This window comes from Carcharhinus amblyrhynchos, chromosome 2 (genome assembly GCF_965287045.1).
Source record: "Carcharhinus amblyrhynchos chromosome 2, sCarAmb.v2.hapA, whole genome shotgun sequence".
Classification (NCBI taxonomy): Eukaryota; Metazoa; Chordata; class Chondrichthyes; order Carcharhiniformes; family Carcharhinidae; genus Carcharhinus; species Carcharhinus amblyrhynchos.
In genome coordinates this window covers 128,962,602-129,250,959 of record NC_137325.1, presented here as the reverse complement: position 1 = coordinate 129,250,959, position 288,358 = coordinate 128,962,602, and the positions used below count along the sequence as shown (strand labels likewise).

At 45.5% G+C, this 288,358-nt stretch overlaps 1 protein-coding gene across 1 annotated transcript; it reads right to left on the bottom strand.

The window, feature by feature from the left end:
• Positions 1-82,685: 82,685 nt before the first annotated feature.
• On the bottom strand, positions 82,686-246,430 carry vipr2 (vasoactive intestinal peptide receptor 2). Its single transcript, XM_080217467.1, has 13 exons — positions 246,304-246,430; positions 243,686-243,791; positions 199,995-200,102; positions 191,864-191,961; positions 140,075-140,172; positions 123,672-123,801; positions 115,553-115,703; positions 115,393-115,453; positions 113,503-113,572; positions 90,961-91,052; positions 89,619-89,748; positions 89,484-89,525; positions 82,686-83,616 (listed from the first exon to the last, which is right to left on the bottom strand). Exons 1-13 carry the CDS (start codon positions 246,352-246,354, stop codon positions 83,458-83,460), a joined length of 1,296 nt encoding a protein of 431 aa, XP_080073593.1. The 5' UTR covers positions 246,355-246,430; the 3' UTR covers positions 82,686-83,457.
• Positions 246,431-288,358: the final 41,928 nt, after the last annotated feature.

The window sequence follows — 288,358 nt, the reverse complement described above, 5'->3', positions numbered from 1 at the left end:
CAGGAGCTGTGGTGCACGAAGGTTGTGGTGAACCTGGTCAGGAAGAAAAGAAAGGTGTATAAAAGGTTCAGAGAGCTAAGAGATGTTGAGGATCTAGAGGAGTATAAGGCTTGTAGAAAGGAGCTTAAAATAGAAATTAGGAGAGCCAGAAGGGGTCATGAGAAGGCCTTGGCGGGTAAGATTAAGGAGAATCCCAAGGCGTTCTACAAACATGTGAAGAGTAAAAGGATGAGAAGAGAAGGGATAGGTGAAGGGGGAAAAGTCTGTGTGGAACCGGAAGAAATGGCAGAGGTGCTTAATGAGCACTTTGCCTCGGTATTCACATTGGAAAGTGATTTGGGAGGTTGTACTACAGGTTTGCGGCAGACTGGAAAGATTGATTATGTGGATATTAAGAAAGAGGATGTGTTGGAACTTTTAAATTCTATCAAGACAGACAAGTCGCCGGGACCGGATGGGATGTACCCCAGGTTATTGTGGGAGGCGAGGGAAGTGATTGCAGAGCCCCTGGCAATGATCTTTGCATCGTCGATGGAGACGGGAGAGGTTCTGGAGGATTGGAGGATTGCGGATGTGGTTCCTATTTTCAAGAAAGGGAACAGGGATAGCCCGGGAAATTACTGGCCAGTGAGTCTGACCTCAGTGGTTGGTAAGTTGATGGAGAGGATTCTGAGGGACAAGATTTATGAGCATTTAGAGAAGTTTAGAATGATCTGGAATAGCTTTGTCAAGGGCAGGTCGTGCTTTACGAGCCTAGTTGAGTTCTTTGAAAATGTGACTGAACACATTGACGAAGGAAGAGTGGTGGACGTGGTTTACATGGACTTCAGCAAGGCGTTTGATAAGGTCCCCCATGCAAGACTTCTTGAGACGGTGAGAGGGCATGGTTTCCAAGGTGCTTTGGCCTTGTGGATCCAGAACTGGCTTGCCTGCAGAAGGCAGAGAGTGGTTGTGGATGGGTCTTTTTTTGCATGGAGGTCAGTCACCAGTGGAGTGCCCCAGGGATCTGTTCTAGGACCCTTGCTGTTTGTCATTTTCATAAATGACCTAGATGAGGAAGTGGAGGGATGGGTTAGTAAGTTTGCTGATGATACGAAGGTTGGTGGTTTTGTGGATATTCTGGAGGGATGTCAGAAGTTGCAGCGTGACATAGATAGGATACAAGACTGGGTGGAGAAGTGGCAGATGGACTTCAACGTGGATAAACGTGTAGTGGTCCATTTTGGCAGGACCAATGGGATTCAGGAGTACAATATCAAGGGTAGGAGTCTTCGCTGTGTTGAAGAGCAGAAGGATCTTGGGGTCCGGGTCCATAGGACTCTTAAATGGGCCTCGCAGGTGGAGGATGTGGTCAAGAAGGCGTATGGTGTACTGGCCTTCATTAATCGAGGGATTGAGTTTAGGAGTCGGGAGATAACTTTATAGGACCCTTGTCAGACCCCACTTGGAGTACTGTGCGCAGTTCTGGCTGCCTCACTACAGGAAGGGTGTGGAAGCTATTGAGAGTGTGCAGAGGAGATTCACAAGGATGTTGCCTGGATTGGGAGGCATGCCTTATGAGGATAGGTTGAGGGAGCTAGGTAGGTCTCTTCTCCCTGGAGAGACGAAGGTTGAGAGGCGACCTGATAGAGGTTTATAAAATGTTGAGAGGAATAGATAGGGTGGATTCTCAGAGGCTATTTCCCAGGGCTGAAATGGTCGCTACGAGAGGACACAGGTTTAAGGTACTGGGAAGCAAGTACAGAGGAGATGTTAGGGGAAAGTTTTTCACTCAGAGGGTGGTGAGTGAATGGAATCGGCTGCCATCAGTGGTGGTAGAGGCGAACTCGCTGGGGTCTTTTAAAAGACTTCTGGATGAGTATATGGGATCTAAAGGCATTGGGAGTTATAGATAGTTCTATGGCTTGGTAGGTATAGATGTGATCGGCGCAACTTGTGGGCCGAAGGGCCTGTTTGTGCTGTAGTGTTCTATGTTCATGAGCCATAGAATCACAGTGCAAGGAGGTCATTTGACCCATCGAGTCTGTACTGGCCACAATCCCACCCAGGCCCTATCCCCATAACCCCGTGTATTTACCCTAGCTAGTCCCCCTGACACCAAGGCACAATTTAGCATGGCCAATCTACCTAATCCGCACATCTTTGGACTATGGGAGCAAGTCAGTCACAGCCGTCCCTGGACATCCCTCTAGCCTTATTAAGAGGGTCAGCAGGGCAAAAGGAGACTTCGTATTTGACCATTGGAAATATGCAAGTGGCAAAGAGAATGAGCACTCAGTGTCTCTGTATGGAACAGGATTGCCCTTATCTACTCCTGCCCCCAGTCACACGGGTGGTAGAATAGCATGGGGCCAATTCTAAGCTAGTAAAGTTTATTTATTCGTCACAAGTAAGGTTTACAATAACGCTGCAATGAAGTTACTGTGAAATTCCTCTGACTGCCACAGTACGGCGCTTGTTTCAGTCAATGCACCTAACCAACACATCTTTCAGACTGTGGGAGGAAACCGGAGCACCCAGAGGAAATCAGCATAGACACAAGGAGAACGTGTAGACTCCACACAGACATTGGCCCAAGCTGGGAATTGAACCCACATCCCTGGCAATGTGAAGCAACCTAGCCCAACCTGTCCAACCTTTCCTCATAAGGTAACCCCTTCATCCCAGGAATCATACGAACAAGCCTGCTTTGAACTGCTTCTAAAGCAAATATATCCTTACATGCAGTATACTAAAACTGTACACATTCTTCAGGAGAGGAATGTCCTTTCACAATATCCCAGAACTGTTTTTAATGTTTTAAGTTGTAATGAAGTTTGCTTGGGTGCCATGTGTGAGATTCTAGGAGAATGGACCAAGTGTTTGTCCAGTGATAGCTCTGTCGGAATCCCTAAGAATGAAAGAGGAAATGGTTCCAGTTTTCAATAAGAGGAAAATCTTCTCTTCACACTGATTGAGGCTGTTTTCTCATGTCTCCAAATTTTAGACAAACTGTCCTCTAATTTATCTTATTAACAATTCCTGTCCTTAATTTTACAACCATTCCAAGGAACATAGTAATCATTTACCAGTGTGATATTATCAGCAGAAACCTCTAACCTCACTCGCAGCCAGGATTCTCCAGTCCCGCTGCAGTGAATGGAGTTTTGGTTGAGCGCCACATTCTCCATTCTCGCTGGCAGTGGTGTTGGGAATGGACAAGATCCCGCCCTAAATCTTGACAGCGTGGGTTAAAAAGCACACATCCATTTTTAAAAATTCTTTCATGGGAAATGGGCAACACTGGCTGGGCCAGCATTTATTGCCCATCTCTAATTAGAGAATAGCTTGCTAGGCCATTTCAGAGTCAACCATATTGCTGTGGTTCTAGAGTCACACATAGGTCAGACCAAAAAATTAAAATTCTAAATTGGGACAAGGCCAATTTTGATGGTATCAGGCAGGAACTTTCAAAAGTTAATTGGAAGAGTGGGAAGACAAAAGGGACATCTGGTAAGTGGCATGCTTTCAAAAATGTGTTAACCAGGGTTCAGGGTAAACACATTCCTCTTAGAGTGAAGGGCAAGGCTAGCAGAAGTCAGGAACCCTGGATGACTCGGGATATTGAGGCCCTGGTCAAGAAGAAGAAAGAGGCACATGACATGCATAGGCAGCTGGGATCAAGTGAATCCCTTAAAGAGTATAGAGGTGTAGGGGTAGCGTTAAGAGAGAAATCAGGAGGGCAAAAAGAGGACATGAGATTGTTTTGGCAGATGAGGCAAAGGAGAATCCGAAGAGCTTCGACAAATACATAAAGGGCAAAAGAGTAACAAGGGAGAGAGTCAGGCCTCTTAAGGATCAACAAGATCATCTATGTGCGGGTCCAAAAGAGATGGGTGAGATCCTAAATGAATATTTCTCATCAGTATTTACTGTTGAGAAAAGCCTGGATGTTAGGGAACTTGGGGAAATGAATAGTGATGTCTTGAGGGGTGTACAAGGAGATGCTGGAAGTCTTAAAGTGCAATAAGGTAGATAAATCTGCGGGATCTGGTGAGCTCTATCCCAGGACATTGTGGGAGGCTAGGGAGGAAATTGTGGGTCCCCTAGCTGAGATATTTGAATCATCGATAGTCACAGGTGAGATGTCTGAAGATTGGAGAGTGACAAGTGTTGTGTCTTTGTTTAAAAAGGGCTGCAGAGAAAAGCTTGGGAACTATAAGCCAGTCAGCCTCACATCTGTGGTGGGTAAATTGTTGGAAGGTATTTTGAAAGATAGGAGCTACAGGCGTTTAGAGATGCAATGACTGATCAGGGACTCAGCATGGCTTTGTGAGTGGAAAATCATGTCTCACAAATTTAGAGTTTTTTGAAGGGGTAACCAAGAAGGTAGATGACGGCAGTGCAGTTGATGTTGTCTATATGGACTTTAGCAAGGACTTTGACAAAGTACCTTATGGTAGTTGTTGCATAAGGTTAAATCTCATGGGTTCCAGGGTGAGGTATCTAAATGGATACAACATTGGCTTCTTGACAGATGCCAGAGAGTGGTTGTAGAGAGTTGTTTTTTCAAACTGGAGGCCTGTGACAGTGGTGTGCCTCAGGGATCAGTGCTGGGCCCATTGTTATTTGTTATTTATATTAATGATTTGGATGAGAATATAGGGGGCCTGGTTAGTAAATTTACAAATGACACCAAGATTGGTGACATAGTGGACAGTGAAGAAAGTTGTCTCCAATTGCAACGGGATCTTGATCAATTGGGCCAGTGGGCTGATGAATGGCAGATGGAGTTTAATTTAGACAAATTTGAGGTAATGCATTTTGGTAGATTGAACCAGGGCAGGACTTACTCAGTTAATGGTAGGGCGTTGGGGAGAGTTACAGAACAAAGAGATATTTGTCCATAGCTCCTTGAAAGTGGAGTCACAGGTGGACAGAGTGGTGAAGAAGGCATTCGGCATGCTTGGTTTCATCGGTCAGAACATTATACACAGGAGTTGGGACATCTTGTTGAAGTTGTACAAGACATTGGTAAGGCCACACTTGGAATACTGTGTGCAATTCTGGTTACCCTATTATAGAAAGGATATTATTAAACTAGAAAGAGTGCAGAAAAGACTTACCTAGGATGCTGCCGGGGCTTGATGGTTTGAGTTATAAGGAGAGGCTGAATAGACTGGGACTTTTCTCTCTGGAGCGTAGGAGGCTGAGGGGTGACCTTATAGAGATCTATAAAATAATGAGGGACATAGATCAGCTGGATAGTCAATATCTTTTCCCAAAGGTAGGGGAGTCTAAAACTAGAGGGCATAGGTTTAAGGTGAGAGGGGAGAGATACAAAAGTGTCCAGAGGGTCAATTCTTTCACACAGAGGTTGGTGAGTGTCTGGAACAAGCTGCCAGAAGTGGTAGTAGAGGCGGGTACAATTTTATCTTTTAAAAAGCATTTAGGTAGTTACCTGGGTAAGATGGGTATAGAGGGATATGGGCCAAATGCGAGCAATTGGGATTACCTGAGGGATTTAAAAAAAAGAGCAGCATGGACAAGTTGGGCTGAAGGGCCTATTTCCATGCTGTAAACCTCGACGACTCTATAAATAAGGGTGGCAAGTTCCTTCTCTGAGGCACATTAGCAAACCTGAAGGGTTTTTATTGTAATTGATTCATGGTCATCATTAGGTCAACTCCAGATTTTTGTTAAATTTAAATTTCACCTTCTGCTGTGCTGGGATTTGAACCCAGATCCCCAGAGCATTTCTCTGGGTAAATAGTTCAGTGACAATACCACTTCACTATTACCTCCCCTTTACATCATTCACTTTTGTTTAGTGTCAGCTCTAGTGTAGTGTAGTAACATTTTCACTTTAGTGAGAAAGTTGTGGCTTCACCTTCAACTGGGTGTAGATATGAGCTTGTAACGGAGGCTGACACTTCAGTGTTGCACCTTTGATGTTGAGATATTAAAGCAAGACCCTGCCAGCTCTCTTAGGTGGGTTCTCTGTCACTACTTGAAGATGGTATTATCTAGTGGTATTATCGCTAGTCTATTAATCCAGGAACTTAGCTAATGTTCTGGGGATCTGGGTTCGAATCCTGTCACGGCAGATGGTGGAGATTGAGTTCAATAAAAAAATCTGGGATTAAGAATCTACTGATGACCATGAAACCATTGTTGATTGTCGGAAAAACCCATCTGGTTCACTGATGTCCTTTAGGGAAGGAAATCTGCCGTCCTTATCTGGTTTGGCCTATTTGTGACTTCAGAGCCACAGGAATGTGGTTGACTCTCAGCTGCCCTCTACAGGCAACTACGAATGGGCAGTAAAAGTTAGCCAGCCAGCGATGCTCATGTGTCACAAATGCATTTTTAAAAAGTGGTTAAGTTGTTCTAGCCAATTTTCACCCTTCAGCCAACCACAAATGAGCAGTTTACAACTTTTACAGATGCACCACAGAAAGCATTCTTTCCGATTGTATCACAGCTTGGTATGGCTCCTGCTCTGCCCAAGACCACAAGAAACTACAAAGTGTCACTAGTGAAGCCCAATCCATCACGCAAACCAGCCTCCCATCCATTGACTCTATCTATATTTCCAGCTGCCTCGGAAAAGCAGCCAGCATAATTATGGACCTCATGCACCCAAACATACTCTCTTTCTCCTTCTTCTGCTGGGAAAAAGATACAAAGCCTGAGGTCATGTACCAACTTACTCAAGAAAGGCTTCTTCCCCACTGCCATCAGATTTTTGAATGGACCTACCTCACACTAATCTTTCTCTATACCCTAGCTATGATTGTAACACTACATTCTGCATGCTCCCATTTCCTTCGCTATGAATGGTATGCTTTGGCTGTATAGCGCTCAAGGAACAATATTTTTCATTGTATACTAATACATGTGACAATCATAAATCAAATCAGTTTATTTATGTTGTTGCCATTTGGTCCTTGCATTGTCCATGTTGACTGTTGTTTTTACCCACAGTGACGATACTTAAATTATTTCAATGGCTATGTTGTGTTTTGGATGTCCTGGGGACATGAGCACCAAATATACAAATGCAAGCTCCTGTGGGGAGATGGTAGTGTGGTGGTAATATCACTGAGCTAGTCTGAGGGCTTTGTGCTCAGTTGTTCCCTGGTCTCTTAACCAATTGGCCATTCTCTGGGAGCCTGAGTATTGGCTGCCTAACTGATCATGATGGGAGTGACCACATGCTTGGTGACCTGTTGTTCACACCAGCCGTGGGGGGGGGGGGGGGGGGGGCGGGGTGGTGGTGTCACTGGTTCGCAAGCAGTAATGGAAACTCTTTGGCCCTACTGTTTGTCTGGCTGAAGTGAATTATTCAAGGGGGTGACATGACAGCTCAGTGGTTAGTATTGCTGCTTCACAGCATGAAGGACTTGGGTTCAATTCCTAACTTGGGTCACTGTCTGTTTGGAGTTTGTCCCAGTGTCTGTGTGGGTTTCCACAGGGTGCTCCAATTTCCTCCACGTCTGAAAGGCGTGTTGGTTTGGTGCATTGACCTGAACAGGTGCTGGAGTGTGGCGGCTAGGGAAATTTCATAGAAACTTACATAAGAACATAAGAAATAGGAGCAGGAGTAGGCCATCTAGCCCTTCGAGCCTGCCCCGCCATTCAATAAGATCATGGCTGATCTGTCGTGGCTCAGTTCCACTTTCCCGCCCTCTCCCCATAACCCTTAATCCCCTCGCTTATCAAAAACCCATCAACCCGCGTCTTAAAAATATTGAGCGAGGCAGCCTCCACCACTTCAACGGGCAGAGAATTCCAGAGATTCACCACCCTTTGAGTGAAGAAGTTCCTCCTCAACTCCGTTCTAAACCGCCCCCCCCTTTATCTTGAGGCTGTGCCCTCTAGTCCTACTGTCCTTTCTGAGCCGGAAGAGTCTCTCCACCTCTATCCTATCCATCCCATTCATCATCTTATACGTCTCAATGAGATCTCCCCTCATTCTTCTAAACTCTAACGAGTACAAGCCTAGTTTATTCAGCCTCTCCTCATAGTTCAACCCCCTCAACTCCGGCATCAGCCTAGTAAACCTCCTCTGCACTCCCTCCAAGGCCAAAATATCCTTGCGTAAGTGCGGCGACCAAATCTGCACACAGTACTCCAGTTGCGGCCTCACCAATGCCCTATACAGCTGCAGCAAGACCTCCCTACTTTTATATTCAATCCCCCTTCGCTATGAAGGCCAGCATCCCATTCGCCTTCCTGACCACCTGCTGCACCTGCAGGCTGGGTTTTTGCGACTCATGCACAAGGACCCCGAGGTCCCTCTGCACCGTCGCCTGCTGCAGTTTTTCGCCCCGTAAGTAATAATCCTTCCTACCATTCTTCCTACCAAAGTGGACCACCTCACACTTGCCAACATTAAATTCCATTTGCCATTTCCTGGCCCATTCGCCCAGCCTATCTAGATCCTTCTGCAGACTCTCCACACCCTCCGCACAATTTGCCGTTCCATCAATCTTGGTGTCATCAGCAAATTTCGACACCATACACTCGGTTCCCTCCTCCAGATCATCTATATAAATGGTAAATAGCTGAGGCCCCAGCACCGACCCCTGGGGCACTCCACTAGTCATCAACCGCCAATCCGAATAGCACCCATTGACCCCCACTCTCTGCCTCCTATTTGACAGCCAATCCTCTATCCACGCTAACACCCTACCCCCAGCTCCATGCCCCCTGACCTTCTGTAATAACCTCTTGTGAGGCACCTTGTCAAACGCCTTCTGAAAATCAAGAAAAACCACATCCACCGGCTCTCCTCTATCCACCGCCCTAGACACATCCTCATAGAACTCCAATAAATTCGTCAGACACGACTTCCCCTTAACGAAACTGTGCTGCGTCTGCCCTATCAAGCAATTCTCCTCAAGATGCCTCGCTATTTCCTCCTTGATGACGGATTCTAACATTTTACCTACAACAGACGTTAAACTAACCGGCCTATAATTCCCCGCCTTTTGCCTGCCACCCTTCTTAAACAACGGCGTAACGTTAGCAGTTTTCCAATCTTCCGGTACTTCCCCGGAATCCAGCGACGTTTGGAAAATAATCACCAAGGCATCCACTATCACCTCCGCCATTTCTTTCAGAACCCTCGGATGCATTCCATCCGGTCCTGGGGACTTGTCCACAATCAGTCCCTTCAGTCTATGGAGCACCGCCACTTCATTGCAGTGTTAATGTAAGCCTTACTTGTGACTAATAAATAAACTTTAACTTTAATTTAGTGTTCAAAGAAGATGCTTCTCTGGTCAGTGACAGAGCAATGAGTAGCTAAGCCATTGGAGAGAGTTGGGGGTGGGTTGGAGAGCTGTATAATAGGGATGGAAAACTCCTCAGATGTGTTAAAGTAACACTGGCATTATTTTAATCAAATTACTCAGGAAAGAGTGATTTTTGTTGCAGTTCTGATTACAAAAAAGTGATTCCTAGTCCAGTTTCAGCTCATTGACAGATGTGAAATAGTAATAAAGATACTCCTTCCTCTAAGTTCCAAGCACAGCTTAGCACAGGAATTTACATCGCTCAACACGTGGCAGATTACAGGACATGAAGATCACAAGTTCATCCCTAGATTATGGCTGATGAAAGATGTGTAACTGAGTGAGATTTCTTCAGATTCTCAGCTAGGCCATTGATGGAGGAGAGGGAGAGAGCAGAGTGAAAAGGTGAAAAGAGGAAAGGTTAATCGTATCAAATCCAGCTGAGTTGTGTCTTTTATTACCGGATGTTGTAATGTCATGGCTAAGAAATTGGGGTTAACTTGTTATGTTAACAAGTAAGGGAGGCAGACGTTGATAGCTATGGCTTATTGGTAGCTGCCTCTACCTGCCTGGTTTGCAGTCTTGTGGAGTCTGGGCACTATGCGTACATTAGTTGTTTTGGACTGCACTCCCTTTTTAATGATTTATAGAACCTTTTGTTGCAGTTTTGTTTGCATTTCAGTCCCATGCTCCTGATCTACAGGCACCTGGTGCAGAGGGGACAAGGGAAGGAGGAGGATGTCCTTGTGATCCTGCTCCTGGACCTGGCCAAACTTGCCATCAACAGATCCAGGCAGTGGGCGATCGAGATGGTCTTCTAGTCTGACTGTCTGCCCCACTACCACGGGTACATTTGCGGCTGGGTGTCCCTGGAGAGGGAGCATGCAGAGTCCACCCTTGAGGCCTTCCGTGCTCGATGGGCACTGCAGAGGTGCCTTACTGACCCCTTTAATAACCTTCTAGTTCTTTGTTTTAAGTTTCATTTGCGATTTGTTTATGTTTAAGAAAAAAAAAATGCCTTCCTATCCACCCTATCAATGCCCCCCATGGCCTCATACCCCTCTGCCAGGTCTCTTCTCAACCTTCGCTGCTCCTGGAAAAACAGCCCCAAGCTATTCAATCTCTCCTCATAGCTGAAATGCTGTAGCCCAGGCAGCATCCTCTGCAACATCTCCAGTGCAATCCATCACACAAAACAGCCTCCCATCCATTGACTCTGTCTACACTTCCCGCTGCCTCGGCAAAGCAGCAGCATAATTAATGACCCCACGCACCCCAGGCATTCTCTCTTCCACCTTCTTCCATCGGGTAAAAGATAAAAAAAAATCTGAGGTCACATACCAACCGAATCAAGAACAGCTTCTTCCCTGCTACTGTCAGACTTTTGAATGGACCTACCTTGCATCAAGTTCATCTTTCTCTACATCCTAGTTATGACTGTAATGCAATAATCTGCACTCTCTCATTTCCTTCTCTATGAACAGTATGTTTTGTTTGTCTAGTGCGCAAGAAACAATGCTTTTCACTGTATTCGGGGCAGGCTCGAGGGGCTGGATGGCCTTCTCCTGCTCCTATTTCTTATTTCTTATGTTCTTATGCTAATACATGTGGCAATAATAAATCAAATCAAATCAAATCCTTCCTACAGTGAGGTGACCAGAACTCCACACACTACTCCAGTTGTGACCTAACCAGCGTTTATCCAGTTCCAGCATGATCTCCCTGCTCTTGTACTTTATGCCTCAACTAATAAAGGCAAGGATCCCAGATGCCTTTTCAACCATCTTATCCGCCTGTCCTTGTGCCTTCAGGGATCGGTCTGATTCTGGAACATCTTCCCCACGCCTGCAATTTTGTATTTGAGTTCTGATAAAGAGTCTGAATGTAACCTATCTATCCCCTTTTTAAACGCTGGCAGATCTGGATTGTATTTCCAGTTTCCAGTTTTCAGTCAGTGTTTGCATTTGTGGTTTTGGTCCCATTTGGAATTGAGTGATTAGCACAGTTCGGCTAGTGTATTTCATATAAACCTTGTCCTGTCCTGTGAAGACTGCCGTGACAGCCATAACAACTCTGTCGGAACTGCTTTTGTCTCTCTTGGTTGTGGAAGCTTTTAAAGAGCTAAATATTTAACATATTTGAGTATTACAGATTATTTGTCCCATTCACTGTAATTTATGAGCCCTTGCCCCGTATTTTATTCATCATCTCATCAGTGAATGAGCATTTTTGATGTTTTGAGCATTTACCAGTTTTGTTAGAACCATAGAAAATTACAGCTCAGAAACAGGCCTTTTGGCCCTTCTTGTCTGTGCCAAACCATTTTTTGCCTAGCCCCAATGACCTGCACTTGGACCATATCCCTCCACACCCCTCTCATCCATGTATCTGTCCAAGATTTTCTTAAAAGTGACCCCACATTTACCACTTTATCAGGCGGCTCATTCCACAAGTGTTCAGTTATTGCTGATTAGTTAACATGTAGAGTCATTTGCCGGAATGTTACCGGCCCTGGAATCGGGGAGGGCGAGGCTTGCAGAACGGCATTCTCCCTGGGCCTCGGGCGGGATCTTACACGTCACGGGCGTGCGAGGCGGTAACATTCTGGAAATAGAGTCATACAGCAATACAGTCTGGAAACAGGCCCTTCGGCCCAGCCAGTCCATGCTGACCATGGCGCCCTCTCAGCTAGTCCCAATTGCCCGTGTTTGGCCCATATCCCTCCAATCCTTTCCCATCCATGTACTTACCAAAATACTATTTAAATGTTGCTATTGGAGCTGCCTCAATCACTTTCTCTAGCAGCTTATCCCATGGACGCACTGCCCTCTGCGTGAAGAAGTTGCCCCTCACAGGTCCCTTTTAAATCTTTCCCTTCTCATCTTCATCCTTTGCCCTTTAGTTTTCAATTCAAGACTATGGGCGGAACTTTCCTGCCCGCTATGGGAATTGTAGCAGGACAGGAACATGCAAAGTTCCGTTGAACTTCTGATCTTGGGGTGAGCGCGGTTGGAAAATCCCACCCCAGGTGCACGCGTCCTATCTTTGCCCCTCATGATTTTGTACCCCTCAATAAGCTCACCCCTCTTTCTCCTACGTTCCAAAGAAAGACATTTCATTGTCATGATTCTTCCCACTATTCACTTTCTTTTCCTCAGTTGAGCTAATAATCACTAGCACAGGATCTCAGAATCCCTACATGAAGAAGGAGGCCATTCAGCCCATCGAGCCTGCACCGACAACAGCTCCTCCCAGGCCCTATCCCCGTAACCCCACATATTTACCTGGCTAATACCCCTGACATTAAGGGGCAATTTAACATGGCTAATCAACCTAACCTGCATATCTTTGGCGTGTGGGAGGAAACTGGAGCACCTGGAGGAAACCCACCCAGATACAGGGAGAACGTACTGACTCCGCACAGATAGTGACCCGAGACCGGGATTGAACCCGGGTCCCTGGTGCTGGGAGGCAGCAGTGCCAGCCACTGTGGCACTGTGCCATCCAAGCTCTGCTCTTTCTCTTGACGCAGGCGGATTCTGTACATGGAGTGCTCCTTTTAATTAGAGATCAGCTCCCCCTCTCTGCTTACGTTGGACATGATGTTACATTCTGCACTAATGTGCAGCATTGAGAGCACCCAGCTGGACTATGGCACCGATACCTTGACTGGATATAAAACCTACATTAGTCACATATCACACATCTTAAATGTTAACTGCACCATAATTCGAAGCATATTCATGCGTGAGGCGAATCTCTTCTTTCTTTGTCCGTTTATTAAACAATCTCAAAACCGAGGCAACTTATTATCTGTGGAGAAGAACCTTGCAGAGAGAAGGAAACAGCATTGCTGTGAAGTGCTGAAAAACACAAGATTCTACTTCCAGCAGTGCTAAAATTGAAAATAAAAGATGCCACACTGAGATAAAATAGAAGCAGGAGCAGGCCATTCAGCCCTTCGAGTCTGCTCCACCATTCATTATGATCATGGCTGATCATCCAACTCAAAAGCTCGATCCTGCCTTTCCCCCATATCCTTCAGTCCCTTTCACTCCAAGTGCTATATCTAACTGTTTTGGATTGAATCATAGAATCATACAGTGCAAAAGGAGGCCATTTGGCCCTTCCAGTCTGCACCGACTACAATCCCACCTGGGGCTTATCCCCACACCACATGCATTTACCCTAGCGAGTCTCCCTGACACTAAGGGACAATATAGCACGGCCAATCCACCTATCCCGCACATCTTTGGACTGTGGGAGGAGACTGGGGCATCTGGAGGAAACGCATGCAGACATGGGGAGAATGTGCAAACCCCACACACACAGTGACCCAAGCCGGGAATCAAACCTGAGTCCCTGGCACTGTGAGGCAGCAGTGCTAACCACCGTGCCACCGTGCCACCCCCCCAGATCTTGAAAACATACAATGTTTTGGCCTCAACTGCTTTCTACGGGAGCAAATTCCACAGGATGACCACTCTCTGGGTGAAGACATTTCTCCTCATCCTTGTCCAAAAAGGAGAAGCCTGCATCCTCAGACTGTGACCCCTGGTTCTGGACATCCCATCATCGGGAACATCCTTCTTGCATCTACCCTGTCCAGTCCTGTTCGAATTTTATATGTTTCTTTGAGATCCCCCCTTATTCTCCTAAACTCTAGCAGAAACAATCCTAACTGACTCAATCTTTGCTCACATATCAGTCCTGCCGTCCCAGGAATGAGCCTGGTAACCTTTGCTGCACTCCCTCTAGGGCAGGACCATTCTTCCTCAGATAAGGAGACCAAAACTGCGCACAATATTCCAGGTGTGGCCTCATCAAGGACTTGTCTAATTGCATCAAGACATCCCAGCTCCTGTACTCGAATCCTGTTGCGATGAAGGCCAACATGCCATTTGCCATTTTTACTGCCTGCTACACCTGCGTTCTTACCTTCAGTGACTGATGTTTGAAGACACCCAGGTCTCGCTGCACACACTCCCCTCTCCTAATTTGTAGCCATTCAGATAATAATTTGCTTTTCCCACTTTTACTACCAAAGTGGATAAGCTCACATTTGTTCAGATTATACAGCATCTGCCATATATTCACCCAATCTGTCCAAATCACACTGAAGGATCTCTACATTCTCCTCATGGCTCACCTTCCCACCGAGCTTTGTGTCATCCATAAATGTGGAGATATTACATTTAGTTCCCTCATCTAAATCATTAATATGCATAGTGATGTGGTCCCAGCACTGATCTCCATGGTACCCCACTAGTCACTTCCTGCCACTCATTTCTTGGCTAATTTGTCTGCCTCTCGTTGGATCTAGCACTGTCTCTAATTTCCCTTGTAAGCCATAGTTTTACCACCTTTCTAGTTTTACTTTTGCACCAGGCAGGAATGTCGCAGTTCATCCAAGCATTCTTTGAATGTTTGCCATTGCCGATCCACTGTCATCCCCTTAAGTAACATTTCCCAATCTATCATAGCCAACTTGTGCCTCATATCATTGTAGTTTCCTTTATTAAGATTCAGGACCCTGGTCTCAGAATCAACGACATCACTCTCCACCTTGATAAAAATTCTGTCATATTATGGTCACTTGTTCCCAAGGGATCTCGCACAACTAAGTTGCCAATTATTCCTTTCTTGTTGCATAATCCCCAATCTAGAATAGCCTGCTCTCTAGTTGGTTCCTCAATGCATTGGTCCAGAAACTATCCTTTATACACTCCAGAAATTCCTTCCCTATTGTGTTGTGACTAATTTGATTTGCAAAATCTACATGCAGATTCAAATCATCCATATTTACAAATGTTCCTTTATTGCATTCATTGCTAATTTCCTGATTAATGTCATTCCCAACATCACCAGTACAGTTTGGGGATCTCTACACAACCCTTATTAATGCTTTTTGCCCCTTGGTGTTTCTTGGCTCTACCAATATGGATTCCACATTGTCAGAGCTAATATCCTCCCTCAGTATGGTGTTAATCAACCAACAATGCAACTCCATCACCTTTACCTTTTTGTTTGTCCTCCCTAAACTCTGAATAGTCCTGGCTGTTCAGTTCCCAACCCTGGGCACCCTACAGTATAGGGGGCATGGTGGCACAGTGGTTAGTACTGCTGCTTTATAGCGCCAGGGATCTGGGTTCAATTCCCAGCTTGGGTCATTGCCTGTGTGGAGTTTGCACATTCTCCCTGTGTCAGCGGGGGTTTCCCCCCACATTCTAAAAGATGGGCAGGTTAAGTACATTGACCCAACCAGGTAGACTGTGGCGATGAGGGGAATTTCACAGTAACTTCATCGTGGTGTTAATGTAGGCCTTCCTTGTGACTAATAAATAAATCAACTTAAATCATGTTTTTGTAATCCTGACTATATCATGCCCATTTACATCTATTTGCATGATTAATTCACCTATTTTGTTGTGAATGATCTGCACACTAAGGTACAAAGCCTTTAGACTTTTTAACATTACTGGTCACGCTCCCACTATTCTTTATTGAGGTTCTGTTTTCCCTCTCCCCTAACTCTTTGTTCCCATGACATTCCTTGAAGATGGAACTCCTTTGTGGTTTTTGATCTTGTGATTGTCGATTCTCTTGTCGTGATGCTGTATGGACAATAACTCATTACCAGTCCGAGATGAATGGTGAAGGTGGGAATTTCACACCCCACTGCAGTGGGTTCTTCCACAACGGAAGTGGCGAGCCATTCGAATGATCGTTGACTTCTGTGGGAACAGGAAATCCCTCCGGCTGGAGTGACCGGAAAATTCAGAAGAAGGAAAGAGTTGCATTGGCATAGCACCTTTCGAAATGCTTTACTGCCAATGTCCCGCACCCGCTCCCCCCCCACCCCCCCACCCCCATCACTGGGCATTAACCAGTTTGTGGAACAATATTGTGTAAATATTCAGTGTGGGCACAGCAGATTGATTCATCCGTCTTTTCAATGGGGGTATTTACCTATTCATTTTACACAGGCAACTGCCTGCATCAAAATAGCTGAAAAAGGAATCTGAAACTACTGCTGTAAGCGGTTGTACAATAATTTCCAGGCTATGATGATACAATGGTATAACCCTAAACATGCCTGGCATAGAACATTATCCATCGGGAAGGCCAATGGATATTTGAGCATGGAGGTGATCAGGAGCCTTTGATATTGCTTGTTGTAAGAGGAATGGTTGAGGACTCTGGATCTGTAGTCGTTGGAGTTCAGAAGGATTTTATTGAAACTTCCAGGATACTGCGAGGCCTGGATAGAGTGGGCATGGAGAGGATGTTTCCACCAGTAGGAGAAACTAGAACCAGAGGGCACAGCCTCAGGCTAAAGGGACGACCCTTTAAAACAGAGATGAGGAGGAATTTCTTCAGCCAGAGAGTGGTGATTCTGTGGAACTCTTTGCCATGGAAGGCTGTGGAGGGCAGGTCATTGAGTGTCTTTAAGACAGAGGTAGATAGGTTCCTGATTAATAAGGGAGTCAGGAGTTATAGGGAAAAGGCAGGACAATGGGGATAAGAAAAATATCAGCCGTGATTGAATGGTGGAGCAGACTCGATGGGCCGAGTGGCCTAATTCTGCTCCTTTGTCTTATGGTCTTGTATCCATTAAATTGAATGGAGTGAGTAGTCCTGTGGGAGATGTTATTTTCTATACTCTCTCCTCAGCCCTGCTGGGCAGTGGTCTGCACCGGAAAGCTAAATTGGCAAAATCTAACCCCTCGACAGCTTTAAAAAGAGCATGCACGCAAACTATTGTGACATCAACTCTCATCTCAGATTTTCTTAAGAGGTTTTGAGAAATAACTGGGGCATTCCAGACTTCAGTCAGCAGCTTGCGCTCAAGTACCCCTATTTCTGGATGTGTGGGCGTGTGGGTTTTTATTGTTTCGACACTTCGCCTGGACTGATGACATAGTTTCAGTGACACGGTGAAGGCCGTGAGGAGTTTTGCTGCATTTACAAACCCCGAAACATGATGGCAAACATCTGGAGGCTGCTCCAGGGTGTCCGCACATGTGTTTAAGTCAAAACAAACCAAATATCCACTGTTAACAGCTACGCCTCAAGGCCTTTAGAATGATGAATTGTGGACTCGTGCGCATGCAATTTTTTCCAGTTAGCCCTCCGCAATCAGTGAAAACATCAGCCAGCCACATGGAGGTCACTAATCACTGTTGGTGATACTTTTACAGCAGTGTGGCTACATGTAAATATGTGTAACTAGGTCCCATCCCTATTCAACTGCCATTGAGATCCTTTTATATTCAATCCCCCTCGCTATAAAGGCCAGCATCCCATTCGCCTCCCTGATCACCTGCTGCACCTGCAGACTGGGTTTTTGCGACTCATGCACAACTCATGCACGTGGTCAGGGACCATGTTGGGGAGGGACAGGCTTTGTTGGGACAAACCGGGGGGAACTGAATAGCAGAAAACAAAAAAGGGTTGGGGGGGGGGTCAAAATGCAGCAGAAATTTCACAGCCTGAAGTAGCTGGCCTTAGTTTTTCTCCCACTCAGCACCAACCTGTTGTTCTATCCTTCCTTTCTCAGAATTAACGATCCTCAGTCGCTAATGGTGACATTAACAGCCCCTTTGACTCATATCCATGACATCTTTGTCAATCGCTCCTTAGTTCTGACTTGATGCGGCGATGCTGGCGTTGGACTGGGGTGGGTACAGTGAGAAGTCTCACAGTATCAGGTTAAAGTCCAACAACTTTATTTGCAATCACGAGCTTTTGGAGTGCTGCTCCTTCATCAGATGGGTCCAGCGCTCCGAAAGCTCGTGTTCCCAAATAAACCTGTTGGACTTTAACGTGATGTTGTGAGCATTCTTACTAGCTCCGACTTATCGCTCAATTTCCATTCCGCCCCATCCCCTCTCTCCAAGTATATAATCCAAACAAAGATGAAAGAACATCGAAAAATCCAGCACAGGAACAGGCCCTTTGCTCCTTCAAGCCTACGCCAATCATGATGTCCTAACTAAACTACAAAAAAAGCCTTCTTCCCTAGCTTGGATCTTATCCCTCTAATCCCTCCTTATTCATGTACCCATCCAGATGCCTCTTAATTCATTACATTACATCCTCATTACATTTCTAACCCTTTGTAGTCCTGTAGAAGGGTCGCATAGACTTGGAAAACTAACCGCGTTCCTCTCTGCACAGATGCTGCCAGACCTGCTGGGAGTTATCCAACTTTTACCCGTTTTTATTTCAGATCTCCAGCATCTGCAGTATTTGTCTTTTATTACACTAGGGCTCTGGTTCCAGCTTTATAGCTACTGCTATCAACTTTATTCAGTATCAAACATGGCTTAATGATCAGTGGATCTTTCTGTTACTGTTAACCAATTAACTTCACTGGGATTGCACATTGCAGGATTCAGAGCTTTCATTCATATTCTATAACCCGTAAGTTAAACTTCAACTTCTTTCAAGCTAGTTAGGAAAACCAGGGGTGGCACAGTGGCTAGCACTGCTGCCTCACAGCGCCAGAGACCTGGGTTCAGTTCCTGGCTCAGACCACTGTCTATGTGGAGTTTGCATGTTCTCCCCGTGTCTGCATGGGTTTCCTCCGGGTGCTCCAGTTTCCTCCCGCAGTCCGAAAGATGTCCGGGTTAGATGCAGTGCCATGCTAAATGCTCCCTCAGTGTCAAACAGGCACCGGAGTGTGGCAACTATGGGATCTTCACAGTAACTTCATTGCAGTGTTAATGTAAGCCTACTTGTGACTAATAAACAAAACGAATAATGCCATTGTAAGATGTCTGAAGTGTGTGTGAGGTTCTTTAAAAAGTACAACTTGCAGAATACCTGATTGACATGGGGAATGAAGTTTTGTTTGATATAAAGTGAATTTTGGCAAATGGATGTAAAGTTATTATTTTTCTTATAAAAGTTGATGACAATGGGACACAGTTGACTCCAGCATCTTCTCAAGGAAGTGTAAATTTTGCTTAATCCATTGCCATAGAGTCATAAGGCCCTATTTTGCCATTTGATTCTAAATGCAGAGCGGACTTGAAACTGGGAGTGTTTCAGATCTAACTTTTAGGTCCATTCTGAGGCGCCCACGTATGCACACTGTCTGCAAAGATACCCGATTCTGAATCGCGCTGTACAAGCCTGTGGGCGGGGCTTAACGCACCCAAAACCCTGCAGCTCTGTTTGGAGCTTCCAACTGCGCATGCACAGAAAAAAAATGACAGAATGCTGCTCCCCTGCCACATCCCTCCCAGGCTGGATAATGCCTCCCCCTGGCCCCCACAGACATGGCCCCCTTATCCCCCCAACCCCTGCCACCCAGACCAATCGCAGGCCTCTCCCTCACCTTCCCTGCTACTGGTATCAGGCAGAGTGGCATTAGACCCCACCTTCCTGCCCCACCAACATCAAGCAGAGAGCTGCCGGACCCACCCTCCACACTCCGAAAGAGCTACAGGTTAGGTGAATTGGCTATGCTAAATTCTCCCTCAGTGTACCCAAAATGTGTGGTTTAGGTGGGATTAACAGGGTAAATATATGGGGATAGGGCAGTGGGTGGGGCTGGGATGGATGCTCTGTGGGAGGAGCGGGCAGGTTCGATGGGCTGAATGGCCTCCTTCTGCACTGTGGGGATTCTATGAACCCCAATGTTGTAATGGCCACACCACAATTCTCAGAGCGGTTCTCCCTGTGAGGACAGTTTCTTACTCAGCGTGAATAGTTTTATAAAATATTGGTTTCCCTAAATATGCTAACAAGCAGCAATATGGAAACAGGAAATGTTTGTTAGGTCAAATTGAAGAACTATAATGTGGGCAGGAAACTGAGTTGGATGTTTGGAATTACAATGGGCTGCATTTGATCCTGACGTCCAGCTGCTAGGACTGAAAGTGGGAAGCAACCTCGCTGCAATGTAAGTTAGAACCAAGAGAGGCAGCTTCAGTTGAATGGCGGTGGTCAGTTGAACGGTAGCCACCAGAGCCTTGATGTAAATTAGAGGGCCAGCAGCTCAACAATCTCAGCACAGCGCCCCCACTAGCAGTGGCCATTTCTGGGATGGCAACTACAGGATGAGGGTTCATTGAAACCAACATTTTTGATAAAAGGATATCGCACAAAAGGAAAAGGGGTGCGATGGCCTAGTGGTATTATCATGAGACTATTAATTCGGAAACTCAGCTAATATTGGGGTAGTTATAGGACTGATGTCAGGGGTAGGTTCTTTACCCAGAGGGTGGTGAGGGACTGGAATGCCCTGCCAGCTGCAGTTGTAAATGCGCCTAGTTTGGGGGCATTTAAGAGATCTGTGGATAGGTTTATGGACAAAATGGGATTGGTTTAGATTAGTGGGTTAGTGTTTTTTTTTAAAAAGCTGGTCGGCGCAACATCGTGGGCCGAAGGGCCTGTTCTGCGCTGTAATGTTCTATGTTCTATGTATTCTGGGGACCTGGGTTCAACTCCCACCACGGCAGATGGTGTAATTTGAACTCAATAAAAAAAATCTGGAATTAAGAAGATGACCGTGAAGCCATTGTTGATTGTCGGAAAAATCCATCTGGTTCACGAATTTCTTTAGGTAAGGAAATCTGCCATCTTTAACTGGCCTGGCCTACATGTGTCGCCGGAGCCACAACAATGTGGTTGGCTCTCAAGTGCCCTCTGAAATGGCTGAGCAAGCCACTCAGTTCAGGGCACCAGGGATGGGCAATAAATGCTGGCCCAGCCAGCGTAATGCATGTCCCACAAATGCATTTAAAAAGATCAAGCTTGCTAAGGAACACAGGTCATCACAGATATTGTAGGAAAGCTCATTTAGTGAGAGATCCACCAATTGGGAAAGGCAGCTGTTTAGAGTGCTGAATCTTGGGGTGGTAGGGAGAGGGTGGGCAGTGTGTCCACAATCTCTAATTGTTGCTCAACCTGCTTTTAGCTTCCGATTGGTAGCTTGAGCCTGGAAAAGGATTCCAGTAAAGTATTCTTTGATGAAACTTCTTGGTTGATGTGAATCTTTTAAGATATTAAAAAGCTTAAATTTCTGAAAAAATGAGACTGGTCAAAGCCAACAGTTTAGCTTTCAAAGAGTTCCTGCTTAAAATGCTGGATCCTGTCATGGAGTGAACATAGAAACTGTTAGATGTAGGAGCAGGGTAGGCCATTTGGCCCATTGAGCTTGCATTGACAGCAATCCCACCTAGGCCCTACCCTCATAACCCCACATATTTACTCTGCTAATCCCTAATTGCCCTAAGGGGCAACTTAGTTATGGCCAATCCACCTAACCCGCACATCTTTGGACTGTGGGAGGAAACCAGAGCACCTAGAGGAAAACCCACAGAGCCACAGGCGAAACTCCCCACAGACAGTGACCCAAGCCGGGAATTGAACCTGGGTCCTTGGCGCTGTGAGGTATCTGTGCTAACCACTATGCCACCGTGCCTCGATTTGGTCCATTGTGTCCGCTCCTCCATTCAATGAGATCACGACTGATCTGATGTGTTGATCCTCAACTCCACCTTCCAACCTTCTCTCCATAACCCTCGATTCCCCTACTGACTAAAAATCTCGAGCTGGGTCAACAAGAAGCCGAAAAAAAGGACGGCATGGACTAGTTGGGCCGAAGGGCCTCTCTCCATTCTGTAAACCTCTATGACTGTATGAATCTATGCGGAGATGCTCGTGTTGGACTGGGGTAGGTACAGTCTCACAACACCAGGTTAAAATCCAACAGGTTTATTTGGAATCACAAGCTTTCAGAGCACTGCTCCCGAGGTGAGTGATGACTGATGAAGGAGCAGCGCTCTGAATGCTTGTGTTTCCAAACAAATCTGCTGGACTTTAACCAGGTGCTGTGAGACTTTCCACAGTGAGAAACCAGAAACACATGCAAAAATTATTCAGCTCTCTGGCGCAGCTAATAAAAATGCACTTAAAATGATTCTTATATTAAAGACATCTATCATAGACATAACAACATAATTTAGTTTGCAGCTTATTAACCAGTGTTAATTATATGTCTGTCAGTTTAATGGGTTATTTTTCAGTCCCTCTTTTCCAGCATCTAAACATCACACAAACTGTTGATACATCATCAGATTTCTTGAAACGCTCCTTGGCCTATTGTAAATCTTCCATACAGTATCATTCAAAAACAGAACAAAAATAAAGGTGATTTATTTCCTTGTGAATTATTGTAAACCGGCTGCCAAGTGTTTAAGAACATTGGGTTTTCAATATCATTTATCTTTAGGAAAGCGACAAGAGAATTCAAAACTGATTTAATGAAATGAGTTGTCGTCTAATTTAAAATGTTACAGTGGAATTTGCAGCTAGAATAACAAAATTCTCTCAGCCTTGCTCCGATGATGGAAGTGCTGTGTTGATCCCAGTCCATGTCCTGGGAATGGCTTCATTAATAAGAGCAGTCGGACACGGTTCTTCCTGGAAATTTAGTTACCTGACTGATTCCTGGGATGGCAGGTGTTTTATATTCACTGGAGTTTAGGAGAGTGAGGGGGGGAATCACATAGAAATGTATGAAATTCTAACAGGGTTCAACAGCGTAGATTCAGAAAAAATGTTCCCAATGGTGGGGGAGTCCAGGACATGGGGTCATAGTTTGAGGATAAGGGATGAACCTTTTAGAACTGAGGTGAGGAGAAATTTCTTCACTCAGAGGGTGGTGAATGTGTGGAATTCACTACCACAGAAAGTAGTTGACACCAAAACATTGTCTGATTTCAAGAATTAATTAGATATAGCTCTTGGGGCTAAAGGGATCAAGGGATAATGGGGAGACGGAGAGATCAGGATGTTGAATTTGATGATCAAAATGAATGGCGGAGCAGGCTCGAAAGGCCAAATGGCCGACTCCTACTTCTAGTTTCTATGTTTCTATGTATGTTTCATACATGGTAAGAAGTCTCACAACACCAGCTCCAAGTCCAACAAGTTTATTTGTTAGTAAATGCCACTAGCTTTTGGAGCATTGCGCCTTCGTCAGGGCAAATCCAGAAGGCTAGTGGCATTTACTACCAAATAAACCTGTTGGACTTTAACCTGGTGTTGTGAGACTTCTTATTGTGTTTACTCCAGTCCAACGCTGGCATCTCCACATCAAGTTTCCTACGTGACTGGGGCTCATAGAATCATGGAGCCATGGAGATTTACAGCATGGAAACAGGCCCTTCGGCCCAACTTGTCCATGCTGCCCTTTTTTTTGAAACCCCTAAGCTAATCCCAATTGCCCGCATTTGGCCCATATCCCTCTATACCCATCGTACACATGTAACTATCTCAATGTTTTTTAAAAAATAAAATTGTACGCACCTCCGCCACTACCTCTGGCAGCTTGTTTCAGACACTCACCACCCTCTGTGTGAAAAAATTGCCCCCAACAATCCGGAGTGATTTGGAGTGCTATCTTGCTGTTTTTTTGGAAATGGGGTGTAAGGGTATCTGGGAGCCTGGATATTCTAACAAATGAGTGGACTTGTAAACAAAATATTCCTACACTTTGTAATATGTTGAGTTTTTGTCAGCCGTGATCTCACTGAATAGCAGGGCAATGGGCTCAGGGGACTAAATGGTCTCCTCCCATTTTAATTGGGGTCACATTTATGCAAATAATTCTAAGTGGTTTTTGTTGAAATATTGTTTCATTTTCCAACCTCATTTTCTTTCCTGGATCAGTTTGATATGTTATTAGCCGCAATAAAGCTCCAAATTTAATCAGTTTAGCCAGATGATTGACTAAACTGACTAAATTTGGAGATGATTGGCGGATGATGATAACCTAGTTAATCTCAGTTTGGCCTCATGGCGTAATGACCATGGGATAAATTTTCTTCCAGGATTTGGGAATCTGACACCCTGGAACGATCTCCTGTTCTCAACCCGTGCTGTGTCAAATGTCAATTATGCAAGATAATTTTCAAAGCGGCCGTCTCGAATAGGCCTAGAGTCCAGTTTGGTACGTTGGCACAGTGGTTAGCACTGCTGCCTCACAGCGCCAGGTACCCGGATTCAATTCCCAGCTTGGGTCACTGCCTGTGCGGAGTCTGCACGTTCTCCCCATGTCTGTGTGGATTTCCTTTGGGTGCTCCAGTTTCCTCCCATAGTCTGAAAGACTGGTTAGTTACACTGGCCATGCTAAATTCTCCCTCGTGTACGCAAACAGGCGCCGGAGTGCGGCGACTAGGGGGTTTTCACAGTAACTTCATTGCAGTGTTAATGCAAGCCTACTTGTGACAATAATAAATAAACTTTAAAATGAACATTTAGGAGCAATGCGCACTGGCAAGAGTTGGGGAAGTTAAACACGGAAGATTCATTTCAACGGCAAATAGCATCAATGGTTGGGCTTGCTGTTTGCCTTTACAAATGGATGAGGGGGCAGAGTAGAGGGCCTGTGGGGTTTTGGGCAGCCATTCTTGGGAGGTTCTGCATTTCCCTGAGGCCCTCCATGAAGCCCTGATAGGGGATGTGTCAGACAGTAGAACAGAACTGCTCTCTCCCTCTGGAAGAATACAGTGAAATCACCAAACAAGCGTGGTTAAGGGTGACCACAGATCCCAGCCTCCTCACATTCCTCTCATAATAAAAGCAAAATATCCGGATGCTGGAAATCCGCAACAAAAACAACAAATGCTGGATAAACCCAACCTGCATCTGTGGAGAGAAGCCACTACCTGGGGTATTGTCTGCAGTTTTGTTATCCTTATCTGAGGAAGGATGGCCTTGCTATAGAGGGAGTACAGTGAAGGTTTACCAGACTGATTCCAGGGTTGGCAGGTCGGTCATATGAGGAGAGACTAAACCGGTTAGGATTATTTTCATTGGAGTTTAGAAGAATGAGAGGGGATCTCAGAAAAACATAGAACACTACAGTGCAGAAAGAGGCCCTTCAGCCCATTGAGTCTGCACCGAACACAATCCCACCCAGGCCCTACCCCCATATCCCTACATATTGTACCCGCTAATCCCTCTAACCTACACATCCCTGGACACCAAGGGGCAATTTCTTAGCATGGCCAATCAACCTAACCTGTACATTTTTGGACTGTGTCCATCTGAAATTCTTGGGCTGTGATGGACTGTGTCCATCTAAAACATCTAAAATTCCAACAGGGTTAGACAGGGTAGATTCAGAAACAGTGTTCCCGATGGTGGGGGAAGTCCAGAACTAAGGGTCATAGTTTGAGGAAAAGGGGTAAACCTTTTGGAACAAAGAACAAAATCAGCCTGGGAAACAGGCCCTTCGGCCCAACAAGCCCACGCTGCCATCTCAACACCACCTCTCTACCCATGAACTGAGGTGAGGAGAAATTTCTTCACCTGGAGGTTGGTGAATGTGAGGAATTCACTACCACAGAATGTAGTTGAGGCCAAAACGTCGTCTGATTTCAAGGAATAATTAGATATAGTTCTTGGGGCTAAAGGGATCAAGGGATATGGGAGGGGGGAAGGAGGATCAGGATATTGAATTTGATGATCAGCCATGATCAAAGTGAATGGTAGAGCAGGTTTGAAGGGCCAAATGGCCTACTCCTGCTTCTAGTTTCTATGAGAGAAAAAGAGTTTATGTTTCGAGTCTGTATGACTCTTCTTCAGAACTCTCAGTTCTATAGAACAATCCTGACGTCGGGTCATATAGACTCGAAATGTTGGCTCCAATTTCTCTCCACAGACGCTGTCAGACCTGTTGAGGTTTTCCAGCATGTTCTGTTTTTGTTTCATATTCCAGCATCCGCAGTATTTTACTTTTATTCTGAGAGGCGGCTGGAATCTGTAGCCACCCCCTCATCACGCTCCACAATAAATCTGCTTTTATCTTAGTGTCCGGAAGCAACTGTTTAATCTGTGGACGCTCATCCTGAGCAAGGATTGAACTCTGTCACCATCAACACTCTCCGAAAATATATTCTGACAGCTATTCGAGATCGTGATAGAGTGACTCACTTCAAGTTGCAGAGTTAAGATCATAGGTTGAAATGGAAGCGAGTAGATGCTTTATTTGATAAGCTGTTTTGCTGTGGGATGAAAGGGTGGTGGAAGCAGATTCAATAGTAACTCTTGTTAAATCTTAGTACTGAGATGTCTCCTCAAGAGCTACTCCACAGCCAGGCCTCAGGGAACACAGAGCTTTACTCAGTCTATTTGCTCCACACTCCAAATGTTGACTACCCACTCAGTGTGGTTCCCCAGCCAGCTCACCCCAAGCCCTGGGTCACATGACCCATTCCCTTAAAGGGGCGATGCCCCAACATACATAACGATTCTCAAAAGAGGAACTGGGCAGATAATTCATAAAGAAAAGATTTTCAGGGCTATGGGGAAAAGATAGAATCATAGAATTCCTACAGTGCAGAAAGAAGACATCGAGCCTGCACCAACCACAATCCCTCCCAGGCCCTATCCCCATAACCCCACTTATTTACCCTGCTAACCTCCTAACACAAGGAGAAATTTAGCATGACCAATCTACCTAACCCGCACATCTTTGAACTGTGGGAGGAAACCAGAACACCTGGAGGAAACCCATGCAGACGTGGGGAGAATGTGCAAACTCCACACAGACAGTGACCCAAGTTGGCGCTGACTCTGTGAAGCAGCTCAGCTAACCGCTGCGCTACCGTGCTGCCCCAGGGGTGTGACACTCTAACTGAACAGATCATTCAGCGATTTAAAAAAATACTCATTCATGGGATGTGGGTGTTGCTGGCTGGCCAGCATTTATTGCCCATCCCTAATTGCCCCTTGAGAAGGTGGTAGTGAGTTATCTTCCTGAATCTCTGCAATCCATGTAGTGTAGGTACACCCACAGTGCTGTTAGGGAGGGTGCCCCAGGATTTTGACCCAGCGACAGTGAAGGAACGGTGATATATTTTCCAGCCAGGGTTGGAGAGAAACTGAAGTTGCTCAAGGGTGAATGATGAGAAGTATGACTTTTATTTTCGCGGTTGACCGATGTAAAGTACAGCTGGTCATCAAAATGAGCAGAGTGTGCGTGTGTGAAATTTCTGTGGTTAGTGTCGGAAGAGAATTGTTCAATCCGATGATGTCAACAATATTGACTTGGCTTTGCATTTGCAGAAATATTATGAAAGTAAAGATTATTTGCAGAGACCAAGAGGAGGGACCAATTTGAACATCGCTAAGGGCAGGCAGAGGGGGAATGAGGATGTAATGGATCAAGAAGTAATGACTATATGGTGTCAAACTTGGGTTTCAAATGTCAATGTGCTGTAGAAGACATTGAGATAATGATTTTTATGAATGAGAATAGCAGCGATAGTGGACACTGAGAGATGATTCAGCAACATGGCTTTTTTTCCCCAAGGTGGCTTTCTACAAACTCTACTTTCTGCTGGGATCACCTGTGTCCTTGGAGATGGTGAGGCGGGGCCAAAAATGGCAGGGCACTCCATCAGGCTGGTTCCATGGCTTGTTCCCATATCCATGGGATAAAACAGAAGCTAGGGAGATGGCAGCAATGGTTACTCACCCAGCAGCAGATAAAAAAATCAGCCCCTTGAGGGAGGTTGCCCCGTTAAATGGTGGACGCATCCCGGGGCAGGCTGGGTAGCCATCAGAGCTGGGGGCTCCATTGAATGTGGGAGGCACCCTGCTGATAAATGGTCACAAATGGGGAGTGCTGTGGTGGGCTTCCCCCTCCTATCTGATGGCCCGCACCCTTTTACCTGCCATAGTTTCTCCACTGGAAACCAGGAATGGATACATCCTTGCACCTCCCAATGCACTTCAGTGTTGTCTACCTCTGATGGTGGGCTGTACTTCTCAGTGCCGGATGACCTTTTACTTATTTATTTATGGGACATGAATGGGTTGGCTTGGCTAGCATTTATTGCCCATCCCTAATTGCCCTTGAACAGAGTGGCTTGCTTGGCCAATTCAGAGAGCACTTGAGAGTCAACCACATTGTTGAAGATCCTGGCATCACAGTTAGCCAGGCCAGGTAAGGACAGCAGATTTCCCTCTCTGAAGGGATTAGTGAACACAATTGGGTTTTACAACAATCGACAATGGTTTCATGGTCATAATTTGACTTTTAATTTTTAACGAATCCAAATTTCACCATCTGCAACGGTGGGATTCAAACCTGGGTCCCCAGGGAATTACCCTGGATCCCTGGATTACTAGTCCAGTGACAATGCCAATGTGCCACCACCTCCCCACTTACTGGTCCCCACCTGCTTGCCTTAAATTGGATGGGCATTGAGATGGCAATTAATTGGCCGCCTCATCGAAATTTTCCCTCAGGATTCCACCGCTAGACTTTCTGGATTTCCAATGAAATGGGATCAGGAATGATCCTCCAACTGAACACTCAAAGCCTGATCCCCAGGACACAGGAATGAGAATTCTGATCTCAGTTCCAGACTAAGAACATCGTGCAACTGTTAGAAACCGGGTCAGCCAGGATGCATGGTAAAAATCTTCCTCAACTCAACTCCAAGAGTAACTGTAATGGCTAGCCACAATTTCATTTCTCAGTTTTGTGTTTTTTCCTTTTTTGCTATCCATTAGCTTTTTCATTTCCCTAGCAAGCTGAGCCTTGGACTGATTTCTCATAGGTCTGATGTCACTGCCAGGAATCCCAATTTACAATGCCCTTTTCCAGAAACCCTCACACTTTGGTTTTTCTTTCCAATTGGAGGGCTGTCTCTCAGAAAATGCAAAGTCTGTCCACAGTTAGCAAGCTTAAGTTATCATCATGTTGCTTATTCCTTACATTTCTTTGCTTCCCAACTAATTATTCATATTGCCTTTAAACACTTCAATTGGTTCCACATCTATACATATGACAGCTTGCTTCCACATGTATTTGTATGAAGGAATATTCCTTAGGTTCACTTCGACTGTCTCAGTTCAAATTCCCCTGTACAGGTTTGTGATTAATTCATACTTTCTAAGCCTATTTTAAATATTTGTGCATATTATGATGGATAAAGTGCTGCATTCAGACCCCAGAAGTAAACTACAGGCAGCTGTGAATGTATAAATGGCTAAAGAAGAAATTTACAGAAGGAATGTTGCAGTTTGTTAAATTAAGATCAATTCTGCGAATCCTTATTTTGTTTAACACAGAGGAACTACTTCAATCTAATTTTATTGACGATCTGTCATCACACTGTTTTTGATGTGCGGGAAGCTTATGAAAGTTTAAGAGCTATTACTGTGGGAGGCTATTTGTTAAAGGTATGTGGAGCACTGTAATGTTATCTTAAGATCCATTGAGTGAACTTGATTGTTGGCAAATGAAGCAGGGAGGGAAAAATCTTTACACACTGAATTGGAATGTTCAGGAACACACTGTGTGAAAGGGTGGTGGAAGCCTTCATTCCCTCTCTCCCCAAGGGACACCACCTAAAACCCAAATCTCCACAGACCCCCTACTATCTATCCCCCCCGCCCCCCTCAGAACACCCTGAGTACCTTCCTCATCCCTGGCTGCACCTCACCCCCTCACTGCCCTCCTCACCCTTTGACAACCCTTCCCTCCTCCACACTACTCCCAACGCAACCACTGACCACATGGCCACCCCCGCACTGACTACCCCTCCACTGACCACTTGACCACCCACCCACTGACCATCCAACTGCCCAAGCACCCACTGAATAACACCCCTGCTGACCACCCCCCCCTCCACCAACTCACCCACCCAACTCTACCTGACCAGCCAAACACCACCCCATCCGTCCCTTCCCCGCACCATATCATCCCTCTACAGAACACTTGGACCTCAAACCCCCAGACTATCCATCATTCTCAAAGATCACCTCCCCATTGACCACCCAACTGCCACCCACGCCACCGTGAACTGACCATCTGACACCTCCACCCACCAACCCCGCAATCGTACCCACATACCTTATACGCCTACCTTCTCCCTGCTTTCTCAAAGTGACTAAACCTTTGAACCCCCTGCTTTATGGTAGCTGGCGTGGCAGAAAGGGTGGCCTGGCTTCCTCACCTCTGTCTCTGCTACCCTCGACACAAGGGCTGGAATTCTCCGGCCGTGCGTGGCATGGGGTGATGGCGTGGACCAGGGAACCGCCCTGAGCGGGCAGTCACCATTTGGAGTGTGGAGCGTGTAGACTGAGTAAAGATCTGTGTTCCCTAATGCCGGTGTGGGAGTGACGTCAATGGGAATTCCCAATGAGAGTGGCAATGGAACACCACTGTTGGCAAACAACGCACCAACTCCCACCGGCAGGACACACTTGGCTGGGAGGCCGCAGAATCTCACCCTCGGGAACCCACTGCACCTTTCTCACCCAGCTGGGTCTGAGCGTGGAGTGAGAAAGGTGCGGCTTTATTTCGAGGTGAGTAATTAGTGACAGAGTGATGATCTGAGTCTGGTTACCATTCCACAGATGGTAAGGCCTCAATTCCTTCAGCAACAATGCTCAAGTCTCCATTTTGCAGCCAGAGGAGAATTAGATGATATTAAACGTTGCTTGAATGTTGTTTTCCAAAGTGAGAGTGGTGACAGATGGTTTATATGTAAGATAGTCTTGCTCAGTGTTACAATGTTTGAAAAGTGGATTCTGTTTGAGTTTTATCTGCCCTTCTGGCAGTTTAATGAACACGGAATTTGTGAGGATTGCATCTTGTCTCTCTCTACCACCGTCACTTGTGCTATCGTGGGTCCTAAAAATAATTTCCACTTGAAACATAAACAAAAGGAGGAATGTATTTCTTCTTCTGGCTGAAAACCATTCATCAAATGGAAGTTTTTTTTTAACGTTTCTTCTTTCCATTTATCATGGGGTTCCTGACAATTCTGTAGCGGCGGGAATAAGAAAATAGCTGCGAAAACATCTGGGAACGTTTCTCCAACTTCACTGTGAAAAAGCCAAAAAAAAAAGGCATTGCGAAGAAGGGGAAAGTGATGTAAAACTCTTAGAACATCAGAGCCAAGCCACACCCAGGAAAGCAGGACTCCACCCTCTGGGCGGCATGGTGGAACGGTGGTGCCTCACAGCGCCAGGGACCCGGGTTCAATTCTGGCCTCGGGTGACTGTGTGGTGTTTGCACATTCTCCCGTTATCTCTGCGGGTTGCCTCCGGGTGCTCCGGTTTCTTCCCACACTGCAAAGGTGAGCAGGTTGGGTGGATTGGCCATGCTAAATTGTCCCTTAGTGTCCCAAGATTTTTAGGATAGGGGGGAATTAGCTGGGTAAATACATGGGGATTGCGGGGATAGGGCCTGGGTATAATGCTGTGTCGGACTGTTGGCGCAGACCCTATTGGGTTGTATGGTTAAAAACACTATTTAAGTTTGTTGTGCAATGAAGGACACAGTGATGGATTGTTTAGGAAATATCTGTCCCGAATAAGGCCTGATTGGTTTGAGTGGAGACGCATAACAAAAATGGACAAGAATTTGGCTTCGACATTATGGCCGCACTTTGAAATTATAATGGGGCTTAAAAGTAATGCATTATCGTGGATCTTTGCCTTATTTGTTCAGAAGGATAATTGCTTGATGATGAAAAGTATGCAGTCCTAAGTTGTTATTGTGTGAGAAGAGTTCACAATGTTGACTTGCTCAAACTACTTGGCACACTTATCTGAACATCCCAGTCCCGAAGAATGTGTGTGGACAATGACGTCTGCACAAGCGCTGTGGCTGCTGGAAGTTTAGACAAACAGGAGGGTTCCCTGTGTGTGTCTGTGTGTGGCTTTCCCAGCATCACTCACCTCTGTCTTGTTAATGCCCTGTGGAAGGCAGCTCTTTCTATCTAGATCACAGGCACACACAATTTCATTGCTGAACCCATCGCTCGGCGCCTTCTTTGATCCAAGCGCTTAGGAACATACGACACATGTGGCTGTTTCCCTAGTATTGGTGATCAGGCTTACACCGATACAGAGATAAATTCAGAGACAAATTGCTGCGAAAATGCTACATTCAGTAATTGTCTAGGAAACCCTTCCAGAGTGAGATCTTCTCTGGCTGAACTGTTTTTTAAACTGGATTCTTCCGCGAAGAAATTTGAAGCACGTTTAAAGAGCTTAAGTGAATGATCCAGCCACGCCAGGGAGAAACACGATATTCAAGGGTGGCACGGTGGCACAGGGGTTAGCACTGCTGCCTCACAGCGCCAGGGTTCAATTCTGGCTATGTGGAGTTTGCGCGTTCTCCCTGTGTCTGCGTGGGTTTCCTCCGGGTGCTCTGGTTTCCTCCCACGGTCCAAAGATGTGCAAGTTAGATTGACTGGCAATGAAAATTTGCCCCTTAGTATCAGGGGGACTGACAGGGTAAATATGTGGGGTTACGGGGATAAGGCCTGGGTGGGATTATTGTTAGTGCAGGCTCGATGGGCCGAATGGCCTCCTTCTGCACTGTGGGAGTCTATGACAATTATAAACCCCTTCTGCCAAACAGATGATGAGCAAATGTTTATTATATCTGTTGTCTGTTTCTGCCATTTTATGTGATTCTTTTTACCTCCTGGTATGGCACTCAGGTGACATGGTGGCACAGAGGTTAGTGCTTCTGTTGGGATCAGTGTTGGAACCGCAATTGTTTATGATTTACATAGACAATTTGAAGTTGGGGACCAAGTGCAGTGTGTCAAAATTCGCAAATGACACTAAGATGGGTGGCAGAGCAAAGTATACAGAGCACACTGAAAGTCTGCAAAGGGATATAGATAGTCTAAGTGAGTGGGCGAGGGCCTGACAGATGGAGTACAATGTTGGTAAATGTGAGGTCATCCATTTTGGTAGGAATAACAGCAAAATGGACTATTATTTAAATGGTAAAAAATTGCAGCAGGCTGCTATGCAGAGGGACCTGGGTGTCCTTGTGCAGGAATCTCAAGGAGTTGGTTTGCAAATGCAGCAGGTAATTAAGAAGGCAAATGGAATTTTGTTCTTTATTGTTAGAGGGATGGAGTTTAAAAACAGTGAGATTATGTTGCAGCTGTATAAGGTGCTGGTGAGGCCACACCTGGAGTACAGTGTACAGTTTTGGTCTCCTTACTTGAGAAAGGATACACTGGCACTGGAGAGGGTGCAGAGGAGATTCACTAGGTTGATTCTGGAGTTGAGAGGATTGGCTTATGAGGAGACACTGAGTCGACTGGGACTACACTGATTGGAATTCAGAAGAATGAGGGGAGATCTTATAGGAAGATATAAGATTATGAAGGGAAGAGATAACATAGGTGGTCCACTTTGGTAGGAAGAATGGTAGGAAGGACTATTACTTACGTGGCGAAAAACTGCAGCAGGCGACGGTGCAGAGGGACCTCGGGGTCCTTGTGCATGAGTTGCAAAAACCCAGCTTGCAGGTGCAGCAGGTGGTCAGGAAGGCGAATGGGATGCTGGCCTTCATAGCGAGGGGGATTGAATATAAAAGTAGGGAGGTCTTGCTGCAGCTGTATAGGGCATTGGTGAGGCCACAGCTGGAGTACTGTGTGCAGTTTTGGGCGCCGCACCTGCGCAAGGATATTTTGGCCCTGGAGGGAGTGCAGAGGAGGTTTACTAGGCTGATACCGGAGTTGAGGGGATTGAGCTATGAGGAGAGGCTGAATAAACTAGGCTTGTACTCGTTAGAGTTTAGAAGAATGAGGGGAGATCTCATTGAGACGTATAAGATGATGAATGGGATGGATAGGATAGAGGTGGAGAGACTCTTCCCGCTCAAAAAAGACAGTAGGACTAGGGGGCACAGCCTCAAGATAAAGGGGAGGCGGTTTAGAACGGAGTTGAGGAGGAACTTCTTCACTCAAAGGGTGGTGAATCTCTGGAATTCTCTGCCCGTTGAAGTGGTGGAGACTGCCTCGCTAAATATTTTTAAGAAGCAGGTTGATGGGTTCTTGATAAGCGAGGGGATTAAGGGTTATGGGGAGAGGGCGGGAAAGTGGAACTGAGGCACAACAGATCAGCCATGATCTTATTGAATGGCGGGGCAGGCTCGAAGGGCTAGATGGCCTACTCCTGCTCCTATTTCTTATGTTCTTATGTTCTTATAGAAACAGGGAAGTTGTCTCCACTGGCGGGTGAAACTAGAACGAGAGGGCATAGCCTCAAAATAAGGGGAAGCAGATTTAGGACTGAGTTGAGGAGGAATTTCTTCACACAAAGGGTTGTGAATCTGTGGAATTCCTGGCCCTGTGAAGCAGTTGAGGCTACCTCATTGAATGTTTTTAAGGCAAGGATAGATAAATTTTTGAACAGTAAAGGAATTAACAGTTACGGTGAGCGGGTGTGTAGTGGAGCTGAGTCCACAAAAAGATTAGCCATGATCTAACTGAATGGCGGAGCAGGCCCGAGGGGCCAGATGGCCTACTCCTGCTCCTAGTTCTTATGTTCTTAGGTTCAATTCCAGCCTTGGGTCACTGTCTGTGTGAAGTCTGCATGTTTCCCCCGTGTCTGTTTGAATTCCCTCTGGGTGCTCTAGTTTCCTCCCACAGTCTGAAAGACGTGCTGGTTAGGTGAATTGCCCATGCTAAATTCTCCCTCAGTGTACCCAAACAGGTGCCGGAGTGTGGCGACTAGGGGATTTTCATATTAAATTCATTGCAGAGTTAATATAAGCCTACTCCTGACACCAATAAATAAATAAACTTTAAACACGCCTATTGAATGTTCCTGATCTGGTTATGGAGCTGTCTTCTCAGTTTTATGGTTCTCTGGGGGGTCTGCCACACAAAATTTCATAGAATCCCTATAGTGCAGAAGCAGGTGATTCAGCCCATCAAGTCTGCAATGACCACAATCCCACCCAGGCCCTATCCCTGTAACTTATTTATTTACCCTCCTAACCCCCTGACACTAAGGGGGAATTTAGCATGGCCAATCAGCCTAACCTGCACATCTTTGGAGCGTGGGAGGAAACCGGAGCACCCAGAGGAAACCCACGCAGACACGGGGAGAATGTCAGGGGGATTAGCAGGGTAAATATGAGATGTAATGGGGATAGGACCTAGGTAGGATTGCTGGTATAGGCTTGATGGGCCAAATGGCCTCCTTCTGCACTGCAGGGTTTCTAGGTTTTTGTATCCCTGTTTCATCTTTAGATATCTTACTCAAGATTTAGAGAGCTTCCCCAAACATACCAAAACAGTATCCCCCAGAATTCTTAGATGGCTGCACGCTGGATCTCTTTGGTGAGAGACCTCCTCCCTCCCAAATCCGGCTGTGGTAGCTTACAAAACCTTTCCCTTTGCTGACCACCTAGAAATTGTTGCATGTCTACGATGTTCTTTGATTGGTAGGAAGCCTGTAACCTGATCTCAAAAATGTCTTCCTCTGCCTCCTTTCCCCTTGGAAATGTGAAACACATTAGCTTGGTATCTGGATAGAACATAGAACATTACAGCGTAGTACAGGCCCTTCGGCCCTCAATGTTGTGCCGACCAGTGGAATCAATCTAATGACCCTCTAACATCAATTATTCCAATGTTATCCATATGCCTATCCACTGACCATTTGAACGCCCTTAAAGTTGGTGAGTCCACAACTGCTGCAGGCAGGGCATTCCACACCCTTACTACCCTCTGGGTAAAGAACCTACCTCTGACATTTGTCCTAAAATTACCACCCCTTAATTTAAAGCTATGTCCCCTCGTGTTAGCCATCACCATCCAAGGTAAAAGGCTCTCACTGTCCACCCTATCTAACCCTCTGATCATCTTGTATGCCTCAATTAGATCACCTCGTAACCTTCTTCTCTCTAATGAAAATAACCTCAAGTCCCTCAGCCTTTCCTCATAAGACCTTCCCACCATACCAGGCAACATCCTGGTAAACCTCCTCTGCACCCTTTCCAATGCCTCCACATCTTTCTTATAATGCGGCGACCAGAACTGTACGCAATACTCCAAGTGCGGCTGCACCAGAGTTTTGCACAGTTGTAACATGACCTCACAGCTCCGAAATTCAATCCCTCTACCAATAAAAGCTAACACACCATATGCCTTCTTAACAACCTTATCAACCTGGGTGCCAACTTTCAGGGAGCTGTGCACATGTACACTGAGATCTCTCTGCTCGTCGACACTACTAAGAGTCCTTCCATTAGCCCTGTATTCTGTACTCCTGTTACTCTTACCAAAGTGAATCACCTCACACTTTTCCATATTAAACTCCATCTGCCACATCTCAACCCAGCTCTGCAGCTTATCTATGTCCTTCTGCAAACTGTAACATCCATCCTCACTGTCTACAACTCCTCCGACTTTGGTGTCGTCAGCAAATTTACTAATCCATCCTTCTACACCCTCATCTAGGTCATTTATAAAAATGACAAACAGCAGTGGCCCCAAAACAAATCCCTGAGCTACACCACTGGTAACTGAACTCCAGGTTGAATATTTCCCATCAACCACCACCCTCTGTCTTCTATCAGCTAGCCAATTCCTGATCCAAATTGCTAATTAGAAATGCTAATTATCTGTCCTTGACCTCAACTCCTTATCATCTTAAAAATAATTGGACAGTTTACAGTGCAACTGTTTAACATAGAACATAGAACATAGAACATTACAGCGCAGAACAGGCCCTTCGGCCCACGATGTTGCGCCGACCAGTTAAAAAACAATGACCCACTAATCTAAACCAATCCCTTTTCGTCCATAAACCTATCCACGGATCTCTTAAACGCCCCCAAACTAGGCACATTTACAACCGCAGCAGGCAGGGCATTCCAATCCCTCACCACCCTCTGGGTAAAGAACCTACCCCTGACATCCGTCCTATAACTACCCCCCCTTAATTTAAAGCCATGCTCCCTCGTGCTAGCTTTCTCCATCCGAGGAAAAAGGCTATCACTGTCCACCCTATCTAAACCTCTAATCGTCTTATATGTTTCAATAAGATCCCCTCTTAGCCGCCTTCTTTCCAGCGAAAACAACCCCAAATCCCTCAGTCTCTCCTCATAGGACCTCCCCTCCATACCAGGCAACATCCTGGTAAACCTCCTCTGCACCCTCTCCAAAGCCTCCACATCCTTCCTGTAATGTGGGGACCAGAACTGCACACAGTACTCCAAGTGCGGCCGCACCAGAGTTGTGTACAGTTGCAACAGTTGACAACGTTCAACATCTTTCTGGGACTTTAGGAGACTCCGAATCTGTGCATTGTAAACTCAAGCACTGCAGCACCTTCCTTTGACTAGAACAATCTAGAATCATAGAATCCCTACAGTGCAGAAGAAGGCCATTCGGCCCAACTAGTCAGCACTGACCACAATCTCACCCAGGCCCTATTTCCATAAATCCACATATTTACCTTGCTAATCCCCCGACACGAGGCTCCATTTAGCATGGCCAATCAACCTAAACCGCACGTCTTTGGGCTGTGGGAGGAAACTGGAGCAACTGAAGGAATCCACACAGACATGGGGAGAATGTGCAAACTTCACACAGACAGTGACCTGAGGCCGGATTGAATCCATATCCCTGGCACTGTGAGTCAGCAGTGCTAACCGCTGTGCCAACATGTCACCCCCCCCAAGATCTAGTCAAACCTTTTCCTGATGTGACCTGATTTAAAATCCTCAGGGTTTATGTGGCCCAGAGTGAAAATCTTGGGAGTACTGGAGCTGTTGAGGAGGGAGGGAGGCTCACTTGGTGGGGGTGGGGGAAGATTCAGTTGCTGACTGGGGGCAGGGTGAAGGGGGTGTGGTGTGTACGTGAGAGGGTGGGGGAATAAGGATTGGGCATTAGGAATGTTGATGAAAAGACAAGGTTTCACAAAACAATGAACGCCAATCTTGTCACAAGCTTGATTTGGCAGCAGCAGTGGGGCCTCAGAGAGCTGTCCATTAGTCTAAATGCACCAATAAAGAAATGAGAATTTAAAGGGCCTTGCAGCTGTAGGAAGTCAATCCAAACTCCATGGCTACCTGGGACACCACAGTGACACAGTGGTTAGTACAGCTGCCTCACAGCACCAGGCAGCCAGGTTCGATTCCTGGCTTGGGTCACTGTCTGTGTGGAGTTTGCACGTTCTTCCCATGTCTGTGTGGGTTTCCTCCGGGTGCTCCAGTTTCCTCCCACAGTCTGAAAGACATGCTGGTTAGGTGCATTGACTGCGCTAAATTCTCCCTCAGTGTACCCGGACAGGTGCCGGAGTGTGGGGACTAGGGGATTTTCACAGTAACTTCATTGCAGTGTTAATGTAAGCCTACTTGTGACACGAATAAATAAACTTTAACGCTCCTGGTCCCCAAATCTTGATTTTAACCCTCAGTTTGGAGAGCCATCAAGCCTTCCTTGATCTCTCACCATCTAACCACCCAGGTTTAACTTCAGGCTGGTCACATGGCCCCTGTCATCTACTCTACATCTAAAGCTACAGTCACAAATATAGCAATCTTAGAAATCTCATGCTTATAACATCTCGTAAATACCATTTCACAGAACTCAGACTCAAATCTTTCCCGGAGAAACTAATCTATGACAAACTAACAGTAACAACAAAAATAAAACCCTCCTTTTTTGGATGCAGCAATTAATAAACTTTCTGAGGTCCTATATTCTGATGTATTAGTTAATTATATGGTAATATTTAGGTATATTTACTCAGTCATGAAAGCAACTGCAGCATCTTAAAATTAATGAGGTCAACTTGACTCAAGAATGTCATCATGATTTTCACCTTTTGCTCATGTCTTAATATCTTGGGTTAACAGAACATAGAACATGGAACATAGAAAACTACAGCACAAACAGGCCCTTCGGCTCATAAGTTGCGCCAATCATATCCCTACCTACCAGGTCTATCTATAAGCCTCAATCCCATTAAATCCCATGTATTCATCCAGAAGTCTCTTAAAAGACCCCAATGAGTTCGCCTCCACCACCACCGACGGCAGCCGATTCCACTCACTTGCTGCTGTTGGTGATAGAATCAGCGAATCTCTACAGTTCAGAAAGAGACCATTCAGGCCATTGAACTTGCACTGATAACAATCCCACTCCGGCCCTATCATCATAACACCACATATTCACCCTGCCAATCTCCCTGACAATAAGGAGCAATTTAGCTTGGCCAATCAACCTAACCCGCACATCTTTGGACTGTAGGAGGAAACCGGAGCACCCAGAGGAAACCCACGCAGACACAGTTCGAATATGCAGATCCATGCAGACAGTCAACCAAGGCCGGCATTGAACCCAGGTCCCTGGTGCTGTGAGGCAGCAGTGCTAGCCACTGAACCTAAGAACACAAGAACATAAGAAATAGGAGCAGGACTAGGCCGTCTAGCCCTTCGAGCCTGCCCCACCATTCAATAAGATCATGGCTGATCTGAAGTGGATCAGTTCCACTTTCCCGCTTTCTCCCTTAATTCCCTTGTCTATCAGAAACCTATCCACCCATGTCTTAAATATATTTAGCGAGGTAGCCTCTACCACATCAACGGGCAGAGAATTCCAGAGATTCACCACCCTTTGAGTGAAGAAGTTCCTCCTCAACTCCGTTCTAAACTGACCCCCCCTTATCTTGAGGCTGTGTCCTCTAGTCCTGTTGTCCTTTCTGAGCGGGAAGAATCTCTCTACCTCTACCCTATCCATCCCCTTCATTATCTTATACGTCTCTATAAGATCCCCCCTCATCCTTTTAAATTCCAACGAGTACAAACCCAGTCTATTCAGCCTCTCTTCATAGTCCAACCCCCTCATCTCTGGTATCAGCCTAGTATCCTCCTCCAAGGCCAAAATATCCTTGCGCAAGTGCGGCGACCAAAACTGCACACAGTACTCCAGCTGCGGCCTCACCAGTACCCTGTACAGTTGCAGCAAGACCTCCCTGCTTTTATATTCAATCCCCCTCGCTATAAAGGCCAGCATCCCATTCGCCTTCCTGACCACCTGCTGCACCTGCAGGCTGGGTTTTTGCAACTCGTGCACAAGGACCCCCAGGTCCCTCTGCACCCTTTAAATAGTAGTCCCTCCTACTATTATTTCTGCCAAAGTGGATAACCTCACACTTGCTAACATTGTACTCCATCTGCCAGGTCCTTGCCTACTCGCTCAGCCTATCCAGATCCCTCTGCAGACTTTCCACACCCTCCGCACAATTTGCTTTTCCACTTATCTTTGTGTCATCAGCAAATTTCGACACCCTACACTCAGCCCCCTCCTCCAAATCATCTATATAAATGGTTAATAGCTGAGGCCCTGGCACCAATCCCTGTGGCACTCCACTAGTCACCAACCGTCAACCTGAATAGCACCCATTGATACCAACTCTCTGCCTCCTATTAGACATGATGTGGGTATGCCGGCGTTGGATTGGCGTAAACACAGTGAAAAGTCTGACAACACCAGGTTTTAGTCCAACCTATTTATTTGATAATATACTCACAAGCTTGTGAGTATATTATCAAATAAATAGGTTGGACTAAAACCTGGTGTTGTCAGACTTTTCACTCCTATTAGACAGCCAATCCTCTATCCACGCTGACACCTTACCCCCAACTCTATGCCCCCTAACCTTCTGAAGCAACCTTTTGTGACACTGTGACACTGCAGCATCCTTAAATGATGGGGAATTGGAAAAGACCTATTCATGTTAATGTGCGAGCAACCTATCAATTTCACCCGCCCAGTCTGATGAGCGTACAATTCTAATTGCTCATCCCTAGTTGCCTGAGGGCAGTTGTGAGTCAATCACATTGCTGCGGTTCTTGAGTCACATGTAGATTAAGTAAGGATGGCAGATTTCCTTTCCTAAAGGACATTAGTGGACTAGCTAGGTTTTTCCGACAATCGAGAACGGTTTCATGGTCATCAGTGGATTCTTAATTCCAGATTTTTTGAAAAATCCAAATTCCACCCTCTGCCGCAACAGGATTCGAACCCGGGTCCCCAGAACATTGGCTGAGCTTCTGAATTAATGAGGCTGCAGCTGATAGGATCCATCACTACATTCAGAGCAGTCATCCATACGTCCAGGGCCTATCACTGCAAAGACTCTCAAGGCCCTGAGAATAGATCTGGGCCATCCCTACATACAACTGTGTTGAATGGCAAATCGTCATCTTATCTGGAGGTTTCAGTAAAGGATGAAAAACATACATTCCGCTACGTATACCATCATCAGTGCAATGTCATATTCAGTAACACTGGTCTAGATCCAATTCTTCCTCCTACTGAAGCAGACAGTAAACTTGAAATACTTGCAAGTAACAACTTGATTTGGCATCTCCATAAAATTGGTTGGAGGAGGCCCTTCAGCCCATTCAGTCTGATTCTTCCAGAGTACAGATCTTCACTCACTCCACCTCTGCCCATTGAGACTCGGAATGGTAAGATGGCACAGTGGTTAGCATTGCTGCCTCATAGTGTCAGGGACCTGGGTTCAATTCTGGTCTCGGGTGACTGTCTGACATTTTTATTGTGTCCACAAGACGACAAATGTCTGCATGGGTTTCCTCTGGTTTCCTCCCACAGTAAATGATGTGCAGGTTAGATGGATTAGTTGTGCTAAATTGCTCTTCAGTGTCACAGGGCTGAGCAGGGTAAATATGTGGGGTTACAGGAATAGGGCATGGGTGGGCTTGTTGTCGGGCAAGCTCGATGGGCCGAATGCCTCCTTCTGTACTGTGGGGATTCTATGATTCTATTCTATGATCCTTGCCTGGGTTTAACAGCTCTGCCAATGCAGCACTGCACTGAGCTTCTATACGAGACACAGGTCGTGGTTTGCAGATCAGTCATTGACCCCATGGATTGGATGCTGAGCCAAGCTCAAAACCACATTGACATTCTCGAGTCAAGTTGACTCCAGTTAAGATGTTGGGATGGGAATATGCAGCTTTGATGAATCTATCTGAATACTGTCAAACAATTGTCCAATGTGTCTTTGTGCTTGAATATCTGCCCTCAGAAATGTTATAAATTGCTCTTTCCAGCTATCAGCCCTTAATTTCATACACTTAGTTTACTATAAACACATTGATCAGGAGAATTAGTCCTGCCCAGTTACAAATATAATCACTGTTCCACTCATATCTGTGATGTGATTTAGTTAATTCTGCATCCCTTACACTTCACAACATTTGAATAAAGTTTAAATTGTGCCCCCTCCTCAATTTTCTTTGCTCTGTTGAACCTTCCTTTGCAAATGAGAGACTTGGGTCTCAGATGCATCTCTGTTGATCTTTACCAAACCCCCTGTCCCATTGCAATGTACTGATTTCATAGAAGAGCTACAGAATCCCTCCAGTGCCGAAGGAGTTCATCGAGACTGCACTGACAGCAATCCCACCCAGGCCCTATCCCCGTTACCTCGCATATTTACCCTGCTAATCTCCTTGACACTAAAAGGCAAGTTAGCTCGGCCAATCAACCTAACCTGCACATCTTTGGACTGTGGGAGAAAACTGGAGCACCAAAAGGAAATCCATACAGACACAGGGAGAACATGCAGACTCCACATAGACAGTGACCCAAGGAAGGAATTGAACCCAGATCCCTGGCACTATGGGGCAGCAGTGATAATCACTGTGCCATTTGTACACACAGCTGAATGGGCGAGTGTTTATGAGCCATGGATCTTTGAGGGGACACACTTTGCCTTTGCGTTAGCTAGCCATCATTTTCTGACCATCAAAACGGACAGAAGGACACTGGGGGAAAAGCTTTTTCTCTCTCTAATCTGCCTCTCTTTCTTATATGCAGGTCAATAAAAGCTCCCCTGCCATGGTTCAAGAGTGCACAGATTGTTTTCACGCGATTGGATGAAGGAATTGCCACCAGTAATCCCTACATGGTCAGTGCTCCCAACTGTCAAAATATTCTGGCAGAGAAAGCCATCAACATGGGCTTAGAGAAGTTTATGAATTTTTATCCATCAGGTAAATATTTGGGCCCCACAACAGCCAAAATATGTGCAGCTGTGTTAGAGCGACCATCGATCCCCCACATTGCAGGAGCTTTTACAAACAATTTGGAAAATATTGCTCTCAGTCACACAAAAATGCTAAGCCCTTCAGTGAGTCCATGACTTGGCATTGTTAAAACTTGGGCTGAATTGCTCCAAATTCCTTTGGCGATTCTCATAGCTTGACAATGTGAAAGGGCCATGAGTGTCAAGGACCATTACAGTTTTGTCATGCCTGGGAGCTTTTTACTTCTTCCATTTCAAGGTCTCACATGTAGAAATATTGGCCCAGATCTTCTGAGGAGTGCAATCATTGTCAGATCGTCACTCTGTTCGAACATTCCCCAGATTTGACGCAGTTCTGCATTTCTTCCATGGGGTGGCACAGTGGCACAGTGGTTGGCACTGCTGCCTTCCAGCGCCGGGGACATGGGTTCGATTCCTGGCTTGGGTCACTGTCTGTGCAGAGTTTGCACGTTCTCCCTGTGTCTGTGTGGCTTTCCTCTGGGTGCTCCGATTTCATCCCACAGCCCAAAAGATGTGCTGGTCAGGTGCATTGACCATGCTAAATTCTCCCTCAGTACACTTGAGCAGGCACCACAATGTGGCTACTAAGGGATTTTCACAGTAACTTTATCGCAGTGTTAATGTAAGCCTACTTATGACTAATAAATAAACTTTACTTGCTTTAACTTTGTACCATTCTGAGCTCGCATTTCCCAGAAATGCAAAGCGCAGGGTCCCCATGAGAAGTCTGTCATGGCAGAGTAGAGTTCAGGGAAGACAGGGCATGACCTCCTTTTACCAGCAATAACTTCTGAATGTCAGGTTTAAATATTCAGTGTGAATATTAGTAAAGTGTGAGTGAGTGGGTAGGATGGGTAGTTGCGTGAGGAAAGTGGGTAAGTAGTGAGGTGGGTATGCTGGCAGGTGGTTGAGGTGGTAGGTGGGTGAATTCGTAGCCAGATCTGGGGGATAGTTTAGATGGGTGGTCCGGGGTAGTGAGGTCGGGTTGGGAGGGTGGTTGTGCTCGTTTGTGGAGGGGAGGTCCTTTTTTTTATTCATTCATGGGACATGGGCACCATTAGCTGGTGAGGATTTTAATTGCCCATCCCTAGTTGTCCGAGGGCATTTGAGACTCAACCACATTGCTGTGGTTCTGGAGTCACATCTAGGCCAGACCAGTAAGGATGGCAGATTTCCTTCCCCAAAGGACATTAGTGAACCAGATGGGTTTTTTTCCGACAATCGACAATGGTTTCACGGTCATCAGTAGATTTTCAATTCCAGTTTTGTTTCATTGAATTCAAATTCCACCATCTGCTGTGCTGGGATTCGAATCCGGGTCCTCAGAAAATTAATTGACTCTCTGGATTGATAGTCTAGCGATAATGGCACTAGGCCATCTTGATTGAGTTGGGTCAGGTGGGTAGTCAGGTCAGGAGGTAGCCGGGTGAGATTGGTGGATAGTAGTTGGTCAGGAGAGTAGTCAGGTGGTCAGGGGGTAGCCGGGCGGTCAAGGAGGTAGTTGAATTTGGTCAGGGAGTAGTGGAGGTCAATATGAGCGATTGTGTGGGGGCGGGAAGTGGGGTTTAAGGGCTGTGAAGGGGTCAGTTCAGTGGTTATTCTGAATTAGACTAAGTTTTAGGTTACCTAACATTTATTGTACAAGTACATGAGAATCGCCCGAAGTCTCCAATTCTTCCTCACAGTTGGAAACATTCTTGGAGGGTGCCGGGGAACAAGACAATTGCTCATCAGAAGTTGAAGTTTCCTGGACAATCCCTCAATTTGTCTATGTGCGGATTTCCGCAGGGTCCCAGCATACACTCTCTGTTGCACATCCAGACATCTGGAAGATTTGGGCCGAATTGTTGTATTCTATTGAAAAACTGGAGAATCTCATTTTCACTGTTAGTGTCTGGGTTAGCCCACTTGTAGAGAATTCCTTTTGTGGGCTATTTTAACAAATTACTGACTTGTTTAAAACAATTGAGTTAACAACTGGGTTAAAGTAGTTGACAAAGACCTTAGCGTGAATGTTAACTAGAGAAAACTAAACATGGCTATTCAACTGCAAGGTATTTCCAAAGCAATTTTATGATGCTTACTTGTTGTGATGTTAGGTGCTATATTTTTAAAAGAAACATATCTAGTAAAAACTCTTCTTGTTTAACTGAGTTGAATTTATACCTGTTATATAACCAGCTACATTACTTACATTAGTTGGTTTGATTTATTATTGTCATATGTATTAGTATACAGTGAAAAGTATTGTTTCTTGCAAGCTAAATAGACAAAGCATACCTTTCACAGAGAAGGAAAGGAGCGCAGGATGTAGTGTTACAGTCATAGCTAGGGTGTAGAGAAAGATAAACTTAATGCAGGGTAGGTCTATTCAAAAGTCTGACAGCAGCAGGGAAGAAGCTGTTCTTGAGTCGATTGATAGGTGACCTCAGATTTTTGTATCCTTTTCCCAATGGAAGAAGGTGGAAGAGAGAATGTCTGGGATGTGTGGGATCCAAAAAACTTGAGGCGCTCGACCATTCCCATTTTGTCCTCATTAATGTAGACATTACTGCATGTTCTCCTTTATGCTTCCTGAAGTTGATGACAATCTCCTTCATTTTGTTGCCATTGATGGAGAGATTATGGTTGCCGCACCAGTTCACCAGATTCTCTATCTCATTCCTGTACTCTGTCTTGTCATTGTCTGAGATGCAACCCAATATGGTGGTGTTGTCAGCAAACTTGAAAATCAAGTTGGAGGGGAATTTGGCCGCACAGTCATGGGTCTATAATGAGTAACCTTACTTGCGCAACATAAATCCTGAAATCGTTAATAATTGCTCTGCTTCCAGCTTACTGCTCATGGTAAATACTAGGTAAGTAACATAGGAAATAAGGGCAATAACGGAGGTTAAAACATGTCACAGTCTTCCATCAGTTATTTCACAGTGTATTAAGTGAACAAGTGATTACTGCGGCGTATGTATATATATATATGGTATGTTGATATCTGGGTTGCGGACTGTCCCTTTAAGAGTGTGGGTCAGGTGACTCTGTGGGATTAGCTCCTCCCAGTGTGGACCCTGTTGGGCAGTCTTAGACCTGATTGTGAATGAGTGAACACCTTCAATAGAGAGCTCCTAGTGTTCAAGTCATCAAGCCAAGATAGAGCTGCCAGAGGTGGGTACAGTCGCAGCATTTAGAAGACATTTTGAACAGGTCTATGGATAGGAAAGGTTTAGAGGGATATGGGCAAAATGCAGGCAAATGGGACTAGTTCAATTTCGGAAACCGGGTCGGTGTGAATGAGTTGGGCCGAAGGGCCTGTTTCTGTGCTGTATATCTCTATGACTACCTTGTGATCCTTTGTGCACCCTTAGTCCATAGGGACGTATAAAATAATTACAGTGGTTTCATTGCTGAGAGAGTTTGAAACCAAGCGACAATGGTGATAGGAACATGTGGCAACTCAGGTCTCCCACCCACCCACTCTTCCAACCAACGTCTGTCCCACCTGGGATGGACTGTCGGTCACATACTGGATTCCTCAGTCACCTGACAACTCATTTTTAGCGTGGAAGTAATGTCACCCTCGACTCTGAGAAGCTGCCTAAGCAGGATAGTTTTGCAAGCACGGCTTTCGGATTGTGGGTGGAAATGGGAGCACCCGGAGGAAACTCACACGGGGAGAACGTGTACACTCCTCACAGTGACCCAAGCTGGGAATTGAACCCAGGTCCCTGGCGCTGTGAGGCAGCAATGTTAACCACTGTGCCATCATGAAATTATTATTATGTCACAACAATGATACTTATTGTATCATAAGTAATATAAAGATAATTATCCTCTACATGATTGGGATTTCTCAGTTCAACTAAATAAAGGCTATCTTATTTTTATTCTTTTTCCACTTGGATGGAGAGAAATTTGTTGAGTGCATTCTAAAGAATTTCTCATTCAGTATGCAGATGGTCTGACTGAAGAGGGGGCAAAACTTGACCTCCTCTTAGTAAATAAGGAAGGACAGGTGACAGAAGTGTTAGTGAGGAATCACTTTAGGACCAGTGACCATAATTCCATTAGTTTTAAGATAACTATGGAGATTGATAGATCTGGCCCAAAAGTTAAAATTCTAAATTGGGGCAAGGTCAATTTTGATGGTATCAGGCAGGAACTTTCAAAAATTAATTGGAGGAGTCTGTGGGAAGGCAAAATGGTAAGTGGCAGGGTTTTCAGGGTTCAGGGTAAACACTTTCCTCTTAGAGTGAAGGGCAAGGCTGGTAGAACTAGGGAATGCTAGATGGCTCGGGACATTGAGGCCCTGGTCAAGAAGAAGGAGGCACATGACATGCATAGGCAGCTGGGATCAAGTGAATCCCTTGAAGAGTATAGAGGTGTAGAAATAGAGTTAAGAGAGAAATCAGGAGGGCAAAAAGGGCACACAAGATTGTTTTGGCAGATAAAACAAAGAGAATACAAAGACCTACAAATGCATAAAGGCCAAAACAGTAACAAGGGAAAGAGTAGGGCCCCTTAAGGATCAACAAGATCATCTATGGAATAGTTTAGCTTCGATGGTCATTAGATTGGTTCCACTGGTCGGCGCAACATCGAGGGCCGAAGGGCCTGTACTGCGCTGTTATGTTCTATGTATATGCAGATCCACAAGAGATGGGTGAGATCCTAAATTTCTCATCAATATTCACTGTTGAGAAAAGCATGGATGTTTGGGAACTTGGGGAAATAAATAGTGATGTCTTGAGGACTGCACATATTACAGAGAAGGAGGTGCTGGAAGTCTTAAAGCGTATCAAGGTAGATAAATCCCCAGGATCTGATGAAGTGTATCCCAGAACATTTTGGGAGGCTAGGGAGGAAATTGTGGATCCCCTAGCTGAGATATTTGAATCATCAATAGTCACAGGTGAAGTGCCTGAGATTAGAGGGTGGTAAATGTTGTGCCTTTGTTTAAAAAGGGCTGCAGGGAAAAGTCTGGGAACTACAGGCTTGTGAGCCTCACACCTGTGGGGGGTAAATTGTTGGAGGGTATTTTGAGAGACAGGATCTACAGACATTTAGAGACGCAAGGACTGATTAGGGACAGTTAGCATGGCTTTGTGAGTGGAAAATCATGTCTCTCAAATTTGGTTGCGTTTTTAAAGGGGTAATCAAGAAGGTAGATGAGGGCAGTACAGGTGATGTTGTCTACATAGACTATGACAAAGTACCGCATGGTAGGTTGTTGCAAAAGGTTAAATCTTGCGGATCCTGGGTGAGGTAGCTAAATGGATATAAAATTGGCTTGATGACAAAAGGCAGAGGGTGGTTATAGAGGGCGGTCTTTCAAACTGGAGGCCTGTGACCAGTCTCAGATCAATGCAGGTCTACTGTTATTTATCATTTACATTAATATTTGGATGAGAATATAGGCGGCATGGTTAGTAAGTTTGCCGATGATACCAAGATTGGTGGCATAGTAGACAGTGAAGAAGGTTATCTCGGATTGCGATGGGATCTTGATCAATCGGGTAGGTGGGCTAATGAATGGCAGATGGAGGTTAATTTAGATAAATGTGAGGTGATGAATTTTGGTAGATTGAACCAGGGCAGGATTTACTCAACTGATGGTTGGGCGTTGGGGAGATTACAGACAGAGATCTAGGGGTACATGTTCATAGCTCCTTGAAAGTGGAATCACAGGTGGACAGAGTGGCGAAGAAGGCATTTGGCATGCTTGGTTTTCTCGGTCAGAACATTGTATACAGGAGTTAGGATGTTTTGTTGAAGTTGTACAAGACATTGGTAAGGTCATACTTGGAATACTGTATTCAGTTCTGGTCACGCTATTATAAAAGAATATTATTAAACTAGAAAGAGCGCAGAAGAGATTTACTAGATGCTACCGGGACTTGATGGTTTGGGTTATAAGGAGTGGCTGGATAGACTGGGACTTTTTTCTCTGAAGCGTAGGGGGCTGAGGGGTGATCTTATAGAGGTCTATCAAATAATGAGGGGCACAGATCAGCTAGATATTGAATATCTTTTCCCAAAGATAAGGGAGTCTAAAACTAGAGGACATTGGTTTAAGGTGAGAGCGGAGAGATACAAAAGTGTCCAGAGGGGCAATTTTTTCACACAGAGGGTGGTTGAGTGTATGGAAAAACTGTCAGAGATAATAGTGGAGGTGGTTACAATTTTGTCTTTTAAAAAGCATTTAGACAGTTACATGGGTACAATGGGTATAGAGAGATATGGGCCAAATGTGGGCAACTGGGACTAGCCTAGGGGTTTAAAAAAAAAGGCAGCATGGACAAGTTGGGCCGAAGAATCTGTTTCCATACTGTAAACCTCTATGACTCTAATATTGAGAATAATATGAGAGTAGGCATTTACAAGAGATAGTTTGGATAGATTTTCCTCTTTAATGCTTAAGTCACAATGGATTATGAAGCAAATACAGGAAGATGAGGTGCTGAGTATCAGCTGTATCAGGACCCACCCAATATTCCATGCAGCCATCCTTTATAATCTTGTGGATCTATATTAAAGTTGGATGAGAGCAGGCTTGGGCTGTGTGCTTTCCACAATGTCTGATCCAGTCCCAGTAAATCTTGTGAATGTAACTCACTGCATACCCTCTAGAAAGGTGAAGAATTAAAAAAAAGACAGCAGTACGGACTGTAGTGTTAGAGAGGTGGGGTCAGTGGCTGCTGGAGTGCACCTCAAGAAACAGCATAAAAACAGCTAAAGCTGTCTGACGCTCACCCATTGATGAGCACACATTCACACCTAGCCTAACACATTAATAATGGCAACTTGTGACGTAGTTCAGACATCCACATACATACCGACAGACACAGACATGCGCGCGCACGCACACACACACACACACACACACACACACACTGACACACACAGGTAGATACAGACACATACACACATAAACACACACACAGACAAGTAAACTCAGCCAGACACGTGTACACATACACATGTATACATGTACACACAGATACACGTACACACATATATATGTACACACATACACACAAATGCATGCACACACACACGCTTGCACATATTTGCATATCCACATGATTTTGTGATAGATATGGGTTGCGCTGCATTCAGAAAGGGTCGCTTTGACTCTGTTTGACCGAGTGAAACGTGCAATGTTCAGTCAACATTTCCCTTGCTCCTGGCTTTTAGTCTTGAGACATCAGTGCAGATAAAATTCAGGACAGATGTAAAACTGACAGCTGACTCTTTGCTCTCTGTTTTACAAAGATCGCACAAAGTCAAAATGCTCCTTGTGGTGACTCCCAAGTCCTTCGTTTGTCCCACAGTCAATCACAGCCAGTGAAGTATTTTTGATATGGTGTCATTGCTGTTGGAAATATGGCAGCCAATTTGGGGAGAGCAAGATCCCATTTGCTGATGCTCTATGAATACAACAGTTGAGTTGACAGCTCTTGAGTGTAACATGTACATTACATGTGCTGAGCTTTGAGGTGTGACAGACATACTGACCGTTTACAGTTGACCACCTGTGGCAGTGAGGCAATAAATATGGCAACTCAGTGGTCTTGGTGTTGTTTCTCTTTCTCTCCTCAGCTTTTTCTCTCCTCTTAACACCATCTGATGCTCTCTCCTCCAGCTTCTGTTCACATTTTGCTTTACTCATTTCCTTCCAGGTGTTGGGCTCTATGACATGGTGTATCAGGCAATGGAGATGCTAAGAGTGAAAGGCTGCATTTTGGATGGTTCATCACATGGGGAATGTGACCCTCAGATTGTCACAATCACAGAATCACGCAGTGCAGAAGAGGCCCTTCGGCCCATTGAGTCTGCTCTGACACTTGAGAAGTACCTAACCTATCTACCTAATCCCATTTACCAGCACCTGGTCCATAGCCCTGAATGTTATGTCATGCCAAGTGCTCATCCAGGTACTTTTTAAAGGATGTGAGGCCTCTACCACCCTCCCAGGCAGACCATTCCAGACTAGCACCACCCACTGGGTAAAAAGGTTTTCCTCACATCCCCCCTGAACCTCCCACCCCTCATCTTGAACTTATGCCCCCTTGTGACTGACCCTTTGACTAAGGGAAACAGATGCTCCCTATCCACCCTGTCCATACCCCTCATAACATTGTACACCTTAATCAGGTCACCCTTCTCAGCTCCAAAGAAAACAACCTAAGTCTATCCAACCTCTCTTCATAACATGAATGTTCCATCCCAGGCAGTGCCCTGGTGAATCTCCTCTGCACCCTCACAGTGTACTCACATCCTTCCTATAATGTGGTGACCAGAACTGCACACAGTACTCTAGCTATGGCCTCACCAAAGTTCTATACAACTTCAATATGACCTCCTTGCTTTTGTAATCTATGCCTCGATTGTTAAAAGCAAGCGTCCACGACACCAAAGTTGGAGGAGTTGTAGACAGTGAGGATGGATGTTACAGTTTGCAGAGGGACATAGATAAGCTGCAGAGCTGGGCCGAGAGGTGGCAAATGGAGTTTAATATGGAAAAGTGTGAGGTGATTTACTTTGGTAAGAGTAACAGGAGTACAGAATATAGGGCTAATGGAAGGACTCTTAGTAGTGTCGACGAGCAGAGAGATCTCGGGGGTACGTGTGCATAGCTCCCTGAAAGTTAGCACCCAGGTTGATAAGGTTGTTAAGAAGGCGTAGGGTGTATTGGCTTTTATTGGTAGAGGGATTGAATTTTGGAGCCATGAGGTCATGTTACAACTGTACAAAACTCTGGTGCGGCCAAACTTGGAGTATTGTGTATAGTTCTGGTCGCCGCATTATAAGAAAGATGTGGAGGCATTGGAAAGGGTGTGGAGGAGGTTTACCAGGATGTTGCCTGGTATGGTGGGAAGGTCTTATGAGGAAAGGCTGATGGACATGAGGTTATTTTCATTAGAGAGAAGAAGGTTACGAGGTGACCTAATTGAGGCATACAAGATGATCAAAGGATTGGATAAGGTGGACAGTGAGAGCCTTTTTCCTCAGATGGTGATGGCTAACACGAGGGGACATAGCTTTAAATTAAGGGGTGGTAATTATAGGACAGATGTCAGAGGTAGGTTCTTTACTCAGAGGGTTTGAATATAAAAGTAGGGAGGTCTTGCTGCGGCTGTATAGGGCATTGGTGAGGCCGCAGCTGGAGTACTGTGTGCAGTTTTGGGCGCCGTGCTTACACAAGGATATTTTGGCCTTCGAGGGAGTGCAGAGGAGGTTTACTAGGCTGATGCCGGAGTTGAGGGGGTTGAGCTATGAGAAGAGGCTGAATAAACTAGGCTTGTACTCGTTAGAGTTTAGAAGAATGAGGGGAGATCTCATTGAGAAGTATAAGATGATGAATGGGATGGATAGGATAGAGGTGGAGAGGCTCTTCCTGCTCAGAAAGGACAGTAGGACTAGGGGGCACAGCCTCAAGATAAAGGGGGGGCGGTTTAGAACGGAGTTGAGGAAGAACTTCTTCACTCAAAGGGTGGTGAATCTTTGGAATTCTCTGCCCGTTGAAGTGGTGGAGGCTACCTCGCTAAACATAATTAAGACGCGGGTTGATGGGTTTTTGATAAGAGAGGGGATTAAGGGTTATGGGGAGAGGGCGGGAATGTGGAACTGAGCCACGACAGATCAGCCATGATCTTATTGAATGGCGGGGCAGGCTAGATGGCCTACTCCTGCTCCTATTTCTTATGTTCTTATGAAAGGGCATGGAATGCCCTGCCTGCAGGAGTTGTGGACTTGCCAACTTTAAGGGCGTTCAAATGGTCAGTGGATAGGCATATGGATAACATTGGAATAGTTTAGGTTAGAGGGTCATTAGATTGGTTCCACTGGTCGGCACAACATCGAGGGCTGAAGGGCCTGTACTGCGCTGTAATGTTCTATATGCCTAACTAACATGCCTTCAGAGATCTAAGGACAAACACACCAAGGTCCCTTTGTTCCTCAGAACTTCCTAGATTCATGCATTGAATATTTCCTTGTCAAATTACTCCTTCCAAAGTGTATCACCTCCACGTTTCAAGGTTAAATTCTATCTGCCGCTTACCTGCCCATTTGACCATCCCGTCCACGTCTTCCTGTAGCCCAAAACACTCCGCCTCACTCTTAACCACACGGTCAATCTTTGCATCATCTGTAAACTTGCAAATCCTAACCCCCCACATAGTCATCTGTGTTAGTTAAAGAAATGCCAAATAACAGGGGGCCCAGCACAGAGTCCTGTGGTATGTCATTGAACACTGTCTTCCAGTTACTAGAGCAGCCTTCTGCCATCACCCTCTGTCTTCTGTAATTGAACCAATTTTTAATTCACTTTATCAAATTATCCTGCATCCCAGGTGAGTTTGCCTTCTTTATAAGTCTCCCATGTGGGGCCTTGTCAAAGGTTTTGCTGAAATCCACATAAACTACATCAACACACCGGGTCACTGCCTTCATCTACACACTTGGTCACTTCCTCAAAAAATTCAATCAAATTTGTTAGACATGCCTTCCCTCTGATGAAACCATGCTGACTAACACTGAACAAACTTTGCCTCTCCAAGTGGAGATAGATGCTCTCCTTCAGAAGTTTCTCCAATAGATTCCCCACCACTGGCATGAGACTCAATGGTCTGTAGTTCCCTGGCTTATCGCTATAATCCTTAAATAGTGGAACCACATTAGCTGTTCTCCAGTCTTTTAGCACCCCCCTCATGGTCAGAGCCCCTGCAATCTCTTCCCTGGCCTCCTGCAACAGCCTGGGACACAGTTCATCTGATTTATCCACTTTTAAGCCTGTCAATCCCTATGTCAATTTGCTCAAGAACCTTACACTCTCTCTCCCTGAGTTCCATACCACTGTCCTCATTCTCTTACAGGCAAGGTTTAAAGGAGATGTATGAGGCAATTTTTTTACACAGAGCATGGTGGGTGCCTGGAACTTACTACCGGGGGAGGTAGTGGAAGCAAGTACAATAGTGACTTTTAAAGAGGCATCTGGGCAAATACACAAATAGGATGGGATTAGAGGGATATATTCTCTGGAAGGGTAGGGGACTTTAGTTTAGACAGGCAGCATGGTTGGTGCAGGCTTGGAGGGCCGAAGGGCCTGTTCCTGTGATTTTCTTTGTTCTTTGTTCTATTCGAATGCAGAGAACAGCTCCGATTTATCAGGAGCTGGTGGGGGGGAATTAGTGACGCAAAGTGGGTTTAGCACTGGGAACCTTGGCACCTGGGTTTGAAACCGATCCAGACAGATGGAAGATCATCCTACGCGGAACCTTTGTGGCGAATATCTACCAGGGTAATCTGGAGCAGTCTCAGTGTAACTGGGAACAAATTAACACTGAATCGGAGGCGCCAACCGTTTCCGAGAAGTGGCTGCTGTCGGAAATGTCAAGAATCCGCACTAAGCCATTTGTGGATATTGCAAAGACATACAAAGGTTGTGTGGTGCTTGCTGCCAGGACACAAGTTACCATCTGTGGTCTCAGTTGCAGCTGATGTATGTAAGCGGTGCAGTCGTTTGTTCCTCTCAGTCATCCCGACAAATAATAATTCTGATGAGAACTCTGGAATTAAGTTGCACTTATTATATCCAGTCAATCAACATAGAGAGTGGGAATGATTTCAATATAAACTTGGGTTAATAAGAGGAATTGCTGGTACAATGCTTGCAGCAGTTACAAAGCACTGCTCACATAGTTGCCCCTTCCTTAAATATTTTGATGCTGATGTGTTTTGTTGTCAAAAACATCACATCTGTGACGTACATCATCTTCTTTCCCTCCCAAAAGCAAGGTTTGATAATAGTCTTGCCTCTGAGCTCCCTTCTCATGTTTTAGACATTCCACGGATCCCCCCCCATAATAATTAATTTTCTGTATAAAAATTCTTTGCACAAGTCAACATTAAGAGGAGGCGATGTGGTATTATCGATCGACTATTAATATAGAAACTCAGCTAATGCTGTGGGGACCCGGATTCGAATCCTGCCACAGCAGATGGTGGAATTCGAATTCAATAAAAAACCATCTGGAATTAAGAATCTACTGATGACCATCAAACAATTGTCAGGAAAAACTCATCTGGTTCACTAATGTCCTTTAGGGAAGGAAATCTGTCACCCTTACCTGGTCTGGCCTACATGTGACTCCAGGCCCACAGCGATGTGGTTGACTCTCAACTGCCCTCGGGCAACTCGGGATGGGCAATAAATGCTGGCCAGCCAGCAATGCCCATGTCCAAGGACTGAATAGAAAAAATCTATTAATTGTCTTTCGTTGAGGTGGCAGGCAGGGACTGGGTCCAACATTCTTTGAAAGACAACATCTGTGACACTGCAGCACTTTCTCGGTACTGCACTCGGAGTAGCAGCTTAGATTTTGTGCTTCAGTCTCTGAAGTGGGGGCTTAAACCCACAAACTTTCAGTACAGAGGCAAAAAAGTGTGCTACCAGTTGAGCCTAAACTTCTGAACCATGTTCTGAAATGTGTCAAGTGACCTGGTTTGATCATCTCAAACCATATTTTACCTGTGTTATATACCTCCTATGGCTCTCTGACCTGAACACAACAAACAGTCAATGTTAACTTGTACACAATGCACAGGAAATCAAGCAGTCTGTATAAAAGGTGGAAATCTAGGAATGACATGGTAAATCTGCAGCATGAAAAGAAAGGGTGTTGACCTAATCTCAGAGGAACCAAAACATTAACCTGATTTCACTGCTGGAATGTGTCTGCTATTTCCAATTCTTTGCAGGTTTTATTTTCATGGCAGCAGTTGGATTTTCAGCCCTCAATGTTGCACCATGGGCTGTAATTCATTGTCAGTGCCCCTGAGGCAGAGCTCCGAGCTCCATACACCATGGGTGCTTATCCAGAATTCAGTCAATATCCCATCTCCCAAGACATTTCATCCAACTTCAATAAAATGTGGGGGCTGAGCATCGTAAATATCCCAAATCCAAGAGTATTAAAGATGAAAAAGAATTGCTAATTGGTGTAGGAAATCTTAATGGATCATATGAAATTTCTCCTGTATTTTAATTAGCGTGGGATATAAACCAGGCTCAGTTCCATCCAGAAGGATTTCTTTTTTAACGAAGTAATCCTAGAACCCAGATGAAATACATTTTTTTGATTTGATTTATTATTGTCACATGTATTGGGATATAGTGAAAAGTATTGTTTCTTGCGCACTGTACAGACAAAGCAACTTTTTATTTATTAGTCATAAGTAAGGCTTACATTAACATTGCAATGAAATTACTGTGAAGTTCCCCTAGTTGCCACAGTCCGACACCTGTTCGGGTTAATGCACCTAACCGCCACGTCTTTCAGAATGTGGGAGTAGATGCATGGAGTATACAGGAGAGAAGGAGAGGAGAGTGCAGAATGTAGTGTTACAGACATAGCTAGGGTGTAGAGAAAGATCAGCTTAATGGAAGGTAGGTCCATTCAATAGTCTGACAGCAGCAGGGAAGAAGTTGGGCAGGATTTTGTAGTCTCTCTCACCCTGAAATGGGAAAATTTTGCCCAAGGTCAATGGCGTGCATATAATTCCCTAAATTTTGCACCCCTTCATTGTGGAGTTCACTAGATGTAGACAAAAGTCGTAGGTAGAAGAAGGATTGGAATGAGGAACTCACTGAGTGTTAAAATGGGCGGCACGGGCTTGTAGGGCTGAAGGGCCTGTTTCCCGTGCTGTGTTGTTCTTTGTTCTTTGGATCTTTCCATGGTCTGCCCCTCGCCTGCTCCGATTCCCGCGGTGGGAGAATGGGAAAATTCACCCCGCTGTTCTTCAGGAGGTTAGTACATGACCTCGGCTTTTGTATCGTTTTCCCGATGGAAGAAGGTGGAAGAGGGAATGTCCTGGGTGCGTGGGGATCCTTGATTATGCTGGCTGCTTTGCCGAGGCAGTGGGAAATGTAGACAGAGTCGGTGGATAGGAGGCTGGTTTGAGATTTCCTAAAAAGTGGCAAAATGATGTACAGCACCTGGAATTCTGTTACGTTTCAGGGAATATTTATAGAGCAGCGTTTTGATTGATTTTGATTATTTGGATAGCAGTTTCCATTGGATGTATCTTTTAGCAAGTGACTGATTTCTTAACCAGCGGTAATTTTTTAACCTGGATTTTACTGCCAGACAGAAAATGATAGCAAGGCATAAAGTCAACAGTGGGTGCCTCAACAGATGTCAGCGAATTCCAACATCGATTTAACTTGACAATAAATCTGTTGTACTGAGGCATCGGGGTAGGTATTTATTTGAAGGCAGAAGGGAAGGAGAGTAACTGATCTAATTAACTTGCAATATCTCATGACCACTGAATGTCTGCCAGTGTGAAGCATTTCTAATTCACACACAAACTTGGCTTTCAGCCAAACTCAAGATACTTGAAATCAATTTAAGAATATTTTTAGAACATGCAAATTAAAATAGCCTTGAGCGCTGTTTTGAAGCAATATTTATTACCATAGAGCTTTTGCTCAGTTTAATGCACTGGTGTATTGACTTTTAAGCCATTATATTTTCTCTAATGGATTCACTCCATTTGGGAAATGGGGAGGAAGAACGGAAGAGCAAAATATTTTTAAAAAGGTGAGAATGTCATGGTGGTACAGTGGTTAGCACTGCTACCTCACAGTACCAAGGACCCAGGTTCAATTCCAGCCCCGGTCATTGTCTGTGTGGAGTTTGCATGTTCTCCCTGTGTCTGCATGGGTTTCCTCCCGCACTCCAAAGATGTGCAGGTTAGGTGGATTGGCTATACTAAATTGACCTTAGTGTCAGTGGGATTAGCAGGGTAAATGTGTGGAGTTACAGGAATAGGCCAGACTCAATGGGCCGAATGGCCTCCTTCTGTACTGTAGGTATTAAATGATTCTATGACTTGAGCAGCTGGGTTTTGGGAATCCGTTTACAGGAATCACACAAAGTTAAAACACAGCTACAGCAGTAAAATCCCTACAGTACAGAAGGAGGCCTTTCGATCCATCAAGCCTGCACTGACAACAGTCCCACCCAGGCCCTATCCCAGTATTTGCCCTGTTAATCCCCCTGACATAAGGGACAATTTATCGTGGTAAAACTACCTAACTTGCACATCTTTTGGACCGTGGGAGGAAACCGGAGCACAGGCTCGGGGAGAATGTGCAAACTCCACACGCACAGTCACCCGAGGCTGGAATCAAACCCCTGTCCTCAGTGCTGTGAGGCAACGGTGCTAACCACTGTGCCACCATGCCCCCAGGTAATTAGGAGGGCAAATGCTTTAACTTTTAAAGCAAGGGGTTTGGAATATGCGAGTATGGAAATACTTGCCCAATTATATAGGGTTTTAATGTGACTGAAGGAAGGATATGCTGGTGTGGGGGCAAAAGCCAGATTGATTCCCGAAGTGGGAGGGCCGTCCTGTCAGGAGACTGGGACAATAATCTCCAGTGTTACAAAGAATGGGAGGTGATTTATTGAAGCTTATAAAATTTTTAGAAGCTTGAAATGGGAGCATGTCTCCCTGGCTGGGAGATTCTAGAACTACGGGTATTAATTTTAGGAAAAAGGTGAGGGAAAAATTCTTCATTCGAAGGTTTGTGAATCATTTGAATTCACTGCTCCAGAGGGCTGTGGATTTTCAGTGAATGGGGGCACTCAATTCTGGGATCAGTAGATTTCTGGACATTACAGGGAGGAAGTGGATGGAGAAAAGGAAGGAACATGGACCCGATGTCAAAGTTCAGTTGTGACTTTATTAAATGCTGGAGGAGGCCCGAGAGGCTGATTGATCTACTCCTATATCGAGGATTCTTGTCTTGTATTTTCAGCTGTGTGGCTGAAGGTTAACAGTTACCCTATTAAGATACCTGGTACAAACGAAATGCTTGTGGTGGTTGAAAGTCAATCATCTCAACTCCAGAACACCTCTACAGGAGTCCCTCAGGGGAGTGTCCAAGACCCAACTATCTTCAACTGCTTCATCAATGACCTTCCCTCCAACATAAGGTCAGAAGTGGGGATATTCACAATGTTCAGCACATGTACCGCATGGCAGACTGTTGCATAAGGTTAAATCTCAAGGGATCCAGGGTGAGATATCAAAATGGATACAAAATTGGCCTCTTGGCAGAAGCCAAAGGGTGGTTGTTTTTCAGACTGGAGGCCTGTGACCAGCAGTATGCCTCAGGGCTCAGTGCTGGGTCAACTGTTATTTGTCATTTATATTAATGATTTGGATGAGAATATAGGAGGCATGGTTAGTAAGTTTGCAGATGACATCAGGATTGGTGGCATAGTGAAGAAAGTTATCTCTGATTGCAATGGGATTTTGACCAATTGGGCCAGTGGGCTGACGAATGGCAGATGGAGTTTAATTTAGACAAATGCAAGGTGATGCATTTTGGTAGATTGAACCAGGGCTGGACTTACTCAGTGAATGGTAGGGTGTTGGGGAGAGTTAGAAAACAAAGAGATCTAGGGGTACATGTTCATAGCTCCTTGAAAGTGGAGTCACGGTTTGACAGAGTGGTGAAGAAGGCATTCGACATGCTTGGTTTCATCGGTCAGAACACTGAATACAGGAGTTGGGACATCTTGTTGAAGTTGTACAAGACATTGCTAAGGCCACTCTTGGAATACTGTGCGCAGCTCTGGTCACCCTATTATAGAAAGGATATTATTAAATTAGGAAGAGTGCAGAAAAGATTTACTAGGATGCTACCAGGACTTGATGGTTTGAATTATAAGGACAGGCTGAATAGACTGAGGGTTTTTTCTCTGGAATGTAGGAGGCTGAGGGGTGATCTTATAGAGGTCTATAAAATAATGAGGGGCATAGGTCAGCTAGATAGTCAATATCTTTTCCCAAAGGTAGGGGAGTCTAAACCACGATCTATTGACACGTTGATCCTTCATAAAGAAGGAGCAGAGCTCCAAAAGCTCTGGATTCCAAATAAACCGTTGTTTTGAGACTTCTAACTGGGAAAATTGTCAGAATGCACATTTGGTGCCTAGTGGGATGACTCGTTGCACACGAGGGAAAGTGATCTGACAGGCCATGAGAGAGGATATGGAAATTACCCATGAATTCGTCTGGAGTTTTAAAGAATAGACCGATAAGAGACGTAAACTGGTGGGCCTAGCCAGCAAAACTGCCATCAGGCTGATTCGATCAGGAACGTAGTATTGGTGAGATGTATCTGTTCAGGGATCCGCCTCACTAATTGGTGGGAAACAATCAGAATGGGGACGGCTTTAGGGACAGTGATACTGTTACCATGGCGCTCTGAATAAAAGATGGAGGGGTGGGTTAGGTAAAAGCTGGAATTTACAACAGAATAGTTTAGGATAACTCATAAAATCTGGATGGCTGGCTACCGAATGATTCGGAATTGTATTCTCAACATCATATTGGTCTTTTTGGGTGGTCACCGGGAGGACTGAAAGGGTTAATAGTCGCAGGTTTTATTGAATGGTGGAGCATGCTCGAGGGGCCAGATGGTCTGCGCCTGCTCCTTGTTCTTATGTTCTAAGAGTTAGAAGGATTGTGGAAAGTGCCCAGTGGGTTAGATCGCTCTCCTTGCTTCCTGGCAGATTGTTTCCGGTCTATTCAGCTTGATTTCCATGTCGTTGGAAGGAATCGAGTGGAAGCCAGGTTAGTTCTGGACAGACAGTGTAATCTAGAGAAGCACAAAGGAAATCTGCAGCGTTGATAGTAAATGGAAGCTGTGATTGTTTCCCCTCTGATGAACAATACTTCTGTCTCAACTGTGCTTAATTAAAGCCGGAACTCAGCACACAACGAATGACAACTTTCTAACCGTCAATTCATACTCGTAATGACCATATTTACTCTGACAACAGCTAGTTTTACAAGTCATTATTGACAGATGTTCTCATTCAGTTTATATTTTGAATTGTTCTCTGTCTGATCTTGAAAAAAAGACTGTGGACTATAATGACAATGTACTGTTTGTAATTATCAGACTGAATATGTGCTGCTGATTTCAGGGTCCAGAATGTAGTGATTATTTCAAAGCTGAGCATTTTTACATAGCCTACTGCTGTTCCTATTTGCATACTCCACCATTCAATAAGATCACGCCTGACGTGGTCTCAGTTCCATCTGCCTGTCTGCCCTCCATAACCCCTGACTCCCTTGTCTATCAAAAATCTATAACTCAGCCTTCAATATATTCAGGAATAGTCAATGTGGCTTTGTCAAGGGCAGGTCGTGCCTTACGAGCCGAGTTGAGTTCTTTGAAAATGTGACTGAACACATTGACGAAGGAAGAGCAGTGGACATGGTTTACATGGACTTCAGCAAGGCGTTTGATAAGGTCCCCCATGAGAAGGTGAGAGGGCATGGGATCCGAGGGCCTTTGGCACTGTGGATCAAGAACTGGCTTGCCTGCAGAAGGCAGAGAGTGGTTGTGGATGGGTCTTTTTCTGCATGGAGGTCGGTCACCAGTGGAGTGCCCCAGGGATCTGTTCTAGGACCCTTGCTGTTTGTCATTTTCATAAATGACCTGGATGAGGAAGTGGAGGGATGGGTTAGTAAGTTTGCCGACGATACAAAGGTTGGTGGTGTTGTGGATAGTCTGGAGGGATGTCAGAAGTTGCAGCGAAACATAGATAGGATGCAAGACTGGGCGGAGAAGTGGCAAATGAACTTCAGCGCGGATAAATGTGTAGTGGTCCATTTTGGCAGGACCAACGGCTTGCAGGAGTACAATATCAAGGGTAGGAGTCTTAGTAGTGTTGAAGAGCAGAAAGATCTTGGGGTCCGGGTCCATAGGACTCTTAAATCGGCCTCGCAGGTGGAGGAGGTGGTCAAGAAGGCGTATGGTGTACTGGCCTTCATTAATCGAGGGATTGAGTTTAGGAGTCGGGAGGTAATGCTGCAACTTTATAAGACCCTTGTCAGACCCCACTTGGAGTACTGTGTGCAGTTCTGGTTGCCTCACTACAGGAAGGGTGTGGAAGCTATTGAGAGGGTGCAGAGGAGATTTACAAGGATGTTGCCTGGATTGGGAGGCATGCCTTATGAAGATAGGTTGAGGGAGCTAGGTCTCTTCTCCCTGGAGAGACGAAGGTTGAGAGGCGACCTGATAGAGGTTTATAAAATGTTGAAAGGAATAGATAGGGTGGATTCTCAGGGGCTATTTCCCAGGGCTGAAGAGGACACAGGTTTAAGGGGAGTAGGTACAGAGGAGATGTCAGGGGTAAGTTTTTCACTCAGGGTGGTGAGTGAGTGGAATTGGCTGCCGTCGGTGGTGGTGGAGGCGAAGTCGTTGGGGTCTTTTAAGAGACTTCTGGATGAGTACATGGGATTTAATGGGATTGAGAGTTATAGACAGATCTGATAGTTATGGATATGATCGGTGCAACTTGTGGGCCGAAGGGCCTGTTTGTGCTGTAATGTTCTATGTTAAAGTCCAACAGGTTTATTTGGAATCACAAGCCTTTGGAGCGCTGCTCTTTCATAAGGTGAGTGGAAGTTAGTTCATAAACACATCATATATAGGCAAAGGCACAATTGCAAGATAATTACAGATTGGAATGTGAAGAATAGTTGGAATGCGAGACTTTTACAGGTACAGACAGTGCAAGTGGAGAGAGTCAGTGCTGACATCTCTACATCATAACAAACGGAAGCAGCGATAGTCAGCATGGGCCCTAGACCCTACACCACCATTCAATGCGGTGCCGGCTGATCTTCCCCTGCCATCCCCAAATCTCTCGGTTCCCTTAGTGTCCAGAATGGGTAGGTTCGTTCCAGCGGGAATCAGTTCCAGAGTTGTTCCATTAGTGTTGCTAGAAAAACCTCTCACTGGGGTGGACCCCATTAACACTGATAAATGCAATTCAAATTCAGCTGAAACCTCTTTAAACAGAGACTCGCTACCTAATGCAGCCATTGAGTTTTTTGGACATTTTCTATTTTGTTTCAGATTCCAGCATGTGAAGTATTTTGCCTTTAGCCCTGTTTTCTCTCTCAGGCAAATGTAAATGTTCCAATGGTACTATTATGAAAAAGAGCCTCCTGGTGCCCAGATCAACCAAAATAACAAAAAGAGACTAGATTACTTGGTTATAAGTTCATAAGATATAGGGGCAGAATTAGGCCACTCGGCCCACTGAATCCACTCCGCCATTCGATCTTGGCTGATATGCTCCTTCTCCCCATAACCCTTCACCCCATTACCAATTAAAACTCTGTCTAACTCCTCCTTAAAGTTACTTACTGTCCCAGCATCCACCGCACTTTGCAAATTCCACAGATTCACAACCCTTCGGGAGAAGTAGTTTCTCCTCAACCCTGTTTTAAATTTGCTACCCCTTATCCTAAGCCTATGACCTCTCATCCTGGACTGTCCCAGAAGAGGAAGCATCTGCTCCACGTCTACTTTATCCACATCTTTTATCATCTTGTAGACCTCAATTTAATTTCCCCTCATTCTTCTCAATTCAGGGAGTATAGGCCTAAACTGTTCAATCTCATTGTCACATTCTTGATTGTGGGAGCTTGCTGTGCATAAATTGGATGCTGCATTGTAATAATCCTTGTTGAGAGCAGTACCCCCATTGACCTCCTTGTTATCTGAAATGTCTTTGTGCTTGAAGCATAGAGACCTGGCTCTGCCTGTGGGTACATGATTCCCTGGAATGAAGTCCAAGCAATGTGAGACCAGCGCCAGAGGTGGTCCCATATATCTTGACTTCTGAGTCAAGCTAATGCTTTCGAGTCAATGTACATCCAAAACTCCTTTGGACTAAAGCAGCAGCAGTAGTATAAATGGACATGGTATAAAAATACCAAATGGAGTAAAAATCATTCTTTTGCTGAGGAATGTTAAGATAATATTTGCCACAATGTGACCCTCGTTACAGCCCCTGCAATCATAACCTTCCTGAAAATGTACAGCAGAGCCTTGCCTCGCATTTCAGACTTGCTGAAGTATGGGATGGATGAGAGCCATCTGGCTCAGGTACTTTGAATTCCGACGCTTTATTGAGGTCTTATACAGGTCAGATTTTGGAGTTAAAATGCCTGCATTTAATTATAGTTGCAGTTTTAATTTGTCATTAGTGATGTGAACTGTTCCTTCAACATTCTGGATTCTCATGCTTGGGCTGGGTAGGATGGTGTTAGCCGAATGTTGGTGAGAACACTCGGAGAACTTTCTGATGCCAGGATATATCCAATTCACCTGGACAAGCTTTAATTCTCATCCACAGGACATTTGCCTGGAATCTCTGATGTGCTCCTCCCAAATGACTTCAGTAATACCCCACCGAAATGGCGTAGAAACCCCAACCATTTACGGTTTACCTCAGGGCCATGTTTAAGAGGCGATTAGGGGAATTATGTGGAAGTTCAGAGCTAACACATCTTGCATTTCAACAGCCCCTCAGTACTGCATTGGAGCATCATCTTAGATTATGTGCATCTGGGTGTAAAGGATCATATAAAGCTCTGGTGAAATATTGGGTGGCACAGTGGCTAGCTCTGCTGCCTCACAGCGCCAGGGATCCGGATTCAATTCCGGCTTCAGGTAACTCGGGTAGCAAACTGGAATCTGCACGTTCTCCCAGTGTCTGCCTGGGTTTCCTCTGAGTGCTCTGGTTTCCTCCCACAGTCCGAAAGATGTGCTGGTTAGGTGCATCGGCCGTGATAAATTAAGTCCTGTCAGTGTATGGGACTTAATAGGATTGAGAGTAATAGGTAAACCTCGTAGGTAGGGATATGATCGGCACAACTTGTGGGCCAAAGGGCCTGTTTGTGCTGTAGTTTTTCTATGATTCTATGTTCTGAATTCTCCCTCAGTGTACCTGAACAGGCAGCGGGGCGTGGTAGTTAGGTAATTTTCACAGTAACTCCGTTACAATGTGAATGTACGCCTACTTGTGACTAATAAATAAATCAAACACGCTTCGGAAAATCTGCCCTGAGAAATAGAGATCTTGTCGCACAATGGGTAGCATCCCTGCCTCTGAGCCAAAAGCCTCAGGTTCGAGTCCCACCCCAAGCCTTGACCAAAGCTTTCATAACATGGCCAAACAGGATGACTATCAACTTGCAAGATCCTTCCAACACATGCCAGTGTGGTAAGAGTAGGAGAGATTCCCAGTCAGCCATGATTGACATGGAGTGGCACCCCTCAAGCATCCCCCTGGCCCCATCCTGCCAGGCTAGTGACTTTTCCAGGAAAACCATGCTTTGGGAACACTGGAAAGACCACCTTGTGTATCACCAGGTGCGCTCTAAGAGCTAAGCTGAAGTGAAGGCCTCCAGACATGAAGATTAATTTTTATTTCTGAGATGCTGAACGGAATTGTATTTTCAATTCAGAAACAACTCAGTAACAGGGATTTCTCCCAGAATCCGGAACGATGTTCAAAGCTGCAGAGAAATCTGCTTCCGTATGAAGTGAAAATGGGCAGACCAGCCCTTACAGAGGAATCCTGTCGTTCCTATAATGGAGTGAACACATTTAACCAATGCTGATAACTAATCGCCTCATCTAGATTCACAGCACTGAAACAGGCCATTCAGCCCAACTAATCTGTGCTAGTATTTATGTTCCGCAACAGCCTCCTCCCATTTTACTATATTTAATTTTATTCGGGATGAATGTTAACATTGAAGCAACTTGACCGCATAGATTTCCCTGTCAGACCCAGACATCAAATTGAATATTTCAAAGTCGGGATGATGGGCCGTACAGTAAACGCAGCACCCTGGCATACTTACTTCCGGAGGGAAAACCAATGGGTTTCTCTCCAGAGAAATTGGTCAGTTTTCTCTCCAGATCCTATGACTTTGCCAAAACAAGCTGAAGGGAGGGTATTTCATGCCATTGAGGGGGGTTCTTTATTGGGGGGGGGGGGGTCCTCAACACATTGGGAAAAGCCCACTACTTGGAGTCTGGAGTGCGAACTGACCAGAACTGAGTAAACGTACCTCTCAGCCCACCACGGAGGTCTCGGGGATGCCCAACCCCACCCCTGATCGGAGATCATAGCCGGCACTCCTCAATCTCCCCTCCCATCCAATCATTGGCCCCTTCTTCCCCCTCGCCACACAGTTGGAGCTGGTATCTGCCCCCCCCCACCCACACCCCCTAAACGGCCATCACCAGCACCCCCTGCATCAACAGAAATCGTCCAAGTCTCATCCAGTGTTGACGTCTTCTTCAATAAAGTTTATTTATTTATTCATCGCAAGTAGGGCCTACATTAACACTGCAATGAAGTTACTGTGAAATTCCCCAGTTTGGGTCAATGCACCTAACAATAGTTTACTGTGTGGCCCACCATCAATAGTGAATTAAACAAACACTGGAGGTAAGGTGAAAGCAAGTCTTTCAATCGATACCCGACTCCTATTTTGTCCACTTGAAATAGTACAGCAAAGTATTTAAGATAAAAAAAAAGTCTGTGGCACCTGTTAAAGCCTCGTTACTGACCATTCAGAGAAATAAGTCCTGGAAAAAACAAGTTAGGAATGAAATAAGAATAAGAAATGTCGATGACGTACAAACTTGAAACGTGAAGCCTGTTTCCCTTTTTACAGGTGCTGCCAGACCCTGTGCTGAGTTTATCCAGCATTTACTGCTTTATATTTCAGGTTTCCCGTGTCCGCGGTATTTTGTGTTTCATAAGAACATAAGAAATAGGAGCAGGAGTAGGCCATCTAGCCCTTCGAGCCTGCCCCGCCATTCAATAAGATCATGGCTGATCTGTAGTGGCTCAGTTCCACATTCCCGCCCTCTCCCCATAATCCTTAATTCCCTTGTCTACCAAAAACCTATCTACCCGTGACTTAAATATATTCAGCGAAGTAGCCTCCACCACATCAACGGGCAGAGAATTCCAGAGATTCACCACCCTTTGAGTGAAGAAGTTCCCCCTCAACTCTGTTCTAAACTGCTCCCCCCTTATCTTGAGGCTGTGCCCTCTAGTCCTACTGTCCTTTCTGAGCGGGAAGAATCTCTCTACCTCTACCCTATCCATCCCCTTTCATCATCTTATACGTCTCTATAAGATCCTCCCTCATCCTTCTAAACTCTGAGTACAGACCCAGTTTATTCAGCCTCTCTTCATAGTCCAACCCCCCCATCTCCGGTATCAGCTGAGTGAACCTCCTCTGCACTCCCTCCAAGGCCAAGGTTAGGAATGGATTCATTTGCAGGAGCATATTTATCTGACCATGATGCACCAAACACCTTCGGGGGAGTAGTTCCTGAACACCAATTTTACTCCAGGTTTTACGCCCAGCTGCCACTTGAAGGGGGTGTAGGGCTGTGGCACAATATGAAATATAGAAACTAGAAGCAGGAGTAAGCCATTTGGCCCTTTGAGCCTGCTCTGCTAATCATTTTGATCATGGCTAATCATCCAAGTCAATATTCTGATTTCCGCACCCCCCCCTTCCGCCCATATCCCTTGATCCCTTTAGCCCCAAGAGCTATATCTAATTTCTTCTTGACGTTTTGGCCTCAACTTCATTGTGGTAGTGGCGTGTTCCGTCAGAGAGTAAGTGCGCCATCTAGCATTGTCCCTTTAAATGGTCTGCGGTTCTACATGCATTGGCACTTTAATCAGCCAAGCAGCAAACTGTCCACAGCATTTTAAACAGACTGTCTCAAAACCACAAGATGTTGCATTCTCCCTCATTTGGAAATTGAAGATCTTAATGTCTGACTGCATCAGTTAATTCTCACAAGTAACAAAGAAGCAAGGAATTAATTTCAACATTTTCATTATAAACTGCATGAAGCAATGGTGCTGACAACCTCTTAAAGCTTAGACTGTGGTTTGACCCTTTTTGGGGGTGGTCTGGTGGCTCAGTGGTTAGCATTGCTGCCTCACAATGCCAGGGACCCGTGCTCAGTTCCCAGCTTGGGTTACTGTCTGTGCGGAGTTTGCACATTCTCCCCATGTTTGCGTGGGTTTCCTCCAGGTGCTCCAGTTTCCTCCCACTGTCTGAAAGATATGATGGTTAGGTGCATTGACCCGAACAGGCACCGGACTGTGGCACTAGGGGAATTTCACAGTAACTTCATTGCAGTGTTAATGTAAGCCTTGTGACTAATAAATAAACTTTATTTCACAACCGCATAACCACAGGTGGCACAGAGGTTATCACTGCTGTCTCACAGCACCAGGAACCCAGGTTCAATTCTGGCCTCGGGTCACTGTCTGTGTGGAGTTTGCACATTCTCCCCATCTCTGCATGGGTTTCTTCCGGGTGCTCCAGTTTCCTCCCACAGTCTGAAAGATGTGCGGGTTAGATTGATTGGCCGTGCTAAATTGACCCTAGCATCAGGGGATTAGCAGGATAAATATCTGGGGTTACAGGGCTCGGGCCTGGGTGAAATTGTGCTCGGTGCAGACTTAATGGGCCGAATGGCCGCCTCCTGCACAGTAGGGATTCAATTAAAAAAAATTCTGTAACATCTAGTCTATTCTTAATATTGTGTAGTTGTAACACATGTTCCCTGGCCCTTCCCAATCTGTTCAGCTGAAGTAATCTATCAATGAGCATGTCGTCCAGCCTCTTCGTTATTTGGTATATGCCTTTCAAGGTCATCTTTAAGACTGCGCTGTTTTTAAAGTAAATAAATCCAGCTCTCTAACCACCCTGAGTAATTAAGGCTCTTTAAGAGAGGAATCAATCTTGTAGTGCTCATCTTTTCTCAAGGCCACTAAATCACCCAAGACATGAGACCAAAAATAGATACTGTCTTCCAGATGAAGTCAGACTAATGAATCGTATGACAGCCGCACTTGATGCTTCGATTGTATTAATACAATCCAGTCCACTGTCTGATTTAGCTAAAGCTTCTCTAAACTGGATTGTCACTGAAGAGTATATATTAACATCTAGATCCTATTCACTCCTGATTCTTTCAGTATCATTCTGTCTAACTAGCGAATTGTGCGTCGACCCTATCCATATACATTCCTACTGCATTTATCCCGGTGTAATGCAGTTTGCCATTGTTTGGCCATTCCCCCAGCACATTCCCCCATTACTGGGTGGCATGGTGGCACAGTGGTTAACACTGCTGCCTCACAGCGCCAGGGACCCAGGTTCGATTCCAGCTTCGGGTCACTGTCTGTGCAATCCTCAGCATCTGCACGTTCTCCCCATGTCTGTGTGGGTATCTTCTGGGTGCTCCAGTTTCTTCCCACACTCCAAAGTTGTCTGAGGATACGTTTCAGACAGAGTTGAGGAGACATTTCTTCACCTAAAGAGTGGTGAGCCTTGGAATTCATTACCACAGGAAGTAGTTGTTGTTAAAATATTAGATGTATTCAAGAGGCGGCAGGATGTAGCACTTAGGGTGAATGGGATCAAAAGTCATGGGGAAAAAGCAGGATTAGGCTATTGAGTTGGACGATCAGCCATGATCATGATGAATGGTGGAGCTGGCTCGAAGGGCCAAATGGCCTCCCCCTGCTTCTATCTTCCATGTTTCTATGTGCAGGTTAGGTTGATTGGCCATGATAAATTGCCCCTTGATGTCAGGGGGATTAGCAGGGTAAATACTTGAGGTTATAGGAATACAAAAGGTTGTGAATGAAGCCCAATCCACCATATGAACCAGCCTCCCATCCATTGACTCTGTCTCCACTTCCCGCTGTCTTGGCAAAGCAGCCAGCATAATTAAGGACCCCACGCACCCCAGACGTTCTCTCTTCCATCTCCTTCCTTCGGGAAAAACATGCAAAACTTTGAGGTCACGTACCAACCATCTGAAGAACAGCTTCTTGCCTGTTTCTGTCAGACTTTTGAATGGACTTATCTTGCATTAAGTTGATCTTTCTCTACACCCTAGCTATGACTGTAACACTACTTTCTGCACTCTCTTGTTTTGTCTCTATGAACGGTATGTTTTGCCTGTACAGCGTGCAAGAAACAATGCTTTTCACTGTATAATAATACATGCGACAATCATAAATCAACTCAAATCAAGGGTCTGGGATTGATGTCGGCGAAGCCTCGATGGGCTGAATGGTCTCCTGCACTGTAGGGATTCAATGATTCTATGAAATATCGGAGTCAATTTGAGCAGACAGTGTGGCTGTAAACCTCAGTGATCAGGAACTCATGTACAGTGTGTGCTTAGATTTCTAACATGCCAGCCCACTGGCAGTGACAAGTGAACATTAGCCATCTAATACTGTTTCCAAATCAGATAGGGAAACAAGAAACATCCATTCTTACCCAGCTTTGGAGTAAGTCCAATTGGGAATTATTTTAAAACATCTTTTGCTTCTTCGCAAAGCTCCCCCAAATCCTCCAGTCGCAAGTTCTACAAATTCTGACCCTTCACCTCTCCACATAAATCATTAACTTCTGCTCTGATTAGTTGGCAGTGGGCACAATTTTACTTGACCAAAAAGAAAACACATGAATCTTGGTCCAATTAGACGTACAACTCCAATTCACTGGGAACTCAAACTTCCTGCCAGCAATCAGAGACGCTTGTATAGTGCGATTGGATGCAATGAGAGAAGAGATTGAAGGGGCTAACAAGTAAGCAGGTTAGAGGGAGTGGAGAGGGTACAGAGCAAAGTCACCAGATTGATGCCCGGGCTTAAAGGATTGAGTTTGAATCCTGGCTTTTACTCTCTGAATTTAGAATTTTGAGTGGCGTTCTCACAAAGTCATTTAAAACTGATCAGGGGACTCGCTAGATTAGAGGCAGAAAAACAATATTCTCCGCTGAGACAGTACGGAACAGGAGGGCAGAAGCTTGCCGTTAGGAGTATAAATAGGAAACACTTTCACAAAGAGACTGCACGGTACAAATCTACAACTCTGACTTCCACCAGACTGTGAATGCTGAGTCCATTCAAACTTTCAATGCTGAGGTGGATAGGTTTTTGTTAGGTAGGAGAATGAAGAGATACGGAACAAAGGCAGGAGATGATTAATAATGCTCCAAGCAAATTATGAACCAAACAAAATTGTTTTTATTGTCTCTTCATATTCTTAAGACAATACCAATAAGCTCCTTTGGGCTTGATTACCCCTTTCCTGTTGTGAAGCATTCTTGTCTTGTGATATTTCTATTTCTCATTTCATTTCTGTTTATTAATCAAAGCACCTGGTAAGAAATCACATGACAAGAAGCAACCAGATATTAACAGGAGTTTGCACATTCTCTCTGTATCTGCGTGGATTTCCTCTGGATGCTCCAGTTTCCTCCCACACTCCAAAGATGTGCAGGTTAGGTTGAGTGGCTGTGGTAAATTGCCCCTTAGTGTCAGGGGGATTGGTAGGGTAAATGCACGGGGTTACGGGAATAAGGCCTGGGTGGGATTGTGGTCGCTATGCGTTTGATGGGCCGAATGGCCCCCTTCTGTACTGTACGGATTCTAGGAAACAACCAAATATCAAACAGCCATTTTTATTTATTTGACACCTAGCAAAGTGTCCCAAACTACTTTGCAGGAGGATTATTGTCAAAGATTTTGCACCATTATTTATCACTGAGAGATCGATAATTAATAACTTTGTAGTAAAGGGGCCTTTAGGAAAGTGACCATAATATCTAATAATTTTATATTGAGTTTGGAAGTGATTTAGTTCATGAAGTCCATAACCACTTGAAAGATGTATGTATTAAGATTTTTAAGGAGGGTCCGTCGATTCTAGTTTATTTGGATTTAGAGAAAGCATTTGAAAAGGTACTATTGAAGACAATGTTTATTAAATTGGAACTCATAGGATTGGGGATAATTTACCAAATTACCACTGAAGTATCAAACTACACAAACTTTAGCACACCAGGCATCAAACTTCGTTATACACAGTACTCATCCTCTGATTTTAATCTGTTTTTCAAAGTTACAAACCTCTGACTTACTTCATTACACAAAAAGTAACCATATTATTAATTCCATATAATTCCTAAAGTGCAGAAGTTGGCCCTTCAACCCAAGGGTTCTGCACTGAGTCTCTGAAAGAGGACCCCACCCAGGCCATTCCTCTGCACTATCCCTGTATCCCCATGCATTTATTATGGCTAATCCTCCTAATCTACACATATTGGGACACAATGGGTCAATTTAGCTTGGTCAATCCACCAAAGGTGCACATCTTTGGACTGTGGGAGGAAACTGGAGCACTCGGAGGAAACTCACACAGATACGGGGCAAATGTGCAAACTCTGCACAACAATGACAGGCTGGAATTGAATCCGGGTCCAACTAGCCTCTGGCTTACTTTACACAAAGGAGGAGATCTTAAGCCCATGTTCTCCATCCATGCGAATGTTGGCGGGGGCTTAAGATCTGGAAGTTGCAGTTCTCGCTGGCGAGAATGTGATTTTGGATCTTCCCCGCCCTTTACCGACGACATCATCAGGTTCATGCCCATAATGCTTTGCATTGATTTGAATGTGTTTAAATATTATTATCCTGTCCCCTCACCAGGTATTGACCCCAACATATATTGACATGGCGTCAATGGGATGTCACGTAGGTGTAGTTTACAACAGGTTCACACAGACATGAGCCTGTCATAGGGTCTCCCCAAGGGTGCAGATATAAGTATAGCCCCTTTGGGGAGAGGGGCATGGCCAGGCAATGGCCTGGCGATGATCCCTGGCATTGCCCCATGGCACAGATCTACACTGACAGTTATTGCCAACCTGTGCCAAGGCATGGGCCCTAGTGAGAGCCTCATGGGGGCAGAGGGGTCATTAGAAGATGCAGAGAGGTTTTGGGAGAGAATTCCAGACTTAGAAAGTTGAAGGCACAGCCATATTGCTGGAGCCATTAAAAGTCATGGTGGCACAATGGCACACAGAGCCAGGGACCAGGGTTCAATTCCAGCCTTGGGTGACTGTCTGTGTGGAGTTTGCATGTTCTCCCTGTCTCTGCTTGGATTTCCTCCTGGTGCTCCAGTTTCCTCCCTAACTGCAAACATGTGCCAGTTAGGTGGATTGGCCATGCAAAATTACCCCTTAGTATCCCAAGATGTGTAGCTTAGGGGGATTGGTGGGGTAAATGCGTGGGGTTAGGGGTATAGGGTGGGGTGGAGTGGGTGAGATGCTCTGTTGGAGAGTCAGTGCAGAATCAAATGGCCGCCTTTTGCACTATAGGGATTCTATGATTATACAAGGGACCAGGGTTAGAGGAATGTGGAGATCTTGGAAAGTTGAAGAGCTGGTGGAAGTTACTGTGTGACTAATGATTGGTGATTAATAAATCTGAAGCAGTTCCGAGCAGTGGGTTTGTATTCAGCACAAACTAAGTTAAGGCCTCCTCAACTCATTTCCTGGCAGGAACTTGGGGCCAACAGGCATAGAAGATGTTGAGTTTAGCACTTTATTAAGAACACCAAGGTCATCATTACCGTGACAATCACAGGGCTGGAAATGCGAAACCAATAACACACAGCCTAGAAAAATAAATGGAACACAGCAAATTAAAGTACTGTTTCCATTTATAAACAAAACTCTTTACACCATCCGCTGTACATTTTTTTGCTAACAGTAATAATTTACACCAGATTGCAGTCCAGTAAGAGCTATGGATACAACACACTGAGGATTACTGCACATACGGCACCTGTATTCTATTTTGTCCTGCACATTGCAATTGGACTATTCATTTTTGTTAATGGTTACGTACCATCAAGACAACCAATATGCTAGGGGGTTAGCCATCTATTTTACGATATGCAAACACAACACAGGTTTCTTTGTCTATGATTCTTCTCCTGCCTCAATAGCAATGAAGTTCCAGCATCAAATTATTTCTTTAATTTGAGCAACAATTTATGAGATTTTGGGTGAGATTCTCCGAGCCGTGTGTTACTCGTTGGCGGGAGGTGGCGCGTTGTTTGCTAGCGGCGGGATTCCCTGGTCTTGCCGCTGTCATTGGGAATTCCCAATGACATCACTCCCATGTTGGCGGGTTTCCCGCGGGCACTGCTAGCTGGGTCGGAGAATCTCGCCTGCATGAACAGCCGGAGAATTTCGGTCATGTTATTTGAGACACTTGTGATTCAGTTTTCGTGAGTTATTATTATACACTCCATAATTTAGTTCAATAAAAGTTCCCTTGTGTAAATATTCTCTTAAAAATTGGTCTTCCAGTAAACTTTAATATGTTCCCTGTCCTTTTCAGGATGGGATGGGCTCACCGTGAATGTTTCATGGAGTGTGTGAACTTTGAATTGAAACTGTACCTCATTTCAAACTCCAATCTCTTGTTGACATACTTTTGGATTGGAATGGCCACGGTTGCCATTTTTTCATATAAAAAAATCACAAGTGCACCAAGGTTATTGCTTAACGCTTATGCAGTGCATGGATAGTCATTGTAGTGAAGGAAAAAAAGCCATAAAGCATTCACAGATTGATGGAGTGGTGATTTAGTAGGATGTACTATAAGGGTTTTGGTAAGCTGGGTACTGAGAGGTTGTTTCCCTGAACTAGAACAAGGGGTCAAAGTCCCAGGTTAAGGGATCGACTGTTTAGAATTGAGAAGTGTAGCAATATCTTCACTTAGAGGCTGTGAGCCTTTGGAGTCCTCTATCCCTGGGAGCTGTGGGTGCTCAGTCATTGTGTATATTCAAGGTCGAGTTTGATAGATTTTCAGACACAGTGGATGGGATTTTCCACGTAACCTGCTGTGTGTTTTATGGCAGCTGAGGTGGGCTGCCGTTGGCTGGTGGTAGGATTCACTGGTCCTCCTGTTGTCAGCTGGGTTTCCTATTGAATGTACCCCTCGCTACTGGGAAACTCAGGTGGGGTTGCATCATTGGCATGGGAAAATCCCACTGGAGTGAATGGCTGGAATGTTCTGATCTTAGAGGTAGGGTAGGACAGGAAGGCGAAAGTGAGCTTAAGTATCTTATTGAATGGTAGAGCGAGCTTGAGGAGCCATATGAGGATCTCCTGCTCCAGTGTCACATGTTCTAATGATAGCTTGTCAAAGAAACATTTTGTATTATGGTGCTCTGATATGGTGGGAGTTTGGCATACACATATTGGAGCATTCATTGTTCAATATAGTGACATTCAGTATGGCGGTGATTTGAATATGGAAGCAGTCTTTTATATACATATATATATATATATATATATATATATATATATTACATTGTTTGCCACAATGATCTATCAGCCAGCAGCAGATTGGCATTTTGTAAACTGGTTAAAGTGACGATTGATACAGCAGAGTTCAGCACAATGCCAGTTTGACACAAAGACAATTCAGTACAATGCCATTAGGTGCACTGATGAGAGTACCTGGGGAGAGACTAAATCGGTTAGAATTACATTCCTTGGAGTTTAGAAGAGTGAGAGGGGATCGCATTGAAAGTTATAAAACTCTGACAAGGCTGGGCAGGGTTCAGAAAGAATGTTCCTGTTGGTGGGCGAGTCCAGAACTAGGGGTCATAGTTTGAGGGTAAGGGGTAAACCTTTTGGAACTGAGATCAGGAGAAATTGTTTCACCCAGACGGTGGTGAATGTGCGGAATTCACTATCACAGAATGTAGTTGAGGCTAAAACATTGTCTGATTTCAAGAAATAATTAGATATAGCTCTTGGGGCTAAAGGGATCAAGGGATATGGGGGGGAAAGGGGGATCAGGATATTGAATTTGATGATCAGCCATGATCAAAATGAATGGCAGAACAGGCTCGAAGGGCCAAATGGCCTATTCCTACTTCTAGTTTCTATGGTTTAAGTATAGTGGTTGTTTGGATAGTGCTAGTGTGATATAATAAGGGTTCGGCATCGAGACAGTTTGATACAATGATGTTTTGGTGACACAGAGACATTAGCACAGAGATAATGTAATGCAGTGGTAGTTGGGTAATGGTACAGTAACGACTGTACAATTTTGTCCCAATTTACCAAACTCACTAAAACCAATTCTATCCTGATTTTGGTAATTAGTCCATTACTGTCCTCCTCTCACTGGCTTCAATGTAATTCTCATTGAGCTCCAATTGAAAAATAATTAAATGATTGGCTATCAGCCGTGAGCTGAGGCAAACTCAGCTGAATTGTTACATTTATATACAAGGTTGGGCTGAAGATGAATGATCCCATGAATACGGGAATGGAAGGATACGGACTGAGTGAGGGCAGAAGGTTTTTTTTAGTTTAGTTCGGGCACCGTGATCGGCACAGGTTTGGAGGACCCCATGAATACAGGGGTTTGCAAGTTGCATTGATATTCAGGGATGTGGATGAATTACTGTTTTTATCTTTCAGCGATGTTCACAATTCACCTCACTGATAACTCAACCGAGAATGTCACCAGAGGCTCCCCTACTCTGTGGCTATAACTTCATCGGGAGATAAAAAGCACAAACAAAGAAAAGTACAGCACAGGAACAGGCCTTTTGGCCCTCCAAGCCTGTGCCGATCACGATACTGTAACTAAACTAAAAAAAGCCTCCTGCCCTTACTCAGTCTGTATCCCTCTATTCCCTCCCTATTCCTGTACCCATCCAGATGCCTCTTAAATGTTGCTATTGTGCCTGCTTCCACCACCACCTCTGGCAGCACGTTCCAGGCACCCACCACTCTCCGCAAGAAAAACTCCCCCTGCACATCTCCCTTAAACTTTCCCTCTTTAACCTTGACCTGTTCCCCCTTGTAATTGACACTTCCACCCTGGGAAAAAGCCTTTGACTATCCATCCTGTCTATGCCTGTCATAATTTTGTAGACTTCTATCAGGTCTCCCCTCAGCCTCCATCCTTCTTGTGAAAACAACCCTGGTTTATTCAACCTCTCCTCATAACCGACACCCTTGAGACCAGGGAACATCCCGGTGAACTTTCTTTGCACTCTCTCCAAAGCAAAGATCTGCAGAAATGTGTAGAATGATTGTGTTCCTGTTGTTTGTTTGCTGTCCTTGGAACACAGAGATCTGCAGAAGATCCAGGTGGTTAAAAACAGCTACTTCTGATGGTTCTCTAGCTATTTCTGAATATTCTGTGAAAGCGATGATGAGATACAAGGCGATAAATAAGAATTCTCTCCAACTATATTCTGGTGTCAGGTTTCAAAGACCTCACACTTTATATTTTTTATAACATTCACATCTTTTATATATATATATATATGCTCATGGCTAATTTCTAAACTTTAAAAAACTGGACAAAGCCTTTCTAAATTAGCCAAAGATAGGTCTGTCTCTAACCTTTGAACAATAAGAGCTAATATTTCACAGAAACTGACACCTTGTTATCTTTGAAGGGACCCTAACAATTCTTCTGGGCTGTAGAGACCACATTCAAAGCGAACTATATAAAGGTCACCTGTATTGAATAAGCCAGGCCTGACTAACTGGAGCCAATTTGTCTGCTAGGACAAAGAACTCCACAGCTTCCCATTCAAGATTTAATGGTTGGAAGATAAGCAAACTTAACGACCCCGACAAAGGGATTCACAGCTTTTGTTGAAGCCAAAATGGGGAGGTGGGAGTCATGCTAGTGGGATCAATAATATCGCCTTTAGAAGCTGCAAAGCTGAGTCTGCCATTTTTCTATCTACCCAGTAACAACACAGAAATGGGGTTCTGCCCAGGTTTCTATTGGAATGTCTGTATCATCGCCTGCAAGACGGACTCACCTCTGTGTGCCCATTTGGTGGTGGTGGTTAACACGATTGGAAATGTGAACCATCCAGCATCAGAGCAGCTTGTCGAACTGTGTGAAGGAATACACTGCTGGGCTATGACTCTGGACACAAGTCAAACAATAATTCTTTTCTCTGTGGCAGCCGTGATATGGAGATGCCAGTGTTGGACTGAGGTCAGCACAGTAAGAAGCCTCACAACACCAGGTTAAAGTCCAACAGGTTTATTTGGTACTGCAAAGAGCAGTGGCCCTTCATCAATGAGGGATGATCACTCACTGATGAAGGGGCAGCGCTCCAAAAGCTCATGCTGCCAAATAAACCTATTGGACTTTTACCTGGTGTTGTGAGACTTCTTACTGTGCCTCTGTGGTCTTTGCCCTGTAAATCTTTCTTTCTCTGCCCCTTATTTACTATATAAGTGCACAAGGGGGCACATAGCAACCCCTCTCTCATACCTCACATTTTGAGTGTGTAAACTAACCCTTGGCACTGTGAGGCAGTGGTGCTAACCACTGTGCCACAGTGCCAGGGACCCAGGTTCCATTCCCAGCTTGGGTTACTGTCTGTGCAGAGTCTGCATGTTCTCCTCGTGTCTGCATGGGTTTCCTCCAGGTGCTCCGATTTCCTCCCACAGTCCAAAAAACATACTGGTTAGGCGCGTTGGCCATACTAAATTCTCCCTCAGTGTACTCAACCAGATGTCGGAGTGTGGTGACTTGGGGATTTTTACAGTATCTTCATTGCAGTGTTAATGTAAACCTACTTGTGATACTAATAAATAAACTTTTTTTAACTTTAAACTTCTGAGATCATCTATCTTGAGTTTGTTTTTTAGAAATGAGCGATGATAGGAGAAATCAGGGTTGTTTAAATTAACCCCTCCTGCTTGGAACATTGGAAACATATATGAAATAGGCACAACTGGGTGGGCTAAATTGAACAGCTCTCAAAATGGATAAAGACATTGCAATGTATCATTAACCCTTCACAGCTTTGGCAATGCAACAGCTTCTTTGCTCCAAGCTTGCAGTTATGGCTGATGTCAGTGAGGATGTCCTTACTGAAGCACAGATGTCATAGAAACGTAGAAGATCGGAGCAGGAAGAGGCCACTTGGCCCTTCGAGCCCACTCCACCATTCATCACGATCATGGCTGATCATCCAACTCAATAGCCTAATTCTGCTTTCTCCCCATAACCTTTGATCCCATTTGCCCCAAGTGCTATATCCAGCTGGCTCTTGAATGCATTCAATGTTTTGGCACCAACTACTTCCTGTGGAATGAATTCCACTGGCTCACCACTGAAGGGTGAATAAATGTCTCCTCATCTCCATCCTAAATGGTCTCTCCTGCATCCTCAGACTGTGACCCCTGGTTCTGGACTCCCCCACTATCAGGAATATCCTCCCTGCATCTATCCTGTCTGGACCCGTCAGAATCTTATAAGCCTCTGTGAGATTCCCCCCTCATTTGTCTGAACTCCAGCAAAAACAATCCTAACCTAGTCATTCTCTCCTCATACATCAGTCCCACCATCCCTGGAATCAGCCTGGTAAACCTTTGCTACACTCCCTCAAGAGCAAGAACATCCTTCCTCAGGAAAGGAGACCAAAACTGCACACAATATTCTAGGTGTGACCGCACCAGGGCCCTGTATAGTTGCAACAAATCCCTGCTACTGTACTCAAAACCTCTCACAATGAAGACCAACATGCCATTTGCCTTCTTTACCGCCTGCTGTACCTGCAGGCTTATCTTCAGTGACTGGTGCACAAGAACACCCAGGTCCCACTGCACACTCCCCTCTCCCAATTTACAGCCATTCAGATAGTAATCTGCCACCTTGTTTTTATTTCCAAAGTGAATAACCTCACACTTATCCAAATTTTATTGCACCTGCCATTGATTTGCCCACTCACCCAACCTGCCCAGATCATTCTGAAGGATCTCTGCATCCTCTTCACAGTTCACCCTCCCACCCAGTTTGGTATCATCTGCAAACTTTGAGATGTTACATTTTGTTCCCTCATCCAAATCATTTATATATGTTATGAATAGCTGGGGTCCCTGTGGCACCCACTAGTTACTGCCTGCCAATTTGAAAAGGACCCATTAATTCCTACTCTTTGTTTCCTCTGTGCCAACCAATTTTCTATCCATCGCAATACACTTCCTTCAATCTCATGCGCTTTAATCCTGCACAATAATCTCTGATGTGGGACTTTGTCAAATGCTTTCTGAAAGTCCAAATATACTACATCTCTTGTCAACTCTACTAGTTACATCTTCAAAGAATTCCAACAGATTTATCAAGCATGATTTCCCCTTCATAAATCAATGTTGACTCTGTCTGATCCTGCCACTGCTTTCTAAATGCTCCACTGTAAAGTCCTTGATAATAGATTCAAGAATTTTCCCCACTACTGATGTTAAGGTCTATAATTCCCTCTTTTCTATACACATTCATCCTCACCGAGATTCAGGTAGGAGACGTCCTCCCTCAGCACCCTGGGCAGGAAGGATCTCCTGCTAACTCACCTACTTCATTTCCTCCTCCTCCCTCTTCTGGTAACTTGTCCTGCTCTGTGTGGCCTCCATTTAGTTCCCAAGTTATGTTAAATTTCAAGGGGAATGAATACTTGTGAAACTACAACTGAGTGCATCGGTTTATAGAGGAGCCTTAAAGTTACCAAAAAACACTTTGAATGCCAGGATACATTGATAAGGAACATCCGAACACATGGATAGGGAAGGTTTTGAGGGATACGTACCAAATGAAGGCAAATGGGATTCATTCAGTTTAGGAAACGTGGTCGGCATGGACGAATTGGGCCGAATGGCCTGTTTCCGTGACACATATCTCTATAACTGGCGGCACAGTGGTTAGTATTGCTGCCTCGTAGCACCAGGGACCTGAGGTCAATTCTGGACTCGGGTCACTGTCTGTGTGGAGTTTGCATGTTCTCCCTATGTGTGTGTGGATTTCCTCCCGGTGTTCTGGTTCACTCCCCCACTCCAAACAAGCGCAGGTTAGGTTGATTGGCCATGCTAAATTGCCTCTTAGTGTCAGGAGGACTAACTAGGGTAAATGCATGGAATTATGGGGATAGGGCCTGGGTGGGACTGTGGTCGACGCAGACTCAAGTGGAGAGAGGGACAATCACAGATTAAAGAAGTGTGAATTGTCTCAAACCAGGATGGTTTGCAGTATTATTGAGACAATTTGCGCCCCTTTAACCTGTGATTATCCCGCTCTCCATTCGCACTATCTGTCTCCGTAAAGACTTGATTACCTGTAAAGTCTCACATTCCGACCATTATCTTGTAATGTTTTTGTATATATATGCCCTGTTTATGAAATCTACGTCTCCACTCACCTGATGAAGGAGCAGTGCTCCGAAAGCTCATGATTCCAAAAAAACTTGTTGGATTTTAACCTGGTGTTGTGAGACTTCTTACTGTCCAATGCTGGCATCTCCACATCATAAATTGATCAGTTTAATCTTCAACATTCCCAAGGGAATTATCTGCCCCCTTTATGCTGTTACAGCTGCCTATCAGGGCAGGAGTGCAGACAGATCCTGGTGCGGTAACACCAAAAGGAACCAGTAAACCAGTTCAAATTAGGCCGAGCCTATGAAATGTGATGAGGTCAATAGTGGGGCAGGTGCCAGATGTACATCAGCAAAACCAGCGGCAATTATAAACTAAGTCAATAATTCCCTTCACTGGAACATTGCTGGGTTTCTTAGGGTCAAAAGGATTATTTATGCTTTTCTCTTTGTAACTTCTTACTTTTGAGCATGTTGGGTTTTGTGATATGAGTGTGGCGACTAGGGGACTTTCACAGTAGCTTCATTGCAGTATTAATGTAGGCCTACTTGTGACACTAATAAATAAACTTTGAACTTTGTTTCCCTCGAGGGTGTAATGTCTCTCCTGACTGACCTCCTCCAAGCAGGGCAGCAAACATGGTTTGGAAAGCTTTCTTGAAAATGGAAGCCATCATTTAGGAGAGGTGATGGCCTGGACTATTAAAAACCAGAAACTCAGCTAATGTTCCGGGGACCTGGGTTCAGATCCTGCCATGGTGATGGTGGAATTTGAATTTATGAAGAAAAATCTGGAATTAAGAATCTGCTGATGACCATGGAACCATTGTTAATTGTCGGAAAAAACCATCTGCTTCATTTTGAGGAAGGAAATCTGCCCTCCTTACCTGGTCTGGACTAAATGTGACTCCAGAGCCACAGCAATGCGGTAGATTCTCAACTGCCCTCTGAATAAGGACAACTGGGGATGGGCAATAAATGCTGGCTAGCCAGTGAAGCCCACGTCCCACAAATGAATAACATAAAAACTCCTGCGAATGTTGGAGGACGATTATTGAACGAAAGAAAAATGATGTGCTGGATACATCAAGCACAATACAATCAACTGGACGGTTCCCAATCTCCACCCTGGTCCATTTCCATTTCTAAAGCGAGAGTGTTCAACCTCTGCTCTGGAATATGGATGTAAATATTTAAAGTGATAGGACGTTCATTTTATCTCCAAGGGACAGCGATGCATGGATCAACTTCCAGATGCTGTTGTGGAAGTAGGAATTGAATCATTATGTGCAATAATCAGAGACACTGTCACAAGCGGTAAAATTAACTTATATTTCCTACAGGTATGGTGGTGTAAGGAATCCCAAATTTGATTAATTATAATTTAATGTGTGGAGAGTGGTTTCTTTGGCCTCCTTGAACACTGTAGGGGTGTTATCTCTGTGCCACCACGTCCCTGTAATGCTCTGTCTGAAAGGCTGTTGAAAAGGATTAAACAATAGCTTTTGAAAAGGAATTAGATAGACGGAAACTTTTACAGGGAAAGGGCAGGACGTGAGATTAACTGGAGAACTTGTTTAGAGCTGATTTGAATGACCCCCCCGGTAGCGTTGTACCATTCTACGATCCTCAGAAAATAGCAGAGAGCGTGTCAGCTGAACCCGCCAACCGTTTTGCAGTAATTTCCGGCTTTAATTACTTCCTGAGCACTGTAATCCCACTGATGAGCGGTATTAGTTTCTAATTGCCACATACTGATTCGTGACACAGCCTCATAATAATTCCTCAAGATGGACTGACAGAAACTGCCAGTTACGAAACCGTTAGCACATCATTTCTCCGACTTGAAATCCCAGAATCTTTAAATAATAAATAAAACGTCACGGATTCAAATCTTGCGATGAGATGCTCTGAACAGCAGTGATATGGTGGAATTCCGATGTTGGTGGATTTCTGGACATCAAATTCAGGAAGTCACAGCATTCCAGGAATTGGTCATGTGCCTTGTTCGTGTCACAGAGCGGAATATGAAATAACGGCCATTTTTTTTTCACACGGGAGAAGTCAACATCATTTGTGCAGAAGATGGAGTTCATCTTAAAAAGCCGCTGGCTAGACTGTCCGCACGTGTTGTTGGGAAGTTGTAAACGTACGCCTCTCAGAGCGCAAGCTCGGAAAAATCCTCGAGTCGGGAAAGGAAACGCCTGACATTCCCACCGGTTCCTCCTGGCGCGGAGCACAGGCGGGCCTCTCGATCCTGCTGGATACGCGGGAGGCGGAAAGCTGCGGGATCCCACGCTGCCCTCGGGACCACACTTTATACCAGGGAGGTTTCCGTTTGCAGGAAGGACTGAGCCCGGGTATTCCGGCGCGAGTAACCGTTCCCTGAAATCGATGTTCTGTGCTTACTGTAATCGGACTGGAAGTGACAGCTCGAAAGCAAGCTCCGCCATTTCTTTTTCAGTTCAGCTTGAACCTGTGCGTTAAAAATGAAGAGTATCAACGGCTGGAATATACCTAATTTCACGTGGCTTAGTTCTAAAAATAAGCTCGGCCACGTAAAAACGTAATATGTATATTAATACATTTGTACATTTCATTGATATATATATCAACATATATTAACAGACACAACAAACCCCAAGAGAGATCTTGGGGTTCATATCCACAGATCTCTGAAGGTTGCCACTCAAGTGGATAGAGCCATGAAGAAGGCTTATAGTGTGTTAGCATTTATTAACGGGAGTTTGAGTTTAAGAGCAGTGGGATTATGCTGCAACTATACCGGACCTTGGTGAGACCACATTTGGAATATTGTGTTCAGTTCTGGTCACCTCACTATAAGAAGGATGTGGAAGCATTGGAGAGAGTGCAGAGGAGATTTACCAGGATGCTGCCTGGTTTGGAGGGTAGGTCTTATGAGGAAAGGTTGAGGGAGCTGGGGCTTTTCTCTTTGGAGCAGAGGAGGGTGAGAGGTGACTTAATAGAGGCTTATAAGATGATGAGAGGGATTGATAGAGTGGACGTGCAGAGACTATTTCCTGTAGCTGTTACTAGGGGGTATAACTATAAGGTTCATGGTGGGAGATATCAGAGGGATGTCTGAGGTAGATTCTTCACTCAGAGAGTGGTTGGGGTGTGGAATAGACTGCCTGCTGTGATAGTGGAGTCGGACACTTTAGGAACTTTCAAGCGGTTATTGGATAGACATATGGAGTACACCAGAATCATAGGGAGTGAGATGGCTTGATCTTGGGATTGGACATAGCTCAACACAACATTGAGGGCCAAAGGGCCTGTATGGTGCTGTACTGTTCTATGTTTCTATAGGCCAGAACTCTACCACCCTCTCCCACCGCAGAATCGGAGCAGGCGAGGATCTGACAATAGAAATGTCCATTGACCTCGAGCAGGAATTTCCAGTCTCGCTCGAGCGAGGCTGTAAAATCTCGCCCATATACTGACACGCGAGTCGGATAAGCTCAGTCTCACTTCTGACGTTTCTCTGATGGGGTGCTGTGTAAACAATAATTATTATAGCAATAATTATTAGTGCGCAAACATTTCCACCAACACTTCATCAGCTTGGTGAACAGTCATTCCAGGAAAAAGTAGTCGTGGAACAAAGACTTTTACTGAGTGACTCCGTCAACAGCGGCTGCATTCACATGGCACAGTGGTTAGCATTCCTGTCTCACAGTGCCAAGGACCCAGGTTCAATTCCAGCCTCGGGTGACTGCCCTTGTGGAGTTTGCATGTTCTCCCCATGGGTTTCCTCTGGGTGCTCTGGTTTCCTCCCATGCTCCAAAGATATGTGGGTTAGGTCGATTGGACATGCTAAATTGTCCCTAAGTGTCCCAAGATATATAGGTGAGATGGATTAGCCATAGGAAATGTATGGAGTTATGGGGATTGGATGGGGGAGAGGATCTGGGTAAGATACTCTGTCAGAGAGTCGGTGCAGACTCAATGGGCTGAATGGCCTCTTCAGTATTGTAGGGACTATATGCTATAATTCTATGATTTGGGACAGGCGAAGAAGAGGTGATGGCCTAGGGGTATTATTGCTAGATTATTGTATTAATGTATTAATCCAGAAACTCAGCTAATGTTCTGGGAGACCCGGGGTTTGAATCCTGCCACGGCAGGTGGTGGAATTTGAATTCAGTGAAAAACATCTGGAATTAAGAATCCATTGAACGCAAAACCACTGTTGATTGTCAGAAAAACCCATCTTGTTCACCAATGTCCTTTAGGGAAGGAAATCTGCCATCCTTACCTGGTCTGGCCTACATGTGACTCCAGAGCCACAGCAATGTGGTTGACTCTCAACTGCCCTCCAAGAGCAAGTAGGGATGGGCAATAAATACTGGCTCATGAATGAATAATAAAAAAGGGGCCTCTTGCACTTCCATTTATCTCATGTAGGGGAGGTATCCTCTCCAGAACCTGGTCAAATGCCTCTGTGGATTTGGATCCTCCTGATTGGCATTTGTGTCTCCCTGGGGCCCCATTGATTAATGTTCTTCAGGGTGACACTCATTGCTGAGCTGTGCCACACAGCGATGGCCTCTTCTTCTCATTCACATCATACCTATCAAGAAGGCAATGTTGCCTACAACCTGCACTCCCCCTTGTATCTGTGGACAAACAAAATAAGACGCACGTTTGCAACTCTCCCTGGAATGTCCTATTTCCGTCTCCAAGACTGGGAGCCAGTGTGAAGCCTGCTCATGTTCCAGGCGTGGCATCCCTTGCAGCTAAAACACATTCTGAAGGCTCACAGATGTCTGAGCATTCCCCTCTGACATGACAGAGCATGAACAAAGAGGCTTTGATTAGAGTGAATATAGCTATGTGCTCTTACCCTCAGTCAGCCTCCTGTCAGCCTGCCTCCTTTAGCCTAGGTACTAATCCAGCCTGACAATTATCTAATACAAGCACTGTGGTCTGTGAGCCATTCGCAATAATACAGAGCCTTGTTTTTCATCTTTAGCAGCTGTTGCCCCTGGATTGTTTCATTCTCCTTCCCTTTAGACACATTGCCTCTGTGACAGACATGTGAACAAGCAGTCAAATGTTACCACAAGTCTTCCCAAATTCTCGCGTGCTCTCCACGAGTTAATGTGGTGAACTCCTTCAATTGGCATTTGGCAGATGTTAACAGTTGTCAGCTGAGCTTTGACCTCAACGTCCGAAGCTGATAATTGTGAGGGTGCTGTTGTGTTTTCATATTTATTCCTAATTGGAACGAGGCCACTTTAACATTCTGATCATGTGACATACTGATGACAGCATTGGCCATTCGTGTGAGCAAACAGGCAGTCTATCTAAACAGCCTGTACAGCAAATACCTTTCCAATGTACCCTTCTAGCCTGGAGGCTTGTCTTTAGAAATAGCACAGGTTCCCCTTCAGTTGGCCCATCAAGTGCAGACTTGATGGGCCAAATGGCCTCCTTCTGCACTGTAGGGATGCTATGGCTGTTCTTCAGAACTCATTTTGGTCCAAAATTGCAATAGTTGACGCCGCTCACAAATCTTTCTCTGCTTCTTTGCAACTGCATCCCTCCAAGGTGTTGGTCATCATGGTGGTGCTGAAGAACCAGCTTCCAACCACACCCTCTTCTCCTCTGAGACCTTCCCATCCTAACAGCACACACAAACATTCCTCCTACCACTGTCCTGCCTCCCCCTGGAGGCAATTGTTACAGATGTTGATGTTTCTCCCACCTCCCCCTCCACCTCGATCCCTATAACATTGATGTCCCCCATCATTTGTTGATCTGCTCCTCCCTTTCTCAAGGTCACATGCACCGTGACGTTCAGGTCCCTCCCTCCCCTCCCCCCGCCTCCCCCCGCCTCACCCCAACGAGACCACCCATGACTTACTAACTACTAGGGGATTTTCACAGTAACTTCACTGCAATGTTCATGTGAGCCTACTTGTGACACGAATGAAGAAATAAACTTAAAATAAATGAGCTTAACTCCCAGGATGCACATGCCCACACTTCTGCCATCTGCTGCCCAGTACGAAACCTCCAACCCCTCGAGCCAAGTAGGTTGACCATGCCCCTCATACCATCCTGTGCACGATTGTGACTGCCCAGTGAGGCCTTCCTCCATCCTGCACCAGGACCAAGACATGCGGGCCTTGCAGAGCATCCCCACCCCCACCAACATGGCCCACAGAGCCCCAGGTCTTTGCCATCTTTCTCAATCCTGTGGCCTCACAGTCTAAGGCTAATCCCCTCTGTTCCTTTCACAAACCTCCCCAGTTGCGTGTCTGCGTTTTTCTCTGCCCTCCTGTACCTCAGTCACCTACCCCCCCTAGTTATACCTCTGGCTTCCCCCCCCCACCACCACCAGTTCCTCTGGCCTTGCCTGATAGTAAGCAGCGTTGGTGCTTGGCTGAGCAGGAGATGGTAGTGCCAATATTAAATGTAGATGATAGCGGCGCCCATGTACCTTGAAGTCATTGGGGAAGTGAAGATCTCCAAGTGCACGCCATTGAAATATGGTTGTGAAAACAGACCGCCCTAATTATCTGCTGGAGAGGCACTGAGACTTGGAGGGAGAACATGATTCTGGTGAGTTGCATTTTTAATGAGTATTCATGAGATACGAATGGATGTAAATACGGCTCCCCGATGTCAACTGGCGGGAAAAATCAAACTGCCTTTAACCCGCCATGAAAATCAGGAGAACAAAGTTCCGAATGAACTTCCCATTGGCGGGAAACTGACTTCTGTCATCATTCCAAACGTCATGTCCCCGTCCACCATGAATACCGCTGCTGACAGGAGTGGGAAATTCCGCTCAATATTGCAAGTGTGTACCTTCACTGATTTCAGGAGGAATATGGGGGGAAGGTGGGATCAGGACATTGAATTTGATGAACAGCCTTTGTCAAAATGAATGGTGGAGCAGGCTCGAAGGGCCAAATGGCCTCCTCCTGCTTCTAGTTTCTATGAAACTGGGCTGACACAATACGATTCAAGCTGCTGTAGATAGGTTAAAGGTGGTTGTTGCACTTCTAAATCCTGTATGATGGGTTGATAGAGGATATTAACTGCCAGTCCTACTGATCTATCTGTATTGAGAAGAGCAATCCTTTAGAAATATCTGGTTCTGATATTCCAGGTGTAACTCTAACACAGATTAGGATCTGTGTTTGCTATCTGTTCAATATATATTTCAAGCCTAAGCAGATGGAAGAGCTTCTCAAGTCTCAGCAAATGTACAACTATTGATTCAGTCCCCTATGGTCTGCTGATGGCACAGCGGTTAGCACTGTTCTTTCACAGCACCAGGTACCTGGGTTTGATTCCAGCCTCAGGTGACTGTCTGTATGGGTTTCCTCCCACAGACCAAGGGTGTGCAGGTTAGGGGTTTGGCCATGCTAAATTGCCCCTTAATGTCCCAAGATGTGTCAGTTAGATGGATTAGCCATGGTAAATGTGTGGGTTATGAGGACAGGGCAGGGCGGAGGGCGTGGGTAAGATGATAGACTTGATGGATCAAATAGCCTCTTCTGATCTATGTACAATATGCAGGTGAGCTGGATTGGTCAAGCTAAATTCCTCCTTAGTGATCCAAGGTGTGTAAGCTAGGTGGGTCAGCAATGGAAAATGTGTGGGATTATAGGGATAGGGTGGAGGGGTGGGCCTGGGCTCTTTCAGTGAGTTGGTGCAGACTTGATGGGCCAAATGGCCCCCTTTCTGCACTGTAGGGATTCTATGGCTAGTTTTGGTGACCTTGTTTGAGGAACGATGTAGTGGCATTGGAGGCAGTTCAGAGGAGGTTCACTAGATTGATTCCAGAGATGAGGGGTCTGTTGTAAGAAGGGAGATTGAACAGTTTAGGCCTATAATCTCTGGAATTTGGAAGAATTGGGGGAGATCAAATCAACGTATACAAGATGATAAAAGGTATGGATAAAGTAGACATGGAGCTGATGCTTCCACTGGTGGGGCATTCTAGGACAAGAGGCCATAGTCTTAGGATCAGGGGTAGCAAATTTAAAACCAAGTTGAAGAGAAACTACTTCTCCCAAAGCGTTGTAAATCTGTGGAATTCGCTGCCCCAAAGTGTGCTGGGTGCTGGGACAGTGAATAAATTTAAGGAAGAGTTAGACAGAATTTAATTGGTAATGGGGTGAAGGGTTATGGGGAGAAGGCAGGAAAATGAAGATGAGGAGCATATCAGCCAAGATCGAATGGTAGAGCAAATGCAATGGGCTGAATGGCCTAAGTCTGCTCCCATATCTTATGAGCTTTTGAAGCCATCCTACTAATAAAATCATGAATTAGCAACTTTGAAGATCAGTAAAGTTAACTCACCTCGCTATTTAAAAAGCAGTACAGAACCGCAACAATAAACCCCTGCAAGAGAAACAATTCAAAAATAGACATGAGTTCACCATGAATTCTGTTGCCATAAGAAATTGAATCCCCAGGCGGATAAATAGTTTTTACCTGGAAAGATCCAAAACATAATTCAAAGGCCACCTTGTATTCTTGGGGAATGTTATCCGGATAAAAGGCAAACACAATGTAATGTACTCCAAGCAAGGGGATCAGGAGCAAAGTGGATTTAGCCAGTCTCCTGGTTCAGTGGGAAGAACAGACAGAGTTATTGTGACATATAAAAACCTGCAGCCCCTTCCAGAGGAATAGCCAATTCACCATGCAAAGTCGTCACAAAGGCAACCCACAAGTTTACGATCAAATAAAGGGGTGGCATAGCGGCACAGTGGTTAGCACTGCTGCCTCACTGTGCCAGGGACCTGGGTTCAATTCCTGGCTTGGGCCGCTGTCTGTGTGGAGTTTGCACATTCCCAACATGTCTGTGTGGAACTCTGTGCCCATGTAGGGTGGGTGGGAGTTCTATGTTGGCAGGGTGGAGAATTCTGTGTCCATGGCTGGCAGGAGGAGGGATGGGGGTGGTGGAGTTCTGTGTTGGCGGGGATGGAGTTCTGTGTTGGTGGAGCAGGGGACTCTGAGTCCATGGAGCTTGCAGGAGCAGGGGGTCTGTGTCTATTTGGAAGGGGACTGTTCAGTGTCTGTGGCGGTGTTCTCGTGTTTTTGGGGGGCTTCTGTGTCCATAGTGGGAGGGGGTTGCTTCATGTCTGTGGGGAGGGGTTTCCCTGTGTATGGGGAGGTGAGGTTCCGTGTCCCTAACAGGAGAGGAGTCTGTGCACCCAGATATTTACTATGGTCAATCCACCTAACCCACATATCTTTGGATTGTGAGAGGAAACCGGAGAAAACCCAAGCAGACATAGGGAGAGTGTGCAAACTCCAGATAGACAGTGACCCAGGCCGGGAATCGAACCTGGGTCCCTGGCACTGTGAGGCAGCAGTGCTAACCACTGGGCCACAATGCCGTCCTGACACTCTGACAAGTTTTGGAAAAATTACACCCAATATTTTCATTTCCTTTCCACATTATTCCATTTAAAAAGTTGATTTTGACTAATAATTATTGATAGAAAGAATTGATCTGTGGCTATTTGATATTTAAGATTATTGCATTTTCCAAAGTTCAAGCTTGACTGTATGAATCTTCTGCGTATGTCTATGTGTGCATGTGAGGACACGTGTGTTCATGTGTCTGTGTATGCATGTTTGTATGCACATGTGTGTTTGTGTGTCTGTGTTTGCGTGTGTATGTGTTCACCTGATGGTTTGTGTTTGTCTGTGTGCGTGTCTGTCTGTCTGCATGTGTGTACACATGTGAGTTTTTTGTGTGTCCATGTGTGTGTGATCAATATTTTCCATGACGTACATAGTTTGAGATAACAAATAAATTGCTTACTTGTATTGCGAGTGATTGTTACCCCCAATGTCTGGCGATCTTAGCTTTTGTATCAGTATTCGCACAATACTAATAAACAGCAGAAAGTTTAGCTGTGAATTCAATGAAAAGATGCACATGAGCTGCATGCACTCCTGAGAATATAAAGACACCTTATCCGTATTTAAAACATGTTATTTAACAGTTTAATAATGTTCAGACTAAGCAACAAGAACCCCCCACACTTTTAAGTATGGCACTTGGCAAGCTCATTTGTGCTGGGAGTCAAATAACAAAATAAAACTCTGTTTGGCAACTCAACCAGCCTCCTGACTGGAGAAGGTGGGAGTATATTCCTTCTGATTACAAGCCCACTTTTAATTGTATCCAATGGGTCTTGATTGGGTAAGGGGTGATTGATAATTCTTACCCCTTCCTCTCCTCTCACCATGACCCCTGCCCGCGGGCCTACCCCACCATCTTCTCTACTGACTATCTAATTTTCATAGAATCATTGAATCTGTACAGTGCAGTAAGAGGCCATTCGGCCCATCGAGGCTGCACCGACAACAATTCCACCCAGGCCCTATCCCCCTAACCCCACATGTTTACCTTGCTAATCCCCCTGATGCTAAGATGTGTAACTCAGACAATGACCTGAGGCCAGAATTGAACCGAGGTCCCTGGTGTTGTGAGGCAGCAGTGCTAACCACTGTGCCACCGTGCCACCCATAACCTGTCAAACAAGTGGCAGCAGTTGAATATCACCTCCAACGTTACAATGCAATGATGAGATTAATTTATGTGCACTTTGTTCGTGACAGAACCATTAATTCATGATGATTACACCAGAGTGTTTCAGCCCTACAAGCCCACGCCGCCCATTTTAACACTCAATGAGTGCCTTTTTCAATTTCTTTCATCGATTGTTGACGTTTCAATTGAATAATGCAACAAAACAGCAACAACCTGCGTTTATATAATGCCTCTAATATCATAAGAATATCAAAGCACTTCACAGGAATGATTATCACAAATTAATTTAATACTGAATGATACAAGATGTTGGGATAGGTAACTGCAACCAAGCCTCCTTAGGCAGCACCTTCCAAATCCACAACCACTACCATCTAGAGGGACAAAGGCAGCAGATATCTGGGAATACCATCATCAGGAGATTTCCCTCCAAGCCACTCCATCCTGACTTGGAAATATATCATCATTCCTTCTGGTTGTATCACGGCTTGTTATGGCTCCTGCTCTGCCCAAGACAGCAAGAAAACTACAAAGAAGTATGAATTTAGCCCAATCCATCACCAAACCAGTCTCCCATCCACTGACTCTGTCTACACTTCCTGCTGCTTCAGAAAAGCAGCCAGCATAATTAAGGACCCCATGCACCCCGGACATTTTCTCTTCAACCTTCTTCCATCGAGAAAAAGATACAAAAATCTGAGGTCACGTATCAACTGACTCAAGAACAGCTTCTTCCCTGCTGCCATCAGACTTCTGAATGGACCTATCTTACATTAAATTGCTCTTTCTCTACACTCTAGCTATGACTGTAACACTACACTTTGCACTCTCTCCTTTCCTTCTCTATAAACGGTATGCTTTGTCTGAAAAGTATGCAAGAAACAATACTTTTCACTGTATGTTAATACATGTGACAATAATAAATCAAATCAAATCAAAAGTCACTGGGTCAAAATCCTGGAATTCTCTCTCTAATAGCACTCTGAGGGTACCTACGCCTCAGGGACTGCAGTGGTTCAAGAAGGCAGCTCATGTTAATGTTGGTTTGAGTTGCTGCATAACTCTAAATGTAAAAACTCCACAAACTTCAACTCATTGACAATTCTGTCCTCAAACTCCATACTCTTATTAATGCCTAAACTTCATTAGCTCCCTTGATGCTACGTCAAACTCCTGTAAGAAATAATAAGGGGAAGAAGACACAGGTAAGAGGAGTCTAGAGTTAATGCCTAACAGTAGCTATACTGTAAGATGGAGAGTAAATCAGGAAATAATGAGGGCATGGGAAAAAGGCAGCACATTGATCTTGAGTGACTTTAAACTTCATTTGGATTGGGATGATCAAATTGGTAATTAAGAGAAAGAATTCATTGAGTGCAACCGGGACAGTTTGCTAGAATAATACATTGTGGATCCAACAGGGATCGGGCTATTTTGGATCTGATAATGTGTAATGAGGCAGGTTTAATACACAAACACAGGGTAAAACATCCCCTAGGAAACAATGACCATAACATGGTAGAATTTAGCATTCAGTCTGAGAGTGAGAAATTTGGGTCAGAAACAACTGTGCTCGGCTTAAATATGGAGAGGATAAGAGCAGGATTGATAAAGAAGAACCAGTAGATGTGATATATTTGGATTTCCAAAAAGTGTTTGGTAAGGTACTATACAAAAGGCTACTAAATAAGATAAGTGTAGGAGGTAGTATATTAGCATGGATAGAGGATTGGCTGACTGATAGAAGACAGAGAGTTGTGATAAGAATGTCAGTTTCAGGATGACAACTTGTAACAGGGATCAGTGCTGGGACCACATTGAATTACAAGATATATTAATGACTTGGAAAAGGGAAGTAAACATACTATTGCCAAGTTTTTGAATGTACTGTTGCCAAGTTTGTAGGTGGCACAAAAATAGTGGGAAAGCAAATGGTGAGGATAACATTGAGTCTACCGAAGGATACAGACAGGTCAGGTGAGTGGACAAGAAGAGTATAATGTAGGAAAATGTGGAAGTTATGCACATTGGTAGGAAGAATAAAGGAGCTGAATATTATTTAGATGGAGAAAGACTGCAGAAAGCCACAGTACAGAGGAATTTGAGATTCTTGTTCATTACTCACAAAAGGTTAGTATGCAAATTCAGCAGGGAATAGGGAAGGCAAATGGAATGTTGGTCTTTATTTCAAAGAGAATGGACTATACAAAGAGTGAAGTCTTGCTAAATCTATACAAGGCACTTGTTAGACTATACCTGGAATACTGTGAACAGTTTTGGTCCCTCTATCTAAGGAAAGATATCCTGGCATTGGCAGAAAAATGGTTCAGCACATCCAAGAAGGGCCAAAAGGCCTGTTTCTGAGCTGTAATGTTCTATGGTTCTAAGGAGACAGTCCAGAGAAGGTTCACTAGGTTGATCCTGCGTATGGAGAGATTTTCTTACGAGGAAAGGTTGAGTGGGATGGGCCTGTACTCATTGGAGTTTAGAAGAATGAGAGATGACCTTATTGAGAGATATAGGATTATAAGAGGATGTTTCCCCTGTGGGAGAGTTTGGGAGCAGAGGGCATAATCTCAGATTAAGTGGCCTCCATTCAGATCAGAGATGAGGAGGAATTTCTACACTCAGAAGGTTACGAATCTGTGGAATTCTTTACCACAGGAGGTTGTAGAGGCTGGGTCATTAAATATGTTTGAGGCTGCGATAGACAGATTTTCAATCAGTAAGGGAATCGAAGGTTATGGGGATAAGGCGGGAAAGTGGGGTTGTCATATCGGATCAGTCATGATCTCATTGAATGATGGAGCAGGCTCAATGGGCTGAAGGCCCTACTTCTGCTCAATTCATATTGTTCTTGTATTTGAGATCTCTCACTCTGCCTTAGTGATCTTGGTAGAGTGAGATCTTGAGATCTTGAGTTTAGTCTCCACTCTGTAATACTAGACCTCGCCACCTTCCTCCCTCTCCCAGATTTCTACATCAGCAGTTGCCTGTACAGTCAGTAACCTTCTGCCTCTGACTCTCTCTCACTAGTTCCTTCTCCTTGGCCACCTCTGCTTTTGCTTTCTCAACATGTCTCAATCTCAACCTCTACAATCATGTCTTTGCTCCCTGTTCTCTGTTCCTTTCCCCATTCCTCATGTGTGGAATCATAGAACCCCTCCAGTGCAGAAGGAGGCCATTCGGCCCATTGAACCCACAATCCCACCCAGGTCCTATCCCCGCAACCCCACATATTTACCCTGCTAATCCCCCTAAGAAGCACTGAGGAGCAATCTAGCAATGACCAATCCACCTAACCCACACGTCTTTGGTGTGTGAGAGGAAACCGGAGCACCCGGAGAAAACTCATGCAGACACGGGGACAGCATGCAAACTCCACACAGTCACCCGAGTTGGGAATTGACCCTGGATCCCTGGCGCTGTGCTGACCACTGTGCCACCGTGGTGCGCCACTCTATCAGTTTGTGATAAGCTGTTTTGAGCCATCTTCTGGCACAAGTTTCCTCGAGGTAAATGTCGAAATTTGCACCATTTCCTTTTCTTGTAGTATTACCGAGGTTCCGTCCAACACAAATTGTAGACAATTGGCTAAATAACTGGAGGGGAGATGGGGAGAACCATTTTACATAAGGAATTGTTTGATCTGGAATGCCTGAAAGTGTCACGTGAATGATAAAAATGAATGATAAACAAAGAGGAAGAAGTAAAGAGGAAGGTAGTGGTAATTGAGGATAGTGTAGTTAGGCGTATAGACACTGTCTTTTGTCACAATGACAAAGAGCACAGAAGGGTGTGTTGTCTGCTTGGTGCTCGGGTCCAGGATGTCTCATCTGGGCTGCAGAGGAACCTGGAGTGGGAGGGTGAGAATCCAGTCATTGTGGTACATGTGGGTGCCAACGACATAGGCAAAATGGGAACTAAGGATCTGCAGAGGGAGTATGCAAAGCCGGGAATCAAATTAAAAAGCAGAACCGACAAGGTGGTTATCTCTGGATTACTACCTGAACCGCGTGCAGATGGGCATAGAGTAAATAGGATTAAAGAGATGAATGGGTGGCTCAGGGATTGGTGTGGGAGGAATGGGTTTGAATTTATGGGGCATTGGCACCAGTATTGGGGCAGGTGGGACCTGTTTAGATGGGATAGTCTTGGTCTGAACTGTGCTGGGACCAGAGTCCTGGCGAATCATATAACTAGGACTGTAGATAGGGCTTTAAACTAATTGGGGGGGGGTGAGGGTGCAGGGGTGGGAGAAATTACAGTATCTAAAGTAAAAGAGAGGGTACAGGCGCGGGAAAATGTTGAGGATGTCCCAATAATAAAAGGAGTAGGGGGGCATGAGAAAGGTTGGTAGCGTTCCTTCAAATAGGGTCCAGATAAAGGCTGGGATAAAGACACTTTATCTGAATGCACGAAGCATTCGGAGCAAAGTGAATGAGCTGGTGGCGCAGATCAGCACAAATGGATATGATCTGGTGGCCATTACGGAAACGTGGTTGCAGGGTGACAGGGACTGGGAGCTGAATGTCCAGGGGTATCAAGTGTTTAGGAAGGATTGACAGGAGGAAAAAGGGGGTGGGGTAGCTCTGCTGGTTAAGGATAATATCAGGGTGGTAGAAAGGGAAGATATAGGCTCCAAAGAGCAAAATGTGGAATCGTTGTGGGTGGAGATAAGGAACAGTAAGGGGAGGAAGACGCTGGTGGGTGTGGTCTATAGGCCCCCAAATAATAACTTGGAGGTGGGGCAGGCTATAAACAAGCAAATAAATGATGTGTGCAGAAATGGAACGGCGATAATTATGGGGGATTTCAATCTGCATATTGATTTGGTTGACCCAAGTCGGACACGGTGGGCTTGAGGAAGAGTTCTTGGAATGCTGTAGGGATAGTTTCCTTGAACAGTGTGTGACAGAACCAACGAGGGAGCGAGCTATCTTAGATCTGGTGTTGTGTAACGAGGCAGGAAGAGTTAGGGATCTTGTTGTGAGGGATCCTCTTGGGACGAGCGATCATTGTATGGTTGAGTTTTTGATACAGATGGAAGATGAGAAAGTAGGGTCCCAAACCTGTGTCCTCTGTTTGAACAGAGGGGAGTACAATAGGATGAGAAAGGGGGCACAAATGTAGATTGGGGGCACAAATGTAGACTGGGGGCACAGATTAGTTGGTAGGACTGCTGAGGAACAGTGGAGGATCTTTAAGGAGATCTTTCTCAGTGCTCAGCAGAAATATATTCCGATGGTAAAGAAGGAACATAGGAGAAGGGATAACCAGCTGTGGTTATCGAAGGAAATAAAGGAGAGTATTAAATTTAAAGCTGATGCATTTAAAGTGGCTAAAAGTAGTGGGCGAGCAGAAGATTGGGAGAGGTTTAAAAATCAACAAAGAACGACCAAGGAGTTGATAAAGAAAGGAAGGATAGACTATGAAGCTAAACTAGCAATAAATATAAAAAAGGACAGTAAGAGTTTTTACAAATATATAAAGAAGAGGAGGCTGGCTAGAGTGAATGTTGGGCCCTTAGAGGATGAGAGGGGGGATTTAGTGGTGGGAGATGAGGAAATGGCGGAGGCCTTAAATAAGTTTTTTGCCTCGGTCTTCACGGAGGAGGACGCGAATAGTTTACCGGATATTAAAGATAGAAGGATGGTAGGAGTTGAGGGCCTGAATGCGATTACTGTCACCAGAGAGGTAGTGCTTGATAGACTAACGGGACTGATGGTGGACAAGTCCCCAGGACCGGATGGAATGCATCCCAGGGTTCTGAAGGAAATGGCAGAGGTGATAGTAGATGCCTTAGCGATTATTTACCAAACTTCGCTGGATTCCGGGGAAGTGCCGGAGGATTGGAAAATGGCTAATATTACGCCGCTGTTTAAAAAAGGTAGCAGGCAAAAGGCAGGGAATTATAGGCTGGTTAGTTTAACGTCTGTTGTTGGAAAAATGCTGGAATCTGTCATCAAAGATGAAATAGCGAGGCACCTAGAGAAGAATTGTTTGATAGAGCAGACGCAGCACGGTTTCGTTAAGGGGAAGTCGTGTTTGACAAATTTATTGCAATTCTATGAGGATGTGACTAGTGTGGTGGATAGAGGGGAACCGGTGGATGTGGTGTTTCTCGATTTTCAGAAGGCGTTTGATAAGGTGCCGCACAAAAGGTTGCTTCAGAAGGTTAGGGGGCATGGAGTTAGGGGTAAGGTGTTAGCGTGGATAGAGGATTGGTTGTCTAATAGGAGGCAGAGAGTTGGTATCAATGGGTGCTATTTTTGGAGGTTGGTGACTAGAGGAGTGCTGCAGGGATCGGTGCTGGGGCCTCAGCTATTTACCATTTATATAGATGATCTGGAGGAGGGGGCTGAGTGTAGGGTGTCGAAATTTGCTGATGACACAAAGATGAGTGGAAAAGCAAATTGTGCGGAGGGTGTGGAAAGTCTGCAGAGGGATCTAGATAGGCTGAGTGAGTGGGCGAGGACCTGGCAGATGGAGTACAATGTTAGCAAGTTGAGGTTATCCACTTTGGCAGGAATAATTGTAGGAGGGATTACTATTTAAAGGGCGAAAAGCTGCAGCATGCTACGGTGCAGAGGGACCTGGGGGTCCTTGTGCATGAGTCACAAAAACCCAGTCTGCAGGTGCAGCAGGTGATCAAGAAGGTGAATGGAATGCTGGCCTTCATAGCGAGGGGGATAGAATATAAAAGTAGGGAGGTCTTGCTGCAACTGTACAGGGCACTGGTGAGGCCGCAGCTGGAGTACTGTGTGCAGTTTTGGTTGCCGCTCTTACGCAAGGATATTTTGGCCTTGGAGGGAGTGCAGAGGAGGTTCACTAGGCTGATACCGGAGATGAGGGGGTTGGACTATGAAGAGAGACTAAATAGACTGTGTCTGTACTCGTTGGAGTTTAGAAGGATGAGGGGGGATCTTGTAGAGACGTATAAGTTAATGAAAGGGATGGATAGGGTAGAGGTAGAGAGAATCTTCCTGCTCAGAAAGGACAGCAGGACTAGGGGGCACAGCCTCAAGATAAGAGGGGGGCAGTTTAGAACGGAGTTGAGGAGGAACTTCTTCACTCAAAGGGTGGTGAATCTCTGGAATTCTCTGTCTGTTGAAGTGGTGGAGGCTACCTCGCTAAAAATATTTAAGACGCGGGTAGATAGGTTTTTGGTAGGCAAGGGGATTAAGGGTTAATGGGGGGAAAGTGGAACTGAGCCACTTCAGATCAGCCATGATCTTATTGAATGGCGGGGCAGGCTCGAAGGGCTGGATGGCCTACTCCTGCTCCTACTACTTATGTTCTCATGTTCTTATGAGAAATGTGCTTCGAGGTAACATATATTTAGCAGTCAGAATGAAGTATGTGGAAGATTAAGTCAGTGCAATTTGTTTAGATTTATGCTTAAACTTTAGTTTTTCTAGAAACAAGCTAGTGGGATGTTTATTCTCTGTGATGACAGCTGTAGCTAGCCTAAAAGGGGCCCAGGCTTAGGCGAAGCCTCTGCAACAGTGAGAGAGCAACTAGATAGATACTTAATACACAGTAATGATCTGGGCTAAACTGAGCTCTCCGTTCAACCGTGCCCACTTAATAAGCTTACTGAAATACATGAGTTAATTAGTGTGAGGAGGTAGAACAGAAGTTATTTTAGTGGGCAATCTGATAGTTCAATAGTCTGATAAAGAATTGGGACCATTCAGACTGGAACACCATTGGGAAGAGCTCATAACAGGCCAATTTGAACCATGAACCCCTGAGGGATGAGTTGGAAGGGAGTTATAAAACCAGTTTGGGGAATAGTTTAGAGTAGGATAAGGAGAAGATGAAGGAAAGCCTGAATGATCAAGAGATGAACGTATGTGCAAAGGCTCAAGGGGGTTAATGTCAAGTTTTTAATTGTTTTATTCATTGGTGGGACATGGGTATCGCTGGCTGGCCAGCATTTATTGCCCATCCCTAATTGCTCTTGGGGGGGGGGGACAGTTGAGACTCATTGCTGTGGCTCTGGAGTCACACATAGACCAGACCAGGTAAGGACGGCAGATTCCCTCCCCTAAATGACATCAGTGAACCAGATGGCTTTTTCCTGATAATCGACAATGATTTCATGGTCATCAGTAGATTCTTAATTCCAGATTTGTTTTACTGAATTCAAATTTTCAAATTCCACCATCTGCCGTGGCGGGATTTGAATCTCGGTCCCCAGAACATGAGCTGAGTTTCGGGATTAGTAGTCTCGTGACAATACCACTAAGCCATCACCTCCCCTTAAGGGTTTAACATTAGAGATGGGTTTACACCCCATGTTTAGGCAAAGGACTTGATGTCTTCTTGCAGATTTCAACATAAAGTAAGTCTTTGTACCACCATAACGCCTTGTCAATAATCCATCCAGGGTCACCCCTGAGAAAGGGTACAATGTAAGAGACTTTGGGACATTTTTGGTCACCTAATTACAGGAAGGATATTAATAAGGTTGAACGAGTGCAGGGAAGATTTACAAGGATGTTGCTGGGACTTGAGAAACTGAGTTACAGAGAAAGGTTGAACAGGTTAGGACTTTATTCCCTGGAGCGTAGAAGAATGAGGGGAGATTTGACAGAGGTGTATAAAATTATGATGGATATAGATAGAGTGAATACAAGCAGGCTTTTTCCACTGAGAGGAGAAAAGAACTAGAGGACATGGGTTAAGGGGGAAAAGTTTAAAGGGAATATTGTGGGGGGGGGGCGGGTGGTTCTTCACACAGAGTGGTGGGAGTGTGGAATGAGATGAAGTGGTAAATGCGGGGTTACTTTTATCATTTATGAGAAACTTGGACAGGTACATGGACGAGAGGGGTGTGGAGGGATATGGTCCAGGCGCAGGTCAGTGGGACTAGGCAGAAAAATGGTTCGGCACAGTCAAGAAGGGCCAAAAGGCCTGTTTCTGTGTTGTAATGTTCTATAGTTCTATCTCAATGCAGTATGCAGTGGAGGAAAACTCCTAAGAGTTGATGCACTCCTTGGGCAGTCTGAAAAGTCATGACAACACAAGAAAAAGAAGTTTGTTGGGGACGCTGGCCATTCTGCGACTTGTCATGGTCGGATTATTTTTTCTGTACAATTTGTGTGTTATATGCCAGCTGAAACTCTGATTAAACTTGACATGTTTATCATATTCGTTGCTGTTGATCCTGATGGTTATCAATTCCCCAAACACGATCGCAGCGGAAGATTGACATTACTACAGAAGCAGATACAGTCAGAACTTGCAATTGGGAATTTGATGCATATTTACAGAGCTATGAGGAAAGCAGGGGAGTGGAACTAATCGGTGAAGGATCTGTCAAAGACAAGGGTTTGAATGGCCTACACTTGTGCTGCGAAACTCTAAAGCAGCTGGTGTGTCAGAAAGAGAAATACTGCAGAATTGCTCACTGCATTTGGTGCCAGTTAATCAGGACATGGATGGGATGTGAATGAATAACACTCCCCGCGTTATCACAGCAGGGTCAAGTCATGTCAGCGAAATGAATAAACATTCGGCTAACTGGCAGGCCCCAAGCTGCTATGAAGCAGAAAAAAAGTTGAACTCGATCAAAAGAAGCTTTCGGGTGAGCGGGTTAAAAAAAAATGTGTGAAGATATAACTTCATGCATTCCTTGCAACTCAGTAAAATCATCAGCCCATAGACACGTGCTATAGTGTCCGAGGATTGAAACTATGAGTTAGCTGTCCTCGTTTATTTGTAGCTATGATGTGGCGTTGGACTGAGGTAGGCACAGTGAGAAGTCTCACAGCATCAGGTTAAAGTCCAACAGGTTTATTTAGTAGCACGAGCTTTCAGAGCACTGCTCCTTCTTCAGGGGAGTGGCCTGATGAAGGAGCAACGCTCCAAAAGCTTGTGATACCGAATAAACCTGTTGGACTTTAACCTGGTGTTGTGAGACTTCTTACTGTTTTATTTGGAACAGGACTGGAAATGGGGCCAATGAAGGGGGAATTAACAGTTGCATGAAGAACTTGAGAGAACAGGCAGCAAGAATTGTACTGAAGCATACTGAGATTCACGAATGTTAGGGAAGGAAATCGGCCGTCCTTACCTGGTCTGGCCTACATGTGACTCCAGAGCCACAGCAACATGGCTGATTCTCAACTGCCCTCTGAAATGGTCTAGCAAGCCACTCAGTACAAGGGCAATTAGGGATGGGCAATAAATGCTGACCCAGCCAGCATTGTCCATGTCCCAGAAATGATTAAAAAAATACTGCGCATGTGACCTTTGTTTATTCCAAATATCTTAAGTCTCTCAAGGGATTCAGTAAGAAGCTAGTTATGTGAGGATCGGTTTAGCTCGGTTGATTAGTAATGCCGATAGCCTGGGTTCAATTCCCGTACTGGCTGTTATTCATGAAGGTCCACCTTCTCAACCTTGCCACTCGCTTAAAGTGTGGTGATCCTCAAATTAAACCGCCACCGATCAGCTCTCCCCCTCCGAGGAGAGCAGCCTTTGATCATCTGGCACTGTGGCGGCTTTGCCTTTACCTAGCGACGTGACTCTGGTCCAGTGTTGCACCAGAGGCTGAGGGTTATTTTCTGTGCAGTTGGAAATCCAGCTGCCTGGGTTGAAGGAAGAAGCCAGTCAGGAGCCAGCAGAGTGCAGTGGGAACGCTGCATGGTGGGAAGTCATGTGGGAATATTTGAGAAAGATATTCTGTGCCGATACTTGAGTTCTCCTGGTGTCTGGGTAAGTGTTTATCCCTCAATCAACAGCACCAAAACGGACAAAATAATGATGAGTTTCATTGCAGTTAGTGGGATCTTGCTGTGCTTCCTGCATTGCAATGATTGCACCTGGAAGGCAAACGTAAAGGAACTGGGACATCCTGAAGTGGATGGCATGGTGGCATAGTGGTTAGCATTGCTGCTTCATTGTGCCAGGGGCCTGGGTTCAATGCCCGGCTTGAATCATTGTGTGGAGTTTGCATGTTCTTCTTGTGCCTGTGTGGGTTTGCTCCAGTTCAACAAAGAACAGTACAGCTTCGGCCCTCCACCGATCACTTGTACCTATCTAAACCAACCGCTTCTGTCCCTCTATTCCCTGTTTGTTCATTTGCCTATCAAGATAAGTCTTAAATGTGACTACCATATCTGCCTCAACCACCCCACTTGGCAGTGCATTCCAGGCCCCCACCACCCTCTGTGTAAAAAACTTCCCCCGCACTTCCCTACTGAACATTTCCCTCTTTATCTTGTACTTGTGCCCCGTGTAATTGCCATTTCTGCCGTGGGAAAAAGCTTCCAACTGTTCACCCTATCCATACCCCTCATAATTTTATAAACTTCTATCAGGTGGGCCCTCAGCCTCCGTCTTTCCAGGGAGAACAATCCTAGTTTATTCAATCTCTCTTCATAGCTAATACTCTCCATGCCAGGCAACATCCTGGTAAACCGGGTGCTCCGGTTTTCTCCACAGCCCAGAAGATGTACTGGTTTAGTGTATTGGCCATGCGAAATTCTCCCTCAGTGTGTCCAAACAGGCGCCGAAGTGTGACGACTCGGGGAGTTTCGTAATAACTTCACTGCAGCGTTAATGTAGGCCTACTTGTGGTACTAATAAATAAATTTAAATTTAGTTTACAGATATATGCACGCGGTTTCTTTCTAAACTGAGTCCCTATCTCTCTGCCTTGGTTTTTAATTAAAGAGTAAGGAATTCCAAAAACTGAACCCATTCTTCAACCAGCACTGCCAAACAAATTCCGTCTAATTGGGATAAATGGGAATCTGCTGTTTGCCTTTCTAATGACTGTTTCTACATTTCAAAGTAATCTGTGGTTAGTGAAGTGTTTTTGGGATGTTAGGAACATGATAAGAAGCTACATAAACAGATATCTGTCTCTCTTCTCTTCGATAGCAGATCAAACACTCCGACCGCACAACAAGCAAATCCATCCTACTTTGCAGTGAGGAATCTTTCAGAGCTCCGTCAGGGAGAAGAGAAAGCTGTTCCACTCACTGGCAGAATGAACCTGCAGCTCAGTTAACGATCTTTGGCTCATTCGCCGTGTCTTCAAGCTTGAAGGTATTAGAGAGACAGTGACATCTCAGAATATGAAGCACAAGGCCTGGTCTTGCTGCAATATGGACAGGCTTGGGTTTAAAAGTGGCAAGTAACATACTCAACCACAAGTGCCAGGCAATGACCATCTCCATCAAGAGATAACCAACTCCTGACATTCAATGGTATAACCATCACTGAATCCCGCACATCCTGGGGGCTATCATTGACCACAAACTGAACCAGACTAGCCATATTGTTTCTTCAGAAGGAACTCTTCAAATGCAGACAAAGAAAATATAACAAAACTTATTCCAACCTATAAATCAAAGAAAAGGTTTATTAAAGACACTTCATAACTCCAAATTTGGGGCCTCGCCCTGGGCCACTCCAATTCCCAACAGGTTCTTATTTATAGCGAGTCAGCTGGTCAGCTGACCATCACATCATTCTGTAATTGGTTCTACGGTTTACTGGGTCAGCTGCCCCTTACGGCTTGTTACCATTGGTCACATTACATCCAATACCACATTGTCACTGGTTACGTTCTAACACATATTACAGCTACATGAGCAGGTCAGAGGCTAAGAATTCTATGATGCATAACTCACTTGATGCCTCAAAACCTGTCCACAAGTCACAAGCCAAGAGCTTGATGGAGTTCTGCCTAGTTTCCTGGATGGGTCCAACCCCAACAACACTGAGGAAGTTCAACACCATCTAGAACAAAGCACCTTGCTTTATTGGTGCCCCCATTGGTTGCCTTAGATATTTACTTCCTTCATCACAGTACAGAGTGCCTACAAAGTGTGCCACCTATAAGATACACTGCAGCAACAGGCCAAGGCTCCTTTGACCTGCGACCTCTGCCATTCAGAAGGATAAATGCAATAGGCACATGAAACTAATGGCAAGTTCTCTCCAATTGCACACCATCCTGACTTGGAAATATTTACTCTGCCATCACTCTGAGAGCACCCCCATAACAGGGCTTATAATTCAATCATATGAAATAGGAGGAAGAGTTGACCATTCGGCCCATCAGGCCTACTTTCCCATTCAACAAGATCATAGTTGATCTGTTCATGTTCCAAATGCCACATCCCCATCTACCCTCCCCGACAATCTTTGATCCCTCATAGAATCCCTACAGTGCAGAAGAAGGCCATTCGGCCCATCGAGTCTACACCGACAACAATCCCACCCAGGCCCTATTCCTATAACCCCACATAATTACCCTGACACTAAATGGCAACTTAGCATAGCCAATCAACATAGCCCGCACATCTTTGGACTGTGGGAGGAAACCAGAGCACCCGGAGGAAACCCACTCAGACACAGGGAGAACGTGCAAACTCCACACAGACAGTGATCCGAGACTGGGAATCGAATCTGGATCCTTGGTGCTATGAGGCAGCAGTGCTAACCACCTCACTAAACTAGAATTTACCTTCACCTTAGAAATACTCAGTGACCCCGCTTCATAAACAATTGATGAGTTTCACAGGCCGAATTTTTCCAGCCATTCCCAACAGTGGGATTTTCCAGTCCTGTGACTGGTGAACCCGGAGTGGAGGGCACAAGCGAAGGGAAAATCTGTTGACAACATCAGAACTAGAAGAACTTATTGCCAAGCTGCCTCTGCAAAACACACAGCTGGGTTGGAGAGGGGGGGGAACGGTGTTGAAAGTGCACCCCAGTCAGTGGGCACCATTACCAATATTAGTTTCCAATTCCAGATTTTATTGACTGAATTTAAATTCCGCCAGCTGCCGCGGTGGGATTTGAACCCATATCCACAGGGCCTGGATCACCATTCCAGTGATAGTACCGCTAACCACTGCCTCCTCTTCCGACCTGTGGAAATACTTGCTCCCTGTCTACTCTATCAAAATCTCTCTTGCTCTGATTAGATTATTATCTGGTCACGTCCCTCTCCCCTGGGCGCTACACTCACCTTTATACCCCCAGAGGAATCCCCCACGACAGGTTCACATCTGGTGCACTTTTTGTAAACCATGGTGTCACATCAGTGTGATTTGAAAATACAGCAAGGGCTCAATATATGGCAAGGCAGGGGGGTCTTTAGTTATATGCTGATGTATGGGAATAATGTATTTAAATTAGGTTCGCACCGGTTGTGGGCGTAGGAGCAGCATCTTCTGGGGTTTTGAGTGCCCGCTGCTATTCCCACAGACACCGAACACGGTCCCAAGATCCTCTCACGCCCCAGACTGTTGATGATGGCTACAGGATTGCTGTCAGAGTTAAAGAGGCAGCAAACTGACTGAAGTGTTGATTTGATTTAGCAAGTACACAAGGAATACAAGCTGTTTTCCTTCTTTGGAGCTTTCTCCCACCAGTAACCACTTGGCCAACAATCTATCCTGTAGCCATTCCTTAGCAGCTTCAGAATGGTTTATTTTGGCAATGGTAACGTAAACCATTAATGTAACAGAGTGATGAGTTGTCTTAGAAAGCAAAGGAACTCATCATGGGACAACCTAATGTAACAGAAACATGTTGTGGGCCTAAAAATGAACCTAAAGAAGGAAGAAGAGCAGATTTAATGGGTTGGCTATTCATGTTTCCATCTGCCTGGAAGCGACCAAAACTAGGCAAAGTGTAATACAGAACAGGTTACCACAGGAACTCCAGCCTGGCAAGTGTGTTACTGTTCATGAGTAACCTTAGCTGACTGATGTTCAAGTTCATTCCTGAATTTACCAAAGAGAGTGCTGGGAGCTTCAGTTTCTTATTTATTGATTAGTACAAATAGGCTCACATTAATAATGCAATGAAATCACTGTGAAAATCCCCTAGTCGCCACTCTCCGGCACCTATTCGGGTACACAGAGGGAGAATTTAGCACGGCCAATGCACCTAATCTGCACATCTTTGGACCGTGGGAGGAAATCAGACCCGTTTGAAACAGACAGAGAAACAAGTGTGGTACCACGGTCCAGTACAGCACCGGATTTATTCCACAATTATGTCTACACAGGAACGTAGAAACCTTTGGTTAACTCAATGTCAGGATTATAGTTTACATTTAATCTCACATCAGTTGCATTCTTCAAGCATTCTAGAAGTCTTTCTTAGTTTTATTTCTGAAAGATCTGGTCCTACTTTCTTGATTATGCACAATTCCCCCTGTAATAAGTCCTCGGAGGCAGAAGTCCCTCCACCAAAATCCCTTTATTTACAAGTCTGACAGCAGCACACTGAGTGTTTTCAGTTGCAGCCCACACTAGGTGTCCCAGAGGAACTGACACTCCTGGTTAAACACAGTGCAGGAAGCTCCCTCATTGACCCGTCAAATTGGCCCTTAATCAGGGAGTTCATATTCTAACAGGCCCTCCTCAATTACCTGATTAAAGTTGTTACACACCCCCTCCCCACCACCCACCCAATCCCTGCACCTCCACTTCTAATAACGGGGTGGAATTTTCCAGTCCCGCCTGCCACATGAATCGTAGCAGGTGGAACAGGACCATGCAAAGGTCTATTGACCTCGGGTGGGATTTCCGATCTTGGGGCGAATGTGGCCAGAAAACCCCTCCCATAGTCTCCCCAACCGCTAGAATTGTTTCTCTCCATCCATCCTATTACCCATACATTCCTTTAAAATTTTGGAAATTTCAATCAAATTGCCTCTTAACTTTCTAAATTCCAGGGAATACACAATCCTAGTTTATGGATTCTCTCATTGCATTGGTTTTGCTGTTGAACTTATTCTGAAAAGGAGGTTCCCAGGGAGGTTCACACTAACTTCAGCGGTGACCTAATGGGCTTTGTACGATTGAAGAGTGACCATTATCTGCTTTTATTCCAGTTCTCTCGCTATAAAGGCCAACTTTTTCCATTAGACTTTTCAACAAACTGATAACACACATGAAACATCAATGTTCTTCAAAGGAAGATTATCAAACTTATTACTACACTGAAGCTACTGAAATATTTTTCCGTTCTACGTTTGAATCGTCGATCTTGATCTCCTAGCACCGAGTCAGCGATAAAGTGACAAGATCATTACTCCAATTTTCTAACAATGGGTGAGATTTTCCATGCAACCCGCTGCGTGATTCGCAATGGTGGATGCAGCCCAGTGAGGTATTGGATTGACTCATCCCACTATGTCAATGCCCCCGACTCCACCTCCCCACCACCACCCCCCACCCCACTTCAACCTCTGCCCTGCCGCCGGGAAAGCTGTGGAGGGGGTGCGCCTTCGGCGGGACTGGAAGATTCCCCTGGTGTGAATGGCCGGAAAATTCCAGCCCATGCTTCAACTGAGCCGTACTGCTGGCAGTCCGACCTCAACAAGTGAGATGTTCACATATGAATTATTTTATCGGTGATAAACATTATTGTGGCTGCGAAGATCATGTAAATGTGGAATGGTCGAGTACAGTGCCCTGTCTCAATTCTGACCATCCAAACCTGGGGTGGCCCGAAAACCAGACATTTTTATCATATGCCATGCCGCAATTTCAACTAAAAAAATTAAAGTATTATAACTTAGTTGGACAATGCAGCAAAATGCTGCATTCTCGCGGTGTGGGGCCAGAAGGGTTATTAGATTTGGAACTTAACGCACCTATCTATTCCTGTGCTCTGACCAACCCTTGACCCCAGCTGACCTGACTTGATCCGAACTGTCCACAGCCTGAACCATCTGAACTGAATTCCAACATGTCCTGAGGGTGCCAGTTTTGAGAGACCGTGCCTATCGCTGACATACAAGAAAACCACCCATATTCTGGTTGTTGTGGGATCAAACTTTGCAGTTTTCTGCACTGATATCAATTTCCAATCAGAAAAAGGAAGGTTTTTCCCTTGGTGTTAATTTATAAGGAGTAAGGAGCAATTTCCCCAGAGAAATTATGCGTGGAACCACAGGAGCCCCAGGAAGTGGGTAAGATCCATAATGAGTATTTTGTATGAGTATTCACCAAAGGGAAGGACATGATGGACATTGAGGTCAGGGATGGGTATGTGAACACTCTAGAAAATGTCCTAAATTGCATTAAGGTAGACAAGTGCTCGGGGCTGAAAGGGATTGATCCCAGGTTACTTGCGGGAGGCAAGGGGAGAAATAGCTGAGGTCTTAACTGATATCTCCATATCCTCTTTGACAACAGGTGAGGTTCTAGAGAACTGGAGAATAGCCAATATTGTTCCCTTGTTTAAGAAATGAAGCAGGGATAATCCTGGTAATTATAGGCCAGCGAGCCTGACGTCAGTGGAGGGGAAGCTTTTGGAGAAGATACTGAGGGAGAGGATGTATGCACATTTGGAAGAAAATGGACTACTTAGTGACAGGAGGCATGGTTTTATACGGGGAAGGTCATTTATCACCAACCTGATTGAGTTTTTTGAGAAGGTGACAGATAATTAATGAGGGAAGGGCTTGTAGATGCAGTTTATTTGGACTTAATAAGGCATTTGGCACAGCCCCGTATGGCAGACTGGTACAAAAGCTAAAATCACATGCGATTCGGGGTGGGCTGGCTAGATGGACACAGAACTGGCTTGGGTATAGAAAACAGAGAGTAGTGATGGAAGGGTGTTTTTCAGAATGGAGAACTGTAGCTAGTGGTGTTCTGCAGGGATTAGTGCTGGGACTCTGTTGTTTGTAGTGTATATAAATGATCTGGAGGAAAATGTGGGTGGTCTGATCAGTAAATTTGCGGACTACATGAAGATGAGTGGAGTTGCTGATAGTGCCAGGAATTGTCAGAGGATGCAATGGGATACAGATAGATTGGAGACTTGGGCACAGAAATTGCAGATGGAATGTAATCCAGACAGATGCATTTTGGAGGATTTAATTCAGGTGAGTGGAGAGGTATGTTCACAAACACGGATTTACAATTCATATTGTGCCTCTGTCCACTCACACTATCTGTATATGTAAAGACTTGATTATCTGTTAAGACTCGCATTCCAACCATTAACTTGCAATCGAGTTTGTGTCTATATATGCCCTGTTTGTGAACCCAAGTCTCCACTCACCTGATGAAGGAGCAGTGCTCCGAAAGCTCGTGATTCCAAATATGCCTGTTGGACATGAACCTGATGTTGTGAGACTTATTACTGTATCTGAATTGAAGACATGAATTTCATTTTTGCACCCAAAAATACACAAAACAATTTCATTTACGTACAAAGAAGACAGAGGGGGGGGAGGAGTGATTATAATGCAGGTTCCCAAAAATGTTGAGAGATACGGATCACCCAAGACACATTTCACACATTCTAATCTGTTATTTCAATTGTGTGAATTAGACAACACCAACATAAGAAAGAGCAATGTAAAATTTTAAATATGTCTCCTGAGAGAATTTTCTGGAAAATTCCTTCCTCGGCCAGAATTTTCCAGCCACCCCGCGGCGAGTTTTCCCAGTAAGTATATCAAGATTTCTTATCCCACATGTTCTGCAAAGGCAATTAACATTGTGGCTACTTTGGGGCGGTACAGTGACACAGTGGTTAGCACTGCTGCCTCACAGCGCCAAGGATCTGGGTTCGATTCCTGGCTTGGGACACTGTGTGTGTGGAATATGGACATTCTGCCTGTGTCTGCCTGGATTTCCTCCAGGTGCCCTGGTTTCCCCCCACAGACCGAAAAATGTGCTGGTTCGGTGCATTGACCCGAGCAGGCGCCGGAGTGGGTATAGTATGATAATAATGTTTTTTCTCTTTTCATTCACAGGTTTTAAGTCGGTCCGCCTCATGTCCAACGAGGGGCATACACGCAATGGGTCGTACTGGGGCTGCTCTTGGTTGTTCGAGATTGGCCTACTGCTTCATGTCGTTAGTGTGTGCCTAAACTGGACAAGATACTGGGCAAGACGACAGCTCAGTGACTATCGCTGATTGCTGTGCAGACACATGGATTTGGGCCGGTGTCTGTGGGAGTTTGCGCATTCTCCCCGTGCTTGCGTGGGTTTTCTCCGGGTGCTCCGGTTTCCTCCCACACCTCAAAGATGTGCTGTTAGGCTGATTGGCAGGAATAAATTGTCCCTAAATCAGTTTCCCTCAATCTGGATGGCCATAAAACATTAGACAGGGGTCATGGGTGGAGAGGGGGACTGGTGGTGTTGAGATGGCGGCGTGGGCTCATTGGGCCAAAGGGCCTGTTTCCCGGGCTGATTTTGTTCTTTGTTCTTTGTCACAGTAACTTCATTGTACTGTTAATGTAAGCCTTACTTGTGACTAATAAATAAACTTTAAGTTCCTTAAAAATAAATTGGAGGAGTGCAATTGCAGTTGATAAGATTTTCTATAAAATTTCTGGATTAAATATGGCTCTGGTGCTGCTGTCACTTTGTCTTTGCCAACTGCGGATAGCAGACAAACAGAGCAGGACGTCAAGTTAGGTGTTAATCTCAATTGGTCCTCTTTGGAAATGAGGGGCGGGATGTTCTGGTCTTTCTCATGGCGGGCTCCCTGGCGTGGGGCCGGGTGGGCCATGCAAATGCCTCTTGCTTTTGCCATTACCAGAAGGTAGCGCCAGTGGCCAACGTCTCGTTGCCTCTGCCGCGTGGGAAGTGCAGAAAATCCTGGCTTAGGAGGACATTTTGCTGAAAGCTGTATCAGGAGGCAAATATAAATTCCACATCAAGCTGACAAACCATACAAAGAGCTGTACAAACCCCCAGTGCAACATTGACCTATTCTAGTCTTCTTTACTGGCCACATGTGTCTCGGAACAGCATGCTCCATCCCACCGTATTGTAAATCCAAGACGGTCAAAGGACAGTGCTAACAATTTCTGAGCAGCTTTTAATCCATTATACACATAGGGCAGGATTTTCCAGCCACACTTGCCCCGAGACTGGAAAATCCCACCCAAGGCCAATGGAATTTTGCATGATCCGTGGCCCACCCACTACGATTCCTGCAGGGGGGGCGGGATGGGAACATTCCACACATAGCGTCACTGTCACTGAACCAGCTCTGATGAAGGGTCACCCAGACTCGAAACACTGGCTCTATTCTCTCCCCACGGATACTGTCAGCCCTGCTGAGATTTACCAAGGCTTTCTGTTTTTGTTTCAGATTCCGGCAGCTGCAATATTTTGCTTTTATGTCACTGTACCTTAAATGGATGATGACAGTAACACAGTAATACGAGATTAATGATCATTTCGATAGGTAGTACATTGAACAATCAAAGCACACATGTTTGAGGTAGGAACCTGATAAAAGTATTCTTACCTAGAAACATAGAACAGTACAGTACAGGCCTTTCGGCCCTCAATGTCGTGTCCAGTTATGTCCAAACCCAAGATCGAGCTATCCCACTCCCTATCATACTGGTGTGCTTCACGTGCCTATCCAATAACCGCTTGAAAAGTGTCCAACTCCACCATCACAGCAGGCAGTCTATTCCACACCCCAACCACTCTCTGAGTAAAGAATCTACCTCGGTCATCCCTCCTATATCTCCCACCATAAACCTTATAGTTATGCCCCCTAGTAACAGCTACATCCACCCAAGGAAATAGTCTCTGCACGTCCACTCTATCTATCTCCCTCATCATTTTATAAACCTCTATTAAGTTGCCTCTCATCCCCCTCTGCTCGAAAGAGAAAAGCTCCCTCAAACTTTCCTCATAAGACCATTTATATAGATGATCTGGAGGAGGGAGCCCAGTGTAAGGTGTCGAAATTTGCTGATGACACAAAGATGAGTGGAAAAGCAAATTGTGCGGAGGGTGTAGAAAGTCTGCAGAGGGATCTGGATAGGCTGAGCGAGTGGGCGAGGACCTGGCAGATGGAATACAATGTTGGCAAGTGTGAGGTTATCCACTTTGGTAGGAATAATAGTAGGAAGGACTACTACTTACAGGGCGAAAAACTGCAGCATGCTACGGTGCAGAGGGACCTGGGGGTCCTTGTGCATGAGTCGCAAAAACCCAGCCTACAGGTGCAGCAGGTGGTCAGGAAGGCAAATGGGATGCTGGCCTTTATAGTGAGGGGGATTGAATATAAAAGTGGGGAGGTCTTGCTGCAGCTGTACAGGGCAGTGGTGAGGCCACAGCTGGAGTACTGTGTGCAGTTTTGGTCGCCGCACTTGCGTAAGGATATTTTGGCCTTGGAGGGAGTGCAGAGGAGGTTCACTAGGCTGATACCGGAGTTGAGGGGGTTGAGCTATGAAGAGAGGCTGAATAGACTGGGCTTGTACTCGTTAGAGTTTAGAAGGATGAGGGGGGATCTTATTGAGACATATAAGATGATGAATGGGATGGATAGGGTAGAGGTGGAGAGGTTCTTCCTGCTCAGAAAGGACAGCAGGACTGGAGGGCACAGCCTCAAGATAAGGGAGGGTGCAGTTTAGAACAGAGTTGAGGAGGAACTTCTTCACTCAAAGGGTGGTGAATCTCTGGAATTCTCTGCCCGTTGAAGTGGTGGAGGCTACCTCGCTAAATATATTTAAGACACGGGTAGATAGGTTTTTGGTAGGCAAGGGAATTAAGGGTTATGGGGAGAAAGCAGGAAAGTGGAACTGAGCCACGACAGATCAGCCATGATCTTATTGAATGGCGGGGCAGGCTCGAAGGGCTAGATGGCCTACTCCTGCTCCTATTTCTTATGTTCTTCTGTTCTTATGACCTACCCTCCAAACCAGGCAGCATCCTGGTAAATCTCCTCTGCACTCTTTCCAATGCTTCCACATCTTTCTTATAATGAGGTGACCAGAACTGAACACAATGTTCTTGTTTGAGGAGGTGCAGACTTTTATTCAGTACTTACTATGATAGATGCTAAGATTGGTCCTTCGATTGTCCACCAAGGAATGCTTTGTGTAATAGTTTCCCAGCAGCTAAATTCAAAGAACATGTATTATATCCAGAACTGAATTACTGTAATCTCCAAGGAATTTACAAAATAAGACTGAGGTCATAACATTTAGTCTACGTTGAGAATTAACATTCACTTCACACCCCATAGCCAATTCTGACAATTGCCAAGGAATCAGTCATTTGATCATTAATAAAATAAAAATCACCCGCAATGAATATTTAAAAAATACACTGGAATGAGAGAAATATTTCAGGCATTCAAGTAAACAGTTATCTCGACACCTTGGATGATAATTTGCTGCATTGGACCCCTCACCCTCACACAAAGCACTGATCTACATAATATTAGAAACTAATTAGGACTTTCCACACAGGAGTAGGCCATTTGTCCCTTTGAGCCTGCTCCGCCATTCAGTAAGGTCAGGGCTGATCTGTCGTGGCTCAGTTCCACTTTCCCGCTTTCTCCCCATAACCCTTAATTCCCTTGCCTACCAAAAACCTATCTACCCGTGTCTTAAATATATTTAGCAAGGTAGCCTCCACCACTTCAACGGTCAGGGCTGATCTGGTCGTGGCCTCAGTTCCACTTTGCCGTGTGTGCCCCTGAACCCTTGACTCTATCAAAAACCTGTCTAACTCTGTCTTGAATAAATGAGTAAGTGGTCTTACAACAGGTTTATGTGGTAGCACAAGGCACTAGCTTTCAGAGTGCTGCTCCTTCATCAGGTGAGTGGGAGTTCTGTTCACAAATAGGGCATATAAAGACACAAACTCAATTTACAAAGTAATGGTTGGAACGCAGGGCTTTACAGGTAATCAAGTCTTAAAGGTACAGACAACGTGAATGGAGAGAGGGTGCTTAACCTGTGTGCTTACCTGTGCTTAACCCTCTCTCTCACACACACACACACACACAAACACATACACACTCACTTGTACACACACATACTCAAACACACACACACACACAAAGAAATGCACAGACACACACTCATTTTCACACACACACACTCTCTCTGACACACACTCACTCACTCTCATACACGCACACACACTCTTTCACAAACACACACAGTCATTCATACACACGCACATTGCAGTGAAGTTACTGTGAAAACTCCCTAGGCTTCCCATATATCAACTCTGACCCTGGTCAACTTGAAGTCTCATTTGCAGACATCCTTGTAACACAGACATGGACAACCTTGTTGGTCTTTTGTGAGCTCACACACACCTATCCGGGTACACTGAGGGAGAATTTAGCATGGCCCATGCACCTAACCCCCACATCTTTGGACTGTGGAGGAAACCAGAGCGTCGGAGGAAACCCACACAGGCACAGGGAGAACATGCAGTCTTCACAAAGAGAGTGGCCCAAGCCAGGAATTGAACCCAGGTCCCTGGTGCTGTGAGACAGCAGTGCTAACCACCATGCCACCGCGCCGCCCTTATTCTTAAGGCACAATTAGACAGCTTGTTGATTAACAAGGGGGCGTAAGGTAATCGGTAATCAGGATTGTGGGACTGAGGTTACAGTCAGATCAACCATGATCTTATTGAACGGTGGAGCAGGCTTGAGGGACCAAGTGGCCTATTCCTACTCCTAATTAAAATGCCCCGCCAAGGTGTCAGTCCTGGTGATTAAGGGAAAGGAGTCAAAAAAGCCCAAAAATGAACAAATTGCCATTGCCAAAAAATAGAAAGCAAAACAGAGAGAGAAGCAATAGGTGCACTTTAATTTGTCACCACGCCACGCTACTCAGAGCAAAAGAAATTTTTATGATTCTACAAATAACTGGTTAATAAACATTTTTATTCTGCTCATTTTGTTCATACTCACTTATTGTCATCTAAATAGATTCTTGTAATTGTCCAGATAACTGTGAAGATAGTTGGGAGTCCTGTGGAAAATATTATCAGGCCCAGTGAAGTCACCAGAAGCTTGGACAGATTTCAACGTTAAGAATGTTTTCTGACTGTCAGCAAAAAAAAAAGCTTACCCCAGCCAATCAGCAAGTAGAGAACAAAGTATTTGTTTTCCGAGAAGAAGACCATGAGGAGCGTGTGCAGGTACAAACCTTCCACTAACAGCCAGTAAAAGTTGGCCGTGATGAAGTACTGGAAGAAGACCAAGATAGCTCTACAGCCAACCTAGGAGAGAAACAATGAGAGGAATAGAGAGTTCAACTCTGATCAAAAGCAGAGGCTGAGTAAACACGTTGATTAAAAATAGCACGGCAAATGCTGGACACGGCAGACTTTCCAACATTATTACAGTCACTAAGGATATTGAAGCTCACCAGCAGAATGAGTGCTGGCTGGCAAAGACATGTCACAGCGGCACAACCGCACAATGGTTAACACTGCTGCTTCACACTGTCAGGGACCTGGGTTGGGTCAATGTCTGTGTGGAGTTTGTACATTCTCCCTGTGTCTGCATGGGTTTCCTCCAGGTGCTCCAGTTTCCTCCCATAGTCTGAAGGAAGTGCTGGTTAGGCGCATTGACCCAAACAACTGCCAGACTGTGGCGACTAGGGGAATTTCACAGTAACTTAATTGCAGTGTTAACGTAAGCCTTATTTGTGACTAATAAATAAACTTTTACTTTTACAGCAGAAGATAGTTCACAACAAGGCTTCCTATATCTCAGCTCCTTTGTGTGAGGTTGTGAATTCTAGCTACTGCGTTGTTGGCTATCTGGGCAGCAAGGTGGCACACTGGCTAACACCGCTACCTCACAGCACTGGGGACCTGGGTTCAATTCCCAGCTTGAGTCACTGTCTGTGCGGAGATTGCACATTCTCCCTATAGGTTTCTGTTTTTCTATAATTTATCTTTTTTTGTAGCTTGTTCAGGTTCGAAGTTTAAAATGAAATCACGACAGCTGTGATCTTTCTTGATGTGGAGATGCCAGCGTTGGACTGGGGTAAGCACAGTAAGAAGTCCTGCTGGACGTTAACCTGGTGTTGTGAGATTTCTTACTATGATCTTTCTTAACAGGGGAGGGGCAGGTCCAAAAGCATCTTCTGCCCAAGTCAGAATGGAAGTTGGCAGAGCAGCTATACTTTAGGGCAGCACGGTGCCCCAATGATCAGCATTGCTGCCTCACAGCACCAGGACTCGGTTTGGATTCCCGGCTTGGGTCACTGTGCGGAGTCTGCACATTCTCACTGTGTCTGTGTGGGTTTCCTCCGCTTTCCTCCCACAGTCTGAAATACATACTGTTTAAGTGCATTGTTCATGCTAAATTCTTAAGAGCACTGTAGGTGTACCGACACCACATGGACTGCAGTGGTTCAAAAAGGCAGCTCACAATCACCTTCTCAAGGGCCACTACGGATGGGCAATAAATGCTGGCCAGCCAGTGGTGCCCACACTCTTTGAATGAATGAAAAGAAACAATTTTCAAATATTGAAAATTATAGTCATGAAGAACAGTTAAAGAACTTCTTTAACTGAAGTAGTGGGAAGCAGATACAATAGTGAGCGTCTGGACAAACACATGAATAGGATGGGAATAGGGGGATATGGCCCCCGGAAGGGTAGGGGGTTTTAGTTCAGTTGGGCAGCATGGTTGGTGAAGGCTTGGAGGGCCGAAGGGCCTGTTCCTGTGCTGTAATTTTCTTTGTTCTTTGGTACATAATTTATCAATTCACTTCATAATCTTGAACCCTTCAACTAGTATCACTTTGATGTTTGTTTTTAAAAGAACAGTGCTCTGAGGGAGGGAGTTGCCGGATTTTGACCCAGCGACTGCGCAGGAATAGCAATATATTCCCAAGTCAGGATGATGAGTGGCTTGGAGGTGGATCTTCAGGTGGTGGTGGTGTTCGCCAAGTATTTGCTGCTGTTGTCTTTCCAGATGTAGTGGTCGCGAGTTTGGAAGGTGCTTTGTATATCTGTACCAGGTCTTGTTATTTATGATCGGGCCCACATCCTTCCCCCTCCCCAGCTCCGATTGCACGTTTTACGTTGGCAGAGGCAGCCCGCCATTAGTGGGATTTTCAGCTCCCGACACTCTCAACGGCATTTCCTATTGTTTGCATCTCCTGTTGTCGGGGAACCCCAGGCAGAGGGTCGCCATCAGCAGGACCAGAAGATCCTGGCGGCGGGAATGGCCAGAAAATCCCATCCTATATCTGTATCATGTCAAAGGCAACAATACTTATGAATTGGACCACCAGAGACCGCAAACAACAGTTTTCATCCATGCAACATCTCTAAGTTAGCCAATAATCCAGGCACTTCCCAGGAGCAGAACAAACAGAATTTGACATAATGGCTCTAACTTGCCTGTCTCATAGCTATTAATTGCCATGGTAAATAATTGTGGCCCCAGTACTGATCCCTGTGGAACTCCAGGAGCTACAGGTGCCATCCTGAAAATGCCCCCCTCACCCCAACTCTCTGTCTACTTTCAGTTAGCTGATCCTCTATCCATGCTAATATACAACCCCAACACCACTGGCTCTTATCTTAAGTAGCCTTTTGTGCAGTAGTGCATCAAATACTTTTTGGAAATCCACATATACTATATCTACTGGTTCCCCTTTATCTATCCTCAAAGAACTCAAATTAATTTGTCAGGCATGATTCCCCCTACCTATCAGCCATGCTGATTCTGCTTGACCGTATTTGCATGATGCACTCTAACATTTTCCCAATGGCAGATGTTAAGCTGACTGGCAGGAGCAGTGGGGTGGCTAAAGGAGGGCCAAGTGGGAAATGCGTCTCCCCTGGGGAAGAATACCAGCCAACAGCTCCATCAGTTCCGGCAGTGCCAAAAACACAGCAATGACAGACACTGGGACTGCAGGGAAAGGAATGAGACCCATGGATCCCTGGAGGGTGTTTTTGGATAGGTCAGGGAGAGGGCAGGGGGTGGGAAGCGGTGCGTTTAAGGTTGCGGTTGGGTTGGAAGGAAGATGGGGTTCAATCTTGGGAGGGGGGGGTGGGAGGCTCGATGGTGATAAAAGGCAGCCCCTGAAGAGCAAAGAATCCCTCCTACCCATCCTTTAGAAAAATATTGGGCTTCCCATTCCTACCTGACTGTCCGCACCAAATGGTTTATGGCCTGGGCAGTGTATTGTTGCTTGGTAACAAGTCTAATTGGCCATTGATTATTGAATGCAGTGGATGAGCTGCCAATTTTAGTACTGGCCCACCCCCATATTATAGTGATGTGCTCAGGGGTGGGTGATAAGGTGGTGGGATGGGCACCCACAATATGTTATGTGCCCCCTGCCCCCCACCTTGCATATATCTGGCAGAGGAATGTAAAATACCACCCAATATTAATTAATCACAAAGACATCAAACAAACAACTGTTAATGCATTTCTTCACAAGCTTAACCTTTGAAACATAGAAAGTTTGAGCTTGTTCTGCCATTCATTTTGATCATGGTTGTTCATCAAATTCAATATCCTGACCTCCCCCTTCCGTCACTGAGTACAGTGATCAATTTTAACCACTAAACTCAATCTGACTTTGGATTGATCATTGCATAAACTCCGGACATTCTCTCTTCGATCATCTTCCATCGGGAAAAAGATACAGAAGTCTGAGGTCACGTACCAATCGACTCAAAAACAGCTTCTTCCCTCCTGCTAACACACCTTTGAATGGACCTACCTCGCATTAGGTTGATCTTTCTCTACACCCTAGATATGGCTGTAACACTACGTTCTGCACTCTCTTGTTTTCTTCTCTATGAACGGTATGCTTTGTTTGTTCAGCACGCAAGAAACAATACTTTTCACTGTACATTAATACATGTGACAATACTAAAACAAATCAAATTAAATCAAAAAAGCCCCACCACCAGATCTCAAACTCGCAGGAGGTATCTTAATCCCCAGTGGCGATTGTGGCCATTAAAGGATAAGTGAGCAGAAAGTAAGAACTCAATTCGGAATTCCAAACCGGGCGTAATCGACTGACATTAACTTGGGCTGTGGTTCGATAAAAATAAATAAGGAGTAAGATGAGAAGATTGTGTGCAATGGAGTACTGCATTCCCAGTTAAACCACTCTGTGCATGACATCTTCTTGCCAGTAAAAGCAAGCTCAGAAAGTCACAAATAAACTGATCTCTGCAAATCTTCAAGATTGCAGTCGGTGCTTAGTTATATCAGGCAATGCCGATGCACTGCCCGTGTTACCCAGCACTGCTTCAGTTACGCGAACCACCATGCAGGGATTCAATTGTTTTCTCTGGGGCCCAGATCTTTTGGCTTCTCTTGGTCACCAGTTTGGGTTCATTGGGTTTCTTTCTATCCCCATTTCCATTTGGCAGCACGGTGGCACTGTGGTTAGCACTGCTGCTTCACAGCGGCAGGGACCCGGGTTCGATTCCCGGCTTGGGTCACCGAATATGTGGAGTTTGTACATTCTCCCCGTATCTGCATGGGTTTCCTCCGCGTCCAAAGATGTGCGGATTAGGTGCATTGGCCATGCTAAACTGCCCCTTGGTGTCCCAGAGTGTGGAGGTTAGGGGGATTAGCAGGGTAAATGCGCAGAGTTATGCATAAGGCCTGTGTGAGATGCTCTATCAGAGAGTTGGTGCAACCTCTGTGGGCCAAATAGCACTGAATGGTTTCTGTGATTCTCTCCCTGTATTTGGTTGATGAATGCTGTCCTGCTAGTGACACCCATAAATTAATCGTATAAAGAAGAACAAAACAAAATATGCTGGAAATACTCAGCAGGTCAGGCAGCACCTGTGGAGGGAAAAGCAGAGTTAATATTTCACTACATGTCTTTTCATCAGAACATTACAGAATCATTGAATCCCTACAGTGCAGAAGGAGGCCATTTGACCCAATCAAGTCTGCACCAATCACAATCCCACCCAGGCCTAATCCCGTAACCCCTCATATTTACCCTGCTAATCACCCCGGCACTAAGGAATAATTTAGCACGGCCAATCAACTTAATCTACACATCTTTGGGCTGTGGGAGGAAACCGGAGCATCTGGAGGAAACCCACGCAGACACGGGGAGAATGTGCAGGCTCCACACAGACAGTGACCTGAGGCTGGAATCGAATCCGGGTCCCTGGCGCTGTGAGGCAGCAGTGCTAACCACTGTGCCACCCACAACCCGAAACGTCTGGTGGGATTTTCCTTCCTGTGGCGGTGGAACACTAATGACCGGTGGTGGGATCGGCCGCTGTCTACAGGGCTTCCCGTCATTCGCACTCTCCCCCCCCGCAACGCCGGTGAATGGTGGCGGGGGCTCGCCGACAGCTGGACTGGATGATCCCGCTGGCAGGAACGGCTGGAAAATCCTGCCCTCTGTTTCTCTCACCACAGAAGCTGCCTGACCTGCTGAGATTTTCCAGTAATTTTTGCTTTAATTTCTGATTTCCAGCATCCGCAGAATTCCGTTTCGTCACCGGTGGTGGCAGTCCTTCAAAATCAAAGGTGATGTCGGGTTTGCTGTATCTTCAGGTGACTGAGGGAGCCCTTACACATGGGGGCATGTTGTTAGGCAGGGGAGTGGAATTCACAAACCTGGATTAGCTTCCTTCTCCTTCCTCTTCCACAGTCAGTCCATTCACCATGGTTAACCCATCGAATCTACACCTCTTGGGACACGAAAGGGCCATTTACCACAGCCAATCCACTGACCTGCACATTCCTTAGAGTGCGGGAGAAAACTGGAGCACTCGGAGGAAACCTCCACAGACACGGGGAGAACGTGCAAACTCCACACAGACAGTGACCCGAGGTTGGAATCGAACTTGGATCCCTGGCACTGTGAGGCAGCAGTGCTGACCACTGTGCCGCCCATGTCAGTGGTATTAATGACTCTGCTTTAGTGCTGCCTTGAGTCTGTCTTTGTGCCTCTTCCTTGTATTAATAAAATGAATGACTTTGCCTGTACGGTGGAACCAAGCTGAACTAAAGGGAGAAGCCAGGAGACGCAAGACAGAAACCAGGGCTGGAGAGTTAAATCCAGAGGAAGGGGTTGGCAGTCAAAAGGGCCAAGTAATAAGAATGAAGTTATACTATACAGAGGTTTCATCTACATATCCCCCCCTCCCCAGTTCCACTACGCTCCTTGACCAGCGCTGTGAAAAGTCCTGCCGCACATCTGGCCTTGACAACATACCCCTTAGTTACCTTGTCTAGTCCAAATCCATTGATTCAAGCTTAAGATTATTAATATGCTGGCTTCCACTGCTGTTCCATAGAATCATAGAAGGAGGCCATTCAGCCCTTCAAGTCTGCACTGGCAACGATCCCACACAGGCCCTATCCCTATAGCCACCCCCACACCCTGCTAATCCCCCAGATATCACCCTAACATTAAGGAGTAATTTAGCCTGGCCAATCCACCTAATCCGCACATTTTTGGACCGTGGGAGGAAACCGGAGCACCCAGAGGAAACCCATGCAGACACAAGGAAAATGTGCCAACTCTACACAGACAGGGACACAAGCTGAGAATGGAACCTGGGTCCCTGGCACTGTGAGGCAGTAGCGTTAACCACTGTACCACCATGCCACCCTTTGTGGGACAGGGAGGCCTTATTTCAATGACCTTTTGACCAGAATAAGTAATCAAAAACGTTAAAGCCAAGCAATTTGACTCATTAACCCGAGTGTTTTTCTCCATCTGAATGACCTCATTCAACCCCACTCTCCTAATTGTTGCTGTTCGTATTCCTGTTCTTGGTAATTGGTAAATGTTTTAATGGATTCTGCTTCAGCGATGCTTTGTGAGGGGCAGTTCTACGTTAGAAGTATCATTTGTATGAAACAATGAGGTTCTAGTCTCATTACTATTGGTGAAGATATAGATCACTATTTAACTTACCATAACCTTTCATAAGACAATTTTTAACCTGCTTACCTCAACTCATTTTTTAAGCCTTCACAACAGTAACCCTTTGCCCCCATGGTAATATTTATTATATCTACTCCATTGATTTTCTAATGGTCCTGCAGGAATGCGAACTCAGCTTTACACGGTACTCCATCTGTGGCAAAGTCCTGTGTAAGTTCAACGGTGACTTTGTTGCTTTTCTATTCTGTCTCATTCTAGATATAAAAGTGACAGTGCTGTTTGCTGGGCAGCCTCCCCAGAGGGTGAACCCTCTGCCCAGGCCACAGGTTGAATACCAACGGTGACCGGATGCAGCCTATCGGTGATCTCAATGGCCCAAGGTACAGAAACTAGGAGCAGGAGTAGGCCATTTGGCCCCTTGAGCCTGCTCCGCCATTCAATATGATCATGGCCGATCTTCTATCTCAATACCGTACTCTCCCCATATCTCCTGACACGAGGCGTTGGCGATGAGGAGAGGTCGAATAAACTAGGATTCTTTTCACTGGAAAGGCGGAGGCGAGACCTGACAGAGGTCTACAAAATTATGAGAGGCATGGACAGGGTGGATAGTCAGAGGCTTTTCCCCCAGGGTGGAAGTGTCACTTACAAGGGGGAGCAGGTTCAAGGTGAGAGAGGGGAAAGTTTAAGGGATGTGTGCGGGGGAAGTTTTTGACGCAGAGAGTGGTGGGTGCCTGGAACACGTTGCCAGAGGAGATGGTGGAAGCCGGCACATTAGCAACATTTAAGAGGCATCTGGATGGGTACAGGAATAGGGAGGGAATAGAGGGATACGGACTGGGTATCGCTCTATTCCCTCCCTCTATATGTACCCATCCAGATGCCTCTTGAATGTTGCTATTTTTCAGTTTGTTTAGGGCATTATGATTGGGATGGGCCTGGAGGGCTGAAGGGCCTGTTTCTGCACTGTACTTTTCTTCATTCTTTGACATGGGAGTGAGGCAAGAGGAGGGGCCTACGTCTTTACTGTGCAGCCTATGGCCTGATCACATGACCCCTTTTCCAGGCCTCCAACCTCGCCTGGGCAGAGCTGGGAGCTTTAAACTAATGTGCTGCTATTTAAGGCTTATTGTATGGTATCGGTCGTGCTTATACCATAACCATTGCATTTCAAAGTCATTAACTGAGCTTGAATTCTTGCAGTGATTAGGTGCCTTATCAATTCAAATTTTACTAACAGTAACGATCGTCTTCTCATTGTTATTGTTGGTCATCTGTGGGAATATGGCCCAACTGTGCTGACAGGGATGTAAGAGTGACTTACCAATGCTGCTTCAGTACATTGCCCAGAATCGGAGTACAGTGCATCATCCTTCAGTATCACAAATATTGCACGCAAAATGAAAGAGAGAAATAGATTCAGGTGGATGTAGTTCCGAGTGCAACGCAGTTTTCTGTATGTAGGGAGAAAAAAAGTGGAAAAGAATCAGTCCATCTGAGTTTTCGTTCTCATAGAATCCCTACAATACAGAAGGCCCATCGAGTCTGCACCGACAACAATCCCACCCAGGCCCTATTCCTCTTACCCCACGCATCTGCCCTACTATCCCCCCGATACTTGGGTCAATTTAGCATCGCAAATCCATCTAACCCGTGCATCTTTAGACTATGGAAGGAAAGCGGAGCACCCGGAAGAAACCCACACAGCCTCAGGGAGAAAGTGCAAACTCCACACTGACAGTGACCTGAGGCCAGTATTAAATCTGGGACCCTGGCGCTGTGAGGCAGCAGTGCAAACAACCGAGACGTGGGCATTGCTGGCTGGGCCAGTATTTATTGCCTGTCCCCAACTGGTCTTGAACTGAGTGGCACGCTCAGCCATTTCAGAGGGCATTTTAAGAGTTAACCATGTTGCTGTGGATCTGGAGTCACGTGTCGGCCAGACCACGTAAGGACGGCAGATTTCCTCTCGTAAAGGACATTGGTGAACCAGATGGGTTTTCACAACAATTGTTTCATGGCCATCATTAGACTTTTAATTCCAGAGTTCTTTGAATACAAATTCCAAGGCAGGATTCGAACCTGGTTCCCCAGTGCATAACCCTGGCTCTCTGGATTAATTAGTTCAGTGACAATACCACTATGCTTCCCCCCAGGGCTATGTTCCTCTCACCTTGATTTTCCAATTGGCATTCATTTTATATTGGTACTGTTGGTGCTAAAATAAATTCCATTAAAATAAAGCAATCTTTTGTCCAAAAATGTTTTATACCTTAGAGGATGATATGAGAACTAAACTGTCATATTTTGTGCTACTGGATGAATAGCTCTTGTCTGTAACATTGAATATTGTTGCTTTGTGTTAGTGGTAACTTGGACATTCAGCATCAAGTTTGCTTTAAACCTACTCAGCCACACACTATCATGCATGAATGAGGCAGTTCCAAGCCTGGCTCTGAGATGACCATCTGTCTTTGACTTCCCAACCTGTGGGTAAATATACGATAACTGATTTGCTAAGGGTGGCATGATTGCACCGTGGTTAGCACTGCTGCCTCACAGCGGTTCAGGTCACTGATTGTATGTTCTCCCCATGTCTGCATGGGTTTCCTCTGGATGCTCCGTTTTCCTCCCACACTCCAAAGATGAGCAAGTTAGATGGATTGGCCATAATAAGTTATCCCTCAGTGTCCCAAGATGCGTAGGTTGGGTGGATTAGCTGTGGTAAATGTGTGGGGTTAGTGGGATAGGGCAGGGGAAAGGGCCTGGGTCAGACACTCCGGGCCCAATTTTACCATCACATTGGAGAAGTCAGGCGTGAGTAACGGATATAAACCGGCCTCTGCGCCGGGTCCCCCTTTACCAGGGGCCGAAAATGGTTGCGATCGGGACTGCACACGAAACGGGGTGCGACGGCCATTGAAATGCCTTTGAATGCATTTAAATTGATTTAATGGGCCGCATGCCCAACTTTACCAGCACTTCCCTCTTTACCACCGCGTTCACCAATCCGGGATTGGCGCGAAACAGACAAGCTTCACATAAGTTCGATCAGTGAGAGTTAGTGAGGGGGTCTGTCGTCTCTCTGCTTGAGATCGGTGCGGGGGGGGGGAGCGGGGGAGTGTCCACTGCCACTCTGCCTGAGATCAGGGGGGAGGGGTGTCCGCTGCCACTCTGCCTGAGATGAGTGAAGGGAGAATTGGGAGGGGGAGGGGCCCATGTTCGGTCTAGGTGATGGGTGGGCTGGAGGGGTTAAGGGGGGTCAGCCATGTTGTTGGGGGGAGGGGGGGTAATGTCTGTGGGGATCAGGGGGAGGTATTATCCGGCCGGGAGTGATGTGGCCGGGAAGAACATTCTATCGTTTTTGTTTCTGCGGATACGCGGTTGGAGGCGCCGATCGGAACTGCAGGATTTTGGGGGCGTTGAGCCCCACCCCACAGTCTTCTGCAGCGCGAATCGGAATCGCTGATAATTTTTCAGGCAGACTGCGTATGGGAGCACCTCAGAACGGGTCTGAAAATTGGATCTGAAACATTCCCAGTTTCAAGTCTGCCCAGCATCTAGAATCAAAATGGTACAACAGGGCCCTCTGTCAAAAGAGTCTGTACAAACTCGATGGGGCTAACAGCCTCCTTCTGTACTGCTGGAATTCTCTGTCAGCAGATATAAACCGAAAATATTAATGGCCACAATAGTTAATGTTAATAGTTAATTCTTATGTTCTTATGAACACTTGAGGCTTGTGTATGACATTCCTCTGTATATTACTTTAATAGGAATATTAGCTTGGTTACGTTTATGAGTCACAACAGGGCATTGGAATGTACAGGACCAGAAGAGACTGTAGCCCATTTATTCAGCCCCAAAAATGAATACTTCTCAATCAATAAAGAAAGATCTTGCATTTGAATGACGTGGTCAGAAAATCTGCCCAATCTCTCAGCAACTACCCTGTCAAACCCTGTCAGAGTCTTACATGGGACGGCACGGTAGCACAGTGGTTAGCACTGCTGCTTCACAGCTCCAGGGTCCTGGGTTTGATTCCCGGCTCGGGTCACTGTCTGTGTGGAGTTTGCACATTCTCCTCGTGTCTGCGTGGGTTTCCTCCCACAGTCCAAAGACGTGCAGGGTTAGGTTGATTGGTCAACCTAATTGACCAATTAGTATCCAGGGATGTGTAGGTTAGAGGGATTAGTGGGTATAATATGTAGGGATATGGGGGCAGGGCCTGGGTGGGATTGTGTTCCATGCAGACTCGAAGGGCCTTTTTCTGCACTGTAGGGTTCTCTGATTCCAAGATTGCCTTTCATTCTTTTAAACACCAAGGAGCAAAGGCCCAAGCTGCTGTGTAACGTAACCACTCACTGTATTAAAAAGTCTTTCCTCTTGACATTGTTTTGCCAATCACCTCCATTCAGTGTCCTCGAGTTACTGAGACTTCGGAATGTGCCAGAACAACCTACAACCAATTAAGCTAACATCGGAAACATGATTGCCATTATGCACAGAACAAGCTGCCCAAACAGCATCGTGAGAGGTCACCTCGGTGATGTTTGATTGATGGGTAACGTTCGCTCAGGCACCATGGAGAACTCCCCATAATGCCATGGAGTTCTTCAAACCCATCGAGGTTTAGCATCCCATTCAAAGATGTCCTTCCTCTCAGGTGAACATGCAAGACCGCACAACACAATTCAATAAAAAACAGGGAAGATCTCCCTGATATAAAACACCAGATCAGCCTCAGCTGGGGTGCTGCCTGTAGTTCTGGGTACCACACTTTGGGAAGGATGTCAAGGTATCGGTGGGTGACCTGTGGCCTAGGGGCCACATGCAGTCCGTCTGGGTTTTGACTGTGGCCCACGAGACATTTTGTTGACTGATGTCGATGTGTGGGGTTGCCACCTTCCATCGATTTCACTGTATTTTTCCTACTGGTATGTTTGAACTGACACACATGTAAAGCAAGGACAGGTATGGTACATGTTGATTGCACATGAGCCTGGCTGTGAGAGCCATGTGCTCCCTCTGCATCCAAAGCATAAATATTATTTTGTTTTTACCGTTTGAACAAAGAACAAAGAACAACATAGCACAGGAAACAGGCCCTTCGGCCCAACAAACCCTTGCCGCCCATTTTAACACTCAGTGAGCGCCTCATTCTAATCCTTCTTCTACCTATGACTTTTGTCTACATCTCGTGGACTCCATAATGAAGGTGTGCAAATTTAGAGAATTATATGTGTGCCAGATTAAGGGAGGTCTAATTTAGGGACAATTTGTTCACATCAATCAGCCTAAAAGCACGTTTTTGGGGTGTGGGAGGAAACCGGAGCACCCGGAGAAAACCCACGCAAGCACGGGGAGAATGTGCAAACTCCCACAGACACCGACCCAAGCCGGAGATCCGACCCAAGTCCACGTATCTGCACAGCAAACAGTGATCGTCTACCGGCTGCTGTCGGTGGGGGTGGAGGCAAATTCGTTAGGGTCTTTGAAGAGACTTCTGGATGAGTACATGGGACTTAATAGGATTGAGGGATATAAGTAAGCCTAGTAGGTAGGGATATGATCGGCGCAACTTGTGGGCTGGAGGGCCTGTTTGTGCTGTAGTTTTTCTGTGATTCTGTGATATGAATGATGAAGCATTTTGCACAACCTGTTATGAAATATTCGGTGAGTATTTAATCTTATTCCTGGGAACATGCCTGATTCCAACCTTGTGGAGATGAAGGAGGGTACTTATGTAGCCCATTCATTAGCCTAGGATCCCATCGCCGCATTATTAAACAGAAAAGATTCACGAGCATGGTCCCAGGGCTGAGCAACTTCCGTTATGAATATGGATTGGAGAATTTGGGAATGTTTTCCTTGGAGAAGAGAATACTGAGAGGAGATGTGATAGAAGTGTTGATAATCACGAAAGGTCTAGCCGGAGGAGATGGGGAGAAGCTGTTCCCATTGATAGCAGGTCACTAACTCGAGGACACCGAATGGGGGTGATTGGCAAAACAACGTCAAGAGGAAAGACTTTTTAATACAGTGAGCGGTTATATTACACAGCAGCTTGAGCCTTTGCACCTTGGTGTTTAAAAGAATGAAAAACAATCTTACTGAAACATGTAAGATTTTGACAGGGAAGTTGCTGACAAATTGGGGTGGGATTTTCCGATCACATTCGCCCCAAAGCCGTTAAATTCCTGTGAAATCTGGAGTAAATGCTGCTGGTTTTTCCAGTGGGAGTTTCAGAATGAATCCCCCACACTCTGTGCACTGCAGAGTGCCTCAGCGTGAATCACGCTGAAGATCAGTGGACAGAGACCATTCCCGTTGGAGAGGCCGGCAGCATAGAGCTGAGCAGGCCACAGCGCCTGCGCCCGTCTGTCATTGCGGAGATCGACGTATATGCAGTGCCTGCCTCCCGATTGCTGATCAACCCCCTGACCCCTGCATTGTAGGCCCTCCACCCCAAAACGGCCCAATCACTGACCCTTCCCATGCCAGCCTCGACCACCAGCGACCCCCCCGCCCCCCCTACGTCAACCCCAATCTCCCACTACACCTCCCCCACCCCCCGCAGTGCCGATCCTCTCCCCGGAGTCCCGAACCCCCTCCTGCAGTGCTAAACCCCACCACTTCAGCCCCGACCCCAACAGCCAGCTGCCCCCGCACTCCAGTGACCAACCCTGATCACTGGCCTTTTTCCCCTCTGTCACTCAGCCCAAGTGCAGAGTGGCAGCAGGAGCTCCTACACCACCCGCCACAGGTCGCCCCCTGGAGGCCGTACCCCAATCAGGTCCGGCCCCTATTAGGCTTGGCCCACTTGGCATTGCTTTGTGCCTGGTGGGCAGTCCCAAGGTGCTCCCTGGGCATTGGCTCATAGACCCTTGGGCAGTGCCAGAGAGTCCAGGCTGGCACTGCCAAGGTGCCATGCCCAGGGGGCACAACCCCAGCACACGACCCTCTGGGGGGCTCCGACTGGACCTCACTCCACTCCAGCGGGATTTGGCCGAAAATGGGGAAGTATAGTAATCCCTGCTGGAGTGAAACACTCCTGGCTGTGGGGGAGGTGCGAGTGCGCCTGGAGACTTCAGTCCAGGACCCGCTAATCATATTCAAATAGTATTTAAATTGACATTTAAATAATTTATGCGGCTTCCCGCCGATTTCCATCGTGGATGTGACACCGCTGGAAACCCAGGGCTGGGAGATGCTATCGGGGCAGGATGAAGCTGTCGTTTTCCTGTATCTAACTTATGGGCAGGATGGAAGTCTCTGCTTCCTTAGTTTGAGGGGAAAATTCAGTCAATTTTCTATTGCTTCCATGGCTTTGCTGATGACTGTAATGCTGGACCATGTTAAATGTTAGATCAGCTAAAGTGACTGCATCTCTTTCAGCTTTAGGCTTAACTAATTCAATATCTACTGATGTGATTTATCATTGTCACATGCATGAGCGTACAGTGAAAAGTATTGTTTCTTACATGGGAGACAGACTGAGCATACCATTCATAGAGAAAGAAAGGAGAGAGCACAGAATATAGTGTTTCAGTTTTAGCTAGGGTGTAGAGAAAAATGAACTTACTATAAGGGAGGTCCATTCAAAAGTCTGATGGCTGCAGGGGAGAAGGTGCTCTTGAGTCATAGAGACATAGAGTTTACAGCATGGACAGTTTCGGCCCAAATTGCTCCTTTTTTTAACCACTAACCCAATTGCCTGCGTTTGGCCCATATCCCATCGTACCCATGTAACTGTCTAAATGCTTTTTAAAAGACATATTTGTCCTATTGTCGCTATATTATTGCCTCTGGCAGCTTGTTCCAGATTCTCACCACCCTCTGTGTGAAAAAAATTGCCCCTCTGGACCCTTTTGTATCTCTCCCTTCTCACCTTAAGCCTATGCCCTCTAGTTTTAGACTCCCCTGCCTTTGGGAAAAGATATTGACTATCTAGCTGATCTGTGCCCCTCATTATTTTATAGACCTCTGTAAGATCACCCCTCAGCCTCCTACACTCCAGAGGAAAAAGCCCCAGTCTATCCAACCTCTCCTTATAACTCAAATTAGCAAGTCCTAGTAGCTTCCTAGTCAGTCCTTTCTGAACTCTTTCTAGTTTAATAAATCCTGTTAAAGCAAGGTTTAACAGGATCTTAAAACCTGTTTTGAATTTCTTCTGTTACTGTTACACTCATGTACCTCACTGGATCGGACTCTGTGAGGCTACATTGCATGAGAAATAGGAGAGAGCCAGTCAACATGTCTGCCATTGAATAGGATTGTGGCTGAGTTCATTCTGTTAACTCCATTTGCCTGCATTCTGTACATAAACGTCACTTAGCAGCAGATAAGAATAATAGAATCAGAGACAGCTTAATTGCAGTAATCACTGCGATTCCAAATTATCCACTTAATATTCAATATTGCTTTAATGGATTCATTAGAAAGGAAAATGTATAATTTCAACCACTATCTTTAATGTGGCTGTTTAATACATCCTCCTATCATAATCACACAGTAATCTTTGCCCTCTGTATGAATATTGATGAGTCATTAGTGTAGGGAAATAGTTCTTCCCAGTATCTGTAGGCTTCATTACTCTCGACTATTTTACAGTTGCTAAAATATTATGTGTAAGTCAAGTAGAGTCATAGCATCCCCACAGTGCCAAAGGAGGTCATTCAGCCCATCGAGTCTGTACTGACAACAATCCCACCCAGGCCCCATTCTCATAACCCTCATTAATCCTGCGAATGCCCCTGACATGTGGCCAATTTAGCACGGCCAATCAACCTAACCCTCACATCTTTGGAGTATGGGGGGAAATTGGAACACCCGGAGGAAACCCACGTGGACACAGGGAGAATGTGCAGACTCTACACAGACAGTTGCCCAAGACTGGAAGTGAACCTGAGTTCCTGGCGCTCTGAGGTAGCAATGCTAACCAACTGCACCACCGTTCCGCCCTGTAACAGCTATTATTTTTATAACACCCACCTTGATGACGTGGGGTGACTATGGCTGGAATTCTCCAGCTGTTTACGCACCACCGCACCCCCACCCCCCCCACCCCCAACAACCCCCCCAAATCTCCACCTACTGTAGCCGGACTGGAGAATCCCATCAGCGGGCAAGATCGGAGAATCTGTCCCGTATATGCTTCATTACTAAAACGGGAAATAAAAGCTTTGACTTACAACTTATAGAACATTTGGTAGCCACGATGGCTCAGTGGTTAGCACTGCTGCCTCACAACACCAGGGACGCGGGTTCAATCCCAGCCTTGGGTCACTATCTGTGTGGAGTCTGCACATTCTCCCCATGTTTGCGTGGGTTTCCCCCGGGTGCACCAGTTTCCTCCAACGGTCCAAAGACGTGCAAGTTAGGCCATGCTAAATTGACTCTTAGTGTCCCAAGATTGTTCAATTATAGGGATTATCTTTGGTAAATGTGTGGGGTGATGTGGAGATGCTGGCGTTGGACTGGGGTAGAAACTGGAAGAAGTCTCACAACACCAGCTTAAAGTCCAACAGGTTGTGGGGTTGCAGGGATGGTGAGGGGGAGGGCTCTCACTCAGACAGTCGGTGCAGACTGGATGGACTGAATGGTCCCTTCTGCACTTTAGGGATTCGATGTAATTTAGTTCTGTTTAAAATCTTGGCACCAAGGCAACTTGCCTTCCCTTTCCTTAAAGGAAATCAGTATCTCGATCGTAACAAACTCACAACCTGTCCCAGCGCGATAGGAACTGAAAGGGCAGAGAATTGATCTGAGTGACACACACAGGAGTTCATTTAATTATATTAAGTGCTGAAATAGTTTTGTAGGCGTCTGCAGTGAGAACAAACTGCAGAAGTGATGAGGGGGAACATTTTTGAATAGTGAGAGGTAAATCTGATTATGTGACTCAGTGGAAGATGGAGCAGAAGTCTAATTCATTGTTAAGTGCAGTGTTGCCTGGGCCCTGGGCTCTGGAATTTCCTTCTTAGTCCTCTCTGCATAACAAAGGGTTCATGATGTGGGTTTGCCGGCGTTGGACTGGTGTAAACACAGTAAAAAGTCTGACAACACCAGGTTTTAGTCCAACCGATTTATTTGATAATAGGCTCACAAGCTTTCGGGGTTAGCCCCTTCGTCAGGTGAATGGAGAGTTCTGGCCTCAGATAGAGCATATAAAGCACAGACAGTTTAGAGATTACTGATTAGAATGCGAATCCTTACACCAACGTAAGGATTCGCATTCTAATCGGTAATCTGTAAACTGTCTGTGCTTTATATGCTCTGTCTGAGGCCAGAACTCTCCATTCACCTGACAAAGGGACTAACCCCGAAAGCTTGTGAGTCTATTATCAAATAAATCGGTTGGACTAAAACCTGGTGTTGTCAGACTTTTTACTGTAACGAAGGGTTAACAGATGAACTATGCTGATGTCGGACGTAAGCCATGATGCACTACTGACATCAGTCAGTCATGGGTTAGGCTTGTGCGAGAGAGGCTGGAATGCCGAGCTCGGGAGCAAAATGTTTACTCTGTACCCTGTTTGGAAGTGATGCCAATAAACAAGTGTTAAACAGACAGCAGAGTGTGCCTCCAGTCTGTCAAAGAGCCAAGCATCAGCCCGGAGCCCACAGATAGACGAACCATCTGAGAATACTCTCTACCTCTCCTTCTGGCCCCAATTAAAGAGCTTTGGCACTCTTACATATTAAAGGTACTATATAATCAACAACAAAGATCAAAGTACAGTACAGGAGCAGGCCCTTTGGCCCTCCCAGCCTGTGCCAATCATGATGCCTAACTAAACTAAACAAAAACCTGCCTCCTTTACTCGGTCCATATCCGTCTATTCCCTCCCTATTCAAATAAGAACATAAACATAAGAACATAAGAAATAGGAGCAGGAGTAGGCCATCCAGCCCTTCGAGCCTGCCCCGCCATAAATGTTGCTAATGTGCCTGCTTCCAACGCCTCCTCTGGCAGCACATTCCAGGCACCCAACACTCTCTGCATGAGAAACTCCCCCCACACATCTCCCTTAATCTTTCCCCCTCTCACCTTGAACCTGTGTCCCCCTGTAATTGACACTTCCACCCTGGGAAAGAGCCTCTGATTAACCACCCCGACGATGCCTCACAAAATTTTGTAGACCTCTATCAGGTCTCCCCTCCAGCCTCTGTCTTTCCAGTGAAAACAATCCTGGTTTATCCAACTTCTCCTCATCGTCAACACCCTCGAGACCAGGCAACATCCTGGTGAACCTTCGGTGTGCTCTCTCCAAAGCTCCCACATCCTTCTGGTAGTGTGGCAACCAGAACTGCACGCAATATTGCAAACGCAGCCTAACCAAGGTTTTATATAGCTGTAACACGGGCCGTGATTCTTCCATTGTGACCCGTAACTTTTCCGACAGGTTGGGATGGGAGATGCGCATCGCTGGCCTTGTACCGGGATTTGCGCATGTGCTGGGAACGCAAGTGCATCTCCCTGAGCAGGCGAACAGTCGCCAGTCAGACCACACTGGAAATCGTCGGGAAGACAGGTAACTAATTTGAATCTTTTTTAAATCTGTTTTAGATGGATTTTAAATATGTTTAGCAGTTCATTATTGGGATCTTTCAGGTCCCGATTGAATCTCCCACCCCGCCAGGGTTACTTCATTCTGGCAGGGTTTAGAGTAACTCCCAACATTCGGGGATTTAGCAGGAGACCCTGCTGGAATGAAGGGGGCCAATCGGAGTCCTCCGGGGGTTGGGAGGTAGGTGGGGGGGGGGTGCCCCCTGGGTGTTGGTACCCTGGCAGTACCAGCCTGTGCCCCCAGCACTGCCTAAGGGACAAAGTGCCCATGCCCGGGGTGCTCATTGGGCATCAGGCAGTGCCAAGGGGACAGGGCCTATTGTAGATGGGGCCTAGGGGTGATCGGTGCGAGTGGGGGGTCCTGTTGCCATTCTGCAGACAAGATCGGCCTGGGCTGGAGGGCGGGCAGCGACTGGGGGTGGGTGGTCTGCCGGGAGGACGTCTGACCCCCGGGGGGGGGGGGGGGGGGGGGGGAGTGGGGTGTGGTTCTGCCGGGGCGAGGGGGGTGGGGGTATCCACGGCTAGGAAGTGGGGCCTGGGCATTGAGGCACTCTGGGACAGGGGAGGCCTGGGAATTGTTGTGCGGGTCACGATCGGGCCAGCCAAAGGGGAGACTGACAGATGGGGGCCAATGCGCACGCACAGAGTTCCAGAACTCCAGAGCGAATAGGCCCCACCCCTCCTGGGTTTTTAATGAGATTCACAACTGGGCCCTCTGCAGCGCGCAGAGTATGGAGATTTAGGTGAGAAGCTGAACTGACAAAACAGTCGGGATTTACAACAGTTTTCCCGCCAATTCTAATGTAAAATAATAATGTTTTTTTTCTCTTTTCATTCACAGGTTTTAAGTCGGTCCACCTCGTGTCCAACGAGGGGCATACACGCGATGGATCGTACTGGGGCTGCTCTTGGTTGTTCGAGATTGGCCTAGTGCTTCATGTCGTTAGTGTGTGCCTAAACTGGACAAGATACTGGGCAAGACGACAGCTCAGTGACTATCGCTGATTGCTGTGCAGACACATGGATTTGGGCCGGTGTCTGTGGGAGTTTGCGCATTCTCCCCGTGCTTGCGTGGGTTTTCTCCGGGTGCTCCGGTTTCCTCCCACACCCCAAAGATGTGCTGTTAGGCTGATTGGCAGGAATAAATTGTCCCTAAATTAGTTTCCCTCAATGTGGATGGCCATAAAACATTAGATAGGGGTCGTGGGTGGAGGGGGGGACTGGTGGTGTTGAGATGGCGGCGCGGGCTCGTTGGGCCGAAGGGCCTGTTTCCCGGGCTGATTTTGTTCTTTGTTCTTTGTTAATTCAGCACTTTTGGGAGAATCGCTTGTAGTCACTGTCCTGGCTGAAGAAGGCAAGCAGCCAAATGCCTTCTTAATCACCTTGGCCATCTGTGTTGGCACTTTTAGGGCACTGTGCACCGGCACGCTCTGTTGCAAGTTATTATTATTTAAATAGCATCATGGGAATTTGTGACAAAGTAGCAATTTAATTTGAAAGTACAGGATAAAGGGAAATGGTATATTAATTATGTCAGATGGAATTTCGTTCCTTCCTCCCATGGCAGGCTTGTTGACTGTGATAGGGGAGGGGGGATTTGTGGTGGGTGGGGCCCTTCCCATCTTCCAACCACAGACCTAATTAAGACCTTGATGGGAAGGTGTTCTCGCCCCACTGCTAATGGAGGCTCTTAAATAGGCAGTTCATGCACTAGGGGTTTCATCCCATCACTGGCGGGCATCTCACCATTCAGGAAGCCCAGAAAGTAAAGCTGGACACATTTACTTGTGGTCACAGAAGGGTGGTCCCTTCTTGTCAGACGCTCAGTGTTTGAGAGTAAGCATTGTGATGGGGTTGGGGCTGCTGAGAGCCACTCCCTGCCTTTGCTGTTAACCTCTACCCCGTGACCACCTCCTACCTTCACTCACCTAAGCCCACGATGACCCTGAGCTGGGGGCGGGGGAGGGGGCACACCCAGCAGCAGCCATTGCTCCCCAAGGGCATTACCAACCAGTGAAGAGCTGCCATCCTCTGACTGGCCAACATCTCCCGACAAGTGGGACTTGAACCCTTTAGAGTCCTCCATTCCAGGGCTAGGTCTGCTGTTGTCCAACGAGGCACTCGATTGGTACTAAATGTGGCTGTCCATTCCAAATAGCAGCAACACAAGGCTCTCACTGGCTCTCCAACTGGTGGGTGAGACTATCCTCACCTCCATTAAAAACCCAGTGAAGACAATGGTCAGACTTGTCAATAGGCTGACTACATGGATCCCATTACCCCTGTGGGGAATGACTAGAATCTGCAGATTGGCTGCACACAGCGAGGTTATATTGCTTACTGTGCTAACAATGTTTTTCCGCAGTTGACAGAGAGATGCCTGAGCAGGGATTAAACCTTGTTCAATACGCTGAGAATTTTGAGTTACTCTCTATCACAAGACTGCGTTAAGGAGGATGAGGACTCAACTCCTGTGCAGTGTCTGACCTTCTTCTGCTCACTCCTTCCAATAGTTTAGCCACTTCCCTGAAGCGCCTTGGAAAGATTCCTTCCTTGGGGGAAATTCTGCCCTAATTTTCTCGTAAAGGTAGAGATTCCAATTAGGAATGTTCACTTACTAAAGAAAAAAGATATAAGAACCTGAGTTCATGTAGCACCTTTTTAACCTTGTGATGTCCCAAGAAATGTTACAGACAACAAAGTACTTTTGGAATACATTAGTCTTGTCAGAAGTTCAAATGCCAATATGCACACAGCAAGATCCCACAGGCAAAAATGAAATAATGACCAGATTACCTAGTTTAGTGATATCAATTCAGAGCTCAATGTTTGCCAGGACACTGTAGTGTCATAGAATGATTACAGCATGGAATGAGGCCATTCAGCCCCTTGTGCCTGTCCTTTTTAAAATTCATTTATAGGATATGGGCGTCACTAGTTAGGCCAGCAATTATTGCCCATCCCTAATTGCCCATGACAAGGTGATGGTGAGCTGCCTTCCTGAACTGCTGAAGTCCCTGAGGTGTAGGTCCATCCACAGTGCTTTAGGGAGGGGGTTCCAGGATTTTGACTCAGCGACAATGAAGGAATGGCAATGTATTATCAAGTCAGGATGGTGAGTGGCTTGATGGGGGACCTGTAGGTGCTGGTGTTCCCAGGTATCTGCTGCTCTTGTCCTTCTAGATGTTAATGGTTGCGGGTTTGGAAGGAACCTTGGTGAGTTAATGCAGTGCATCTTGTAGATGATACACACGGCTGCCACTGGCCATTGGTGGTGGAGGGACTGAATGTTTGTGGAAGGGGGAGTGATCAAGTGGGCTGCTTTGTCCTGGTGGTGTGAAGATTCTTGAGTGTTGTTGGAGTTGCACCCATCCAGGCAAGTGGAGAATATTCCATTTCACTCCTGACTTGTGGCTTGTAGATGATGGATAGGCTTGGGGGAGTCAGGAGGTGAGTTACTTGCAGCAGGATTCTCTGCAGGAGGAATTTACTTAATGCCACTCCCCCACTTTTCTAACTCATCCTGAAAATGTTCTCTTCAGAGCTGGTTCTCTTCCGAAAACCATGATTGAATCTGCTTCCATCACGCTCTCAGACACTGCATTCCAGATCCCAACCATTCAGAACATCATAAGAATCATGAGATCATAAAAATGAGGAAAAGGCAGGAAATGGGCAGCCAGCATCGACTGTGACCGGCCCTGCCAGTGCCGCTGACCCTATACAAACATGTTTCACGCTGGTCAGTGTAGTTTTGCAATTGTTAACTGATCTCTGAGCCAGGAAATCTGCCCACTTACGGTCCCACACTACGCACATGCTGCATGTAAAATTCTGGCCCATATCCTTAACCATTCGCCATATCTCTCTTAACATGGAAGGTGATTGCCCAGTGGTATTATCGCTAGACTATTAATCCAAAAACTCAGCTAATGTTCTACGGACCCGGGTTCGAATCCCGCCACAGCAGATAGGGAATTTGAATTCAATGAAATAAATCTGGAATTAAGAATCTACTGATGACCATGAATCCATTGACAATTTCCGGGAAAAACCCCATCTGGTTCACTAATGTCCTTTAGGGAAGGAAATCTGCTGCCCTTACCTGCTCTGGTCTACATCTGACTCCAGAGTCACAGCAATGTGATTGACTCTGAAATGGCCTAGCCAAGGGAAACTAGAGATGGGTGGTAAATGTTGTAAAAAGTCTGACAACACCAGGTTTAGTCCAACCGATTTATTTGATAGTAAACGCACAAGCTTTCGAGGTTTCCCTCTTCATCAGGTGCATCCACATCATGGTAAATGTTGGCCAGCCAACAACGCCCATGTCCCACAAATGAAAAAAAATCACAAAGATCTGAGGTGTGGGAAATGGTGGTTAAGATGATAAATTTTATGGGAAAAGATACCTGGATAATTAACTGTATACGATGATAAACAGTATTGAAAATTAGCATTAAGTGTTGGAAATAAACACAGGTTCAAAAGCAAAATGAGGGCTGATATCAGCAAGTCATTCTTTTCACAGCGACCCATCCTCCTGGCTGCAGCATTGGAGGTGATGATCTGGAATTATTTAAGAAACAATTGAATGCTGCAATGGGGAGCTTTTAAACTCCTTCTGAGAAGGATCTTTCCCTTCCCTATTTACCAGTTTGATCTATAACACTGGTCCACAATCCGACGCTGCCTCTGGGAGCCACACCTGTAGGTAGTGTAGGGCAGAGCCTTCCGTAAGTTCACACTGGCAGGATATTCTGGCCCTGCCAATAGTCCCACTGTGGGTTTCCCATGGGGTGGGCTGGATGAGGAATCCCCTTGATGAGATCAGAAGGGAGGTTGAGTAAACTAGGATTGTTTTCACTGGAAAGGTGGAGGCTGAGGGGAGGCCTGATAGAGGTGTACAAAATGATGAGAAGCGTAGACAGGGTGGATAGTCAGAAGCTTTTTTTACAAAGGAGCACAGGTTCAAAGTAAGAGGGGGGAAGTTTAAGGGAGATGTGTGGGGCAAGTTTTTCACACAGAGAGTGGTGGGTGCCTGGAACGCGCTGCCTGAAGAGGTGGTGGAAGCAGGCACGTTAGCAACATTTAAGAGGCATCTGGATGGGTACAGGAATAGGGAGGGAATAGAGGGATATGGATTGAGTAAGGGCAGCAGGTTTATTTTTGGTTTTGTTAGGACATCATGATTGGCACAGGCTTGGAGGGCCAAAGGGCCTGTTCCTGTGTGTTGTGTTCTTTGTATCCCGCTGCTGGCCGATGGTGTGCTGCTTCCCATCCCCGAGAAACACACCGCACGGAGGCCAGAGAGCCTCACCCTTGGTCATTGAGCCACATTCTGGGTCTTCACTCAGAGTACAGAATCACGGTGATCTACAGTTAAACATTAAGGTTGTGATTTTCCAGCTGCGCTCGCTCCAAGACTGAAAAATATCACCCACAGTCAATGGACCTTTGCATGGTATGTGTCCCACCCACTACAACTCCTGTGGCAAAATTCTGCCCTGAGTGTTTATTCACAACTCATAACTTTTCACACCCATGAGATACAGCCCTGCATGGGTGCTGTCTCCACGTTGGCTTCTACTGTACTCTGTGTACTAACATGTGACTCACTACATCATACCATGGGCAGCAGCTGTTTCCCAGTCCCACATTAACCCTTACCATGCCACATACCCTTATACGACAAACACTGGAAAGCAGCTTAAAGTGTTTCACTCATCAAGCTCATAGAATCATAGAACCCTACAGTGCAGAAAGAGGCCCTTCGGCCCATCAAGTCTGCACCAAACACAATCCCACCCAGGCCCTACCCCTATATCCCTACATATTATACCCACTAATCCCTCTAACTTACGCATCCCTAGACACTAAGGGACAATTTCTTAGCATGGCCAATCAACCTATCCCGCACATTTTTGGAAGGAAACCAGAGCAAAAAACCCACGCAGACACGAGGAGAATGTGTAAACTCCACACAGACAATGACCCAAGCTGGGAATTGAACCCAGGACCCTGGAGCTGTGAAGCAGCAGTGCTAACCACTGTGCTCATCAAGACTACATCAATCATAGATACAATTCACCTCCTACCCATCTCTGTCCAAGAACCACAATTTACTGTGAATGTTACAATTAAATATTTCTTACCTAAAGAAACATAGAATCGCTGATCCAGTCGTGAGTGCAATCAAGGAGGCACTGTGTCCCAGCGTATAAATAGCCTTCACTAGCACGTAAAATTCAACCTTGGAGAAATAAAAGATAAACCATCATTAATTATACACAGCAGTCAGTAACAGCAATTGAACACAATCTCACTTCAGCCTTACGCTGTTGGAAACGGCCAGCTCCAGTCAGTGCATTGTCTGCTTGATCTTTCATTAATCCTTCCTGGCACGTGGGCATCACTGGCCAGACCAGCATTTATTGCTCATCCCAGAGGGCATTTAAGGGTCATACACACTGCTGTGGCTTTGGTGTCACATACAGACCAGACCGGGTAAGGACGGCAGATTTCCTCCCCTAAATGATATCAGTGAACCAGGCGGGTTTTACTACATTTCATGGTGATCATTAGACTTTAATTCCAGATTTTATTATTGAATTCAAATTTGCCATGGTGGGATTCGAACTCAGGCCACCAGAGCATTACCTTGGGGCTACTTTGATTTGTTTTGATTTATTATTGTCACATGTATTAGTATACAGTGAGAAGTATTGTTTCTTGTGCACTATACAGGCAAAGCATACCATTCACAGAGAAGGAAACGAGAGAGTGCAGAATGTAATGTTACAGTTACAGCTAGGGTGTAGAGAAAGATCAACATAATGCAAGGTAGGTCCATTTAAAGGTCTGATGGCAGCAGGGAAGAAGTTATTCTTGAGTCGGCTGGTATGTGAACTCAGACCTTTGCATTTTTTTCCTGACAGAAGTGGGTGTAGGTCCGGGGTGCGTAGGGTCCTTAATTATGCTGGCTGCTTTGCCGAGGCAGTGGGAAGTATAGACAGGGTCAATGGTTGGGAGGTTGGTTTGCGTGATGGATTGGGTTACATTCACAAACTTTTGCAGTTTCTTGCAGTCTTGGGCAGAGCAGGCGCCATACCAAGCTGCGATACAATCAGATGGAATGATTTCTACGATGCAACTGTAACAGTTGGTGAGAGTTGTAGCTGACATGCTAAATTTCCTTCGTCTTCTGAGAAAGTAAAGGCGTTCGTGGGCTTTCTTAGCTATAATGTTGGCGTGGGGGACCAGGGTAGGTTGTTGCTGATCTGGATGCTGGATTATTAGCCCAGTGACAATACTGCTATGCCATTGCATTCCCCCCGCTCCCCTACACACACACACAATTGCAATGTTATTGTAGGTTTATGTACCGTATTAGCACTATTGCACTATGTGCTACTCTTCACCCATCACCTCAAATTGTCACCATCAAAATTACCTCCATTTATGGACTTGTAATTCCAGTTCTGAAGAAGAGTTATAACCAATTCAATGTTAACCATGTTTCTCTCTCCAGATGATGCTGAGTATTTCCAGCTTTTTCTGTTTTTATTTCAGATTTCCAGTATCTGCAGTGTTTGGCTTTTATATTATTCGAATTCCTAGTTGACCTAAGCACAGGAAACTCTATTACTTCACTGCTGCGGGGTTAAAATCCTGGTACTCCCTCCCTAACAGCACGATAGGTGAACCAGAAGCGATGCAAGAAGCTGACTCACTGCCACGCTATTTTCCAGGGCAAAGAAGGATGTCAATAAGTGCTGACCTGGTACTAATTTGTTCAGAAGTCAATTTTTATTAAGATCTGCACTCATTACTTTTAGCCAGTCCTAGATGTAGTGGAACTAATCCCTATATTAACTGTAAGGAAATGGCAATATAGTGGTATCCTTACTGAACTAGTCATCCAGAAGGCTGGAATAATTCTCCTTGTACAAATCCCCCCATAGCAGCTGGAGGAATTTAAATTCAATGAACTAAATAACTCCGGAATTAAAAGGACACTGATGTCAGACTCCTATTTATTGACTACAGCTCAGCCTTCAACACCATTATCCCTACAAAACTCATCTCCAAACTCCGTGGCCAGGGGTTTGGCTCCTCCCCCTGCAACTGGAAGCTTTTTTACAGATGCACCATAGAAAGTATTCTTTCTGGTGCCATCACAGTTTGGTATGGCTCCTGCTCTGCCCAAGACCGCAAGAAACTACAAAGAGTCATGAACAAAGCCCAATCCATCTCTCAAATAGCCTCCCATCCATTGACTCCGTCTACACTTCCTGTTGCCTCGGAAAAGCAACCAGCATAATCAAAGACCCCACACATCCCTGACATTCTCTCTTCTACCTTCTTCCATTGGGAAGAAGATACAAAAGTCTGAGTTCACGCACCAACCGACTCGAGAACAGCTTCTTCCCTGCTGCCATCAATCTTTTGAATGGACCTCCCATATATTAAGCTGATCTTTCTCTGCTCCCTATCTGTGATTAACATTGCATTCCTCCTCCCCTATATATTCTATGAATGGTATGCTTTGGTTGTTATAGCTTGCAAGAAACAATAATTTTCCCTGTATCTCAATGTAGGAGACAACAATAAATCAAAAGTTGGTCTCAGTAATAGTGGACCATAAAATTACCGGGTTGTAATAAAACCCCATCTGTTTCACTAATGTCCTTTAGGGAAGGAAATCTGCCATCCTTACCTGGTCTGGCCTCCAGGTGACTGCAGACCCAAAGCAATGTGGTTACCTGTTCACTCACCTCTGATATAGGCGAGCAAGCCATTCACTTGTTTCTTTAACCTTAGTTTAGCCAGAGAGATCCTATTCTCATTTACAGTAACGACCTGGTCAAGAGGTGAACATCACAGCAACAGACATTACCCAACAATACATTTCATTTCAACACTGAAAACAACAAAATACAGATCGCAGTGAAAGGGAATTGACAGATTAGCATGTACAGATATCAGTCGCAAAAGGTATCTATAGTAAAAGAGTTGGCTTCAGCTCTCATTGTACCTCGTTCCAGTCAGTGGCAGCCACAAACTGAAATGACCGAAGTCTATCATCACTGGAGTCGCCCATTTGGTCAAATCACATGACCTCAGATTCTAACAAGCGACAGTAAAACTTTTCAAACAGGCGTGTGTTTTCCCGAGTTGTAGCAAACTGCAAAGTTGATGAATGGACCACCAGGCATCGATCTAAGGGCTGGAAGTGCTACACCCTCCCTGTTGCTGGGTGAAAATCCTGGAACTGCCTCCCCAGCAGCACTGTAGGTGAACTGTGACCCTGCAGCAGAACTTCCAATCAGACTCTTTAGAAATATCTGAACCGCCCAGTTCAACAACTTCAGGCCCCCAACTCTATCCTCCATTTTGATATTTTCTCCCTCGGTGTCAGTCTGTATGTTATTTATAAATATAGAAACTAGAAGCAGCAGTAGACCATTTGGCCCTTCTAGCCTGCTCTGCTAATCATTTTGATCATGGCTGATCATCAAATTCATCATCCTAATCCCCTCTTCCTTCTCATATCCCTTGATCCCTTTAGCCCCTAGAGCTATATCTAATTTCTTCTTGAAATCAAACAATGTTTTGGCCTCAACTACTTTCTGTGGCAGTGAATTCCCCACATTCACCGTCCTCTGGGTGAAGAAATTTCTCCTCACCTCAGTTCTAAAAGGTTCATCCCTTATCCTCAAACTATGACCCCTGGTTCTGGACTCCCCTTCGATTGGGAACATTCTTTCTGAATCTACCCTGTCTAACCATGTTAGAATTTTATACATTCCCATGAGATCCCCTCTCACTCTTCTCAACTCCAGTCAGTATAATCCTAACCAACTTCATCTCTCCTCATAAGGCAGACCTAGCACCTCAGGAATCAGCCTTGTAAACCTTCACTGGACTCCCTCTATAACGAGGACATCCTTCCTCAGATAAAGAAGCCAAAACTGCCCACAATACTCCAGGTGTGGCCTCACCAGTGCCCTATGCAATTGCAGCAAAACATCCCTATCCTTCTCCTCAAATCCTCTCTATGAATGCCAGCGTAATATTTTCTTTCTTTACTGCCTGCTGTACCTGAATGCTTACTTTAAGCGACTGACGCATGTTTTTGTGTCTTTTTGCTCTCAGTCAGAGCTGTTCAATATTCTGTCATCTGCACTCACTCTGAGCTGCTGCCTTGTTTCTTTAATATAGCCAACTCCATCCCTTTGTTCCACGCCATCTTTGTTATTTCGTCTCTACCTGTCCCGGACCTTCCCTTTCATTCAGCCATAGCGTAAACCCCATCATGTTTCTACTTCCCTTCCATCCCAAAGAACAGCCACATTAGACTCGATGTGTTAACCGTGGGTGGGATTTTTCATGCCCCCCCGACCCCCTGAGGTGCGTTTTGAGTCAGCGCAGGCAACCCGGCATTGGCCAGCAGTGGGAACCTACGGTCCTGCCGCTGTCAACGGGGCTTCGCACCCTCTGCTGCTGTGGATCTCACGGCAGAGGGGGAGGGGGTGGGGGGAGGGAGCGGCAGAGTGGGATCACCTTTGGTGGGATGGAAGATCCCACCAGCAGAAGCGGCTGAAGAACGGCTGGGGGAAGCACAGTGGTTAGCACTGCTGCCTCACAGCGCCAGGGACCTGGGTTCAATTCTGGCCTCAGGTCACTGTCTATGTGGAGTTTGCACATTCTCCCCATGTCTGCATGGGTTTCCTCTAGGTGCTCCGGTTTACTCCCACACTCCAAAGATGTACAGGTTAGGTTGATTGGCCATGCTAAATTGCCCCATAGTGCCAGGGGCATTAGGATTGTAAATATGAGGGGTTACGGAGATTGTTGTCAGTGCAGGCTTGATGGGCTGAATGGCCACCTTCTGCACTGTAGGGATTTTATGATTTTATCTATGATTCTAAAATCCCTCTGTTTCTCTCTCCACAGATGCTGCCGAACATGCTGAGATTTTCCAGTTCTTTCTATTTTTTGACCTTGAAAATTCAATCAGGCTGCAATGGTATCTAAAACCTTGGAACAGGTTTCTTCCGACAGCTTCAAACATATTAACCATGATCTTACGCCCTCATCCTGTCTGATGTTTGGTGAGGCGAGGTAGTGAGAATGGGCCAGAGGTAAAAGATCAGACTCGCACCCAGTCTTTCGCCTCCCCCAGTCTTACTGACGCTACTTTTCCGGCGAAATTGGCTTCATGCCAGGAAAGGGTGCAAAGCTGCTCAAAATATTAATGACATACTTAGCATTTCATTAACAAGTCCCTAATGTCTGGACTCACCTTTACCCACTCACACGCTGAGGTTCTCCCCAATGGGAATCACGTATGATTCCCACCAACAGGGACCAGGGAAGTGCCCACGGGGCAGTGTCATCTTGGCAGTCTGGCACTGCCCACCTGGCTCCCTGGCCGTGCACACCAGACACCATAACTGTGCCAGGGCAGTGGCAATGGGTGGAGCCAGTGGGGCAAAGCCAGACTGGGCAGAGCCATGACGGAAGGGGGATAAGTGGAGAGATCAGGAGGGGTGGGAGGGAAGGGGAGATCTCTGCCTGGGGGTTGTAAGGGGATGATCGGTGGGGGACGTGGGGAAGGGGTAGTGGGTAGGGAACTCTGCCGGGGGTGGGGGAGAGCAACCGGTGATTGGGGAGGGAGGGAACTCTGCAGGGAGAGGGGTTGGTCGGGTGGTGAGGGAGGGGGTGCGACGCAATCGGAGAGGAAGGGAACTCCACAGGGGAGGAAGGGGGGAATTGGCAATGGAGGGAACTCTGCAGGGAGGGCGAGTGGCGGGGGGGGGGACCTATGTCCATTCAGGGGAAGGGGGGGCAGCAGGAGATCTCCCAGTACAGGGGGCAATTGGGGCACGTGCCCAATGGTGGCCCTAGAAAGAAACTCTTGAACTCCACAATCTATGTAATTGAGGCTGCTAAGAGACAGTGGGTGGGAGGTTTCAGATTCTTCAGACCGATATATTCTCATGCTGCCAGATTGTTATTGGCCAAGGTAAATGATTCATGCTAAAATGATTGGTTCACTCTGGCTAGGATGAACAAAAGTAGGCGGGCAAATGATTTCTGAAAAATGTGTAATTGGATTACTGATAACCAGGCAATTTAGAATGATTTGAGCTGCTACAAATCATTCTATCACACGTGTGGACCAGGCCTGGGCAAAATAAAGTACATCTTCAACCAGAATTATTATCTTTGTAGTTCTTTGTATTTGGAGGTGTAGTTAATAAAGAGACATCCCTTACATGAAAGCCAGCATAATACATGGGTCTATGAAAAACTCCTACAACATCAGTTTCAAAAAATTCACCTCGGTGATTTTGAAAGCTAGCTGAGAACAATTTGGCTGTCAAATTACCTGTGTTACCAACAGTGACTACACTTCAGGAGTATGTGATTAACTGTAAAGCAATTTGGGATGTCATGAGGTTGTGAAATATGCTAGATGCATGCAAGTCTTCCTTATTACTATCCTCTTTAAACATTAAAATACAAAGAGAAGCTCACTGATTTACAGTTTTCAGAGAGTAACGGGCAGATTTGTGTAACTCAATCCTCAGCGAGTTCGTCAAATCCAGAGTACCATTTAATAAAAATGGACTTAGATTTGTTCAGTGACTGAATGACAGAATCATGGGTTTGTTCAAATCTATTCTTCTACGCCTTGCCTATTTCTGATATGTGGATGATATGTTCGTTCTATTTAAATCCTCAGCTGCGTGTAATAATTTCCTTACATGCCTTAATGGGCTCCATCCTGCACTCAAAATTTCCTTTTGAAAGGAAGCAGTCAAATGAACTCTCCTTCCTTGATGTACTAGTACTAGTACATGATTTACCAAGGACGGCATGGTAGCACAGTGGTTAGCACTGCTGCTTCACAGTGCTGAGGACCTGAGTTTGATTCCTGGAGGCAGCACATTCTCCCCGTGTCTGTGTGGGTTTCCTCTGGGTGCTCTGGTTTCCTCCCACAGTCCGAGAGACGTGCTGATTAGGTGCATTGGCCATGCTAAATTCTCCCTCAGTGTACCAGGATGGGCGCCTGAGTGTGGTGACTAGGGGATTTTCACAGTGACTTTGCTGTAGTGTTAATGTAAGCCTACTTGTGACAATAATAATTGAGAAACCTGCCAAGGTGTTAACTAACACAAGCCTACCTTTTACACATATTGGGACTTTTACCATTCCATAGGTGGCACAGTGGTTAGCACTGCTGCCTCACAACATCAGGGACCTGGGTTCAATTCCTGACTTGGGGGTCACTGTCTGTGTGGAGTATGCACCTTCTCCTCGTGTCTGCATGGGTACCCTCCAGGTGCCCCGGTTTCCTCTGACAGTCTGAAAGACGCGCTGGTTAGGTGCAGTGATCCGAACAGGTGGCGGAGTGTGGCGACTAGGGGAATTTCACAGTTATTTCATTGCAGTGTCAATGTAAGCCTTACTTGCGATTAATAAATAAACTTTAACTACTTTTAACTTTGCTATCAGATTAGCCTTATCAGCAACCTTGTAAATAAGACCTGAGCCATTGATCTCCATGCTAGCTTTATGCTGAAATAGAGCACATCAAAGGGATATCACCTGTGGGATAATGGCTACTCTGATCAGATCAATTAACACTGCATTTCACACAAGTGTTACTCTTGACCCTGAGAAGTGTCCGGTCTACCTCAGGTTACCTTGGAAGGGCAAGGTATCTGAAAGATCTAAGCAAACAGGTAAAGCTAGCTGTTTCACACTGCCACAGTGCTGTAGCAACAGTCAAGTTGCACTAAGTTGATCTTTCTCTATACATTGGCTATGACTGTAACACTACATTCTGCATTCTCTCATTACCTTCTCAATGAACGGTATGCTTTGTCTGTATAGTGTGCAAGAAACAATACTTTTCACTGTATACTAGCACATGTGACAATAATAAATCAAATCAAATCAAAATCAACACGAGTGGTGTTCACCATTAACAGGATGCTACCATCAAGCCAAATGATATTCTGCCTGTCACATAAATGAGTAATGTGGCATATGAATTTCTACGGCCGGTAGTTGCTAGGCTTATCTTTACCACCCTTTTTTGAACAAATCTAAAGAAGGCTAAGAAATTATGATCAGTGTTTCTGCAATTTCCATTCTGACTTGCCTCAGAAGCATTACACACTTAAGGGAAAATTAGGCACTGGCAATAAATGTTTGCTTTGCCAGTGGCACCTGCATTCCCTGAAAGGATAAATATTACAATCTCACAGTAACTCAAGATCTATAAAAAGCTATTCAATTTTCCCAATATCAACCATGGCATGTGGGCAAAGGAAGATTTCCTTCCTTACAGAGCACTAGTGAACATAGAACATAGCACATAGTACAGGCCCTTCGGCCCTCAAAGTTGTACTGAGCTGTGTCCAAACCCAAGATCAAGCTGTCCCACTCCCTATCATTCTGGTGTGCCCCATGTGCCTATCCAATAACCGCATGAATGTTCCTAAAGTGTCCGGCTCCACTAAATGGGTGGAACCACATGGGTTTTTACAACCATCGACAATGCTTTCACGGTCATCATTAGACTTTTAATTCCAGATTTTTATTGAATACAAATTTCACCATCTGCCATGGTGGGATTCAAACCTGGGTCTCCGTATCAGCACCCTCAGTCATTGATAATGCTGCTATGTCAGCACTGCCCCTCCCTCCAGTACTAGGTTAAGCAAGACATACTATGGAAAAAACTGCAGCACTTTCTGTCACAAAGGTGAACCGTTGAGTAAACTGAATTCATGGGTGAAGTGTAAATTGGAAATTGTTAAGTGCGTGATGGCAGACAATATAATTGAAGAGGCAGTACAAGATGATTTACTAATGATACTGCTAATAATATTAAGTGATGATTTATCATTGCGCTAATTATGCGAGCTACAATTTACAGGCTAAGTATGAAAGATTCAACACCTTAATTAGCATTACTGTTACAACACGGGGATGGTAATTTTTATCCTAACGTTCCCAGGACTTTAACAAGACTTGAACTATCCAGTAAGCACAACTGCTTCTGCCCAAAGTGAAGGGAGAACGGAACACATCAAAATGGCAACTTTGAAATTGGCACTGATGCAAATAATTAATAGTTATCACCTTTTGCTGGAATGCTAAAGTATATAACAGTCTTCAAACAAACTTCATATGTCCCATGGCAAAGTGCTATTTAATGCACAATTGACATATTTAGAACTGCTTTTTTATTGCTCTCTGATTTAACTTCAGTGGCAATCTGTAACTGATCTCACAATGTCACAGCAAGTGGGGGCAAAATACTGCGGCTGCTGGAACCTGCGACAAGAACAGAAAATGCTGGAAAATCTCAGCAGGTCTGACAGCAGCTGTGGAGAGGGAAAAGAGCCAATGTTTCGGGTCAGGGTGACCCTTTGTCAGAGCTGAAGGCAAGGAAAATATGAAAGATTTATATGGTGAGGGTGAGGGTGGAGTGGGGGGGCTGTAATTGATAGGGATGGCACAGACAAGCAGACAAAGGGAATGTAAATGGTAATGCTGAAGGCTAGGAATGGTGCTAATAGCGTCCATCAGCAGATAAGAACATAAGAACATAAGAAATAGGAGCAGGAGTAGGCCATCTATCCCTTCGAGCCTGCCCCGCCATTCAATAAGATCATGGCTGATCTGTCGCTGCTCAGTTCCACTTTCCCGCCCTCTCCCCATAACCCTTAATCCCCTCTCTTATCAAAAACCCATCAACCCGCGTCTTAAAAATATTTAGCGAGGCAGCCTCCACCACTTCAACGGGCAGAGAATTCCAGAGATTCACCACCCTTTCAGTGAAGAAGTTCCTCCTCAACTCCATTCTAAACCGCCCCCCTTTTATCTTGAGGCTGTGCCCCCTAGTCCTACTGTCTTTTTTGAGCGGGAAGAGTCTCTCCACCTCTATCCTATCCATCCCATTCATCATCTTATACGTCTCAATGAGATCTCCCCTCATTCTTCTAAACTCTAACGAGTACAAGCCCAGTTTATTCAGCCTCTCCTCATAGCTCAATCCCCTCAACTCCGGTATCAGCCTAGTAAACCTCCTCTGCACTCCCTCCAGGGCCAAAATATCCTTGCGCAGGTGCGGCGCCCAAAACTGCACACAGTACTCCAGCTGCGGCCTCACCAATGCCCTATACAGCCGCAGCAAGACCTCCCTACTTTTATATTCAATCCCCCTCGCTATGAAGGCCAGCATCCCATTCGCCTTCCTGACCACCTGCTGCACCTGCAAGCTGGGTTTTTGCGACTCATGCACAAGGACCCCGAGGTCCCTCTGCACCGTCGCCTGCTGCAGTTTTTCGCCACGTAAGTAATAGTCAGAGTGTGTAAATGGCAGAACAAAAATGCAGAGTGTAGGAATGTGGGCAGATGGCCCAAGTGCTGAAACAAGATGGAAAGAGAGATTTTAGAAGTAGAAAATGAAAATAAGAATATAAAATAATAAAAATGGATTAATAAGACGAAAAGAAGAAATGAAATAAAATAGATAGAAATGTTGTAGAGATGGAGGAGAGTTCATGGCCTGAATTTGTTGAACTCAATGTTGAGTCTGGAAGGCTGTAAAATGCCTAATTGGAGTTAATGAACTTCAGAGCATAAACCATCTCCTCCACCTCCACTCTATTTCCATTTGTTTTATTTTACTTTCTTTTTTCATCTTATTCTCACATGTTTTATTACAGTATACTCTTACTATTATTTTCCACTTCTAAAATCTTGCTCTCCATCTTGTTTTACCACCCCCTATCCCCTTGCCCCGCCAACTCCCCCCCGACCCCACTCGGGCCCTCTGCCACATTCCATTGGAAAACGGCTAATGTTACGCCGTTGTTTAAGAAGGGTGCCAGGCAAAAGGCGGGGAATTATAGGCCGGTTAGTTTAACGTCTGTGGTAGGTAAAATGTTAGAATCCGTCATTAAGGAGGAAATTGCGAGGCATCTTGAAGGGAATTGCTTGATAGAGCAGACGCAGCACGGTTTCATTAAAGGGAAGTCGTGTCTGACAAATTTACTGGAGTTCTATGAGGATGTGTCTAGGGCAGTGGATAGAGGAGAGCCGGTGGATGTGGTCTTTCTGGATTTTCAGAAGGCGTTTGACAAGGTACCTCACAGGAGGTTATTGCAGAAGGTCAGGGGACATGGAGTTGGGGGTAGGGTGTTAGCGTGGATAGAGGATTGGTTGTCAAATAGGAGGCAGAGAGTGGGGGTCAATGGGTGCTATTCGGATTGGCGGTTGGTGACTAGTGGGGTGCCCCAGGGGTCGGTGCTGGGGCCTCAGCTATTTACCATTTATATAGATGATCTGGAGGAGGGAACCGAGTGCAGGGTGTCGAAATTTGCTGATGACACCAAGATTGGGGGAAAGGCAAATTGTGCGGAGGGTGTGGAGAGTCTGCAGAAGGATCTAGATAGGCTGGGCGAATGGGCCAGGAAATGGCAAATGGAATTTAATGTTGGCAAGTGTGAGGTGGTCCACTTTGGTAGGAAGAATGGTAGGAAGGACTATTACTTACGTGGCGAAAAACTGCAGCAGGCGACGGTGCAGAGGGACCTCGGGGTCCTTGTGCATGAGTCGCAAAAACCCAGCTTGCAGGTGCATCAGGTGGTCAGGAAGGCGAATGGGATGCTGGCCTTCATAGCGAGGGGGATTGAATATAAAAGTAGGGAGGTCTTGCTGCAGCTGTATAGGGCATTGGTGAGGCCGCAGCTGGAGTACTGTGTGCAGTTTTGGGCGCCGCACCTGCGCAAAGATATTTTGGCCCTGGAGGGAGTGCAGAGGAGGTTTACTAGGCTGATACCGGAGTTGAAGGGATTGAGCTATGAGGAGAGGCTGAATAAACTAGGCTTGTACTCGTTAGAGTTTAGAAGAATGAGGGGAGATCTCATTGGGACGTATAAGATGATGAATGGGATGGATAGGATAGAGGTGGAGAGACTCTTCCCGCTCAAAAAAGACAGTAGGACTAGGGGGCACAGCCTCAAGATAAAGGGGAGGCGGTTTAGAACGGAGTTGAGGAGGAACTTCTTCACTCAAAGGGTGGTGAATCTCTGGAATTCTCTGCCCGTTGAAGTGGTGGAGGCTGCCTCGCTAAATATTTTTAAGAAGCGGGTTGATGGGTTCTTGATAAGAGAGGGGATTAAGGGTTATGGGGAGAGGGCGGGAAAGTGGAACTGAGCCACGACAGATCAGCCATGATCTTATTGAATGGCGGGGCAGGCTCGAAGGGCTAGATGGCCTACTCCTGCTCCTATTTCTTATGTTCTTATGTTCTTATGTTCAAAGCTCTGCAGCTTTGTTCTGCCATTTACACACTCCACTCTCTTAGTGGATGCTATCAGCACCATTCCTGGTTCTCACTGTTGCAAAATACACCACCTTTGTCTTTTTGTCTATACCATCTCTATCACTTACAGTGACCTGTCTCACCCTCACAGTATAAATCTTGTCTGATTTTCTTGGTCTTCGGCTCTGACGAAGGGTCATCCTGACTTGAAACATTGGCTCTACTATCTCTCTGCAGATGCTGTCAGACTTGTTCAGATTTTCCAGCATTTTCTGTTTTTATTGGAAATTATTGATTTCATTAGTATCATGGAGTAATTTATATCTTTTTAACTTTACATTTGGGGCAGTTCTTTTAGAAAGAGGGTATTACAGCCCTTTTCGAGAACTTTTCCCTTTATAGGATGTTATGACACTTCATTCTGACTCATATCTTTGGACAGTTCAGACAATTTGAGAGACTAGCATTCCAGTGAGAACATGTAGGGAGGGTTCATCAGTGTATATGACATTGTTGGGGAGGTAACATTGAAACATAGGAAGTAGGAGTAGGAGAAGGCCATTCAGCCCTTCAAGCCTGCTCTACCATCCACCTTGATCATGGTTGATTATAAAATTCAATATCCCGATCCCTCTTACTCCCATATCCTTTGATCCCTTTAGCCCCAAGAGCTATATCTAATTACTTCTTGAAATCAGAAAGCCTTTTGGCCTCAACTACATTTGGTGGGAGTGAATTCCACACATTCACCACCCTCTGGGTGAAGAGACTTCTCACTTCAGCTGTAAAAGGATTGCCCCTTATCCTCAAACTGTAATGCACAGGCTATCCCACCCATACAGTCGTGGTGAGTCATGATACAGACTTTCCCACCAGGAACTGTGTAATCTTCCCATAGATGTGGGGAAAGAAAGCTCATGGAAACCCATGTCGCCTAAGGAAATAATATGTGGGAAATTTCTCACCGAGCCCTTCAGATGATCAAAACTGAACAGGAGGCCACATAGATGCTGAAATATCATGACATCAGGGGCGGCACAGTAGTTAGCACTGCTGCCTCACAGCACCAGGAACCTGGGTTCAATTCTGGCCTTGGGGTCATTGTGCAGAGTCTGCATGTTCTCCCCGTGTCTGTGGGGGTTTCCCCCTGCTGCTCTGGCTCCCTTAAAAGATGTGCAGGTTAGGTTGATTGGTCATGCTACGTTGCCCGTAGTGTCAGGGGGACTAGCTAGGGTAAATACATGGGGTTACAGGGATAGGGCCTGACTGGGATTGTGGTTGGTGCAGACTCGATGGGCCGAATGGCCTCCTTCTGCACTGTAGGGATCCTATGATTCTATAACTGCATCTTGGACAACGTAATTCTCACCTCAGTCAGAAAGCACTGAAGTCACTTGGGGCGTTACACGCTGAATCAACGTTTACAGCATGGAGCAGAAACCTGTCCAATAAAGTGCACTATTCATAGAATCATAGAACCCTACAGTGCAGAAAGAGGCCCTTCAGCCCATCGAGTCTGCACCGAACACAATCCCACCCAGGCCCTACCCCATATCCCTTCATATTTACCCACTAATCCCTCTAACTTGTGCATCCCAGGACACTAAGGGTCAATTTTAGCGCGGCCAATCAACCTAACCCGCACATCTTTGGACTGTGGGAGGAAACCGGAGTATCCGGAGGAAACCCACGCAGACACAAGGAGAATGTGCAAACTCCACACATACAGTGACCCGAGCTGGGAATCGAACCCAGGTCCCTGGAGCTGTGAAGCAGCAGTGGTAACCACTGTGCTACCGTGCCACCCATATTCTCTGACAGCAGGAAAACTGCCCATCACCCAACCAAATTTGTCCCTCGGTAATTTGTGTAGCTGCTCAGCTTATGCAGACAAAATGATTTCTCCACACAAGCATGATTTACTCCCTCATGGATTCACTGTCAAACCTCGGCACTGATTAACTGGATTTATTAAAGACTCGCACTTACATTCAATCCATCAGAAATGGCTCAAAGCACTCCGCTTACAATAAAGTTGCAAACTAATATTGCATATTCCCTTCTTTCTCAATCACTCCCTGCTGTGCTTTCTGGAGCACAAAGACTAAAGCGTCTATGTTCAAAGAAAAGCGAAATACCGCGGATGCTGGAATCTGAAACAAAAACTGAAATTGCTGCAAAATCTCAGCAGGTCTTTTTTTTATTTGTTTGTGGGATACGGGCGTTGCTGACTGTCCAGCAGTCGTCCTCCATCCCTAGTTGCCCTTGAGAAGGTGACGGCGACAACTGAGTGGCTCCCTAGGCCATCTCAGAGGGTGGATGAGAGTCAAACACACATTGCTGTGGCTCTGGAGTCACACGTAGGCCAGACCAGATAAGGACGGAAGATTTCCTTCCCTAAAGGACATCAAGTCTGACTGCATCTGTTGAGCGAGAATTGAACCAATGTTTTGAGTCTGGATGGCTGCTCGTCAGGGCTGAAGGTGAAGTACAAATCTCGTCCTAATTTCTATTTGCAGAACTTGCCAATTTGAATAGCCTCAGAGAACATCGGAGGCCATTCAGCCCCCAGAGTCTGACCCAGGATTCAGATAGATTATGGCTGAGCTGTTTCTTTACTCCCTCTACATGCCTTGATTCTGCAACACTTAATACCCTTGTCTAACAAAAATCGATAGTGTATTTATTAGTGTTACAAGCAGGCTTACAGTAACACTGCAATGAAGTTACTGTAAAAATCCCCTAGTCGCCACACTCTGGCGTCTGTTCGGGTACGTTGAGGGAGGATTAAGTATGACCAATGCATCTAACAACACATCTTTCAGACTGCAGGAGGAAACCGGAGCACCTGGAAGAAACCCATGCAGACACAAGGAGAATGTGCAGACTCCGCACAGACAGTGACATAAGCCTGGGAATCGAACCCAGGGCCCTGGCACTGTGACGCAGCAGTGCTAATCACTGGACCACCATGCTGCCATATCGACTTCAGTTTTGACATTTTCAATTTACCTCCCTTCAGCTCTTTGTCTGAAGACAGTTCCTGATTTCCACTACCTTTCGTATGAAGGGGCCTGATCCGTGAATGGGTTGGCTCCAATTATAAGATTGTGCCTTCCCTACTGGACTGTGTGCATGACAGTCCCTGTAATAAAAACTGGAAGTGCTGGAAAATCTCAGCAGCATCTGTGGAGAGAGAATAGAGCCAATATTTTGAGTCTGGGTGACCTCTCATCAGAGCTGAAGGCATTAGAAAATAGGATGATATTTATACTGTTAGAGTGGGGGGGTGGTAATTGTCAAATATGTCATAGAGAAAAAGACAAAGGGAATGTAAATGGTGGTGATCATGGCTAAGAAGGGTGCGGATTTTGATTTGATTTAATGTCACGTGTATTGGTATACAATGAAAAGTATTCTTTCTTGCGTGCTATACAGACAAAACATATCGTTCATAGAGAATGAAAGGAGAGAGTGCAGAATGTAGTGATAGCTAGGGTGTAGAGAAAGATACAGTGATAGCTAGGGTGTAGAGAAAGATCAACTTAATGTGACGTAGGTCCATTCAAAAGTCTGACAGCAGCAGGGAAGAAGCCTTTCTTGAGTCGGTTGGTACGTGACCTCAGACTTTTGTATCTTTTATCCGACGGGAGAAGGTGGAAGAGACAATGTCAGGGATGCGTGGGGTCCTTAATTATGCTGGCTTAATTATCCGAGGCAGCAGGAAGTGTAGCCAGATTCAATGGATGGGAGGTTGGTTTGCGTGATGGACTGGGCTTTGTTCATGACCTTTTGTAGTTTCTTGCAGTCTTGGGCAGAGCAGGAGCCATACTAAGCCGTGATACACCAGGAAGAATGCTTTCTATGGTGCATCTGTTTCAGTTGGTGAGAGTCGTAGCTGACATACCAGATTTTCTTAGCCTCCTGAGAAAGTAGAGGCGTTGGTGGGCTTTCTTAACTGTAGCATCGGCATGGGGGGGACCAGGACAGGTAGTTGGTGACCTAGACACTGAAAACTTGAAACTCTTGACCATTTCACTTCATCCCCGTTGATGTACACAGCGTGTGATAGTGGCCCATTAAGAGATCAGAATGTGTAAATGGCAGAACAAAGGTAAACAAACAGCTTGAGACATGTAACCGATGGCACTAGGGGAATGGCGGGGAGAGGGGACAGTGGTGAGGTGGGGAGCGGGGGGCAAAGTAGAAAGCGAGATTTAAAAATGAAGGTGGAAAAATGAAACAATAGAAGAAATGAAAAAGAAAAGGTAAAGTGAAATGAAATAAAGTAAAATGAATGGAAATGGGGTGAAGGTGGAGGTAGGGAGTTCATGCTCTGAAGTTGTTGAACTCACTGTCAGTCTGGAAGTGTAAAGTGCCCATCCAGAAGATGAGGCTCTGTGACTCCAGTTTATGTTGGGCTTCAGTGGAACACTGCACGAGGCCAGGGACGGACATGAGGACAGGAGAGCAGGGTGGTGTGTTGAAGTGACAAGCGACATGAAGGTCTGGGTCCTGTTTGCGTATGGACCAAAGGTGGTCTGCAAAGTGGCCACACATCCTGCATTTGGTCTCTCCAATGTTGAGTAGACCACATTGGGAGCAGCGAATGCAATAGTCCAAAGTCGCTGCAATGTTGTGTTCACTTGAGTAATATTGCTCCCCAGTGTTGCCTACACTTCTTTCATTCCTTCATGGGACGTGGGTATCACTGGTAAGGCCATCATTTGTTGCCCATCCCTTATTGCCCTTGAACTGAAGGCAGTGGGTTTCCTCCGGGTGCTCCCGTTTCCTCCCACAGTCCAAAAGATGTGCTGGTTAGGTGCATTGGCCATGCTAAATACTCCCTCAGTGTATTCGAACAGGTGCCGGAGTGCGGCAAGTGGAGGATTTTCATAGTAACTTCACTGCAGTGTTAATGTAAGCCTAATAAATCAACTTGAACTACTGTGAGTCTGGAGGCACGTGTAGGCCAGATCAGTTAAGGACAGCAGATTTTGTTTCCCTAAGGGGCCATAAGTGAGCCTGATGGGTTTTTACAATGATCAATGATAGTTCATAGTCATCATTACTATGAGAACATAGAATTTTTACAAATTAAATTTCAATTCTACCAGCTGCCATTTTGGGATTTGAACCTGTGTCCCCAGGGCATTAGGCTGGGCCTCTGGATTTTGCCACCATGTTATCATCTCTCTGAATCTTGATCTCCATATAATGGATTCAGATTGAGGTGAGCTGCTTCTCTGATCCCCATCCCATCTTTTGATGATTGCACAGTAACACCTAGACTGAGCATTGCCGACATCTGGGATTTCCAATGAAGTCAGAAGTTATTGCAGAGCTTCAAGATGTATCATGTTGACTAAACAGATTCCACACTGAGTTTCTTCACTTCATATAAACAGGGGGTTTTACAGAGCACCATTTAACTATTTTTAGCTAAGGCTTTGCTTTGTTACTCAGCTGACATCCTGACACAGCATGTGTGGTTTAAAGTTTTTAAGTTTATTTATTAGTGTCACAAGTTAACATTGCAATGAAGTTATTGTGAAAATCCCCTAGCTGCCACACTCCAGTAGCTCTTCGGGTACACTGAGGGAGAATTTAGCATGGCCAACGCATTTATTCAGCACATTTTATTGGACTGTGGAAAGAAACCAGAGCACCCGGAAGAAACCCACGCAGATATGGGGAGAACATGTGAACTCTGCATAGACAGTGACCCAAGCCAGGAATTGAACCCTGGTCCCTGGAGATGTGAGGCACATTCCACTGCTTGGTACAATGTTACAGCATATTAATATGGGGGTAATATGTTTCCCTTTCCTTCACAACTCTGCAAGTTGCTTGTTGCATAGTGGGCAGCACGGTGACACAATGATTAGCACTCAGGAACCTGGGTTCAATTCCCACCTCGGGTGACAGTCTGCGTGGAGTTTGCAAGTTTTCCCTGTGTCTCTGTGGGTTTCCTCCAGGTACTCCAGTTTCTTCCACACTCCAAAGGTGTGCAGGTTAGGTGGATTAGCCATGCTCAATTGCCCTTTTGTGTCCCAAAATGTGTAGGTTGGGGGGATCAACAGGCTAAATACGTGGGGTTACTGGGATAGACCTTGGGTAAGATGCTCTGTCAGAGAGTTGGTGCAGTCTCGATGGGCTGAATGGCCTTCTTCTGCATTGGAGGAATTCTATGAAATAGTGTGGGATGACCAAGTAGTAAAACAGTCATTCACAATTTCGAACCACCTTATCCGAGATTATTTTGGCTCTTGTATCTTGGATGTAGGGATGCATGTCACCCTTCCTAACTTGTGGAATTGTTAACTCTGCTTTGAGATCCTGGCTGGTTTTTGCTTACGTGCCTGATAGACAAACTGAATGATTTTACATCTTTTGATAAATGATTGCGGACATTGTTTACTCAGAGGTGACTTCCTGTTCCTGGGCTCAAGTCCAACAAATTGCAAAGTTTCCATCCAACATTGGAGCCAGAGGATTTTCTCAGGTTTTTGTCTCTCCCTGACGATGATTTTAATACTGACATGGGAGTGAAACTCCTTTCTTTGGTACTTTAATGAAAGAATTGAAATTTTACCTTTGGATAGATTAATTCCATTTATAAGATAACATGGTCAGAATATGGGCGGCACAGTAGCACAGTGGTTAGCACTGCTGCTTCACAGCTCCAGGGTCCTGGGTTTGATTCCCGGCTCGGGCCACTGTCCATGTGGAGTTTGCACATTCTCCTCGTGTCTGCGTGGGTTTCCTCCGGGTGCTCCAGTTTCCTCCCACAGTCCAAAGATGTGCGGGTTAGGTTGATTGGCCATGCTAAAATTGCCCCTTAGTGTCCTGGGATGTGTAGGTTAGAGCATAAATGTATGGGGATAGGGCCTGGATGGGATTGTGGTCAGTTCAGACTCGATGGGCCTGTTTCTACACTGTAGGGTTTTATGTTCTATGAATGTATAAATGCTGTGGTCATGAACACAACTCAGTGCTATTTCATCCCTTATCATTCCCTCTCCACTTGGTTACATTAATATAATACAAACATTTACTTTATGGTTTGTGACATATCTTAAAAGTTGTTTGAACTGGAGTTTAATAAACTATACCAAGATTGATCGGAACAAAACAGTACACTCGTTAGGCATAACAGCAGCTACTATTGGAGAGGCCGACTGTTACCCTATACTGCCCATCAATCTATATTCACTCAGGTAGAGAATTAAATGTGCAGACAGTAACAGATGTTTAGAAGATAATTACTAGGCAACAGTTTGCTAAAGTGGCCTAGATGGTGACAGTGACAGAGGCAATAGTGTGGTGGAGTGTCTCATAGCTTCAGAATAGAGCCACCCTATTCATTATCACCCTCCCTGTGTTTGCTGTGCTAAGAAGTTGATTCTCACGCTGTTCCGCAAATAGGCGTGGGGGGGGGCGGAATTTTCTGGCCAAACTCGCCCCAATATTAGAATGTAACCGGTGATAACCATTGGTAATGTGACCAATGGTAACAAGCTGTAAGGGTCAGCTGACCCGGTAAACCATGTAATGACTTAAGCCACATTAATGACTTGGAAGAGGGGGTAGGTGGTGTGATCAGCAAATTTGCTGATGACACTAAGATGGTTGGATTGGCGGGTACTGAGGAGCAGTGCCTGGCAATGCAACAGGACATAGACAGGCTGGTAGATTGGGCAGATAGATGGCAAATGGAATTTAATCCGGAGAAATGCGAGGTGATGCACTTTGGCCGGAATAATGTGGAGGGGAGTTATACGATAAAAGGTAGAACTATCCGGAGTATAGATACGCAGAGAGACCTGGGGGTGCAAGTGCACAAGTCCCTGAAGGTGTCGGTGCAGGTGCAGAATGTGATGAGGAAAGCGTATGGTATGTTAGCCTTCATAGGAAGAGGTATAGAATATAAGAGTAGGAGTCTGATGTTGCAGTTGTATAGAACGTTGGTTAGGCCTCACTTGGAGTACTGCGTCCAGTTCTGGTCGCCGTACTACCGGAAGGATGTAGAGATCCTGGAGAGAGTGCAGAGGAGGTTTACCAGGATGCTGCCTGGTATGGAAGGGCTGTCTTACGAGGAAAGATTGAACGAACTGGGGCTGTTTTCCCTTGAGAGACGTCGGCTGAGGGGGGATCTAATAGAGGTTTATAAGATTATGAAGGGGATAGATAGAGTAAATGGTGGTAAGCTTTTTCCGCTATTAGAAATGGATAGAACGAGGGGTCACGGGCTTAGGGTGAGGGGGGCTAGGTATAAGACAAATATTAGAGGGCAGTTTTTCACGCAAAGGGTAGTGGGGGTGTGGAATGCACTGCCGAGTAAGGTGGTGGAAGCAGGCACGCTAGGGTTGTTTAAGAGTCACTTAGACAGCCACATGAGCGGTCTACATATAGGGGGATATAGCAGGCCTTACTAAACATTGTAGGCTTGGGAATACGTTTTGCCTCAGGGATGTTAGTCTTTGCCTGTTTAATAATGAATTTTTTTGTCTCCACAGGCATTTAAGTCCAGCAAGGGGCATGCATGCGGCAGGTTGTAGTGGGCTGCTCTTGGACGTTGCTTCGGGAGTTGCCTATTGCTCCATGTCGTTAGTGTGCTTAAACTGGACCATCTCGAGGGCAACATGACAGCTCAGAGACTATCTCTGTTGCTGTGCGGACACATGGATTTGGGCCTGTGTCTGTGGGAGTTTGCACGTTCAACCCGTGGTTGCGTGAGTTTCCTCCGGGTGCTCCGGTTTCCTCTCACATCCCCCAAAGATGTGCTTTTAGGCTGAGTGATTGGGTAACAAATTGTCCCTATATTGGACCTCCCTGATCCTCGCACATTAGGCGTAGACTAAAATCATGAATAGGTCACTGAGACAATGGGACGGCGGCGTGGGCTCGTTGGGCCGAAGGGCCTGTTTCCCGTGCTGTGTTGTTCTTTGTTCTTTGTTCTTTGTAACCAATGACAGAATGATGTGATGATCAGCTGACCAGCTGATTCAGTATAAATAAGAACCTGTTGGGAATTGTTCAGCTGCTTGGAGTGGCCCAGGCTGAGGCCTCACATTTGAAGTAATGAAGTTTATTTATTAAACCTTTTTTTTGATTTATAAGTTGGAGTAAGTTTTGTTATATTTTTGTTCTCTACGCTGGAAGAGTTCCATCTGGATGAACACCCAAAACTGCACAATCCGGCCTGAGAATTCCCGCGGTGGGTGGGACAAGGAAATACCCCCATGATCTTCAAATTTCAAAAAAACCTTCTGCATGTTTTTGCACAGTGAATTTAAAGTCTTTAGACAATTCATTCTAATAGGTGATTTGAGTCTATGTAATGCCGTGGTGTGTGTATGCTGCAGTGTGGTGGCTGTTGTTGGGAGGTGTGGGGGTGGGAGGAAACATGTCTAATGTTCTTTAAATAACATTTGATAAGTACAAATATTTACCTCAGCCGTAAGTGCACCAGTGAAATGGTTACAAGAATATTAAAAGGACAAAACTTAAGGCTCTGATCTTAATGCACATAGCATTCAAAGCAACATGCAGAAACTGATAGTGCAAACATTGATAAATCAGCATGATCTGATAGCCATTACAGAGACATGGCAGCAGGGTGACATAGATTGGAACCTGAATATTGAAGGGTATGTGACATTTAGGAAGGACAGGAAGCTAGGCAGAGGCGACTCTGATAATGAAAGACATTAGCACAATAGACATGGATGACCTAACATCAGGAAACAAGGATATAGAAGCAGTTTGGATAGAGATTAGCAATGACGAAAGGCAGGAAGTCACTTGTGGAAGTGGTGTACAGGCCCCTTCACTAACCACATGGTAGAACAAGATATCAAAGAGATAATGGGAGCTTGTCAGAAAGGATGATCATGGGGGATTTTAACCTACATAGAGACTGGAAAATTCAGATGGGCAAAGTTAGCCTAGATGAGAAGTTCATAGAATGTTTTCAGAATAATTTCTTAAGACAGGCAGCAGGCTATACTAGACCTGGTATTGTGCATTGAGATAGGAATAATGAATGACTTCATAGTGAAACTACCACTCGGTCGCAGTGATCATAAAATGATTGAATTTTACTTTCAGATTGAGGGAGAGAAGAGTGGGTCTAAGACTATATCTTAAATTGAGGGCAATTATGGGAGTGTGAAAGCACAGCTAATGAATGTGAACTGGCAAAATCTTAAGAAATAGTTCAATAGCAGACATTTAAAAGGTTAAGCTGGAATACACAGAATAATACATTCCAATGAGAAAGAAAAATTCCACTATCTGTGGTTAACTAAAAAAAGCTGAAGATAGTATAAAACTTAAAGAAAAAGCATATAATTGTGTAAATATTATAATTGTGCAGTTCGGAAGGTTGGAATATAAACACAGCAAAAAGATTTAATGAGGGAAACATTAGAAAACAAGAGAAAGCTAGCTAGATATACAAAGACAGGTAATAGGATTTCTATAGATTTTTACTTACTGGGAGGGGAATTGTATATAAATGTAGGGAGGCAATGCTGTGATCACACTGTGCCTTTAAGAAACGTATTTGTGAGATATTTCTTGTGCAGGATTTTTTTAGCAGCTCTTCTATTTATTGGTGCATCACTGTCTAAAGCTGGCATCCCCTGTTGTTAATGCAGCAGCATAACTGCTCTGAATTGCTGGAATGTTTGTTTTAATCTGGACTAATGCAGAGTTGTTATGTTAGTGTTCCCCCCTGCAATCTTTCAGAGTGGGGCTTGATTGGTGATTAAAGTCATGCGACTGTACGGAGCTAGTCTCACAGAGAGAGATCCAGCCCAGTTGCTGTTTGGGGATTTGTGGAGGGAAGAAATAGCTCTCTGTCAGTCTCTTTCTATCTCTGCATTTGGAGACTGGAATCCGTAAGAAAATAGGTCTCTTTCTCTGAAGTTCTGCTGTTTGGAAGTTAGACTTTTCTCTGGACAGTTAGAATCTTTCACCCAGAATTGAAATGTATAATACTTGGGGTATATACTTGAGGTGAGAGGGGGAAAGTTCAAAGGAAATGTGAGGGACAAGTATTTTGCACAGAGAGTGATAGGTGTTTGGAATGTGCTGCCAGGGGCAGTGGTGCAGGCAGATACAATACGGGCATTTAAGAGGCTTTTAGATAAGCACATGAATATGCAAGGAATAAAGGGATATGGATCAAAGGAAGGCAGAAAGGATTAGAACATAGAACATATTACTTATTACTATTACTATTACTTACGGACTATTACTTACGGGGCGAAAAACTGCAGCAGGCGACGGTGCAGAGGGACCTTGGGGTCCTTGTGCATGAGTCGCAAAAACCCAGCTTGCAGGTGCAGCAGGTGGTCAGGAAGGCAAATGGGATGCTGGCCTTCATAGCGAAGGGGATTGAATATAAAAGTAGGGAGGTCTTGCTGCGGCTGTATAGGGCATTGGTGAGGCCGCAGCTGGAGTACTGTGTGCAGTTTTGGGCACCGCACCTGCGCAAAGATATTTTGGCCTTGGAGGGAGTGCAGAGGAGGTTTACTAGGCTGATACCGGAGTTGAGGGGGTTGAGCTATGAGGAGAGGCTGAATAAATTAGGCTTGTACTCGTTAGAGTTTAGAAGAATGAGGGGAGATCTCATTGAGACGTATAAGATGATGAATGGGATGGATAGGATAGAGGTGGAGAGACTCTTCCCGCTCAGAAAGGATAGTAGGACTAGGGGGCACAGCCTCAAGATAAAAGGGGGGCGGTTTAGAACGGAGTTGAAGAGGAACTTCTTCACTCAAAGGGTGGTGAATCTCTGGAATTCTCTGCCCGTTGAAGTGGTGGAGGCTGCCTCGCTAAATATTTTTAAGACACGGGTTGATGGGTTTTTGATAAGCGAGGGGATTAAGGGTTATGGGGAGAGGGCGGGAAAGTGGAACTGAGCCATGACAGATCAGCCATGATCTTATTGAATGGCGGGGCAGGCTCGAGGGGCTAGATGGCCTACTCCTGCTCCTATTTCTTATGTTCTTATGTTCATAGAACACTGCAGCACAAACAGGCCCTTCGGCCCACAAGTTGCGCCGATCACATCTATACCTACCAAGCCATAGAACTATGTGTAACTCCCAATCCCATTAAATCCCATGTACTCATCCAGAAGTCTTTTAAAAGACCCCAGCGAGTTCGCCTCTACCACCACCGATGGCAGCCGATTCCACTCACTCACCACCCTCTGAGTGAAAAACTTACCCCTAACATCTCCTCTGTACTTGCTTCCCAGTACCTTAAACCTGTGTCCTCTCGTAGCGACCATTCCAGCCCTGGGAAATAGCCTCTGAGAATCCACCCTATCTATTCCTCTCAACATTTTATAAACCTCTATCAGGTCACCTCTCAACCTTCGTCTCTCCAGGGAGAAGAGACCTAGCTCCCTCAACCTATCTTCATAAGGCATGCCTCCCAATCCAGGCAACATCCTTGTAAATCTCCTCTGCACCCTCTCAATAGCTTCCACATCCTTCTTGTAGTGAGGCGACCAGAACTGCGTACAGTACTCCAAGTGGGGTCTGACAAGGGTCTTATAAAGTTGCAGCATTACCTCCCGACTCCTAAACTCAATCCCGCGATTAATGAAGGCCAGTACACCATACGCCTTCTTGACCACATCTTCTACCTGCGAGGCCGATTTAAGAGTCCTGTGGACCTGGACCCCAAGATCCTTCTGCTCTTCAACCCAGCTAAGACTCCTACCCTTGATATTGTACTCCTTCATCCCATTGGTCCTGCCAAAATGGACCACTACATTAGTTTAACTGGTGTCACATTTGGCACAACGTTGTGGGCTGAAGGGCCCGTTCCTGTGCTATACTGTTCTATATTCTATATATTCAAATCACCACAGAGGTTAGGCTTGTATCTGCTGGAGTTTAGAACAGCATGAGGTGACCATAGAAACCTTTGATCCTGAGGGGTCCTAACATAGCGGATGTAGAGAAGATGTGGCAGAATCTAGAATCACTGTTTAAAAATAATGGATTGCCATTTAAGATAGATGAAGAGAATTTATTTCTTTCAGAAGATTGGGAGTCTTTGGCATTCTCTTCCTTAAAAGGCAATAGAAGTCTTTGAATATCTTTAAAGCTGAGCTAGGTAGATTCTTGATAAGCAAGAGGGTTGAAAGATTATCAGGGGTTCAGCACGATTGTGGAGTTGAGGTGACAATCAGATCAGCGATGATCTTATTAAATGGTGGAGTAGGAATAGTCCCTCTGCACCAAAGTTGCAACATGCTACGGTGCAGAAGGACCTGGGGTCCTTGTGCATGAGTCGCAAAAACCCAGTCTGCAGGTACAGCAGGTGATCAAGAAGGCGAATGGAATGTTGGCCTTTATAGCGAGGGGGATAGAATATAAAAGCAGGGAGGTCTTGATGCAACTGTACAGGGCACTGGTGAGGCCGCAGCTGGAGTACTGTGTGCAGTTTTGGTCGCTGCACTTGCGCAAGGATATTTTGGCCTTGGAGGGAGTGCAGAGGAGGTTCACTAGGTTGATACCGGATATGAGGGGGTTGAACTATAAAGAGAGATTAAATAGACTGGGTCTGTACTCATTGGAGTTTAGGAGGATGAGGAGGGATCTTATAGTGATGTATAAGATAATGAAGGGGATAGATAGGGTAGAGGTAGAGAGATTCTTCCTGCTTAGAAAGGATAGCAGGACTAGGGGGCACAGCCTCAAGATAAGGTGGGGGGGGTTCAATTTAGATCAGAGTTGAGGAGGAACTTCTTCACTCAAAGGGTGGTGAATCTCTGGAATTCTCTGCCCATTGAAGTGGTGGAGGCTACCTTGCTAAATTTATTTAAATTACAGGTAGATAGGTTTCTGATAGACAGGGGAATTAAGGGTTATGGGGAGAAAGCGGGAAAGTGGAACTGAGCCACGACAGATCAGCCATGATCTTATTGAATGGCGGGGCAGGCTCGAAGGGCTAGATGGCCTACTCCTGCTCCTATTTCTTATGTTCTTATTCCTTACGTTCTCTTGAGTCCTGCTGGCTGACTCCTTATCTTAGTTCATATGTTTTTCTGTGTGCATCTAAGAAAAAGTTGCTGTTTTCATACTGAGGATCTTCCCATCCTGCTGGGCTAACTTTTTAGTGCGCCGACCAAACTGTGGGATTCCAGCAAGTATTCTCGCCCCGCTTGCGTCTTCCAGCCCCAGAATTCCGGTGGCATCTGCGCAGTGTCGGAAATGGCTGATAAGTGGGGCTAGCATTTCAGTAGCATTTAACATACTATTTAAATGCTATTAGTAGGCCCGGGACTGAATTCTCTGGGGCTGCTAGCATCTCCCAGCCAGCCAAGAATATTTCACTCCAGACGGGTTCAGACTAGCTCCCCACTTACTCCAGTTTTCCTGCAAATTCGCCACTTAGAACTTTTTTTGGGAGACTCCCGGCCTGAGTCCTGCGTGTATCGTTTGACCCGGACATATGGCGGAAATTAACCGGCACGTCCACCCGAGATTCGTACCATCCTGACCGAGGCTAACGGAGAGCGCTGTTCTCCGAGCCTCGCCCGACCCCAGAATCAGGGCAGGGGGTGGCAGTAAAATTCCGGCCTTATTCTCTGACAGATAAATATTGAGGGGTTCAGTCCAGGGCAGTTCATTTTAGTGGACAGCTGACAGTATCAATGGTTACCTAATGCCAATTTAGAAACTATCAGCTTGTGTCGAGGCAATCGAGAGCAGCTCACATAACTTAAATTTTCCCATTTCAAGGCCACAGACAAAATCAGACATTGCAGATTACTTTGACTTGGGAATGACCTGATTCATTAAGGGAAGGTCATTTTTATATGGTAAGGGATGCAGTTTAACCACCTATGCCACCTTTGTGTGGGTCTAACTACCAATTTACCTTTGTGTCGAGTATGCAGACAGCTGCATTATTCGTAAGTGTTTTTCTTTTGGAAATGTTTATTGTTTTATTTATTCAAAGTAAGCTGCTTTCCAGTTTGTGGTTTGGCTAAGAAATGTCTTTTAATCCCTAGGGTTCACATTGTTTGTACAATTCCATTTTCAGCTGTGGTCTCGTGCTTGCACTTGTGTGGGAAGGGAAGTCAGAATCCTGGATTGTTTGATCCATCCGAACAGAGGGATTTATGGATTGCAAGGTTGAAGCACAAAGCTCAAACATAAGTTCCATCTTAGAATCCCTGTAGTGCAGAAGGAGGCCATTTGGCCCATCGAGCCTGCACCACCAACAATCCCACCCAGGCCCTATCCCCGTAACCCCGCATATTTACCCTGCTAATCTCCCTTTACACTAAAGAACAATTTAACATGGCCAATCAACCTAACCCACACATTTTTGACTGTGGGAGGAAACCGGAGCACCCAGAGAAAAATCACGCAAACACAGGGAGAATGTGCAGACTCCGCTCAGACGGTGTCCTAAGGTTGGAATTGAACCTGGGTCCCTGGCACTGTGAGGCAGCAGTACTAACCATTGTGCCACCATGCTGCCCATCAGTAAGCTTTGCTTCTATAAATGTATCAGTTACGGTTCTGTTGGAAGCACTATTACCTTTTGAAACAAGATGTTTCTGGGTTTAATCCCACCCCAGAGACTTGAGTGTGTAGTCTAGGGTGTTGATGGGATGCTGCACTGTCAGAGGGGCTGTCTTTCAAATGAGATGATAAACTGAGGTCTTTTATGTCCTTTCAAGTGGATGTAATAGATCCTGTGGCATTAGTTGAAAGAAGACGTGCAGAGATTGCACTGGAATCTTGGTCAATATTTATGCATCTACCAACATTAGATAATATTTGGTCATTATCTCAGAGCTGACTGAAGGGACTTCATTGTGCAAATTTATGCTTTAAAAAGACATTGGCTCGAATGCAATTTGAAATATCTTACATTTATATCATGCCTCTCATGAATTTAAGTTTTTATCCCCTTTTCAACTACACTGGATGCAAGGGGCTTGATTTTTACAAAAAAAAGATATGCCGTTCTGCTGCCAGGTCCAAAGATGGACCTTTGCAGATGGGTTTTCGAGGAAGAATTATACTGATGGCAGCCAGTTAAAGGCCGTTGTTGGGGCCCCTATCGAGTTAAAGGTGGCACTGTGCCTCTCAGACCAACTGGCCCAATCAGACAGGCGACAGCTTGGCAGTGCCACTGTTGGAGCTGAAGCTGTAGGGAGGAGGAGAGGGCCCCTTCAGAGGCAGGTAAGAATTTTTCTCCCGTGTGCAGGGTGGCAGGTCCTGATGATCAGAGGGGCGAACACTCCAGCCTTGATGCCCTGGTCTGACTGCTGTCACCGACGGCCCCCTCCGTGAGTCTTGGGAGCAAGCAGGAAGCAAGGCCCCCTAGAACTGGGAGGCCACCTCGATTATTCCTGGCCACCACCATTCCCGCTTCTGGGATCAGGCCAAGATGGAAGGAATACATCAGGCTCCCCTCTGGACACCTTTTGCTGCCAGTTTACAACCCACCCAGCCCAGCTCCAGAAGACAGGGGAAATTCACCCCAGAAATTATCGTCCATCCTCAGTCAATGCTTTTATTGAAAAACTGACTTTATAAAAATCAGTTCTGTAACTAAAGCCTAATTGGAACAAAAATTGAGATTTGTTCTCAATAATATATGTCATATTCTGTATTCTTATTTAAGCATTTAAACAACCAACCAAAACAGGTTCAGATTAATTCTCAATATTTTTAGCTGCCTGTAAGCTCTCATCCTCCTTGTTCAGTCATCCTGGATTAAATCTACTTCTGACTTCCAGCCTGAGAAATTTTTCTTTCAAAGAATGTTTTCAAGTGGGAACCATTTTCATGTTATGTTTTCAAATAGAGTGATTAATTTCACACTCCGAGACAATCCTACTTTTTGTTTTATTAATTCATGGGACATGGGCGTCGTTGGCTGGCCAGCATTTATTGCCCATCCCTAGTTGCCCGAGGGCAGTTGAGAGTCAGCCGTGTTGATGTGGCATGTAGGCCAGACCAGATAAGGACAGCAGATTTCCTCCCCTAAAGAACATTAGTGAATCAGATGGGTTTTTCCAACAATCAATAATGGTTTCAAGGTCATCAGTAGATTCTTAATTCCAGATTTTTTAATATTGAATTCAAATTCCATCATCTAGACTATTAATCCAGAACCTAATGGTTTCAAGGTCATCAGTAGATTCTTAATTCCAGATTTTTTTTATATTGAATTCAAATTCCACCATCTGCTATGATGGGAGTTGAACCTGGGTCTCTAGAACATTAGCTGAGGTTCTGGATTAATAGTCTTGTGATAATACCACTAGACCATCGCTACTTCCTCAGATTTGTGTAGCAGCTTCAATGTATGAAAATGCCTCAAGACACATAAGAAGTGCAATGAGACAAGGATTAATTCTGAGGTGAAGAGGCCAGAAGCTTGGTTAGAGGTGTGTTTTAAGGAGGGTTTTAAAGGAGGAAAGATATGGAGAGGGGTAGGAAGGGGACTCTAGAGCTTACTGGCTAGGCAAAGGAACTAGGGGAGACAGGGGTACAGTGGTATTGTTGCTGAACTAGTAATCCAGAGACCCAGGGTAATCCTCTGGGGACCCGGGTTTGAATCCCACCACAGCAGATGGTGCAAGTTGAATTCAGTAAAAATCTGGAATTAGAAGCCTAATGGTAAACATTTTCAGTTGTTGTAAAAACCCATCTGGTCACTAATGTCCCTTAGGGAAGGAAATCTGCTGTACTTGTCTGGTCTGGCCTACATGTGACTCCAGAGCCACAGCAATGTGGTTGACTCTTAAAAGCCCTTGGGGATGGGCAATAAATGCTGGCCTAGCCAGCTACACCCACATCCCATGAGTGAATTTATAAAAGTAAGAGCCCATAATTATAAGGAACGCAGAGTTCTTGGAGGGTTTCATTAAAAATAAAAGGATGAGACCGTAGAAGAATTTGAACACAAGGATGAGACTTTTAAGATTAAAATGCTGGTGTCACCGGGAGTCAGAATAGTTCTGAAAACACAGGGCAGGATCTTCCGGCTGCGGTCACCCTGAAAGCTGGAGAATCCTGCCCGAGGGCAACAGACCTTTACATGGTCTGTGTCCTGCCCCCTATAATTCCTGTGGTGGGTGAGAAAATTCCACCCACGGTTTGAGATTGTATAGTGATTGTCTGGAGTCCTGTGTAAACTCCACCCACAGTTGCTGTGCAGAGGTCCAGATACTTCTGTAGCTAAAGGCAGTGGCTAATGGAGCTGCACTGAGCTGTTTTATACTCCTCTGCCCTTCTCCCTGGCCACAGATAATGATAGAAACCGGCATAAGGGCCTGTAGAAAAGCAATTCCTCCAAACGGCATGACTGCATAATGAAAAAGCAGGTTCCACAAGACAGAGGAAATCCAAGAAATAACACAACAGAGGAACAGCAAATTAAGGGTATGGCATGCTTGCCTTCATCGGCTGGGGCATTGAGTATAAACATTGGCGGGTCATGTACAGAACCTTAGTTAGGCCTCATGTGGAATATAGTGTACAATTCTGGTCGCTGCACAATCAGAAGGATGTGGGGGCTTTGGAAGGAATACAGAAGAAGTTTACCAGAACGTTACCCGGTATGGAAGGCATTAGCTACTCGGAGAGGTCGGAGAAACATGGTTTGTTCTCACTGGAATGACAGAGGTTGAGAGGTGACCTGATAGAGGTTTACCAGATTGAGTGGCATGGACAGAGTGGATAGTCAGAGGCTCTTTTCTAGGGTAGAAAAGTCAAGTACTAGGGGACACGGGTTTAAGGTGCATGGGTAAAAGTTTAGAGGAGATGTACGAGGCAAGTTTTTTTACACAGAGGGTGGCGAATGTCTGGAATGCATTGCCCAGGGAGGTGGTGGGAGCAGGTACAATATTGGCATTTAAGAGACAAATAGATCAATGCGTGAATAGGATGGGAATGGAAGGATACGGACTCTAAGTGCATACAATTTTAGTTTAGGCGAGCTTCGTGATTAGTGCAGGCTTGGAGGGCCGAAGGACCTGTTCCTGCGCTGTAGGGTTGTTTGTTCTTTGACTGCTTGATCACAAAATGTGTTTTGATAAACCTGTCCGACAGCAGCCCGAAGGACAAACTGATGAGTGGAAAGTCTTTGTAGACCTAGCCGTGAGACAAACACAAAGGCTCTTAAAAATACTTCAAAGGCAGGATGATGGCTATTTAGCTGGCGCTGTTGATAGAGAATACTAAGAGGCACTAAGAGGCTTTGATTGTTATCAAAATGTTGGAATGTTCAGCATTCTTGGCGGATGTCTATCCAATTGATTCACACATCGGAAGGGGGATTTTTATTGAATGAGCTCTGAGAATTCTTCCTGGCAGGGGGATGATCACAGGCCTGTATTGTTTAAAATATAAAAGCCATGCCTTTGCCAGCACCAGGTCAGTTCAGTCTGGGCGTCCACTCAGTACAACAAGTGATAAACAGAGATGTGGGTCCTGAGTTTTCATGGGCCAGGATGACCCGGGAGCCCTTTAAGACAGCGGACAAGTCCCACGTCTGGGATTCGCCATTCCCAAGCTGCCTGATTTCAGGAATTCCTTTAAAGAGTGTGGATCAGTTCCTGTGTGGAGATGAGTATCTCCTACTCCTCCACAATATTTTATGGAGTTGGGTCAGATTAGTTATGGTTCACAGCCCCTCAGAGGTGTTGTGAACCAAAGTTTCCAATGAGGGGACCTTTTTAAAAAGTAAGTTCAAAAGGTCTCCCTCATGCCCCCTATGCCAAGTTATGCCCCCCGATCCAATCCCCCCACCCCCCATGATCCGCCATGCCTGTTATATCCATCACTTATGGTCTCTCACTCCTGCTATGCCAAGTTACTACACTTCCATAATGAGACCTGGATGAGAGCCCAGACATCTATTAAGAAACTAGGACACCTGCTCCCCAGAGGAAATGTAATTTTATAGCTCAAACCTGTCAACACTATTGGCTCCTTTTACACATTTCATTGAAAATTAAACCTAAGAGATGGTTTTGGAAAGTGCCACAGAGGGAAGAGCTTGACAAAGTTAGACAACTATTATATTCGCCTTGCCTTTTGATACATTTTGACCTGTGCAAGAAGTTAGTGCTAACGTGTGAAGCTTCCCCATGCAGCGCTGGGGCAGTTTAATCACACACAACAGATGATGGGCATGAGAGACCTTTTGCATGCATCTCAAGAACCCTTTCAGAAGCTGAGAAGAGTTATTCGCAGATAGAAAAACAAGGGCTATCTGTGGTACATGGAGTGTGGAAATTCCACCAATATGTCCACGGTAGACATTTTACAGTCATTACAGATCCCAAGTTATCAGTGGGTGTGTCCAAGGAAGATATATCCATTCCGCCACTGCTTTTTCTGCACCAGCTATCACAACGCTGATTAGAACGCAGGCATTGTGGTGAACTTTGCACATTATCATGGTCGAAAAGATCTAACTCCTCCATCAATGACTTTTCCCCAATGTTCGAGATATCCGTGACAGCCCGAGGACAGCTGTGTGTACAAATATGCCGATGGAGAGAATGGTGCAGACAAGCAGTAGACTAGTATCAAGCTGTCAACTTAAGTGAGTCTCACAGGCAGTCTAGATCATGGTCTGATTAGCCCGGTACAAAGTATAGAGATTATAAGGGCAACATCTGTCCAAACCAACTAAAATTAGGGCTGTGTTTATACTGCAACTTTAGTGCTGCTGTAGAACTATCATCTTCAGGGAAATGTAAAGGTTCCAGTGTAAATCCAGAGCTGAGGGGCCTGACCCGATTCCAGAGATAAGTGATATAGAGCTCCCTGGAGGAGAGAGGTACAGTCTCGCCACTGTGTGGAATGAAAACCAGACTTCAATTGTATTTATAGAACCCCCACAGTGCAGAAAGAGGCCAGCTGGCTCACCGGGTCTGCACAACCGCAATTCCCCCCCCAGCTCCTATCCCCGTTACCCCCATGTATTAACACTAGCTAGTGCCCTGACACTCAGTGAAAACTTCGCATGGCCAATCCGCACGTCTTTGGACAGTGGGATGAAACCGGAACACCTGGAGGAAACCCACACAGACACGGGGAGAACGTGCAGACTCCGCACAGACAGTGGGCCAAGCTGGGAATAGAACCCAGGTCCCTGGTGAGACAGCAGCGCTAACTACTGTGTTGCCCCTTCTTGTTGACCTACCCAGTATCAATTTAAACATAGTGTACGGATGCTGCCATTTACACTTTCTAAACATTTACTTTCTGTTAAAGGAACTGAGCCCAGTACAAAGACACTGCAAATTGCAGGTTCTCACCATGCATCAGATTAAGATCAGGATCAACTGTTATAGGGACGTATTTTACTTTGTGTACACAGAAACATTATTGTATCAAACTCTCTGTATAAACTAATGATGGGTCTGTACAATCATTTTCTTTAACTTTACACGCTCTCATAGTTGACTCATGGTTTTTCCAACCTCACTTATTTAAAAAAAAAGGCTATCCACCTACTCCTTGCTTACATAGCTTATAGGTCAGAACTATTTAACAAAAAAAGTCACATCTATATATGGTTTGCTCAAATGCCATGGCTGTTTAAAAGCACTCATGTCATTTACGTAAGCCTTCAATTTTAAATATCGCAATCTAATCTTTGGCATCTGTATAACCAGTTACTTGAGATAAGGGCAGATTTCCCCAGTAAATCTTTCTATTTAGTTGACTTACCTTTGTTTCTATGGAAAGGCAGGTTGTTATCTATGAGAGGATAATGTGGGCTAGGAATAGTCAGGAATTTTTTTAAGGAATAATAGGTGTGTGTGCCTGTCCAGTGAAGCATTGATTAATCGTACAAGATTTAGAAGAGGAATGATAGGGTAGACATGAAGAAGTTGTTTCCCCGAGGTGGGAAATTTAGAACAAGGGGGCACAGTCTCAGAAGGGGAGGCGATGGTCGAATGCTAGCCTATTAACCCAGAAACTCAGCTAGCTTTCTGGGGACACGGGTTCATATCCCGTCACGGCAGATGGTGGAATGTGAATTCAATTAAAACTATTCTGAATTAAGAATCTACTGATGATCGCGAAATCATTGTCGATTGTTGGAAAAACCCATCTGGTCCTTTAGGACCCTGCCTCCCTTACCCAGTCTGGCCTATATGTGACTTCAAAGACACAGCAATGTGACTGACTCTCAACAGCCTCCCAAGGATAACTAGGGATGGGCAATAAATACAAACTAGCCAGCAATGCCCATGTTTCACGAATGAATAAAAAATATTAGGACTGAGATAAGAACATAAGAACATAAGAAATAGGAGCAGGAGTAGGCCATCTAGCCCTTCAAGCCTGCCCCGCCATTCAATAAGATCATGGCTGATCTGTCGTGGCTCAGTTCCACTTTCCCGCCCTGTCCCCATAACCCTTAATCCCCTCTCTTATCAAGAACCCATCAACCCGCGTCTTAAAAATATTTAGCGAGGCAGCCTCCACCACTTCAACAGGCAGAGAATTCCAGAGATTCACCACCCTTTGAGTGAAGAAGTTCCTCCTCAACTCCGTTCTAAACCGCCTCCCCTTTATCTTGAGGCTGTGCCCCCTAGTCCTACTGTCTTTTTTGAGCGGGAAGAGTCTCTCCACCTCTATCCTATCCATCCCATTCATCATCTTATACGTCTCAATGAGATCTCCCCTCATTCTTCTAAACTCTAGCGAGTACAAGTCTAGTTTATTCAGCCTCTCCTCATAGCTCAATCCCCTCAACTCCGGTATCAGCCTAGTAAACCTCCTCTGCACTCCCTCCAGGGCCAAAATATCCTTGCGCAGGTGCGGCGCCCAAAACTGCACACAGTACTCCAGCTGCGGCCTCACCAATGCCCTATACAGCCGCAGCAAGACCTCCCTACTTCTATATTCAATCCCCCTCGCTATGAAGGCCAGCATCCCATTTGCCTTCCTGACCACCTGCTGCACCTGCAAGCTGGGTTTTTGCGACTCATGCACAAGGACCCCGAGGTCCCTCTGCACCGTCGCCTACTGCAGTTTTTCGCCTCGTAAGTAATAGTCCTTCCTACCATTTTTCCTACCAAAGTGGACCACCTCACACTTGCCAACATTAAATTCCATTTGCCATTTCCTGGCCCATTCACCCAGCCTATCTAGATCCTTCTGCAGACTCTCCACACCCTCCGCACAATTTGCCGTTCCCCCACTCTTCACTCAAAGGGTTGTGAAACTTGGGAATTCTCCACTCTTTGATCTGCGGCTGCTCATTGCTGGAGCATGCCCAAGACTGAGTTTGTTAGGGATTTTGTTTTACAGCAATTGGGAAGCAAAGGAATCTTTGGAATTCTCTACCCCAGAGGGTTGCGCGTGCTGCATCATTGAATATAGCTAAGGCTGAGATAGGCAGGTTTTTGGTATTTCGGGGAATCGAGGGATACGGGAGCAGATGGGAAAGTGGAGCCGGGTCAGAAGAACGGTTGTAATCGTGTTGAAACACAGGACCATGAGAAGGTAGAAACTACAAACAGGAGGAGGCCATTTGGCCCTTTGAGCCTGCTCCGCCATTCATTTTGATCCTGGCTGATCATCAAATTCCCGATCCCTCTTTCCCACATTCCCCCCCCCCCCCCCCCCCCCCCCTCCCCTCCCCAGTACTCCTTAATCCCTTTAGCCCCAAGAGCTATATCAATAGAGCCATAGAAAGGCAGGGCAGGCTCAACTGGTTGTACGGTCTACTCCTGCTCCTATTTCTTTTGTCTCCCTGTTCTTTATCACTGTAGTTCAGAGTCGCACAGGGAACAGCCCGCTTGGGAAGCAGCCCTTAATTTCCTGTCAGCTGCGGGGTTTCAGTAACTGTTATTGACTGAGATTGCGTAACACTTTGTTTGATAAAATCAGCATTAAATCTGGTTGAACAAGGCTTCACCTTATTGCCGTCACTCCTGTCTCTGAGCCGGCTGATGCAGCTTTCAAAGCTTCAGTCCCACGAAGAGAGACAGGAGGAAGGAAGTTTTGCGTGGCGCCATTCACAACCCCACCACATCCCAGTTAGCTCTACGGTCGCTGAAAGACTTTTGGAACGTGGTGCCTGTTATAAAGCAAGAAATGCAACTCCACAAGTAGCAATCAAATAATCTCCTCCTTCACGTATCGTTGGTTGAGAGATAAATGCTGGATGGGACATCAGGGAGACTTCTCTGCTCTTCATCCAAATGGTGTCACAGAATCGTCACCCTCCCTCAGAGGACAGCCAGACAGGCCTTGGGTTAATGCCAGCTGGAAGATGGCACGTCTGACAGTGCCGCACTCCCTCAGTACGGCCCTGGAGTGTTAGCCTAGTTTCGGGCATGGGACTCAGGTTTGGATTTTCTGGTCCTGGCGCTGCAGGTTTCACCGTGGGGGGGCTGAACCAGCCAAAAAAGTCCATTGATTTCAGCGGGACTGGATAATCTTGCCAGCTGGCGGGTCTGGAGAATTCCGCCACTGAACTCACAGCCTTCTGACTGAGCGACAACAAAGTTATGGATATTGTTATGTCTTGGTGTTCTGATGCAAGTTCAAAAAGACTTTATATTTATATAGATAAAAGCAAATGACTGCAGATGTTAGAATCTTGAAACAAAAACAGAAAATGTTGGAAATTCTCAGCAGGTCTGACAGCATCGGCAGAGGGAGGATAGAGCCAATGTTTCGAGTCTGGATGGCCCATCATGATTTAGATTTATAGATTTATATAGCATTTATCATGATGATCTGACTTCTCAATGCAGTCAATGGAGTACTTTTGGTAGCACCATCACTGTTGGAGTGTGGGAGACATGGCAGTTAATCTGTGCTCAGCACAATTCCAGCAACAGTGATGTGATATTGGCCACATCATCTGTTTTTATGATGTTGACTGAGATGGCACAGGGGTTAGTGCTGCTGCCTCTCAGTGCCAGGGACCCAAGTTCAATCCCCAGCTTAGGTCACTGCCTGTGCAGAGTCTGCATGGACTCCCCGTGTCTGCGTGGGTTTTCTTTGGGTGCTCCGGTTTCCTCCCACAATCCGAAAGACATGCTGGACAGGTGTACTGGCCATACTAAATTCTCCCCTGGTATACCCAAACAGACGCCAAAATGTGGCGACTAGGAGATAGATAAATAAACTTAAGTTACAAGCAGCTGAAGATAACCATGTAACACTGAGGTGAATTGAATGATCAGCTTACTCAAAAAACTGGGAGCTTAGGGAAGAGATTAAATCTCGACTTGCTATAGTTTAATATCTTAAACTGAAGTGAGAGGAATTTACAAATGCTAGGTTGGGAGCGGGGCTTTCTGCCTGCATACTCACTGGGCTGTGATTGCAAAGGGGACAAAAACCACCAGCTGTTGTGCAGAGGTGGAAAACCGTGGCGTTTATTGCTTGGCAATACTCACAGGATGACTAAACTGACAACAATGTTACAGGACTGGGCAGTGACGTAAGGACTTTAATGTTGACCAGCTGAAGAACGCAATGAGCTCAAACATCCTGCAGTTGACAAGAGTTAAAAGCAAAATGTTTATCGTGCTTCGAGCTGGGGTGAACAGCAAAGGATAACAAGCTGGAATGGTGGAAAACAGAGCACTCCTCGTGCTGCCCAATATCTGATAACATGCAGTGAGGTGTCATAATTATATCTCCTTGTGGTCTGAATTAGATTTGTGCTTTTCCACAATCACGGAATGGTTAGTGTACAAAAGGAGGCCTTCAGGCCCATCGTGCCTGTGCTAGCTGTCTGAAGGATTAATTCACCCCCTGCCTTACCTCCGTGCCAATACATCTTCACAGAAGACAAATCACAGAATTTTTACGGTGCAGAAGGAAGCCATTTGGCCCATCATGTGTTGCCCAGCTCTCCAAACAGACATTGTGACTTAGTGCCATTCCCCTGCATTTTCCCCAACTCCCTGAGCATCGATTCTATTCAGATAACCATCCGATGCCCTCTTGCATGCCACCATCTGACCTGCCCCCACCATACAACCAAACAGTGCATTTCAAACTCGAATCACTCATCGCGAGGGGAAAAAAAATTCTGCTTCTTTTGCAAACCATTTTTTAAATCTGTGCCCTCCCCATTCCTAATCCTTTGACAAAGCAGAGACAATTGCTTCCAATTTATTCTGTCCAGCCCCCTCATGATTTTAAGCATTGCTGTCAAATCTCCTCTCAGCCGCCTTGGGAGAATAGTTCCAATCTATCCTCATAACTGAAGTTTCTTATCCCTGGAACCACTCTTGTAAAACCTCTTCCACACTCTCTGCAATCTTTCCAACGGTGAACTAGGGAAGGAAAAAGGCTGCACGTGATTCATCGAGCTATTTTGCTTCATGAAGTATGCTGTATAGAGCTGCATGTATGATTGGTCCCACTTATTCCAATCAGTTCCACTTGTCTTTGCATAATATATAAATCATGAGCCATCCTTTGCTATGTATCAGTGCCTCAACACAGTTTGACAAACTCCAAAGAATGCCTTCCATACAGACCTTTTGCTGATGTGATTGCTTTCCCCAATTGCCTATTCATTAAAGCTGACTGATCTTGCCACTCACTCTTTATAAGCTGGATAGAACATTACAGCGCAGTACAGGCCCTTCGGCCCTTGATGTTGCGCTGACCAGTGGAACCAATCTAATGACCCTCTAACCTAAACTATTCCAATGTTATCCATATGCCTATCCACTGACCATCTGAATGCCCTTAAAGTTGGCGAGTCCACAACTGCTGCAGGCAGGGCATTCCTCGCCCTTACTACCCTCTGAGTAAAGAACCTACCTCTGACATTCATCCTATAATTATCACCCTTCAATTTAAAGCTATGTCCCCTCATGTTAGCCATCACCATCCGAGGAAAAAGGCTCTCATTGTCCCCCCTATCTAATCCTCTGATCATTTTGTATGCCTCAATTAGATCACCTCTTAACCTTCTTCTCTCTAATGAAAATAACCTCAAGTCCCTCAGCCTTTCCTCATCAGACCTTCCCACCATACCAGGCAACATCCTGGTTAACCTCCTCTGCACCCTCTCCAATGCTTCCACATCTTAAAGAAAGGAAGACTTAAGCCAGATACTTCAGAATGAACTCCCGGGACCAAGAGACACCTCCACACCATAAGCATGAGGTGCCCAGCAATGCTAAGATAGGCTAATGAGCTGATTGTCATCAAAAGAGAAAATGCTGGAAAATCTCAGCAGGTCATCTGGACTCGAAACATCAGCCCTTTTCTCTCCCCACAGATGTTGCCAGACCCACTGAGATTTTCCAGCATTTTCTCCTTTTGTTTTGGATTCCAGCATCTGCAGTCATTTGTTTTTATACAGAATTGATTGTCATTATAGTCTTTGGGGAAACAATAACAAAGCCTAACTCATTAATATTTTAGGCTACCTTCAGGCTTAATGCCTTTATCCTTAACTTGCAAGATTACATTTTCTGTAGAAAATTGTCAAAGCTTTTGATCTTGGACTCATCAGGACATTTCACAAGAATATCAAATATAAAGCAATTTATATTTTATAAGAAGAGAGTGCCGATCAGTTTGCAAGTTTTGTTTTAAAACGTAACCACAAATTCATCTAATGGAAAAATGGTTTAAAAAATTCAAAGATGTGATTTTTTTTGAAGTATCATTGTGACAAGCAGACGTACAGTAACACTGCAATGAAGTTACTGAAAATTCCCTAGTCCCCACACTCACAGCACCAGAACCCAGGTTCAATTCCCAGGTTGGGTCACTGTCTGAGTGGAGTTAGCACGTTCTTCCCGTGTCTGTGTGGGTTTCTTCCGGGTGCTCCGGTTTCCTAGCAAACTCCAACGATGTGCAGGTTAGGTGAATTGGCCATGTTATGTCAGTGTCCCAAGATGTGCAGATTAGGAGGAATTAGTTGGGTTACAGGGCACCCCGGACATTCTCTCTTCCACCTTCTTCCATTAGGAAAAAGATACAAAAGTCTGAGGTCATGTACCAACCAACTTAAGAACAACTTCCTCCCTGCTGCTGTCAGATTTTTGAATGGCCTTAACTTGCACTAAGTTGATCTTTCTCTGCACCCTAGTTATAACTGTAACACTACATTCTGCACTCTCTCCTTTCCTTCTCTATGAACGGCATGTTTTGTCTGTTTAGCACACAAGAAACCATACTTTTCACTGTATGTTAATACATGTAACAATAACAAGTTAAATCAATTCAAATCAAATCCAACTCAATGGGCCAAATAGCCTGCTTTTGCAATGTAGGGATTTCAGGATTCTACGATTACCACCCAACTTTAGAATCAGGAAAATCTAGTACAATGGGATTCTAATAAGTTGTACGGTGGATGAAAGATTTTTACCGAGGGTGTAACGCCCATGTCATTACTTTGTATCATTTTCATTTGGGTTTGCTCTGCTTCCGCTTACATTCCACCACATTTACTTGTCAGCATTGTTTATAACCAGATCCCATTAACACATTTTATTATAACAAGCACACTTTAATTTTCTCTTAAGCTGCATTGACTTCATGTCCTTACTTAGTAGCTGCTAATTTTAACTGGAATGACATGGCCTGCCTGCGGGATATTTCTGTGAGGTTGTCAAGCTTGTGGAGTAATTGGAAGAGACAGGTCCCCATTTGCAGGTCCATTAGAATGATCAGGAATCACATCTGTTTCCCCCCTCACTTAAAAATGAACACCTTTTCCACAAACAGTCTCAGCTTATGGCTTTTTTTCTGCAAGTAGACTTTTTTAATCATGCAATAAAATAAAACCAGTGGGTTAATTTGCTCTATGCTTTATTGTTAGCACTCATTGTTTGCTCTATTGCACTAATGTTTATGATGTGGAGATGCCAGCATTGGACTGGGGTAAGCGTAGTAAGAAGTCTCACAACACCAGGTTAAAGTCCAGGTTAAAGTTTGGTAGCAAACACCACTAGCTTTCAGAGTGCTGCTCCTATATCAGGTAAGTGGGAGTTCTGTTCACAAACAGTGCATGTAAAGACACAAACTCAATTTACAGACTAATAATTGGAATGCGAGTCTTTACAGCTAAGTATGTCTTAAAGGTACAGACAATGTAAGTGGAGAGAGGGTTAAGCACAGGTTATAGAGATGTGTACTGTCTCCAGACAGGACAGTTAGTGAGATTTTGCAAGCCCAGGCAAGTCGTGGGGGTTACAGATAGTGTGACATGAACCAAAGATCCCGGTTGAGGCCGTCTTCACGTGTACGGAACTTGGCTATCAGTCTCTGCTCAGCAACTCTGTGCTGTCATGTATCATGAAGGCCATCTTGGAGAATGCTTACCCGAAGATCAGAGGCCGAATGCCTGTGACCGCTGAAGAACACTCTTGCTTGGTGATTGTTGAGCCGTGTTCATTTACCCGTTGTCATAGCGCCTGCTTGTCTCCTCAATGTACCATGCCTTGGGACATCCTTTCCTGCAGAGTGTCAGGTAGACAATGTTGGCCGAGTTGCAAGAGCATGTACTGTGTGCTGGTGGATGATGTTCTCACATGAGATAATGGCATCCGTGTTGATGATCCGGCATGTCTTGCAGAGGTTGCTGTGGCAGGGTTGTGTGGTGTTGTGGTCACTGTTCTCCTGAAGGCTGGGTAGTTTGCTGCGGACAATGGTCTGTTTGAGGTTGTGCAGTTGTTTGAAGACAAGAAGTGGGGGTGTGGGGATGGCCTTGGTGAGATGTTCGTCTTCATCAATGACATGTTGAAGGCTCCAGAGGAGATGTAGTAGCTTCTCCGCTCCGGGGAAGTACTGGACGATGAAGGATACTCTGTCCACTGTGTCCCATGTCTGTCTTCTGAGGAGGTGCCGCGGTTTTTCGCTGTGACGCGTTGGAACTGTTGATCGATGAGTCATATCTAAGTCATAAGAACATATCCTGTTCTTATGAGGGCATCTTTCAGCGTCTGGAGGTGTCTGTTGCAATCCTCCTCATTTGAGCAGATCCTATGTATACGGAGGGCTTGTCCATAGGGGATGGTTTCTTTAACGTGTTTAGGGTGGAAGCTGGAGAAGTGGAGAATTGTGAGGTTATCCATGGGCTTACGGTACAGTGAGGTGACCTCATTAATGGAGATACGTGTGTCCAAGAACGCAACTGATTCCAGAGAGTACTCCATGGTGAGTCTGATGGAGGGGTGGAACTTGTTGATGTCATCATATAATTGTTTCATTAATATTTATGCAGAGGTGCTTAAATTCTGGCCATGCTCCTAAATTTTATGCTCAGAAAATAATGTTCTGTCACGGTGAAAACTGGTCTACCACAGCATTATTGTAATTTTTATCGAGTAAAACTAGCAACTATACAAGCACCTCTCCCGTTTCTTAAAATTTATTTTTGCAGGACACGAGTATCACTGGCCAGCCCAGCATTTATTGCCCCAATCCTAATTGTCATTAAAACAGTGATGGCGAGCTGAATGCAGAATAGGTGCATTCACGGTAGGGAGAGAGTTCCAGGATTTTGACCCAATGACGGTGAAGGAACAGCGATATATTTCCAAGTCAGGATGAGCAGTTGGGGGGGAGTTTCCATGCGGTGGTGATGCCATGTGTCTGCTGCTCTTGTCCTTCGAGATGGTGGTGGTCACGGGTTTGAAAGGTGCTGCCGGAAGAGCTTTGATGACTTTCCACATGTTCATCTTGTAGATTGAACAGTAGTAACCGTGTGTGCATCGGTGGTGGAGGACATGGATGTTGGTGGAAGGGGTGCTTATCTAACAGGTTGCTTCGTCCTGGATGGTGTCAAGCTTCTTGAGTGTGGTTGGAGCTGCACTCACCTAGGCAAATGTGGAGTATTCCACCACACTCCTGACTTGTGCCTCGAGCCTTATCAAGGGTCACAAGGAGAAGGCAGAAGAATGGGGATGAGAATCATATCAGCCATGATTGAATCGCACAGCTGACTCAATGGGCTGAATGGCTTGTATCTGCTCCTATATTTTATGGTCTTATGGCCTTGTGGACAGGCTTTGGGAAGTCAGGAGGTGAGTTACTCACCACAGGATTCCCAGTCCTGTTCTTGTAGCCACAATGTTTATTTGGCTAGTCCAGTACAATTTCTGATCTAATAGTAACCCAGAGGAAGTTGAGAGTGGGGGATTCAGTGATGGTGATGTTATTGAATGTCAAGAAATGATGGATAGATTCTCACTTGCTGGAAATGCTCAGTGCCGGGCACTTGTGTGACAGGAAAGTTACTTAGCACTTATCACTCCAACCTTGGAAATTGTCCAGACCTTGCTGCATTTGGACAGGAAACTGTTTCAGTATATAAGCAGTCAGGAACGGTGGGGAACATTGTGCAATGGTTTTTGATGAAGCAGCTGAAGATGGTTGAGCCGAGGACATTATCCTGAGGAATTCTTACACTGATATCCTGGAAATGATAGACTTCCAACCATTCCTGTCATCTTCCTTTGTGCCAGGTAAGACTCCAACCAGCAGAGAGATTTCCCCCTGATTCCCAGTGAGTCTAGTTTCGCTCGGGCTCCTTGATGCCACTCTGTTAAATGTAGCCTTCGTGTCAAGGGCAGTCACTCTCATCTCACCTCTGGAATTCAGCTCTCTTGTCCACGTTTGAACCAAGGCTGTTATGAGGTCAGGAGCTGATGGACCTTGTCAAAATGGTGGCACAGTGTGTGTGGAGTTTGCACCTTCTCCCCGTGTCTGCGTGGGTTTCCTCCGGGTGCTTTGGTTTCCTCCCACAGTCCAAAGATGTGCGGATTAGGTGGATTGGCCATGCTAAATTGCCTCTGAGGCTGGAATTTTATTGGAGCGTGCGGCACTCGCATAATGGAATTCTGTCGCCTGAGCGAGGTTGTAAAATACCAACCTAAGTGTCTGGGGAGATTAACAGGGTAAATACATTGGGTTATGGGGATAGGGCCTGCTGGGATTGTTGTTGGTGCAGGCTTTGATGGGCCAAATGGTCTCCTTCTGCACTGTAGGTTACTATGATTCTATGGAAACCCAAACTGGGCATCACTGAGCAGGTTATTCTCAGCAAGGGCCGCTTGATAGCACTGTCAATGACCACTCCATCACTTTACTGATGGTCAGGAGCTGGCTGATGGAGTGCTAATCATTGGATTTGTCCTGTGTTTTGTGTACAGGTCATACCCAGGCAATTTTCCAGATTGCCGGGTTGTCACATTTTATGGGTAACTATATGGTCACCCTATTACAGAAAGGGTATTATTAAACTAGAAAGAGCGCAGAAAAGATTTACTAGGATGCTACTGGGACTTGATGGATTGAGTTATAAGGAGAGGCTGGTTAGACTGGGACTTTTTTCTCTGGAGCGTAGGAGGCTGAGGGGTGATCTTATAGAGCTCTATAAAATAATAAGGGGCACAGATCTGCATATAGTCAATATCTTTTCCCAAAGGTAGAGTTGTCTAAAACTAGAGGGCATAGGTTTAAGGTGAGAGGGGAGAGATACAACAGGGTCCAGAGGGGCAATTATTCCACACAGAGGGTAGAGAGAGTCTGGAATAAGCTGCCAGAGGTAGTAGTAGAGGCGGGTACAATTTTGTCTTTTAAAAAGCGTTTAGACAGTTACATGGGTAAATTGGGTATGGAGGGATATGGGCCAAACGTGGGCAACTGGGACTTGCTTAGGGGTTAAAAAAATGGGCGGCATGTAAACGAGTTGGGCTGAAAGGCTGTTTCCATGCTGTAAAGCTCTATGACTCTATACCAAGTGTGCGCTGAATGAAATAATCTTCCACCAAGCTCAGTTCCGGGCTGGCAAAATTCCGCCAAGTTTCCCATTTCTGACCATTAATCACTGATCCCTGCCACTAGGAGGTGACATAGTGAAATGGGTGACAGCGAGTAAAGAAACCATTCTACATGAATTATGACGCTTCCATCGGATATCGTCACTGGAAATAAACACTGGGAGAGACAAGTGTCTCTGCTGTTGCCTGAGAATGGGATCAGGCTCAAAGGTGATGCCACCTGTGATAGGGCACCCCAGGAGGGATTTTCCGGCCTCGACATCAGCAGGCATCGTCACGGGTGGGATGGGAAAATTTGGAGACCGGTTAATGGTCAACGGTTCTCTAAATTTACCCATCCCCACGTGTGACAATGCATGCTGCTACTGGGGCCAAAATTCCCACCTGGTGTCTCCTGCCCATACAAGATAGCTGCCAACACCTGTCTGTGCACATCCAGAAAACCTAAAGCTGCATCTTGTCTGCAGTGAAAACCATGTACCAATTTAAATTGCCACTCAGGATTGGAGCTTAGGTAAAATATGATCTGTATATTTCGTATTCACGTTGAATTTTTGAAAAAATTGGAGCGGATTTTTTGGCTGGGATTTTATGGTCTCACTCGTCCCAAAACCGTAAATTCCCGACCAAGGTCAACGGACTTCCCGTTGCCCCTGTCTTGCTCATTCCGATTCCCGTGGCGGGCCGGGCGGTAAAATTCCAAACTTGAACATATTGAATCATCCAGGTTATAGAGAAATATCCGGTGCCAAGACGTGGAGATGCCGGCGTTGGACTGGAGGGGAACGATAAGAAATCTCACAACACCAGGTCAAAGTCCAACAGGTTTATCCGGAATCACGAGTTTTTGGAGCGCTGCTCCTTCATCAGGTGGGTCAGAACATGGTTGGGTGAGGAGGGACCTGCTTCCATCAGCAAGTCACCCAATTTTCCAACCCATCTTTGTAGCGTGTCCAGCTGTTTCAGTAACTTCAGTAGCAGGAAGATGGAAATCTGCCCCATTGCTTTTTAAAAGGGAGTTTGAATTCTTCACCTTCTTTACACAAGCTCACCACTTAGAAATGGATGCATGCCGTAGAAGATAAGACAAAAGGAAATTGCCAATTCAATAAAAAAAATCTGGAATTAAGAATCTACTGATGATCATGAAACCATTGTCAATTGTCGGAAAACCCATCTGGTTCACTAATGTCCTTCAGGGAAGGATATCTGCTGTCTTTACCTGGTCTGGGCTACATGTAATTCCAGATCACATCCTGCTTCTCATCTCCCTCAATACTGTTGGCCCAAGAAAAGTAACACACGCATTCTGTGTATCATAGAATCCCCACAGTGCACGAGGAGGCAGCAGTGCTAACCACATATCTCCATTTCCTATTATCCTCTATCCATGAGAATATATCATCTCCAACACCATCCTCTGCAGTAATCTTTTATTGAATGCCTCTTGGAAATTCAAATACAATTTATCTCCTGGATCTCTTTTATCCACTCTGCTTGTTACATCCTCAAAGAACTCAAATAAGCCTGTCAAGCACAATTTTCCTTTCACAAACCAAGTTGACTCTGTCTAATTGCGTTACGATTTTCTAAATGTCGTTCTACTTACTCTCTAATAATGCATTCCAACATATTCCCCATGCCCATGTTAGACTTGTCCTACAGTCTCCTGCTTTCTGTCTCCCTTGTTTCTTGAACAGCGGTGTACAAGTGTGGTTTTCTAATCGGCTGAGATCTTTCCAGTTCCTACTCCCTTTTCCCCCTTAATTATCTACAGTTCTTGGGGTGTTTTTATCTCTTGGAGTAGCACAGTGGTTAGCACCGCTGCCTCACAGTCCCAGGGACCCAGTTTCATCCCAGGTCACTGTCTGTGTGGATTCCATACATTCCCCCATGTCCGTGTGGTCCACCTCCGGGTCCTCCGGTTTCCTCCCACAATCCAAAAGGCATGCTGGTTGGTGTCATTGGCCTACCTCTGACACTAATACTTAAACTTAAAACTTGAAGACAGATAGAGAATACTTGTTCCAAGTTTCTGTTGTTTTCTTGTTTCCCATTATTCATTCCCCAGTCTCAACCTCAAAAGAACCAAAGTTTACTTTAGCTCCTTTGCTTTTCAGATACACGTAGGAGTGTTTATAAATTTCCTGTTTGTTTATTCTCATTTTGTATTTTCTTCTTTATTTTTCTTAGTTATCCTTTGCTAGTTTGTTAATTTTCCCTATCTTCCACTAAACTTCGGAACGGCATACATCTTTTCTTTCAACTTGACATCATCCTTAACTTCCTTCGTAGCCCCGAATAGTGTATTTTTCCTGTAGAATCTATCTGTCTCAGTAGAACATATCCTTGTTGAAAGTTATGAAATGTTAATTTAATCTTAAATGTCCTTCACTGCTTAGCTATCATATTTGCTTTTAATCTATTTTCCCAGCCCACTACAGCCAATTCTGGCTTCATACCTATGGAATTATCTTTATTTATCTTTACACAGAACATAAGAACATAAGAAATAGGAGCAGGAGTAGGCCATCTAGCCCTTCGAGCCTGCCCTGCCATTCAATAAGATCATGGCTGATCTGTCGCTGCTCAGTTCCACTTTCCCGCCCTCTCCCCATAACCCTTAATCCCCTCTCTTATCAAAAACCCATCAACCCGCGTCTTAAAAATATTTAGCGAGGTAGCCTCCACCACTTCAACGGGCAGAGAATTCCAGAGATTCACCACCCTTTGAGTGAAGAAGTTCCTCCTCAACTCCGTTCTAAACAGCCCCCCTTTTATCTTGAGGCTGTGCCCCCTAGTCCTACTGTCTTTTTTGAGCGGGAAGAGTCTCTCCACCTCTATCCTATCCATCCCATTCATCATCTTATACGTCTCAATGAGATCTCCCCTCATTCTTCTAAACTCTAACGAGTACAAGCCCAGTTTATTCAGCCTCTTCTCATAGCTCAACCCCCTCATCTCCGGTATCAGCCTAGTAAACCTCCTCTGCACTCCCTCCAAGGCCAAAATATCTTTGCGCAGGTGCGGCGCCCAAAACTGCACACAGTACTCCAGCTGCGGCCTCACCAATGCCCTATACAGCTGCAGCAAGACCTCCCTACTTTTACATTCAATCCCCCTCGCTATGAAGGCCAGCATTCCATTCGCCTTCCTGACCACCTGCTGCACCTGCAAGCTGGGTTTTTGCGACTCATGCACAAGGACCCCGAGGTCCCTCTGCACCATCGCCTGCTGCAGTTTTTTGCCCCGTAAGTAATAGTCCTTCCTACCATTCTTCCTACCAAAGTGGACCACCTCACACTTGCCAACATTAAATTCCATTTGCCATTTCCTGGTCCATTCGCCCAGCCTATCTAGATCCTTCTGCAGACTCTCCACACCCTCCGCACAATTTGCCGTTCCCCCAATCTTGGTGTCATCAGCAAATTTCGACACCCTACACTCGGTTCCCTCCTCCAGATCATCTATATAAATGGTAAAAAGCTGAGGCCCCAGCACCGACCCCTGGGGCACCCCACTAGTCACCATCCGCCAATCCGAATAGCACCCGTTGACCCCCACTCTCTGCCTCCTATTTGACAACCAATCCTCTATCCACGCTAACACCCTACCCCCAACTCCGTGTCCCTCAACCTTCTGCAATAACCTCTTGTGAGGTACTTTGTCAAACACCTTCTGAAAATCTAGAAAGACCACATCCACCGGCTCTCCTCTATCCACCGCCCTAGACACATCCTCATAGAACTCCAGTAAATTTGTCAGACACGACTTCCCTTTAATGAAACCGTGCTGCGTCTGCTCTATCAAGCAATTCCCGTCAAGATGCCTCACAATTTCCTCCTTAATGACAGATTCTAACATTTTACCTACCACAGACGTTAAACTAACCGGCCTATAATTCCCCGCCTTTTGCCTGGCACCCTTCTTAAACAACGGCGTAACATTAGCCGTTTTCCAATCATCCGGCACTTCCCCGGAATCCAGCGACGTCTGGAAAATAACCACCAAGGCATCCACTATCACCTCCGCCATTTCTTTCAGAACCCTCGGATGCATTCCATCCGGTCCTGGGGACTTGTCCACAATCAGCCCCTCCAGTCTGTTGAGCACTGCCTCTCTAGTAACAGTAATGTCATTAAGACCCTCCAGTCCTACCACCTTTCCATCACTAACACCCGGCAAATTATTCACGTCCTCCTCCGTGAAGACAGAAACAAAAAAGTTATTCAATACCTTAGCCATATCCTCATCCCCTACCACTAGGTCCCCTTTCTCATCCTCTAAAGACCAACATTCACCCTAGCCAGCCTCTTCCTTTTTATATATTTATAAAAACTCTTGTTATCCTTTTTTATATTAAGCGCTAGCCCAGCTTCATAGTTTCTCCTACCCTTCCTTATCAACTTCTTTGTCAATCTTTGTTGACATTTAAGCCTCTCCCAATCCTCTTCTCGCCCACTACTCTTAGCTACTCTAAATTCCTCTGCTTTTAATTTAACACTTTCCTTCACCTCCTTCGTTATCCACGGCTTATTACCTCTCTTCCTACTATCCTTTTTGACCATCGGAATAAATTTCCGCTGAGCACCAAGAAAGATCTCCTTAAAGATCCTCCACTGCTCCTCAGCAGACCCTCCCTCCAACGCGCTCCTCCAGTCCACATTTGCCAATTCTTCTCTCATCCTACCGTACTCCCCTCTATTCAAACAGAGGACGCGCGTCCGGGAACCCACTTTCTCCTCCTCCATCTGCACCAGAAACTCCACCATACAATGATCACTCTCTCCAAGAGGATCCTTCACCACAAGGTCCCTAATTCTACCCGCCTCATTACATAGCACCAGATCCAAGATAGCTCGCTCCCTCGTCGGCTCCAACACACACTGTTCGAGGAAACTATCCCGGCAGCATTCCAAGAACTCTTCCTCGAGCCCCCCGCGTCCAACATGGGTTGACCAATCAATATGCAGATTGAAATCCCCCATAACTACGGCCGTCCCACTAGAAGCGGGAGTAGGCCATTCAGCACTTCAAGCCTGCCCCACCATTCATTTTGATTATAGCTGATCATCACATTTAATATCCTGATCCTGCCTTTCCCCCAATATCCTTGATCCCTTTAGTCCCTAGAGCTATATCTAATTCTAGAGCTTTATCTAATTCCTTCTTGAAATCACACAATATTTTGGCCTCAACTACATTCTGTGGTAGTGAATTCCACACATTCACCACCCTCTGGGTGAAGAAATTTCTCCTCACCTCCTCAGTTCTAAAAGGTTTACCCCTTATTCTCAAACTATGACCCCCCCCCACCTCCACTCCAGTTCTGGATTTCCCTCACCATTGGGAACATTCTTTCTGAATCTACTCTGTCTAATTCTGGGAGATCCCCTCTCACTCTCTGAATATAATCCTAACCGACTTATTCTCTCCAATTAATCTGCCTTCCTATTATTGCTACCAAAGGTATCATTCAGTGAAGGTGTGAAGTGATGGATAAAGCTCGGTGCCCAATCATGGTGGCATAAAGACATACATTTCTTGTGTACTCACCTATTTAGTACACTCACCAGTTTAGCACTTACACTTATATTAAGACCACAGCACATGAACAGGCCCTTCAGCCCCTTCAAGCCTATGCCGATCATGATGCACGCCTAAACTAAAACTGTACGCACTTATGGAGTCCGTATCCTTCCATTCCCATCCTATTCTTGCATTCATCCAGATACCCCTTAAATACCGTTATCATACCTACTCCCACCACCCCCCTGGGCAGCGCGTTCCAAAAATTCACCATTCTCTGTGTAATAACCTTGCCTCTTACATCTCCTCTTAAACTTTTCTCCATGCACCTTAAACCTATACCCCCTAGTAGTTGACTTTTCCACCCTAGGAAAGAGCATCTGATTATTCACTCTGTCCATGCCACCCATAATCTTGTGAACCTCTCTCCTCATATGAAAGTTCTGCCATTCCAGGAACCAGTCTTTACTCCATCTGTAGCAAGGCCATCCTTCCTCAGATATGAGTAGCAAAACTGCACACAACACTCCTTGTGTGGCCTCACCAACACCCGATACAATTTCAGAAAAATGTGCCTATCCATAGAACCATAGAAAATTACAGCTCAGAAACAGGCCTTTTGGCCCTTCTTGTCTGTGCCGAACCATTTTTTGCCTAGTCCCACTGACCTGCACCTGGACCATATCCCTCCACACCCCTCTCATCCATGTACCCATCCAAGTTTTTCTTAAATGTTAAAAGTGACCCCGCATTTACCACTTTATCTGGCAGCTCATTCCCACCACTCTCTGCGTGAAGAACCACCCCCACGAATATTCCCTTTAAACTTTTCTCCTTTCGCCCTTAACCCATGCCCCTCTGGTTTTTTTTCTCCCCTAGCCTCAATGGAAAAAGCCTGCTTGCTCTATCTATAACCATCAAAATCTTATACACCTCTATCAAATCTCCCCTCATTCTTCTACGCTCCAGGGAATGGAGCTCTCGGGAATCCCTAGGCTCAAATCCTCTTGGTATGAAGGCCAACATATCATTTGCCATCTTTACGGCCTGCTGTACCTTACTTTCAGCGACTGATGCACGAGGACACCAAAGTCTCACCGAATATCCACCTCTCTCACTTTACAGCCACTCAAATAATAATCTGCCTTCCTATTATTGCCACCGAAGATATCATTCAATGAAGATGTCAATAAAAAGCCCGGTGTCTAATCATGGTGGCATAAAGATATACATTTCTTGTGCACTCACCTGATTAGCACTTGCACTTGTATTAAGTCCACAGGCACGATCGTACTCTGGGAATGCTTCTGTCCAACCATTAGCAGTACAGTTCTTGCTGATGTTCCCTGTTGGAGAAAGATTAATTGATTTACCCTGGATTATGTCGACTGCCTAGTTCAATTTTTTTTTTAAAAAATCACCATTTGGAGTAAATATAGCTGAACTTATTATCTTCAGATTTTTCTTTGAAATTGTTTAAGCATTTAATGAAATTCATGATTGGGCAAGATCTTCATGAACAAGTATTTGCAAACTCCTTAATCAAAAACATGCTTGTATGAGTGAGGCTCCATGCTGGGAACTTCACCCCCAACCTTTACCCTTTGGCACCAGCAATAAGCATAATCAAGCTGAAATTAATCTGGTCCCTGAGTCTGTTCCTTTACTGTCTCCTAACATTGGGCTACATGTAAGCTGCACTGAGCTATACTAAGCTGTTAGTATGTGACTCCATTAAAGAGAAATGATATACAGTTTCTCCCTCTCTACTAAGAGAGCTTACAAATATCTGTACTTTTTCCACAAAGTGCTTGCCCAACCATAGAAGGATACGCCCCTATTGAATAAATATCACATTCTCTCTTCTGGATGAGGTTGCCAATTATAGTTGCACCATGATTGTTTCTGTGTATTTGGCATTTGGTTTAATATGGTCCAAGCTCACTTCAGATAGAACCATTACAGGAATAGATTGCACCCCATCAATCTCGCCTGATTTTAAACTCAGGACCATGACCTTTCCCCTGCGCAGTGACAACGCAATCTAAAACATATTTCAGCAGTAAAACGTTGCAAGCAGACCGATGTGATATGATCCCAGTATGTCTGCACATCCCCCGTCTGCAAGCATACACTCCGTTGAAAACAGCTAGTCCAATAATGATGAACTTGTCTGCGTTGTCATGGGGAATGGACAAGCAGTGTTCAAGACTATTGTTGACGGACTTAAAGTCCAACTTCTCTTCACAATGCAGAATCTGAATGATGGGTGTGGCTCAGAGAAAATTGAGTGTTCTTTTATTGTATCTCAAGGATTGGATCTTCACACTGGACAAGAGATATTAAAATGGTTGGTACGTTCAAAGTGACTGTCTGACAGTGCCTTTGTAAATGGAACTTTGGAGTTAGGAGCAACCCTTGGGTGCCTGAGCCCTAATCCTGTGGGGAATGCTCGCTTACAGCAATGAGCAGCCAACATGACTGCACAGATAGTTTAAGTTTATTTATTAGTGTCATAAATAGGCTTACATTAATACTACAATGAAGTTACTGTGAAAATCCCCTAGTCGCCACACTCCAGCGCCTGTTTGGGTACACTGAGGGAGAATTTAACATAGCCAACGCCCCTAACCCGCACGTCTTTCAGGCTGTGGGGAGAAACCGGAGCACCTGAAGGAAACCCATGCAGACACGGGGAGAACATGCAGACTCTGCACAGACAGTGATCCAAGCCATGAATTGAACCTGGGTCCCTGGCACTGTGAGGTAGCAGTGCTAACCACTGTGCCACCCATCAATAGTTCTGAATGGCTGCAGCTTGTTCCAACATGTGTAATAAGAGGTCTGCTCTCAATAGCCCCCAGTTAGGCTGCCATATGCAACTCTCACCAACGTTTACAGATGCACCATAGAAAGCATTCTTTCTTGTTGTATCACAGCTTGGTATGGCTCCTGCTCTGTCCGAAACCGCAAAAAACTACAAAGGGTTGTGAACGAAGCCCAGTCCATCACTCAAACCAGCCTCCCACCCACTGACAGTGTTTACACTTCCTGCTGCCTTGGAAAAGCAGCCAGTATAATTAAGGGCCCACGCACCCCAGACATACTTTCTACCACCATCTTCCAAAGGGAGAAAGATACAAAGGTCTGGGGTCACGTACCAACCAGCTCAAGAACAGCTTCTTCCCTGCTGCCATCAGACTTTTGAATGGACCTACCTTGCATTAAGTTGATCTTTCTCTACACCCTAGCTATGACTGTAACACTACATTCGGCAGTCTCTCCTTTCCTTCCCTATGCCCAGTATGTTTTGTCTGTATTGTGCGCAAGAAACAATACTTTTCACTGTGTACTAATACATGAGACAATAATAAATCAACTCAAATCAAAGCCCGTAGAGGTCCCATTTTCCCTCTCCCATAAGGTTCCCTGTGTGATTAAATAGATTCCCATTAAAAAAAGTGGTATGACTTTTAGTTAGCCTCACATTTGCCATTTCATACACTATCCTGATCTGTATTTTCTTCAAAATTGTTAACAGGTTATACAGAAAGTTGGCAATTGGCAAATGCTCATGTTTTTAAGTCAAGCTTTGGATTCTGAGACATCCTGATAATGTTGTTTAGTATTTGGTGACCGATGGATGTAAAAATTCCAGTTATTCTAATAAAGATCTATATAGAAACATAGAAGGAGGAGGCTATTTGGCCCTTTGAGCCTGCTCCACAATTCATTACGATCATGGCTGATCATCCAACTCAATAGCCTAATCCTGCTTTTTCCCCATTCGCCCCAAGTGTTTTATTTAGCTGCCTCTTGAATGCATTCAATGTTTTGGTATCAACTACTTCCTGAGGTAATGAATTCCACAGGCTCACCATTCTTTGGGTGAAGAAATGTCTCCTCATCTCCGTCCTAAATGGTCTACCCTGAGTCCTCAGACTGTGAGCCCTGGTTCCAGACCAGGGAAATGATCCATTAACCCAGCGAGAGTAAACTCCACATTTGATTGCAAAACAACAACCCCCCACCCCACCACCATCTTAAAAGGGAAATGTCTGAGTAAAAATGACAAATTTCCTATCCAAGCATTTGTGTAACAACTCAATACGGCTGCAGAGTGAATTTACAATCACTTCCCCCGTACTATTCGAAAGGAGATTAATCCTGAACTGGGATAAACAAAATAAGAGGGCAAATGCTGGGACCTTTGGGGATATTTCCAAGGATCCTGGCAAGATGGCACAGTGGTTGGCACTGCTGCCTCACAGCACCAGGGACCCGGGTTCAATTCCGGCCTCGGGTCACTGTCTGTGTGGAGTTTGCACGTCCTCCCCGTGTCTGCCTGGGTTTCCTCCGGGTGCTCTGATTTCCTCCCACACTCCAAAAATGTGTAGGTTAGGTAGATTGGCCACGTTAAATTGCCCCTTAGTGTCAGGGGGTCTAGCAGGGTAAGTACATGGGGTTACGGGGATAGGGACTGGATGGGATGGTTGTCAGTGTGGGATCGATTGGCCGAATGGCCTCTTTGGTGCTATATATAGATATGGTGGAAGAAATGACAAACGTTTTCGAAATTGTGGGGGTGAACTTGCATGTGACATGGCCATGAAGGCTGTAGTGAAGTTGACATTAGGTGAATCATTGAATCTCTATGGTGCAGAAGGAGGCCATTCTTCCCATCGAGCCTGAACTGACCACAATCCCACCTGGACCCTATCCCCGTAACCCCATGTATTTACCCTCCTAATCCCCCTGACACTAAGGGGCAATTTAACATGGCCAATCAGCCTAACCTGCACATCTTTGGACTGTGGGAAGAAACCAGATGAAGGAGGAGAAATGGGTTGGGGGGGGTGGTGAAGGAGACAAATGAGGGGGTGAAGGAATAGGGATGAGGGTTCAACGAGGGGCAATGGGGGGGTTCAAGGAGGGGGAATGGGGGGGTTCAAGGAGGGGGAATGGGGGTGTTGAAGAAAGAGGGGTGGGGGTTGAAGAAAGGGGGTGGGGGGTTGAAGGAAGGGGGTGGGGGTTGAAGAAAGGGGGATGGGGGTTGAAGAAAGAGGGGTGGGGGTTGAAGCAAGGGGGATGGGGGTCGAAGAAAGAGGGATGGGGTCGAAGAAAGGGGGATGGGGGTCGAAGAAAGGGGGATGGGAGTTGAAAAGGGGATGGGCGTATGAAAGTGGAGGGGGTTGAAATTGGAGGGATGGGAGGGGGTTGAAATTGGAGGGATGGGAGGGGGTTGAAATTGGAGGGATGGGAGGGGGTTGAAATTGGAGGGATGGGAGGGGGTTGAAATTGGAGGGATGGGAGGGGGTTGAAATTGGAGGGATGGGAGGGGGGAACCCATGCAAACTCCACACAGACAGTGACCCAAGCTGGGAATCGAACCCGAGTCCCTGACGCTGTGAAGCAACAGTGCTAACCACTGTGCCACCTCAAACCATTTTCAACCTCTAGCTGCCCCTTGAATGATGTGGACTTGAAGCAGTTAATAGGAATATAGTGAAAGGGGAGAGAGGCTGGGTGGGGGAGGAGTGGGGGCTTGTTTGTGAACCATTTGCTGCTGAGACACAATTCTGCTTTTCTTGATTGAATAAAAACTCTTTCCCCAAAATAGCAGAGCCTATCCTGTGCTTCCTTCTCTTAAAGGTCACCTGGTTAGGCTGCTCATCTCCTGCACGGAAGGACCCAGTGTGTGCAGTGTAGGCAACTTCTGTGGGACCCTGATTTGTATAAAGTATCTCTGGGGAATGCTTGGGCTGAATTTTAATTTCCGTATTGGTCAACCAGCCAGGAAGTCTTTGGCAACTCCATCTTCAGAAGTCTCAGCGGAATTCAATGGTAATCAGGCAGGTCACAACCTGCCCTCGGGGCCTCAGTGTCTCAGGGTGGAGGTCCCGCCTGCTGGAGTTGCTAGCCAACCAGAGAACTGGCAGCTCTTCGGTCTCAGCAGCGCCACTGGGAGTGGTGGCCACTGCTGGGACTACAGCTGTCCCTGAAGCAACCGACATGGGGACCACGCTGCCCTCCACAAGGTTCCCCTCGCTCGCTTCTCAGACCGTTGTATGCAATGTTATCATAACTTCCTTACTTTTCTGCAGATCCTATTGGTAAAGCCAATGATTCTGTTTGTTTGATGAACCACTCTCTCAACCTGCCCAGGCACATGTCCTGATTTATTCATATATCCACCCCCCCCCCACCCCCCGGCTCCTTCACCACCTCATTGCCCCTCTCTCAAACCCCTCTCCTTCTCATTCTCTCCACCTAAAATACACTATCTTCTCCATTTCCCTGCCTTCGGTCCCCAAAATCCCTCCTTTAACCTGCCAGCCCCTCCTTTAACTCCCATTCTCCCTCCTCCACCCCCCCAATCCCCCTAATCCACCCCCCATCCCCCCGTTCCACCCCCCATTCCCCTTCCTGCAACTCCCCATTCCCCATCCTCCACCCCCATTCCAGACCCCCATTCCCCCAATCCACCCCCCACCCCCCCGTTCCACCCCCCATTCCCCCTCCTGCAACTCCCCATTCCCCATCCCCCACTCCTCATTTCCTGTTCTCCACCCTCCCATTCCCCCTCCTCCACCCCCACTTCCCCAACCTCCACCCTCTCATTCCCCCTTCCCCGTCCCCTATTCCCCTCCCCCACCACAACCTCAACCCCCATTCCTCATTCTCCACCCCCCCATTCCTCATTCTCCACCCCCCCATTCCTCATTCTCCACCCCCCCATTCCTCATTCTCCACCCCCCCATTCCCCCTCCTTCACTCCCATTCCCCCTCCTCCACCCCTCATTCCCCATCCTCCACCCCCCCCATTCCTTCTCCCCCACCCACATTCCTCCTCCCCCATTCCCCCTTCTTCACTCCCATCCTCCACACCCCCATTCCTCCTCCTCCACCCCCATTCCACCTTCTCCATCCCCCATTCCCCCTCATTCACCCCCATTCCCCTCCTTCACCCCTAGTCACCCCTCTCTCAACCCCCTCCTGTTTAAATATCACCCATCCTTTCACTGCAGTTCTTCCTGGCAGTGTTTGGTCCCTGGCTGGGTGCCTTCACATTCCATTAATGCGAGCTGTCTTCCAATTTAGACATTTATCCTTAGATTGTTCCTTGTTCTTCTCCGATGTGAATCCAAACCTGCTGAAATGATGATTACTCTTGTTGAAGTGCTAACCCTCAGACTCTTGGCTCCCCTCATTCCCCAGCAGTGTATCCAGCAATGTCTCCTTCCAAGTTGGACTGATAATGTGCTAGTTCCCTGTGGTTAGTGTGTATTCACATTAATTACTTGCACTTTTAGCTATAAATGTCTCTAAGCCTCATTCTTCGATACCACTGTCTAATATCATTGCTTCAGTTTGTAACTTCTGTCTCTTTCTTTGCTCCTTCGTCATATTCTGATTCTTCCAGTATCAGATTTGCATGTTGTCTCCTCTGCCATGATCTTAACTCCCGTTCCCACTCCCTCGACAGGTTGAGGCAAAAATTGGCTCCATGTCAAGTGAAGGAGAGAGCACGGCCATACAGCTCAGAATGGCATAGCTATTGGAATACATGGCAAGTGGTGTGATACGAAGATGGGCCACTGAGTGCACCATTGCTCGGCAATTCATAATTGCCAAATAATTTCTCTAATTGAAGTCACAGGACTCGTGGGTTTGATCATTTCTGAGGTTCTTGGGATATTGTAATTTCAACAAAAGCATTCTCTGTTCTCGGGGGAGTAAAATTGTTCCAATAAAATGATCATATTTACAGACTCGCACTGACTTAAGTCAAAAGGATCCATTTGCAACATCTGTGTTTGAAAGTTTGCACATGTTCTACAGAACTTCTACTGTTATGGAAACAAGCTTGTTCCAAACAACTCACTCAAGACAGTTTTTGTGACAGGCGGGGTGTGGGGGGAGAGATTGCTTTAGTTCATAGGATCCCGACAGTGTAGAAGGAGGCCATTCAGCCCATCGAATCTGCACCAAGCACAATCCTACCCAGGCCCTATTCCCCTAACTCCACATATTTACCCTGCCCATCCCTCTGACACTCAGGGCCAATTTAGCATGGCCAATCAACCTAACCCACACATCTTTGGACTGTGGGAGGAAACCGGAGCATCCGGAGGAAACCCATGCAGACACGGGGAGGATGTGCAGACTCCACACAGACACTGACCCAAGGCTGGGAATGAACCCGGGTACCTGGCATTGTGAGGCAGTAATGCCAACCGCTGTGCCACTACGTATGGTGGCATCTTAAACGCCTTCATAAGAACATAAGAACATAAGAAATAGGAGCAGGAGTAGGCCATCTAGCCCTTCGAGCCTGCCCCGCCATTCAATAAGATCATGGCTGATCTGTCGTGGCTCAGTTCCACATCCCGCCCTCTCCCCATAACCCTTAATCCCCTCTCCTATCAAAAACCCATCAACCCGCGTCTTAAAATTACTTAGCGAGGCAGCCTCCACCACTTCAACGGGCAGAGAATTCCAGAGATTCACCACCCTTTGAGTGAAGAAGTTCCTCCTCAACTCCGTTCTAAACCGCCCCCCTTTTATCTTGAGGCTGTGCCCCCTAGTCCTACTATCCTTTCTGAGTGGGAAGAGTCTCTCCACCTCTATCCTATCCATCCCATTCATCATCTTATACGTCTCAATGAGATCTCCCCTCATTCTTCTAAACTCTAACGAGTACAAGCCTAGTTTATTCAGCCTCTCCTCATAGCTCAACCCCCTCAACTCCGGCATCAGCCTAGTAAACCTCCTCTGCACTCCCTCCAAGGCCAAAATATCCTTGCGTAAGTACGGCGCCCAAAACTGCACACAGTACTCCAGCTGCGGCCTCACCAATGCCCTATACAGCTGCAGCAAGACCTCCCTACTTTTATATTCAATCCCCCTCGCGATGAAGGCCAGCATCCCATTCGCCTTCCTGACCACCTGCTGCACCTGCAGGCTGGGTTTTTGCGACTCATGCACAAGGACCCCGAGGTCCCTCTGCACCGTCGCCTGCTGCAGTTTTTCGCCCCGTAAGTAATAATCCTTCCTACCATTCTTCCTACCAAAGTGGACCACCTCACACTTGCCAACATTAAATTCCATTTGCCATTTCCTGGCCCATTCGCCCAGCCTATCTAGATCCTTCTGCAGACTCTCCACACCCTCCATGAAGGGTATTTTGGGCATGCTGTTTCCAACAAACATGCACGAGCACACATTTACAAAGACGTGCCACGTAGCACCCAGAGAGAGTCTTTCCCAGCCACCCCCCACCCCACCACCCTCCCACCGCCCACTCCTCCCACTGACAAAGAGCTTCGAGTCCCTTACAGCTCCATCTTTCAGCAAACATCATAAAGAAAATAAAGACCTGGATTGTCAGTGAAGTGATGGAAGATGATTGGACAGGGTACGCTGACTGTTTCTCCGACCTTGGCTGGCATCCAGCAGGTGAGATTATCCCAGATCCCTGCACACCCTGGAACCAAGAAGAAAAACAAAGACACCCTTCAGCTTCACATGTTCACTCCAAGCAATTCAATCCTTCGTGCGATCATTTCGTGCTCCTCACAGAGGTGGAAAAACACCGAGAAGACAACTTGGGGGGCTGATTGGGATTTTTAAATGTTGTTTTGCTAAAGCAGTCAGTTTGTTCTTTCTCCTATTCCACCTTGCCCCAGCCTGGGTTTACCTCACACTGGTTCCACGTGGGGTTTCTCTCATTTCTCACAGGAGTAGCCATTCTTTATAAGTGACTCTGGGCTATTTGTGAACAAATTAGACATGTCAGCTATGACTCTCACCATCTTTTACAGATGCACCATAGAAAGTATTCTTTCTGGTTGTATCACACAGCTTGGTATGGCTTCTGCTCTGCCCAAGACCGCAAGGAACTACAAAAGGTCGTGAATGTAGCCCAATCCATCATGCAAACAGCCTCCCATCCATTGACTCTGTCTACACTTCCCACTGTCTCAGCAAAGCAGCCAGCATAATTAAGGAACCCACGTACCCCGGACATTCTCTTTTCCACCTTCTTCCGTCGGGAAAAAGATACAACAGTCTGAGGTCACGTGCCAACCAACTAAAGAACAGCTTCTTCCCTACTGCTGTCAGACTTCTGAATGGAACTACCTCGCATTAAGTTGATCTTTCTCTACACCCTAGCTATGACTGTAACACTACATTCTGCACTCTCCCGTTTCCTTCTCTGTGAACGGTATGTTTTGTATGTACAGCGCATAAGAAACAATACTTTTCACTGCATGTTAATACATGTGATAATAATAAGTCAAATCAAAACAGGGAGACCTTTTGGTTCAATCCTTTCCTGATCTCAGTTAATCTTTGCACAACTCAACTGCAGTGTTGACTTTCCTTCTGGTGCCCCCATTGTTTGTCATTGGGGTTTCCCATTGATTGCGCCCCCCCACCTAGCCTATGGGATGGCAGGGAATGTGCTGTTGGCAGGACTGAAAGATCCCGCTGGTATGAACGGCTAGAAACTTCTGGTCCTTGATTCTATTCCATTAATAAGCAGAGTCGTTTTGCATCAGTAATGAGGGCCCTATTCTCAGGTTCCTACATCACTAATAATCAGTGTTCTTTTACTTTAAGTTTCAGTATAACACCATATCAATAACCAGGATCCGATAACATTAACAGCCTATTGTTTCAGCAATCTGGATCTTATTGCATAAATAATCACCATCCTATTAGCTAAACAATTAGGATTCTATGATTTCTAGTTGGAATCTAATTGCTTTAATTTCAGTTCATATTGCACTGATAATCAGCTGCCTGCATTGGTTCAATGATACAGAAATTATTGCATCAATACAGTAACAATTGGCTGAAAACTCCCTCTTCTCAAATAAAGTTTATTTCATTATTGTCACAAGTAGCCTTACATTAACTCTGCAATGAAATTACTGTGAAAATCCCTTAGTCGCCACACTCTGACACCTGTTCGTGTACACCGAGGGAGAATTTAGCATGGCCAATGCGCCTAACCAGCACACCTTTCAGACTGTGGCAGGAAACTGGAGCACTCAGAGGAAACCCACGCAGACACGAGGAGAATGTGCAGGCTCCTCACAGCCAGTGACCCAAGCTGGGAATCGAACACAGGTCCCTGGTGCTGTGAGGTAGCAGTGCTAACCACTGTGCCACCATGGCACCCCCATACACAAATCTTATACAGCCAAATTTTCACTCTGGCCTCACATGAAGCCCAGGGCATGAAAATGGGGTCACATTGGGAAAATATTTGAGAAGTGTTCTCTGATTCCTGAATAATAATCGAAATAGTTCCTATTGGGATCCTGTTTTCCACTTGTTCCAGCGCATCTTTTATTTCCTAGTCAAGTTATTTATATCACTGTTTTGCCAAGTATGATCACTCTTCAGTTATGTTGATGGGGAGAGGCTGTTTGAGGATAAATTCACATCTGACATGTGGAAGTGTTTTAAGGAGCAGTCGGCTGGAATTCAGGACAGGCATGTGCCTGTGGGAAGGAAGGACAGGAAAGGCAGGATTCAGGAACTGTGGATGACCAGGGAAATTGCAAGTCTAGTCAAAAAGAAAAAAAGATGCATACATAAGGTCTAGGCAGCTAAAAACAGATGAAGCACTTGAAGAATATAGGGAAAGTAGAAGGAAACTCAAATGGGGAGTTGGGAGGGCAAAAAGGGGTCACGAAATGTCCCTGGCAGGCAGGATTAAGGAGAATCCCAGGGCATTTTATACATACGTTAGGAAGAAGACGGCAGCTAGAGAAAGAGTTTGTCCACTCAAAGACAAAGGAGAGAAATTATGCATAGAACCAAAGGAAGTGGGCGAGAGCCTTAATGAGTACTTTGCATCGGTATTCACAAAGGACAGGGATATGTTGATTGATGGTGTCTCAGAGGGGTATGTAAATCCTCTAGGGCAAGTCACCATTACAAGGGAGGAAGTATTAGGTGTACTAAAAAGCAAAAACATTAAGGTAGACAAATCCTCAGGGCCAGATGGCATCTATCCCAGATTACAGACAAGTAAGGAAACTGCTGGGTCTCAAATCTTTGTTTCTTCATTGGTCACAGGTGAGGTCCTAGAGGATTGGAGGATAGCCTACGTTTGCCCGTTATTTAAGAAGGATAGCAGGGTTACGCAGATAATTATAGGCGTGTGAGCTTTATCAGTGATAGTGAGATTGTTGGGGAAGATTCTTAGGGATAGGATCTATACACTTATTAGTGACAGGCAGCATGGTTTTGTATGAAGGAGGTCATGTCTCACTAACTTGATTGAGTTTTTTGAGGTGGTGACAAAAATGATTGACAAGGGAAGGGCTGTGGAAATTATCCACATGGACTTTAGTGAAGCACTTGACAAGGTCCCTCACAGTAAGTTGGCACATAAGGTTAAATCATATGGGATCAAGAGTGAACAAGCTGAATGAATTCAGAACTGGCTTGGCCATAGAAGACAGCGGGTAATGATGGAAGGGTGTTTTTCTTAATGGAGGTCTGTAACCAGTGGTGTTCCGCAGGGATCAGTGCTGGGACTTCTGTTGTTTATAATGTATATAAATGACTTGGAAGAAAACTTGGCTGGTCTGATTAACAAGTTTGCGGATGATATTAAGATTGGTGGAGTTGTGGATAGTGATGACGATTGTCAGAGAATACAGCAGAATGTAGAATAGGCTGGGAAATTGGGCAGAGAAATGGCAAATTGGATTTAATCCTGACAAATGTGAGGTGATGCATTTGGTAAACCCAATTCAGCTGGGAGCTACAAAATAAATGGCAAAACAATAAGGAGCATAGACACACAGAGAGATCTGGGTGTACAGCTCCATGGATCCTTAAAAGTGGAAGAGGTGGTGAAGAAAACATACGGCATGCTTGCCTTCATTGGATGGGGCATCGAGTGTGAAAGTTGGCAAATTATGTTAGCTATATAAAATACTGGTTAGGCCACATTTGGAATACTGTGTCCAATTCTGGTCATCACACTATCAGAAGGCTGTGATGGCTTTGGAGGGAGTACAGAAAAGGTTTACCAGGATGTTGCCTGGTATAGAGGGTATTAACTATGGGGAGAGATTGAATAAACTGGGATTGTTCTCCCTGGAAAGACAGAGGCTGAGGAACAACCTGATAGAAGTTTATGAAATTATGAGGATAAGTTGAACAGTTGGAAGTTTTTTTCCAGGTAGAAATAACAATAACAAGGGGGCACAAGTTCAAGGTAAGGGGGGGAAGGGTTCAGTGGAGATATGCGGGGGACAAGATTTTTACACAGAGGATGATGGGGGTCTGGAATGTATTGCCAAGTGAGGTGGTTAAGGCAGACACGTTACTGACATTTAAGACTTATCTGAACAGACACATGAACAGGTGATGAATAGAGGGATACAGGCAGTTGGTTGAGTTAGGACAATGTGATTGGAGTGGGCTTGGTGGACCAGAGGGCCTGTTCCTGGGCTGTACTGTTTTTTGCTCTTATGAAACTGATAGCCTGTGTGTGCTGAAGGAACCAGGAAGTTTGCAAGCAGTATTTGCAAATACGAAAGGGATTGGCTTCAGACTGATCTCAAGCTTACAGTGTTGCTTAAAAAAAGGGGCAGGAAGAGATTGATATGGAACATAAATATGCATGGACCAGTTGGGTTGAATGATTTGATTTGATTTGATTTATTATTGTCACATGTATTAATACACAGTGAAAAATATTGTTTCTTGTGCGCTATACAGACAAAGCATACCATACATAGAGAAGGAAAGGAGGGGGTGCAGAATGTGGTGTTACAGTCATAGCTAGGGTGTAGAGAAAGATCAGCTTAGTGCGAAGTAGGTCCATTCAAAAGTCTGATGGCAGCAGGGAAGAAGCTATTCTTGGGTCAGTTGGTACGTGACCTCAGACTTTTATATCTTTTTCCTGACGGAAGAAAGTGGAAGAGGGAATGTCCGGGATGCATGGGCTCTTGTTGAGTGGCCTGTCTCTGTGCTTGATGTAATTCTAGGGCAGCAAGAGTGTATCAGAGAATATACCAGGCACATCATTAGTTCCACGAGGCTTAACATTCATGGTTTAGAGGAACAATATGCATTGGATGACTGATCAGGTTGTGGATGTTTCAAGATGTTTTTTGGTCAGATGAGGGTTATATGCATATTTACAATATATTGCAGTATAACATATTATAATAAATCCAAAATAAACAAACTTAAATCATAATGACGATTCCAAATTCAGAGAACCTGTCAATTCTCCAGTTATTATTTTGACTCAGACACTGTCCAGCAACTTTCTACTAGTTCACTTGTTAATGGCTAATCTGCTGTGTTTAATAAAGTTTATAGTCTACTTTAGTAAGTGACTGTTTAAAACTTCAGTGGAACCTTTGCACAGAATGTGAAGTTCCTTTTTGCATAAACAATTTCAGCAAAATGCTGTCCAAGTTTAAACTAAAACATTTCACCACTGGGAATGAAGACATATCTGCAATGGGCAGGCTGTGGTGTAGTGGTATTGTCACTAGACTAGTAATCCAGGGGCCCAGCTTTGAATCCCATTGCTGCAGATAGTGAAATTTGAATTGATTAAAAATCTGGACTTAAAAATCCATGAAACAATTGTCATAAAAAAAAACTCATCTGCTTTACTAATGCCCTTTAGGGAAGGAAATTTGCTGGTCTAACCTACACAGCAGTTAAGGGGGCTCTTAGCTGCCACCTCAAAGGCAATTAGGGCAGGGCAGTCATCCACATCCAATGAGTGAATGAAATAAAACCCCTTGCCATCTTACATTAGTTATTTTTACCACATAGAGTCATAGAGGTTTATAGCATGAAAACAGGCCCTTCAGCCCAACTTGTCCATGCTGCTCTTTTTAACCCCTCAGGAATGCCAATTGCCCACATTTGCCCCATATCCCTTTATACCCATCTTACTCATGGAACTGTCTAAACGCTTTTTAAAAGACAAAATTGTACCTGCGTTACTACTACCTCTGGCAGCTTGTTCCAGACACTCACCGTCCTCTGTGTGAAAAGATTGCCCCTCTAGACCCTTTTGTGTGTCTCCTCTCTCACCTTAAACCTATGCCCTCTAGTTTTAGATTCCCTTACCTCTGGGGAAAGATATTGACTATCTAGCTGATCTATGTCCCTCATTATTTTAGAGACCTCTATAAGATCACCTCTAAGCCTCCAGTGCTCCAGTGAAAGAAGTCCCAGTCTATCCAGCCTCTCCTTGTAACTCAAACTAAGTCCCGGTAGCAAATCTTTTCTGCACTCTTTCTAGTTTAATAATATCCTTTCTATAATAGGGTGACCAGGACTGTACACATCCCGAATAAAAGGGTCACTCGGTTGGAGCACAAGCAATGACTGGGAGAAAGATGAAATATGTGAATTGGTGTGGTACTCAGAGGGAGAATTTCACCAGCCAGCGGAGGCTGCTTCTATAATACACGCCCAAGAAGGGAGGAATTGGAAATCAAATGTTAAACTACTTCTGCAATGATAAAAGCAAAGGTTGCTGGAATTCTGAAATAAAAATGGAAACACCCAGCAGGTCTGGCAACTGTTGAGGCCAATTGGCAATTATTAATCAGAATGCTTTCCAAGGGCTCCTCCCTTCCTCTATTTAAACGGCAGAGCTGGACTTTTCAAACCTCTCGAGTTGGTTCCCCATGCTGACATTGTCATTCCTCTGAAAGAGTCTCTATGAAAATGACCCCTTCCCACACTCTGATCTAAAATGACAATCGGGCTCCCAATTACGTCATAGAATCATAATGGTTTACAGCATGGAAACAGGCCTTTCAGCTCAACTGGTCCATGCCACCCTCTTCTTTTTAAACCCCTAAGCTAATCACAATTGCCCATATTTGTTCCATATCCCTTTATACACATCTTGCCCAAGTAACTATCTAAATGTTTTTTTAAAAGACAAAACTGTACCCCTCTCTACTACTGCCTCTGGCAGCTTGTTCCAGACACTCATCACCCTCTGTGTGAAGAAATTGCCCCGCTGGACACTTGTACATCTCTCCCCTCTCACCTTAAACCTATGCCCTCTAGTTTTAGACTCCCCTACCTTTGGGAAAAGATATTGACTATCTAGTGATCTCTGCCCCTCATTATTTTATAGACCTCACAAGATCACCTCTAAGCCTCCTATGCTCCAGAGAAAAAAGTCCCAGTCTATCCACCCTCTCCTTGTAACTCAAACTATCAAATCCCGGTAGCATCTTAGTAAATCTTTTCTGCACTCTTTCTAGTTTAGTAATATCCTTTCTATAATAGGGTGACCAGAACTGCGCACAGTATTCCAAGAGTGGCCTTACCAATGTCTTGTACAATTTCAACAAGACATCCCAACTATTGTATTCAATATTCTGACCAATGAAACCAAGCATGCCGAATGCCTTCTTCACCACTCTGTCCATCTGTGACTCCACTTTTAAGGAGCTATGAACATGTACCCCTAGATCTCTTTGTTCTGTAACTCTCTCCATGCCCAACTGTTAACTGAGTAAGGCCTGCCCTGGTTCAATCTACCTCACATTTGTCTAGAAGCTGGCGGGGCTGTTTCCAGCTATCAGATGCTGGTGAAGATTACAGAAACCCTACAGTACACAAGGAGGCCCATCGAGTTTGACTGATTCTCTGAAGAGCATCTTACCCAGGTCCACTCCACCCTTCTATCCCCATACCCCTGTGCATTTACCATGGTTAATCCACCTAATCTACACCAAGGGGCAATTTAGCATAGCCAATGCACCTAACGTGCTCATTTTTGGACTGTGGGAGGAAACCGGAGCATCCGGAGGAAACTCCCGCAGACGCAGGAACATGCAGACTCCACACAGACGGTGATCCAAGCCAGGAATCAAACTCAGGTCCCTGTTACTGTGAGGCAGCAGTGCCAACCACTGTGCCACCCACTACAACTCCAGGACATTGAGTTCAATAGTAGCATATCTCTTGACTCAGTGCCAACCTGGGAAGGATCCCAACACCTTTGGAATATTTTGGATTAAACTGCACACAGGATCAAGTCACGCAGTGCAGAGCCTTTCTATAATGTTTAATTAATAGCTGCTGGATGGGTGTGACAGGGAGGATGCCCATTTTCTCACTGGCTTTCCTTTGGCCCCTATCCCCTGATTTGAAATGCACTTTACTGGAAAATTTAGAGATTTTATCCTGGAATGCACCGATCGAGTGGAAACAGATTTAATGGATGTGATTTTTCCCTCTCCCACGTGGTGTGTTTTCATGATGGCAGAGGTGGCCTACCATTGGCTCACGGTGGGATCTTCGGGTTCCCCCACCACCAATGGGCTTTCTTGTTGTTTGCACCCTTGGCAGCGGAGGCGGAGTCACCGTCGGCAGGACCAGAAGTTCCCACCAGCCGGAAAACTCCACCCAATAATAACTTTCCAAAGAGCTGGAATTGGAATAAAACATCAGATTCCTGAAGGATTGGAGATTGGGGGAGGGGGGCAAGACTTGAAGGGGTTTGAATATGAGAGCAAGGCTTTTAGAGTTTGAAGTGATGGAGGGCACGGAGACTGGGCAGGTTGGCATGGCAGGAGTGAAGGGTGAGGGGTTAGACAGGACAGCAGGATTTCAGATGATCCAAAGTGTTTAAAGGTTAAAGTTTATTTATTAATGTCACAAGTGGGCTTACATTAACTCTGCAATGAAGGTACTGCTGCCTCACAGTGCCAGGGACCTATGTTCAATTCCCGGCTTGGGTCACTGTCTGTGTGGAGTTATAGTGGGTGGCACGGTGGCACAGTGGTTAGCACTGCTACCTCACAGTACCAGGGACCCGAGTTCGATTCCCGGCTTGGGTCACTGTCTGTGTGGAGTTTGCACATTCTCCCCGTGTCTGTGTGGGTTTCCTCCCGCAGTCCAAAGATGTGCAGATTAGGTTGATTGACCATGTTAAATTGACCATAGTGTCAGGGGATTAGCAGGGTAAACATGTGGGATTATGGGAATAGGGCTTAGGTGGGATTGTGGTTGGTGTAAACGTGACAGGCGGAAAGGCCTCCTTCTGCATTGTAGGAATCCTGTGATCCTCTAGTCGCCACACTCTGGCGCCTGTTCGGGTACACTGAGGGAGAATTTAGCATGGCCAATGCACCTAACAAGCACGTCTTTCGGACTGTGGGAGGAAACTGGAGCGCCCAGAGGTAACCCATGCAGACACGGGGAGAATGTGCAGACTCCACACAGACAGTGACCCAAGCCGGGAATCGAACTTGGGTCCCTGTGTGTTGTGAGGCAGCAGTGCTAACCACTGTGCCACTGCGCCGCGCCCAATGTACAATGTACAGTGAATGGGAGTTGTCCTGGAGATCTGCCGAGGTTGGAGATGACATCATGGCTGCGGGTTTCAATAGCAGATGTGCCAAGGCAGGAGGCACTGAGGAGGTAGAAACAGATGGGATTTGAGCTGTAGAGGTTATAGAATTGGAAAGTGACAGGAAAGGGTGGCGATGGAGAGAAAAGTCACAGGAGTGGGTAAAATTGCTCAGCTCCCCAAAAACTGATGCTGACTTATCAATGTGCAATTGCCCACACTGCTTGGAAGCCAAGTAAAAAGTGTTGGGGGTGAGGATGCCATGAGGCCTTCCAAATGCGGGTAATAGGTGGTCGGAGCAGTGACCACAGAGGTGTCATGTTTGAGTGGTCAAGGTCAGCGAATGCATCATCAGATGCCCCACCTTACTAACCGCGTCACGAGTCTCAGACTGCATCCCCATCACTCACCTACCAACAATTTCCATCAATCAGAACTCATGCCTGACATTTATATGATTCAGTACACATCCACACACTCTGAACTGCTGCAAACCTCAAGCACAACTGCACAAACTGCCAGCTAGGAGATAGTCATTGATTTCAGGAAACATAATGGGGGGCATGCCCCTATCTTCATCACCGGTGATGAAGTGGAAATCATCGAGAGAGTGTCCAGGTCACCAACAACCTGCCTCATCCCCCAGCGCTGAAGCTATAGTTAAGAAAGTCCACAAACGTTCCTACTTTCTCAGGAGGCTAAGGAAATTTGGCATGTTCATTCCGACTCTCACCAACCTTTACAGATGCACCATAGAAAGCATTCTTTCCGGTTGTATCACAGCTTGGTATGGCTCCTGCTCTGCCCAAGACTGCAAAAACCTACAAAGAGTCATGGACAAAGCCCAGTCCATCGCGCAAACCAGCCTCCCAATCATTGACTCTGCATATACTTTCCACTGCCTCGGCAAAGCAGCCAGCATAATTAAGGACCCCATCCACCCCGGACATTCTCTCTTCCATCTCCTTCCAGTGGGAAATAGATCCAAAAGTCTGAGGACATGTACAACTGACTCAAGAACAGCTTCTTCCCTGCTGCTGTCAGACCTTTGAATGGACTTACCTTGCATTAGGTTGATCTTTCTCTACACCCTCGCTATGGCTGTAACATTACATTCTGCACTCTCTCCTTTCCTTCTCTATGTACGATACGTTTGGTCTATTTAACGAGCAAGAAACAATACCTTTTACTGTATATTAATACATGGGACAATAATAAATCAAACCAAATCAAAATGATAGCCACATCATCCAAACAGATTTCACAATACACATATTCAAGGATGGCACTGTGGCACAAGGGTGGCATGATGGCACAGTGATTAGCACTGCTGCCTCACAGCTCCAGGGATCTGGGTTCGATTCGGGCCTTAGGTCACTGACTGTATGGAGTTTGCAGTTCTCCTTGTATCTGTGCGGGTTTCCTCCGGGTGCTCTGGTTTCCTCCCACAGCCCAAAGAGGCGCAGATTAGGTGGATTGGCCATGCTAAATTGCCCCTCAGTGTCCCAAGATGTGTATGCTAAATGGATTAGCCATTGGAAATGTATGGGATTAGAAGGGAAGTGCAGGGAAGAGGGCTTGGGTAAAATACTCTGTCAGAGACAGGATGCAGACTCGATGGGCCAAATGGCCTCTTCTTCACTGTAGGGATTCTCTGATTCTATGATTCACTTGTCTCTCTCTCACAGGACAAAATAGCCCTCGACAGAAGGCAGCAAGAGCAGCGCCTGAGAGTCCCGACCACAATGGATCAGATGGTGCTTCGATATTAAAATGGCCATTGCTGTGACGGGGGCTGGCAGTGTGGCTGTAACCACTGAAGACAACCGTACCCTCATACCTGACTCTCCTTCACTCATCTCGCTTCCACTTGGTCTTACAAAACGAAAGGATGCTAATGAATCTAATTTAATATTTCGCTGAGAGTGCCAGAGTCAATTTGATTATGTATGGTGGAAGCTGCCTCGAACTCAGGCTGACTTCATGATTTGCTCTGTTACCCTTTCCCCCTGTATTTAAATCCTGTACCTCTGGTAAATCATCTTCGCACGCGCGCAACTGTGAACGGACGAGGCAGGAGTACAAAGACAATAAAGATTCCTGGGTTTCCTTCAGCTAATGTCAAAATTCCATGGTGAAATTTGATTCAGTTTAACCCATAAAGGAAATAATTTGCTTTTTATCTGGCACCACGAACATGTACCAACGAGAGACGTGCTCGAATAACAGTGTTCAACATCTCACACTGTCCTTTCAAGGGGGTGGTTTTATCTAGTTCCTCTACGTTTTGTGTACCCATCACGATAATGCTGACTTTATCTGATGGAAACTGTAAGAATACCCAATAGGTTGGAGTGCCCCGCTGTGCTAAACCCATCGGTGACGCTAGGTGGATCCGTGATGTGAAAACATTGCATAAATTACACAGATATTAAGGCCTGTGATTAAAACCCTCCCAGACCGAACACTTCCAGCCAGTGTTTATGCAAGGCTAACATTCCTGAATATTAAACACCAGCCATATTTCAGTTTAGGTCAGATGGTAAAGGAACGTTTATTTATTCATCACAAGTAAGCCTTACATTAACCCTGCAATGAAGTTACTGTGAAATTCCCCTAGTCGCCACACTCCTGTTTGGGTACACTGTAGGACAACTTAGCAAGGACAATGCACAGAACCAGCACGTCTTTTGGGCCGTGGGAGGAAACCAGAGCACCCGGAAGAAACCCATGCAGACACAAGGAGAACGTGCAGATCCCACACAGACAAGTGACCCAAGCCGGGAATTGAATGCGAGTCCCAGGCACTGCGAGGCAGCCGTGCTAATCACTGTGCCACTGCACCAACCCTTAGAGTGAGTAGCAGAGTGAGTGAGCACAATAGTAAAGAATATCCAGTTTGTGAATACAACAAATAAAATGAAGTTGCATCAATTTGCACTTGAAAGCAAAGATAAACATGCATGTTTAAAACTGAGTCATCAAGGCATTCCCGCTCAAAAAAGACAGTAGGACTAGGGGGCACAGCCTCAAGATAAAGGGGGGGCGGTTTAGAACGGAGTTGAGGAGGAACTTCTTCACTCAAAGGGTGGTGAATCTCTGGAATTCTCTGCCCGTTGAAGTGGTGGAGGCTGCCTCGCTAAATATTTTTAAGAAGCGGGTTGATGGGTTCTTGATAAGAGAGGGGATTAAGGGTTATGGGGAGAGGGCGGGAAAGTGGAACTGAGCCACAACAGATCAGCCATGATCTTATTGAATGGCAGGGCAGGCTCGAAGGGCTAGATGGCCTACTCCTGCTCCTATTTCTTATGTTCTTATGTTCTTATTCTGTTTACAATCTCGCTTTTGAAAATGATTATTTTATTCTAAACTAATGGATTGAGGATATCTAACAAGTTCTGACAAATATTTTGATGGACAGCACTACAGAATTGTAATAATTCGGGTTCAGCAGTTAGGTAAATAACAATGGCAATGCTGATTTAAATATAACTACAGCACAGAGGCTGGCAGCCTCATGGCTGGCAGCCAGCTCTCGAGAAGGTTCTGGAACAGAAACCCGAGCTCACCAGGGTGATCCCCCACCCTACTCCCTGATTGGGTCCTCGAGTCATGTGACCTTCATTCTTGGGATTTGCCATCCCAGTCTGAATGCGGCTGGAATATAAATTAGGGTCAGCCATCTTAAACTGTGAGTTGGAATCTCTGCTCCAACAAAGCCTGTCTTTTTGACAGTTCAATTTCTATGTCCAATCAACGAAGGGGAGGCAATTAGTATTGTCGCTAGACTATTAGTCCGGAAGTTCAGCTAATGTTCAGGGGACCTGGGTTCAAATCCCGCCGCAGCAGACGGAATTTGAATTCAATAAAAAATATCTGGAATTAAGAACATACCGATGACCACAAAATCATTCTTGATTGTTGGAAAAAGCCATTTAGTTCACCAATGCCCAAGCCAGGATGGTGTGTGACTTGGAGAGGTTCCTTCATGTACCAACGAGAGAAGTGCTCGAATAACAGTGTTCAAAATCTCACACTGTCCTTTCGAGGGGGCGGTTTTATCAAGTTCCTCTACATTTCGTGTGCCCATCGCGATAATGTGTATCCCCATGTGTCTTCCACCCTTGTCCATCCAGGTGATAGAGTTATCCATTTTGGTCGGAGGGATAAAAAGGCAAATTATTACCTAAGTGGAAAGAAACTTCAAAATGCTTCAGTGCAGAGGGATCTGAGTGTCCTCGTGCACGGATCACAGAAAGTTGAAGTATGACGGTGTAGCAGTAATAAAAAAGGCAAATGGAATTTTGGTATTAATCGCTAATGGAAGATGGTATAAATGTAGGGAAGTGCAGTTGCAACTGTATAGCGCATTGTTGAGACTGCATCTGGAGTACTGTATATGGGTTTGCTCCCCTTACTTGAGAAAGAATGTAAAAGCATTAGAGGTGGTTAAGAGAAGTTCACTAGATTGATTGCAGAATTGAAGGATTTGTCTTATGACGAGAGATTGAACAGTTTGGGCCTATATTTGCTGGAGTTTAGAAGAAAGGATCTAATTGAGGTTTTATAAGATGCTAAAGGGGATTGACAGGGTAGACGTCCCCTTGTTGGAAATTCTAGAATGAGAGGCCATTGTTTTAGGCTAAGGGCTGGCAGATTGAAAACAGAAATAAGGAGGGATTACTTCACTCAAAGGATCAGGAATCTGTAGAATTCTCTACTCCAGAGTTCAGCAGACACTGGAACACTGCTGAATTTAAAGAAATAGACAGCTTTATAATTCATAGAGGGATGAAAGGTTATGGAAGATGGTGATGAGGCTGAGATGAGTTCAGCCACGATCATATTGAATGAAGAGAACACAGTTCTCTTTACAGGTAACAAGTAGCGTGTGTAGGTGTGCATGTGTTTGTGTGTGTGGCTGGGTGTGTGTTTGTGTGTATGTGTGTGACTGCAGTGTGTGTGTTTGTGTGTGCGTGTAACAGCAGTGGGTGTCTTTGTGTCTGGGTGCAATTGTAATGTGTATGGGATGGCACGGTGGCACAGTTGCTGCCTCGCAACTCCAGGGATCTGGGTTCGATTCTGGTCTTGGGTCACTGTCTGTGCCATGTCTGTATGTTTTCCCCATGTCCGCATGGGTTTCCTCTGGGTACTCTGGTTTTCTCCCGCAGTTCAAAGACGTGTAGCTTAGCTAGATTGGCCATGCTAAATGCGCAGGGTTACAAGGATAGGATGGAGGAGAGGGCCTGGGTGGAGAGCTCTTTGGAAATTCGGAGCAAACACAATTGGCCGAATGGCCTCTATCTGCTCTGTAGGGATTCAATGGTGTGTGTGTATGTGTGTATTGTGGAACTACAATATGGGTGTGTGTGTGTATGTATGTGGAACTACAGTATGTATGTGTGTGTGTGGGTGTATTTGCAGTTTGTGTGATTATATGTACGTGTCTGTCTCTGTGTGTAATTGCAGTGTGCATGTGTGCGTATTTGTGGTGTATGTATATTTGCAGAGTGTATGTGTTTGTAATTTTGATGGATTTAGTTGTGGTATGTGTAATTGCAAAGTGTGTTGGTATAGCTGTAAGTGCAGTGTGTGTGTAGGGGAGGTCTGTATTTGCAATGTGTGTGTGTGTATTTTTGGTTGTATGGGTGTATTTGCAATGTGTGTGTATATTTTTGGATGTGTGGATGTTTTTGCAATGTGTGTGTGTATATTTTTTGGTTGTATGGGTGTATTTACAATGCCTGTGTGTATACTTTTGGTTGTATGGATGTATTTGCAACGTGTGTGTATATTTTTGGTTGTGTGGGTGTATATTTTTGGTTGCATGGGTACATTTGCAATATGTGTGTATATTTTTGATTGTATGGGTATATTTGCAATGTGTGTGTATATTTTTGGATGTGTGGATGTTTTTGCAACGTGTGTATGTATATTTTTGGTTGTATGGGTGTATTTGCAATGCTTGTGTGTATAGTTTTGGTTGTGTGAGTGTATTTGCAATGCGTGTGTGTATATTTTTCGTTGCGTGGGTATATTTGCAACGTGTGTGTATATTTTTGGTTGTGTGGGTGTATATTTTTGGTTGCATGGGTGCATTTGCAATGTGTGTGTATATTTTTGGTTGTATGGGTGTATTTGCAATATGTATGTGTATATTTTTGGATGTGTGGATATATTTGCAATGCATGTGTATATTTTTGGTTTTATGGGTGTATTTGCAATATGTGTGTGTATATTTTTGTTTTATAGGCGTATTTGCAATGCCTGTGTGTATATTTTTGGTTGTGTGAGTGTATTTGCAATGTGTGTGTGTATATTTTTGGTTGCATGGGTATATTTGCACTGTGTGTGTGTGCATTTTTGGTTGTATAGGTGTATTTGCAATGTGTGTGTATATTTTTGGTTGTGTGGGTGTATATATTTTTGGTTGTATGGGTGTATTTGCAATGTGTGTGTATATTTTTGGTTGTGTGGGTGTATATTTTTGGTTGCATGGGTGCATTTGCAATGTGTGTGTACATTTTTGATTGTGTATGTGTATTTGCAATGTGTGTGAGTATATTTTTGGTTGTGTGTGTGTATTTGCAACGTGTGTACATATTTTTGGTTCTGTGTGCGTATGTGTTGTGTGTGTGTACATTTCTGGTTTTGTGGGTGTATTTGTAATGAGTGTGTGTATATGTTTAGTTGTGTGGATGTATTTACTGAGTGTACGTCTGTATATTTCTAAGGTGTGGATGTATTTTTAGTGTATATTGTGCTGAGTGTTTTTGATGCATGCTGTAAGCTGAAAGGAATCCTCCGCTCTCAGATAGTTATTCTGATTTATTGCTGTCATTTGATAAGAACTCTGCTTATTAGTCTACGGCACAAAGCATCGACAGCAGGGACAATTTTCAATGGAACATTGAGTACACCAGAGCAAAAGGGCAAGATGTGATATATTCAACATCACAAATGGCAGGTTAAAGAGAGATTCAAAAAGGACTTCTTCACACAGGAGATGTCAGCTATAAAAACCCTGACAACTTAAAGCAAGGTCAAATTCAACCAGCCTGAACTATAACCGACATCACTGCTTTATTGTAACTGAATGCATTGGAATTGGTAGGTAATTTCAGAATTTTAAGCTCATTTTTACAGGATGTGAGCATCTCTGGCTGGGCCAGCGTTTACAACCCATCCCTAACTGCCCTCCATTTCAGAGGGCAGTTAAGAGTCAACCACATTGCTGTGACTCTGAAGTCACATGTAGACCAGACCAGGTAAGGACGGCAGATTTCCTTCCCTAAAGGATGTTAGTGACCCAGATGGGGTTTTCCAACAATCAACAATGGCTTCATGATCATCAGTAGACTTAATTTATTGGATTCAAATTTCACCATCTACCATGAGCTGTGGATTTTTTTTATTCATTCGTGGGACATAGGAGTCGCTGACTGGTCAGCATTTATTGCCCATCCCTAATTGCCTGAGGGCAGTTGAGAATCAACCACATTGCTGTGGCTCTGGAGTCACATGTAGGCCAGACCAGGTAAGGATGGCAGATTTCCTTCCCTAAATGGCATTAGTGAACCAGATGGATTTTCCCAGATACTTGGCAATGGTTTCATGGTCATCAGTAGATTCTTAACCCCAGATTTTTTTTACTGAATTCAAATTCCACCATCTTCCAAAGTGGGATTTGAACCAGAACACTAACTGAGTTTCTGGATCAATAATCTAGCGATAACACCACTAGGCCATCGCCACCCATTGCTAGTCCAATGATAATTCCACTGTGCCCTGGCCACCTGTATTTGAAGTTCATTCATCTGGGTGAACAAAACCAATGGTTTGTCCAATGAAATTTGAAAGGGAATAGTTATAGTGATGGGTCGTGAGTTTATACTACACCACGCTATCACAAGGAAAGCAGATGCTCAAAAGTGTGTTTTTGCAGAGCCAGCTTTGGGAAGACAATCACCAGAAAGATCCAATAATTGAAGTTCCCCTCCAAGGCACACATCATGATGACTTGGAACTGCGTTAAAGACACTCAATGACCTGGCCTCCACAGCCCTGCGTAGCAATGAGTTCCACAGATTCATCACTCTCTGGCTGAAGAGATTCCTCCTCATCTCTGTTTTAAAGGAGTGTCCCTTCACTCTTGCATCCTTGAGTTCTAGTCTCTCCCTCTAGTGGAAACATCCTCTCCATGTCCACTTTATCAGTATTCTGTAATCAATTAGATCCCCCCCCTCATCCTTCTAAACTCCATCGAGTACTGACCCAGACTCCTCAACCACTCCTCATATGACAAACCCTTCATTCCTGGGATCATTCTTGTCAACCTCCTCTGGATCCCCTCCAAGGCCAGCACGTCCTTCCTTGAGCATGGGGCCCACAATAGTCCAAATGGGGTCTGTGCAGAGCCTTATACAGCCTCAACAGTACATCCCTGCTCTTGTATTCTAGCCCTCTAGGAATGAATGCTAACATTGAATTTGCCTTCTTAACTGCTGACTGAACGTACGTATTAATCTTAAGAGAATCTTGAAACAGGACTCCCAATTCCTTCATTCTCACGGGGTCAAAAATCGAGAGCCGACTCCCTAACAGCACTGTGAGTGTACCTACACCACAGAAACTACAGTGCATCAGGGCAGAAACTACAGTGCATCAGTTAGTTGGGTGGCTGGTTCATGATGCACTGTGACGTCAGCAACACAGGTTCAATTCCCGTACCGGTTAAGGTTATTCATGATTTTCAAACTTGCCCCTCGCTTAAGGTGTGGTGACCCTCAGGTTACATCACAACCAGTCAGCTCTCCCCCTCAAAGGGGAAAAAAAGCAGCCAGTGATCATCTGGTACTACAACGACTTTACCTTTGCAGTGTTGAAAGAAGGCAGCTCACCTCCACCGTCTCAAGGACAATTAGGGATGGGCAATGAATGAATGACAATGGTGCTCACATCCCATAAGCAAAGTTAAAACAACACTTAATGTGGGGGCTGTCTGCCTCAGTGTGTTTTCATGTATTTTGGCATCTGCTTGCATTCCTCTGAAAAGTGATGCCTGGCAGCAAGCATTAGCATTCCAGTGCATGCCGGCACTGGAATTCAGTCGGGATGTGATCATACTGTAACTCTGATGGGAGACCATCCCCAACCCTGGGAAGATGCATCAATGGTTTCACTCTGGAGTTACGACAGGAAACTGGGAGAATCCATAAAGATTTTGGGAACAGCATCTTCTCAGAACATCAATGCATTCAGACATGCCCACACTCTGTGGCAACTTCTTACATTTCAACGTTTGTGTCAATTGGCTTCAGGTGACCAGACCCACAAAACCAATTCACCAATCTGAACAGAGAGCGCTCTGTGCTTATTGAAACTGGCAGGTTTGGGTAACTTGAGGGCTTAGTCAGGTCTACATTACTCACAAACACCTATTAGATCCATGGTCTGAGAAATCAGGCTTAGCTGTTAATGACTGACTCACAGTAGCATCATATTCCTGTGATGATGGTCGTGCAATTGATATACATTGATAGTTTTTTAATGTTTCAGGGGAATGTTTAAAAATTCAGCTTTATTCTACAGGCAGTCGGTATGTCAGAGCTCAGATGCTGAGAACGCAGGATAATTGGGGCAGCATAGTAGCACAGTGGTTAGGACTGCTGCCTCACAGCACCAGGGACCCAGGTTTGATTTCTGGCTTGGGTCACTGTCTGTGTGGAGCTTGCACATTCTCCCTGTGTCTGCATGGGTTTCCTCCGGATGCTCCGGTTTCCTCCCACATTCTGAAGGATGTGCTGATTAGGTACATTGAGTCGGACAAGCACTGGAGTGTGGCGACCAGGGAATTTCACAGTAACTTCATTGCAGTGTTAATGTAAGCCTTACTTGTGAATAATAAATAAATTTTACTTTTACTTATTTTAGCCATGCAGTGTTTACTTAGGATAGAGTTCATGGACTTTGGGTGATGGAGTTTTGATTAGGTTAATTGAACAGGTCATGAGTTATCCATCAGCTGTTGATACGGATAGCAGAAAACCAGCTTTTCAGTTCTATGTGAGAATTGTTTGAAGACAATGGCTTCTTCCAGCTATTCTAAGATTTATTTTCTCTCTGAAAGCTTCAAGACCATCTGCACTAATTATAGCCATTATATTTATGCTTGCTAACTATATTTAAATTGACATTTATATCTGTAAGCAGAAAGTTGCTTATTTGGAACTGAAACAGCAATAATAAGTTAGAAAATTAAAGCTGTTTCCTTCTCATTTTTAAATGTTGTTCAACTGTTAATAGTTAAGCTGCTTCATGTGTTAGAGTTATATTTAAATATTATTGTTTATTGTGAGGAGAATTGATCACAAAAGTAGGGAGATTATGTTTCAGTTGTATATGGCATTGATGAGACCACAGTTCAAGTATTTGTCTCCTTTTCTAAGGAAAGATGCGAGTGTGTTAGATGCAGTTCAGAGGAGGTTTACTAGACTAATATGGGGGATGGGTGGGGGATTTTTTGAGGAAAAGTTGGAGGGGTTAGGTTTGTACTCAGGGGAGTTTAGAAGGGTAAGAGGCATCTTGATTGAAATATTTGTGATCTTGAGGGGTGTTAACAGGGTGGATGTGGAAAGGGTTTTTCCCCTTGTTGGAGAATCTAAAAATGGGAGGGTCACTCTTTGAAAATAAGGAGTTGCCCATTTCCGATGGAGACAAGGAGAATTATTTTATCTCAGAGGGCCATGAGCCACTGGAACTCTCTTCCTCAAAAGGCAATGGAAGCAGAGCCTTTGAATCTTTCTCGAGCAGAGTTCATAGATCATAGAACCCTACAGTGCAGAAAGAGGCCCTTCGGCCCATCGAGTCTGCACCGAACACAATCCCACCCAGGCCCTACAAAGAACAAAGAACAATATCAGCCCAGGAAACAGGCCCTTCGGCCCAACGAGCCCGCGCCGCCATTTCAACCCCCATATCCCTACATACTATACCCACTAATCCCTCTAACCTACGCATCCCTGGATACTAAGGGCCAATCAACCTAATCTGCACATCTTTGCACTGTGGGAGGAAACCGGAGTACCCGGAGGAAACCCACACAGACACAAGGAGAATGTGCAAACTCCACACAGACAGTGACCCGAGCCGGGAATCAAACCCAGGACCCTGGAGCTGTGAAGCAGCAGTGCTAATCACTGTGCCACCGTGCCGCCCCATTTAGATAGAGCTAGATGGATTCTTGATGAACAAGGGGCTGAATGTTTATTGGGAGTTAGCAGGAATGTAGATTGAAGTTACAATGAGATCAGCCATGATCTTATTGAATGATGGAGCAGGCTTAAGGGGCTGAATGGCCTACTCCTGCTCCTAATTTGTATGTTGGTATGTACATTGTTTGTTGATCCTGTCAAGGCTTTTGATACAATTATTCTCGAGAACCTTTGGAAGGGAATAGAGAAATTCAGCTGCCCTGAGAAATTCAGCATAACAATTTGACAGTTCCAATAGAGCACGTTCGCCCACTTCCTGGATGATGGAGAGTCTTCTGACTCACTTCCACTTTAATGGAGTTAAGCAGGGCTGTGTGCCTGTGCCAACACTCTTTAGCATGTTTTTCTTCATCACTGAAAAGTTCCATGACGGGAATCCTCACATTGAAATCAGGAATGGGAGGCTGTTCATTCAGCCTGAGACAACTCCAGGCAAAGGCCAAGGACATACTTTGTGATGTCCTGTTTGCCAAGGGCTGTGTCCTAGCTACTGGTTCAGAACTGGAGATGCCACATGGCACGGACTTGGTCCCCAACGCAAGTGACAACTTTGGCCTCAGGATCGTCAAAACTGAAGTGATGTATTAGCCTGCTGGATGTGCGAGAGCCACTTGGGAGCATTTAAACTAGTTTGACAGGGGGTGGGACCCAAAGCAGTAAGGAGACTGAAGACAAGGTTGAGGACAGCACGCAAGTTAAAGAGAGCACATTAAATAAGAAAGGCAGTGTCAGTAATCCTTGCACTAGATAGGTCAGGCAAGAGTAGGGCAGAGAGCAAGAGAAGTCCAGATTAAACTGCATTTATTTCAATTCAAGAGGCCTGATGGACAAGGCAGGTGAACTCAGGGCATGGCTGGGTACGTGGGACTGGGATATTATAGCTATTACTGAAACATGGCTAAGGGAGGGACTGGCAGCTCAATGTTCCAAGGTATAAATGGTATAGGAAGGATAGAACAGGAGGTAAGAGAGGAGGGGGAGTTGTGCTTTTGATTAGGGAAAACATCACAGCAGTACTGAGAGGGGATATATCCGAGGATTCGGCCACTGAGTCTATAGGGGTAAAACTGAGAAATAAGAAGGGGGAAACCACTTTGACAGTGTTGTACTATATAGGCCCCCAAATAGTCAGCGGGAAATTGAACAGCAAATACGTAAGGAGATTACAGATAGCTCCAAGAAAAATAGGGTGGTAATAAGGGTCTTAACTTTCCCAACATTGACTGGGACAGCCATTGTATTAGAGGATTGGATGGAGAGAAATTTGTTGAGTGTATTCAGGAGGAATTTCTCATTCAGTATGTGGATGGCCTAACAAGACAGGGGGCAAAACTTGACCTCCTCTTGGGAAATAAGGAACGGCAGATGACAGAAGTGTTAGTGAGGGATCACTTTGGGACCAGTGACTAAAATGCTGTCAGTTTTAAGATAGCTATGGAGAACAATAAGTCTGGCTCAAAAGTTAAAATTATAAATTGGGGCAGGGCCAATTTTGATATGATCAGGCAGGAGCTTTCAAAAGTTAATTGAAGGAGTCTGTTGGCAGGCATATGAGCATCTGGTAAGTGGGAGGCTTTCAAATGTGTGTTAACCAGGGTTCAAGGTAAACACATTCCTCTTAGAGTGTACGGCAAGTCTGGCAGAAGTAGGGAACCCTGGATGATATTGAGGCCCTGGTCAAGATAAAGAAAGAGGAGGCTCATGACATGCATAGGCAGCTGGGATCAAGTGAATCCCTTGAAGAGTATAGAGGGTATAAGAGTAGAGTTAAGAGAGAAATCAGGAGGGCAAAAAAGGGAACACAAGATTGTTTGACAGATAAGGCAAAGGAGAATCCAAAGAGCTTTTATAAATTCAGAAAGGGCAAAAGAGTAACAAGGGAGACAGTAGGGCCTCTTAAGGATCAACAAGGTCATCTATGTGTGGATCCACAAGAGACGGGCGAGATCCTAAATCCCAGTATTTACTGTTGAGAAAGGCACGGATGTTAGGGAACTTCGGGAATTAAATAGGGCAGCACAGTGGCATACTGGTTAGCACTGCTGCCTCACAGCACCAGGGACCAGGTTCAGTTCCTGGCTTGGGTCACTATCTATGTAGAATCTGCACGTTCTCCTCGTGTCTGCGTGGGTTTCCTCCGGGTACTCCGGTTTCCTCCCACAGTCCAAAGATGTGTGGGTTAGGTTGATTGGCCATGCTAAGAAATTGCCCCTTAGTGTCCAGGGATGTGTAGGTTAGAGGGATTAGTGGGTATAATATGTAGGGATATGGGGGTAGGGCCTGGGTGGGATTGTGTTCGGTGCAGACTCGATGGGCCGAAGGGTCTCTTTCTGCACTGTAGGGTTCTATGGTTCTCCCCGTTTCTGCTTGTGTTTCCTCTGGGTGCTCCGGTTTCCTCCCACAGTCCAAAGATGTGCTGGTTAGGTGGTTTGGTCATGCTAACTTGCCCCTTAGTGTCAGGGGAACTAGCTAGGGTAAATACATAGGGTCGTGGGGATAGGGCCTGGGTGGGATTGTTGTCGGTGCAGACTCAATGGGCTGAATGACCTCCTTCTGCACTGTAGGATTCTATGATTCTTTGAAATAATGATGTATTGAGGAGTATACATATCACAGAGAAGAAGGTGCTGGAAGTCTTAAAGTGCATCAAAGTAGATAAATCACTGGGACCTGGTGAGGTGTATCCCAGGATGTTGTGGGAGTCTAGGGAGGAAATTGCAGGTCTCCTAGCAGAGATATTTGAATCATCAACAGCCACAGGTGAGGTGTCTGAAGATTAGAGAGTGGCAAATGTTGTGCCTTTGTTTAAAAAGGGCTGCAGGGAAACGCCTGGGAACTACAGGCCAGTGAGCCTCTCATCTGTGGTGGGTAAGTTGATGGAAGGTATTCTGAGAGCCAGGATCTACAGGCATTGAGAGAGGCAAGGACATTAAGAACATGATTAAGAACAGTCAGAATGGCACTGAATCGAAAATCATGTCTCACAAATTTGATTGAGTTTTTTGAAGGGGTAACCAAGAAGGTAGATGAGGGCAGTGCAGTTGATGTTGTCTACATGGACTTTAGCAAGGCCTTTGACAAGGTACCACATGGTAGGTTGTTGCATAAGGTTAAATCTCACGGGATCCAGGGTGAGATATCTAAATGGATACAAAATTGGCTTGATGACAGAAGCCAGAGGATGGTTGTAGAGAGTTGTTTTTCAAACTGGAAGCCTGTGACCAGCGGTGTGCCTCAGGGATCAGTGCTGGGTCCACTGTTATTTGTCATTTGTATTTTTGATTTGAATGAAAATTCAGGAGGCATGGTTAGGAAGTTTGTAGGTGACACCAAGATTGGTGGCATGGTGGACAGTGAAGAAAGTTATCTCCAATTGCAATGGGATCTTGATCAATTGGGCCAGTGGGCTGATGAATGGCAGATGGAGTTTAATTTAGACAAATGCAAGGTGATGAATTTTGGTAGACTGAACCAGGGCAGGACTTACTCAGTGAATGGTAGGACATTGGGGAGAATTATAAAACAAAGCGATCTAGGGGGTACATGTTCATAGCTCCTTGAAAGTGGAGTCACAGGTGGACAGAGTGGTGAAGAAGGCATTCGGCACGCTTGGTTTCATCAGTCAGAACACTGGATACAGAAGTTAGGGTGTCTTGTTGAAATTGTACAAAACATTGGTAAGGCCGCACGTGGAATACTGTGCACAATTCTGGTCACCCTATTATAGAAAGGATATTGTTAAACTAGAAAGAGTGCAGAAAAGATTTACTAGGATGCTACCGGGACTTGATGTTTGAGATATAAGGAGAGGCTGGATAGACTGGGACTTTTTTCTCTGAAGCGTAGGAGGCTTAGGTGTGATCTTATAAAGGTCTATAAATTAATGAGGGACACAGATCAGCTAGATAGCCAACATCCTTTCCCAAATGTAGGGGAGTCTAAAACTAGAGGGCATAGGTTTAAGGTGAGAGGGGAGAGATACAAAAGGGCAGAGAGGGGCATTTTTTTCACACCGAGGGAGCTGAGTGCCTGGAGTGAGCTGCCAGAGGTAGTAGTAGGGGCAGGTATAATTTTGTTTTTTAAAAAGCGTTTAGACAGTTACATGGGTAAGTTGGGTATGGAGGGATATGGGCCAAATGCATGAAATTGGAACCAGCTTAGTGGTTAAATAAAAGAGGCAGCATGGACAAATTGAGTCGAAGGGGCTGTTTCTATGCTGTAAACCTCTATGTTTCAGAAAACCCCACCACAAGGCCAGCATTCAGTCCCTGACCAGAATCTGCCAGGGGTGAATAAGTTAACTCACTTCAGCTGCTCGCTTTCTCAAGCTGCTTATATTGACAGCGGGATGGATGCAAAAACTGCCAAAGCAATCGGCAAATTTAGAACATCAGTCACATGGACATACAAAATAGATGTAGGAGTAGGCCATTCAGCCCCTCGAGCCTGCTCCACCATCAGTAAGACCGTGGCTGATCTATCTTTGTTTTGAGTTCTACATGAACATCAGCCATGATAACGTTTGGTTGCTTTGCCTAACAAGAATCTATCTCCTCTGCCTTAAAAATATTCAATGACCTCTGTTTCTACTGTTCCCTTAGGTTCCAAAGTTGCACAACCCTCTGAGAGAAAAACTCCTCATCTCTGTCCATTAAGGGAGGATCCCTAATTTTAAAACTAGTTCTGGACTCACACACAGGAGAAATCATCTGTTTCACAACCACCTCGTGAAGACCATTCAGAATCTTGCATACTTGTCACCCCTCACTCTTCTAAACTCCAGTAGAAACAAGCCCAGCCTGTCCAAACTTTCCTCATAAGACAGCGCACTCATTCCAGGTATCAATCTCGTAAACCGCCTCCAACACGTTTGTCTCCTTCCTTAAATAAGGTAAAGAAAGCTGGGCAATGTACTCAAAGTGCAGTCTCATCAATGCCCTGTACGACTGAAGCTAGTAGTGCTTTTATGTTCAATTATTCTCTTAAAGAATGGCATTCCATTCGCCTTCTTGATTACATGCTGCATCTGCATGCTAACATTTTATGGCACATGTTGTTATTCTGCCTGCCCAGCTGAACAAATTCACATTTTCCCACATTATACTCCCTTTGTCAGATTTTTTTGCCCACTTGCTCAAACTATACACACTTGTCTACCAACTCCTTTGCTGCCCCATCTGCCACAGGAATAGGAGCGATCGAGGGGTGGACAACGGGAAGGTCGGTTGACCTTGAGAGGGATCGAATGAGGCCGTAAAATTCCACCCTTTGTGTTTCCTTCACAACATACTTTCCTACCTATTTTTGTACCACCCGCAAATTTAGCTACCATGCCTTCCCTCCCCTCTTGGAGTCAAGAGGCATAAGACTACCTACCTAACGGAACGTCTATAGAGTAATGGTTCAGCTCGTTCTGCTTTATACATGTGAGACTAGGACCATGTACCAGCATCATGCCAATTTCCACTTGAGCTGCCGTCAGTAAGTTTTGAAGGGCAGATAAAAAAACAAGACACCAGACACTGAGGTGCTCACTGAGCTAGCATGCCAAGCACCCACACCTTACTAAGTAAAGTATAAAGTTTACTTATTAGTCACAAGTAGGCTTATATTTACATTGTAATGAAGTTGCTGTGAAAATCCCCTAGTCGCCACACTTGAGCATCTGTTCGGGTACAAGTGAGGGAGAATTTAACATGGTCAATGCATCAAACCAGCACGTCTTTCAGGTTATGAGAGGAAACCCATGCAGACATGAGGAGAACATGCAGAGTCTGCACAGATAGTGACCCAAGCCAGGGACTGAAACCTGGTCCCTGGTGCTGCGAGGCAGCAGTGCTAACCACTGTGCCATCATGCTGCCCACAGTCACAATTGAGTTGGACTGGTCAAGTAGCCAGTTCATTTACCAAAGCAAATCTTCTGTGGAGAGCTTGAATCCGGGATGTACCGCCTTGAGAGTGAAAGGAAGTGCGCACGACAAGGCCACATTGAAGTTTCATTCAGGAGTTTTAATACTGACTGTGACCCTTTGATTTGATTTGGTTTGATTTATTATTGTCACGTGTATTAACATACAGTGAAAAGTATTGTTTCCTGCACGCTTTTCACACAAAGCATACCATTCATAGAGAAGGAAACGCGGGAGTGCAGAATGTAGCGTTACAGTCATAGCTAGGGTATAGAGAAAGATCAACTTAATGCAAGGTAGGTTCATTCAAAAGTCTGACAGCAGCAGGGAAGAAGCTGCTCTTGAGTCAGTTGGTACGTGACCTCGGATTTTTGTATCTTTTTCCTGAAGAAAGAAGGTGGAAGAGAGAATGTCCTGGATGTGTGGGGTCTTTAATTATGCTGGTTGCTTTGCTGAGGCAGCGGGAAGTGTAGATAAATGAATGGATGGGAAGCTGGTTTGTGTGATGGACTGGGCTTCATTCATGACCTTAGTAATTCCTTGCGGCCTTGGGCAGAGCAGGAGTTGTACCAAGCTGTGATACAACCAGAAAGAATGCTTTCTATGGTGCCTCTGTAAAAGATGGTGTCAAATTTCCTTAGTCTTCTGAGAAAGTAGAGGCGTTGGTGGACTTTCTTAACTATAGTCATGGCGTGGGTGGACCAGGACAGGTTGTTCTGGACACCTAAAAACTTGAGGTTTACTTTCGTTCTGTGCTTTGAAAGCTTCATCTTAACTCTTTCAAACTCTCTAACAATGCTCGTACTCAATCTCTTACAGATTTGGCGATGCTTTGGACCCTGGAGACACCCGACCCTGGGGGAAGCTTGTCCAGATCACTTCACCTGAAACAACCCTCAAATTAAAAATGGTGTGGCCTTATCCGAAAGCAAACACACATCAGATACAGAGAGAAATCGCAAACCTGGGGAAATTCCACGGCAGCAACTTGCTCAAAACTCAACACTTCATGGTATCCTGCCAACTATACCAATCAGACATAGTAATAGCCCACATCCCCACCGGAATGCCAGCAACCCCCCTCCCCCAGGGCAGCACATGGCACAGTGGTTAGCACTGATGCCTCACAGCACCAGGGATCCAGGTTCAATTCCCAGCTTGTGCGGAATCTGCACGTTCTCCCCATATCTGCGTGGGTTTTCTCTGGGTGCTCCGATTTCCTCCCACAGTCGAAAGACGTGCAGGTTAGGTGCATCGGCCGTGCTAAATTCTCCCTCAGTGTACCCAGGCACCAGTGCGTGGCAACTAGAGGATTTTAAAAACATAAGAAATAGGAGCAGGGGTAGGCCATCTAGCCCCTCGAGCCTGCACAGTACCTTCATTGCAGTGTTAACGTAAGCCTACTCGTGACACAAACAAGCCGAATGTGGACATGGTAATCTTCCTCTCCAGGGATGTAAAGGAAGCACTGAATGGTAGAACATGGTTGACGGGCTGAATGGCCTGCCCCTGGGAGCAAATAGGTTTAACATTCTCTAAGAAATTCCAGCTCCTTCCTCGAATTGTCTTGTTATGAGCAAGTATTCAGTCCACAGGTATTTTCTCCTCAACCTAATGGAATTACAAATGGAGTTTTATTGCAATTGAACAGCTATCCGGTTTAATTTGCAACTCACCATATCTGCAGCAAAACAGGCTAATATAAATCACAAGAATCAATCTTAGGGACATTAAGTATAAACATTGGCAGGTCATGCTGCAGCTAAGAATCTTAGTTCAGCCTCATTTAGAATATTGTGTACAATTCTGGTCACCACATTACCAGAAGGACGTGGAGGCTTTGGAGAGGGTACAGAAGAGGTTTACCAGGATGCTGCCTGGCCTGGAGGGTTTTAACTATGAGGAGAGGTTGGAGGAACTCAGTTTGTTCTCACTGGAATGACGGAAGTTGAGGGGGTGGCTTGATAGAGGTTCACAAGATTACGAGTGGCATGGACTGAGTGGATAGTCAGATGCTCCCTCCTAGGGGAGAAGTGTCAAGTACTGAGGACATAGGTTTAAGGTGAGTGGGCAGAAGTTTAGAGGAGATGTGTGAGCTAAGTGTATTACACAGGGGGTAGTGAATGTCTGGAACGCACTGCCCGGGGAGGTGGTGGGAGCAGGTATGATAACGGCATTTAAGGAGCAACTAGACAAATCCGTGAGGATGGGGTCAGGAAGGCGAATGGGATGCTGGCCTTCATACTGAGGGGGATTGAATATAAAAGTAGGGAGGTCTTACTGCAGCTGTATAGGGCATTGGTGAGGCCGCAGCTGGAGTACTGTGTGCAGTTTTGGGCGCCGCACCTGCGCAAAGATATTTTGGCCTTGGAGGGAGTGCAGAGGAGGTTTACTAGGCTGATACCGGAGTTGAGGGGGTTGAGCTATGAGGAGAGGCTGAATAAACTAGGCTTGTACTCGTTAGAGTTTAGAAGAATGAGGGGAGATCTCATTGAGACGTATAAGATGATGAATGGGATGGATAGGATAGAGGTGGAGAGACTCTTCCCGCTCAAAAAAGACAGTAGGACTAGGGGGCACAGCCTCAAGATAAAAGGGGGGCGGTTTAGAACGGAGTTGAGGAGGAACTTCTTCACTCAAAGGGTGGTGAATCTCTGGAATTCTCTGCCCGTTGAAGTGGTGGAGGCTGCCTCGCTAAATATTTTTAAGACGCGGGTTGATGGGTTTTTGATAAGCGAGGGGATTAAGGGTTATGGGGAGAGGGCGGGAATGTGGAACTGAGCCACGACAGATCAGCCATGATCTTATTGAATGGCGGGGCAGGCTCGAAGGGCTAGATGGCCTACTCCTGCTCCTATTTCTTATGTTCTTATGAATGGAAGGATACGGACTCTAAGTGCATACAGTTTTAGATTAGGCAGGCATCATGATCGACGCAGGCTTGGAGGGCCAAAGGGCCTGATCCTGTTACTTATTCTTTAATAGAAGGAGGAAATTATCAGCTGGTTAGACTTCAAGCTTTATTCATAGCCTGCAGAAAAGCAGGAAGTACTGGAAATAACTCCTTTGATCAGGAGTATGTGTGTAGAGTCAGTACCTCAGGTCAATGACCTTTCAGTGGAAAGATTCCGGCCACAATTCCCCCAAAAAAGTTCTAAGCGTCGAATTTGCGTGAGAACTGGGGTAATTCAGTGAGGGTTCAGAGAAGAATTTCCCACACTCTGTGCACTGCAGAGTGAATATCATTAAAAATCTGTGGGCAGGGCCTATTCCCACTGGAGAGGCCGGCAGTATAGTGCTGAGATCACTATTAGCACCAAGACTGGCACATGCGCAGTGGCCCTGCACTGCCGGCCTCTCGATCTCTGGCCAATTCGATCGCTGGCCAGCTCTGCAACCCCTGCATCACTGGCCATGTGACCATCCCACCCCCGTCCCCCCCCCCATGCCCTGATTGCTAGCCTCCTAGACATGTCTGAGCCAGCCCAGAGACCTCCCCACACCCTCCACACACCCCCCCCCTCAAACAATGGCAGCCTGCCTCGATCTCCTCCCCATTCCGGCAGTCCCCATCACACAATCCCCCCCCCCCCACACCACCCCATCCCACCCCCCTCACCCTGCTCTGATCACTGGCCTTCCTCCCGCTGTCATTGCTGAATGCAAAATGGCAACAGATCCCTCCCACCCCCACCGATCACTCCCCCCAGAGGCCCCACCCTATTGGCCCCCTTCTGGCCCTGCCCCCTTGACACTGCCTGATGACTGGTGGGCAATACCAAGGTGCCTCCCGGACATTGCCAATTTGCAATGCCCAAGGGACACCCCCCCCCCATCTCTGATCCTCTGGGGCCTCCATGGCCTCTCTTCTCTGCAGTGGGGTCGGGCTACCAGCTCCCCATTAGTGGGGAGGTTTACTAAACTTTGCTGGAGTGAAATACCACTGGTGAGGCTGCGGGGGGAATGGGGGGAACTAGCAGGCCCAGAGACTCAGTCCCAGGCCCATTAATTACATGGAAATCAACATTTGAATAATTTATACAGCTCCGCGCCGGTTTCTGGCATGGAGCTGATGGCACTGGATTTATGGTGCCGTCAGCTCCATGTGCCAACTGTACGGGGCACTGGTGAGGCCGCAGCTGGAGTACTGTGTGCAGTTTTGGGCGCCGCACTTGCGCAAGGATATTTTGGCCTTGGAGGGAGTGCAGAGGAGGTTTACTAGGCTGATACCGGAGTTGAGGGGGTTGGACTATGAAGAAAGGCTGAATAGACTGGGTCTGTACTCGTTGGAGTTTAGAAGGCTGAGGGGGGATCTTATAGAGATGTATAAGATAATGAAAGGGATGGATAGGGTAGAGGTAGAGAGATTCTTCCCGCTCAGAAAGGACAGCAGGACTAGAGGGCACAGCCTCAAGATAAGGGAGGGCAGTTTAGAACGGAGTTGAGGAAGAACTTCTTCACTCAAGGGGTGGTGAATCTCAAGCCATGGGTAGATAGGTTTCTGATAGACAGGGGAATTAAGGGTTATGGGGAGAAAGCGGGAAAGTGGAACTGATCCACTTCAGATCAGCCATGATCTTATTGAATGGCGGGGCAGGCTCGAAGGGCTAGATGGCCTACTCCTGCTCCTATTTCTTATGTTCTTATGGGGACATAAGGAGGCCCATGAGGAAGCCCCCAAAATGGCCTCCACTTGAGCCTCCCAGCCCACTGCGCTAACTCTGGGTGGGATTTTGTGATCTTTCCTGGCAGTGGGATCGGGAAGGTGACCCCTCTCCTGGAGGTGGGTTCCCCGGTGACGGGATGGCAAGTCACGCAAAATATGGTGGAGATCAGCGGGACCAGAAAATCCCCACTGGTGGTCAACGGTGAGCTGCCTCCACATCACGGCGGGAGTTGGAAAATCCTGCCCACTGCTTCTCTCTCCAAGCTGCTGCCACAGGTGTTATATATTTCCTGTTTTATCTCAGACTTACAGCATTTCCAATATCTTCGTGCTTTCCTTTTGTATTTTAACTCTCCTGTCACTCACTCTCAGAGGGCGGAATTTTCTCATCCCACCCGCCACGAGAATCATAAGAATGGGCAGAGAATTCCAGAGATTCACCACCCTTTGAGTGAAGAAGTTCCTCCTCAACTCCGTTCTAAACTGCTCCCCCCTTATCTTGAGGCTGTGCCCTCCAGTCCTGCTGTCCTTTCTGAGCGGGAAGAATCTCTCTACCTCTACGCTATCCATCCCTTTCATTATCTTATACGTCTCTATAAGATCCCCCCTCATCCTTCTAAACTCCAACAAGTACAGACCCAGTCTATTTAGTCTCTCTTCATAGTCCAACCCCTCATCTCCAGTATCAGCCTAGTGAACCACCTCTGCACTCCCTCCAAGGCCAAAATATCCTTGCGCAAGTGCGGCGACCAAAACTGTACACAGTACTCCAGCTGCGGCCTCACCAGTACCCTGTACAGTTGCAGCAAGACCTCCCTGCTTTTATATTCTATCCCCCTCGCTATAAAGGCCAGCATTCCATTCGCCTTCTTGATCACCTGCTGCACCTGCAGACTGGGTTTTTGCGATTCATGCACAAGGACCCCCAGGTCCCTCTGCACCGTGGCATGCTGCAGCTTTTCGCCCTTTAAATAGTAATCCCTCCTACTATTATTCCTGCCAAAGTGGATAACCTCACACTTACTAACATTGTACTCCATCTGCCAGGTCCTCGCCCACTCGCTTAGCCTATCCAGATCCCTCTGCAGACTTTCCACACCCTCCATGCAATTTGCTTTTCCACTCATCTTCGTGTCATCAGCAAATTTTGACACCCTACACTCAGCCCCCTCCTCCAGATCATCTATATAAATGGTAAATAGCTGAGGCCCCAGCACCGATCCCTGCAGCACTCCACTAGTCACCAACCGCCAATCAGAATACCACCCATTGATACCGACTCTCTGCCTCCTATTAGACAACCAATCCTCTATCCACGCTAATTAGTGAATCATAGTGGGCAGGGCAGAAAAATGCAGAGGACTGGGCAAAGATCTGTTCACCTCGGGTGGGAATTTCCAGCCTTGAGGTGAGCGAGGCCGGAAAATCCCGCCCTCAGCATCCGGCATTTGTCCTGATCGCAACTCCAGCCACTCAGTAAAAAAGCTCACACACAGACACAAAAGAGAAAAGCAGAATAGGAGTTTGAATCAAAGACTTACAATGTCCTCTGGAACATTTCAAAGCATTTTACAGCCAGTAATTTACCTTAAAGCATGGTCACATTTGTTGCATTGGCAAACATGATGTGGGAGATTAAATGAGTGCTATGTTGTTATGGAGGCCACCTGGAACCGATTGTACTATTTATTCTAACTATTATACTGCCTGCTACGTAATACACAATGTGTTGCAAGACCCATAACTTCCTCGGAGTGGTAGGCAACAGTAGATTGTCACTCACTATTGACTTATCCATATTTGAGTTCCAAAGTGCATGACACACCTAACCTTAATTAATGACCCCATGCACCCCGGACATTCTCTCTTCCACCTTCTTCCATTGGTAAAAAGATACAAAAGTCTGAGGTTACATACCGACAGACTCAAGAACGGCGTCTTCCCTGCTGCCGTCAGACTTTTGAATGGACCTACCTTGCATTAAGTTGATTTTTCTTTACCCTAGCTCTGACTGTAATATTACATTCTGCAATCTCTCGTTTCCTTCTCTATAAACAGCACGCTGTGTCTGTATAGGGCGCAAGAAACAATACTTTTCACTGTACACTAATACATGTAACAATAATAAAGCAAATCAAATCAAAAACCTGTCAGTGGTTAGCACTGCAGTCTCACAGCTCCAAGGATCTACATTTGATTTCCGGCTTGGGGTTACTGTCTGTGTGGGATTTTCACATTCTCCTATATCTGCGTGGGTTTCCTCCCACTGTCTAAAGTTGTGTGGGTTAGGCGCATTGGCCATAATAAATTGCCCCTTAGTGTCCTGGGATGCATTGGTTAGAGAGATTAGGGGGGTAAGTTTGTGGAGTTACGGGAATAGGGCCTAGGTGGGATTGTTGTCAGTGCATGCTCGATGGGCCGAACGGCCTCCTTCTGGGAGATTCTATGATTCCTGACTCAGGTCGGGTGAGCCTGAAGAAATGAGGCAGGTCAGTGAGTCCACCAGCTAAGAGTAAAGCGTAGGAGGATATGCCCCATTTATAACGTACCAGCGTCCTGGGCAGTCAGGGTGGGGGAGAGGTCATTCCAGTCAGGGAGGGGTTGAGTTGCATTGGGGGGTGGGGGGGGGGCGGAATGTTCGAGTCGGTAATGTTCAGGCTGGGGGGAGGGGGTGGACGGATCAGGCCCGAAAGGGGGCCAGGTCATTGGGCTGGACGGGTGGGGGGGTTGCAGTCAGGGATGGCCATGCCTGGTTAGGATGAGGGGTCAGGACAAGGTACCAGGGGTGGGGGGTGGAATCCAATGGGGGTGGAGTGCTTAATTGGGGTCCACTGGAAAGTGAGGGCTGTGGGGAAATGTCCTGTGTGCCGCTCAGTCTGGGTGTTTAAAATGGTTACTCTGAAGTTAGAAGCGGCACAGTGGTTAGCACTGCTGCCTCACATTGCCAGGGACCCGGGTTTGATTCCCAGCTCGAGTCACTGTCTGTGTGGAGTCTGCACATTCTCCCCGTGTCTGCATGGGTTTCCTTCGGGTGCTGCAGTTTCCTCCCACAGTTCAAAGATGTGCTGGTTAGGTTGATTGGCCATGTTAAATTGCCCCTTACTGTTAGGGGATTAGCAGGGTAAATATGTGGGGTTATGGAAATAGGACCTGGGGGGGATTGTGGTTGGTGCAGACTCAATGGGCCAAATGGCCACCTTCGGCACTGTCAGGATTCTATGGTTCATTTCTTTCTCCTCTGTGGAGTGCTTCTTTCCCTTCTAACTTTTTCAGAGTGACCATGAGTGTAAAACTGGCAGAACTATTCAAAGTAAGCGATTTCAATCACTTTGACTGAAAATTCCCAGCCTAGTATAATTGTCCAGGAGACATTGGTCCTTCTGGACGATTGCTGAGTAAACCCTTAGTGCCAAGAGGGATTCTCCAGTGCATCATTGGGGTACCTCCCCAAATCCACGTTGGGGAACCAGGGAGTTACAGGCTATATTGCAACAAAATTGAAAAACTAATGTTCATGTAACTGCATTATTTATTTTTATTACTGAAATCTCACAGCTCTGTAATTTACCTGCGGGCATTACTTCACCTATTTACTATCCAGAATGTTCGCCATTACTCTCCTGTCTCGAGTAGCTGAGGATCAGAGACACATTTACAGCTGTTTTAGCAACACTAAACTACAGTCAGTGGCAAATGCATTGCCCTTCCACAGCTTGGTATCAATGGTACCATTAATAATGCCACCGTGCTGAGTCCATGCACAAAAAATGGAGGCAATGGCCTAGTGATATTATCACTGGACTATTAATCCGGAAACTCAGCTAATGTTTTGGGGATCCGGGTTCAAATCCTGCCATGGCAGATGAAATTTGAATTCAATAAAAAAAATCTGGAATTAAGAATCTACTGATGACCGTGAAATCATTGTCGATTGTCAGGACAAACCCCGCCTGGTTCACTAACATGCCTCAGGGAAGGAAATCTATCGTCCTTTCCCGGTCTGGCCTACATATGACTCCAGAGCCATAGCAATGTGGCTGAATCTCAACTGCCCTCTAAACAAGGGCAATAAGGGGAGGGTAATAAACGCTGGGCAGCCAGCGACACCTATGTCCCATGAAGGAAGAATAAAAAAAATCTCCATTGGGGGGGGGATTGAATTTAGACAGTAGGGGTCTTGCCCACCCATTGGACAGCCAGCAAAGCTTTGACAAAGAGTCATGTGGACATGATACAGTTTTGTGTGCAGTACAGTGTGCAGTTTTGGGCGCCGCACCTGCGCAAGGATATTTTGGCCCTGGAGGGAGTGCAGAGGAGGTTTACTAGGCTGATACCGGAGTTGAGGGGATTGAGCTATGAGGAGAGGCTGAATAAACTAGGCTTGTACTCGTTAGAGTTTAGAAGAATGAGGGGAGATCTCATTGAGACGTATAAGATGATGAATGGGATGGATAGGATAGAGGTGGAGAGACTCTTCCCGCTCAAAAAAGACACTAGGACTAGGGGGCACAGCCTCAAGATAAAGGGGGGCGGTTTAGAACGGAGTTGAGGAGGAACTTCTTCACTCAAAGGGTGGTGAATCTCTGGAATTCTCTGCCCGTTGAAGTGGTGGAGGCTGCCTCGCTAAATATTTTTAAGAAGCGGGTTGATGGGTTCTTGATAAGAGAGGGGATTAAGGGTTATGGGGAGAGGGCGGGAAAGTGGAACTGAGCCACAACAGATCAGCCATGATCTTATTGAATGGCGGGGCAGGCTCGAAGGGCTAGATGGCCTACTCCTGCTCCTATTTCTTATGTTCTTATGTTATGTTCTTATGATACGTCAGCTCTTTTCTCCCCTTACAGATGCTACCAGACCTGCTGAGATTTTACATAAGAACATAACAAATAGGAGCAGGAGTAGGCCATCTAGCCCTTCGAGCCTGCCCCGCCATTCAATAAGATCATGGCTGATCTGTCGTGGCTCAGTTCCACTTTCCCGCCCTCTCCCCATAACCCTTAATCCCCTCTCTCATCAAAAACCCATCAACCCGTGTCTTAAAAATATTTAGCGAGGTAGCCTCCACCACTTCAACGAGCAGAGAATTCCAGAGATTCACCACCCTTTGAGTGAAGAAGTTCCTCCTCAACTCCGTTCTAAACCGCCCCCCCCTTTATCTTGAGGCTATGCCCCCTAGTCCTACTATCCTTTCTGAGCGGGAAGAGTCTCTCCACCTCTATCCTATCCATCCCATTCATCATCTTATACATCTCAATGAGATCTCCCCTCATTCTTCTAAACTCTAACGAGTACAAGCCTAGTTTATTCAGCCTCTCCTCATAGCTCAACCCCCTCAACTCCGGCATCAGCCTAGTAAACCTCCTCTGCACTCCCTCCAAGGCCAAAATATCCTTGTGTAAGTACGGCGCCCAAAACTGCACACAGTACTCCAGTTGCGGCCTCACCAATGCCCTATACAGCCGCAGCAAGACCTCCCTACTTTTATATTCAATCCCCCTCGCGATGAAGGCCAGCATCCCATTCGCCTTCCTGACCACCTGCTGCACCTGCAAGCTGGGTTTTTGCGACTCACGCACAAGGACCCCGAGGTCCCTCTGCACCGTCGCCTGCTGCAGTTTTTCTCCACGTAAGTAATAATCCTTCCTACCATTATTCCTACCAAAGTGGACCACCTCGCACTTGCCAACATTAAATTCCATTTGCCATTTCCTGGCCCATTTGCCCAGCCTATCTAGATCCTTCTGTAGCCTCTCCCCACCCACTGCACAATTTGCCTTTCCACCAATTTTGGTGTCATCAGCAAATTTCAACACCATACACTCGGTTCCCTCCTCCAGATCATCTATATAAATGGTAAATAGCTGAGGCCCCAGCACCGACCCCTGGGGCACTCCACTAGTTTTCCAGCATTTTCTCTTTTGGTTTCAGATTCCAGCATCCGCAGGATTTGCTTTTACTCAGGAAGGTTACAATCTTTATAGAGACTAATACTTTTTAAAAAGAAATTGGATCTACCGGTTAATAGCTGAAAAGGATGGCAAAATAAGATTTTTAAAATTGTTACTGTAACAAATGACTAAAAGCACGCATGACTAAACACTTTTTTTTCTTTTTGTCGGCAACTTATATTTTAAACTACAGAGTGGAACATTCACTTCATACACTTATCACATTTCGAACCCTCTGAATTCTAGTCCTTATAGAAGCAATCCACAGATACTCCAAGCTTCCTGTACCTACGTTTCACCAAGTAGTGACTTGGGATGGCCATCTCCTGGTGTTTCCCTCAGTTTCCAGTAAGTTTCTTAAATCCATCACCCACAGTCTGTTATAATGATTCTTCTAACCCCTGAGTCGAACTGCTGATTAGCTAATCTTGACCCTAACTCCTTCTATCTTGGAAGTAAATGTAGCCATGATGCCAGCATTGGATGGGGGTAGGCACAGTAAGAAGTCTCATAACACCAGGTTGTAGTCCAACAGGTCTATTTGGTAGCACGAGCTTTCGAAGCGCTGCTCCTTTATCAGGTGAGTGCAGTAAATGGATAATTTGCAGCATGATTGTTTACAACAAAATACCTACTTACACTATAAGCTGCAGAGTGGAGCTGAGACTTTGGGGACTCGGAGCCTACTCACTGTAAACTCAGAGATGCGGCTATTGTCCCGAGGCTAAATACCTTACATCTTCTTCTCAGCAAAATAATATAAACCTTCCTTTAACTACTAACAATCAAAGTGCCCAGGCTAACTATCAGGCAGACTTCAAAACACACAAACCCAAAATTTACCCAAAATTTAAAGCTACAGTCCCAAAATATAATCATTTCATCAATCTCACAATGGTAACAGGAAGACCTGCTACATTCAGTGTTTCTAAGATACTGAAATGGGCAACGGTGCCATTTCTCTTGGATCAAAGACCTTGGGGGCAGAACTCAACCCAAAAAATGCTGGCAGCTGTGCATACTCAACAACGCCACTAGGGCAATGGTAGCTGCAACTTGGCATGCACCCAATCAAGGCCCAGGATCTTTATGGACCCCGGCCACAGTTTAAGTTTACTTATTAGTTTCACAAGTAGGCTTCCATTAACACCACAATGAAATTAGTGTGAAAAATCCCTTGTTGCTATACTCCAGTACCTGTTCGGATACATTGAGGGAGAATTTAGCATGGACAATGTACCTAACCAGCACATCTTTGGATTGTGAGAGGAAGCCCCAACAGACATGGGGGGAATGTGCAGGCTCCGCACACTCAGTGATCCAAGCCGGGGATTGAACCCGGGTCCCTGGCGCTGTGAGACAGCAGTACTAACCATTGTGCCACCGTGCCGCCCAGGGTGATTGGTGGTGGGAGAATGATGGACACAGGAGAAGGGGTTGGCAGTGAGGGCGGGGGATAACTATCAGTAAATCCACCTCCTTTCAATGCCTGGGTCCCTCACTCAGGCACTGAGTACCTTTGAATAAGGCGAACCTTCCAGGGTTCGCTTTCCTTCCTCCCAAATGGCAGTTTCATAGAATGCTACAGTGCAGAAGGAGTAGGCTATTTGGCCCATTGAGTCTGCACTGACCACAATCCCACCCAGGCCCTGTTCTCACACACACACACACTGACACACACACACACTGACACACACACACACTTCTTTGGGTCAATACCAGCAGCAGCGAAATAAGGCCTAAAAGCAGGCTGTCGCCATTCAAAATATTGCGCAGATCATTCAGTATTTATCCTTCAACCTTTCTATAGTGTTTTTGGCTGCAGAAATATCTTTAAAAAGTTTTGACACTGCTTGTTTTCTGAAGAAATGTTTCACTGCTTCACAGCTCCTCCAGCGATCAGGGAGCTCGCTGTTAACTTTGGCTTGTATCGATGAAAATTAAAGGAAAAAGTTCTCATGCCTCGGCATAGTATCGGACGTGCGGACACTTAGGTTAAATAAATGTAATCTTTCACATCGTGATTTCCATGGTCACCACACTGTCTCTCACTGTGTCATTAGTCATTGTAGTTGCTGCATTCACACTGCTGCTCTCATCATTTTGAGGACATTGAACAGGCAAATGTCAAATCAACATGGGCCTGGAGCCCGGGATGCTTTCGTTGCTGGGAGCCAGTTTTGGTAGGTTTTAGCAAGTATGCAGTGCGCCGAGGGAGACAGTGTGTCGTGCTAGGAGTTACACGCTGTGGAAGGGAATGCTTTCTCAGAGAAACGTAACATCAAATGGAGGCAAAGCAAAATAAAACAGCAACCTTCCCATTCAGTCCCTGCATGTTGCACCTTCATGGTATTTTCACCCTGAGATATACTGATACAAAGAGCTTATTACCATCTTGTCATGCCGGTCCACGGGCAGGCTGAGCCGGTAAGATTGTAAGAAAATGGGCTCCCTCCCCAATTTATCGCCTATCGTCATTTTCCTGGCATCAGATATCTGTCGAGATCAGTCTCATACCTGAAAAGGGTGCAAGACTGATTGCAATATTTAAATTCTATTTTAAATAGAAGGAGTGGACAACGGGGGTTTGCGGTGGGGTGGGGGGGCGCAATTTGCCAACTTGTATGGGGCTGGCGATTGGCTGAAGAGGCCAGCGTTAGTGGGGTGGGGGAGACAGAGACAGATCTCTCTCTGTTCTGAGCTGTTGCACAGAACAGAGAGATCTGCACATGCGCGCTTGCTGGCTTTTGGATCAGCTTAGATCCTGCCCCCTCCCCCTGTTGGCGGGAAACAGATCTTGCTTCACTTTTTGCTGAGGGAAGATTAGGCTTTTAACGCCCCAAAAAAATCAGCATGATTTCCTCCCGTCTTCACGCTCATTTGATACATAGAATTTTTTTGGTGAGATCGCCCCCAGGGCTTTATTTCATGGAATGATTTTAGACGTTATTTATTAATGGAATAAGCTGTTATTGCTTTAGGAGCTAGGTTCCTCTCTTTGTGTAACAGAACATACAACTAACCTTTCTAAATTAACAGAGCACAGCAATGCTGACACCGGAAATGGCCTTAAATAACAAAGGATTAATTGTTAAAAATTCTCTGAAGAATTGTAGAACTCAGGAGTATATTGTATCCCTACAATTTGGATTGTCACTCCCTGCCAGATTGTTACTAGCTCAGGTGGCATTCAAATAACATGACTGTACCGAGAATAGCTTGGAAGCCAATGAGAACACCAGTTCCATTTACAATATCCTTATCTGCTCATCAGTAAATACAGTAAGGAGTCTCACAGCGCCCAGGTTAAAGTCCAACAGCTTTATTTGGAATTACCTGTTGGACTTTAACCTAGTTTTGTGAGACTTCTTACTGTGCCCACCCCAGTCCAATGCCAGCATCTGCCCGCAGTGAATAAACATGGACCAAAACAAAAAAAACAGTAACGGCATTTTTGGGCTATAATAGAAATGGCTTTAGCTTGCCCTGCCAGATTGGGTAACACCTGCTTTACAGCGCATCCAATATTGCTCTCACAGAATCCTATGGTGGGATTGTGGTCAGTGCAGACTCAATAGGTTGAATGGCCTCCTTCTGCACCAACCACAATCCCACCCAGGCCCCTATCCTCATAATCCCACGAATTTACCCTAGCTAGTCCCCCTGACACTAAGGGACAATTTAGTACTGCCAATCCACTATTTTGGACCGTGGGAAGAAACCGGAGCACCCGAAAGAAACCCATGCAGACACGGGGAAAATATGAAACTCCACACAGACAGTGACCCAAGCCAGGAATTGAACCCAGGTCCCTAGTGTTGTGAGACAGCAATGCTAACCACTGTGCCACCGTGTCGCCCTCTCTACTGACTTCAATACAAAAAGCTTGGTTTAAAATTAAAATATATGTTAAATTTATCTCATAGCTCTCCTAATATTGGGCTTTTTGAAATCTTGATGGAAATAAATATCTTAGCTGCACAGTGTTTAACACGGCTGCCTCACAGCGCCAGGGACCTGGGTTCGATTCCCGGCTTGGGTTACTGTCTGTGTGGAGTTTGCACATTCTCCTCGTGTCTGCATGGGTTTCCTCAGGGTGCTCCGGCTTCCTCCCACATTCTGAGAGACGTGCTGGTTAGGCGCATTGACCCAAACAGGCGCTGGAGTGTGGAGACTAAGGGATTTTCACAATAACTTCATTGCAATGTTAATGTAAGCCTTAATTGTGACTAATAAATAAACTTTAAGTAGTCTGTCATGCCTTTGGCTGAATGAACCTTCCCATTTTTCACCATTTGATGTTTTTTTAAATGCCTTCCCAAGATTAAACCTGCTGACTCCCTCCCATCTGTGTTGTTTTTAGGTTATCGTGACCAACTGCTTTCCTCCTCTCTCTTTGTTTCACCTAGTTCTACATTGAAGCTCCTTCACTTTCCCTTTCTAGTTCTGATCAAGGGTCACTGCCCAAAACATTAATCAATGTTCTCCCTCTCTTTGTAGAAGTGATTTTTGTTTACGTTTTTAATTTCGCCGATTTATTTTCTTCACTTGAGAGCCCCAACTCCCATCTCGACTGACCGAGTCAAATATTCCAATCTCCCGGTGTCAGTGCTGCGACGCAGATACCTACACCCTTGTCTGAATAATCGTAAGCTAAATCGTTGCCACGTTATGAATTGATTCGAGTTGTGGATTTGGGCTGAAGAAGAAATGGACTGAGGCAGCACAAAGCAAATTTGTCCGTCAGAAAAGGATAACTTATCACACCTGCCTAGATTGTGCTAATAAAATGGAGTCCCTATTCCCGCCCGGAATAAAGTATCCTCTGACTGGGGATTTTGGGTGTATTAGATGCCAATAATACTGCCAGAAGCTTTCATTTAAGATTGTCTGCTTTAGAATATTCAGATGGTAATTATGTAAAAACATCCTCCTTTTTTCACAGTTCACAGAATCATAGAATCCCTACAGTACAGAAGGAGACCATTCAGCCCATCAAGGCTGCACCGACAATGATCCCACCCAGGCCCCACTCCCACAAGCCAATGTTGGGGGGGGAGTAACACTTCTCCCAATGTATGGTGTACACAGTGTACTAACTGCACTGGAAGATTGGAGCGCCTGTGCAAATGGCACCCCTAGAGATCAGCAGCTGGCTTTCTGGTGTGAATAGGCTCCGCTCACTCCCCCTGCTAGTGAGAATTGCAATCGGGCTCATTTATTTCTCTAAGTGTCGCATGATTGTGTCTGGGAACTCGTCCAAACAAATGGACGTAATCTCTCCTGTTTCCACACTCGTTCAGCACTTCAAATTTTTTTGGTAAGTTTGCCCCCCCCAAATCTATTTGCGCTGCAGACGTTTATGTTGTGATCCTAGCATCATAGCAGTATCACAGGTTGAAATAGAAACCTTTTAAAAAACAACCAAAGCTCCATCAGCTTGCATTCATTACAAGCTAAACATGTTCACTCAGCGAATTCTCAGACAGCGCCTCCCTCTCCTCTCTTACGTAGATCAGTTTGATGTGTGTGTAAATGTCAGGGACAGCTCCACTCAAACAGACATGACTTACAAGTAGATAGTGAAGCAACATATGCTGAAGTGGGAGATATAATGCTTCCACTCTTTTGCTAAACCCTCACCAGGTGCCTGGAAACTATAAATGTCATTGAAAGTGTTTGAGTACAATCAATCTCAGGTGCTGCCATAAATGTGATAAAGATCACCAATTTTGTTTGTTTTAAATTAAATCTGTTTGAATTAAAACTGCTGTCTCAACACAACAAAGGCAAAACATATTTCCCACATTACAGTAGTGACTATCCACAGAAGTACTTCTTTGGACTGAAAGTGCTGGGGGGGAACTCCTGTGATTGGCAAAGGTGCTATATAAATGCGGCCTCAATCTTTTGTTGGCAAATACTTCAGTTTGTGTTAAATGTTTACATTCACCAAACTTTAGTTCCCCTTCCCTTTCGCTTAATTTGTCTTCACAGCAGAAGGCTGTGCATGTGCTCTGTGTTACTGGTTGCATACCAGTAACACAGAGTTAGTCGCTCAAAAGAGTATCAGCAGTGACGAAGTACTGGAGAAACTAAAATCCAACAAATCACCAGGATCTGATGGCCAACATCTTAAGGTTCAAAGAGATTGCAGCACAGACACTGGATTCTCTGGCTATGATTTTTTCAAAATTCCTTACATTTTGGAATCCTCCCAGCAGACTGAAAGTTAGCAAATGTAACAAGAAAGGACGTAGAGGAAAAAAAGTGAACTACTTTTAGCCTGACTTCTATTATTGGGAAAGTGCTGGAATGATTATTAAGGAGGTCTTAACAATACATTTAGAAAAGCATGGTGTGATTAGAACAAGCCAACAAGATTTTACTCAAGGGAAATTCTGTTTAACAAGTTTACTTTGAGGATGGAACTAGTAAGCTAGGTAAAGGCGAACCAGTAGATGTAGCATACCTGGATTTCCAAAAGGTTTTTGAAAAGGTGCCACACAGAAGGTAATAGGTAAGATAAGTATGCATCAGATTGGAGTTAATATATTAACATGGATAAAGGATTGGTTGTCAGATAGGAACCAGAGAGTGGACAAAAATGTCACCTTTTCCAATTGGCAAGCTGTGAATAGTGGAGTTCCTCAAGGATCAGTGCTGGGGCCTCAGTTATTTACAATCTATATTAATTACTTAAATGTAGAGACAGGGAGTAATGTATCGATGTTTTCTGATGATACCAAATTAGGTATGCTGTGGGAAGGACACAGAATCATAGAATCCCTACAGTGATTTGACTGGATGGATTACATTAATGGACTAGCTTGTCCCTCAGCCACTCCCCCCAACCCGTCCAGTACCAATCAGGAAATGTTCCTCACCATCTGAGAGATCCGTGCTGTTGAATTTGTTCAGTCGAGTCAAACAGTGGATTTCCTCCTGTTTTAACTCCAAGTACAGTTGGCATTCAGAGTGGATGCCGTTCACCTGCAGACAGCAGGAAGGAAAAGGGGTAGTTTAATATATTTCACCTCTCACTCACAACACAGAGCCAGCTACTAACATCTGCAAAATGCTATTAACACACAAATAGCAAGACATCCGATCGGCCTTTTGGCTAAAACCAAGCATCTGATCGAGCCCAAGATCAGGAGCAATTGCTCATCTTGTCATCCTGGATCTTGTCTGTCTCTCTTGTGGGGACCTTGAATTAAAGTTTGTTTTCTAATTACAAGTAAGGCTTACATTAACACTGCAATGAAGTTACTGTGAAATTCCCCTGAATTGGATTCAATTGGATTTTGAATTTGGTTTTTGGAGCAAGCAAGGAATGGATTTGGGTTTTTCCCAGTCCATTCGGAGCATTGGCTTTGTAACTTTGAGAATGGAGTAAAACATCGGGTGGAATTCTCCCGTCCCACCCGCCACGGGAATCGTTGCGGGTGCGGGGTGGATGCAAAGGTCCATTGACCCTGGGCGGGATTCTCTGGTTTAGGGGCAAGTCTGGCCAGAGAATCCCACCCATTAAAAAAAACACATCAGATTGAACCCAAGATCAGGTGCAGTGCCTTTTCTTGTCAGGTTGGATCTTGTATGTCTCTCCTGTGGGTTTGGGGGCGGGGGGTTGGGGCGTGGGGCAGTGGGGGCAGGAATTGGATTGAGTTATTTTTTGGAGCAGGCAAGGAGATGGATTAAAGTCTTGCCCTGTCCACTCTGCACACTGGCTTTGTAGTTTTAAGAGGCGAGTACAAACTGTGGGGAAACTGATACAGGCAGCCTATTATGAATGACTGGGATCGCTCACAGATGGTCAAGTTATAAATATTACTATCTACTGGGGATAAGTTAGCTCACCAACTTCCTGAGAATTAACTTTAAATCTGGTGCTGAAAGTTCACACCACACACACATTTATATCTAACATTTAATATACTATCTCCCTTTACAAGGGCAGCACAGATTGAGGATCAATTATAGAATAACAGAATTGTAGAATCTACAGTGCAGAAGGAGGCCATTTGGCCCATTGAGCCTGCACCAACAACAATCCCACCCAGGCACCATAATCCCATACGTTTACCCCCCTAATTCCCCTGACTCTAAGGGGCAATTTTTATCATGGCCAATCAACCTAACCCTCACATCTTTGGACTGTGGGAGAAAACTGGAGGACCGGAGGAAACCCACGCAGACATGGGGAGAATGTGCAGACTCCACACAGACAGTGACTCTATCCAGGAATCAAACCGAGGTCTCTGATGCTGTGAGGCAACAGTGCTAACCACTGTGCTACCGTGCCGCCCAAGTCTCAGCTTTGGTCACTGTCTGTGCGGAATCTGCATGTTCTCCCCGTGTCCACATGGGTTTCCTCCGGGTGCTACAGTTTCCTCTCACAATATAAAAGACGTGTTGATTAGATGCATCAGCCGTGCTAAATTCCCCCTCATTGTATCCGAACAGGCACCAGAGTGTGGCAACTAGGGGATTTTCACAGTAATTTCACTGCAGTGTTAATGCAAGCCGACTAATGACTAATAAATACACTTTAAAATAAAGTGCCACTTCGATGCGTTCTGAAGATGTGTCACAGTAAGAAGTCTCACAACACCAGGTTAAAGTCCAACCAGTTTATTTGATAGTAGTTCCACAAGCTTTCTGGGATTACTAACAAATAAACCGGTTGGACTTTAACCTGGTGTTGGGAGACTTCTTACTGTGTTTACCCCAGTCCAATGCTGGCATCTCTACATCCTGAAGATGTGTCACCACAGGCTGCACCGAGCGAAATGATTCAATGGGCTCTCCCCGAGGGAGTCCCAGCATTGGGGTGATGCTGTCCCGTCCTGAGCCCGGATCCAGCCTCACTGTTCGAACAGCACTTGGTGCTGACCCGGGCTGTGAACAAGATTCAGCGCAAGATTCACACTGGGAACGCGGCTCAGAGCAGGGAGGCTCGATTCAATCTCAATGCTGTGAGGTTGGAGGAGGGATGTGGCAGACCCGGACGGGAAGAGTTTGCAGCAACATCAGGGACACGGAGACAGGTTAAAGGGTTAAAAGGACAGGTTAGCAAGCACGCCAAAAACAGCTATTGGTGTCAAACTGCCTTTAAAAGGCTCTAGGGAAGGAAGACTAGTGATTGCCCTGCTGCCCACTGGAAGCAGGTCTATTAAATATATATTATGTATATTTATATTAAATACTGCATCTAAACTGTCATTTAAAATAATCCCCAAACCACTGTAAAAGGCAAAAAATTGAAATAGGAAACTAATTTGCCCACTCCTTGTTTCCACAGGGTCATCCATAACATTGATTCGGGCTAATTACAAAAAGTCAGTTGATTAGGGGAGAGATCAAAACCTGAGTTATTTCCTCTAAAGTTGGCTGTAAAATTGGCCGCCCCGCAATCCCACTTTGGGAAAGTGCGGTGGATGCAGTCTGTCTGAACACTGTACACACCGCCACTCACTAATACACACCTCATCCCCAAACTTACCGACAGCAAGCTGCAGAAGGTGAAGGAGATTTGCAGCAGAATGTCCCTCATGGTGAAGCCTTTCTAAGCTGCTGCTTGTGGCACCATCCGAGCACACTGCAACTAGCGATCCCACACTCAAACTGTACACTCAGTCCCACCTCTCCCCACACAGCTTCCCGCCTGCAAACTTCATTCAAGGCAACTTTAATTCCAAGTGATACATTAAGGTCGCTCCTCTCTCTGTCTCCCGCCCCTCTCTCTCTCTCCCTTCCTCCCCCTCTCTCCCCTCCCCTCTGCTCCTCCCTCTCTCTCCCTCCTCTCCCTCTCTCTGTCTCCCGCCCCTCTCTCTCTCTCTCTCCCTTCCTCCCCCTCTCTCCCCTCCCCTCTGCTCCTCCCTCTCTCCCTCCCCTCCCTCTCTCTCCCTCCCCTTCACCCTCTCTCTCCCTCCCCTTCACCCTCCCTCTCTCCCTCCCTCCCCTCTGCCCCCTCCCTTCCCTCTCTCTCCCCTCCCCTCTCTCTCCCCCTCCCCTCACTCTCTCTCCCCCTCCCCTCACTCTCTCTCCCCTCCCCTCACTCTCTCTCCCCTCCTCTCTTCCCCATCCCTCCCTCTCTCTTTTTCCTCTTCCTCTCCTTCCCCCCTCAAACTTGCACTCCCTTCCCTCTTCTTCCCCTCTCCTCCTCCCATCTCTCCCTTTCTTTCCCTCACTCTTTCCATCCCACTCTGCTTTTCCTTTTTTTCTTCCTCCCCACTCCCTTCCCCACTCCCTGCTCTTCCCTCACTCACCTCTTCCCTCTTTCCCTCCCCTTTCGTCTCTCCCCCCCTTCATTCTTTCTCCTCTACCTCCGTCCACTCCTCCCTCCCTCCCCTTTTTCCTCTCTTCTTCACCCCCTCTTCTCTTCCTCCCTTCACTCTTTCCTCTCTCACTCTTCACTCTTTCCTCTCTCCCTTCCTTCACTCTTTCCCCTCTTCCTCAATCCACCCTTTCACCCTTCCTCCTCTCTTTCCTTTCCCTTCCTCACTCTTTCCCTTCTCCCTCCTCCCTCCTCCTCCTCCCTCCACTTTTCCCTCCCTCAACTCTACATGGTAGTTGTAAGAAGGATGTTCCTGATGATGGGAGAGCCAAAATTTTGGGCTCACAGTCTGAGAGTACAGGGTAGGAAAGGCAGCCAGCATAATTAAGGACCCCACGCACCCCAGACATTCTCCCTTCCACCTTCTTCCATTGGGAAAAAGATACAAAAGTCTGAGCTGATGTACCAACTGACTCAAAAACAGATTCTTCCCTGCTGCCATCAGACTTTTGAATGGACCTACCTCCCACTAAGTTGATCTTTCTCTACAATCTAGCTATGACTGTAACACTACATTCTGCACACTCTCCTTTCCTTCTCTATGAACAGTATGCTTTGTCTATATAGTACGCAAGAAACAAAACTTTTCACTGTATGTTAATATGCATGACAATAATAAATCAAATCAAAACGAAAATTGTTTTGGACAGAGCTGAGGAGACATTTCTTCACCCAGACGGAGATCAGCCTATGGAATTTACTACCACAGTAAGTAATCGAGGCCGAAACATTGTGGACAGGATTTTCCAGCTGTCCTGAAACTGGAAAATCCTACCCGAGGTCAATGGACCTTTGCATGGTCCCCCCTGCCTGACGATTCCTGTGGCGAGAGGAATAGGAAAATTCTACCCCCTCCCTGTTTGTTTTCAAGAAATGGGTAGATGTACCACTTGAGGTAAAAGGGATGAAAGGATAAGGGGAGAAGGTGGGACGAGACTATTGAGTTGGATGATCAGCCATGATTAGAATGAATGGTGGGGCAGCCTTGAAGGCTCAAATGGCCTCCTTCTGCTCCTATTTTCTATGTTTCTATGTTTTTTCCTCTCTCTTTTCCTTTCCCCCTCTCTCCCTTATATCTTTTCCCCACTCCTTCTGTTTTATTTCTTCCTTCCCTTTCCACACTGTCTCCTTCCCCTCTTCACCTCTGCCTCTCCCGCTTTCCCTCTCCCGCTCCCTCTCTCCCTCCCTTGCTCTCCGCAGTGGCCCCCCACTCTCCCCTCCTCCCACGTTTTAAGCATTTGGCTTGCCTTATCCCCTTGAGGACACCCTGAGCTCAGTGCTGGATGTCCAGAGCAGCCCGGTGACTGGGCGAAGTTGCCCCTCATTATTCGATACCCTTCCTCTGGTGGCTGATGTGAATTGGGGAGGGGGGGGTGGGGTCGGCCCTCTCTGGGCCGCCCCTCTGTGCAGATGCTGATTCAGTCAGGGTGTGTGATGGAAACAGGACGTAGGCTGCATAACAACATAAAGCCAGCTGCAAGTTCAAGCCCGAGCAGAGGTCAGTTTGGATCCTTCCTAATCCTCCAGATCTCAGCCCAGCGCCTCTAACAAGAGATTCAAATGTGCCTTCTCGGTAAATAACAACAACGAGAAATTATCAAAATTGCAAAACTTAACTTCAGCATTCTGCAGTATTTTTAACATATTGAAAATAAGATAAGTGTTCTGGATATTAAAGAGAATTTGAAAATGCTGGCAAAGATTCAGCAGGTCAGACAGTGGCTGGAATTGTTTTTTTACTCATTCATGGGACACGGGTGTTGCTGGCTGGGCCAGCATTTATTACCCACCCCTAGTTGCCCTTGAGAAGGTGGTGGTGAGCTGCCTTCTTGAATCGCTGCAGTCCATGTTCTGTGGGTTGACCCACAATGCCGTTAGAGAGGGAATTCCAGGATTTTGACTGGGAAGGAACGGTGATATATTTCCAAGTCAGGATGGTGGATGGCTTGGAGGGGAACTTGCAAGTGGTGGTGTCCCCATGTATCTGCTGCCCTCGTCCTTCTAGAAGGAAGTGCTCGTGTGTTTGGAAGGTGCTGTCTAAGGATCTTTGGTGAATTGCTGCAGCGCATCTTGTAGATAGTACACACTGCTACGACTGAGCGTCGGTGGTGAAGGGAGTGGATGTTTGTAGATGTGATGCCAATCAAGCGAGCTGCTTTGTCCTGGATGTGTCGAGCTTCTTGAGTGTTGTTGGAGCTGCACCCATCCAGGCAAGTAGGGAGTATTCCACCACACTCCTGACTTGTGCCTTGTAGATGGTGGACAGGCTTTGGGGAGTTAGGAGATGAGTTATCACAGAACGGAATTCTCTGTTGGCCTCGGGCAGGATTTTATAAGCCTTGCCCGAGTGAGGTTGTAAAATTCCGCACAATATCTTTGGAGAATTAACATCTCAGTTCATTGATCTTTCATAGAATCCCTGCAGTGGGGAAGGAGGCCATTTGGCACATCAAGCCTGCACCAAAAATAATCCCACCCAGACCCTATCCCCCTAACCCCACGGATTTACCCTACTAATACCCCTGACACTAAGGGGCAATTTAGCATGGCCAATCTACCTACATCTTTGAACTATTGGAGGAAAATGGAGCCCCCGGAGGAAACCCACCCAGACATGGGGAGAATGTGCACACTCCACACAGTCACCCAAAGCTGGAATCGAACCCTCGTCCCTGGTGCTGTGAGGCAGCAGTGCTAACCACTCTGCCACCGTGCCACCCACAAAATGTTAACTTGTCCTTTCGCCATCAGAGGTCACTGCCAACATTTTAAGTTTCTGACTGACCTTTACTCATTCAAATCAAATGAGGTAAATTGACGTGAAACATTAACTGTGTTTCTCTCTCCACGGATACTGTTTGACCTGCTGAGTTTTTCCAGTATTTACTGCTTTTATTTCAGATCAACACCATCTACAAGATTTTGCTTTAATGTGGATATTAAGTTAGATTTCACATATACACACATTCTGACTCACCAGGTGGCCAAAATAAAACCATATCTGGTTCACTTCGATGGGAGTAGATCCACCACCCTCACTGGGTCTGCCCTCGATGGGATTCCAGAGTTACAACAATCAGGTTGATCCTTCATTGCCCAATGAAGACACTCAGCCGTAGCAAATCACTATCAAATCAGGGCGGCACGGTGGCAGAGTGGTTAGCACTGCTACTTCACAGCGCCAGGGACCTGGGTTCAATTCCAGCCTCGGGTCACTGTTGGTGTGGAGTTTGTATGTTCACCCCGTGTCTGCGTGGGATTCCTCCGGGTGCTCCGGTTTCCTCCCACACTCCAAAGATGTGCAGTTTAGGTTGATTGGCCGTGCTAAATTGCCCCTGACTATTAGGGCAGGGTAAATAGATGGGGTTATGGGGATAGGGCCTGGGTGGGATTGTGATTGGTGCTGACTCAATGGGCCAAATGGCCTCCTTCTGCACTGTAGGGATTCTATGATTCTACTATGGGGGAAGAAAAGCACTGTGCATGTACCTACACTGCGTGACTACATTGTTAAAGAAGGTAGTGAGAAGGTGGTGTGGTGCAATGGGTAGCATCCCTACCCCTGAGCCAGAAGCTCTGGGTTTGAGTCGCACCCCAGGTTGTGATGACCAAGGAAGGTGCATTCATAACGCAGTCAAAATAAGTTCAATGTTTCAACCTACAAATCCTTCTGACACGCCAATGTGGCAAGTGTGGGAGGGGCTAGGTCAGCCATGCTTGAGGTGGTGTAATGCCCCTCAAATTGTAAGCCCCCAGCGACAGGCTTCCCTCCTGTTCCAGGAAGAACCTCGTCATGGGAACAGACAAAAGACTGTCTGTCACTAGGTGTGGGAAGATAAACAACAAGAAAATGGCTTATTGCAATATTCTCAAGGATAGTTAGATTTGATTTGATGCGATTGAATTAATATTGCCAAATGCATTGGAATACAGTGAAAAATATTATTTCTTGTGTACTATACATACAAAGCATACCACTCATAGAGCACATAGGGAAGAAGGAAAGGAGAGAGTGCAGAATGTAGTGTCATAGTCATACCTAGGGTGCAGAGAAAGATCAGCTTAATGCGAGGTATGTCCATTCAAAAGTCTGATGGCAGCAGGGAAGAAGCTGTTCTTGAGTCAGTTGGGACGAGACCTTAGACTTTTGTATCTTTTTCCCAATGGAAGAAGGTGGAAGAGAGAATGTCCGGGGTGCGTAGGGTCCTTAATTATGCTGGCTGCTTTGCCGAGGCAGCGGGAAGTGTAGATAGAGTCATTGGATGGGAGGCTGGTTTGCGTGATGGATTGGGCATCGTTCGTGACCTTTTGTAGTTTCTTGTGGTTTTGTGGTCGGAGCAGGAGCCACCAAGCTGTAATTCATCTGGAAAGGATGCTTTCTATGGTGCATCTGTAAAAGTTGATGAAAGTTGTAGTTGACATGCCAAATTTCCTAAGTTTTCTGAAAAAGTAGAGGTGTTGGTGGGCTTTCTTAACTCTGGTGTCTGCATGGGGGACCAGGACAGGTTAGTGGTGATCTGGATATCTAGAAACTTGAAGTTTTTGACCACTTCCACTTCATCAATAAATGCTGGCTTTCCAGCAACGCTCACAGCCCAAAAACAATTCGCTTTAAAATTGCACAGATTGGCAAAACTGCTGAAGCAATCTAGATATATGAAATAAAAATGAAAAAGTGTTGCCAGCACAAAACACAAAGACTTGGTCTTCTGTCAGAATAGTTCGACAAGCCTTTTACTTCCAGTATTTGTACCTGTCCTTTCTGAAGGAGACTCAGTTCTCTCTGTGCAATTGGAGTCGTAAGCAGTAAGCCAGGCAATCCTGGGGTTTCAGATGGGGGAGGGGAAAGGGCTTGTAATTCAAAGCAGCATTTCCTTTGTGGGGTAGAGGTGGGGAGGGACGGGAATAATGATAATACACATTCCTTGTCACACTCATTCGTGCGACATGGGCATCACTGGCTGGCCAGCATTTATTGCCCATTTCTAGTTGCCCTTGAGGTGGTGGTGGTGAGCTGCCTTCTTGAATCACTGCAGCTTATATTCTGTGGGATGACCCACAACGCCATTAGGGAAGTAATTGCAGGATTTTGACCCAGCGACTGTGATATATTTCCAAGTCAGGATGGTGAGTGGCTTGAAGGGGAACTTGCAGGTGGTGCTGTTCCCATGTATCTGCTGCTGTTGTCCTTCTAGATGGAAGTGGTTGTGAGTTTGGAAGGTGCTGTTTAAGGGTCTTTGATGAAATGCTGCAGTGCATCTGTTGCTACTGAACATCGGGTGGTGGAGGGAGTGAATGTTTATAGATATGGTACCAATCAAGTGGGCTGCTTTGTCCTGGATGGTATTGAGCTTCTTCAGTGTTGTTGGAGTTGCACCCATCCAGGCAAGCAGGGAGTATTCCACCACACTCCTGACTTGTGCCATAGGCTTCAGGGAGTGAAGAGGTGAGTTACTCGCCACAGTATTCCTAGCCTCTGATCTGCTCTTGTAGCCACTGTGTTTATGAGGTGAGCCCAGTTGAGTTTCTGGTCAATGATAACCCCAAGGATGTTGACAGTGGGGGATTCAGTGATGGTTACATCATTGATAGTCAAGGGATGGTGGTTAGAGAGTCTCTTATTGGTGATGGTCATTGCCTGTGTGGTGCAAATGTTACTTGCCACTTGTCAGCCTAAGCCTGGATAGGGTTTGCCTCCTGATATTCATTGATTCCAGTTTTGCTCGGGTGCCACACTTGGTCAAATGCAGTCTTGACGTTCAGGGCTGTTAGTCTCACTTCACCTCTGGAATTCAGCTGTTTTGTCCATTTTTGAACCAAGGCTGCAATGCAGTCAGGAGCTGAGTGACCCTGGCGAAACCTAAACTGGATGTAACTGAGCAGGTTATTGCTGAGCAGGTGCTGCTTGATAGCACGGTTGATGACCCTTTCCATCACTTTACTGATGATTGAGAGTAGACTGATAGGGCAGTAATTGGCCGGGTTGGATTTACCCTGCTTTTTGTGTACAGGACATACCTGGGCAATTTTCCACATTGTTGGGTAGATGTCAGTGTTGTAACTGTACTGAAAGAGCTTGGCTAGGGGAGGGGCAAGTTCTGGAGCACAAGTCTTCAGTACTATTGCTGGAACGTTATCAGTGTCTTTGCAGTATCTGGTGCCTGCAACCATTTCTTGATGTCACATGGAATGAATTGAATTGGCTGGAGGCTGGCATCTGAGATGCTGAGGACTACTGGAACAGTCCGAGATGGGTCATCCACTTGGCACTTCTGGTTGAAAACTATGTGAAGATCCAAATGTACAGCAACAAAAACACGGAACGTGTGAATGCTGGAAATCTGACTTGATTTTGATTTGATTTGATTTATTATTTTCACACATATTAACATACAGTGAAAAGTGGATGTTCTTGCATGAAGATGTTCTTGCATAAAGCGTGAGGATGTTCTTGCATAAAGCGTGCAAGAAACAATACTTTTCACTTAATGTGAATACATGTGACAATAATAAATCAAATCAAATCCCCTCCTGCTCCAGTGGCTTTCCCCGTGGTGGAGGTGTCTAGCCAATTAGCCGCTGGTGGGACCTTCCAGTCGCGTCGAAGTCTACAGTGTTTTCACCCATTGGAGGCAGGGCTCAACTTTTTTGTAGAATTTCATTGAGCTAGGGAACTGGAAATTAAGGCTGGAATTATCCGGCCATTCCGCTGCCAGCGAGAATGGAGAATGTAGCACTCAGCCAAATCTCCGTTCACTGCAGTGGGACTGGAGAATTCCCAGTTGCAGGAGCGGTCGGATAATCGAGCCCGGGGTTGTAGAGTTTTACAGCACAGAAAGAGGCCCTTTGTGTAATGTAAGTAGAAATTGTGCTTACATAGCACTTCTCATGTCCTCAGGATGTGTCAATGTATTTAATTGATTTTTAAAGTGTAGCCGCTGTTATGATTCAGAAACAAGACAGGCCAATTGACATGCAGTAAGAGCTATAAAGTAAATGATCAGATAGGGTATTATTTATGAGATGGCACGGTGGCACAGTGGTTAGCACTGCTGCCTCACAATGCCAGGATCCCAGATTCAATCCGGCCTTGAGTCACTGTCTGTGCGGAGTTTGCCCCGTGTCTGCATGGGTTTCCTCTGGGTGCTCCGGTTTCATCCCACAGTCCAAAGACCCCAGTGTCAGGGGAATTAGCTAGGGTAAATATGTGGGGTTATGAGTATAGGGGCTGGGTGGGATTGTGGTCAGTACAGGGTTGATTGGCTGAATGGCCTCTTTCTGTACTATAGGGATTCTATGATTCTATGAAATGGTAAAGAAAACTAGGGAACTTTCTCTGCGTTCTTTCAGGCAATGCGATACGATTGTTAGTGTTTGCCTGAGCTGGGAGACAAAGCTTGGGTTTCAACGTCTCACTTAAAAGACAGTATCATTGACAGTGCCACTCACTCTGTGTAAAGCATGGGAATACAAGCCCAGGTTATGTCTTTGGGAGTGGAGCTGAAACCACAGCTTTCTAACTCAGAGTAATATCCCTGAGCCAAAGTTGACAACTTACGCTGAGGCTTAACTTGAATTCCTTTTAAGATTTTTTTGGTGTCAAATCCTTTCAGAGAGGATAAAGGCAGTGCACACACGATAATAATTATTGAAGTGCACGCCACCTCTTATGATTGTGTTATTAAAGGGATTAAAACAGCTGGTGGGAGCAGTTGGAAAGTATATGAACTGTCCTGGATCAATCAGGGCTGTGTATATTCGAGTGCAGTACAAAGTCTCACTACACCAGGTTAAAATCCAATAGGCTTATTTGGAATCGTGAGCTTTCGGAGCACCGCTCCTTCATCAGGTGAGTGATAGGTGATTGACTCACCTGATGAAGGGACAGTGCTTCGAAAGCTCATGATTTCAAATAAACCTGTTGGACTTTAAGCTGGTGTAATGAGACTTCTTACTGTGCCCACCCCAGTCCAACACTGGCACCTCCACATCATATAGTAGAGTGGTCCCATGTCGAATTGCTAATCCCTCTGAATTCAGAAAAGGCTGAATGAAGCATACGGAAATTGCCATTGCTTAGGGATGATATGTGTGGAACTGGGCAGAATTGCAAGTTCTGACACCTAACCAGTAATATCTGCTGAAGCTCAGCACCTTGAAATAGACAGACCAAGTACAGCAGCAGCCCACTCTCTGCACATTATTCCATTATCGTAAGCATTGCTAAAAGAACTTCCATTCGCAAATTCACAGAAAGTCATTCAATAGAGTGCAAGGATTTCAGTCACAGGCTATATACATGTTTAACCTGTGCCAAAACATACATGTGGTTAAAAAACAGCATTCTGTTCCAAACCCCTCAGATGAACAAGGTGGTCATGCTACCTTACTGTGTTGGTCCCTCTTTCTTTCCATTTTATAACTTGCATGAGTTTTGGATTTACAAGTGATTTTCTTTTCAAAGCATCTGTTGCACTTCATACAATCCCAATAACGCAAAAAGAAGCCATTCGGCCCATCAAGTCTGCACCAACAACAATCCCACCCAGGCCCTATCCCCGCAACCCCATGTATTTACCCTGATAATCCCCCTGACACTAAGGGGCAATTTAAGATGGCCAATCCATCTAACCAGAGGTAACCAGAGCACCCAGAGAAAAACCACACAGACACAGGGAGAACATGCAAACTTCACTCAGGAGTGACCTGGAGCTGGATTTGAACCCGGGTCCCTGGAGCTGTAGGCAGCAGTACTAACCACTGTGCCACTGTGCCGCACTTGTAGAACAAGAAATGTGACCAGGATTTTCTGACCCCACCATTGATTTCCAGCAGGGTAGAAATCCCAGCCTGTGTCAAAGCCATAGGTCCGCGGGTACCAAAATTGCTCGATGTTATTAGATCCGCCAATGTGCACTGTTTGACATTAAGAAGGTGATTGTGATGTCTTGTTGAATGCAGATGACCTGACAAGCCCACCCCTTGTCTGTGATTGCAATAAATGTAATCACAGAGCTACAGCTCCATTACTCAGAATGGAGATTCCCACATCATTGTGTTTTTCTTAATTGAAAAGATACAACTGTTGGTACAGTTAACATATCCAAAAGATTTCAGTAAATTTGTCTGCCTTTGAAACAGAATAAACCCACTTGCTGGAGATTTGTTTTTAAATTTCAAAATCAGATTGTTTAAAGCAGCAAAGGTTTCGCCAAGGAAGATGATCGTTCCACAGCCACCAGACATTAATTACGCTTCAGATAAAGCTAAAAGGAAAGGTCACGGCATACCATTCCATCCACCTTACCGAGCAAGCTCTTAATCAGGCCCAGACATGCGAGGCTTAACCTCACAGGCCTCCATCAGCTGCAAGCTGTCTCACATTGAGGTCAGTGGACAAGGAAATCAGTCCCAGCAACAAGTTCCAAACAGCTCTCTGTCCAATATAATCGATGTCTCATAAATATATAAAACGGCTATTCCCGTTTTGATTTTTCATGGAATCGCTTCTCTTTTTCACTCAACAGTTTTAATTCAATTTCTGAAAATGGATCTTGTCTCCTATAATCTGAAAACCCTGCTTTTTCTTTATTTCGCTTTGATTATCTGATCTTCATGTACTTTGGTGACCTGGAGCGAACAATCAGCGTATTTACAACAATCTGTCCACCAACATTAACAGAAAGTCATACTGTGCCATTATAGTCTCCAAACACAGATATGGCTTTATGGGATATAACTAGTAGATTACTTCAAATTAAATACAAGTGTGAGGCACAACAGTTCAGCAAATACTGAACGGTGCAGTGGAAGCAGAATGAAACAAGAACGTGTACCTTGTGGCAGGTCATTTGCTGGTCAAGGTAGCCTCAGATATTAAAAGAAAGTATATTGGTCACGAAAAATTTCTGCCTATTGTCTCATCAGCTTAATTACCTCTAAAAAATGGCAGTGAACTGGGCCTCCTTTCTACATCAGACAGTCGCTAAAATAGCACAAGCGCGCCTGGGCTGAAGCAGTTGTCTACTTGTGTGCTCCTGATTCCTTTAAAGCCAAATCGTCCAGACAAATGTAGCAGCATTTACAAATATACAATGGATGCAGTCGCATGCAGACAGGTACAAAACATGCAACGACCACATGTGAACATCAACATGGTCACAGCTCTCATTCAGCAGAAAATTAATACTTTTACCTTATTTTTAAAGTTTACTTATTAATATTACAAGTAGACTTACATTAACACTGCAATGACGTAACTGTGAAAATCTCCCAGTCACCACACTCCGGCGCCGAGGGAGAATTTAGCATGGCCAATGCACCTAACCTGCACGTCTTTCAGACTGTGAAAGGAAATCAGAGCACCCAAAGAAAACCACTCAGACACGGGGAGAACGAGTGACTTCCACAAAGACAATGACCCATGCTGGGAATTGAACCCAGGTCCCTGGCGCTGTGAGGCAGCAGTGCTAACCACTGTGCCACCGTGCTGCCTAGTCTGCATTTATGCCTGTAAAGCTCCAAACATTTAATTTGGTAAAATGCAGTTACTCAGAAAACTACCACAATGAGCCCCTTTTATTTTATTTTTGGGACATGCGTGTTGCTGGCTGGCCAGCATTTATTGCCCATCCCTAGTTGCCTGAGGGCAGTCGAGAGTCAACCACATTGCTGTGGCTCTGGAGTCACATGTAGACCAGACCAGATAAGGACAGCAGATTTCCTTCCCTAAAGAGCATTAGTGAACCAGATGGGTTTTTCTGACAATCAACAATATTTCATGGTCATCAGTAGACTGTTAATTCCAGATGTTTTTAATTGAATTCAAATGCTACCATCTGCCGTGATGGGATTCGAACCCAGGTCCCCAGAACCTTAGCTTCTAGGTTAGTAGTCTAGCACTAATACCACTAGGCCATTGCCTCTAACTTTGTACCAAAATAACACTATCCACTTAGATCACAAAGGAAGCAAATCAACTCAGAATTTCTGCCAACTTTGCACTGATAAATCATTGTGATATTTTCAACAATGGCATTTCCATGTTTTATTACGTGCTTTGAAATTGCCTTTGGACTGATGTACTTTTTCATTGCATAATACATTATAGTTTTATGGTAATGCTATGGACAGACCCTCTCTTAATACCAACAGAATCTCTGCAAAGTTACTTATACAACACTGTGAGACACTGCATGCATTAATACTCCCATCAAAGAACAAAGAACAAAGAACAACCCAGCACGGGAAACAGGCCCTTCGGCCCAACGAGCCCGCGCCGCCGCATCCTCCTACACCTACCCTGCCCTGCGTGTATGCGAGTGGAACCCCTAACTTAGCCAGGTTCAGGGGAGAATAGTGTCAATTTGTTACGCCAATCAGCCTAAGAGCGCACCTTTGGGGTGTGGGAGGAAACCAGAGCGCCCGGAGGAAACCCCCGCAACCACAGGGAGAATGCACAAACTCCCACAGACACAGGCCCAAATCCATGTATCTGCACAGCCAGCAGTGCTAGTCACTGAGCTGTTGCGGCGCCCGTCTACCGGTTCAGGATCAAGCACACACACCGACACGAAGTACTAGGCCACTCCCGGAACCTCCAGGAGCAGCCCACGCACAACCCACCGCGTGCATGCCCCTCGTTTGACAACGAGGTGGACCTCCACCTGCGGAATAAAAAGACAAAAACGTTAACATGTAAGTCTGCATTTCCGGTGTTTCCCGAGGCTCTGACCCTATTTAATACCCTCTACTATAACCCTCCATCCTTGTTTCGCTCATGTGTCTAAGTAAACCTTAAACAAGTCCAACGTGCCTGCCTCCACCACTCTACTTGGTAGCGCGTTCCATACCCCCACGACCCTCTGAGTGAAGAACCTTCCTCTCATATCCAAATTATACTTCTCCCCCTTCACCCTTAGATCATGACCTCTCGTAATTGTACCCAATCTAGGGAGCAGCCTATCACTATTGACTCTATCTATTCCCTTCAGTATCTTATATACCTCTATCATGTTTCCCCTTAATCTCCGTCTTTCCAAGGAGAAAAGTCCCAGTTTCTCCAACCTTTCCTCGTAACTCAGTCCTTCCATGCCAGGCAACATCCTGGTAAACCTCCTCTGCACCCTCTCCAGAGTCTCCACGTCCTTCTGGTAGTAAGGTGACCAGAACTGGATGCAGTACTCCAAATGCAGTCTAACCAACGTTCTGTATAACTGAAGCATTAGACGGCAGCTCTTATACTCTATACCCCTTCCTATAAAGGCTAGCATTCCATAAGCTTTCCTCACAACCTTCTCCACTTGTGTCGCAACCTTCATAGACTTGTGAACCTGCACTCCCAGGTCCCTCTGTGTTTCTATACTCCTAATCGGTCTACCTTTTATCACATAGCTCCTCTCTGCATTATTCCTTCCAAAATGCATCACCTCGCATTTGTCAGGATTAAATTCCATCTGCCACCTATCTGCCCAATGTACCAACCTATCTATATCCTGCTGTATCACCTGACATTCCACCTCAGTATCCGCCAATCCTGCCATCTTGGTGTCATCAGCAAACTTGCTGATCACACCACCTACGCTCTCTTCCAAGTCGTTTATGTATACTACAAAGAGGAGAGGTCCCAGTATTGAGCCCTGCGGCACACCACTGGTCACTGGCCTCCAGCCCGAAAAGGTCCCCTCAACAACTACCCTCTGTCTCCTATTGCCCAGCCAGTTCTCAATCCACCTAGCTACCTGACCTCATATCCCATGCGCCTTAACCTTTTCTACCAGCCTACCATGAGGGACTTTGTCAAACGCCTTACTGAAATCCATATAGATGACATCAACGGCTCGCCCATCGTCAACCGTTTTTGTCACCTCCTCAAAGAATTCCACCAGATTCGTAAGGCAAGACCTCCCTCTAACAAAGCCATGTTGCGTATCCCTAATCAGATCACAACGCTCCAAATGCTCATACATCCTACCCCTAAGTACTTTATCCATTAATTTCCCCACCACCGACGTCAAACTCACTGGTCTATAATTTCCAGGGTTATCCCTACTACCTTTTTTAAACAGCAGTACAACATTAGCTACCCTCCAGTCTTCTGGGACCTCACCTGTGTCCAAAGAAGAGACAAAGATTTGCGCCAGAGGCCCAGCAATTTCATCTTTCACCTCCCTAAGCAGCCTGGGATAAATACCATCAGGCCCCGGAGCTTTATCCGTCCTTACGCTACCTAAAAGCCCTAGCACTTCCTCCCTCGTAATGGATATTTCCTGCCACTGATCTACTGCTCCCTCCAAGACACTGCACGACTCCGAACCCCTCTCCTTCGTGAATACCGACGCAAAGTATTCATTCAGGATCTCCCCCATTCCCTCCGACTCAATACATAACTCCCCTCCTTTGTCCCTAAGAGGACCAATTTTCCCTCTAACCACTCTCTTGCTCCTAATATAGGAGTAAAATGCCTTTGGATTTTCCTTAATCCTATCAGCCAAAGCCATTTCATGCCCTCTCTTCGCTCTTCTAACTCCCCTTTTTAGCTCCCTCCTACTCTCTGTATATTCCTCCAGCGCACTCTCCGTTCCCAGTTGTTTTGACCTAACATACGCCTCCCTCTTCTTCCTGACCAAGTCTTCAATACCCCCTGTAATCCACGGCTCTCTAATCCTACCTTTCCCATCCTTCCGCTTAACCGGAACCTGCCTTTCCTGCAACATTTTCAGTTTGCCCTTAAAAGCCTCCCACTTGTCAACGGTGGACTTGCCAGCTAACAGTCCCTCCCAATCAGTGTCCTTCAGCTCCCTCCTAATCCTGCTATAGTTCGCCTTCCCCCAGTTCAGCACACTCCCCTTCGGACGACACTCATCCCTTTCCATTTTTATCCTAAAGTAGACAGACTTGTGGTCACTGTTAGCCACATGTTTGCCTACCTCAACCTCAACCACCTGCCCTGGCTCATTACCCAACACTAAATCCAGTATAGCCCCTCCCCTAGTCGGACTAGTTACATACTGCTCTAGAGACCCTTCCAAAACACATTTCACAAACTCCTCTCCCTCCGTACCCCCAGCTCTAGGCCCCCTCCAATCCACTCCAGGAAGATTAAAGTCACCCACTACAACCACCTTATTCTTTCTGCACCTATCCAAAATGCCCCTGCAAATGCCTTCCTCCACTGACCTCAGGCTGTTGGGTGGCCTATAGTATACCCCTAGCATCGTAATCTCTCCCTTTTTATTCCTCAACTCCACCCACAGCGACTCAATCCCTAACTCCTCCATATTGTCCTCCCTCTGCACTGCTGAGATGTGCTCCTTTACTAACAGTGCCACCCCTCCACCTCTCTTCAACCCTCCTCTGTCACACCTAAAACACTTATACCCAGGAACATTCAGCTGCCAGTCCTGCCCTTCCCGTAACCACGTCTCCGTTACTGCCACCACATCTAACTTCCTCACAAACATCAAGGTCCTAAGCTCATCTGTTTTTCCTGTCACACTCCTAGCATTGAAACAGACACAGTTCAACCCATGAGTGTCCCTCGGAACCTCCTTCTCCCTGATAATTTTCCTTTCACCCAACTCTCTCCCGGCCCCAGTGTCTAATGAGCTATCAGCCACATCCCCACCCCCCCTCCCTATTAGTTTAAACCATCTGGCTGATATTTAAATCCTAAATCTCGCCCAATTTCGCTACTATTTTGATTTTGTTAACCACAGGAAAATGGAAGTAGTGATGCCAAACCCACAAATCCTACCACCAAGAAGACTAAGGGCATTAGGTGCATGGGAAAACTTCCAGTTTTCCCTCCAAGCCTCACCCCATCTTGACTGGTAATGCCAAAACTGTCTCTTCACTGTTGCTGAGTCAAAATCCTGAAACATTGTGGGTGAACCGACACCACACTGAATCCAGTGGCATAAGAAAATGGCTTACCGCCAACATCTCAAGGACAGTTCGAGCTGGTCTAGTCAGTAACACCCACATTCCCTATAACTTAATAAGCATGTAAGCATCCAGGACAAAGCAGCCAATTTGATTGGCACCACATCTACAAACATCCACTCCCTCCACCACCGACGCTCAGTAGCAGCAGTGTGTGCTATCTACAAGATGCACTGCAGCAATTCACCAAAGATCCTTAGACAGCACCTTCCAAACCCATGACCACTTCCATCTAGAAGGACAAGGGCAGCAGATACATGGGAACATTCAAGTTGCCCTCCAACCATTCACCATCCTGACTTGGAAATCTATCGCCATTCCTTCACAGTCACTGGGTCAAAATCCTGGAATCCCCTCCCTAATGGCATTGTGGGTTAAACCACAGAACATGGACTGCAGCGATTCAAGGCAGCAGTTCACCATCACCTTCTCAAGGGCAACTAGGGATGGGCAATAAATGCTGGCCAGCCAGCAACACCCACATCCCATGAATGAATGAAAAAAACAAGGAATTACACAGAGTTACATTGAGTCTGCAGCACCAAATATCTGTGTATCAAACCATAATTTTATATATATAGTTGTTATCTATATGTATTAATCTCTTGTTATATGTATGCAAGTAACTTCAGTATTGTAAACAAATGAAGGTAACTAGCTAAGTGCTGAAAAATCAATAGGAACACTTTGTTTAACCTTTGATATATGGGAAGAAGCCTATTTTTGGATGTTAATATTATAAATCACACTTCACCACAGACTGTTCAGTGAATACATTTTTCAGTTAATGTATCACAGTTCAAGCACGTTCAACAGTTCCCAGAGCACGTCATGCAAGTGGCGTAACCCTGGTTAACCTCATCGAGTTTTCAGACTTCTAACGCAAATATTGTCCTGTACATATCCAAGTCATTCCATGACCAGTAATTGTCTTTCAATTCATTCAATCACGCACACACTGTGACCCTGAGATTCTTGGGTCCAGAGACGATCTATGTCATCACTGTGTTGAGACCACTTGAGAAATGGAAAAACTCTGACAGAATTCCCATCACATTTTGACCGGCATGCCCCCAGTGAAACAGCAAGTGCCAGGGAGAATTCCAAAGCTACTCTGGAATGCTTCTTAACTTAAGCCTTTGAATGCCATCTGTGTTTTGGTTTTATTTGTTCGTGGGACATGGGCATCGCTGGCTGGCCCAGCACTTATTGCCCATCCCGAGGCACCCTTGAACTGATTGGCTTGCTAGGCCAGTGATCTCTCTATCTGTACACCGAGATCCTTGTGTCTATCAATACTCTTAGGGGTTCTGTCATTTACTGTGTATTTCCTATCTTTATTAGATCTTCCAAAATGCATAACCCCACATTTGTCCGGATTAAACTCCATCTGCCATCTCTCCGCCCAAGCCTCCAACTGATCTGTATCCTGCTGTATCCTCTGATGGTCCTCATCGCTATCTGCAAATCCACCAACATTTATGTCATCCACAAACTTACTAATCAATCAAGTTACATTTTCCTCCAAATCATTTCAAACAGCAAAGGTCCCAACTCTGATCCCTGAGGAGCACCACTTGTCACAACCCTCCATTCAGAAATGCATCCTTCTACTGCTACCCTCTGTTTTCTATGACCGAGCCAGTTCTGTATCCATCTTGCCAGCTCACCTCTGATCCATTGTGACTTCACCATCTGCACCAGTCTGCCATGAGGGACCTTGTCATAGGCCTTACTGAAGTCCATGTATACAACATCCACTGCCCTACCCTCATCTTTGTCACTTCCTTGAAAAACTCAATCAAGTTCGTGAGACATAACTCTTCACAAAACCATGTTGCCTCTTGCTAATGCGTCCACTTATTTCCAAATGGGAATAAATGCTATCTCAAAGATTCCTCCCCAATAATTTCCCTCCCACTGCTCATCCACCTGTAATTACCTAAATTATTCTTGCTACCCTTCTTAAACAAAAGAACAACATTGGCTGTTCTCCAATCCTCTGGGACTTCCCCTGAAGCCAGTGAGGATACAAAGATTTCTTTTAAGGCCTCAGCAATTTCCTCCCTTGCATCTCTCAATATTTGGGGGTATATCCCATCTGGCCCTGGGAACTTGTCTGCCTATGGCAATACCTCTACAAAAAGCAAAAGCAGGAATGTACTGCTGAGGCTGTATGAGGCTCTGGTCAGATCGCATTTGGAGTATTATTTGCAATTTTGGGCCCCATATCTAAGGAAGGATGTGCTGGCCTTGGAGAGGGTCCCAGGAATGAAAATCTTAACATATGAGGAGCGTTTGAGGACTCTGGGTCTGTACTCAATGGAGTTTAGAAGGATGAACATAGAACATAGAACACTACAGCACAAACAGGCCCTTCGGCCCACGAGTTGTGCCGATCACATCAACACCTACCAACCTACAGACCTATCTATAACCCTCAATCTCATTAAACCCCATATACTCATCCAGAAGTCTTTTAAAAGACCCCAGCGAGTTCGCCTCCACCACCACTGACGGCAGCCGATTCCATTCACTCACCACTCTCTGAGTGAAAAACTTACCCCTAACATCACTTCTGAACCTCCCTCCCCGCACCTTAAATCTGTGTCCTCTCGTAGCAACCATTTCAACCTGGGGAAATAGCCTCTGAGAGTCCACCCTATCTATTCCTCTCAACATTTTGTAAACTTCTATCAGGTCGCCTCTCAACCTTCGTCTCTCCAGGGAAAAGAGTCCCAGCTCCCTCAACCTAACTTCATAAGGCATGCCTCCCAGTCCAGGCAACATCCTTGTAAATCTCCTCTGTACCCTCTCAATAGCTTCTACATCTTTCCTATAGTGAGGCGACCAGAACTGCGCACAATACTCTAAATGAGGCCTGACAAGGGTCTTATAAAGTTGCAGCATTACCTCCCGACTCCTAAACTCAATCCCTCGATTAATGAAGGCCAGTACACCATACGCCTTCTTGACCACCTCCTCCACCTGCGAGGCCAATTTAAGAGTCCTGTGGACCCGGACCCCAAGATCCTTCTGCTCTTCAACACTACTCAGACTTCTGCCTTTGATAGTGTACTCGTTCATCCCGTTGGTTCTGCCAAAATGGACGACTACACATTTATCTGCGTTGAAGTCCATCTGCCACTTCTCCGCCCAGTCCTGCATCCTATCTATGTCCTGCTGCAACTTTTGCCATCCTTCCAGACCATCCACAACACGACCAACCTTTGTGTCATCAGCGAACTTACTTACCCATCCCTCCACTTCCTCATCCAGGTCATTTATGAAAATGACAAACAACAAGGGTCCCAGAACAGATCCTTGAGGCACTCCGCTGGTGACTGACCTCCATTCAGAAAAAGCCCCATCCACAACCACTCTCTGCCTTCTGCAGGCAAGCCAGTTCTGGATCCACAAGGCCAAAGGCCCTTGGATCCCATGGCCTCTCACCTTCTCAAGAAGTCTTGCATGAAGTAAGACCTCATTGAAACTTATAGAATACTGATAGGGCTGGATAAAGTGGACTTGGGGAAGATGTTTCCATTGGTAGGGGAGACTACGATCCAGGGGCACAGCCTCAGAATAAAAGGACAACCCTTTAGAACCGAGACAAGGAGGAATTTCTTCAGTCTCAGGGAGGTGAATCTATGGACTTCATTGTCACAGAAGGCTGTGGAGGCCAGGTCATTGAGTGTAATTAAGACAGGTATAGATAGGTTCTTGATTGGTAAGGGAATCAAAGATTACGGGGAAAAGGCAGGAAAATGGGGTTGAGAAACATATCAGCTATAATTGAATGGCAGAGCAGACTTGATGGGCCAAATGGCCTAATTCTGCTTCTATATTTTATGGCCTACTAATCAGTTGGTTGGCAAGTAGGCCATAAGATATAGAAGCAGAATTAGGCCATTTGGCCCATTGAGTCTTCTTGGGAAGTATGAATTGTTGTTTTCCCCTTATATTGGTGATCTTGTGAAGTGCCCGCTTGAGTGCAAGACAACAAGTTTCAATGTGTCTCTTCTTTAAGCAATGTTTTTCCTCATGCCACCTCTGGCTCTTTGGCCAATCACTGTAACTTTATCCCAGAGGTAATCCTTCATGATGCTCTAATTCATTTTCAGGATGTGGGAATTGCTGGGAAGTTTATCATTTTCTGCCCATCCACTGTTTGTCTTAATAATTGATTTGATTTATTATTGTCACATGTATTAACATACAGTGAAACTATTGTTTCTTGCGCGCTATCCAGACAAAGCATACCATTCATAGAGTACATAGGGGAAAAGGAAAGGATAGGGTGTAGCATATAGTGTTGCAGTTACCAATAGGGTGAAGAGAATGATCAGATTAACATGTGAGAGGACTGTTCAAAAGTCTGATGGCAGCAGGGAAGAAGCTGTTCTTGAGTCAGTTGGTAAGTATTTTGACACTTTTGTATCTTTTTTCCGATGGAAGAAGGTGGAAGAGAGTATGTTCTTGATTATGCTGGCTGCTTTTCTGAGGCAGCAGGGAGTGTAGACAAAGTCAATGGATGGGAGGCTGGTTTGCATGATGGATTGGGCTACATTCACAATTCCCTGTGGTTTGTTGCAGCCTTGGACAGAGCAGGAGTTATACCAAGCCGTGATACATTCAGAAAGGATGCTTTCTATGTTGCATCTGTAAAAATTGGTGAGAGTCGTAGTGGACATGCTGAATTCCTTAGCCTTCTGAGAGAGTAGAGGTGTCAGTGCCTTTCTTCATTATAGTATTAGCGTGGAGGGACCAGGACAGGTTGTTGGTGATGTGGACACTTGGAAATATGAAGCTTTTGGCCATCTCCCCTTCGTCACCTTTGATGTAGACAGGGGCATGTCTACAGGGGAAGGTTGTGGTGGACCAGTTTCTTGACCTGCTGGCAGTGATTTGATACAACTGTGTGGTTTGTTCGACCACTCCAGGGAACAGTTTTGGGCCAACCACATTGGGATGGAACCAAAGTTAAATATAGCACAGTCTCAGGATAAGGGGCCCAGGACTGAGATGAGGGCAAATGACTTCATTCAAAGTACTGTGAATCTTTGGGGAGGTAGTGGCAATTTGGTATTGTTACTGGTCTAGCAATCCAGAGACGCAGGGTAATGCTTTGGAGACCTGAGTTCAAATCCCAACATGACAAATGGTGAAATTCGAGTTCAATAAAAATCTGGAATTAGAAGTCTAATGGAAACCATAAAACCATTGTCGCAAAACCTCATCTAGTTCACTAATGTCCCTTAGGGAAGGAAATCCACCATCCAAACCCAGTCTGACCTACATGTAACTCCAGACCTATGGCAATGGGGTGGACTCTGAAATGTTCCTGGGGTAATGAATAGGATGGGCAATAAATGCTGGCCAGCCAGCGACGCCCACATCCCATGGAAAGTATAAAAAAAACCCAGAGTGCTTTATCAGAAATGGTAACTTCAGTTTGGGCATTGACTTCAGGAGAGTAGGCCAGATGGGCACCTGATGCTGCAGGAGTTCGATCCCATGACATTCAGATTCTTTTCTGTGATCTTTATTTCCTGACATATCCCTCAGAAACTCTTCCAAGTTTCTGTGTGCAGATAAGTGTCAAAAGAAAAATGCCTTACCCATAAAATTGCTTCTCTTGTCATAATAAATTAACAGTATGTGAACTTACATTGTGAAGCCCAGTATAGAACCTCCAGTGGTTTATTTCTAATAAAGATCTTGCTATTCAAACCGTCATTTGATTCCCAACAGTTTGGCATTCTCAATATTTATTTCATCCCTTTGCCTTATCAAAGTTTAGTATCTGTACCATTTGTTTCTATAGCAGGTATGTTACTACACTGGATCCATAATTTAAAGATAGAATAAGGAAAATCTACAATGTGAGCTTAGGACAACATTTATAAGAAACGCTCTGAAAAAAATGTACATGAAGTGACTTTCTGAAATGACACCAACCTTTCTTTCATTATACATTTTCTTCTTTAATTTTATGTTCTTTATTATCATGCCCCCTTTTAATTTCACACCTCCAGTTTGGCATTCACCGCCTTTTTCTTAAAGGATGCCAAAGTGCAGCAGGCAGTAGAAAAGGCAAATGGTATGTTGGCCTTCACAGCAAGAGGATTCGAGTACAGGGATAGGGATGTCTTGCTGAAATTATACAGGATCTTGGTGAGGCCACACCTGGAATATTGTGTGCAGTTTTGTCCTCCTTACCTGAGGTAGGATGTTCTTTCTCTAGAGGGAGTGCAGAGAAGGTTTAGCAGACTGGTTCCGGGGATGGCAGGTCTGACGGTTGAGAGATTGAATCAATTAGGATTGTAGTTGCTGGTGTTCAGAAAAATGAAGGGGGATTTTATAGAAATTTATAAAATTCTAGACAGGGTAGAAACATGAAGGATGCTCCTGGTGGTCGGGGTGTCCAGAATTAGGGGTCGCAGTCTGAGGATACAGAGTAGCCCGTTTAGGACAGAGTTAAGGAGAAAATTCTTCACCTGGAGTGTGGTAAGTTGATAGAATTCGCTACCACAAAAAATAGTTGAGGCCAAAACATTGAATGTTTTCAAGAAACAGTTAGATAAAGCACTTGGGGCAAAGGGGATCAAAGGATACGGGGGGGGGGGGGGGGGGGGGGGGGGGTGGTGGTGGTGGGGGGCGCGGGTGGAGGTGGGATCAGGAAATTGAATTGGATGGTCAACCATGATCATAATGAATGGTGGAGCAGGCTCAAAGGGCTGAATGGCCTCCTCCTGCTCCTATTTTATATGTTTCAATGATTGTCTACGTGAGAGATATACAAATGAAAATTTTGTTGCATCTCAATGAACATGATAGCTTTAGCTGCAGCCTCTATTTGGCTATATTGTGAAGATTGTGGAAATAGTCAGTTGGGTGGACGTCAGATACAATCTGAGTTGTAGGAATCCCATGGCCTGATGGGCCCACATCAGCTCCGTCGTCCTTTTCTTAACATTACCAAGTATGGATACAACAAAAGCAGTGTGCGGAGACACAGGAAATATGTTAACAATTAGTGTATCCAGGTGCACCAGGAATCAAACTTGACCACACACATAATTAACTTTGTTTCATTCTGCAGGACTTAGACAAAAACAATAAATACGTCCCTTCCTAGTACAGTAAGTTACTGACCCGCAAATCTCTTTGTTTCAGAAGATTTATACCTGTGACCTGTTAACACCAACACTTGTGCCGATATAGAAAACTAGCAGAACATGACCAACAACATCAGAAAAGGTGACACAGCCTCAAAAAAACCCAAAATTGATAATACACTTTAACGTGTATCTCATGCCCATCACCGTTCTTCAGACCCTTCCTTTCACATGGCTCACACTCGATCTTTGGCCATGACCTTACTGGCCACTCACGCCACGCTCCTGCTGCAACAAGGTCAGAGAATTTGGCGGCAAGCCAAATCTCCATTCATTGCAGCGGGATGGGAAAATCCTGCCAGCCTGAGCCGTGATAAGATTCCGGCCTTTATCCTTGAAGTATCCCATCTCCTTTCTCCTCAAAATCATAGAATAGGCGTAGGCATAGAATGCAGAATGAGGCCATTCTGCCCATCTAGTCTGCACCAACCACAATCCCACCCAGCCCCTATTCCCGTAATCCCACATATTTACCCTGCTAATCCCCCTGACACTAAGGGGCAATTTAGCATGGCCAACCCACCTACCCTTCACGTCTTTGGACTGTGGGAGGAAACCGGAGCACCGGGAGAAAACCCACGCAGACATGGGGAGAAGCTGCAAACTCCCCACAGACAGTGACCCGAGGTTGGAATTGAACCTGGGTCCCCTGGTGCTGTGAGGCAGTCGTGCTAACCACCCCGGAGTAGGCTCCTTGAGTAGATGGTTGCCTTTCCAATCCATGCCCCAACTCTCCAATCTGATTTCAATTTGGGACCAAGGCCAGTGGATGGTGTTCAGAGGTGGATTGGCCATGATCTCACTGTGTGGCCGAACAGGCTTGTGGGGGCTGTTCTGTCTGTTTCTCTTCCGTGGCTATAGCCAAACCCGAGTGATTGTGGAGAGGGAGCTCACAGAGTCCAGCTCCCAGAAAGAAAATCTGGGCCTGAATCTTGTGTTTGCGGGTGCTTGCAGTATGTGAGCCTGGGAGCGACTGTGATTGAACCCTGACCACAGCTTCCCACTGAGATTGGCTACGTAGTCAGTGTGAAAGGCACAGTGGCTGATGGGGAGTGAGCTGGTGCCAAGCGAAATGAAGGTAATGGTGGGTATTTCCAGTGAGCTCCCTGAAAGCTGATAGCTGCTGTCCACTTGCAGAGGCGACCGTATTGTCAGTATGTGAGTGAGGGGCCCTGAGTCCTCCCCGTGTTATCTCCCTTTGATAAGTGACTCGCTTTACAGGCGAGGCTAGTTCACTGGAGGGCTCCACTAACTTTCCACAGTGACTGTGACACTGGCATAGGCTCTTCATTTTCAACAAAGCGTAATAATTGTGGATTAACAATGAAACACAGCATGCCCGTGATGGAGGGGGAATGGTAGGTTGAGGGTGAAGCAGCAAGATGGGAGTGAAGAAGGAGGGAGTGAGGGGAACTTGCAGGGGTAAAAGAAGGGAGGTGAATGTGTTGGGGGGCAAGGGTGAGGAAGAGGGAATGGGGAGTGGATGGTGGAGGGTGGTGGAGATAAAGGGGGTGGGAGATAGTGGGCGGAGTGGAGGTAAAGAGGCGGTGGGGTAAAGGTGTAGGGATTTGGGTACAAAGGGGGGTTGATGGTATTGGGTGGTGGGAATAAAGGAGGGGATTGGGGAGGATGGTGGGGGTAAAGAAGGAGGGTGGGGAGAATGGTGTAAGGTGAAGTAGCGAGGTGGGAGAGGCTGGTGGGGGTAAAGGGGGGTGGGGGGATGGTGGGGATAAAGGGGGTGTGGGGGAGGATGGTGGGGTAAAGGAGGGGGGTGAGGAGGATGGTGAGGTGTAAAGGAGGGGGGATGGGGGAGTATGGTGGGACAATTAAGAAACAGTGGAGGACTTTCAAAGCGATCTTTTACAGCACTCAGCAAAAGTATATACCAGTGATAAGGACTGTAGAAAAAGAGATAATCAGCCATGGATAATGAGGAAATAAAGGAGGGTATCAAATTGAAAGAAAATGCATACAAAGTGGCAAAGATTAGTGGGAACCTAGAGGATTGGGAAACCTTTAAAGGTCAGCAGAAAGGCATGAAAAAGGCTATACAAAAAAAAAGTAAGATGTGTTATGAGAGTAAACTAGCTCAATATAAAAATGGATAGCAAAAGTTTCTACAAATATAGAAAATGAAAGAGTGGCTAAAGTAAACATTGGTGCTTTAGAGGATGAGAAGGGGGGTGTAATAACTGGAAATGAGAAAATGGCTGAGGCATTGAATAGATATTTTGTGTCGGTCCTCACTGTGGAAGACACAAATAACATGCCAAAAATTGATGACATGAAGGCTATGTCTGGTGAGAACCTAGAAACTATCATTATTATGAAAGAGGTAGTGTTGGGCAAGTTTAATGGCGCTTAAAGTAGACAAGTCTCTCCTGGTCCTGATGGAATGCGTCCCAGAGTACTAAAAGAGATGGTGGGAGAAATAGCAAAAGCACTAGTGGTAATTTACCAAAATTCGCTGGACTCTGGTGTTGTTCCTGCAGATTGGAAAACAGCAAATGTGCCAGCACTGTTTAAGAAAAGAGGTAGACAAAAGGCAGGTAACTATAGGCCAGTTAGCTTAACTTCTGTAGTAGGGAAAATGCTTGAATCTATCATCAAGTAAGAAATAGCAAGATATCTGGATATAAATTGTCCCTTTGGTAAGATGCAGCATGGGGTTCATGAAGGGCAGATCATGTTTTACTAATTTGGTGGAATTCTTTGAGAACATTACATGTGCAGTGGACAATGTGGAACCTGTGGATGTGGTGTATCTGGATTTCCAGAAGGCATTTGACAAGGCGCCGCACCAAAGACTGCTACATAAGATAAAGGTGCACAGTGTTACAGGTAATGTATTAGCATGGATAGAGGATTGGTTAACTAACAGAAAGCAAAGAGTGGGGGTAAATGGCTGCTTTTCTGGTTGGCGATCAGCGACTAGTGATGTGTCTCAGGGATCAGTGTTGGGATTGCAATTGTTTACGATTTACATAGATGATTTGGAGTTGGGGACCAAGTGTAATGTGTCAAAATTCACAGATGACACTAAGATGAGTGGCAGAGCTAAAAGACTGCAAAAGGAAATAGATAGTCTAAGTGAGTGGGCGAGGGTCTGGCAGATGGAGTACAATTGGTAAATGTGAGGTTATCCATTTTGTTAGGAATAACAGTAAAATGGACTATTATTTACATGTTGAAAAATTGCAGCATGTTGCTGTGCAGAGGGACCTGGGTGTCCTTGTGCATGAATCTCAAGGAGTTGGTATACAGGTGCAGCAGGTAATTAAGAAGGCAAATGGAATTTTGTCCTTCATTGTTAGAGAGATGGAGTTTACAAACAGTGAGATTATGTTGCAGCTGTATAAGGTGCTGGTGAGGCCACACCTGTACAGTTTTGGTCTCCTTACTTGAGAAGGGATATACTGACTCTGGAGAGGGTGCAGAGGAGATTCATTAGGTTGATTCCGGAGTTGAGAGGGTTTCTTTGTGAAGAGAGACTGAGTAGACTGGGGCTATACTCATTGGAATTCAGAAGAATGAGGGGAGATCTTATGGAAACATATAAGATTATGAAGGGAATAGACAAGATAGAAGCAGGGAAGTTGTTTCCACTGGCGGGTGAAACTAAAACTAGGGGGCATTAATCTCAAAATAAGGGGAAGCAGATTTAGGACTGAGTTAAGGGGGAATTTCCTCATGCAAAGGGTTGTGAATCTGTGGAATTCCCGGCCCTGTGAAGCAGTTGAGGCTACCTCATTGAGTGTTTTTAAGGCAAGGCTAGATAAATTTTTGAACAGTAAAGGAATTAAGGGTTATGGTGAGCGAGTGTGTAGTGGAGCTGAGTCCACGAAAAAATCAGCCGTGATCTTATTGAATGGTGAAGCAGGCCCGAGGGGCCAGATAGCCTACTCCTGCTCCTAGTTCTTATGTTCTAAAGGAGGGGGATGGGGAGGATGGTGGGGGCAAAGGAGGGGGGATGGAGGGGATGCTGGGGGGGGGGGGTAAAGGAGGGGGGATGGGGAGGATGGTGGGGGTAAAGGAGGGGGGATGGAGGGGATGCTGGGGGGGTAAAGGAGGGGGGATGGAGGGGATGCTGGGGGGGTAAAGGAGGGGGGATGGGGAGGATGGTGGGGGTAAAGGAGGGAGGATGGTGGGGATAAAGGAGGGGGGGTAGGGAGGATGGTTGGGGGTAAAGGAGGGGGTGGAGAAGAGTGGGTTAAACGCCCGCGTTCCTGGTTCCTGTCACCCAGAGCTCAGATTTTTCGGTGCGCCCCTCCAATTCTAGCATCCCGCCCCAGTGTGACATTCCCGCTCACACTTTCTAATTGTTGATTTCCCGAACACTGAGCATCAGTCACTGCGGGCTGGTTCTCTCCTCATTCCATACTCGGTGCACCGAATCCCACCTACATGCAGCTTGGGGAATGTCGTTCCGAATGGGTGGATGCCTATAGCGCCTGCATAGAACTGTGAGCTGCGGTGAGTCAGATAAATCCCACCCTCACATCTGTGCCTGGCTGGGAATAGTGACTGAGTTTTCAAGCTGCAATGTATGTCAGTGCCAAACTGACTGTGAGGGGCAACAGTCAGAGAGCCTGCATTTTGGGTCAGCCCGCCCCCTCCCACCTCCTTCCCCAGCCTCTGGGAAGCGGTAGTAAGTATGAGCGATGTCTCAGGGGCTCAGGAAGCCTTCCACACACAAGCTGAGAAGACAGAGCGAAGAGCCGGCTGTGGAGGTCAATCGGAGGATTTGGATGCAGTGCCACAAGAAGCTCAATGACCTCACGTGAGTGGTCAAGGTCAGCGAATGCATCTTCAAACACCACCTCCGATTCACCACACTGCCTTCATCTACTAACTATCTTTATTAATCACAGCCCACTGTGAACAACAGTACACTCTGTTGCACCTTCACATCTTTAGCCATAGAGTCGTCGAGGTTTACAGCATGGATCAGGCCCTTCAGCCCAACTTGTCCATGCTGCCCTTTCTTTTAAAGCCCTAAACTAATCCCAATTGCCCGCATTTGGCCCATATCCCTCTATACCCATTGCACCCATGTAAATATCTAACATGTTTTTTAAAAGATAAAATTGTACCTGCCTCTACTACTACATCTGGCAGCTTGTTCCAGACACTCACCACACTCTTTGTGAAAAATTTCCCCTCTGGACACTTTTGTATCTCTCCTGTCTCACAGTAAACCTATGCCCTACAGTTTTAGACTCCCCTACCTTTGGAAAAAGATATCGACTATCTACCTTGCCTGTGCCCCTCATTATTTTATAGACCTCTATAAGATCACCCCTCAGCCTCCTATGCTCCACAGAGAAAAGTCCCAGTCTATTCAGCCTCTCCTTACAACTCAATCCATCAAGCCCTGCCATAAGACTCATCCGCATCTCACAACTTGCACACACAGGCAGCTATTCAACTGTGACAGCCATTTTCCCGGAACAGATTGCATGGAACTCACTGATATACTTCCTTCCCCCTTTCTTTCAGGACTGTTGGCTCACCACCAGGAGTCAGCAGGAGAGGCTTGGGTCACCATGCCAGTCCCGATCCCAGAGCAGGAGATGGTGCTACTCATTATTGGGAAATCCATTGCTCAGACCGTGGTGGTTGGTGAATCTGAAAGCACTTAAGATGACAGCATTCTCCATACCTAACGCTCCTTCTCACATCACCTCTTCCTCAATCTGCCCTCTCTTCTGATACCCAGGTTGTTGGTTGTGTAAGCATGCTCCTCTTACTTTCCCTTTAGCATCACCTTAATCTTGTGGCTTTCTTAGGAGGTGTTACATGGCCAGGCAGTGGAAGCAGACCAAGGGAAAAACAAAGCATAGTCATTGGATCTCACACAGGCCCATATTAACAATGCATGGGCCCTAGAGGATAGCATCCAGGTGGGATTTGCGTGCTGGCTTCAGACAGGGTAGAGGACAAGACCAGAGGAACAGGTTGTACACAGCTTCTGCTGTAGAGAACTCGGGCAAACACTTCGATAGGATTCCCTTGAGTAGAACACTGATAGGTGTGCACAGCAGGATGCTTGGGGAAGCTGTAGTCAACATCAAGGATTGTGGAACATCCAGCATGAATTGATGCAGGTGATTTTAGTGAAAACTGACAATGGTTTCATGGTCATCAGCAGACTCTTAATTCCAGATATATTTTATTGAATTCAAATTCCAGCAGCTGCCACGGTGGGATTCAAACCCAGGTCCTCAGAACATTAGCTGAGTTTCTGGATTAATAGTCTAGCGATAATACCAAGAGGCCATCGCATCTGTGGCAAGAGAAACACAGTTAACATTGCGAGTCCATTGACAAAGATATGGAGTGGCTGCAGCCCATTCTGTGTGGCACCATGGCTTTCATTTTATACCTGCTGAACACATACACAGGGGCTGTGCACTGGATTCAAGGGAACAATTCTCAGCTTTTAGCCCTTGCTGGCCAGTGGTCAATATATATACTTGTCCCTAATGGCACCATTAACAGCCCCTTTGTCTCATGCCCATGACATCTTTGTCAATCTCTCCTTAGCTCCAACCTATCAATGGCTTTCCATTCTGCCCCACTCCCCCTTCTCCCCCAGTATATAATTCATCACGTTTCTATCCCCGTTCAGTTCTGTCGAAGAGTCAATGGACTCGCAATGTTACTTGTGTTTCTCTCTCCACAGATATGGTGGTTGAGTGGTATTATCGCTAGCCTCTTACTCCAGAAACTCAGATAATGTTCTGGGGACCCGAGTTTGAATCCTGCAACAGCAGAATTTGAATTCAATAAAATAAAAATCTGGAATTAAGAATCTACTGATGACCATGAAACCATTGGCAATTTCCAGGAAAAACCCATCTGCTTCACTAATATCCATTAGGGAAGGAAATCTGCCACCCTTACCTGGTCTGGCCTTCATATGACTTCAGAGTCACAGCAATGTGATTGACTGTCAGCTGCCCTTGGGCGACTAAAGATGGGCAATAAATGCTGGCCAGCCAGCAACACGGGTGTCCCACAAATGAATAAAAAAAACCTACTGAGTTCATCCAGCGTTTTTTATTTTTATTTCAGTTAAAATAATGTGCGCTACATAACCCATAGCAGAAATGCTAAAACGAAAACAAATGTCCTCTTCCATAACTGAAAATGGCAGAAGGTACCCCCAAATTTTCCCAGGCTGAGATCAGCCAATTCATCACACATGAGGGATCACCTACCAGATGTACTGGCTCAGCTCCGCGATGGGAACAGCACTTACCAACTCTAGGAGCCAACTTGTACCTTCCATGTATAGGAAACTTGTGCCTTGGCATTCAAGCTCAAAACCTTAATGTAACCCCCTGAGCATAAAGAACGTTTTGTCATCAGATAGTTTACACAGTAAATCACCAGTTAAAATTTCATCTGCCTTTCCAGCAGACAGTTCCTATAAATACTCAGGTGCAGCAATTCCTGTGAAGAAATCCAGTCTGCTATTGTATATACAAAGCATAACAAGTCCTCGGAGCATTGAAGACTTCCACCTGAATGTTCATTGGAGCTTCTTGTTAATGAAATGGTCCTTAATTTCATCGGGATGGCCTTGCACGATGTCCTTGTCCTGTCATTCTTGGCATTGAATAATTTTTTAAAATGGGGCCGGGGGGGAAACGAATATGAATTTCAGGGATGGTAAAACACTCGGAAACCGGGGACGATGTTTAATCTGTTTGCATTAATGTGCAGGCTTACGAAATCCTGGAATGAGAGACTGTCAAACATTTGGAAGTGTTCTGTAACTTAACTAATGAGGGGTCATCAATTAGCCTCAGAAGGATTAAGTGAAAAGCACACAAATTGGAGAAAAGGATCTCTTTGTCATGTGGAAGCAGTCAGCAGGTTCCCAGGGCTGCACGAGTTCCAGTTTCTCATCAGTAAACCATCAAAACGCGTTATTTCAAATCATTTTGCCAGCAGTGAGTGATGGGGAGCTTCGCAACAATTAAAGCAGGTATAATTCAAGAAGAATGGAAAGGGTTGCAGGATTTGGGAGTTTAACCTCAGATTTCTTTTAACACGTGCAATAATCACCAAGGCAGGAAATAACCCCCACAGGGAAGCTCTGAGGCCTCTGCTGAATTTCCTCGGGGCGCAGTCTTCAAAACATAAACACATTTAGAGAAACTAGAAGCAGGAGTAGGCCATTCGGCCCTTTGGGTCTGTTCCGCCATTCACCCAGAGGCTGGTGAATGTGCGGCATTCACTACCACAGAAAGTAGTTGGGGCCAAAATGTTGCGTGATTTCAAGAAGAAATTAGATGTAGCTTTTGGGGTGGAAGGGGTCAAGGGATTTGGGTGGGGGAGGAGGGGTTAGAATATTGAATTTAATGGTCAGCCATGATCAAAATGAACAGCATAGCTGGCTTGAAGGTCCGAGTGACCTGCTCCTGCTTCTTATTCGTACGTTTCCACGTGAAAAGAAGACAGCAGCTTTTTTGTGATTCTGAACCGGAACCAGAAGTGAATGCATTCTGCTCCTAAGCTGCTCTACACGCTGGAATAGAATACCTGCAAATGTCCCTCGAGCCTGCCTGAATGCACCAATAAAATTCACCAAGACTCGATAGGGTAGGTATAAGAAGGAAGTTCCTGATGGTGGAGGAGTCTAGAACCAGGCGTCACAATCTGTAAACAGTAAACCGTTTCGGACTGAGATGAGGAGACACTGAGAGTGTTAAACGTGTTGACTTTGCACAGAAAACAGTCAAGGCCAAAATATTATATGTTTTCAAGAAGGAGTTAGCACTTGGGAACGAAAGAGATCAAAGAATATTGAGGCATGGTGGGAATCAGGCTATTGAGTTGAATGATTATACTAATGGCAGGGCAGGCTTGAAGGGCCTTGTCCTGTTCCTGCTTTTAATGAGTGGGAGGGAACTGGAGCACCTGGAGGAAGTTTACACAGGCATAGGGAGAACGTCCAAACTCCACACAGTCAGTCACCCAAGGCTGGAATCGAACCCGGGTCCCTGGCACTGTGAGGCGGCAGTGCTAATCACTGTGTCATTGTGCCACCCGCCTACAAAATCTACATCCAATTCACTGGTTGGCTCAAAGTGCAATGCAGCCCCACCTCGGAGTATTATTGATGGTAAACACCTGACTGGTTTGAACCGACAACTTGTTCAGGCTTTCATTTTTAAAGTCCTAATAAAGTGTCAAAATAATTCACTTGTTCTCTGCAAAAGAAATCCACGTGATTTTTATATTATCGCTGGGAAGAACAATAAAAATAAAACCGCTCCGAAACAAGCAAAATTCAATCTGTGCCCTGTTGTGGCGTGAGTGCATCAGTGCCAGCAGCGTGCAGAGCAGTTCTTGTTGTTGTTTGGAAACTGCTCCACCTCCTAATTATGGAGAGGTCTCAGCGGAAAGCTAATGTTTGGAAATTTATCCGAATTCAATTGGCAGCATTCCCACAAGCGTTCACCCCCTCAGAACTAGCCGTATTCCCCTGGTTCCTGCCCCAGTAACTCTGCCTTCCCGTTCATCCAAATTATGCAGTAATTATTCATCTCAATCCCGTGGACATTCATCTTCCTTGCTTTCATTAGTCATCCTCTTTCGAGTGTTGTCTTGAGGCTGTGCCTTTGCTGTTTGTTTGGGAGCATGAATACAAGATGCCATCTGTTTCTTCTTACAGAATGACTTGGTCCTTGCATCAATTGCAATTGAGATTTGGAGGTTTCGCACAGGACTTTTTCTCTGAACTTTTGAAACTTTCTCCAGTTTGTTTTCCTTCGCTCCGATGCAGTCAAAATCTGTTTGAAATTAAAGTGATCCACTTGTGGGAACTGATATTCCCCTTGGCCACAATTAAACTGCCTGAATGTATTCGCTGAGGAGTGCGATTTGCTGTCAACACTGGTATCACTGGTCCTAGATTATTGGCACGTGGCCAGTTGTCAGGTAGCAGCATCATTAAACCGTTGGATCTCACAGCACTTGAGGAGGCTATTCAACCCATCGTATCTGTGTTAGCTCCATAAAAGACCTAACAAATTAGTTCTACTCCCCAGCTCTGTCTCCATCCAGCAGCATGGTGAGTCAGTGATTAACACTACTGCCTCTCGGTGCCATGGACCCGGACTCAATTCCTAGCTTGGGTCACTGTCTGTGCGGAGTTTACACATTCTCCTCATGCCTGCATGGATTTCCTCCATGCAGATGTGCTGGTTAGGTGCATTGGCTGCACTAAATTCTCCCTCAGTGTATCCGAACAGGCACCAGAGTGTGGCGACCAGGGGATTTTCACAGTAACTTCATTGCAGTGTTAATTTACGCCTTCTTGCGACAATATGTAACTGTCTAAATGCTTTTTGAAAGGCAAAATTGTACCCACCCCTACTACTACCTCTGGCAGCTCATTCCAGACACTCACCACCCTCTGTGTGAAAAAATTATTCCTCTGGACTCTTTTATATCTAAGATAAAGGCAAAATACTGCGGGTGCTGGAATCTGGAACAGAAACAGAAAATGCTTGAAAATCTCAGCAGGTCTGACAGCATCTGTGGAGAGAGAATCGAGCCAATGTTTTGAAACAGGATGACCCTTCGTCAGAGCTTTTCCCTGACTTATTAGGAAATATTCAACGTATGTTAAACATCTTTAATTTTATTAATGGGATCACATGTAGTGAACAAGCCTGACTGTGGTCCACTGAGATGAAGGTAGACCACTCATGTAGCCCACTCATCAGCCAAGGTTGCCCATCACTGCCTAGAAGTGTCAATCATCCAGATACTTTAAAGTATCAATAGCAGAAACTGCAAATACTTGAAACCTCATTATCTTGTGTCAATAAATATTGTGCAATTGATCAGAGAGAAAGAACTGTCGATCCAGCAACATCTTCCCTGAGGCACAACTAGTTCAACACAATAATGCTTGGTGGGGCTGTGAGCCAAGGATGCATAATGAGGCTAGGCCGAGAGGCATCCACGTGGGGGGCACTGTTTGGCATGTAGGATATGAGGGGCCATTGGAAATGGATGGGGTCATGAGATGGCATGAGTCAGCCTGGATGATGCATGGTGAATGAGGGGTGTGAGCGGCAACAGATGGAGGGATTTTTTTGCTTTATTTATTTAATTGTAACTGGGACAACATCCCAGGGCAGTGAAGCAGCATTCTGAAACAGCACCAGGAAATCCTTGTGGGCACCTTTGAACTCTTTCTGAGGACAATTGGCACAGACACATCCCTCCCAACCCAGAATGAAAAACACTGCCTTCGCTGACACTCTCTCCTGATGTGGGTGCACCAAGCTGGGAAATTACCTAAAACCTGTCTGAAAAGTGAATTATAGAATCCTACAGTGCAGAAGGAGGCCACTCAGCCCATTGAGTCTACACCAACAATCCCACACAGGCCCTATCTCTGTAACCCCATGCATTTATCCTAACTAGTCCCCCTGACATTAAGGGGCAATTTATCATGGCCAATCTGCCTAACCCGCACATCTTTAAACTGTGGGGGCACCCGGAGGAAACCCACGCCAACACAGGGAGCACATGCAAACTCCACACAGACAGTGACCCACGCCGGGAATCGAACCCAGGTCCCTAGCAACGTGAGGCAGCAATGCTAACTACTTTGCCATGAAACTCCATTCTTAATACACCATTTAACAAAGCCAGTGGTCTGCAAGCTTGTATTGGCTGATTTCTACAGGAGAACGTTATTAGTTTTCAATGCACTTCCTGCCTCTCCACCAGTATTTTACTGGGAAGATGGTCAAACCTACATTTTTTAGTGGAAGTTTACAAACACTCCCTCTAAGAGTTGCCATCTGCTCACTGACATTAAGTTTCTCAATGATGAACTGATTTGCATTTTACATGCATCACCATTCTTGAGCTGCAGTCATTTGTTAACTGAATGATTTAAACATGAGGTGATGACTAATCATCAGTCAGTAAACATGCACATATTTCAATTCATCAGTCACTCCTGACTTTCTGATTATGGATAGTCCAGCAGAAAGGAGAGAAACTTAGAAATTTGCTAACATTGTTTGCTTGTTCCTGGCAAATGTGCGCTTTGCTTAAATAAAAAACATGGAATAGAATCCCTGCAGTGCAGCAGGAGACCATGCATCGAGCCTACACTGACAACAATCCCACCCAGGCTCTATCTGCATAACCCCATGTATTTACCCTGATACTCTCCCTGACACTCAGAGCAATTTAGCATCAACCTAATCTGTACATTTTTGGACTGTGGGAGGAAACCGGAGCACCCGGAGGAAACCCATGCAGACACGGGGAGAATGTACAAACTCCACACAGGCAGTGACCCCCGGCTGGAATTGACTCAGGAATCAGCCACTAATGAGATTCATGCCTTGTATCAATTTTAAATCATATTGGGACTTTTAAAAGAAACAATTTTACAGTCTAAAAGCAGAATACCACAGATGCTGGAAGTCGGAACTGAGAACAGGAAATCCCAACAGTGCAGAATAAGGCCATTCAGCCCATCAAGCCTGCACTGTAAACGATCCCACCCACACCCTATCCTCTTAACCCCACACATTTACATTGCTAATCCACCTGAAACAAAAGGGGCAATTTAGCATGGCCAATCCACCCAACCTACACATCTTTGGAGTCTGGGAGGAAACCCGTGCAGACATGGGGAGAACGTGCAAACTTCACACAGACTATGATTCAAGCCAGGAGTCGAACCCAGGTCCCTGGTGCTGTGAGACAGCAATGCTAACCACTGCGCCACTGTGCCACCCTGAATTGACGTAGACAGTCACAGCAGATGATGTCCAATTCAAAAGATGAATACTAATACCCCTTTGGAGGCTCTGAATGGGATGTATGATTTTGTTGAGAAAAATAAGTCCAAAAGGCCTCGGGAGATGGGGATGCGGTAACACCTGAAGCTATTGTTGCGATGTTGAGGCCCCCCAACTGCTAAATCTGTCTACACTCCTCTGCTTCACAAGACCCTCTCCCACCATCTTTTATCATCAGATGTAAGAAAAAGTAGAAGACAACATCTGGACACATGTGGCTTTTTCCATAGTGTAGTTTGAAGGTTTCATGCTCTTCCAATTCATGATAAGCGGTCCACTCTGCCATTAACAGATACTGGAGCCAAACTTGAGCAAGATGGCTGTGCCTCCTTTAATCATAGAATCATGCAGTGTAGAAGGAGGCCATTCAGCCCATTGAGTCTCCACTGACCACAATCCCACCCAGGCCCTATCTCCATAACCACATGCATTTACTCTAGCTCGTCCCTGACACTAAGAGGTGATTAAGTATGGCCAATGCACCTAATCTTTGGACTGTGGGAGGAATCCAGAGCATCTGGAGGAAACCCACGCAGACATGGGGAGAATGTGCAAACTCCACACAGACAGTGACCTGAGCTGGGAACTGAACTGGGGTCCCTGGCACTGTGAAGCAGCAGTGCTAACCACTGTGCCACCGTGCCACTCACATATACCCTGATCCAAGGAAGTCAAACACCCATTAGGATGATTGCATTTAAGTTTGAATTGGTAATTATTGGATTACAAAAGGAACGGTAAAGCTGTTGTTGTACCAGATAAGAAATAAGGGTTAGAGTGGGCTCTTTGGCCCAATTATAAAGTAATGGCTGATCTTCTAATTCACTCCATTATACTTTGTATCCGTCGATTCCCCTAGTGTCCTAAAACATACTTATCTCAGTCTTGAATATACTCAATAACTGAGCACCCAGCTCTTATAAGTAAAGAATTCCAAAAATTCACAACACCCAGAGAGAAGATGTTTCTCCTAATCTCAGTCCTAAATAGCTGATCGCTTACACTGAGACTGCAGGCTAGAATTTTGCCAGCCAGGAAAAACATTCACCCAGCAGCTACATTCCCGAGTACTTGAGGAAGTTTGTCTCACATCAGTGGCTTTCCATCAAAGTTGGAGAATGTTCCAGTTATAACAGGGTTCTTTTTAATGTAAGTACAGAGGCTGGGGAAGGAGAAGGAGAGAAAAGAACAAAAGGGAAGGCCTGTCAGTCTAGTTGCAGGACGTGTAAAGACCCCTACACCATTTGATTTGATTTGATTTGATTTGACTTACCATTGTCACATTTTTATCAAACAGTGTGTGCTATACCATTTATAGAGAAGGAAAGGAGAGGGTGCAGAATGTAGTGTTACAGTCATAGTGAGGGTGTAGAGAAAGATCAACTTAGTGCAAGGCAGGTCCATTCAAAAGTTTGATCGCAACAGGGAAGAAGTTGTTTTTGAGTCGGTTGGTATGTCACCTCAGATTTTTGTATCCTTTTCCTGATGGAAGAATGTGGAAGAGGGAATGTCCGGGTACGTGGGGTCTTTGTTTATACTGACTGCTTTCCTGATGCAGCGGGAAATGTAGACAGAGTCAATGGATGGGAAGCTGGCTTGTGATGGATTGGGCTACGTTCACAATCTTTTGGAGATCCTTGCGGTTTTGGGCATACCAAGTTGTGATACAACCAGAAAGACTGCTTTCTAGGGTGCATCTATAAAAGTTGGTGAGAGTCGTAGCTCAGATGCCAAATTCCCTTTGTATTCTGAGAAAATAGAGGCGTTGGTGAGCTTTCTTAACTATAATGTTGGCTCTGGGGGGACCAGGATAGATTGTTAGTGATCTGGATAACTAAAAGCTTGACGCTTTCGACCATTTCTATTTTGTCCCCCTTGATGTCGACAGGGACATATTCTCCACTATGTTTCCTGAAGTTGATGACAATCTTCTTCGTTTTGTTGACCTAGAAGGATAAGGATAGCAGACACATGGTGGCAGGCTCATCTCCCCCCCTTCACACCCCTCTGCCCCAATTGCCTTTGACGGTACTCTAAGCCATCTTAGAGTCCTACAGTGCAGAAGGAGGCCATTCAGTCCATCGAACCTGCACCGATCACAATTCCTCTCAGGTCTTATCCGCAATATCCCATGCATTTACCCTAGCTAATTCCCCTGACACTATGGGGTAATTTAGCACGGCCAATCCACCTAACCTGCACATTTTTGGACTGTGGGAAGAAACTGGAGCACCTGAAGGAAACCCACGCAGATATGGGAAGAATGTGCAAACTCCACACAGGCAGAGACCCAAGCTAGGAATCAAACCTGGGCCCTGGCGCTGTGGCTCAGATGTGTTAACCACTGTGCCACCATGCCACCCTCTAGGACCATCTTTAATAAAAACAAAACTGTTGGAATTATTTATCAATCTGGAGACAGAAACAGATTTAACCCTTCAGGTCTGTGCCCTTCCATCATTAGTTCTTTACTTGCTCCATTACCATCTTGTGTCTTCCTGAACCGTTGCAATCCATTTAGCGTGGGTACATCCACAGTGCCATTTGGATGATTTTTGTCTCTGTGACTGTGAAGGAATGGTGATATTTTTCAAAGTTAGGATGGTGAGCGACTTGGAGGGGATCTTTCAGGTGGTGGTGTTCCCAGGCATCAGGTGCCCTTGTCCATCTATGTGTTAGAAGTCGTGGGTTTGGAAGGAAGGTGCTGTTGAAAGAGACTTGATGAGTTCATAGAATCATAGAATCCTACAGTGCAGAAGGAAGCCATTCGGCCCATTGAGTCTGTACCAACCACAATCCTACCCAGGCCCTATCCTCATAACCCCACACATTTACCCTGCTAATCCCCTGACATTAGATCAACTTAGCATGGCCAATCAATCTTACCTGCACATCTTTTGACTGTGGGAGGAAACTGGAGCACTCAGAGGAATCCCATGCAGACACAGGGAGAATGTGCCAAGTTGTGACAGTGCATTGTGTAGATGGTACACACTGCTTCCACAGTGCATCAGTGGTAGAGAGAATGAATCTTTAATGTGGTGCTGAATGGCTGCTGGTAGGGGGATTGAATATAAAAGTAGGGAGGTCTTGCTGCAGCTGTATAGGGCATTGGTGAGGCCGCAGCTGGAGTACTGTGTGCAGTTTTGGTCGCCGCACTTACGCAAGGATATTTTGGCCTTGGAGGGAGTGCAGAGGAGGTTTACTAGGCTGATACCGGAGTTGAGGGGGTTGAGCTATGAGGAGAGGCTGAATAAACTAGGCTTGTACTCGTTAGAGTTTAGAAGAATGAGGGGAGATCTCATTGAGACGTATAAGATGATGAATGGGATGGATAGGATAGAGGTGGAGAGACTCTTCCCGCTCAGAAAGGACAGTAGGACTAGGGGGCACAGCCTCAAGATAAAGGGGGGCGGTTTAGAATGGAGTTGAGGAGGAACTTCTTCACTCAAAGGGTGGTGAATCTCTGGAATTCTCTGCCCGTTGAAGTGGTGGAGGCTACCTCGCTAAATATTTTTAAGACGCGGGTTGATGGGCTTTTGATAAGAGAGGGGATTAAGGGTTATGGGGAGAGGGCGGGAATGTGGAACTGAGACACGACAGATCAGCCATGATCTTATTGAATGGCGGGGCAGGCTCGAAGGGCTAGATGGCCTACTCCTGCTCCTGTTTCTTATGTTCTTATTCTGGATGGTTTTCAGCTACTTGGATGTTGTTGGAGCTGCATTCATCCAGGAAGTCAACAGTATTCTACCATATCATAAAACTAGAACCAGAGGGCACAACCTCAGGCTAAAGGGACAATTCTTTAAAACAGAGATGAGGAGGAATTTCATTGGTGAATCTGTGGAACTCTTTACCGTAAAAGGCTGTGAAGGCCAGGTCATTGAGTGTCTTTAAGCAGAGATAGATAGGTTCTTGATTAATAAGGCGATCAGAGGTTATGGGAAAAAGGCAGGAGAATGGAGATGAGAGAAATATCAGCCATGATTGAATGGCGGAGAAGACTCGATATAGTCTTATATTTGCAGAGGGGATTTTCAGTGCGGAGTTAATGTAAACCTATTTGTGACACTAATTAATAAATAAATAATAAACTTTGGGGAGTGAGCCAATGAGTTTTTCCACACAAAATTCCTAGCCTCTGACTTGCTGTTGTAGCCACATGTCCAGTTCAGTTTCTGGTCAATGGTAACTTCCAGGATCTTGATGGTGGGGGATTCAGTGATGATAATGCTGCTGAATGTCAAGTGGAGATGATTAAATTTTCTTCTGTTGGAGATGACTGTTGCCTGACACTCGTGTGGCCCAAATGTTATCTTCCACTTATCAGCCTGTATGCTGTCCAGGTCTTATAACATATGGACTTGGACTGCTTCAGTATCTGAGGAGTCGCGAACGGTACTGAACGCAGCCTTATCAACAGGGAAATGATGCTCACAGGAAGAATGAAATTTACAATTGGGGGAAATCACATTATCGTTATGTTGACTCCCCAGTGAGACAAGTCTCCTAATCTTTCGACTCCACAATCTCTATATAAACGTGCTGGAAACCCTGCTTTGTGCTCGTGCAGAGCATATTCTTTCCACCAGAAGATAACTGTTATGTTTGTGTTGTTGCCAACAATATTTCCAAACTTACACCAAAACAATTTGGTCTTGATCTTGGGGTCCAATTGTTTGGGAAAACTGTTTACATTACAATCCTTTTAATACTTACACATTTGTGATGATACAGTGCCTTTAAGAAATATATCTATATCATGTTTCCTGTAAGGGGTATGTTTAAATCTCAGCTCTGTTTTGCAGAGTGAGAATTCGTCAAGGAAAACCTTCAAATTAGTAGCGGGGATAACAAGATAAATATTCATTTTCGACATGGAAAGTGTTTGTTTAAGCAGAACTAATGCATTTCTGTTTACTTAGGTTCTTCCCAGGGTTTAGACTAGAGTTTTGATTAGATTGATTGATAGAGATGGGGTCATGTGACTAATAGGAGGAGCTGAGTATCAGTTTCATTTTAAAATAGAAGTAATCACTGCCAAGGCAGCCGAAAGAAAACAATGTCTCTCTTTCTCCAGAGGTGTTCTGGAAATTCCAGGAATGTTAACCTAAGATAAGGAAGTATGCCTGTGTTCTGATAACGAATTTTAAGAATCATAGAATCACTACTATGCAGAAAGAGACTATTCAATCCATCGAGTCTGCTCTGATCTCAATCCCTCCCAGGCCCTATCCCCATAACCCCACTTATTTACCCTGCTAACCCCCTGGCACTAAGGAACAATTTAGCATGGCCAATCAACCTAACCCACACAACTTTGGACTGTGGGAAAAAAACGGAGCATCCGGAGGAAACCCACACAGACACGGGGAGAATGTGCAAATGACCCAAGCTGGGAATCGAACCATGGCCCCTGACCTGTGAGGCAGCAGTGCTAATCACTGTGCCACCGTGCCACCCTGAAGGATTGTTCAAGTCTATAAGAGAAATATTGCTTGATTGAAACTAATACTGATAGGTTAGCAGTTAAAAATTGTGTCTTGTCATGCCTGAGTATTGTTCAATTGTTAAACATTAAACTAATTCATTTTTTATAATTAAACTGCGTTAATAAATAAAATTTGTATTGATAAAAGCTTTCCACTCTGTCAGTAGAATCACACCTGGAGTGAAACATCTGGGGTGAGATTCTCCAGCCTCCCAACTACGTCTTTCCTGCCGGCAGGAGGTGGCGTGTTGTTCGCTAGCGGTAGGATTCTCTGGTCCCACCGCTGGCAATGGGAATTCCCACCAATGCCACCCCCAAATCTATGGGTGAGGGTGCGCTGCCAACAGGACCGGAAGATCCTGCAGGAATGAATGGTCACAGTATTCCCATCCTGATCTTCACACTAATGCTAAAATAGAAAAATTGTTGGGATCTAGTCTGGTGTTATCTTGGGGTTTCTGATCTGGTACCCTGACCCATTACAGCAAAGGAAACAAATCTCAATGGACTAACAAAGATTCCACAGCGCAGATCCAAGGAAACTCCAGAAAACCACCCAATCACCTTCCGCAAGTTTAACAGGTAACTATAATAATGGGGGGGGGCTCAGGTTAACTGATTCTTTCGTCCCTTTATGTTGGGATTAGCTCAAGGTAAATGAGATTTGGACAAGGACAACATAAGCCTGGTGTCCACTCATCAAGGAAGGGTTTTAAAACCCAGTAAAAACCCGGAATAATGATTAAATT

Coding starts and splice junctions, on each gene's coding strand:
- vipr2 (XM_080217467.1), bottom strand. CDS start 246,354: ATGAGGGACATTCTGCTGCAAATCTCCTTCACCTTCTGCAGCTTGCTG. Junction 243,792..246,303: donor CCTTCTGCAGCTTGCTGTCG/GTAAGTTTGGGG, acceptor TGCTGTCTGCAG/GTGAACGGCATCCACTCTGA. Junction 113,573..115,392: donor ATCTATTTAGATGACAATAA/GTGAGTATGAAC, acceptor CTTTGAATTTAG/CTGCTGGGAAACTATTACAC.